This window comes from Somniosus microcephalus, chromosome 2, assembly GCF_052327205.1.
Source record: "Somniosus microcephalus isolate GS21.2 chromosome 2, FLI_Smic_1.0, whole genome shotgun sequence".
NCBI lineage: Eukaryota > Metazoa > Chordata > Chondrichthyes > Squaliformes > Somniosidae > Somniosus > Somniosus microcephalus.
Genome location: NC_140988.1, coordinates 343,455,375 through 343,691,511, shown reverse-complemented (window position 1 = coordinate 343,691,511; position 236,137 = coordinate 343,455,375). Strand labels below are relative to the sequence as shown.

Here is a 236,137-nt window from a genome sequence, read left to right as displayed (position 1 = left end):
CCTGTGGTACCCCACTGGCCACAGGTTTCCAGTCACAAAAACAACCTTCGACCATCACCCTCTGCCTTCTGCCACTAAGCCAGTTTTGTATCCAATGTGCCAAGGCACCCTGGATTCCATGGGCTCTTACCTTCTTGACCAGTCTCCTGTGCGGGACTTTATCGAAGGCCTTACTGAAATCCATGTATACCACATCCACTGCGTTACCCTCATCCACACACCTAGTCACCCCCTCAAAAAATTCAATCAAATTAGTCAGACATGATCTTCCCTTGACAAAGCCATGTTGACTATCCCTGATTAATCCTTGCCTCTCCAAGTGGAGACAAATTTTGTCCCTCAGGATTTTTTCCAGTAATTTTCCTACCACTGATGTTAGGCTCACTGGCCTGTAGTTCCCCGGTTTTTCCCTACTACCCTTCTTGAATAATGGTACTACATTAGCGGTTCTCCAGTCCTCTGGCACATCCCCTGTGGCCAGAGAGGTCCTGAATATATGTGTTAGAGCCCCCGCAATCTCCTCCTTTGCCTCACACAGCAGCCTAGGGTACATTTCATCGGGGCCTGGGGATTTATCCATTTTTAGGCCAGCTAAAACCGCCAATACCTCCTCCCTCTCGATGTTAATATGTTCGAGCATATCACAGTCCCCCCGCCCTATTTCTATGTCTACATCGTCCTTCTCCATAGTGAAAACAGATGCAAAAAATTCATTTAGAACCCCTCCTACATCTTCCGGCTCCACACACAGATTGCCACTTTTGTCCCTAATGGGCCCTATTTTTTCCCTAGTTATCCTTTTACCCTTAATATACTTATAAAACATCTTCGGATTTTCCTTTATTTTGCTCGCCAGTGTTATTTCATGGCCCCTCCTTGATCTCCTAATTTCTTTTTTAAGTATCCCCCTGCACTTTTTGTACTCCTCTAGGGCTTCCTCCGTCTTTAGCCTTTTGTATCTACCAAAAGCCCTCCTTTTTTTCCTAATCCATTCCCGTATATCCCCTGACATCCACGGTTCCCTGTGGTTTTTGGAACCACTCTTGACCTTTATGGGAACATGTTGCCCTTGTATGATCTCAATCTCCCTTCTGAAAGCCTCCCATTGCTCCGATGCGGATTTTCCTACAAGTAGCTGATCCCAGTCCATTTTGGCCAGATCCTGCCTTATCCTATTAAAATCGGCCTTCCCCCAATTTAGAACCTTTATTTCCGGCCCATCCCTGTCCTTTTCCATGACCACCTTAAATCTTACCATATTATGGTCACTATCACCAAAGTGCTCACCTACTAGCACTTTTTCCACTTGGCCGGCCACATTCCCTAGAATTAGGTCCAGTACCGCCCCCTCTCTTGTAGGACTTTCTACATGCTGGCTCAAAAAGCTCTCCTGGATGCACTTTAAGAATTCTACACCCTCTGAGCCTTTCACACTTTGACTATCCCAGTTAATATTGGGGAAGTTGAAATCCCCCATTATTATTACCCTATTATTTGCACATTTCTCTGAGATTTGCCTACATATCTGTTCCTCTATCTCCCCCTGACTGTTTGGAGGCCTATAGTACACTCCCAGCAGAGTGCTTGCCCCCTTTTTGTTTTTAAGCTCCACCCATATGGCCTCATTAGAGGACCCAGCTAATATATCATCCCTCCTTACTGCAGTAATTGACTCCTTAATTAATATTGCGACACCCCCTCCTCTTATACCTCCCCCTCTGTCTCGCCTGAAGATTCTGTACCCCGGAATATTGAGCTGCCAGTCTTGCCCCTCCCTCAACCATGTCTCAGTGATAGCAACAATATCATACTCCCATGTGTTTATCAACACCTTCAGTTCATCCACCTTATTTGCAAGGCTCCTTGCATTAAAATAGATGCCATCCAGCCTTGCCCTTATATATTTGCCCTGCCTACCAAGCTGACTTGTTTTTTCCTCCATAATTGGCAGCACATCCCCCCCTACTTCAGCTCCCCCCTGTATCCCATCCCCCTGCCAAGTTAGTTTAAACCCCCCCCGACAGTGCTAGCAAACCTCCCCGCAAGGATATTTGTCCCGCTCTGGTTCAGGTGCAACCCGTCCGACTTGTACAAGTCCCACCTTTCCCAGAAGCAGGCCCAGTGATCCAGGAAAGTAAAACCCTCCCCCCTACACCAACTCTTTAGCCACGCATTCATCTGCTCTATCCTCCCATTCCTATACTTACTAGCACGTGGCACTGGGAGTAATCCAGAGATTACACCCTCTGAGGTCCTGCCCTTTAATCTGTTACCTAGCTCCCTAAATTCTTGATGCAGGACCTCATCCCTCTTTTTACCTATGTCGTTGGTACCAATGTGGACCACGACCACTGGCTGTTCACCCTCCCCCTCCAGAATGCCCTGCAGCCGCTCAGTGACATCCTTGACCCTGGCACCAGGGAGGCAACAAACCATCCTGGAGTCACGTTTGCGGCCACAGAACCGCCTATCTGTCACGCTACATGTAACCCCACCTGACGTAGTCATCCAGACTCGAGTTGTCTTTTGCTTGTTCTCTCTACATAGATGCGGCCGGACCTGCTGTGATTTCCAGCAAAAAAAGTTTTTGTTTGTTTTTTGTTTTTCATACAGACCCCAGCATCTGCAACATTTGACCCCTTGTGACCCCACTTCATTGTTCTTTGATGTAATGCTTTCCTGACTGACCTATTTGGACACCATTCACGCCTTTGATTGCTGTGATTATATCTCTGCCGAGGTGTGATAAAGGGCAGTTAGAAAGATTACCTGTAATCATCTGGCAGTATTCTCTGACTATATATGCTGTGCCTATATGCATCTCTTCACTTCACCTGACGAAAGAGCAGCGCTCCGAAAGCTTGTGATTTCAAATAAAGCTGTTGGACTATAACCTGGTGTTGTGTGACTTCTTACATTTGTCCACCCCAGTCCAACACCGGCATCTCTACATCATTCCTCAGATAAGGTGAGAAGGAATGGCAGTGGGGGGGAGGAATGGCGGAGGGGGAGGAATGGCAGAGGGGGAAGGAATGGTGGTGGGGGGAGGAATGGCGAAGGGGGAGGAATGGCAGAGGGGGAAGGAATGGCGGAGGGGGAGGAATGGCAGAGGGGAAAGGAGTGGCGGAGGGGGAGGAATGGCGGAGGGGAAAGGAATGGCGGTGGGGGAGGAATGGCAGAGGGGGAAGGAATGGCGGTGGGGGAGGAATGGCGGAGGGGGAGGAATGGCGGAGGGGGGAGGAATGGTGGAGGGGGAAGGAATTGCGGAGGGGGAAGGAATGGCGGAGGGGGAAGGAATGGCGGAGGGGGAAGGAATGGCGGAGGGGGGAAAGAATGGCGGAGGGGGGAAAGAATGGCGGAGGGGGAAAGAATGGCGGAGGGGGAAAGAATGGCGGAGGGGGAAAGAATGGCGGAGGGGGAAAGAATGGCGTTGGGGATGGAATGGCAGAGGGGCAAGGAATGGAGGAGGGGAAGGAATGGGGAGAGGGGAAGGAATGGAGGAGGGAAGAGAGGGGAAGGAATGGGGGAGAGGGGAAGGAATGGCGGAGGGGGAAGGAATGGCGGAGGGGGAAGGAATGGCAGAGGGGGGAGGAATGGCGGAGGGGGAGGAATGGCGAAGGGGGGAAGGAATGGCGGAGGGGGAAAGAATGGCAGAGGGGAAAGAATGGCAGAGGGGGGAAAGAATGGCGTTGGGGGAAAGAATGGCGTTGGGGAAAGAATGGCGTTGGGGGAAGGAATGCCGGAGGGGCAAGGAATTGAGGAGGGGGAAGGAATGGGGAGAGGGGAAGGAATGGAGGAGAGGGGAAGGAATGGAGGAGAGGGGAAGGAATGGGGGAGAGGGGAAGGAATGGAGGAGGGAAGAGAGGGGAAGGGATGAAGAAGGGACGGGATGGAGAGAGGAGAAGACGAAGAGGGGGGCAGGAATGGAGTGGGGGATGGATGGGGAGGGGGAGGAGGAAGGTGAATGGGTGAATTCCAAACAGTTTTGGCTCATGCAGCCTACTGATTGGCCGGTAGTTTTTGAACGCAACGGTCAATCCGACCATCCGCCGGCCAGCGCATGCGGAGTACAGCATTAGCCGCCCAAAAAAAAATCCATCGTCCGGCGCATGCGGAGTACAGGATTGGCAGACAGTAACCATCGTCCGGCGCATGCGGAGTACAGGATTGGCCGAGAGTAACCATCGTCCGGCGCATGCGGAGTACAGGATTGGCCGACAGTAACCATCGGCCAGCGCATGCGGAGTACAGGATTGGCCGACAGTAACCATCGACCGGCGCATGCGGAGTACAGGATGAGCCGCCGGGAATGCCGAACTGTGTTGTTTGGGGAGGAGTAGGCGGGGCCTCGTTTCCGTTATCGCGTTCGTTCACTTTCTGAAGATTTAAATGCCACCGCTGGCTTCCCAATGGGATCAAAACGAGGCAGGGTTGTCAAATGTAATAAATAAAGAAAATCAAACGACAGACTTTCTCTAACTTATATCACTCGATTCCCGTTCCGGTTTGGTCACTTTCCCAAGTTTTGTTTTACATTTGCTCTCCTGTTTTTTTTGCTTAGGTCTTTACCCATGTTGCACCACAGTATTGATAGTTGAGCTAAGATGGCGGTGCAGGAATCTGCTGCTCAACTCTCGATGGCATTAAAGGTGCAGGAATATCCTACTTTGAAGGTATGCTTTGTATCTTGTGAATTTGATCAGTTCAATAATGGCTTAACCCTAGTTAATATTTCCCTGCGGCTGCACATAAAATATGATCTAAAAGTCACTGGGAAGAAAAGCAGCTAGAATCAAGTGCCAATTTTAGTCTCTCTATAGACGCTAAATGCTTATTTATGTTTATATGTGTATGTGTATATCCTGGTATAGCTTCAAGGTGAGCGATTCGCAATTTTTTTGTTTTAAGTCTCGAGTTTCGAATAAGAAAAATAATGAACTTTAATTCTGCTCCGATGCCATAACTACATTTCTTAAGATTAACAAATCACCATTTGCTCGTGTTTACAAGGTTCAGTTGCAGTATAAATAAATGGTTCTGATGAGCTACCTTGATGGATGTCATCATTCATATAACAAACCTAAATACTTTCAACTGTCAATGCCCTTCTTAGAAGCTGAAGGATTTTTTTTCTCATCAGCCAAGTAAAGTTGGACACTTAATGAAAGTTAATGCAAAATAGGGTTATAATCGAGTGGGAGGTTTCATAAATATTTGCTGTTCTGTCGTTGTGTAGATGTATTATAGAATAAAGCAGGAAAGTATCTCTGGGTTAACTCCACAGTTTAGAGAGTCAATGAAATGTACTTCGAATTTAAACAAAGGGCTATTTTCTAATGGCTAGTTAGTAGCTTCACTTAATCTATTGAAACAAAAGCAAAATACTGCGGATGCTGGAAATCTGAAATAAAAACTGAAAGTTCTGGAAATACTCAAGTCAGGGAGCATCTCTGCAGAGAGAAACACGTTCTCTCCACAGATGCTGGCTGACTTGCTAGTATTGCCAGGATTTTCTATTTTTATTTCACTTAATCTATTTCCTGTTGCATGTTTAAGGTTTATTTTAATCTTGTGAAATATTGCTGAAGTATGGCGTCGTTCCTAATTTTGGTAATTCCATCAGATTTCAGATATCAGTTGCTCAATATAGTTGTCCGATTTTAGTTGCCTTAATGTTGGGTCACCTCTTTCAAACTCTGATTTGTATACTCCAAGGTAGAAGTTCCAGGAAGTTACATTTCTTAGGAAATAAATCCTACCCTTTCCAAGCAGGAATGTAAGAACCATATTCACCTCAAAAAATGGAATTATTAAAAATGTTCATTGTTAGCTTGCTATAGTAATTATAAGAAGCATTAGACCATGAAGAGATACAAACGGTTACAACTATCTACAAGAGGACTGAAACAGATTTTCTTTTTTTTTTCCCCCTTGATATTTTCTATAAAACAAAATTATTTTAAGACAAATTGCTGCAGGTGTTTTCCCTATTTAAGTTTTGTGGAATAATTAAATAATTGCAATATTTTCTTGTAGGTACCTTATGAAACCTTGAATAAACGTTTCCGAGCTGCCCAGAAGAATATTGACCGAGAAACTAGTCATGTGACCATGGTAGTCGCAGAATTGGAGAAAACATTGAGCAACTGTCCAGCAGTGGATTCTGTGGTGACCTTGCTAGATGGGGTAGTTGAGAAACTCAGCGCTCTGAAGAGAAAGGTAAAATAAATGTTTTATGTTGGTGACACTCTATCGGTGTTACAATATGTTGTTTGGTACACTTGATATTTTGTAACGGCACTATTATTGACAACTGACCCAAGATACAAAATTTAAAGTCTTTTGTTACATAAAGTAAGAACTTTAAAAAAAAACGAAATTATATACTTTTTATTTGAGAATTGTGTTCTATCTCATTGAAATTCTGATGGTTTAAAACTAAATTGACTTTGTTGTATGCACGCAGGTGAGAAACCTCAGTGTACATTCTACCTCCTGAAAAAAGTTCAAAATGAATGATTCATCTGTGTGTTTGTAGTCTTTTTTAAGTCAGTCATTTTGAGAAAAGATGTTAATGAAAATGGTAAATATTATTGTAGGCTTAGAAAGTGAACATTTGGCCATTCCTATTGGATTTTGCTGGACTTTTGAGCAACATTTATAGCATTTTTAAAAAAAAGCTCTGTTCTTGGATTCAGATTATGCATTATTACTGAAGTATTTCTTCATTTACCCTGCCTGTCAAGGCAGCAGTGTTATGTTTATTTTTTTCCACAGTGTCAGTCATGGCTCAGTGGGTAGCACTCTCGCCTCTGAGTCAGAAGGTTGTGGGTTCGTAGTCCCACGCCAGAGACTTGAGTCCAAAAATCTAGGCTGACACTCCAGTGCAGTGCTGAGGGAGTGCTGCACTGTTGGAGGTGCCGTCTTTCAGGTGACGTGTTAAACCGAGGCTTCGTCTGCTCTCTTGGGTGGATGTAAAAGATACCACGGCACCATTTTGAAGAAGAGTAGGGAAGTATCCTGCCCAATAGTTATCCCTCAATTAACATCACAAAATCAGATTTTTTGGTCATTATCACAGTGCTGTTTGACCTTGCTGTGTGCAAATTGGCTGCTGCGTTTCCTACATTACAACAGTGACTGCACTTCAAAAGTACTTCATTGGCTGTGAAGCACTTTGGGATGTCCTGAGGTTGTGCAAGTCTTTTTTTCTGCAAGTACAACACGGAAATATAACCAACCAAAAATATTCATATCTTTTAAAAGTGTTCAAAACTCAGCGTTTCCCTAATATTTATACTGAGGACATGTAGCAGGTTAATTCATGAGGATTTGGATTGCTCTCTTGAAACTCACCCTTGGCCAGAAGATGCGCATTAATATGTTCTACATTTACGACTCATACCTGTATCTTAGCTTTGCAGATTAGATCTACAAATTCAAGAGTTAGCAATTTTTTAACATTGTCATTAATTCAATTCAATTCAATTCAATTTTATTTGTCATATATGCAGCAGACGTGTGTACTGCACAATGAAATGTTGATTTTTACGAGTCCTCCCAACATTGGAATAAATATGGCATAACAATGATACAAATACTAATAGAAGTACTAATAGAAAGACAGTAATAATAAATAAAACAACAGTAATAAATAATAATAAATTAATCGTTCATGAGTCTTATGGCCTGGGGGTAGAAGCTGTTTCGAAACCTGTTGGTACAAGACTGTATGCTTCGGTATCTCTTACTGGACGGGAGCAGGGCGAAGAGGTTGTGGCTGGGGTGACTCGCGTCTTTAATGATTCTCAGGGCCTAACGTAAATGCCACAACGTTTATTCTTTGACATATTAGTTACAAATTTACAACAAATGGAATTTTACAGCTGAAATTTAACTGGTCCAAATTTAGAACTAGTGCTAAATTGACATTTTTCTAGACCAGTATGTGTGGGTGCAAAATGTAGTAGAGAAGTAGATGAGCCTGTACTGGTACATTTTCATTGAGATAGTTGATAGAAATGTTAATGTTTTGGATATATGTTTTATTTTAGTTTTCTTCACTGTACTGCTATATTGAGCAGTTTCAGTCATTAGTTCTTTAATTACGAGCGATGTAATTATTTGAGTTCCTCTTCATATTAGTTTCACCTCAATAATAACCCATAATGTGGTCATTGGCAAAGAAACATTTGGTTAAAGGGAGGTTTCTGCTATCAAGTTTAAAATTATTCGTGAGAATTATGTTCAACATGTCTTCTTTTTTTTGGGGAATTTTGGTATCCTGATGTACTGGCTTGAATGAGTTACTTCGGAAAATTATTGTGTGCTGAATTAATGGCCCAGAATTTGCTGGAAGAATAACAGCGAGTTCATGGTGCACGGTTATTATTGCATAAAATAAAAACCCAGCTATATGTGGTGAGAACGACCTATGCCGTGAGTTGAGAATCCCCACAAATTGCTGGCCAATTTGTGCTGCCTTGCCGTTAGCTTTGCAGAAACGGGAACTTGCCATCAACTTCCCTATGAGTGTCAAGAAATTGCAGGATTTGCACGGTAAATACAAGTTAAACTCGCTGTAGAAAGTTAAGGCTGTTATTTTATTGCTTAAGGACCCTGTTAATGGGATGATTTATGGTCCTGACCTACCAGTCAACCCCGGAGGCCAAGAAAGGGAACAATTGAAACTGGAGTCTCACTCCTGCAGGAGGTAATTTGTTCCTGGAGGTTTTGTATGTAGGAAAATAGTAACCAAAGTAGGCCATTCAGCCCCTCAAGCCTGCTCTGCCATTCAATCAGATTATGGTTGATCTGCGACCTAACTCCATATACCTGCCTTTGGCCCATATCCTTTTAATACCTTTGGTTAACAAAAAGCTATCAATCTCCGATTTTATAATTAACAACTGATCTAGCAGCAATTACAGTTTACAGAAAAGAGTTCCAAACTTCTACCACCCTTTGTGTGTTTCCTAATTTCACTCCTGAAAAGTCTGGCTCTGATTTTGAGGCTATGCCCCTTACTCCTAGAATCCCCAACCAGTGGAAATAGTTACACAAAAGCAAAACACTGCGGATGCTGGCAATCTGAAATAAAAGCAGAAAATGCTGGAAATACTCAGCGGGTCAGGCAGCATCTGTGGAGAGAGAAACAGAGTTAACATTTCAGGTCGATGACCCTTCGTCAGAACTGGAAAAAGTTGGAGATGTAACAGGTTTTTAAGCAAGTGTGGGGCAGGGAAAGGAGGGAGGGGAGGAAATTTCATCCTTAAATTTCATTGGTTAAGGAGATAGACTATTAGTCCAGTCATTCACCAAGGTCCCAGATGCCCTGTTGGCCTCACACCTCCAGCAGTGTGAGCCTGACATAGTCATACTCACAGAATCATACCTTTCAGCCAATGTCCCAAACTCAATCACCATCCCCGGGTATGTCCTGTCCCACTGGCAGGACAGACCCACCAGGTGGCGGCACAGTGGTATACAGTTGGGAAGGAGTCCTCAACATTGAGTCCGGACCCCATGAAGTCTCATGGCTTCAGGTCAAGCATGGGCAAGGAAACCTCCTGCTGATTACCACCTACCACCCTCCCTCAGCTGATGAATCAGTACTCCTCCATGTTGAACACCAATTGGAAGAAGCACTGAGAGTAGCAAGGGCACAGAATGTACTCTGGGTGGGGGATTTCAATGTCCATCACCAAGAGTGGCTCGGTAGCACCACTACTGACTGAGCTGGCCGAGTCCTGAAGGATATAACTGCCAGTCTGGGCCTGCGACAGGTGGTGAGAGAACCAACACGAGGGGAAAAACCTACTTGACCTCGTCCTCGCCAATCTACCTGTCACAGATACATCTGTCCATAACGGTATTGGTAGCAGTGACCACCGCACAGTCATTGTGGAGACGAAGTCCCGTCTTCACACTGAGGACACCCTCCATCATGATGTGTGGCGCTATCACCGTGCTAAATGGGATAGATTCAGAACAGATCTAGCAGCTCAAAACTGATCATCCATGAGGCGCTGTGGGCAGCAGCAGAATTGTATTCTACCACAATCTGTAACCTCATGGCCCTGCATATCCCTCACTCTACCATTACCACCAAGCTAGGGGACCAACCCTGGTTCAACAAGGAGTGTAGAAGAGCATGTTGGGAGCAGCACCAGGCGTACCTAAAAATGAGGTGCCAACCTGGGGAAGCGGCAACACAGGACTGCATGCATGCTAAAAAGCAGCATGCTATAGACAGGGCTAAGTGATCCTACAATCAACGATCAGATCAAAGCTCTGCAGTCCTGCCACATCCGGTCGTGAATGGTGGTGGACCATTAATAAACAACTAACGGGAAGAGGAGGCTCCATGAATATCCTGATATACCTATCAATTCCTCCAATAAAAGGCGAAGAGTTACGAAGGTGACTAAAGGTTTTTATTGACTAAATAACAGCCCACTCTCGTGGGTGATCCGATCCAAGCAGGAGGAATACCAGCCAGTCGCTCACCTTTATACCTGGCCTGGTGGGTGGAGCCAAGGCGGAGTCGGCAGTGGTCATCCCAGGTATAGCAGTGTGGCAAGAGGCGACCTCGTACCGTGATACAATAGTGGTCAGTGATACAGTTATAACGAACAGTGGTGAACAGTGCTAACTACTAACAGTGATACGATAGTGAACGTGGTTTACCACATTCACCCCTTGTTTAGAATTAAGTCCGGCGGGGTGAAGTGTACTACCAATTCTGGTAGGTCAGTCTGTCCGGAGGCTTCGTAAGCCTCTCCGATCGCCGCAGCGGTGGTGTTGCCTTATCCGGTGCTGGTGCCTTATCCGGTGTTGATGCTGGTGTTTGCGTGGTCGGCGAGGGCTCGTGGGGTTCCGGCATGCCGTCTACCTGGACTGAGGTTGGGGGGGGTGGTGGCGGTGTTTCCGGATCGGCTGAGGGTGCGAGGTCTCGTAGGGAGACAGTGTCCTCCCGCCCGTCTGGGTACGCCACGTAGGCGTACTGGGGGTTGGCGTGCAGGAGGTTCACCCTCTCGACCAGGGGGTCCGTTTTATGGGTCCTCACGTGTTTCCGCAGCCAGACCGGCCCCGGGGCGGTCAGCCAGGTTGGTAGAGTGGTTCCCGTAGTCGACTTCCTGGGGAAAACGAACATTCGTTCATGGGGGGTGGTGTTAGTGGCCGTGCAAAGTAATGACCGGATGGAGTGCAGCGCTGTCGGGAGGACTTCTTGCCAGCGGGAGGTTGGGAGGCCCTTAGACTTTAAGGCTAAGAGGACGGCCTTCCATACCGTCGCGTTCTCTCTTTCCACCTGACCGTTACCTCTGGGGTTGTAGCTGGTGGTCCTGCTTGCTGCAATACCTCTCTCTAGGAGGAATTGCCGGAGTTCCTCGCTCATGAAGGAGGAGCCCCGGTCGCTGTGTATATAGTTCGGGAACCCGAACAAGGCGAAGAGGGCATTCAGGCACTTAATGACCGTGCTACTGGTCATGTCGGGGCAGGGGAAGGCAAAGGGGAAACGGGAGTACTCATCAACGATGTTGAGGAAGTACACATTACGGTCAGAGGACGGGAGGGGCCCCTTAAAGTCGATGCTCAGGCGCTCGAAGGGGCGGGTGGCCTTGATCAGGCTTGCTCGGTCCGGCCTATAGAAGTGCGGTTTGCACTCCGCACAGGTCTGGCAGTTCCTGGTCATGGTCCTGACCTCCTCGATGGAGTAGGTCAGGTTGCGGGCCTTAATGAAATGGTAGAGTCTGGTGACTCCGGGGTGGCAGAGCTGGTCGTGGAGGGTCTGAAGCCTATCGATATGCGCGCTGGCGCATGTCATTCGTGAAAGGGCATCAGGGGATTCGTTCAGCTTGCCTGGCCGGTACAAGATCTCATAATCGTAGGTGGAGAGCTCGATTCTCCATCTCAAAATCTTGTCATTCTTGATTTTGCCCTTCAGCTTGTTATTAAACATGAAAGCCACCGAACGCTGGTCGGTGAGGAGGGTAAATCGTTTGCCTGCCAGGTAGTGCCTCCAGCGCCGTACTGCCTCCACGATCGCCTGGGCCTCTTTCTCGACCGACGAATGTCGGATCTCGGGGCCCTGTAGGGTCCTTGAGAAGAAGGCCACTGGCCTCCCCTCCTGGTTTAGGGTGGCGGCTAAGGCGAAGTCGGATGCGTCGCTCTCCACCTGAAAGGGGATGGACTCGTCCACTGCGTGCATCGTGGCCTTGGCTATGTCTCCCTTAATGAGGGAGAAGGCCGCGCACGCCTCCTCCGTGAGGGGGAAGGAAGTGGCTTTCAGGAGGGGTCTGGCTTTGTCCGCGTAATTGGGTACCCATTGGGCATAGTAGGCGAAAAGCCCCAGGGTTCTCCTAAGTGCTTTAGGGCAGTGGGGGAGGGGTAGCTCCATGAGGGGGCGCATTCTTTCTGGGTCGGGGCCGATGATTCCGTTCTCCACTACGCAGCCGAGGATGGCAAGGCGCGTGGTGTTAAACACGCATTTCTCCTTATTGTAGGTGAGGTTCAGCCGTTGGGCCGTACGGAGGAATTTCTCCAGATTCGCGTCATGTTCCTGCTGGTCGCGGCCGCAGATAGTGACGTTATCTAGGTAGGGGAATGTAGCCTGCAGTTCGTTCTGGTCAACCATCTGGTCCATCTCCCTTTGGAAGACCGAGACCCCATTAGTGACACCGAAGGGGACCCTAAGGAAGTGGTATAGGCGCCCATTCGCCTCGAAGGCGGTATACTGGCGGTCCTCAGGGTGGATAGGGAGTTGGTGGTAGGCCGACTTCAGGTCGATGGTCGAGAATACTTTATACTGTGCAATCTGATTGACCATGTCAGATATGCGGGGGAGGGGGTATGCGTCCAGCTGGGTATATCTGTTTATGGTCTGGCTGTAGTCGATGACCAGGCGGTTTTTATCGCCGGTCTTTACGACTACGACCTGGGCACGCCAGGGGCTGCTGCTCCCCTCGATAATGCCCTCTTTCAGGAGGCGCCGCACCTCAGAGCTAATGAAGGCTCTGTCCCCGGCGCTATACCGCCTGCTTTTGGTAGCGACGGGTTTGCAGTCAGGGGTAAGGTTAGCAAACAGAGAGGGTGGCGGGACCTTGAGGGTGGAGAGGCTGCAGGTGTTACGCGGTGGGCGGTTTAACGTTTGCTGGTTGTTGACTGTGAGTGGGGGGAGGGGTCCACCGTATGCTAGGGTTACGCTTTGGAGGTGGGATTGGAAGTCCAGCCCTAGTAGGACGGCAGCGCAGAGATGGGGGAGGACGAGGAGTTTAAAGTTTTTATACTCCGTGCCCTTAACCGACAGGGTCACGACACAGTAGCCGCTGATGTCCGTGGCGTGGGACCTCGATGCCATCGAGATTCGGCTGCGCGTTGGTAGGACAGAGAGGGAGTAGTGGCTCACCGTGTCTGGGTGGATGAAGCTCTCCGTGCTTCCGCTGTCGAACAGGCAGGTCGTGGCGTGGCCGTTCACTTTGATGTCCATCATTGACTTGGACAGATGGTGCGGGCGGGCTTGGTCCAGGGTGACGGAAGCTAGTGTGTAGCTGAGCGAGTCGTTGTCATCTGCGGGCGAGGCGGTCGGGCGTGGTGAGTAAAATGGCGTCTCCCACGAGGTAGGGCCCCATGAGGCACTATTGGGGTCGGTTGCCTTAATCAAAGATGGCCGCCCCCATGACTCATGTGTGGGGATGCTGGCCTCAGTTGCCCTAAACAAAGATGGCCGCCCCCATGACTCATGTGTGGGGATGCTGGCCTCAGTTGCCCTAAACGAAGATGGCCGCCCCCATAGTTCGCATGCGGCACTGCTGGCCTCTGAGGATCCGCTCCTGCAGGCCTTGGAGAAGTGGCCTTTCTTCAGGCAGGTTTTACATATGAAGTTCTTGGCTGGGCAGCGCGACCTCGGGTGCTTCTCCTGGCCACAAAAAAAACAGCCGGCGGCCCGATCGCGGATGCCCGATGTCGGGGCCGGTGCCGGGGGTGGCGGGGCCGGTCGGGTCCGGGACGCCGACGCAGTGGTAGGTCCCGGGGGCGGCGCTGGGAAGGGTGCTGTGGTAGGGGTCGGGCCCGAGTCCCAGGGTCGCGAGCAGTACCTGGTGAATGCTTCCTGATCTTGGTGGGCCACTTCCAGGGAGATAGCGAGGGCTTCAGCTTTTTCCATGCTGAGGTCTTTAGCTTCCAGCAGTCTTTGCCGTGAGTACTCGGACCGTAGGCCTTTCAGGAATGCGTCGTGGATATTATCTTCAGTATTTTCGGCTGCCGACACCGATTTAAAGTCACAGTTCCTGGCGAGTGCATATAGCGCCTGTGAGAATTCGGCTACTGATTCTCCTGGCTGTTGCGGCCGTGATCTTAGGAGGTGCCTAGCGTACATGTAGTTTACCGGGGTCCGGTACTTCTGTTTCAGCAGGTTGATGGCGGTCTCGTAGGTAGTCATGTCCTCGATGAGAGTGTATACTCTCGGGCTCAGTTGTGCCTGCAGGACACTTAGTTTGGATGCCTGAGGGACGCTGGATTCTCTCAGGTATGATTCGAAGCAGACCAGCCAGTGTTTAAAGTCTGCGGCTGAGTTTGCTGCTCGTGGGTTCAGGTCCAGGTACGGCGGTCTGAGGGCTCGCAGCCAAGCTGGCTGGTGTGGCTGTGCTCCTGGTAGCTGCGCTGGTGGCTCCTCCGCCGGTTGTGACTCGTTGTCGGACATCATTAAATTTAGTCAATAAAATTGATATACCTATCAATTCCTCCAATAAAAGGCGAAGAGTTACGAAGGTGACTAAAGGTTTTTATTGACTAAATAACAGCCCACTCTCGTGGGTGATCCGATCCAAGCAGGAGGAATACCAGCCAGTCGCTCACCTTTATACCTGGCCTGGTGGGTGGAGCCAAGGCGGAGTCGGCAGTGGTCATCCCAGGTATAGCAGTGTGGCAAGAGGCGACCTCGTACCGTGATACAATAGTGGTCAGTGATACAGTTATAACGAACAGTGGTGAACAGTGCTAACTACTAACAGTGATACGATAGTGAACGTGGTTTACCACATATCCCCATCCTCAATGATGGTGGAGCCCAGCACGTGAGTGCAAAAGACAAGGCTGAAGCGTTTGCAACCATCTTCAGCCAAAAGTGCCGAGTGGATGATCCATATCGGCCTGCTCCCGATGTCCCCACCATCACAGAAGCCAGTCTTCAGCCAATTTGATTCCCTCCACGTGATATCAAGAAACGGCTGAGCGCACTGGATACAGCAAAGACTATGGGCCCCGACAACATCCTGGCTATTGTGCTGAACACATGTGCTCCAGAACTAGCCGCGCCTCTAGCCAAGCTGTTCCAGTACAGCTATAACACTGGCATCAATCCGACAATGTGGAAAACTGCCCAGGTATGTCCTGTCCACAAAGAACAGGACAAATCTAACCCAGCCAATTACTGCCCCATCAGTCTATTCTCAATCATCAGCAAAGTGATGGAAGGTATCATTGACAGTGCTATCAAGTGGCACTTACTCACCAATAACCTGCTCACTGATGCCCAGTTTGGTTCAGTCAGGACCACTCGGCCCTTGACCTCATTACAGCCTTGGAACAATGCTACACTGACGCAAAAATCAAAAGACTGCAGATTCTGGAAATCTGAAATAAAAACCAAAAACACTGTTAACACTCAGATTAGGCAGCACCTGTGGCTGGAGAAACATAGGGTAAACATTTCAGGTTGATGACGGTTCTTTAGGTTTCTGATCAAAGGTCATCGAGCTGAAACATAAAACCTACATTTCTCTCTCCACTGATGCTGCCAATTTGCTGTATTTTCTGTTTTTGTTGTTGCACACAGTTTATTTCTTTAAAAAAAACAAAGATCTTGAAATAACTAAACCGTGAAGTTTTAGCCCTCCCAAGTTATACCATCCACTCTTGATTGTTTTACGGACAAGAACTTGCTCAGTGGTGACATTAGTTTCCAACATTACGACAGTTCAAAAGTACTTCATTTGCTGTAAAATGCTTTGGGACGTCCGGTGGTCGTGAAAGGCGCTATATAAATGCAATTCTCTCTTTCTCCCTACATTTAATGCCATCAGATTGCTTAAACATTGACCAGATCACAACTTTGATCTGATCAGATCAATCTTTTGGCCTTTAGAACCAACTTCAGCTGATCAGAAGCAGACTTTTTTTTAAATGTAGGTCCCATCTCCGAAATAGACAATGAGACATGGGAGGCACAGGAAAAAAACTGGCAACTATCTTCAATATGGAAAGTCTTCAATAGCCAGAAGGAATGTAAAGAGAATCAAAATTTAGTTACTAAAAATAGAATGGAGAATTGGAAAGACAACCAAATAGAGCAAGAAAAGACAGGCTAAGCATTATTTTTCTGTTTTTTGTTTGTGTTCATCGTTACAATAGCTTTATTAGAAATAAAATACACCGAGAGTTGTATCACAATTATTATTTGATCTCCAATAGCATTGCTCATGGACAAAAATTGTTGATTCTTGTTTTTCTACCAGTCTGATACTTCCTGCCTCTGTCATCCAACCTTTCTGTGTTGCCTCACACTGTCTCACATATACTTTTGCTCTTTGGTGTTTCTATCTCGGCTCATCTCAGATTCTCGTCCTCACTCTTCCTTCTCTCTTCTGTCCGTGGGCCACTTTCTTCTGCATATATAGTGGAATATGGAATGGTCATGCTGGCTGCATCTGGCACTTTTTTTGCTGGAATGTGATTGGGTAGAAAATTTAATGGGGGAAGCAAGCTTTTTGTGCAACATGACTGGAGAATAACAAAAGTGAAAAATCACCAGCTCGGAAGGAGAATATGAGACACTTAAACAACTAATCAACACGGAAGAAAATTGAACATCGCACTGATGGGTCACGACAAAGACGTCAGACTTGAGACAAACAGTAGACACAAGTGTTATTATCTAGATAAATGCAAAGGAAGAGCTATTGTGTAACATTATATGCTCTCAATCCATTGCAGTGTAATGCCCTGCCAAGTAAAAATACATTTCACCTTAAAATATCTCTTAGTTATCACTATTCCATCCACGGCAGACTTGCTGTTTTAACACAACTATGAGGACCACTTAAAACAGTTACAAATTATGTAATCAATATCCTTTTGTTTCCTCCACTGCAGATCATTTTTTGAATACATTTTGTTTAAAAAAAAGAGTATTGATGAACACATCAGGAGCACCGATGTAGAACGGTTGCTGAGCATAACTAAGTGAACGAGTTAACGTAGAATGCTGAACTCTTCCTGCGTTTATAACACAATCTTTACCAATAATGCCCAGAATTTGCTGGACATGATTCTTGTGGTGGCCCAGAATCTCGTGCAGTGCACCAGGAGCTGGATTTTTACCTTAACCCTTCAACTCCAATTATTTTTGTGCCACTAACTTTTCTTTTATTCCCTTATGGGATGTGGGCGTCGCTAGCAAGGCCAGCATTTATTGCCCATCCGTAGTTGCCCTCGAAGGTGGTGGTGAGCCGCCTTCTTGAACCGCTGCAGTCCGTGTGGTGAAGGTACTCCCACAGTGCGGTTAGTTAGGGAGTTCCAGGATTTTGACCCAGCGACGATGAAGGATCGGTGATATACTTCTAAGTCAGGATGGTGTGAGACTTGGAGGGCAACCTGGAGGTGGTGGTGTTCCCATGCGCCTGCTGCCCTTGTCCTTCTAGGTGGAAGAGGTCGCGGGTTTGGGAGGTGCTGCCGAAGAAGCCTTGGCGAGTTGCTGCAGTGCATCTTGTAGATGGCACACACTGCAGCCATGGTACGCCAGTGGTGGATGGGGTGCCAATCAAGCGGGCTGCTTTGTCCTGGGTGGTGTCGAGCTTCTTGAGTGTTGTTGGAGCTGCACTAATCCAGGCAAGTGGAGAGTATTCCATCACACTCCTTACTTGTGCCTTGTAGATGGTGGAAAGGCTTTGGGGAGTCAGGAGGTGTGACACTCGCTGCAGAATACCCAGCATCTGACCTGCTCTTGTTGCCACAGTATTTATGTAGCTGGTCCAGTTAAGTTTCTGGTCAATGGTGACCCCCAGGATATTGATGGTGGGGGATTCTGCGATGGTAAAGCCGTTGAATGTCAAGGGAAGGTGGGTAGAGTCTCGCTTGTTGGAGATAGTCATTGCCTGGCACTTCTGTGGTGCAAATGTTAACTGCCACTTATCAGCCCAAGCCTGGAACGACGTCAAAGTCTTGTTGCATGCGGGCATGGACTGCTTCATTACCTGAGGAGTTGTGAATGGCGCTGAACACTGCAGTCATGTGCGAACATCCCCATTTCTGACCTTATGTTGGAGGGAAGATCATTGATGAAACAGCTGAAGATGGCTGGGCCTAGGACACTGCCCTAACGAACTCCTGCAGCGATGTCCTGGGGCTGTGATGATTGACCTTCAACCACCATAACCATCTTCCTTTGTGCTAGGTATAACTCCAGCCAGTGGAGAGTTTCCACTGCCCCCCCCCCCCTGCCCTCCGCCGCCCCCCCCCCCCCCCCCTGCGAATACACAGGATCTGCTCAGACGAGGAGGAACGCGATGGACACCTACAGACACTGAGACGCCCTCGTAAGAACGGGATATGACGCTCGGCTCATCAATCGACAGTTCCGACGGGCCACAGCAAAAAATCGCATAGACCTCCTCAGAAGACAAACATGGGACACAACCAACAGAGTACCCTTCGTCGTCCAGTACTTCCCCGGAGCGGAGAAACTAAGTCATGTACTTCGCAGCCTTCAACATGTCATCGATGACGACGAACACCTCGCTAAGGCCATCCCCACGCCTCCACTACTCGCCTTCAAACAGCCGCCTAACCTCAAACAGACCATCGCTCGCAGCAAATTACCCAGCTTTCAGGAGAACAGCGACCACAACACCACACAACCCTGCCACAGCAACCTCTGCAAGACATGCCAGAGCATCAACACAGATACCATCATCACAGGTGAGGACACCACCCACCAGGTACATGGTACATACTCATGTGACTCGGCCAACGTTGTCTACCTCATACGTTGCAGGAAAGGATGCCCCGGAGCATGGTACGTCGGCGAGACCATGCAGACACTGCGACAACGGATGAACGGACACCGCGCAACAATCGCCAGGCAGGAGTGTTCCCTCCCAGTCGGGGAACACTTCAGCAGTCAAGGACATTCAGCCTCCGATCTTCGGGTAAGCATTCTCCAAGGCGGCCTTCGAGACACACGATAACGCAAAATCGTCGAGCAGAAACTGATAGCCAAGTTCCACACTCATGAGGACGGCCTCAACCGGGATCTTGGGTTCATGTCACGCTACATGTAACCCCACCTGACGTAGAGTCATCCAGACTCGAGTCGTCGTTGGCTTGTTCTCTCTACACTGATGCGGCCGGACCTGCTGTGATTTCCAGCCAAAAAAAATGTTTTTTGTCTTTTTTTTGTTTTTCATACAGACCCCAGCATCTGCAATATTTGACCCCTTGTGACCCCACCTCATTGTTCTTTGATGTAATGTTTCCCTGACTGACCTGTTTGGACACCATTCACACCTTTGACTGCTGTGATTATCTCTCTGCCGAGGTGTGATAAATGGCAGTTGGAAAGGTTACCTGTAAACATCTGACATGATTCTCTGACTATATAAGCTGTGTCTTTATGCATTTCTCCACTTCACCTGAAGAAGGAGCAGCGCTCCGAAAGCTTGTGATTTCAAATAAAGCTGTTGGACTATAACCTGGTGTTGTGTGACTTCTTACATTCATCCTAATGATGGTTGAGCAAAATTCCATACTTTAAGTGACATCACCAGTTGTTTTCCGTGGATGACATTTCCATGGCTCCCGCAGCATCCAGAAAGTATATTATCTCTATCATCATTTATCTTATTCCTAACCAGTTACTTAACTAGTCCTTTTTTCAAAAGGAGTTAATTAACATATTAACTGCTGGGAGTCTGTTCCATGTGCAGATATAGTGAAAAACATCCCTGTATAAATGATAAATTTTGCCAGTCCACAGGTTTAGATTCTTGTTCCCTGTTCACGTTACAAATATTTACTATATTGTCCATGTTTTAAACCTGTCCAGAAAAGTGGTTTCAATTACATCGATTTACGTCTTCAACCAGGGTTTGAGATGTTAGACAGTTGAGTGTTTTACGGCTAAATTTTCTGCTTGTCCACTACAGATGGTTAAAAAAAAAAAATCTAGTTGATCTTTTTGAAGCTATTTTAACCATCATCCCTCCGAATACAAAATACTGAAAACACATTTTAAGGTAGTTTCAAGCTGGAAGATGCCTGCACAATTTTAAATGATGGGGCTAAATTGTGATCAATATTAAATCATACTCCACTCTACTATTCCAAGTCAACAACAGCTTGCATTTATATAGCGTCTTTAATGTAGTAAAAACATCCATGGGGCTTCACAGGAGTGTTATCGGACAAAATTTGACACCAAACCACATAGATAAGTTTGGGCAAGTGTCCAAAAGCTTGGTCAGAGGTTTCTAATGATCAGTAACATGTCATTCTAGAATGGTACACTAGGTGGAGCTGTATGTTTAATAGTGGGCTACCCACAAGGCAGTAGTCAAGATGGATGCCTGTACACTAGTCCACATGGCTGAATAAATGACTAGCTCAAGCTAGCTGTTCATAATGAAAACGTCTATTTATTTATGAACATAATAACAAGGTTTAGGGAGGGAATTCCAGAGCTTGGGGCTTAGGCAGCTGAAGGCACAGCCGCCAATGGTAGAGCGATTGAAAATCAGTCCATTTAAAATGGTAAGCTTTAAAGGTCGACCTTCCTTCAGGTCAACAGAATGTATGTCGATTTGAGTTGTTCCGTGAGAACCTTGTCATAACTACCTGAACAATTTTATTTGAATTTTGTTTAGCATTAATTTTGTTATCATCATTTTAGAAACGCTTGAGAAATGGTCAGAGTTGAATAATGTAGGTTGTAATGTTAGATACTGATTAGATTTTTGATTGGTTGAAGACATTTTCAGGTTAATCTACTTTTGCTTGTTTGTTTTCATTTCTCTGGAAGTTCGGAGAGACTTTGGGGGGAATTTTATCAATGGGGGCGCGTTGGAGGCGAGACTTCTGCTTCTCGGGTTTTAGTCCTGCCTCCATCGATGTCTGGCCAACCCACGCTATTTTCACTTGATTGACCTTGTTAAGCCCGCCCTGCGGGCTTAGCAGGCCAATTAAGGGAAAGCTGGTGACTGAGAACTTCAGCGTATGACGTTTCATCTGTCAAATTTTTGACAGATGAATTGTCCTCTTTTGACAGCTTTGAAAAGCTGTCAAACACTGACATTCTCTGTTGTTTAGTGAGTTCATGTACTCGAGACTCACCAAACCTATTTCCTGAGCAAAAAGCAGATGGCTGTTGCATCGGAGAATGCAGCAGCCATTTTGTCATCGATGCCGGAGCCTCCGGATCCCCAACGATTGAAGCCTGCAGGAAGAAACAAAGGTAAGTAAACTTTTTCTAAGACTTTTCACTCACCTCACATACTTACCTCTCCACACTTGCATCTATCACTCACCTCCACAGCGCACTTTTCAACCCCTCTCACCCCCGCAGACCCACTGCTCACCTCGATGACCCTGGCGGGGTTTCCTGACGTCGGGAAGCCCGCACTTCTGTTGGAAAAATGGGGATAATCCTCTTAACTGTCTGTTAACAAGTAGTTAACAGGCATTTAAGTGGCTGTAATCCCCTTCCCACTTCGAGGAGACGGGACCCAGCGCGGGTCAGGTACCCGCCTCCTGGGAAGATGGCACGGAGGTGGGTTGGGGGGGGCGGGTTCGGTACCCGCTCCCAGTTTCTGCCATTTTCCCAGCAGTCCTGCCTCCCCAGGAAAATCTCCCCCCATGGTACAGTTTGGGGGTTTTATCATTTCAGATTTTTGTGTTTCCTATGTCAACTAATGGGGGGGAAAAAAAAGTTACTTTTGTAATAATACTTAGAAACGTGGTACCTTGTCGCCCATATGCAGGTGGAAAACTACATTATGGATGAGAAAAGCAATTATGATTTAAGGTAACTGACGCTCTTTGAAAAGCCAACAGCTTGATCTGAACCAGGCCCCTCTAATAATTTGGAAATGATTTTGAAGAAAAAGTGACCATGCTTCCAGTTAATTTCATGCCTAAATCAAATCATTCATTGATCTAGATTTCCAACAGTTAGCATCATGTCCTTTGAATCAATTTGAAGTGGTTTTATATGTATATCAACACGAGGGTATTATAATTAAGCAACTGCTTTAATATACTATACTAGCTTGGCGACCTGACTCCGATGCACACTGCGTTCTAGGTGGTTTGATTCTGCTTCTTGTATGTCATCTCACAAAGCCATGTTTAAAAATTTCCCAGTCAATTAGACTCTAAATTTGCTTTTGAATCTTTGTATCCATTTTTCCCCCAATACTATTAAGGTCACTGGTTCTCTAATATAAATAAAATAAAAAATCCTTAGGTTTTCAATAAATGACAGGAACTTATTAAACAAAATAGCAAAAAATAATCTGCTGTAAAAATTAGGGGAAATTGCAATGTGTAAACAAAAGTCCTCATTAGTTTTCTTTGCTTAAATCGGCTTAGCTAACATTACTCCCAATGAGTCTTCCATACTTAATTATAAAACAAATATTGAAAAGGTTTAAGTCCTTGTACTGTATTCCATATCGTTGTTGCCACTTCAGTGTCCACTTGATGTTATATCATGTTACTTAAATATGGACATATAATCATTTTTCAGCCTGCTATTGCTTTCATTTAGAAAACATCAGCTGTATAATTAATTGTTTAATGTGATTTATTTTTGATGCTATTCTCTCTCCCTTTCCCCCACCCAAATTTTTTTTAAAGCTATTATTGCAGTTATGCTGCAGCTGCCAACTGCCTGAATGCAAACTGGACTCTATTGCAGGAGAGAGCTCTGTGTAGTCAGGTGTTAAGCCCTTTGTAGAGAGACAGAAGTGCCATTATAATTGCACCTTTGCATCAGTTTGAGTTATTTCAATTGTTAATATCACATTAACAAGCTCTGATTGAAACATATTTATACACTTGCAGTACTGGTCTTAATATCACTCAGACACAGAAGTGATTATGGAACAATGATAGATAAGACTAATCACATTGGAACTATAAGGTACAACATAATAGACTTGTGGCAAAGATGAGAACACATGGGTATACTAGTACAATAATGTGGTTTCATGGATAGGAAAATGACCATAGAGGGCAGAAAGTAAAGTGCATGTCTAAAAGGACGTTTCTCTGAATGGAAAGATATGCAGTGGTGATCCATAGGGGTCTGTGTTGGTACTGCTCTTCATTGCTATATACATAAATGATCCAGATTTAGAATTTAAGGACATGGTATCAGAATTTTCAAATGACACTAAATGGTTGGGAAGGGCTATGGCAATTTGTAACAAGGCTAACAGAATGGGCAGATAGATGGCAGATACTGTTTAATGTAGAAAAATGTGAGGTAATATATTAATGGAAATAGGAATAAGGAAAGGAAATACAACTTGAATTATCACATTTTTAAAGTGAGTGGAGGAGCAGAGGGTCCATGGCATGTAGATAAACATGCTATTAACCTGGTAACTCGGGTAGATGGGGCTGTTAAAAGGCAAACCCATTCCTTGCCTTTATGTTTAGATAGAGGCATAGAACATAAGCGAAAAGGTAACCTTGAACTTGTACAAGATTTTAGTTAGTGTGTATAGTTTTGGGCAACCCCATTACAGGAAACATAAAAGCAATGGAAAAAGTTGTAGCTAAAGGAGCTGTGCTTTAATTTGCCAGTGTGACACTTGCTGCACTTAGTTAGCTGAGTTTAAGAAAGGTCATCAGAAGGATCCAAAAAATTATTTTTAAGCTATTTAAGAAGTAATGCGTTAACGTCCAGATGTCATCTTTAGAGGGGTGCGCTGTACAGCAATATTACAGCTATTAGAAGATAGGTGTGTTTAAGTGAATTCTTCTCATCTGTCTTCATTACATTGTGAAATTACTCTAGATCTCGCCAGATTGCTTGAAGAAGAATATAATAGATGTCAAGGTCAGTAACGCCTGTTTTGAGAAGCTTAAGGAAATGGTCATGGTCCTGGTTTATAGGTTTATATTTGGTCAGTTTTCCTAACGTTTCTTTCTCTGGCTCAGTGTTCCTGCCAAGTCCCTTGAAGTTTTTCTATGTTGAAAGTGCTATATAGAGGCAAATTGTTGAAGGTGGTGCATTTAAAATCTGACTTGGGAGGTGGAGGGGGGGGTGCGGCGGGTAGGGTGAAGGTGACTAATGTAGATCCAACAGGGTTGGAGGGTGAAGATGCTCTGATTGTCTGGCTGTTTGCATGTACGCACTATATAAATGATAAGATTTGCAGGTGACACTGAATTGTTGCTTTGTGATAAGGTAATTTATATCATTGAAAGGACCTAGATAAATTGGATCATAGAGCAAAGGATGGCAGATTTTAATGTGAATAAATTTTAAATTGCTGCATGTAACAACTGTGTAATGAGTGTCTATGACTAAGCTAGAAAATGATTTTTATGTCCTTATTGATCGTCACTGAAAGTACCCAGTAATTGTGCTGCTGTTATTAACGAGGCTAATCAAGTCTTGAGATGTGTCATAGGCATTTGATTGAGTTAGTTCCAGTTATTTTGACACCATATACTGCATCACTAGGTTATGCATAGAATTTTTGGGTACCTTGCTTTCTGTGGCTATAGGTGTGGTGCCAGAGGACTGCAAAAGTTGTACAGGAAACTCGTTTAAACGGCACCTAAATATTCGGAATTCTCTATTAACTGGCAAAATTCATACTCCAAAAATAACACTTCAATAACCGGAAATGTTGCCGAGTCCGAGTCCAAGTCTCCCGCGGTGGCCGAGTTCGTGGGGGTAGTTCTCCAAACTGCCACTACTCGGCTTCTTGGCGCTGTCGGAAGTCCGAACACCTCAATTTCAGGAGCCTGACTCTCTCGCGCTGCTGGTAGTCTCTTCCGATCCGCCATTATTCTGTTTACTGTATAAGTTTTGTTTACTGTTAAGTGAGTTATGCATTACCCTCAACTGGCAGTACTGTACTTAATCAAGCATCTTCCACCATCCATTTAACACAACATTCTGTAGGTAAGTACCCAATTACTGTATACTGCTCATTTCTTGATTTTTTAAAAATTTATGTTTGTTAAAAATAGCCTCGGTAGATAACCCTCTCCATCATCCGGAATTTTTAATCAACTGGCAACATGCCAGTCCCGTCGGTGCCGGACACTAAAGAGTTTCCTGTACCATTGTTTAAAAAGGGAGAAAGGGATAGACCAAGTAATTACAGACCAAGTAATTACAGACCAGTCAGCCTAACCTTGGTGGTGGGAAAATTATTGGGAAAAATTCTGAGGGGCAGTATTAAGTTACTTAGAAAGGCATGAATGAATCAAGGACAGTCAGCATGGATTTGTTAAGGGAAGGTCATTGGAAACAATTTCTCTCTGTTTACTCTGTCTGAACCCTTCATGATTTTAAACATCTTCTATCAAATCTTCTGTTAGCCTTCTCTGCTTCAAGGAGAACAACCCAGCTTCTCCAGTCTACCCACATAACTATAATCCCTCATCCCTGGAATCATTCTAGTGAACCTCTTATCCACCCTCTAAGGCCTTGACATTCTTCAAGTCTGGTGCCCAGAGTTGAACACAATATACTAGCTGAGGCCAAACCAGTGTTTTATAAAGGTTTAGCATAACTTCCTTGCTTTTGTACTCTATTCTCTATCACTAAAGTCAAGGATCCCAGATGCTTTTTTAACAGCCTTCCTGCACCACCTTGAAAATTGTACCATTTGGCTCATATTGCCTCTCCTCAGTCTTCCTGCCAAAATGTATCACTTCACATTTCTGTGTTAAACTTCATCTGCCATGTGTTTGCCCACTTCACCAGTCTCTGTCCTCCTGAAGGCTACTACTAACCTCCTCATTGTTTACTACATTTCCGAGTTTCGTGTCATCTGCAAACTTTGAAATTATGCCCTGTATATCCAAGTCCAAGTCCAGGTCATTAATATATATCAGAAGGAGCAGTGGTCATAGAAACATAGAAGATAGGAGCAGGAGTAGGCCATTCGGCCCCTCGAGCCTGCTCCGCCATTCAATGCTGTTAAGTCTGTGGGTTGTATTATAAATAATCACAGACTCCACTGTTAACAAAATAAAACACGTCTTTACTATTCAGAGGCTCGGGCGATTCTGCCCTAGTTAACGTATCACAACCCTTATATACTGGTGTGGTCACTATCGGTATTACAGTATACATGAGCCAATAGATAGTGCCACCCTAAAGTAGTGCTCTTAAAGGCGAACGGTTACATTCTATAGTTCCCTTAAAGGTAAACGGTTACATACACAACACTCCTCCCTTCCTAGCTTATTACTTACAGAATCCCGTTAAACATACAATCTTCAACTTTATATAAACAGTTTGCAGATATACTCTCGATGGAGTCAACGTCATATAACAATTTACAGATATACTCTCAATGGAGTCAACGTCATATAACAGTTTACAAACATACTCTCAGTGGAATCAGTTTACAGGTTCAGTCTCTGTGGGAACAGTTCATAAATTCAGTCTCTGGTATTAATTCGTTCCAGACAGCATCCTCCATAGCTTTTTTTTTTTTTTTTAACAGCTTGTACTTTCGTCCTGTTGAACCAGCAGTGCGGACTTATACAACCCACTGGCTGTCTTGATAATGTCCCTGGATTTTTTTTACAAATTTAGCACCTTTCGTAGTGTTCGGACTGAGGTAGTAGAAGTAATAATATTTTAAACAGTTATTATTTTCTGCTTCTTTTTCTTTTCTGCCTTTTTGAAACTCTCCGAGCTCTTTTCCCGGCTGCCATCTGTAGCGCCACCAACTCTCTATGTTCCTTAGACCTTAAGTGCTTCCTCAGGATTTCAGCACTTTGGGAGTTCCCATCACAATTTGGGCAGACCACATCCTCATAACATTCGGTGTCACTCAACAGGTCAAAACCCTTCTTCAAGCAATCATATTCATCCTGCTCTTCCTCGGATGTCTGCCCTTCCTTCCCTCCTGGCCTCATTTGTGCGTTCAATCCTTTCCCTTCCTTCAGGGATTTCGTTATCAGGCTATTTAATCCTTCTACTGAAGTAGCTGTTTCCCCATTCTCCTGTTCCCCTGGACGTAATTCAGCGTACTCCTCCATTTCATCCATCATTTTCTCCAATGCTTTCATCTTCTCTTCCTCTTGTACTTTGGCTTCCAGTGCTTGGAGAAGTTGCGCCTCGATGCTCTCTAGCTCATGTTCAGGGCCCATTCCCAGTTGAAACTGTTCTTCAAGTCGGTCAACCTCGGTAATTGCCGCCTCATATTTGTCTTGGGCTTCCTTCCATATTTTTATGAGTTCTGCCATGTCTTTCACCTCTACATCCTCATCTATGTATGGAACTTCTACCGATGAGTCTGTCTTGGCCCTGAGCTCCTCAAGAATTTCCTGCAGCCTTTGGACTTCTTGCTCATGTTCAACCTTTAGTTGCTCATATACTTCCAACGAAACTAGCTTTTCGGAGGTTGCTGAGTTAACCCCCTCCAGAATTGTAGTCTGGGCCTGTTCATACTGTTTTTTCAACTTCTCGCACTCTGCTTGTAAGGAGTCGTAGAGAAGAACTGGAATAAAATCCTGGCTTCCTGAAGATTCCTCTTCATTTGTTTCTTTCGCAATTTCCTGTTGGAGTTCAGCCAAGGCTGCTATGCTATCTGCCTCTCGAAGTCTCACTGCCATCAACTCTTCTTTATTCTTGCAGTCCATCTCAGCCATTTCCCGTTTACTTTCATTTAACTGAGTGAGTAGTCCCTTATTTTGGGCTGAGAGATATTGCACCTTCTCATGTAGACCCTTGCACTCCTTCTCTGCTTGACATAGCTGATTACCGCTGATTTGGTTCTGCGTTTCAAGTTCCAACATCCTTTGCTTAGCTTCTTTCAGTTTCGCCCCTATAAGCTCCTCTTGCAACATGGCCACATTATTCTCATCAGGTAAAGAAGCGTTTCTCTTTTCCATGTCCAAGATTTGTTTCTGCATCTCCTTAAGAGCACCCTGTGATTCAACTTCTCTTAACTTTGCCTGCACTAGCTCCGTCTCTAATTGCAGAACAAAATCCTCAGTGCAGCGTGATTTGCCCTTCTGCTGTATCTCTAGATCATGCAAATATTCTAACCCCTGGACATCATCAGGGAGATGTGATCGGTAATTGGTCACGATGGCTCTATGGTCGCTCTCTGCTTGAGCCAGTAGGTTCTGTTGTCTTTCCAGACTCTCCCATTCGGTGTCATAGAACTTTTTCATTGTTTTCATCTCTTGTACGAGGCGGTAACTTAATTGTTCTAATTGTTGTTGTACTTTGAAATATCGTTGAGTTCGAGCCCGGTGTTCCTCCGTAATGCATATGTCTGTAGCTTGAACAGACTCAGAATTCTCTGTCTTTATGCACGCCATCGATTTTCCAACCTTAGTCTGTGAGTTAATGTTAACCTTGTTTTTCATACATAAGCTGGACTTATCGTCTTCCGGCTCAGAGTCTGAGCTGCTTGTCTGCACCGAGTCCTCACTCGTCATTGCTTGTCGGTAGTGCCATTCCATGTCTATTTTCTTGATCCACTCCCGTCCTAGAAGTGGTGGTCCTCCCTCAGGTAGTACGTACAAATTCATACTTGGGTATACTTTACCCCTATCTCTCACCTTGACTCTTATTTTCCCCATGGGGTATACGCGATGCCCCGTGTATGTCTGTAATACGAACTTGGTATTTCTTAAGGGTATGTGAGAGAATAGTCGGTGGTAGTCCTTTTGGTTGATGACTGATACAGCTGATCCCGTGTCCAGCTCCATTCGTACTTGGACTCCAGCTATTTTTAGTGTGACCCAGATCGTCTGTAGATCAGTTACTTTACCCACATTGTGGATTCTCAGACTATCCAACTCCTGGCTGTTTGGGTCTGAGTCTGAATTTTGTTCGTCTGAACTCTTTTCAGCCACCTGATGCACCTTGTTGTACTTTTCTTGTGGTGGTGGCTTCCTTTGTTTGTTGGTCTTCTTTCTGGACCTGCATACCTTCGCGATGTGACCCAGTTTGCCACATTTCCTGCACTCTTGATTCTTAAACCAGCACTGATTCTGGTCGTGCGTTGTCTTTCCACAACGGTAGCATTTGGAAATGCTTGCAGTAATTTGATCCTTCAGCACTGCTACGATCTCTTCGAAGGTCTGGTCCACTGGTTTAACTGGTGCTATTAGATGTTTCAAGAGCCCGTATGTTTTTGCTCCCATCGAATTTAACACAGTTATTGCCTTGGCGTATATGGCTACGCAATATATTCCTATGCGTTCCCCATACGTGGCCCTGTCTTCTATTTCAGCATTAAAATCATTAATATTTCCTCGCTTAGGCATCTTCTTCTCTTTCCGAGAACAGCACAAGTATTTCTTTACTTATTATTAATTTTCTTCTCTTCTTGAGAACACCACAAGTATTGCTTTACTTATTTCTTGTTTCTGAAAATTCTAATTAATTTTCTTCTCTCTTCTTGAGAACACCACAAGTATTGCTTTACTTATTTCTTGTTTCTGAAAATTCTAATTAATTTTCTTCTCTCTTCTTGAGAACACCACAAGTATTGCTTTACTTATACTTATTTTCCCTCTCTTCTTGAGAACACACCAGCCTTTCTGAAAAATCTTATTACTTTCCTGAAATTCTTAATAATTTCCAAGATGGCGGTTTCCCGCTTCTTCCTTCTTCTTCAGCGGTTTCCCCGCGAAAAATGGCGGCTTTCCCGCGCTTCTCGCTCTCCCCGCCCACTTCAATGGCGGTTTTCCCGCGCTTCTCGGCGCTCTCCGCCCACTTCAATGGCGGTTATCACCCGTTCCCCCGACGCTGACTTTCAGGCCGAGTGCGGGCCTTATCAGCGGATGCGATCGATGGCCCGGCTGCGCCTCGCACTTGAAAGCGGCCCCCGGCCTCTGGCTCACCCGCTCGCGCGTTTCACCGCGGCTCTTATCAGGGATTGCGATCGCCCTGTCTTTGCAGCCAACGCTGCGGCTTACCCACGAGGTTATGGAGGCTTCAGGGTCCTAATGCCTGTCGCTTCCAGCCTGTCGGTTCCAGACTGGTGAGGATTGAAACCTCTCTTCAACGTCCTGTCTTCGGACGAAGCCGCCGTGGAACAACTGCCGCAGGGTTCGAATCCTGACTCGTCGCCAATGTTAAGTCTGTGGGTTGTATTATAAATAATCACAGACTCCACTGTTAACAAAATAAAACACGTCTTTACTATTCAGAGGCTCGGGTGATTCTGCCCTAGTTAACGTATCACAACCCTTATATACTGGTGTGGTCACTATCGGTATTACAGTATACATGAGCCAATAGATAGTGCCACCCTAAAGTAGTGCTCTTAAAGGCGAACGGTTACATTCTATAGTTCCCTTAAAGGTAAACGGTTACATACACAACAAATGCGATCATGGCTGATCATCCAAATTCAGTACCCTGTCCCTGCTTTCTTTAGCCTTAAGAAATATATCTAATTCCTTCTTGAATATATTAAATGAATTGGCTTCAACTGCCTTCTGTGGAAGAGAATTCCACAGGTTCACCACTCTCTGGGTGAAGAAATTCCTCCTCATCTCTGTCCTAAATGGCTTACCCCTTATCCTTAGCCTGTGACCCCTGGTTCTGGACTCCCCGACCATCGGGAACATCCTTCCTGCATCTAGTCTGTCCAGTCCTGTTAGAATTTTGTAAGTTTCAATGAGATCCCCCCTCATTCTTCTAAACTCCAGCGAGTGTAAGCCCAATCGACCCAATCTCTCCTCACTGTATGCAGTTGACACATGAAGGTCATGCATTTCCCCACAGAAAAAGGAGGGAGAAAACTTCAGGATGAATAGTTCTATTTTAATGGGTCTTTTTTACAGAAATTGGGATAACCTTGCATCCTTTTTGCTCTTGGTTGGAAAACAAGAAAAGGAGATCAGCCATGATCTCATTGAATGGCGGAGCAGGCTCGAGGGGCTGAATGGCCTACTCCTGCTCCTATCTTCTATGTTTCTATGAGATGAAACAGCCTGACTCCCAACTGTCACTTTGGTTCGGGTATGATTAGAGGCTCAGAAGCACTTGGGGCAGCATTCATTCTGTACTTAATGGGCTGGATTTTCATTCTGGAATCGGGTTGGAGGCAGGACTACAACTTTCGGGGTTGTAGTCCTGCCTCCCATCAAGATGCGACCAATCAACGCGATTTTAACTTGATTGACCTTGTTGAGCCCGCCCAGCGGGCTCAGCAGGCCAATTAAGGACCACCCGGCAACAGGTGACGTCACAGACTGAAATTTCATCTGTCAAGAGGTTTTGACAGATGAAATATCCACGTTTCACAGCTGTTTGAAGCTGTCAAACACTGACAGTCTTACTTCTAACATGAGTCCTTCGTCACAGACTCAGTTAGAAATCTCTCCTGCACAGAAAGCTGCAGGCTGTCACTTTTGACAGTTCGCAGCCATTCTGCTTTCTGTGCCAGTGAGATGAGGGACTCCCTGAACCTAAACGAAGGAAGGCTGAAAAGGTAAGAACCGGTAATTTACACTTTAATCACTTTAGACACACCAAACACTTGCCTTTGCACTCATGCACGCATCGCTCACCTGAACACCGACATCTCGACCCCTCCAAGCTCTTCAACTCGATGGCCCGACGACTCCAACTTGGCGTGGTTTGGAGCCGTCGGGAATCCCAAAGTTCAAGCTTAAAAATAGTGATTAGGCTAAAAACTGCCTGTTAACAGGCAGTTAATTGGCACTAACCCCTTCCCGCCTCAGGTAGGCGGGCCCCAGTGTGGGGTGGGTACCCGCCTCCTTTGGAAACTGGCATGGAGGCGGGATGTTGTTGGGACCCCTGATTTCGGGAATTTAACCCCCCACACGCCTCCAATCCTGATTCCACGGCACACTGAAAATCGAACCCAATGTCTTGCACCCTGATGCATAGCTCCAAAGTCATAGTCATTGGCAAAAATCATGTTAGGCCACTTTTGTAAATACTAGTTTGGGTTTACTTTTATATATACATAAATAAGCTAAATCACTGTTTACTGAAATATTTTTAAGATTACAAGATTGAGGTATTTATATGTTCATAGATAGATGGGTTATCATCGGTGTTGCAATTGGAAAATCTAGGCCATTGTTTATCAATTAAAAATGGAAAAAGAGAATGTCTTTCAACCCACAATATTGAGGTTGACCAGTGCAGCAGACAGAATTTTACAACTTTATTAGTGGTTCATGCTGAGGTCCTTTTTTCTTCCCTTGTTTCCTCTTAATATGTGAAGGAATTGATTTCTGGGGTATAGTTCCAAAGGTGGTAGCTGCCTTTGGTACCCCCATCCAATTTTGTGTATGAAGGCCAGATGATTAGTGCTGATGGGGAAACATTGGAACAGGAGTAGGCCATATAGCCCCTTGATCCTGTTCTGCCATTCAGTTAGATCATGTTTGATCTGCACTTCAATTCCATTCACCTGCCTTTATAGCATAGCAAGGTTACAGCACAGAAGGAAACTATTCGGCCCATCGAGCCCGTGCCGGCTCTCTGCAAGAGTACTTCAGCTAGTCCCGCTCTGCTGCCCTGCAAATTTTTTCCCCTAGGGTATTTATCCAATTCTCTTTTGAAAGTCACAATTCAGTCTGCCTCCACCACCCTTTTCAGGCAGTGCATTCCAGATCCTAACCACTTGCTGTGTAAAGTTTTTCCTCATGTCACCTTTGCTTCTTTTGCCAATCACCTTGAATCTGTCTCTTCTGGTCCTTGACCCTTCTGCCAATGGGAACAGTTTGTTTCTATCTACTCTGTCTAGACCCCATATGATTTTGAATACCTCGATCAAATCTCCTCTCCACCTTCTCTGTTCTAAGGAGAACAACCCCAACTTCTCTAGTCTATCCACGTAATGGAAGTGCCTCATCCCTGGAATCATTCTCGTAAATCTTTTCTGCACCCTCTCTAAGGCCTTCACATCTTTCCTAAAGTGCGGTGCCCAGAATTGGACACTACTCCAGTTGAGGCTGAACCAGTGTTTTATACATGTTCATCACAACTTCCTTGCTTTTGTACTCTATGCCTCTTTATGAAGCCCAGTATCCCATACACTTTCTCAACCTGCCCTGCCACCTTCAACGATTTGTGCACATATACCCCCGGGTCTCTCTGTTCATGCACCCCCTTTAGGATTGTACCCTTTAGTTTATATTGCCTCTCCTTGTTCTTCCTACCACAATGTATCACTTCGCACCTTTCTGCGTTAAATTTCGTCTGCTCATTTCATAGATACATAGATACATAGAAGATAGGAGCAGGAGTAGGCCATTCGGCCCTTCGTGCCTGCTCCGCCATTCGATGAGATCATGGCTGATCCTTTAATTCAGTATCCCGTCCCCGCCTTCTCTCCGTAACCCTTAACCCCTTTTGCCCGTAGAAATATATCTAATTCCCTCTTAAATATATTTAATGAGCTGGCGTACACTGCCCTCTGTGGCAATGAGTTCCACAGGTTCACCACTCTCTGAGTGAAGAAATTCCCCCTCATCTCTGTCCTAAATGGTTTAGCCCTTATCCTTAAATTATGTCCTCTAGTTCTGTTCTCACCCGCCAAGGGAAACATTCCTTCTGCATCCAGTCTGTCTAGACCTGTCAGAATTTTATACACTTCTATGAGGTCCCCTCTCAATCTTCTAAACTCCAGTGTGTACATCCCTAAACTACATAGTCTCTCCTCATAGGTCATTCCCGCCATTCCTGGTATCAGCCTGGTGAATCGCCGCTGCACCCCCTCCATGGCAAGAACATCCTTCCTCAGATGAGGCGACCAAAACTGTACACAGTACTCGAGGTGTGGTCTCACCAGTGCCCTGTACAGCTGCAGCAAGGTATCCCTGTTCCTGTATTCTAACCCTTTTGCTATGAAGGCCAGCATACCGTTTGCCTTCTTGACCGCCTGTTGCACCTGCATGCTCGCCTTCAGTGACTGGTGTACAAGAACACCCAGGTCTCTCTGTACTTCCCCCTCTCCCAATCTATTGCCATTTAAATAATAATTTGCCCTCCCGTTCCTGCACCCAAGGTGGATAACTTCGCACTTGTCCACATTATAGTGCATCTGCCATTTATCCGCCCAATCGCCCAGTCTGTCCAAATCGCTCTGGAGCTTCCTGGTCTCTTCCTCTGAGCCCACCCCCCCTCCTAGTTTAGTGTCGTCTGCAAATTTGGAAATGCTGCATCCGACTCCCTGATCCAGGTCATTAATGTAAATTGTGAACAGCTGGGGGCCCAGGACAGATCCCTGTGGTACCCCACTTGTTACTGCCTGCCATTCAGAAAATGAGCCGTTTATTCCAACTCTCTGTTTTCTATCTGACAGCCAGTTCCCTATCCACGCCAAAACTTTCCCCTTTATCCCATGAGCCTCAATTTTCCATGCTAATCTTTTATGTGGGACCTTATCGAAGGCCTTTTGGAAGTCCAGGTACACCACATCTACTGGCTCTCCCCCATCTATTCTACCAGTTTCACCAGCCTGTCTGTCGTCTTGAAGTCTATCACTCCTCCTCACTGTTCACCATACCTCCAAGTTTTGTGTCATCTGCAAATTTTGAAATTGTGCCCTGTACTCTCAAGTCCATGTCATTAATATATATCAAGACAAGAAAAGCAGTGGTGCTAGTACTGACCCCTGAGGAACACCACTGTATACCTTCCTCCAGTCCAAAAAACAACCATTCACCACTACTCTCTGTTTCCTGTCACTTTGCCAATTTTGTATCCATGCTGCCTCTGTCCTTTTTATTCCATGTGTTTCAACTTTGCTGGTAAGCCTATTATGTGGCACTTCATCAAACACCTTTTGAAAGTCCATATACACCACATCAACCGCTTTGCCCTCATCAAAAAACTCGATCAAGTTAGTTAAACACAATTTGCCTTTAACAAATCTGTGCTGGTTTTCCTTAATTAATCCACACTTGTCCAAGTGACTGTTAACTTTGTCCCTGATTATTGTTTCCAAAAGCTTCCCTAATACCAAGGTTAAACTGACTGGCCTGTAGTTGCTGGGTTTATCCTTGCACCCTTTTTTGAACAAGGGTGTAACACTTGTAATTCTCCAGTCCTCTGGCACCACCCCTGTATCGAAGGAGGATTGGAAGATTATGGCGAGTACCTCCGCGATTTCCTCCTTAACCTCCCTCAGCAGCCTAGGATGCATCCCATCTGGTTTTGGTGACTTATCAACTTTAAGATCAGACAGTCTTTCTAGAACCTCCTCTATCAATTTTTATCTCATCCAGTATCTCAAGTACCTCCTCTTTCACTGACTTTGGCAGCATCTTCTTCCTTGGTAAAGACAGATGCAAAGTACTCGTTTTTCCTCAGCCATGCCCTCTACCTCCATACTTAGGCCTCCTTTTTGGTCCCTAATTGGCCCCACCCCTCCTCTTACTACCCATTTATTATTTATATGCCTATAGAAGACTTTTGAATTCCCTTTTATGTTAGCTGCCAATCTATTCTCATACTCTTTTTTTGCCCCTCTTTTCTTTTTCACTTCCCCTCTGAACTTTCTATATTCAGCCTGATTCTCACTTGTATTCTCAACCTGACATCTGTCAGATGCGCCCTTTTTCTGCTTCATCTTACTCTCTCTTTCGTCATCCAGGGAGCTCTGGCTTTAGTTGCCCTACCTTCCCCCCCCCCCCCCCCCCCTTCATGGGAATGTACCTTGACTGTACCCGAACAGAGTTAACATTTCAGATCGTTGACTTTCTTCACAAATCAATGCTGACTCACTTTGATCAGCTTATACTTGTCCAAATGCTCAGTGACCCTGTCTCTGAGATTCCAGTAACTTCTTGCAATTGATGTTAAACTGACAGGTCTGTAGTTATCTGGTATATCCATCCCTCCCTCCCTTTATAAAAAAAAAAAAAAAAAAATGGAGTGACATTTTTGAATCCAAAGGCACAATTTGTGAATGTAGAGCGCTTTCTATCATTAACACATCTGCAGTTTCTTCATTTCTATTAATATCCTGGAGAGGGGGTTGGGAATGGGGGCTTTGGGGGGTGGGTGGTAACCATCATGTCCTGGACATTTGTCTCAATTAAGTCCCGTTATTTTCTCCATTAACAATTTAAAAAAAAAAAAAAAAAAATTATCCTATTAAGTCCATTGCATTTCACCTCCCCCCCCCCCCCCCCCCCAACTTATTTTTAGCTTCCCTTGCACAGCTAGTACTTGGTCCTCTTCCTTCACAGTGAAATTGGATACGAAGTACTCATTTAACAAATATGCCATTATAGACTCTCCTGCATCCAGATGGGAGGTCATCACATTCGAGCCAATTCTGTCTTTACCTGACTACCGCATGTGCAATCCTGGCGGAGGTCACTGGATACCAATTAGAAGCGGAAGCCCTGCTTTTTTAAATCGCCAATTGTAGTACTCCCACCACCACCTGAGTTGAGATCAACTAACTTAGCACAAACTAGGGATTGAACCGGATCCCTTGCAAGTCTTGTAGTTCTCAAGATATATTTAACCACTGAGCTATCAAGAATTTGAAATCTACATTTGAAATACAATTTTAAATACAGCATTTTTGCTCTTTGGCAGCATGGTTGCAAAAAGGTTCATCAGTGCTTCCATGTAATGTCGAACACCAAATTTACTGCTATGCCACACAAAGTATAAAATTATGTTGATTTTTTGTTTTTCAATTCCTTGAAGCAGTTGGCTTCAATTGGCCAGAAATTTTCAGTTTTATTTAAGCTGCATTCCATTGAAATACTATTAAATTCTGTGAAGCGTGTAAATAATTGCAATAAAGTACAATATTTTTGTTTGTACATGTTGATGTAAGATTAATATATCTCTATCAAACAATGAATAACATTGCTAGTGCTGGCACTTTAATGCTGCCATACTGCACTGGAACTATAACTTTGCTTTTTGCATTATTTGAACTAACAGAATAAAAACAGTAGAAATTCATTATTCAGTTGAGTTGCTTTAATAATACTTGAGGTGAATTTATCTGTTGTGTAACATTGTGATACAATCATGCTGGAGAATGTGCTGCTTTGATAATTTAGAAATGGATATTTGTTTATTAGCTCGTTTGGTACACAAAGGTGAAATCTAATCTTGAATTTTCAAAACCTGCAGTTGTATATAAGTTTATACAAATGGTGTTTGCACATTTTATGGAATACTTAATTCAGCTTGGGAATATTTTCAAATTGGTAATTTCTTTATTATTATTAAAGTACTTTATCTGTTTTCACAGTAGACGAAGAGGACAAAATACCAGTGATAGAAGGGAATCTAAAAATAAATCAATGGGAGGAACTTAATTGGATTCAGTACAAGTTTCAAAGAAAATGGTAATGGAGATATTAATGGGACTTTGGCTAAATCTCCAGGACCTAATGTTTTCCACCTCAGGATATTCAAAGAAGTAGATGAGGCAGGTACAGAAGCAGTCAGCCTAATCTTTCAAAGCACTCTTTTTATTAGGGCAATGTGCTGTAGAATTAGAAATTTGTTAATGTCATTCCATTATTTAAGAAGGGTGGGCGAGAGAAAGTAGGTAACTACAAGCCTGTCAGTTGTCGGGAAGCTACTAGAATCTTACATTAGGGATAGAGTTACTGAAAACTTGAACAAATATGAGCTGATCAGAGAGAGCCAGCATAGGTTTTTAAAGGGTAAATCGTGTCGAACTAATCTGCTTGAAATATTTTGAGGAGGTCACTAATAAGGCAGATAAGGGAGTGTCTATGAATGTTGAATATATGGACTTCCAGGAGGCATTCGATAAAGTTCCGCACACGGGATTATTGGCAAAAATGAAAGTGCACGGAATTCGAGGTAGCCTTTTGATTTGAGTTGGAAATTGTTTGGGAAGTAGGAGACAGAGGGTATGTACTCTGATTGGCGGAATGTGACAATTGATGCTCCCCAGGGATTTATTCTTGGGCCTCAACGTTTTGCTAAAAAAAAATAACTCTGATGAAGGAACAGAGAGTTATACATCAAAGTTTGCAGATGACACTAAGTTAGGAGGGGCAACAAGTCGTGTCGATGGGAGCAGAAAGTTGCGAAAATACATAGACAGATTAAGTGAGTGGGCAAAACTGTAGCAAATGGAGTTCAATGTTGGTAAGTATGAGGTCATCCACTTTGGATCTAAGAAAGATAAATCAGAACATTTTCTAAATGGTGAGAAACTGTTCAGTTTTGGGCACCGCACCTTGGGAAGGATATATTGGCCTTGCAGGGGATGCAGCACATTTTCACCAGAATCTTACCAGGGCTTAGAGGGTTTAATTATGCGGCCAGGTTGCATAAACTTGTTTTGTATTCCCTTGTAGTATTATAGAAGATTGAGGGGTGATCTGATCACTGTGCTTAAAATGTTATAAGGATTTGATCTGGTGGATACAGAGAAGCCATAAAAAAATTACATTGGACCTCAATGGTAGATTGTGGACACACTCATAGGAAACGGCTAGGCTTTGAGGAGGGGAAGATACAAACTTAAAAAATGTTACTCATTCCTTGGTCTTTTGGCTAAAATTGTCAGCTTGGCTCAGTGATCACACCTCAACTCTGAATTGGAAATCCTAGGTTCCAGACCCACTCCAAAACTTGAGTACGTAATCTAGCAGGATACTTTCGTACACTACTCAGCATTGTCTTTCAGAAGAGATGTCAAACCAAGGCCCTGTTTGCCGGTCAGGTGAACATAAAAGATCACTCAGCACTATTTAAATAGCAGGGGAATTCTCCTGGTGTCCTGGCCAATATTTATCTCTCAACAAACACAATCAAAACGAATTATTTTGTCATTTATCTCATTGCCGTTTAAAAGACCTTCCTGTACATAAACTGGCTGCTGTGTTTGCCTACATTACAACAGTGAATACAGTTCAAAATAATTGTCTGTGAAGTGCTTCAGAACATTGAGAGGATATGAAAGGTGCTACAGGAAACTTTCTTTTATCCGGCACGGACGGGACCGACGTGGTGCCGGTTCATCAAAAATTCCGGATAACCGAACGCTACAGTAAAAGATAGGGAGAGCTGACAGCTCCGTATAAAGCAACAAACCCTGTTGCTTAGCAACAACTGTAGAACAATGGCCACAAGTTCCAAGCGTCTCTGTAGCTTAGCAACAGCTGCAGCCACACCCTTGCACGGCACAGATGGAAGAAGGCAAATAAAGATGAAGTAAAACCTACTCCTGAATTTTGCCAGTTAACTGACATTTCCGGTTATTTAGGTGCCGGTAAATCGAAAGTTTCTTGTACATAAATGCAAATCTTTTACTTTTCTTTCCTTGCATCATTAAAAATAACAAATTTACCAAAATTGATGTAAGGTGCTATTTCTAACATGATTAGAACTTGGAATCATTAGGAAAAGGAGTAGGCCATTCAACCCCTCGCGCCTGCTCCACCATTCAATTGGAGCTGCACCTCAAATCCATTTAACCACCTTTGTTCCATATCTCGATACGCTTCCCTAACTAAAATCTATTGAATTCAGTCCTGAAAGCTCCAAATGTCCTTGCATCCACAGCTTTTTGTTGACAGTGTTCCAGATTTCTTCCCAATCTTTATTTCGCTTTCTGTACATTATTTAAATCTAATTTATACTTCCTGGTTTAGACTCTGCATGTCTCATTGGCCCACAACCAGAGTGAAGAATCCCCCATGAAACAATACACCTTCAGTTTCAGTGAACATTTGTTCCCATGCCATTATGTGGTCAGACTTTCTGACTGAGACAAGCTTTGTATGCTTCCATACCACAACTATTTAATCTTGGTCTTAATAGTTTAATGCAACACGTATTCAAAATCAACAGTGTATTCTTAAACAATGATTACACAAACAATGTGTGTGTAACTTACAGAAAAAATGTAGCCCCAAAATGGTCTGATATTAATGATGTGCTGTTATAAATATATGAAGCAGAACAAAATGATAACCTATTCAATTTAAGGTACAGCTATATATGTACACAATTTTGATACCTGCTTTCTACAATTCAGTCATACCATGGTCGTTTCTAATGGTATAGCAGGAATAAATGATAAAATTGAGAATTGTTAAGATAACGGCATACCAGTTGGTAACCTATCCAGTGGTAACCTATCCAGTGATAACCTGATGTGAGAATGGTGGCAATGGTGGTAAAAGGGTTCACTGCTAAATGCTACAGTCTCAAGTTAGCCGACCATCAAACCCAGGTACTAGGAACTAAGGTTTAAGATTGGTGGCCAGCTATGTTGTGGTTAGCTTTTTAAATACATGGAAGAGTGTATTTTACATGTAGGTACTCTGCTAAAGCCATTGTATAGGGGGGTCTTTAGGAGCATTCCTTCAACAACATAAATTTCTGTAGTGTTCCTCAACAACAGCTTGTATTTATATAGTGCCTTTAATGTAGTAAAACGTCCCAAGGCGCTTCACAAGAGTATACCAAGACAAAAAATTTGACACCGAGCCACATGAGGAGAAATTAGGGCAGATGACCAAAAGCTTGGTCAAAGAGGTGGGTTTTAAGGAGGAAAGAGAGGTGGAGAGGTTTAGGGAGGGAATTCCAGAGCTTGAGGCCTAAGCAACAGAAGGCACAGCCACCACTGGTTGAGTGATTTTATAATCAGGGATGCTCAAGAAGACAGAATTAGAGGAGCGCAGATTTCTTGGGTGATTGTGGGGCTGGAGGAGATTAGCGATAGGGAGGGGCGAGGCCATGGAGGGATTTGAAAACCAGGATGAAAAGTTTGAACTCGAGGCGTTGCTTAACCGGGAGCCAATGTAGGTCAGCGAGCACAGGGGTGATGGGTGAATGGGACTTGGTGTGAGTTAGGATACTGACAGCCGAGTTTTGGGTGACCTCTAGTTTACGTAGGGTAGAATGTGGGAGGCCAGCCAGGAGTGCGTTGGAATAGTCAAGTCTAGAGCTAACAAAAAGGCGGGGATGAGCTGAGGCAAGGGCGGAGACAGGCAATGTTACGGAGGTGGTAGTACTGTAGGTGGTCTTAGTTATGCTGTGGATATGTGGTCGGAAGCTCATTTCAGCGTCAAATATGATACTAAGGTTGTGAACAGTGTGGTTCCGCCTCAGACAGATATTAAGGAGAGGGATGGAGTCGGTGACTAGGGAACACAGTTTGTGGCAGGGACCGAAAACAATGGCTTCAGTCTTCCCAATATCTAATTGCAGACAATTCCTGCTCCACCAGTACTGGATGCAGTCTGACAATTTAGACACCATGGAGGGGTCGAGAGAAGTGGTGGTGAGGTGGAGCTGGGTGTTGTCAGCGTACATGGGGGGACTGATGCTGTGTTTTCAGATGATGTCGCCAAGGGGCAGCATGTAGTTGAGAAATAGGAGGGGGCCAAGGATGGATAGATCCTTGGGGGACACTCATGTAAAGACATCTGAGCGGTTTACATGGTGGAGAAACCTTCTCTTGTGTTACTTTGTTATTCTTTGACATTATTCTAGGGGATCTGGATATAAAAGCTGCTAGTTATTACCACATTAATTTGAGTTTTTATTGAGATATCACAGCTTCAACTTCTTTAAGTGGAATTTTCCCAGCTACACCTGTCTATATTTGGCAAAGCTTGCACGTTGCTCCAATGTATTATTATTAATTATAGTATTCAGCATACTGTAGTTGCAATTTATGGATTAACATTCAAATTACTCAACATTGAAGTTAATTGACTATTTGTTTCCTGGATGCCTTCTGACTTTGTATTAATTTGAAAGTTTCCTGTAGTGTCATTGTCATTAGTGTTAATGAAATGGAAATTTAATGTTTGTTAAAGTAAAGATTTACTATGGATTGAAGCAACCTTTTAAACCTTCAAAATCATGATTTAGTGCTACTTCAGGACCTAAATAGGGCAAAGATAATTTTATCTCTGAAGATGTCAGACCATGTGTACTTTACGGGATTGCCTCCACGGGAAAATGCATTGTTGAAGGTAACACTTGTTCCTCTCGACCCCCCATAACCCCAAAAAACCCTTGAGGTTTAAAACTTTGGGGATTTTTGAATTTACAATTTATTTTTCCTCCCCATCACCTTTGGTGTACAGTCTTGCATACCATCTCGCAAGCAGGAGCTGGTCAGCTGAAGTCAACAAATAGCTGTCTCAGCAGCAGTGTGGATTGGCAACCTTTCCAGTCCTGGATGTTTGTGCTGAGCAGGGGTATTAATGTACTTTACTTTTACAGACGAGTCAAGACAGTTATATGCTTAATAGATTGCTATAAAGCATTATTTGCACAGGCTTGGGAGAAGGTGGTTGACCCAGCCGCTTGTACAAGGCTATTGCTATACCATTCTATACAAGGAGTGTGATCTCAGCCAGGATGTGGCAGTAATCATTGAGTGTAAATGCACTTCTGCAGGGGAGTTAAAAGAAATTCAAGGGAGAGTCAACACTACTGTACTATTCTTGTACACCACCTAACAGCCAGTTACAGCACAACCTTGGTAGATACATGTGTGTAGACATGTTGTGGGTAACAAATATTCAGATGTCTTAAAGATTTAGTCAGTTAAAAAATATAGTGACTAGTCGCTCTCCCATGCAGTTGCTCTTGGGTATTCAATGGCAGATGCGGGTTCGACAGCAGTTTGCACATCGATCTAATACAACAAATCGAATGTAGCAAAATAAATAAAGCACATCAAATTAGCATATGACTGACGCAAGATAAACCTATTACTTGTCCCATGATTCTTCAAGATACAGGGCCTTGCAGATATATTTGTAATCTATTTACCAACCACATTACAAAATTTGTTTCCGGTGCAAGTGACTTTGTTCTCAGCTTCCTTAGTCTTATTTTCAAGTGTATTAGTGATGGGGAATGAACATGCCTGCTGAAGGATTTATTGCTTTTGTGATTGCCAGTTGTTAATTGGATGTTTTTTAGTAAATGGGAACACCTCGTATAGAGTGATTTCTTTTTAAAAAGTGTGTTTTAATTGGCTTAAATGTCCCATTTACACCACAAATTGGCATGCTTTGTGCCCGACAGACATTCGCATGCCGTGCTGTAGTTTTGTCCTATGGTAGGGAATATGTGCCAGATACACAATTTTAAATACATTGATATTTTACTGATCTAATATGCCTGTAATATAAAACCAAGTTTCATAGAAACATAGAAGATAGGAGTAGGCCATTTGGCCCCTCGAGCCTGCTCTGCCATTTAATGAGATCATGGCTGATCATCCAAACTCAGTACCCTGTCCCTGCCTTCTCCCCATATCCCTTGATCCCTTTAGCCTTAAGAAATATATCTAACTCCTTCTTGAATATATTTAATGAATTGGCCTCAACTGCCTTCTGTGGTAGAGAATTCCACAGGTTCACCACTCTCTGGGTGAAGAAATTCCTCCTCATCTCTGTCCTAAATGGCTTACACCTTATCCTTAGACTGTGACCCCTGGTTCTGGACTCCCCCGCCATCGGGAACATCCTTCCTGCATCTAGTCTGTCTAGTCCTGTTGGAATTTTATAAGTTTCAATGAGATCCCCTCTCATTCTTCTAAACTCCAGCGAATATATGCCTAATCGACCCAATCTCTCCTCATACGTCATTCCTGCCATCCCAGGTATCAGTCTGGTGAATCTTCGCTGCACTCCCTCCATGGCAAGAACATCCTTCCTCAGATAAGGCAACCAAAACTGCACACAATACTCGAGGTGTGGTCTCACCAAGGCCCTGTACAACTGCAGCAAGACATCCTTGCTCCTGTACTCGAATCCTCTCGCTACGAAGGCCAACATACCATTTGCCGCCTTAACCGCCTGCTGCACCTGCATGCTTACCTTCAGCGACTGGTGCACAAGGACACCCAGGTCTCGTTGCACTTCCCCTTCTCCCAATCTATTGCCGTTCAGATAATAATCTGCCTTCCTGTTTTTGCCACAAGTGGATAACCTCGCATTTATCCACATTATACTGCATCTGCCATGCATCTGCCCAATCACCCAACCTGTCCAAATCATACTGGAGTTTCTCTGCATCCTCCTCACAGCACACATGCCCACCCAGCTTTGTGTCGTCTGCAAACTTGGAGATATTACATCTAATCCCCTCGTCTAGATCATTAATATATATTGTGAATAGCTGGGGTCCTAGCACCGATCCTTGCGGTACCCCACTAGTTACTGCCTGCCACTCGGAAAAAGACCCGTTTATTCCAACTCTTTGCTTCCTGTCTGCCAGCCAGTTCTCTATCCAAGTCAGTACCTTACCCCCAATCCCATGTGCTTTAACTTTACACGCTAATCTCTTATGCGAGACCTTATCGAAAGCCTTCTGAAAGTCCAAATACACCACATCCACTGGTTCTCCCTTTATCTATTTTACCAGTTACATCCTCAAAAAATTCCAGTAGATTAGACAAGCACGATTTACCTTTTGTAAATCCATGTTGACTTTGTCTGATCCGGTCACTGTTTTCCAAGTGCTCTGCTATTACATCTTTTATAATGGACTCTAGCATTTTCCCCACTACCGATATCAGGCTTACCGGTCTATAATTCCCCGTTTTCTGTCTACCACCTTTTTTGAGTAGTGAGGTTACATTAGCTACCCTCCAATCCATAGGGACTGTTCCAGAGTCTATAGAGTTTCCATAATGTATTTTCTATAGAGATTTTGAGCTTCAACTAATATTCATCCTACTAGAGATGTAAATTTATTAACAAAAGCTAGTGTTACCTCTAGTTTTAGTGACTGAACATGGGATTATTTTAATAAACCATGATAAAGATGATACCTTGTTTGGTTCGTTAGTGATTTACATTCCTGAGTGTTTAAATTAGCATTTGAAACTGATTTAAAGACTTAAATTAGGAGTTGGAAAAGTATTTCTTTTAACATCTGGGGTGACATTGATCATAACTGGAGAAGTTCATGAATTCAACTATCCTGTTATCTACTGCCATCTTCTCTTTCCACTCCCCCTCTTTCCACTCCCCCTCTTCCCCCCCCCCCCCCCCCCTGCCCACTCCCCAGCCCTCAGCTGCAGGAACCTATGGTAGCAATCTGGATTCAAAAAACAAAATGGAGAGTAAGAATAATAGAAATATAATAAGTGATGCAATTATATGTGTATTGCTTTTGTAAAATTGGACATCTGAAAGAGACTATTGCAGATGAATACTATTCTAGCATTGAATAAATATGTAGGATTTATTTTTCAACATCAAGAAAATAATAACACATGATGCAACAAAAGCAAAATACTCCGGATGATGGAAAACTGAAATAAAAACAGAAAATGCTGGAAATAATCAACAGGTCAGGTAGCATCTGCGGAGAGAGAAACTGAGTTAACGTTTCAGGTCATTGACATTTCTCCCCAGGTGCTGCCTGACCACCTGAGTATTTCTAGCATTTTCTGTTTTTATTTAATAACACATGGTAAGTTGGCATTGCATTTTTATGTGTATGGATATGCAGATGCTCACTGATTTGGAGAATATCCTATTATATAGCAATACAGATATTACCAACAAAGTGTGATGAGAAGGTGTAAATATGACACTTAAAAGAAATGCCTGCTATATGCAATACTGTTGAATCACTCTACCATGGCATGACTCACAGGAAGATGAGACCAAATGCAATCTTCAGGTGAAGCAGGGGATAATAGGAATAGTTGCTCCCCATTTTCAAGTCATGCATTCTATCCTTACTTTATTTCATTTATAAATTCCTGCGTCCACATTTATAATGGAAACTGCCTATGGAAACTTGGCATGCTGTAGTTACAGCCTTATGCCATTGCTGGTATACATTCAACTTCAAACCAAAACTCGCACTTGTTTTATCGTACATTGCTTAACAAAAATGCATTGCAGATCCGTTTTCATATTGGATGTTTTTCAGAGAGTATATTTTGTCCTTCCTGCAGGCAGTCGAATCAATCCAAGCTGAGGATGAGAGTGCAAAGCTGTGCAAACGTAGAATTGAGCACTTGAAAGAACATAGCAGTGACCAAGCAGCAGCAGTTAATATGTGGAAGAAAAAACGCATGGACCGTATGATGGTGGAACACTTGCTGCGGTGCGGCTATTATAACACTGCTGTTAAACTGACCAAACAGAGTGGAATTGAGGTGAGTGGTGCCTGAAAACGATCATTGTGCTAGAAATGTCAGTGAAATCCTTAACTTGTTAACTTGCTATATAATTGCAAATTTGGCCATGTACATTTTTGAAGAAAAATGAGGGACATACTTCCTCAGTGAATGCTGTTGAGAGATGCTGTGGTAAAGTATGAAAAAGATACTGGAGTGATAATAAAGTCATTTTACCATGGTTAGTCATTGTGGAGCAGCAATCAACAAAGCAATTGGAATGTTGAACTGTATTTCCAAATTTGTACTGTATAGTTCTGAAGCTGTCCTGCTGATGGTCTTGTCAGACTGCACCTTCAGTACTGCATTCATTTCTGGTCACTGAGGTATAGGATAAATATCCAAGCCCTGGACTCTGTACAGAGGAGGAACAGTTACACTCTGATTTCTTCAGAATTGAAAGAGGTGAATGAGAGGGTATATAAGATACAAAGTGGAATAAAAAAGGTTAATCCGCAGCACTATTTCAAATTAAACCATGACGACAGGCCAACAGGACATCGGAACAAACTAGCGAATTGAAAGTTCAAAATTGATGTTGGGAATCATTTCTTCATGCTAAGAATGTTCCTCTGGGTAGGGTAGTTGAGACAAAAGCTCTGGAATTACAGGAAACTTTTGTTTAACCGGAGGTTAAATGTCCGGAAAGCTCTATCCACCGGCAAAATTCAGGAGTCGGTGCAGATAAGTTTTTTTACTTTTCGTCGCTTTTTTTCTCCAGTCAGGCTCTGCAAGCGTGTAGCTGAAGCTGTTGCTTAGCTACAGAGACGCTTGCAAGCTGCGCCGACTGTTTTGAAGCTGCAACAGGGTTTGTTGCTTCAGACGGAGCTCAGAAGCTCCGTATGTTTTAACATTGGCGCTGGTTTCTACGGCAGTTTTGATGGGACGGCACCAGCTCGGTCCCGTCAGTGCTGGATACCAGAAAGTTTCCTGTATTCACAAGGCAGTTATATGCTGTAAATGCACCATATTCTTCTGTGAAGGAGGTGTTTGTTTGGTCAAATGTCTTGTGTTACATGTATTTATTTAATTTTGTGAAAATTACATTGGAAAAACACTGGTTCTGTAAATTGTCAACTTTAGAAGTATTACAGTAGGTACAGTTGGGGTAACCTTTGGTAATTGTAGGTCTGTGGACATTAAGAAAATCTACAGGACCATTAACTTGCATAGTTGGACTGGTATACTTTTCTCAAGAATAATAAATGAATTGAAGTATCCTAGTAAACAGTGCATTATTTAAGTGAGCAATGCATTCATGAAACTATTAGAATTGCACATATTCAATTCAGCAATTCAATAGCTTGACAGCCTTTTTGTTTATTCTGTTGCATGTCTTTTGTGCAACCCTTTAGGTAGCATTGTTGAATTGATTCAGGTACTTCTGCAATTTTGTGTGGTGCATTTTATGACTATTCTGGCATTAATGACTAAAAATTTACATTTTGTAATGTCAAAAAAGAATGTGGCATTATCCGGTTCAGTAATCACGATTATCATCTTTTATGTTGAGCAATGCATTGTGTAAACCAAAATGTATCCAAACTTGACCCCAAAACAGCAAGGTCAATTTTGATGCAGTTTTTAAAGTTTGGAGCAACTGTAATTCAATGAATAGTAGATTTGCATTATAAATCTGGCCAAAGTAACACATTTGTTTGGTACACTCGTCCTTAAAATGGTTGAAGTAATGAGACATGAGCTTTTTGTTAATCTGATATATTCGAAGATGTTTGGCGGTAACCATCCCTAGGGTAAGTAATATATTCTTATAATCCTGTTCTTGTAAACCAAATACGATTAGCAAGATGATTCCATCAGGCTCATGGTGTTTTCATTACGTTGAGGATCTACTATTTTATTTTAAACTCTTGTTACTTCTTGTAGAATGTCAGGCTTGGCTCAGTTAGTAGCATTCTTGCATCAGCAGGTTACAGCTTTGAGGCTCACTTCAAAACTTGAATGTATAATCTAGACTGATTCTTTAGTGTTGTACTGAGGGAGTGCTGCATTGTCAGACACGCCATTTGTCCCATTTGAGTTTATACCCTCTATTGCCAGCCATTGTCCTAAGCAGACCTCTCATTCCCCCATGATCCAGAGTTCACTCTCTTTTTTTCTGCCCAACATCTAGAAAAATGATCGAAAGATCCAGGAATTATAATAGAGAAGCTTTACTCCATACACTGAAATGTGTCAAGTTCCGCTGCATGATTTTCATCTCCTCAAAAGCAAACTAAATATGCACACTTACCAGACTGATGCTTAAGCTTTGAGTCAACAAGTAGTTTGATTTACATAGAGATGAATAAGCAGTAAACAGTATAACATAATGCATATATTACTTCCCTACTCATGATGCATAAAGTAATAACAACGCCACATTTTCGCTCAACATAGACTTTTACATGCATGTTCTCTCAGATTGGGCATGTTCTCAGTGGAAAAGAGAAAGTTGAGAGGTGAAATGATCGCTGTTTTCAGGATTCTAAAGGGACTGGATAATGTAGACCATGACCAGCTATTTCACCTTGTCCGGAACAGTGGAACCAGCAGACATGGCCTGCACTGGAAGGGGAGTAAATTCAAAACTAATTTGCGGAAAAAATATTTCAGTGAGCGGGCGGTCAATCTCTGGCACAGACTCGAGGGAGACAGTAAAAGTAGTTAGTATTGATTCATTCAAATGCAAATTAGATTTCTTTAAGAAAATAAATTTTGGAATACCATGACTAACCTGAGACATGACTTGGTGTGTGCTTGGGTTAGGGTTAGGGAATAAATGACTTGGGACCTAGGGTTCCCACAGCTGTACCACTGGAATTTTCCACGTGTCATTTCTGGGTCTCTTGCAGACTAATTGATAGAGATTGATTGTTACGATTAGTCAACAATTCCATTATTGTATCATGTGTCTAGCAGGATGGTAGAAGGCTAACTAGATGAATCGTCGTCTTTTTTCATTGAACAGTTCCTATGTTTTCTTTCTATCAGTACAGTCTAGCCTAGCTCGCATGCTAGCTACCCCAAAACTTGTAAAACATACAACTCTTCAGCCATTGACTGAACACTGGATGTAGACTACATGTTCAGCTTAGTACGTGGCCCACAATCAGAGAATCATAGAATGGTTACAGCACAGGAGGAGGCCCGTCGAGCCCGTGCCGGCTCTCTGCAAGAGCACTTCAGCTAGTCTCACTCCCGCACTCTGTTCCCTGTAGCCCTACACATTTTTTCCTTCAGGTACTTATCCAATTCCCTTTTTGAAAGCCATGATTGAATCTCAAAACTGAGATGAGGAGAAACTTCTTCACTCAGAGGGTGGTAGGTTTGTGGAATTTGCTGCCCCAGAAAGCTGTGGAAGCTACATCATTAAATAAATTTAAAACCGAAATAGACAGTTTCCTAGAAGTAAAGGGAATTAAGGGTTACGGGGAGCGGGCAGGAAATTGGACATGAGTCTAGGTTCGGAATGGTCGTGGCCCTGTGGGTAGTGGAGCGGGCCCAGGGGCCGTGTAGCCTGGTTCTGCTCCTACTTCTTGTGTTCTAATTCTGTGTTAGATTTCAGGAGATGGTTTTATTCCTGTTCCTGGCTGGGGTGGAGATCGCCTTTACAGAAGGTAAGTACTGTAGAAAATATAGGGACAGCGTGATCTCCTGGACGAGTTTCGATCGCCTAGATGGGTCGGAGAGGAATTTCCCAGATTTTTTCTCCCAAATTGGCCATTGTTTTTTTTTATCTGGTTTTTCGCCTCTCCCGGGAGATCACATGGGTTCGGGTGGGATGGAGAGTGATAGTAGATTTGAGGTTAGGATCAGATCAGCCATGACCTTATTGAATGGTGGAGCAGGCTCGAGGGGCCGATTGGCCTACTCCTGCTCCTATTTCTTATGTTCTGCCTCCACCACCCTTTCAGGCAATGCATTCCAGATCCTAACCACTCGCTGCGTTTATAAAAAAAAAAAAAAAAGTTTTTCTCATGTCGCCATTGGTTCTTCTGTCAATCACCTTAAATCTGTGCCCTCTGGTTCTCGACCCTTCCACCAATAGGAACAGTTTCTCTCTATCTACTCTGTCTAGACCCCTCATGATTTGAACACCTCTATCAACTCTCCTCTCAACCTTCTCTGCTCTAAGGAGAACAACCCCAGCTTCTCCAGTCTATCCTCGTAACTGAAGTCCCTCATCCCTGGAACCATTCTTGTAAATCTTTTCTGCACCCTCTCTAAGGCCTTCCCATCCTTCCTAAACTGGGGTGCCCAGAATTGGACACAATACTCCAGTTGAGGCTGAAACAGTGTTATATAAAGGTTGTTCATAACTTCCTTGCTTTTGTACTCTATGCCTCTGCTTGAGGCCCAGAATCCCGTATGCTTTTTCAACCGCTTTCTCAACCTGCCCTGCCACCTTCGACGATTTGTGCACATATACCCCCCAGGTCTCTCTGTTTATGCACCCCCTTTAGAATTGTACCCTTTACTTTATATTGGCTCTCCTCGTTGTTCCTACCAAAATGTATCACTTCGCACTTTACTGCATTAAAATTCATCTGCCACGTATCCGCCCATTTCACCAGCCTGTCTTGAAGCCTATCACTCTCCTCCTCACTGTTGACTGTACTTTGAAGTTGTGTATCATCTGCAAATTTTGAAATTGTGCCCTGTACACCCAAGTATAAGTCATTAATTAATATATATCAAGAAAAGCAGTGGTCCTTGTAACGAACCCTGGGGAACACCACTGCGTACTGTAGCACTTTCTCTTAATACTGTTCGGACCTCGAGAATTGCGAATTAGCTTAACAATGACCGACAAGGATGTGATCAATAAAATTGGTCTTTTAATCAGACTATATAGTTCAAAATTCAAGTGTACATAGAAGCGCCTTTGTCAATAAATTCAAAGAACTCCCGGCAATAAATATGCCTGCAACTTATCAATTCAAAGTATATAAAAGTGCCCCTTTAATGATTCAAATGTACATAAAAGTGCCCCCCTTTTAATTATTTCTAAGCCCATGTCCAATTCTCATACATACTCCTCCATTTCTGGGTGATCGGTCAAAGGAAACTAAGTCGAAACATGAACTGGCCAGCTTTCTCACTTCAATCTTCCTCCTGCTTTTTTTCTTCTCTGTTCTCCTTTCTGAAAACTCCTGCCACTGGGTTTGAAGGCCTCGTTGATCGTAAATTACTCTCTGCCTCCCTTGGCCTGTCCACTCCAAACCTTCCCTGATTGGAGTTCCATCCGCATGACACATTCCTGTTCCTGTGAGATGTATGTTCTCCCCTTGTCCAGGTGGCCTCTACTGACCACCATTTTGTGTCTTCACAAACAAAGAACACATGCTGATTTCTTACATTTTAAATCCGTCCGTTATCATCTTACAATTCGTTCGCAATTTCGATCTCCACACGGTAGCAGCGGTTTTATTACACTTCAGAATCTTACAGTACCTTCCTCCTGTCTGATAAACAACCGTTCACCGCTACTCTCTGTTTCCTGTCACTTAGCCAATTTCGTATCATTGCTGCCACTGTCTTCAACTTTGCTGGCAAGCCTATTATGTGGCATTTTATCAAATGCCTTTGGAAGACCATGTACACCACGTCAACCGCATTGTAGAATCATAGAAATTTACAGCACGGAAGGAGGACATTTCGGCCCATCGTGTCTGCGCCGGCCAACAAAGGGCTATCCAGCCTAATCCCACTTCCCAGCTCTTGGTCTGTAGCGCTGCAGGTTAGAGCATCCCAAATGCACATCCAAGTACTTCTTAAATGTGGTTAGGGTTCCTGCATCTACCACCCTTTCAGGCAGTGAGTTCCAGACCCCCACAACCCTCTGAGTGAAGAATTTTTCCCTCTCATCCCCTCTAAGCCTTCCACCAATTACTTTAAATCTGTGCCCCCTGGTTTTTGACCCCTCTGCTAAGGGAAATGGGTCCTTCCTGTCCACACTATCTAGGCCCCTCATAATTTTATACACCTCGGTAAGGTCTCCCCTCAGCCTCCTCTGGTCCAAGGAAAACAGACCCAGCCTATCCAGTATTTCCTCCATAGCTAAGATTCTCTACTCCCAGCAATATCCTTGTAAATCTCCTCTGTACCCTCTCTAGTGCAATCACATCTTTCCTGTAATGTGGTGACCAGAACTGCACGCAGTACTCTAGCTGAGGCCTAACTAGTGTTTTATACAGTTGAAGCATAACCCCTCTGCTCTTGTATTCTATGCCACGGCTAATAAAGGCAAGCATTCTGTATGCCTTCTTAACCACTTTGTCTACCTGGCCTGCTACTTTCAGGGATCTGTGGACATGCACTCCAAGGCCCCTTTGTTCCTCTACACTACTCAGTGTCCTACCATTTAATGTGTATTCCCTTGCCTTGTTAGACCTCCCCAAATGCATTACCTCACACTTCTCCGGATTGAATTCCATTTGCCACTGTTCTGCCCACCTGACCAATTTATTGATATCTTCCTGCAGTCTGCAGCTTCCTCCTTCAGTATCAGCCACACAGCCGATTTTAGTATCATCTGCAAACTTCTTAATCATACCCCCTATATTCAAGTCTAGATCATTGAGAAATACCACAAACAGCAAGGGACCTAGTACTGAGCCCTGCGGAACCCCACTGGAAACAGCCTTCCAGTCACAAAAACACCCATCAACCATTACCCACTGCTTCCTGTCTCCGAGCCAGTTTTGAATCCAACTTGACACTTTGCCCTGGATCCTATGGGCTTTTAACTTCGTGACCAGTCTGCCATGTGGAACCTTATCAAAAGCTTTGCTAAAGTCCATACACACTACATCAAACTCACTACCCTCATCTACCCTCCTTGTTACCTCCTCAAAAAATTCAATCAAGTTTGTCAGACATGACCTTCCCTTAACAAATCCGTGCTGACTATCCTTGATTAATCCGTGTCTTTCTAAATGAAGATTTATCCTGTCCTTCAGAATTCTTTCCAATAATTTTCCCACCACCGAGGCTAGGCTGACTGGCCTGTAATTACTCGGTCTATCCTTTTCTCTCTTTTTAAACAAGGGTACCACATTAGCAGTCCTCCGGCACTGCACCCGAAGCCAGAGAGGATTGAAAAATGATGGTCAGGGCCTCTGCTATTTCTTCTTTTGCTTCGCTTAACAGCCTGGGATACATTTCATCTGGGCCTGGGGATTTATCCACTTTTAAAGCTGATAAACCCCATAATACTTCCTCTCTCACTCTGTTTATTTCATCTAATATTTCACACTCCTCCCCCAATAGCAATGTCTGCTTCGCCCCTCTCCTTTGTGAAAACAGACGCAAAGTATTCATTAAGAACCCTACCGACGTCATCCGCCTCCACACACATTACCCTCATGATGTCTAAAAGGCCCTACCCTTTCTTTAGTTATCCTCTTACTCTTGTCTTGATATATATTTATATAAAACATCTTTGGGTTTTCCTTGATTTTACTTGCCAAGAATTTTTCATGCTCTCTTTGCTTTCCTAATATCCTTTTTAATTGCACCTCTGCACTTTCTGTACTCCTCTAAAGATTCTGGAGTATTTAGCCCTTGGTATCTGTCATACGCCGCCCTTTTTTTCTTTATCCTACCCTGTATGTCTCTAGATTTGTTAATCGCACCTTTTTTTCTTTAAGGGGACATATTTGGTCTGAACCCTCCGGATCTCCTCCTTGAATGCGTCCTACTGCTCTGACACTGATTTACCTTCAAGTAGCTGTTTCCAGTCCACTATGGCTAAATCCCCTCTGAGCTTAGCAAAATATGCTTTTCCCCAATTTAGAATTTTTATTCCTGGTCTATTGTCCTTTTCCATAACTACCTTGAATCTAACAAAATTATGGTCACTTGCACCAAAATGCTCCCCCACTGATACGCCTTCTACCTGCCCAGCTTCATTCCCTAAAACGAAGTCCAGAACCACCCCCTCCCTTGTTGGGCTTGCTACATACTGGCTAAAAAAGTTCTCCTGGATGCATTTTAGGAATTCCACACCCTCTATACCCTTCGCACTAATTTTATCACAGTTAATATTGGGGTAGTTGAAATCCCCTACTATTACTGCCCTATAGTTTTTGCACTTCTCAGAAATTTGTCTACATATTTGTTCTTCTATCTCCCTCTCACTGTTTGGGGGGTCTGTAGTACACTCCCAGCAGTGTGATCGCCTTTTTTTGTTTTTCAATTCAACCCATATGGCTTCATTTGATGATCCCTCCAACATATCATCTCTCCTCACAGCTGTAATAGTTTCTTTAATCAATACCGTGACCCCACCTCCCTTTTTACCTCCCTCTCTATCCCGTCTGAAAACCCTGTAACCGGGAATGTTGAGCTGCCATACCTGCCCCTCTTTCAGCCACGTCTCTGTAATAGCTATAATATCATAGTCCCAAGTATCTACCTGTGCCCTCAGCTCATCTGCCTTGTTCGCTATTGTCCTCATCAACCCTCTCTCTTACCTCATCAAAAAACTCAATCAGGTTAGTTAAACACGATTTGCCTTTTACAAATCCGTGCTGGATTTCCTTCGTTAATCCGCACTTGTCGAAGTGACTGGTAATTTTGTCCCTGATTATCATTTCTTAAAGCTTCCCCACCACCAAGGTTAAACTGACTGGTCTGTAGTTGCTGGGTTTATCCTTGCACCCTTTTTTGAACAATGGTGTAACACTTCCAATTCTCCAGTCCTCTGGCACCACCCCCGTAGCCAAGGAGGATTGGAAGATTATGGCCAGTACCTCCACAATTTCCACCTTTACTTCCCTCAACATCCTAGGATGCATCCCATCCGGTCCGGATGACTTACCTATTTTAAGTACAACCAGCCTTTCTAATACTGTACCAATTTTTATCCCATCCAGTATCTCACCTACCTCCTCTTTCACTATGACTTTGGCAGCATCTTCCTTGGTAAAGACAGATGCAAAGTACTCATTTAGTACCTCAGCCATGCCCGCTGCTTCCATGCGTAGGTCTCCATTTTGGTCCCGAATCGGCCCCATCCCTCCTCTTACTACCTGTTTACTATTAATATGCCTATAGAAGACTTTTGAAAGTATTACTGCTCATCCATCACGTTCCCTCAAAGGTCTCAAGCGCACTATTCCAGCCTGATGCTTGTTTATTTATTCAGTGTCAAAGTGACATTAGACCACCTCTACAGCTGCACTGCAACAAAAGGCAGTTGACCATCTACATTTTTCATAAATGTATCATTCATCAAAAATGTTATGAAAAGTGTGATGGCCCCAGGGTGATTAAACAGTTAACACTTGAACCATGCTTCCTGATCTGAGGTGATGGTTCCATCGAAAAACACTGTGACCTTGCATAGTAACCGCTTGCATGTAATACAAAATGCACATTACAAATTCATTACAGACAAAAATACAATTTTGTTAATGCCATCCTTGAGATGAAATGTTAAATTTCGGTGCTTACTGCCTGTTCAGGTTGTCATCAAAGCTATCATTAGAGAATAGTTCAGCACAGAAGGAGGCCATTTGTACCCATCGAGTCTGCACCAATGTTTCCTTCAATTTTGTCTTTGGATGGGGGCTGCGTGGCCCATTCAAAATACTGTGCGTGTGCCATTTTTCCTATTTAAAAGCTGGTGAGCCAGCTGCACGGGAGCTGCAGAGCACTGTGGCCGCATTGGTCTGCATCGGCTCTTTTGAACAGCAACTCAGTTAGTCCCACTCCCCTGCTTTTTCTGCATAACCCTGCAATTTTTTTCTCCTTCATGTATTTATCCAGTTCCCCTTTTGAAGGCTACTGTTGAATCTGTATCCACCACCCTTTCAGGCAGCCCATTCCAAATCCTAACTGTTGCGTAAAAAACTTTTTCCTCCTGTCACCTCTGGTTCTTTTGCCAATCACCTTAAATCTGTGCCCTCTGGTTATCGACCCGTCAGCCATTGGAAAAAATTTCTCTATTTATTCTATCTAAACCCTTCATGATTTTAAACACCTCTATCAAATCTCCTCTTGGCCTTCTCTGCTCCATGTACAGGAAACTTTGTGCTATCCGGCACTGACGGGACCGAGCTGTTGCCGTCCCATCAAAACTGCCGGACAAACCAGCGCTAATGTTGAAACATACGGAGATTTTGAGCTCCGTATCTGGCAACAAACCCTGTTGCTTAGCAACAGCTTCTAAACAGTCGGCCGTACCTTGCAAGCGTCTCTGTAGCTTAGCAACAGCTTCAGCGAGACCTTGCAGAGCCTGACTGGTGGAAAAAAAACCTACGAAAAGAAAAAAAACCTACGAAAAGAAAAAAAACCTAATGAAACGGCTCCTGATTTTTGCCGGTGGCTCGAGCATTCCAGACAGTTAACCTCTGGATAAACCAAAGTTTCCTGTATATAGATATATTTTGTGCTTTCACCATAAAATGTTACAGCACATAATTAGGTCACTTGGCCCATCAAATCTGTAGAGGATTTTTCCAAATGAATCACAAAAGGCTAATATTGTCTATCGTGCTTGTGCCCGCTCTTTGAAAGAGGTATCCAATCAGTCCCATTTCCCTGTAGCATATGTTCCTGTAATTCTTTTGGCCCTGCTTGGCCCCTTTAAGGGCTGCGCGGGCCAATCAAAATACCATGCATGCACTGTTTGAAATGCTGGCTGCACGGGTTACCTGGAACACTGCGCGGCCGCACACCTTCCAGGGAACACTAGTACGATAGCAAAATACTGCAGATGTTGGAAATCCGAAATAACAACAGAAAATGCTGGAAAAACTCAGCAAGTCAGGCAACATCCGTGGAGAGAAATTTGAGTTGACGTTTCGGGTTTGACCCTTCTTCAAAACTGGAGAGAAAAGGAACTAGATCGAAGGCAGGGCTGCGATCGGACAAAAGAATAAAAGAACCAAAAGAAGTAAAAGAGATTAGAAGCTAGACGAGATGGTAATAGGCTGTGATTAGGTGTAAAGTGTACTGGCAGGGTAAAAGATAGCTGCCAGGTGTGAGAGAGAAATAAAAGGAAAGGGGGGGGGGAAGGAAAGGAGTGGAAAAATATAAGTGAAAATGAAATAGGGGCCGAGGTTATGATCTGAAATTGTTGAACTCAATATTGAGACCGGAAGGCTGCAGAGTGCCTAATCGGAAGATGAGGTGCTGTTCCTCGAGTTTACGTTGAGCTTCCGTGGAACAGTACAAGAGGCCAAGGACGGTGAGGTCCGAGTGGGAATGGAGCGGTGAATTGAAATGACAGGCGACCAATTCACCGCTCCATTCCCACTCGGACCTCACCGTCCTTGGCCTCTTGTACTGTTCCACGGAAGCTCAACGTAAACTCGAGGAACAGCACCTCATCTTCCGATTAGGCACTCTGCAGCCTTCCGGTCTCAATATTGAGTTCAACAATTTCAGATCATAACCTCGGCCCCTATTTCATTTTCACTTATATTTTTCCACTCCTTTCCTTCCCCCCCCCCTTTCCTTTTGTTTCTCTCTCACACCTGGCAGCTATCTTTTACCCTGCCAGTACACTTTACACCTAATCACAGCCTATTACCATCTCGTCTAGCTTCTAATCTCTTTTACTTCTTTTGGTTCTTTTATTCTTTTGTCCGATCGCAGCCCTGCCTTCGATCTAGTTCCTTTTCTCTCCAGTTTTGAAGAAGGGTCAAACCCGAAACGTCAACTCAAATTTCTCTCCACGGATGTTGCCTGACTTGCTGAGTTTTTCCAGCATTTTCTGTTGTTATTCCAGGGAACACTGCCTGTAGCCCTGCAGATTTTCCCCCTAAAAGTATTTATTCAATTCCCTTTTGAAAGTTACGATTGAATCTGTTTCCACCACCACCACCACCCTTTTCAGACAGTACCTTCCAGATCATCATAATTCACTGCCTAAGAGGAAATAATTCTCATGTTGCCTCTTGTTCTTCTGCCAAATATCTTAATTCCGTGTCCTCTGGTTACTAACCCTCCTGCCAGTGGAAACTGTTCCTCCCTTTCTACTCTATCAAAATCCTTCATGATTTTGAACATCTCTATTAAATCTTCTCTAAGGAGAACAACTCCAGCTTCTCTATTTTCTCCACATACCTGAAGTCCTGCATCCCAGGTACCATTCTAGTAAATTTTCTCTTTACCCTTTCCAAGGCCTTGACAGCCTTCCTAAAGTGTGGTGCCCAGAATTGGACACCATAATCCAGCTGGGGCCTAATCAGTGATCAGCATAACTTCTTTGCTTTTATACTCTATGCCTCTGTTGATAAAACAAAGGGCCCCGTATGCTTTTTTTAAACCGCCTTCTCAACTTGTCCTGCCATCTTCAAGCATTTGTATACATAGCGCCCCTGCTCTCTGTTCCTGCACCCCCTTCAAAATTGTACCATTTACTTTATGTTGCCTTTCCTCATTCTTCGTACCACTGCATTAAATTGCATCTGTCTGGTGTTTTCCCAGTTCACCAGCCTGTCTATGTTCTGAAGTCTATTACTATCCTCACTGTTAACTACATTTCCCAGTTTTGTGTCATCTGCAAACTTTGAAATTATGCCATGTACACCCAAGTCTAAGCCATTAATTTTTTTAAATTAATTCACGGGATGTGGGCATTGCTGTAAAGGCCAGCATTTCTTGCCCATTCCTAATTGCCCTTGAGAAGGTGATGGTGAGCTGCCGACTTGAATCGCTGCAGTCTGTGGGGTGAAGGTACTCCCACAGTGCTGTTGGGTAAGGTGTTACAGGATTTTAACCTTGTGATGATGAAGGAACGGCAATACATTTCCAAGTCAGGATGGTGTGTAACTTGAAGGTGGTGATATTACCCTGCGCCTACTGCCCTTGTCCTTCTAGGCGGTAGAGGTCGTGGGTTTGGGAGGTGCTGTTGAAGAAGCCTTGGCGAGTTGCTGCTTGTAGCTGCTCTGGCAGTGGAGGGAGTAAATGTCAAGTGGCGGATGGGTGCCAAGCAAGCGAGCTGCTTTGTCCTGGATGGTGTTGAGCTTCTTGAGTGTTGTTGGAGCTGGACCTATCCAGGCAAGTGGAGAGTATTCCATCACTCCTTACTTGTGCCTTGTAGATGGTGGAAAGGCTTTGGGAAGTCGGGAGGTGAGTCACTCTCGGCAGAATACCCAGCCTCTGACCTGCTCTTGTGACTGCGGTATTTATGTGGCTGGTCCAGTTAAGTTTCTGGTCAATGGTGACCCCCAGGATGTTGATGGTGGGGGATTCGGCGATGGTAATGCTATTGAATGTCAAGGGGAGGTGGTTAGATTTCTCTTGTTGGTGATAGTCATTGCCTGGCACTTGTGTGGCACAAATGTTACTTGCCACTTACCAGCCCAAGCCTGAATGTTGTCCAGGTCTTGCCGCATGCGGGTGTGGACTGCTTCATTATCTAAGCGGGTGCGACTAGAACTGAACACTGTGCAGTCATCAACAAACATCCCTGTAGTGTCCGTGTAGATAAAGACACTGAAGACAGGAGTTGGTTCATAGGTATTTACTAAGCAAGTCTGGGGGGGGTTCTAAAGGATATACACAATACACAGGCTTATATAGCCCAAGTGGCAATTACCGGCATTACGCACACCTGGGGCTCTTAAAGGCACATACACCACAATTCCTCCCCTTCTAGCTAACTAGTACATCATATTTTAAGTAATTATTAATTACATGTTATATGCAAAATAATATACATTGCTGTATTAATTAATTAAAAGTTAGTCTCTCAGGAGGCTTCCTGACTCGGTCCGGATAACGCCTCGGGGGTGTAGTAGTTTCTGGTGGTGTAGTAGGTTCTTCTGGCAAGGCTGATTCGGCTTGAAGGCCAGTGTCGGGTTCATCGGGCTCCAGTATCACCGGATCGGAGGTAGATATGGGTATCTCTACTTCATCGTTAGATGTATAGAGTGGTGGTGTAGGTTGTCCCTTTTCGGATGACTTGATGATTTGGTCAGCATGGCGCCTTATTATGCTGTCTCCGATGTCCACAGTATACATCAGTGGTCCTAATCGTGTGCAGATAGGTCCAGGCTGCCATTTCTCGGTACGGTAGTCCCGGGCCAAAACCGGTTGGCTTATCTGGAAGGCCCTAGTTGGCCTTTCATTCATGCCCTGAAACTGCCGGTTCTCCACGTCCCTTTGGATGTTGGGCTTGACCAAATCCAGCCGGCATCTTAGGTTTCTATTGTAGAACATCATGGCGGGAGTTTGGTTAGTAACCATATGCGTTGCATTCCTATATGCAAATAAGAAGTTATCCACCTTGTGCTGAAGTTTTATGTCTTCATTACCCATGGCCTTGATGGCCTTCTTGAAGGTCTGGACAAACCTTTCAGCCAATCCATTGGTGGCGGGATGGTATGGGGCGGACGTGTAGTGCTTTACCCCATTGTTCTTTAAGAACTTCCTGAATTCTTTGGACACAAATTGCGGTCCATTATCAGAACAGATCTGTTCAGGCAGCCCATTCCTGGCAAATATGGTCCTTAATACTGTGATGGTTTTTTCCGTGGTGGTGGAGGACATCTTTATTACCTCCGGCCACTTGGAGTGTGCATCAACTGCGATTAAGAACATTGAGTCCATAAATGGACCAGCAAAGTCGATGTGCACCGTTTGCCAGGGAGATGAGGGCCACTCCCATGGATGTAGAGGGGCCTGTGGCGGAGCATTTTGGACCTTCTGGCATCCTAGGCAGCTCTTGGTCATGTCTTCGATGTCTCCATCGATACCTGGCCACCATACAAACGCCCTAGCTAGGTTCTTCATTTTCACTCCACCCAGATGCCCCTCGTGAAGCTCCTGTAGCACTTTATCCTGGAGTTTGGGTGGAATCACCACTCTGGATCCACACATCAAGGTTCCTCGGCACACTGACAGCTGTTCTCTTCTTTGCGAGAATGCTGGCAACAGTGGTTCGCCATGTGCTGGCCATCCCTTTATTGTTAAATCGTAGACCCGTGAGAGAGTAGGGTCATTTCTGGTCTCCCTTTCAATGGCAGAATTTGCCACCGGTAGACATTCCACTATGGTAGAGTGGAATATCTCTACTGGGTCTACTGTAAGTGCCTCTTCTATCGTTGGCAACGGCAGGCGCGATAAACCGTCAGCATTCCCATGCTGTTTTGACCCTTTGTATTCAATGTTGTATTGGTGTGCCCCTCGAAAAAGGGACCACCTCTGTAGTCTTTGTGCCGTCATAATGGGGACACCTTTCTTAGGGTTGAATATGGAGATGAGGGGTTGATGGTCAGTCAGCAAGGTAAGTTTTTGTCCGTGTAGGTAATGGTTGAATTTCTTCACTCCCTATACCAGGCTGAGTGCTTCCCTGTCTATCTGGGAATAGTTACGCTCAGCTGAGTTCAATGAGCGTGACGCAAAAGCTATCGGCCGTTCCGAGCCATCAGGGAATCTATGGGACAATACCGCTCCTATGCCGTAAGGGGATGCATCGCACGCCAGTCTGATCGGTAGTGATGGGTTGTAATGAGCCAAAACTTTCTCGGATGTGATTAAGTCTTTACATTTATGGAAGGCACGTTTACAGTCTTCGTTCCATTTCCAAATCACTCCTGTGTGTAGAAGATCATTAAGAGGGTGTAGAATAGTTGATAAGTTCGGTAAAAATTTATGATAGTAATTTATTAATCCCAGGAATGACCTCAATTGTGAAACATTTTCAGGTGCTGGGGCTTTTATAACTGCTTCAATTTTCTCAGGTGACTTATGCAACCCTTCCTTATTAATTATGTGGCCACAATATGATATCTGATTTTGGAAAAATTCGCACTTGGGGCGATTTGCTCGTAGGCCCCGTTCTTTCAGCCTAGTGAGCACCTGCTCCAAATTGGCAAGGTGCTCGTTGTCGTTTTCTCCTGTTATAAGGATGTCGTCTAGGTAGCATTGAGTCCCCGGAATCCCTTGCAGGACTTGCTCCATAGCTCTTTGCCAGATAGCTGGAGCTGATGCTACTCCAAAAACCAGTCGATTGTACTGGTACAGGCCTTTGTGTGTGTTTATTGTGAGATACTTTTTAGAGGTCTCCTCAACCTCCATCTGTAGATATGCCTGTGCCAAGTCAATTTTTGTGAAACGTTTTCCTCCGGATAGTGAGGCGAAAATATCTTCTATCCTCGGAAGAGGATACTGTACCGTGTGAAGGACCGGGTTTACAGTCACCTTAAAGTCCCCACAGATGCGAATTTTTCTCTGTTCCTCAGAGTTATTTTTCAATGCTTTCTTCATGACTGGAACGATGGGTGTTGCCCATTCGCTCCAATCTATTTTGGATAATACGCCTGCCTTTTCCAAATTCTCCAGCTCTGCCTCGACTGCCGGACGTATTGCGTATGGCACCGGTCTTGCCTTAAATTTTGGAATTGCTGTATCTTCCACTTTTATTGAGGCGGTGATGCCTTTCAAGGTTCCTAGTTTCTCTTGAAACACTTCTTTGGCATTGGCCAAGATGTCTTTTAATCGTTCAGGTATGATGTCATCATTGTTTTTTTCCTTACTGGTCACCGTCAGTGCCTGAATGGAGTGCCAGTCTAAACGTATCTTCCTTATCCATTCACGTCCCAACAACGGTGGACCACCATCTTGTAGAATGTATAAATACAACTTTTGTATTTCTTTGCCGTTGTATACCACAGGCACCTTTATTTTTCCTTTGGGGTATACTTTCTGCCCCGTATATGTTTTTAAGATAATGGATGTGTCTTTTAGAGGTATATGCGAAAATAGCCTCTCGTAATCTCGTCGATTTATTACGGTTAGAGCTGATCCTGTATCTAGCTCCATTTTAACTGGGGACCCTACTATTATGAGGGTAACCCAAATGGTCTGGTAATCTTCATTGGCAATTACATTATGTAATTTGAGAGAGCTTAGTCTCTTGTTCCCGGAGTCGCTATCGCTCTTCTGGTCTTTGGAGCTACTGTCCGTCATCATTTGTACCTTTCTGTGCTTTTCCTTATTGATTCTTTTCCCGTTAGTGGATTTTTTATTTTCAGATCGGCATACACGTGGAATGTGTCCCATCTTTCCGCATCGCCTGCATGCTTTTTCTTTGAACCAGCAATCCCTCTGGTCATGGTTGGATCTGCCGCAGCGATAACATCTCTTGAAACCCCGTGTCATTTCATGGGTGCCGAAGTCCTGTGGCCTTTGCTGTATCTTTGCCGCTCCTATTGCACTGAAAGCCTTGTCCAGTGTTAAATCTTTTCCAGAAGATACCTTTTTTTTGTGTTTCTACACTTAGGGGATCGCAGATGAATTTGTCTTGCAGAGAATCTGCCTCGAATTGGCAGTGTAGGGTATCAACAATCTCCTCAAAATTCTTGTCCATCGGTTCGGCTGGAGTGATTAAGTTGCATAACAGCTTGTATGTTTCTGCGCCCATTAGATCCAGAAGCACTGAAGCTTTTTTTTCATCTTCTATTCCATTTGCGGTGCAAAACACCTCCACTCTTTCTACATATGTGGTCCAATTCTCGATCTTGTTGTCAAAAACATCAATATTGCCAAAGTTAGGCTCTGTTTCGTTATCAAAAGCATCCATATTGCCAGACTTAGGCATTTCAAAAAAAAGATATGGTGCTTCCCGCGCTTTTTTTTTTCTCTGTAGCAACGATATGGCGCTTCTTGCGCTTTCCCGCCGCTGCTACCGATAACAACGCTGTTTTACTGTGGTTTCCGTTTATTCACTGTTGGAGACTCGTTCCCGACGGAGGTCTAAACGCTGACCTGCTTGCCGCGCCGGCCGTCTCCCGAGTGCACCCTCCCAGTCCATTATTGCTTGCCTCCGATTTCGCTGCCTGTCTCAGCTGTAGAGCCCGACGCTGGAGCCCCAGCCTGACGCCCAGGAAGGATTAGCGCAGTACCTGCCACCAGCTTGGACAGCTGGTGAAACCACAGTTTCTATAACTTCCTTGAGTCTTCTGGACGCTGGAGGAATCGATGTCCTTGAGGTGCTGCCGAATTGCAGGTAAGTCCGTTTCCACTTCGTCGCCACTGTAGTGTCCGTGTGTAGATAAAGACACTGAAGACAGGAGTTGGTTCATAAGTATTTACTAAGCAAGTCTGGGGGGGGTTCTAAAGGATATACACAATACACAGGCTTATATAGCCCAAGTGGCAATTACCGGCATTACGCACACCTGGGGCTCTTAAAGGCACATACACCACAATTGCTCTTAAAGGCACATACACCACAATTCCCACTTCTGATGGAGGGAATGTCATTGAAGCAGCAGAAGATGGTTGAGCCTAGGACACTGCTTTGAGAAACTCCTGCAGCAATGTCCTGGGGCTGAGATGATTGACCTCCAACCACCACAGCCATTGTTCCCTCTAAATTGTCACTGTTGTGCGCGGCCTGTTTATTTTAGTGCGTGGATCCTTTAAATTTCTGCGCATGCACGCTATTTCAAATGGAAAAGTTTGTGAGCAGCCTACGTGGTACCTTGCAGATTACTGCGCAGCTGTGTATGCGCGCAGTTTAGCGGAAACATTGACCACAACCATCTTTCTTTGTGCTAGGTATGACTCTAGCCAGTGGAGAGTTTACCCCTGATTCCCATTGATTTCAATTTTACTGGGGCTCCTTCATGCCACACTTGGTCAAATGCTGCCTTGAAGTCAAGGGCAGTCACTCTCGCCTCTGGAATTCAGCTCTTGTCCATGTTTGGACCAAGGCTGTAATGAGGTCTGGAGCTGAGTGGTCTTGGCGGAACCCAAACTGAGCATCAATGAGCAGGTTATTGGTGAGTAAGTGCCACTTAATAACATTGTCAAAGACACCTACCGTCACTTTGCTGATGATTAAGTGTAGACTGATGCGGCGGTGCTTGGCTGGATTGGATTTGTCCTGCTTTTTGTGGACAGGACATCCCTGGGCAATTTTCCATATTGCCTGATAGATTCCAGTGCTGTAGCTGTACTGGAACAGCTTGGCTCGAGGCACAGCTAGTTCTGGAGCACAAGTCTTCAGCACGACAGCCTTGACGTTGCCGGGGCCCATAGCCTTTGCTGTATTCAGTGCACACAGCTGTTTCTTGATATCACCTCACGTGAATAGAATTGGCTGAAGACTGGCTTCTGTGATGGTGGGGACCTCCAGGAGGAGGCCGTGATGGATCAACCACTCTGCACTTCTGGCTGAAGATGATTGTCTTTTGCACTCGAGTGCTGGGCTTCACCATCATTGGGGGATGTTCATGGAGCCTCCTCCTCCTGTTAGTTGTTTAATTGTCCAATATTCATGACTGGATGTGGCAGGACTGCAGAGCTTTGGTCTGATCTGTTGGTTGTGAGATTGCTTAGCTCTGTCTATAGCATGCTGCTTCTGCTGTTTAGCATGTATGTAGTCCTGTGTTGTAGCTTCACCAGGTTGGCACTTCATTTTTAAGTATGCCTGGTGCTGCTCTTGGCATGCTCTTCTACATTCCTCATTGAACCAGGGTTGGTGGAGTGAGGGTTATACCGGGCCATGAGGTTACAGATTGTGGTGGAATACAATTCTGCTGATGGGCCACAGCACCTCATGGATGCCTAGTTTTGAGCTGCTAGATCTGTTCTGAGTCTTTCCCATTTAGCACGGTGGTAATGCCACTCAGCATGAGGAAGGGTGTCCTCAGTGTTAATACAAGACTTCATCTCCATAAGGACTCTGCGGTGTTCACTTCTGCTAATATTGTCATGGACTGATGCATCTGCGACAGGTAGATTGGTGAGGACAAAGTTAAGTATTTTTTTCCCCCTCGTGTTTGTTCACCACCTGCTGCAGGCCCAATCTGACAGCTATGTCCTTCAGAGCTCGGTCAGTAGTGGTGCTACTGAGCCACTCTTGGTGATGGAAATTGAAGTCCCTTACCCAGAGTACATTCTGTGCCCCTGCTACCTTCAGTGCTGCTTCAACATGGAGGAGTACTGATTCATCAGCTGAGGGAGGGTGATAGGTGGTAATCAGCAGGAGGTTTCCGTGTTTCAAGAAGTGCAGAGGTCCTAATACCGACCCCTGGGGAACACCAGTATATATTGCCCTCCAGTCTGAAGAACAACCGTTCACCACTGCTCTCTGCTTTCTGTCTCTTGGCCAATTTTGTATCCCGCTGCCAGTTTTGCTAACCAGTCTATAATGTGGTACTTTATCAAACGCGTTTTGAAAACCATAGACACAGCATCATCTGCACTACCTTCATCAACCCACTCCGTGACTTCATCAGAGTACTCAATTAAGTTAGTCAAACACAATTTGCCTTTAACAAGTCTGTGCTGGCTGTCATTTATTAACCCATATTTTTCCAAGTAATTTTGTCTCTGATTATTGTCTAAAGATTTCCCCACCACCGACATTAGTCTGACTGGCTTGTTGTTACCGGGTTTAACCCCCTCCTTTTTTTGAACAGGGATGTAACACTTGCAATCCTCCAGTCATCTGGCACCGCTCCCATATCTAAGAAGGATTGGAAGATCGTGGCCAGAGCTTCCGCTATCTCCACCCTTGCTTCTTTCAGCAACCTAGGATGCATCCCATCCGGACTGGGTGACTTTTTTCTACTTTGAACGCTGCCAACCTTTTAAGTACCTCTTTTATCTATTTTTATCAAATCCTAATTTTTTTACTACCTCCTCCATTACTGTGACATTGGCAGCATCCGCTTCAGTGAAAACAGATGCGAAGTACCCTTCTAGTACTTCTGCCATGCCCTCTGCCCTCCTTTTTTGGTCCCTAATCGGCCCCACCCTTCCTTGTTCCAGTCCTACTCGGGTCCCCTCCCTCATCTCCTTTTTCCGGTACATTGATGACTGTATTGGTGCCGTTTCCTGCTCTCACCCCGAACTGGAAAATTTCATCAACTTTGTTTTCAATTTCCACCTTTCCCTCGCCTTCACATGGCCCAACTCCAACTCTTTCCGTCCCTTCCTTGACTTTTTTCTGTCTCCATTTCAGGGATAGTCTCTCAACCAATATTCACTAAAAACCCACTGACTCCCACAGCTACCTTGACTACACTTCCTCTATCCTGCTTCCTGTAAGGACACTATTGCATTCTCCCAATTTCTCCATCTCGGTCGCATCTGTTCCAATGATGCCACCTTCCATACCAGTGCTTCCGATATGTCTTCCTTTTTCCTCAACCGAGGATTCTTCTGCACTGTGGTTGACCGGGTCGTCAACAGTGTCCGTTCCAATTCCCGTACTTCTGCTCTTACCCCTTCCCCTACCTCCCAGAACCACGCTAGGGTTCCCCTTGTCCTCACCTTCCACCCCACTAGCTTCCACATTCAGCGGATCATTTTCTGCCACCTCCAGCATGATCCCACCACAAAACACATCCTTCCCCCTCCCGTCCCCTTTCAGCATTCCAAAGGGACCATTCCCTCCACGACACCCTGGTCCACTCGACACTCCCTACCCTTCGCACGGCACCTTCTTGTCCTGCCCTTTTGCATCCTCCCTTCCTACCATTCAGGTCCCCAAACACCCCTTCTAGGTGAAACAGTGATTTACTTGTACTTCTTTCAATTTAGTATACTGTGGCGGTTCCACCAGGTGTCCCTTACACATATAATGTATATAATTCACTTTAACCTAACTGTACGTGTATCACTTACCTGTTTGGGCCATTGCCCCTTTAACTTACCTGTGGGGGCCGTTGCCCCTTTAAGACGCACCATAGCGCGCTGACGTCACGTCACGCATTGCGTGACGTACGCGCGACAGCCGCCGGCACAGCCCAGCCTACCGCGACTTCGGCCTCAATGGCCAGCCTCCGCACCGGGTGAACGCGCCGGCGTATCGGCGCGGGTCACGTGACCGCCCCAAGCGTGGGCCAACTCGCTAGCGTCAGGACACGGTCACATGACATCCGAAGAGCGGGAAAACGCGACTAAGCCTGATGACGTCATCACGCTCTCCCGAGGACTACGGACTCAGTCCTCTTGGAGTCCCCGTCGGGGTAAGACCTATCTCGCATTGCTCCTGTATAAAGCCAGCTTACCTGTTGTATTTTGTCAGTTCCAGTTAATAAACAATTTAGTGATTATTCATCCGAACTCGAACTAAATTATTTAGTAGGCATTCGTCCCAAGAGGTCAACACGAATACCTACAATACTGTATTTGCTGCTCACGATGCGGTCTCCTCTATATTGGGGTGACCACTTTGCGGAACAACTCTGTTCAATCGCAAGTGTGACCCCGAGCTTCTGGTCGCCTGTCATTTTAATTCTCCGCCCCACTCCCACTCTGACCTCGGCCTCCTACACTGTTCCAATGAAGCTCGAGGAATAGCACCTCATCTTTTGATTAGGCACTTTATGGCCTTCCGGACTTAACGTTGAGTTTACAATTTCAGATCATAACCTCTGCCCCCATTTTTTTTCTTTTGGCAGCTGTTGCTGATGATTCTGATATTCTCATTTAAACCTCCACTCGATCCATCTTTTGTTTCTTTACTTGTCCCATTACCATCTCCTTTCGCCTTGCATCATCATCCCTTTTGTCATTTAATCTCTCCTGCCTTCCACACCATCACAGACCTGCCCTTTTGTTCTTTCCTCCCCTTCCCCCCCCCCCTTTCCCTGCCTCTGTTACATTTCCAGCATTTTCTGTTTTTATTTCAGATTTCCAGTATCCGTAGTATTTTGCTTACGTAAAAATAATTGAGTGTTGGGAATCTATTGTGAGAAGAAGGTTAAGGAAGCAGAGCTTATTTTATGGGAAAATGAGAGACTTTAAGTCATCTAAATGAAATTTTCAATGGGAATACTAAAGTTGGTCCAGAAATGTTGCAAAGTTTTTAAAGAAAAAGACTTGCATTTATATAGCAACTTTCAGGACGTCCCAAACCGCTTGACAGCCAATGACGTACCTTTGAAGTGTAGTCACCGTTGTAATGTAGGAAATGTACTGTAAAAGCTACCACAAACAGGATAGTAATAATGACCAGATAATTTGTTTTTTGATGTTGATTGAGGGATAAATATTGGCAAGGATACCGGGGATAACTCCCTTGCCCTTCTTTGAAATAGTGCCATGGGAACTTTTGCGTCCAGTTGAGAGAGTAGATGGAACCTCTGTTTAAAATCTCCTCTGAAAGACAGCACCTCAGACAGTGCAGTGCTCCCTCAGTACTGCATTGGAGTGTCAGGCTAGATTTCTGTGCTCAAGTCTCTGGAGTGGGACTTGAACCCACAACCTTCTGACTCAGACGACAGTGCTGCCAACTGAACCATGGCTGACACAAAGTTCTAAGTTCAAGGGAGAAAGTTGGAAGGAGTAAAATATAAGTTCTTTTAAACAAATGAGACAGTTTACTAGGCAGGTGACACAAAGCTGGGTGGGCGTGTGTGCTGTGAGGAGGATGCAGAGAAACTCCAGTATGATTTGGACAGGTTGGGTGATTGGGCAGATGCAGTATAATGTGGATAAATGCGAGGTTATCCACTTTGGTGGCAAAAACGGGAAGGCAGATTATTATCTGAACGGCAATAGATTGGGAAAAGGGGAAGTGCAACGAGACCTGGGTGTCCTTGTGCACCAGTCGCTGAAGGTAAGCATGCAGGTGCAGCAGGCGGTTAAGAAGGCAAATGGTATGTTGGCCTTCATAGCGAGAGGATTCGAGTACAGGAGCAAGGATGTCTTGCTGCAGTTGTACAGGGCCTTGGTGAGACCACACCTTGAGTATTGTGTGCAGTTTTGGTCGCCTTATCTGAGGAAGGATGTTCTTGCCATGGAGGGAGTGCAGTGAAGATTCACCAGACTGATACCTGGGATGGCAGGAATGACGTATGAAGAGAGATTGGGTTGATTAGGCTTATATTCGCTAGAGTTTAGAAGAGTGAGAGGGGATCTCATTGAAACTTATAAAATTCTAACAGGACTAGACAGACTAGATGCAGGAAGGATGTTCCCGATGGCGGGGGAGTCCAGAACCAGGGGTCACAGTCTAAGGATAAGGGGTAAGCCATTTAGGACAGAGATGAGGAGGAATTTCTTCACCGAGAGTGGTGAACCTATGGAATTCTCTACCACAGAAGGCAGTTGAGGCCAATTCATTAAATATATTCAAGAAGGAGTTGGATATATTTCTTAAGGCTAAGGGGATCAAGGGACATGGGGAGAAAGCAGGGACGGTACTGAATTTGGATGATCCGCCATGACCTCGTTGAATGGCGGAGCAGGCTCAAGTGGCCTGCTCCTGCTCCTATCTTCTATGTTTCTAAATGGTGTCAGCATGTGTTTCTGAAGAATGAAGTTATTGACAGATTCAGTAAAAAAAAAAAAGTAGTAAAAACAGAAAATGCTGGAAATACTCAGCTGGTCAGGCTTTATCTGTGGAAAGAGAAACAGAGTTAACGTTTCAGGTTGCTGGCCTTTTCGTCAGAACTCCAAAAAAAAAGATGTGTGAAGTAACTATCAGTCAAAAAAAGGACCGGTTTCCCTGTTTCTGCTGATCATTGGGCTGAATCTTGTTGGAAAAATAATGACGTGTTAACGACACACTCTGTTATTAATGCGCAAATCGGGCAGAAAATTCAAGTAATTGAGGGATACGCTGTGAATGTGAATGTAACAATTAAACATAGAATTTTGTATGATAGAATCTGTTTATCCCTTTGCTCTTTCCTCAGCAGAAATGTTTTTGCACATGCTTCTGCTCCCTCCTATGTTTTCTCTTGTTTTATACATTTATAATGTAAAATTATTTTAACATCAGCCATGACTAAGACCTTAATTGTCTCACTGCAGTGATTTTCAAATCGGAATCTGTGGACTTCTGGGAATCAGCAAGGGGTTCCCAGCTGATACGAGGTCAAAATAAGAATTCTAGATTTCTGTTGGTGTGCATGTAATAGGTATTTCAGTAACTGTGCCAACACTGGTAAAACATCAATGTCTTCATTTTTGAATTGCTGATGGATTTAAATGCAGGGTGTGCAGGGATCCTTCACACAGGAAAATTTGAATAATAACTGTCCTATAACAAATTAATTTAACCTGAAATAACAGAAAAATGGTTCTTCCACCATAGAAAAGTGACTCCGGTTCCATAATGGCATTTTGTAGGCGCACAATCTCTACAATACAGCCACATCCATAAGAGATTTGCATTGCATTAAATAATAGTCTGAATATATATAACCAAATGCTAACTTTAAAATTTGCATAAATTTCATCAAGGTGCTGCTTATTCTCAACAGATTGATGCCACTGCCACAACCGCAAATTAGCAGCAGGTGATTTGTATTGAAGGAACAGTCGAAAGTCAAAATAAACATGCTCAAAATACAATGACGTTGAAGGATCTGAAATGCTTTAGATGCAGGAAGAAGCTCCCTCTGTATTCAGCAACAATGAATATTGACATCTGTTGTGGTAGAGTATCCCCTATTGCAGTCATCTAAATTTCCCAGTTCCCAAAATAGCTATCCTTGTGGACTCTAATGCTGATTTTAGACCATCAATTTAATGTCAATTACACTGCTAGTGATGTGACATAAATTTAGAATTAATAAATGAAGTTTACCCATTTTAAAGTGACACCTGTGATGATTTACAGCAGACTTTCATAGCAAGGATCTAATGCTCATTAGCATTCTGTTGTCTCTAGTGGAACAGCCTCAAAAACCCTGCATATCTTATTACTAGCGTGAGCTTTTTTCCGTCTCTGAATCTGTGTGTGTTTGTAGCCAAGCGGCCACCTTGGGCTTCATCATGAAAGAGCATCACTTCCTTCATGATGTCCTTCTGATCATGTAGTGATACTGCCATTTTCTAAGAGTTGTGTATGTGAATCCTCAGGTCTGTCTGTTCCTGCACCCCATTTACAATTTTACTATTTAGGTTTTTCTGCCTCTCCTCATTTTTCCTTCCAAGACAAATCAACAAGCAGCCTGGGCCTTCAGCAATTCCTTTCTGTTCTCAAAACAGTCCATTCTCCTGGATAAGTAGCCTCAGAGCAGCAAAATGTATCTACTGCTGGAGCACTGAGGTACTGTCTTTGTAATCCAGGTGAGGGGCAACCAGTAATATTCATCTTTGATTAAACAAAACCTGTCTTGTTCCTGTCATTTATTGTGGTAAAGACCTTGAAGTCTCCGTTCCATGAAGAGGGAAATTGCTATTATCTCTGCTCTGCACACAAACCAAAAACAGCTGCCTGAATTTCACTTCTGTTTTTTTGGGGAAGGCCAGTGGAAGAATATTACTGATCGAGACAGTAACGTGATGTAACTAATAAGGCTGTAAAGAATTTGCTTCTACTAATATATGTGCTGTATTTGTGCGTGTCTGTAGTTGAGATTGATAACAGCTGTAATTCCACATTTAGTTAACGAGGAGGTTCGGCTCAGCAAATTTTAGAGGTCAAACAAAATGCTTTTTCTGTTCCTATTTCTTTTCCATTCATGAAGTGTGACAGTTTTAAAGCTGGATTAGTTGCCTAAATTGCACTTTCAAGCTTTTATATGTAAAACATTTTATTGGAACCTTTCAATGTACTGAAAACACAGTAAATTCAGTACAGACATAATGACTGTCTGGCAGCACAGATCCTAAGTGAAGTGATTACAGATGACATTCAGAATTGTATAAGGCAACAACCAAGGACTCTGTGAATATATTTTGTTAACGTGTGACCAAGTAATGCTGACTGAAAGCCTTAGAGTGATCATGCTTTTCATTTGGATAATTTGTTAATCACATTTGGTACCCTAATGAGGTGATGAAAATTGTTTTGTCAGAGAGGAGACAGACTCTTGGAAATAATTTTTATACATAATAGCTTGAAAATTAAGCTCATCACTTTGGTTATTAAGTTATGATCTCACTTTCTGTTTGACCTTGGTTTTTATTAAAAGAAATGCTGTTTTCAATTTTAGACATTCTGATTTATAATCTATTCAGTTCATACAGTCTATTCCTGTTTAGAATAAACAGTTTGTAAAATCTAGAGCTAGCCTAGATAATGGCGTTGATCACAAAAGGGTTTCACTAACTGCATAATAAAAATTGATTGTTATGGGTGTACAGCAGCAGAATACTTACTGCAGAACTGTTCTGAAGTGAATGTTCTATGATGTTTTGGGTAACCGTAAGTAAATGGTGGCAAAAGTCAAAATATAGCTACGGCTGTTTGCTACACTTGTGTTTTGGTGGAAGAATTAAAACTGCCTTTTTGATCCAGTAGCTTGACAAATGGTGCGTTTAATTCAGCTAGAAGACTGGCTTTGAATTCTAAACTACTTCAGCATTCTAATGGTGGAATAGTACTAATGGTACTGGAAGTTGAGTTCAAGTTTTGCTATAGCAAATTGTGATCCTGAATTCAATAAATCTGGTAATTTTTGGGCTGGTACTAAAAAAAAAAAAGTGAATCGGTTCACTATGGTCACCTCACCTGGTCTGATCTACATGTGACTCCCATCATATATATTACAGATTACATGGAAAGGGGCCTTTTGATTTGATCTCATACTCCTTTCAAGAGACTGTATATGACGAGATAGTTTACAATTTTGTTTCATTTGGGTTGGCGTTCTAAAGTAAATTTTCCGCGTTTGCACTTCCAGCAGAGAGTTGCGCATACCTGGAGCACTTACTGGAATTTTGGGTGTGGTCATTATGCAGCCTGCTCAGTTTTCCATTTCATTACATGGATGGAAAATTGGGATGGCTGTGTAATGTGCGTATTATCTCTGCATTCAATATTTCAATGATGTGCCTGTGGCATACCCTGGTATGAGCCAGCAGTGAGAAAATTGCCCCTTGTATGTAAATGGTGTATTGCTGCAAAGTGGGGGAAAGGCACCAATTGAAACTCTCCCAATTTGGGCCACTTCTTCGTCTACAACCATTTATAAATTAGAAGGCATTTGACTGTATGAATTCTGCCACCTTCAACATATTGGCCTGTATTTTCCGATTGGTGGCTTCCTGCATGCGGAGACTTCCGATCTGGAAAAAATCTACACCCTTATCCAAGGGCTCCAGAGGTCTGGCCATTTCCGCTCCTGGGCCTCTTCGTGACGAAATGCGCAGGGCCCAGGTATCCCAGGGGCGCATACGGTTCGCAAGCGTCCTTGGGATCACCGGGGGCCATGGGGAACCAATGGGAGAAGGGAATCTCTGTTCATACTTTTGACAGCTTAGACATGTCAAAAGTATGAATGGAGATCGCCCCAAAAAGACATCAAAGCATTACATTTAAAAAAAAAAAATATCACGTTTTTAAAATTAGTTGAAATTTTATTAAAATAAATATTTTAAACAAATTTAATTTTTTGAGAAAAATTTAAGATTTTTACGGGGCTAAAAATAAACTTAGATTTTTAAAAAAGTATTTTGAAATTATAAATGAGTGAAAATGCTTTTTTAAAAACTTTTTAAAACTCTCATGCTGGTAAAAGCAGGCCTTACGCCTGCTTTTACCAGGCGTAAGATTTTTAAGGGATTTCAGCAGGCGGAGGTTCTGCAGAAAGCGGAACTCTCTGCCCGCAGAGGCCCTTCTCCAGGGCAGGCGGCGATCTGTCAAGCGGATTTTTGACAGATCGGAAATGCCGGTTTTCAGCGCATGCCTGAAACTGGCACATGCGAGGTCCCTAAGGGTGTGTACACAGCTCGTACACACCCGTAGGGATAGGCAAATACAGGCCATTCAGATTATTGGACTCCAGCAGGAAGCATTTAAGTGAGCAGTCTTGTTTCTTACAGGTTCAGAGCACCTATAGAATCATACAGCATAGAACGAGGCCATTCAGCCCATCGTGCCTGTGTAGCTCTCTGAAAGAGCGATCCAATTACTCCCACTCTCCTGATCTTTCCTCATAGCCCTACAAAGTTCTCCTTTCCGTGTATATATCCAATTCCCTTTTGAAAATAGTAATTGAACTTGCTTCCACCACCCTTTCAGGCAGTGCATTCCAAATCATTGTAACTTGCTGTCTTTTTAAAAGAAAAAGTCGTCTCATCTCCCCCTGGCTTTTTTGCCAATTATGTTAAACCTGTGTCATCTTGTTACCAATCCTCCTGCCAGGAGAAACCGTTTCTTCCAATCTACCTAATCAAAACCTCTCATAATTTTGAACATTCAATCTCCCCATAACCTTCTTTGCTCCATGGAGAGGTTCCCCAGCCTCTCCGCACAACTGAATTTTCTCATCCTTGGTACCATTCTGGTAAATCTTCTCTGCACCCTCTCCAAGGCCTTGACATCCTTTCTAAAGTGTGGTTCCTGGAATTGGATACAATCCTCTAGCTGAGGTCTAACCAGTGATTTATTAAGGTTTAGCATAACCTTAATTTTATACCGTATGCCTCTATTTATAAAGCCAAGAATCCCATATGTGAACCCCCCAGGACACTCCGTTTCTGCAGCTCCTTTTAAAATTTTACCATTTAGTTCAGACTGCGTCTCATTTTTTCCTTCCAAAATGCATCGCTTCACACTTCTCTGCATTAAATTTCATCTCCCCATATCCCCAGTATGTCTCTGTTCCGAAAGTCTGCTACTCTCCTCCTCGCTGTTTACGACGTTTCCAAGCTTTGTGTCATCTGCAAACTTTGAAATTATGCCCTGTATACCCAAGTCTAGCTCATCAATATATATCGGAGCAGTCGTCCTAATACCGACGACCCTTGGCGGACACCACTGTATACTTCACTCCAGTCTGGAAAAACAACTGTTCATTCCTACTCTCTGCTTTCTGTCTCTCAGCCAATTTTGTATCCATGCTGCCTCTACCGCTTTAATCCCATGGGATTCAATTTTATTAACCAGTCGATTGATTATGTGGTACTTTGTCAAACACTTTATGAAAGTCCATATACACAACATCAACTGCACTACCTTCATCAACCCTCCCCATTATTTCATCGAAGAACTCAATCAATTTAGTCAGACGTGATTTGACTTTAACATCTGTGACTGTCGTTTATTAACCCATATTCTTCCAAGTTACAATTATATCTGACTGACCTCTTAGTCATTTCATTTCATGTCTGAATAGCCTCGGTTTTTACAGTCTTTCTTCATAGATCATGGAAAGATGGGAATGTACTATTATGTGAATTGTGGTCCACCAGAATGTTCTTAAAGGTGTTTTATAAAAAAAAAAAAAAAAAAAAAATATATATATATATGATACTTGGCTTTTTCCCTTGTATCCTTCAGTAGGGAGTACCGTGATGTAGTGGTTATGTTACTGTACTAGTAATCCAGAGGCCTGGACTATTAATGTAGAGAATGTAAGTTCAAATCCCAGCATGGCAGTTTGAGAATTTTAATTCAGTTTATTTAAAAAAAAAAAAAAAAAACTAGATATCTGGAAATAAAAAGCTGGTATCAGGAAAAAGTGACATGAAGCTGTTGGATTATCAGGAAAAACCCAAATAGTAATGTCCTTTAGGTAAGGAAACTTGTTGTCCTTACCTTACCTGCTCTGTCTTCAGTCCCACACCAACATGGTTGACTCTTAACTTCCCAGTGAAGTGGCCTAGCAAGCCACTCCGTTACATCCAGGGCAACTAGGGATGGGCAGTGATGCCCATATCCTGAGAGTGTTTTAAAAAAGCTTATTTTGCTGCAAATAAACTATCCAGTTTCTTTTTGATTATGCTGACTATGTGATTGCTGTTCTGCAGTGACTGGACAAACCACCCTTTATCTTTCTCAGCAGTTTCATTTGTAGCTATTTCAACATTATTAATGTACATAATGTGCTTTTTTTTTATTCCCATGTTCTATATTTGATACCTGTGTATTGAATTTCATCTGTCACTGGTGGGCCAACTTAGATATTTTATCCAACACATTTTGTATGTCTTTGCTTCTTCAATAAATGTTTGATTCAAGCTGCAATCCAAATGTTAATCACAAGTCCAGGCTGATGCGCAAGTGCAGCGCTGAAGGGGCACTGTGTTATTGGAGGTCAGGTCTTTGGATGAGACATTAAACCAGGCCCTGTCAGCTGGGCATGGAAGATTTTATGGCGAGAGAAGCAGAATGTTCTCCTGGTGTCTGGGCCAATGTTCAACCCTCAACCAACAGCATCAAAAAAAATTCGCTGAACTTTCAACTCGTTGATGTTTGTGGGACCTTACTATGTGCAAACTGGCTGCCCCATTTGCCTACAAAAGTGACTACACTTCAAAATGTAATTCACTGGTTGTGAAGCACTTTTAGATGTCCAGAGGACGTATCTATATAATTACATATAGATTACATAGAATATACAGCACAGAAACGGCCCATTCGGCCCAACCAGTCCGTGCTGGTGTTTATGCTCCACTCAAGCCTCCTCCTGTTTTTCCTCATCTAGCACTGTCAGCATAATCCTCTATTCCCTTCTGCCTCATATGCTTATCTAGCCTCCCCTTAAATGCAGCTATGCTATTTGCTTCAACCATTCCCTGTGGTAGCGAGTTCCACATTCTCACCACTCTTTGGGTAAAGAAGTTTCTTCTGAATTCCCTATTTGATTTTTTGGTGAATCGCTTATATTGATGGCCTCTAGTTTTGCTCTTCCCCCACAACTGGAAACACTCTCTGTGTCTACTCTATCAAAATCCTTAATTCTAAAGACCTCTACCAGGTCATCCCTGAACCCTCTCTTTTTCAAGAGAAAAAAGACCCAGCCTGTTCATCCTTTCCGGTGTCATCCCCGTAAATCTCTTTAGCACCCTCTCCAGTGCCTCTGCATCCCTTCCATTATATGGTGACCAGAATTACACACAGTCCCCCATGTGTGGTCCAACCAAGGTTCAATACAAGTTTAGCATAACTTTTCCACCCTTCAACTCTATTCTTCTAGAAATAAACCCCAGTGCTTGTTTTTTTTTTTATATGGGCTTATTAACCTGCGTTGCTACTTTTAATGACTTGTGTAATTGTACTCCTAGATCCCTTTGCTCTTCTACCCCATTTAGATTCATATTTTCCAAGTAATATGCGACCTCCTTGTTTTTCTTACCAAAATGTAATACTCCACATTTTGTGTAGAAATTCATTTGCCATTCATACCATCTGCAAGTTTATTAATGTCATCTTGTAATTTGTTGCAGTCCTCCTCCGTATTGACTCTTTCCTCCCTCCAATTTGGTGTCATCTGCAAATTTAGAAATTGTGATTTTTGATTCCACAGTTTAAGTCGCTAATATAAATCGTGAACAACAGTGGTCCTAGCACTATAGCAAAATACTGCAGATGTTGGAAATCTGAAATAACAACAGAAAATGCTGGAAAAACTCAGCAGGTCAGGCAACATGGTGGCATAGTGGTTAGCACTGTTGCCTCACAGCGCCAGGGACCCGGGTTCGAATCCGGCCTCGGGTGACTGTCTGTGTGGAGTTTGCACATTCTCCCTGTGTTTGCGTGGGTTTCCTCCGGGTGCTCCGGTTTCCTCCCACAGTCCAAAGATGTGCAGGTTAGGTTGATTGGCTATGATAAAAATTGACCCTTGGTGCTAGGGGGATTAAATACGTGGGGTTACTGGGATATGTGTTGGGGTAGGGATTGCGGGGATCGGGTGGGATATGTGTCGGTGCAGGCTCGATGGGCCGAAATGGCCTCTATCTGCACTGTGGGGTTTCTGTGGAAAAAAAAAACATCCGTGGAGAGAAATTTGAGTTGACATTTCGGGTCGAACCCTTCTTTGTGGGACCCCACTTTCTGCCTCCTGCCACTCTGACTACCTACCTTTTATCCCTACTGTCTGCTTTCTGTCTTGAAGCCAGCTAGTTCTCCATTCTGCTATTTGTCCCCTGACTACATTCTTTGACCTTCTTAGGTGGTACCTTTATCGAAGGCCTTTTGAAAATAGAGACAAATTACAGCTTCTGCATTACCCTTGTTACCCTGTTACCTCTTCAAAAAATTCAGTGAGGTTGGTCAAACAAAACTTTCCCTCTTGAAATCCATGCTGACGATTCATTATTATAATTTTGGATTCTAGATATTCATCTATTTTCTCCTTTAGTAGGGATTCCATTATTTTTCCTACCACAGATGTTCAGCTGACTGGTCTATAGTTCCCTGGACAGGTTCGAATCATAGAATGGTTGCAGCACAGAAGGAGGCCATTCAGCCCGTTGAGCCTGTGCTAGCTCTCTGCAAGAGCACTTCAGCTAGTTCCACTCCCCACCCTTTCTCCGTAGCCCTGCAAATTGTTTTCCTTCAGGTACTTATCCAATTCCCTTTTGAAAGCCACCGTTGAGTCTGCCTCCACCACCCTTTCAGGCAGTGCATTCCAGATCCTAACCACTCGCTGCGTAAAGTTTTTCCTCGTGTCGCCTTTGGTTCTTTTGCCAATCACCTTGAATCTGTGTCCTCTGGTTCTCGACCCTTCTGCCAATGGGAACAGTTTCCATCTACTCTGTCTAGACCCCTCGTGATTTTGAATACCTCTATCAAATCTCCTCTCAACTTTCTCTGCTCTAAGGAGAACAACCCCAGCTTCTCCAGTCTATCCATGCAACTGAAGTCCCCCATCCCTGGAATCATTCTCGTAAATCTTTTCTGCATCTTCTCTAAGGCCTTCACACCCTCCCTGAAGTGCGGTGCCCAGAATTGGACACAATGCTCCAGTTGAGGCCAAACCAGAGTTTTATAACGACTCATCATAACTTCCTTGCTTTTGTACTGTATGCCTCTATTTATGAAGCCCAGTATCCCGTATGCTTTTTTAACCGTTTTCTCAACCTGCCCTGCCACCTTCAACGATTTGTGCATATATATCTCCAGGTCTCTCTATTCATGCACCCACTTTAGGATTGTACCCTTTAGTTTATATTGCCTCTCCTCGTTCTTCCTACCAAAATGTATCACTTCGCACTTTTCTGCGATAAATTTCATCTGCCACGTGTCTGCCCATTTCACCAGCCTGTCTGTCTTCTTGAAGTCTATCGTGATCCTCCTCACTGTTCACTATACTTCCAAGTTTTGTGCCCTCTGCAAATTTTGAAATTGTGCCCTGCACACCCAAGTCTAAGTCATTAATATATATCAAGAAATGCAGTGGTCCTAGTACCAACCCCTGGGGAACACCACTGTATACCTTCCTCCAGTCCGAAAAACAACCGTTCACCACTACTCTCTCTGTCCTGTCACTTGGCCAATATTGTATCCATACTGCCACTGTCCTTTTTATTCCATGGGCTTCAACGTTGCTGGCAAGCCTATTATGTGGCTCTTTATCAGACGCCTTTTGGAAGTCCATATACACCACGTCAACCGCTTTGCCCTCATCAACCCTCTCTGTTACCTCATCAAAAAACTCAATCAAGTTAGTTAAACACGATTTGCCTTTAACAAATCCGTGCTGACTTTCCTTAATTAATTCACACTTGTCTAAGTGACTGCTAACCTTGTCCCTGATTATAGTTTCCAAAAGCTTCCCCACTACTGAGGTTAAACTGACTGAGTTGCTGGGTTTATCTTTGCACCCTTTTTTGAACAAGGGTGTAACATTTGTAATTCTCTAATCCTCTGGCACCACCCCTGTATCTAAGGAGGATTGGAAGATTATGGCGAGTACCTCCTGAGATTTCCTCCTCAACCAGCCCCAGCAGCCTAGGATGCAACCCATCTGCTCCTGGTTACTTACCAACTGATGCGCTATCAATTACTCAAAAGACTGAGAGTTAGAAGAGTAACTAAAGGCTTTTATTAACAAAAGAATGGAGGTCTGCCTCGAGTGGTCGACCGGTCCAGAAATACAAAGTGCTGGGGAGCAGCCACCTTTATACTAGGACTTGTGGGAGGAGTCAGCCGAGGCATGTCCAGGCATGTACACAATGGAATGCAAACAGTATACAAACAGTGGTTTACCACACCAACTTTAAGATCAGACAGCCTTTCTAGTACCTCCTCTATCAATTTTATCTCATCCAGTATCTCCACTACCTCCTCTTTCACTATCTCCCTTCTTAAATACAGGTAGACTACCCTTTATCCGGACTTCCGAAAACCGAAACCCTCTAAAAACCGAAGGTTTTTTCGGTCAGCGTAAGTCGTGCGCACGACATGACCAGAGTGGCGCACGACTTACAGGCCTAGCCGGATAAGGGATAGTGTAGCATTTTTCCGCACTTCTGAAAACCGAAATCGCTCAGCGTAAGTGTACCAGCCTTTATCCGCACATCCGAAACCAGAAAACCTCTGAAAGCCGAAAGTGGAGCAAAGCGTGACTTCTGAAAACCGAAATGCGCACGACCACGACCCCCGCCGACCCCCACCCCCGACCCCCCCGGCCGAACCCGACCCCCACCGATACAGTATTTATCCTTGTAACTACAGTATTTATAGTCGTTATTTATCCCACTCAGGTATTCATAAGGTCCGCCGACCCCCACCCTTTCGGATAAGGGCTAGTGTATCCCTTATCCGCACCCCCGAAAACCGAATTACTCTGAAAACCGAAGTGTTTTTGCGCACCTTCCGAAATTTTCCTAAAACCGAAACACGGCTGGTCCCGAGGTTTTCGGATAAAGGATAGTCTACCTGTATAGGTATTCTGTTAGCTATCCACCAGTGCTCTGGCACTACACCTTGTTCTAATGAATTATTAAATATGTGTAGTAATGCCTCTGCTATCTCTTCCCTAGATTCTTTTAAAATGCATGGCTGTAATCTGTCTGGACCAGGGGTTTTATCCTCTCGAGTTTGATTAGTTGGTTTAATATTTCTCCTGTATTTTAAATGCAGTTATCTCATTTTGAATATCCTCATCCGATGTCATCTCCACTTCTGTCTCCCTGGTAACTACCGAAGCGCAGTAATTATTTATTATTTCTGCCATCTCTCTATTGCTGCCTATGATATTATCCTGTCTGTCCCTTAGTGGCCCTATTCCCATCCCAACTTTCCTTTTCTTATTTATGTGCCTGTAAAATATTTTACTATTTTGCTCTCTGTCTCTTGATAATTTAATTTCATAGTTCCTTTTTGCCTTAATTTTTTTTGACTTCTCTCCTAATCTCTTTGTATTCTCTCGTCATGCTCTCCCCTGCTGTCCATGTATTTAGCGTATACCTCTTTCCTTACCCTCAATTTTCCCCTTATGTCTTTATTCACCCATGCGGTGTCTCATTAGTGTTCAACTACTTCTTGTTTTTTAGTGGAATACAGGAAACTCTCGTTCAAATGGCACCAATTATCCAGAATTCTCTAATAACCGGCAAAATTCAGGAGTAGGTTTTGAGGCTTCTGTATATTTGTGGATGTGTAACCGGGGTTCTCGTACCTTTTGCCGTGTAACCATGGCTCCTGCACCTCTTGTTGTGTAACCGGGTCCCTTGTACCTGTGGCCGTGTAACCGGGCTCCAGTACTTGTGGCCGTGTGATCGGGGCTCCAGCACTTGTGGCCGTGTGATCGGGGCTCCAGCACTTGTGGCCGTGTGATCGGGGCTCCTGTACCTGTGGCCGTGTGATCGGGGCTCCTGCACTTGTGGCTGTGTAATGGGGCTCTCGTACCTTGGGCCATTGTCACTCCATGTCCCTTCTTCTGGTCTGAGGTCGGCCGATATATAAATTGCTTTGGTAGGCATACCTCTCCGTTATCCGGAATTTTTAATCAACAGGCACCATCCTGGTCCTGCAGGTGCTGGATACAAAAGAGTTTACTGTGTACTTTCCCCAGACTCTGTTGTACACTGTTTTCAATATTTCCCACTGCTGTTCTACATCATTGTTTGCCAATATTGCTATCCATTTTATTTTCCCCAAGTTGTATTCCCAGCCCCTCAAAGTCGGCTTTTCTCCAATCTATTACCCTTGGTCTTCGTCATACTTCTGTCCTTCTCAATTATTATCAAAAAGCATGTTATATGATGGTCACTATTGCCTAGATGTTCCCCTACTTTTACTTTTTATTTGCTGTGGTTCATTCCCTATTCCTGGATTCAGTAACAAATCCTCCCTTTGTTGAGCTTCTTACATATTGGGTTAGAAAGGAGTCCTGTACACAATGTCGGAACTCCATTCACTTATCCCCTTTATCTACCTCTTCTGGCCAATTAATATTTGGGTGGTTGAAATCAGCCATGATTTCTTCTTCTACATTTTTTACTCATTTCCCTAATTTGTTTGCATATTTCTTCCTCCACCTCCCACTACTAGGTGGTCTGTAGACAACAACTCATTAGTGTGATTGACCCTTTATTATCTTTTATCTCTATTATCTCTATCCACCTGGATTCTATGTCTGTCTTGCTGATAGCTGTAGTGTATGTAACTGTTCTACCTTTAAGAGAACTATTTTAGGTGTGGCACTGCTTTATCCTGGCTGCTGTATACTGTAATACCGACGGTGACCACACCGGTATATAAGTGCTGTGGCAGAATTTATTGGGCAGATTCGCCCTGACCTTCGAATAGTAAAGTCCTGTTTAAGTTACTCTTGTAGTCTGTGTATTACTTCGCTATACAACCCACAGACTTTACAGTGGCGACGAGTTTGATCTTACCCTGCAGCAACAATACTTCTCGACGCTCGTTTACTTCTTCAGAAGAGGCACCCGCCCTCGTCGTTTTGCTGAGAGAAAACTCGAGTCAGCAGACCAAGAAAGGAGGAAGATTTCAAACACGAAGTCTTCCATCAGCAACAGGCACGGATTGTCCCTTCTGCCACGGTGGTGAGTGAGCCGATCAACACGAGAAGCAAGTCGGCCACGGTGACTGTGAGTAAAGGGAAAATAGAAACAAAAACGGAGGATAAGGTGCACTCGACTACGGTCGAGGGGGGAAAGGAGCCGGACAGAAGTCGGGCCCAGAGGCGCTGAGACTGGGGCAGCGTGGAGCAGAAGCCGCGGTACAAGCGGGCTGGGGAGCGTCGTTAGACCGCGACGGGAAAAAGGCCAGACAGTGACTGAGGCCACGAAGCGCTGCGACCGGATCGTAAGGCGCGGGAAGAGATAAAAATAAATAAATCGCGGAGAACTCAGCCGCAGCCGGGGAGGGAAGCACCGGACTGCGAGAGGGCTGGGAGGCGCGATTGAGAGCCGCGCGAGCGGGAGAGACAGAGCCCGAGCGAGAGCCGCGCGAACGGGAGAGACAGAGCCCGAGAGAGAGTGAGCGAGAGCCGCGGGAGAGACAGAGCCCGAGGAAGACTGAGCGAGATCCAGCCCAGCGGCTGAAACTGTTCGCCGTCAACGGGTTGTACCCAGCACCGGAGAGACAGAGCCCGAGCGAGGGAGACTGAGCAAGATCCAGCCAGCGGCTGAGACTGTTCGCCGTCAACGGGTTGTACCCAGAGCCGGTTGCCCGGCCGAGAGAAGGGAACGCGCTGAAGCTGAAGCGCAGGCTGCGAACCCCGAAAGCCAGCGGCCATCGCCCGAGGGAAAAGCTTACCCCTCCCGCCAGGGGAAGAAAAGCGGGAACCGCCATCTTGAAAGTGGGCGGAGAAAGAAGAGAAGCGCGGGAAACCGCGGGAAGCCGCCAGTAGGCGGAGAAAAAGACAGAAGCGGGAACCGCCATTTTGAAAGGGGCGGGGAAAGAGGATAAGCGCGGGGAAACCGCCATCTTGAAAAAAAAAGTTAAAGAAATATTTCGTTGTTGTTTATCAGGGAGGTGAAGATGCCTAAGCGTGGTAACATCAACGATTTCGATTCCGAGGTAGAAGATTGGGCCACGTATGTAGAACGCATTGAGATACATTGTGAGGCCAATAAAATAGAGGATGATGATAAAGCTATAACCTTGCTAAACTCGATGGGGGCGAAGACATACGGGCTATTGAAGCATCTTCTAGCACCAGTTAAACCGGCGGATCAAACCTTCGATAATATTGTTGCTGTTCTGAAGGATCACTTGAACCCCACACCGCTGATGTTGGCGGAACGATTCAAATTTTATGCGAGAACGCAACGGAAAGAGGAAAGCAACGCGGAATACTTGGTTGAACTGCGTAGGCTAGCGAAATACTGCCAGTTTGGAGGAAATCTGACAGAGGCATTGCGAGACAAGTTCGTGTGCGGGTTGTCGAAGGAAGGGACGCAAAAGCGACTGCTCGAAGAGAACGACCTTACACTGGATAGGGCTGTCCTTATTGCAGCATCACACGAAGCCGCAGCGAAAGGAACTGCGGAAATGCAGCTGAAGGCAGCGGTCCTCAGTGTGGATCAAATTACTTCGGGTGCAACGAAATGTTATCGTTGTGGGAAGACAACACACGACCAGAACCAATGCTGGTTTAAAAACCAGGACTGTAGGAAATGTGACAAACTGGGTCACATAGCCAAAGTATGCCGGTCAGGGAAGAAGACCAACAACCAAAAAAAAAAGCCATCACAAGAAAAGTACAACAAAGTACACAAGGTGGTTGAGAAGAGTTCAGATGAACAGAATTCGGATTCAGACCCAAGCGGCCAGGAACTGGGTAGTCTGAGAATTCATAATGTGAGTAAGGAAGCTGACCTACAAACTATCTGGGTCATGCTAAAAATAGCCGGAGTCCAAGTGAGAATGGAATTGGACACTGGATCAGCCCTATCAGTCATAAATCGAAGGGATTACAACCGGCTATTCTCACATATACCCTTGAGAGATACCAAGTTCGTATTGCAGACATACACGGGGCATAAAGTATACCCCATGGGAAAGATAAGAGTCAAGGTGAGAGACAGGGGCAAAGAACACCCCGGAATGGACTTATACGTACTACCTGAGGGAGGACCACCACTTCTAGGACTGGAGTGGATCAAGAAAATAGACATGGAATGGCACTACCTCAAAGCAATAACGAGTGAGGACTCGGGGCAGACAATCAGCTCAGACTCTGAAACGGATGACGATAAGACCAGCCCAAGCATGAAAGACAAGTCTAAAATGAACTTGCTGACTAAGGTTGGTAGAACGAATGTGGGCATAAAGGCTTATGCTCCAGAGGAGAACAAAGCTTCAGAACAGAATTCCTCTGAACAACAACAACATAGCTTGACAGAGAATTCTGAGTCTGTTCAAGTTACAGACATATATATTACTGAGGAACATCGAGCTCGAACGCAAACTTATTTCAGATTACGACAGCAATTAGAACAATTGAATTGCCGTCTCGAGCAAGAGATGAAAGCAATGAAAAAGTTCTATGATACCGAATGGGAGAATCTGGAAAGACAACAGAAGCAGCTGGGGAAGAAAAGGGAGCAGGAGCACACAAACCGTCTGCACGAGGAGGCCAAACGAATCAAAGCTGATTCGGCTTCTGAAGGGGCGTGCTCCAATCCGGTGGAACAAGATGTGCCGCAACTGAAGGCGCTGGTTAGCAGGTTGCAGGCAGAAAAAGCTGAGTTGGTCGACACGACTTCCGAGCTCCTACTGAAGTTGGGTGCAGCATCACCGGACGATTCATTTGTGGAAATTCGAATGATGGGGGCTGCGGATGATGGCGAAGTAGAAGCAGCAAAGGAGCCCCAGGACAAGGTTCTAAACAGCCCTGCAGCTAATGGAAAAGGGATGAGGACAGAAGAGTTAACAGTCAGCCAACTCCTCCAGGGCAAGGTTATAAACAGCCCTGTAGTTAATGGAAAAGGGATGATGGCAGAAGAGTTAACAGTCAGCCAACTCATTCATATGCTGAGGGATAAAACTCTAAAATGGGAAAAACTTAAATACGAGCCTCAATCTTCAAAGGGAAGGGAGCTCTCAAAAGTCATTGGAAGAGCTGAGGTGGCAACCCAGACTGAGAAGTCTGCAGCAGAACAGCCCTTGGATGCCAAAAGTACGCTGACGCACGGCAATGTAGAACAACAGAATACTGAAACAGCTACTTCAGTAGAGGGATTGAATAGTCCGATCAATCCATCTCCGAATGAAGTTGAAGTATTGAAATCACAAATGAGGTCATTAGTAAAAGACTTGCAGGAAGCCCAGAAAAAGCGGGATGAATCTGAACGCATGATGAAGTCTCTTCAGGACAGATGTCGGGATTTGGAACAAAAGTCTGCTAACGTCCAGCTGGGTAAGGAGGAAATAGAAGACCCTCTCACGGGCCTAGCTCAGGACGACACCGAATATTACCATGATCTGTTGAGTGACACTGAATATTACGAGTACCTGGTCTGCCCAGCTTGTGCCGAGAACTCCCAAAGTGCCGAAATCAGGATGAATCACTTAAAGTCTAAGGAACATAGGGAGATGGTGGCGTTACAGCTGGCAGCTGACAATGGAGCCCCGAGAGTCTCCAAGAAGCAAAAAAGGAAAAGACGAAGCAGAAGATGATAACCATCTGAACCATTATTACCTCTACCCGATCACACACGTGGTCCCCCGAATGGAGCCAAATCAGTTGGAAAGTAGGAAAATTTCCCAAGGCAATCCAACTGTTTTTTGTTTGTTTTAAAAAGTCAGCAATGCTGGTTCAGAAGTGATGGAAGTAAAGCTGTTAAGCCTAGGGAAGGACTATGGGATGAGTCCCTCTAGCAAGGTGACCCGACTACACCACGGAGGCGTGGTCCGGACCGAGTCAAGAAGATCAGAGACTGAATCTGTGAACTGTTTCCCGCAGAGACTGAATCTGTGAACTGTTTCCGCAGAGACTACCTCTGTGAACTGTTGTAACATGAAGTTGGATATGTTATGATGTTATGTTAATGGGGAATAAGTATGTTGTAAGCTAAAAAAGGAGGATTGTAGTGTATGTAACTGTTCTACCTTTAAGAGAACTATTTTAGGTGTGGCACTACTTTATCCTGGCTGCTGTATACTGTAATACCGACGGTGACCACACCGGTATATAAGTGCTGTGGCAGAATTTATTGGGCAGATTCGCCCTGACCTTCGAATAGTAAAGTCCTGTTTAAGTTACTCTTGTAGTCTGTGTATTACTTCGCTACACAACCCACAGACTTTACAATAGCTGTCTCTTTTTCTACTACCATTGTTCTCCCTAATAAGTACCGCTACTCCACCTCCCCTTTTTCCCTCTCTATCTTTTCTAAATATGTTATACCCTGCAATGTTTAATTTGCAGTCCTGATTTTTCTGTAGCCATATCTCAGTAATCCTTATTCTGTCTGGTTCCTCGCAACATACTATTGCCTCCAGTTCCCCTGTTTTATTACAGACACTGCATTGCTGTACTGACAGTTTAACTCTGTTTTACTAGCAGTTGCTGTCACTTTATTGTTAACCATCTTTTTACACTCCTGTTCTATAACTTCCTATTTATTCCCTGGCCATCAGTGTCCTCCCTTACTTTATTCTTTCCTATGCTGTCCTTTCATGTTTTGTTTACTTTGGTTGATTTCATTTCTTGTCGTTCCTGTGGTGCTCTGTGCTGTATTACGTTGGCGGTGCCCCTTCTCTGGGACAGCAGTGCTCCGCTCTTTGCCTCCCTCCAATCTCTGAAACGTTGCTGTTTCCATCTGAATTTTTTTTTTTTAGCGTCAATGACTCTCTCCTCCCTGCTCCCAACTGTCCCCAGTTTGGTGGTTACAAATTTGACCAGTTTGCAGTAAGCTTTTAAAACTCGAGAATTGCCTGCTTTTTGAGTTAGTTTTTTCTTCAATATGTTTTATTCCCACCAAAAATGCTCCCTACTCAAAAGCTTACTGGTGCCTTCATTGACGACCATCTTCTGATTTGAGTGTGGTATAAAATCTAGCTGGTCTTTGCAAGCCTTATCAGACTTCAATGAAAAATGAGTATGATTTTATCTTTTAACTGAAACTTACTCTGCTGAAGGGATGTAGGGAGGAGGAATGCCAAATCTGTTTTTTCAGCTGCTATACCACAGGCTGATTGCCATGGTTTGACTTTCAATAAAAGCCCAGCACACTGTGCCATCATTCTGTTTTGTTCTTTCAGATTTCATCCTAACCATTGCTCCCCCCCACCATCTTTTGTTATCTATTACTGCAGCATGTTTAGGATTATACAATATGATAGAATTACCAACACTGTCATTTGTTTTGGTGTGGTGACAATTTAAACATGTAATTCTTATTCTGCAGTTACTACTTGCATGTAAATCACAAAAGTTCGTGAATTGTATCAGTTTACAAGATGTTAAAGGGAGATGGTATCCTGATTGTGTTTGGGATGGCTGAAAATAAAGTTACAGACTTGTGTATAATGATGTGGATTCATGGGTGCATAGCTAAATGACAGATGATTACCCTGCTTGACTGATCAGTGTGCAGGGTATGGGTGAATGCAAACAGATTCTCTGCTTTTGTTAAAGTTCCTTCATTTGTTGCTTTTTTCATAACCTCACCCGTCCATTTCAATTGAAGGCAGGCCAGGAGAGGAAATTTCCAGCAAAGCTCTGAACATTTTGTTCCCAACAATCTTCCGGGATGACCTTTCAAATTTAGTCATCATAAATACTTTTTATTAAGAATTTTTGTGCAGCATAAATCCAGGGAAAGCAACTTTTATCTATCAGGCCTTTGGTGATGTGACATTATGGTCGATGGATTTTTTTCATTGTGTACTACTTTCAGGCTGTTTGTAAATGGAAACTTGTACAAACCTGTTTTATCAATGGCATACTGTCATTTTGTTCTGTTCAGGTTTAATCATTTCAAAGTGATCCTTCAATTACAATATAGTTATTGAATCAATTTTTATGACTTTTATTGTGGCTTGATATTAACCATTAAAGTTTAATTCAGCATGGTAACACCTTTGTGTAAACAAGCTGTATATAAAATGGAGATGATTATTTATATGTCAGGTGACTTTTTTTAGAAAAAAAATTTGGTCTGATACAATTTGGATCATATTTATTGAACAAACAGTGCACAGTTCTGGTCTCCATATTATAAAAAGGATATAGAGGCACTGGAGAAGGTGCAAAAAAGATGTACTAGAATGATACCAGAACTGAGAGGTTATACCTATCAGGAAAGATTGAATGGGCTGGGGCTCTTCTCTCTAGAAGAGAGAAGACCGAGGGGTGACCTGATAGAGGTCTAAGATTGTGAAGGGGTTTGATAGGGTGGACGTAGAGAAGATGTTTCCACTTGCGGGGGAGATCAAACCTAGAGACCATAAATATAAGATAGTCGGACACTAATAAATCCAATAGGAATTCAGGAGAAACCTCTTTACCCAGAGAGTGGTTCGAATATGGAACTCGCTATCACAAGGAATAGTTAAGGCGACCAGCATAGATGCATTTAAGGGGAAGCTAGATAAACTCGAGGGAGAAAGGAATAGAAGGATATGTTGACGGGTTTAGATGAAGAGGGGTGGGGGAAGGTCGTGTGGAACTTAAACCGGCATGAATCTGTTGGGTCGAATGGCCTGTTTTTGCTGTAAATATTTTGTAATACTTTCAATATATCTTATGTTCTTATGAATCATTTTGTACTATTGCACTGGACTGATGCTGGTCACAATGCCTGTGAGGTCTTCGTTTTTTGAACTTGGAGTAACAGTATAAAGCTATTTTCCTGTTAGATTTGAGGCACTGCTATGTTACATTAATTGTTATGAAGAAGTACAAGTGATGTGTCCCTGAGAAAATAATGCCTTCTCGAGCTTGAAATAGATTCTCTGTTGATCAGGTCACATATAATGATTCATAAAGCTGAACTAATTTAGTTTACATTTATAAATTAGTTCACTATATATAATTCTGTGGATCTCCTCTCTTGAATTTCCATAAAATATTTGTTTAAATGGTACAGGGGTTAAAAACACAAAATATGGCGGGGGGGGGGGGGAGGAAACCACTAGCAGGCAATCAGCATCCAAAGAGTGAATTGATGGGTTAATGTTTGATGTATGGACTTGAGCAGAACCAGAGTTCTGATAAAGAATCTCTACCCAGAACATCTGTATCTTAAAAGAAAAGATGTAAGTTAACTAACCTGCTGTCTATTTCCTATAATTGCTATTTTCATTTGAGATTTTACACTTTTTTTTAAACTTTTCACTATTCCTGGAATATGCTACATAATGGCCCAGAAATTCGGATTGGGGGCTTCCCGCGGGTGCAAGCCCCCGACCTACACTTAGCTTGCGCGCCGGCCGTTGAGCTGTAGGGCCCTGTGGAATTCTGATCCGGGGCCTGGTCCATCTGCTGGTGCGCAGTGCTTGCGAATCCCAGGGGCGCAGTTAGTTCGATGCGTCCCCTGGGATCACGTGGGCCATGGGGAGCCAATGGTAGCAGGGAATGCTCCATTCATAAGTCTTGACAGGAAGTACTGTCAAGACGTATAAATACTATGGCCCCAAAATAGCACTAAACCTTCAAATAAATTTTTTAAAAACATCACATTTTTTAAATAAACTATAAATTACATGAAATAACTATTTTAAACAATTTAAATTTTTGAAAACAATTTTATATTCTAACAGGGCTAAAAATAAACTTACCTTGCTTTAAAGTATTTAAAAATAATAAACCTGTGGAAAAAATGTTTTAATTTTAATTAATTCACCACTTACCTTGTGAAAAGCAGGCCTTACGCCTGCTTTTTACATTTCTAAATTCTGCAGACTCACCCTCATGGAAAAACCTGTGGAAAAAAACAACCTAAGTTTGATGCGCACGCGCAGCCTCCCCCGCGCTCGCATTCGACCTCTGAACCCCTGCTTTCAGAGGAACGGAAGTGCCGGTTTCCCGCGCATGCGCAGTGCATGCAGGAAACCAGCACTTCCATCGGGCCTACGAGTGAGTACCCCGTGCGTACCCACCTGTGGAGACCCGAATTTCTGGGCCAATGTATTCAAAATCATCAACATCAAAGTTTACGATCGGGTAAATAGTGATGGACTTTCCACTGGTTGGCAAGATGATGGGGCTCAAGTTTAAGATGATTACCATAACAATTAAAGCAGAAGTTAGAAAAAAGTTCTTTGCACAGAGGATGGGTAGAGTGAGGAATCCTTTGCCACAAACAGTTGTCGCAGAGTCCACAAATTGATTTTAAAAGGGCATTCGATAGTTGCTTGAAAAAAGGAATTTAGGAAGTAAGCAGTAGAGTGGGATTGTACGGGTAGAAACTTGATAGAAACATAGAAGATAGGAGCAGGAGTAGGCCATTCGGCCCTTCGAGCCTGCTCCGCCATTCAATGAGATCATGGCTGATCATCCAAATTCAGTACCCTGTCCCTGCCTTCTCCCCATATCCCTTGATCCCTTTAGCCTTAAGAAATATATCCAACTCTTTCTTGAATATACTTAATGAACTGGCCTCCACCGCCCTCTGTGGCAGAGAATTCCACAGGTTCACCACTCTCTGGGTGAAGAAATTCCTCCTCATCTCAGTCCTCAATGGCTTACCCCTTATCCTTAGACTATGACCCCTGGTTCTGGACTGAGCTTGATCGCCTGTTTCTCTGTTATAACATTATGATTCTATAATGTACACCTGGCTATCACTATGGTATGGTCTTGGACAATAGGTAGCTCATTTGTGTTGCCTTGTTTCTTAGGAATGCATTCTACAGGGTTTGTGATTATATTCCTACCAGATGAAAAGTCGATGCAATATCCTGAACCAATTTTTGACAGAAATACCTTTAACCTTTATTGCTCCTATTCATTCTTCATTCATGCAATGCTTCAGACTTGGACATGTCTGTAATTCACTTCTGTTCTTTGTATGGTAGTGCACTGGTTATGTTACTGGCCTAATAATCCAGACATTGAGTTAAAATCCCATTATGCCTGTTAAATATCTGGAATAAAGCTGGTACCAGTAAAAATGTATAACGTCTCAAAGCACTAGCATTAATCATCAACAAAAAATGCACATATGCCTGATGCTATTAAGCTGTGAATCGATGGTGACTTTGATTGCATACACGTGAATTTGACCATAGGAAGTGTGGACGAGTAATCACAATACAATGATGTTCAAGATTGTGTGTCCATTAATACAACAACCGCAACAACAACAATTTGCATTTATATAGTGCCTCTAATGTAGTAAAATGTCTCAAGGCGCTTCATAGGAGTATTATAAGACACAAAATTTGACACCGAGCCACATAAGGAGAAATTAGGGCAGGTGACCAAAAGCTTGGTTAAAGAAGTAGATTTTAAGGCGTGTCTTAAAGGAGGAAAGAGAGGTTTAGGCAGGGAATTCCATAGCTTAAGGCCTAGGCAACAGAAGGCATAGCCACCAGTGGTTGAGTGATTATAATCAGGGATGCTCTAGAGGGCAGAATTAGAGGAGCACAGTAAGAACCAGGACCAAAATAGATTTTTATAAAATGAATATTTTAATAAAGTATTGTTGAAAAATAGCTCCAAAAAGTGGAACACATATAATAAGTTTTAAAAATAAGCATGCCCAAGAAAAGGAAGTACAAGCTGAACAAGCTGTTTCTATGGAAACTGAATAGGTCAATTAAAATGAGAAGAAAAATTACATCTAGTTTTCCCCCCCATCAGACTATGAATTCTGGGAGTAAGCTAAAAAGAATAAAATTGGTGAGCGAGAGACAAATTGCTATGGGGTGTGGGGGTGGCTGAGTGTGGGGGTGGCTGGGTGTGGGGGTGGCTGGGTGTGGCGGAGTGTGGGGGTGGCTGGGTGTGGGGGTGGCTGGGTGTGGCGGGGTGCGGGGGTGGCGGGGTGGGGGGTGCGGCGGAGTGGGGGGTGCGGCGGAGTGGGGGGTGGGCGGAGTGGGGAGTGGGGGGTGGGCGGAGTGGGGGGGGCGGCGGAGTGCGGGGGCGGCGGAGTGGGGAGTACGGGGATGATATAAACTCCTCAACAGAGACTCTGATTAGTCAAGGGCAGGAGTGAGAGCTGGACATTTCCAGTTTAAAAAAATGTTCAGGAGGATTGAAAAATGAAGGATGGTGGTACAGTATTAATCAAAGATTCTATTACAGTCCAGTAAGAATTATACTGGGAATGGTGATGGGCTGAGTTTATTTAGAGTTTCCGAGTAAGAATGGAGATGTTAGTTGCAAGCTTATTACAGAACATTGAACAGTAGAAAACAGAGAGAAAGAGGTGTCACATCGAATTACATGGAATTTACAGTACAGAAACAAGCCACTTTGCCCAACAGGTCTATGCCGGTGTTAATGCGCCACACAATTCCTCCCATCCCTTGTCATCTAACCCTATTAGCATAACCTTCTATTCCTTTCTCCCTCGTTATGGAAATAAATTATAGAAAAATACAGATACAACGGACCCATAATAACGGGAGACTTTAATTATCCAAAGTTTGATTGGGGTAAAATTAAGGAAAAAGGAGAGGTTTCTACAGTGTGTCTGGACTTAATTTCTAGGAAATGAAGTGGGAAAAATGGGTAATGTAAGGGTGGGGAAACATCTGGGAAAACAATCAGAACACTGAGATTTCAATATAAATATTTGAAAAGGAGATGAAACAGTCAAAGAAAAAGGATTCAGGTTCACAAGACATTAAAAGAGGTGCCTCAAGTGGATAAAGCCATAAAAAAGCAAATGGAACACTGAGGTTTATGGCAAAGGGTATAGAATATAATGGAGATAACTGTAAATCTATATAAAACCGTAAGACCACAGTTGAAGTCCTTTATTCAGTTTTGGGCTCCACGCTTTGGAAGTGAATAAGCACAGATTCACGAGGATGCTGCCTGGTTTGAGGAAATACAAATATGAAGACTTAAAAATAGGTATGATAGAGGTTGAAGGGAATAAAAGGATATGGGAACAAGTTTGGGCACATGAGATTTGGACTACTTGGTGGAGGATAAATACCAACATGACCCAGTGCAGTACTAAGGAAGTGCTGCACCGTCTGACAGAGGTGTCTTTTTTCAGATGATACGTAAGAAAATGAAGCAGTCTGTGCCCGCATGCAGTAAGACCGGGACAACATTTAGGCTGGGTCTGATAAGTGGCAAGTAACATCGTGCCATACAAATGCCAGGCAATGACCATCGCCAACATGAGAGAGTCTAGCCATCTCCCCTTGTCATTGAATTACCATCACCAAATCCCCCACCATCAGCGTCCTGGGGGGTTACCATTGACCGGAAACTTAACTGGACCAGCCACATAAATACTGTGGCAACAAGAGCAGATCAGCGGCTGGGCATTCTGCGGCAAGTGACTCACATCCTGACTCCCCAAAGACTTTCCATCATTTGCAAGGCACAAGTCAGGAGTGTGATGGAAAACTCTCCACTTGCCTGGATAAGTGCAGCTTCAACAACACTCAAGAAGCTCGATACCATCCAGGACAAAGCAGCCCGCTTGACTGGCACCCCATCCACCACCTTAAGCATTCACTCCCTCCACCATCAGCACACCGTGGCTGCAGTACGTACTATCTACAAGATGCACTGCAGCAACTCGGCAAGGCTCCTTCGACAGCACCTCCCAAACCCGCGATCTCTACCACCTAGAAGGACAAGGGCAGCAGGCACGTGGGAACACCACCACCTCCAAGTTCCCCTCCAAGTCGTACACCATCCTGACTTGGGAATATATTACCGTTCCTTCTTTGTCGCTGGGTCAAAACCCTGGAACTCCCTCTCTGCCTGTCGAGCCCTGTAAGAAATTTATACGTTTCAATGAGATCACTTCTGGTTCTTCTAAATTCTGGGGAATGTAGACCCAGTCTCCTCAATCTCTTCTCCGTAGGACAATTTCCCCACTTATTTGCATCCTGAGAGAACCAGTGGATGTGGTGTATTTGGACTTTCAGAAGGCTTTCGATTAGGTCCCGCATAAGAGATTGGCGTGCAAAGTTAAAACACATGGGATTGGGGGTAAGGTACTGTCTTGGATAGAGAACTGGTTGGCAGACCGTAAGCCAAGAGTTGGAATAAATGGGTCTTTTTCAGAGCGGCAGGCAGTGACTAGTGGGGTACCGCAGTGATCGGTGCTAGGACCCGAGCTATTCACAATATATATAAATGATCTGGACGAGGGAACTAGATGTAATACCTCCAAGTTTGCAGACGACACAAAGTTGGGTGGGCGTGTGTGCTGTAAGGAGGATGCAGAGTAACTCCAGTATGATTTGGACAGGTTGGGTGATTGGGCAGATGCATGGCAAATGCAGTATAATGTGGATAAATGCGAGGTTATCCACTTCGGTGGCAAAAACAGGAAGATAGAGTATTATCTGAACGGCAATAGATTGGGAAAAGGGGAAGTGCAACGAGACCTGGGTGTCCTTGTGCACCAGTCACTGAAGGTAAGCATGCAGGTGGTTAAGAAGGCAAATGGTATGTTGGCCTTCATAGCGAGAGGATTCGAGTACAGGAGCAAGGATGTCTTGCTGCAGTTGTACAGGGCCTTGGTGAGACCACACCTTGAGTATTGTGTGCAGTTTTGGTCGCCTTATCTGAGGAAGGATGTTCTTGCCATGGAGGGAGTGCAGCGAAGATTCACCAGACTGATACCTGGGATGGCAGGAATGACGTATGAGGAGAGATTGGGTCGATTAGGCTTATATTCACTAGACTTTAGAAGAATGAGAGGGGATCTCATTGAAACTTATAAAATTCTAACAGGACTAGACAGACTAGATGCAGGAAGGATGTTCCCGATGGCGGGGGAGTCCAGAACCAGGGGTCACAGTCTAAGGATAAGGGGTAAGCCATTTAGGACTGAGATGAGGAGGAATTTCTTCCCCCAGAGAGTGGTGAACCTGTGGAATTCTCTACTACAAAAGGCAGTTGAGGCCAATTCATTAAATATATTCAGGAAGGAGTTGGATATATTTCTTAAGGCTAAAGGGATCAAGGGATATGGGGAGAAAGCGGGGACAGGGTACTGAATTTGGATGATCAGCCATGATCTCATTAAATGGCAGAACAGGCTCGAGGGGCAGAATGGCCTACTCCTGCTCCTGTCTTCGATGTTTCTAAATCCACTGTCTTCCCGGCTCCGCTTGCGCTGTCTGCCCGGCTCCCCCCTGGCTCGCTTGTGTTCGCCGTCTGGCTGTCTCTCTTTCTGCTCTCATTCAACCTTGGGTGTCCACTTGCTCTCACGCTTCAAAGCCAAAGGCTATATATGTCCTAAAATGGTGAAATTGACTATCAACAAAGATACATGTCTGAGGAATTGGACGACATAAAGAGAGGGCAGACAGAACTCCCTGCGAGCAGCCGAGGAGGAGCGGACCTAGCTGGGAACCGGAGCAGAGAGGAAAAAAAATCCAGGAGTCCAAAAAAACAAGGTGTGACATCACAGGACAGCAGGTAGGTGATTGGTTGGTGAGTAATAAGGTTTTTTTTCTCTCTAATCTGGGACAGTGGTTTAAACGAGGAGCAGGAAACTACAGAGTACAGTATTCAATTTATAGCTTAACTAGTTAAACTAATTACTATAACTACAAATAATCATTGATTAAACACTTAAACAAAATAAGTCTAGACTTATTTAGGAGGAGGCAGCGGACCTGGGCAAGACCAGAGCGGGAGCAGAGCGAGAGAGGCAGCAACTCGGCAGAGGCAGAATCCGAAAGAGTGACATCAGAGTATAAACAGTGACGTCGGCACAAGGGAAGGAGCTGATTGGTGAGTAGCTGGTGAGTGTTTTTTGTTAAGTTTTAAGTTTATTTCTGCTGGGTTAGTTCTTAGTCTATTAAATAGAGGCATGGCAGGGCAGCTCAGTCCCGTGGAGTGCGTATCCTGTGCCATGTGGGAAGTCCTGGACGCTTCGCGTAGCCTGGACGCCCACGTGTGGGAAGTGTCGCCAGCTACAACAACTCTAGCTCCGGGTTTCGGAGCTTGAGCGGCGACTGGAGTCACTGCGGTGCATCCACGAGGCTGAGAGTTACGTGGATAGCACGTTTCTAGAGGTGGTCACCCCGCAGCTTAAGAGTGTGCAGGCAGAGAGGGAATGGGTGACTGCCAGACAGAAGAGGAGGACCAGGTAGGTAGTGCAGGAGTACATCGCGCTCTCCAACCAGTATTCTGCTCTGAGTACTGGTGAGGGTGATGGTTCCTCCGGGGAGTGTGCAGCCAGAGTCAAGTGTTGGATTGTACTAGAGGTGGTAGTTGTACCATATTAGATAGGAGCAGACTAAGAAAGACTAGAAAAATTAAAAAATGGGTTTAGAATGCATGTACGTAAATGCACGAAGTGTGGCGAATAAGGTTGGTGAGCTACAAGCAAAATTAGCCGTGTGGCAATATGATGTGGCAATAACGGAAACGTGGCTTATAAACGGTGAGAACTGGGCACTTAATATTCAAGGGTACAAGACGTTCAGAAACGATAGGGAAGGAAAAAAAGGATGTGGGGTGGCAGTGCGGATTAAGGAAGACATTGTAGTGTTAGAAAGGGAGGATGTTCTTGAGGGGACAAGGACAGAATCCATTTGGTTCGAGTTGAGCAGCAAAAAGGGTATGATCACGCTATGGCTACAGGCTTCCAAATAATGAGAGGGAGGTAGAGTAGCAAATCTGCAGGGAAATCGGAGATATGCAAGAGCTATAGAGTGGTGATATTGGGCGACTTTAATTACCGAAATATCGATTGGGATAATGCTAGGGTAAAGGGAAAGGAAGGGGGAGGAATTTCTGAAATGTGTTCAGGAGAATTTCTTTGACCAGTATGTTCTTGGCCCAACAAGGAAGGAAGCATTGATGGATCTGGTGCTGGGGAATGAGGTGGGCCAGCTCGACCAAGTATCTGTGGGAGAACACTTGGGTACGAGTGACCATCGTATCATAAGATTTAGATTAGCAATGGAGAGGAGCAAGGAACAATCTAGAGTAGAACTTCTAAACTGGAATAGGGCTAACTTCAATGGGATGTGAAAGGATCTAGCCAGGGTAAAATGAAACCAAAGACTGGCAGGCAAAACTGTACTGGAACAATGGGTGATCTTTAAGGAGGAGATGTTCCAAGTACAGGCTAGGTACATTCCAACAAGACGGAAGGGTCGGGGAACCAAAGCAAGGTCTCCTTGGATGACGAGGGAGATAGAGAAGACGATAAAACAAAAAGAGGGGGCATAATGCATGTCGGGTGAATTCTTCAAGGGAGCACCAGACCAAATACAATAAGTTGAGAGGGGACGTGAAGATGAAAATAAGATTGGCCAAGAGAGAATATGAGAGTAGAATAAGAACATAAGAAATAGGAGCAGGAGTAGGCCAATCGGCTCCTCGAGCCTGCTGCACCATTCAATAAGATCATGGCTGATCTGATCCTAACCTCAAATCTGCTATCACTCTCCATCCCACCTGAACCCATGTGATCTCCCGGGAGAGGCGAAAAACCAGCTAAAAAACCCAATCGCCAATTTGGGAGAAAAAATCTGGGAAATTCCTCTCCGACCCATCTAGGCGATCGAAACTCGTTCAGGAGATCACTCTGTCCCTGTATGTCCTACAGTAGTTACCTTCTGTAAAAGGTGATCTCTACCCCAGCCAGGAACAGGCCCAATTTGCTCTTGAAGGACACCTAGCTGGCAGCCTGTTTGATGTCTCCACTAATCCCTGTGAATAGAACCATCTCCTGAAATCCAACACAGAATTAGAACACAAGAAGTAGGAGCAGGACCAGGCTACACGGCCCCTGGGCCCGCTCCGCTACCCACAGGGCCACGACCGTTCCGAACCTAGACTCGTGTCCAATTTCCTGCCCGCTCCCCGTAACCCCTAATTCCCTTTACTTCTAGGAAACTGTCTATTTCTGTTTTAAATTTATTTAATGATGTAGCTTCCACAGCTTTCTGGGGCAGCAAATTCCACAGACCTACTACCCTCTGAGTGAAGAAGTTTCTCCTCATCTCAGTTTTGAAAGAGCAGCCCCTTATTCTAAGATTATGCCCCCTAGTTCTAGTTTCACCCATCATTGGGAACATCCTCAGCGCATCCACCCGATCAAGCCCCTTCACAATCTTATATGTTTCAATAAGATCGCCTCTCATTCTTCTGAACTCCAATGAGTAGAGTCCCAATCTACTCAACCTCTCCTCATATGACCATCCCCTCATCCCCGGGATTAACCGAGTGAACCTTCTTTGTACTGACTCGAGAGCAAGTATCTCTTTTCTTAAGTATGGACACCAAAACTGTATGCAGTATTCCAGGTGCGGTCTCACCAATACCTTGTACAACTGCAGCAATACCTCCCTGTTTTGATATTCTATCCCCCTAGCAATAAAAGCCAACATTCCATTGGCCTTCTTGATCACTTGCTGCACCTGCATACTAACTTTTTGAGTTTCGTGCACCAGGACCCCCAGATCCCTTTGTACTACAGTACTTTCCAGTTTCTTGCCATTAAGATAATAACTTGCTCTATGATTTTTTCCTGCCAAAGTGCATAACCTCACACTTTCCAGTATTGTATTCCATCTGCCAAATCTCTGCCCACTTACTTAGCCTGTCTATGTCCCTTTGCAGGTTTTTTATGTCCTCTTCACTCACTACTTTCCCTCCCATCTTTGTATCATCTGCAAACTTTGATATGTTACACTCGGTCCCCTCCTCCAAATCGTTAATATAGATTGTAAAGAGTTGGGGACCCAGCACTGACCCCTGCGGAACATCACTAGTTACTGATTGCCAGTCTGAGAATGAACCATTTATCCCAACTCTCTCTGCTTTCTGTTAGATAGCCAATCCTCCACCCATGCCAGAATATTACCCCAATCCTGTGATTTTTTTTTATCTTGAGCAATAATCTTTTGTGTGGCACCTTGTCAAATGCCTTTTGGAAGTCTAAATACACTACGTCCACTGGTTCCCCTTTATCCACCCTATACGTTACTTCCTCAAAGAACTCCAGCAAATTTGTCAAACATGACTTCCCCTTCATAAAACCATGCTGACTTTGTCCTATTAAATTATGATTATCCAAATGTCCCATTACTGTCTCCTTAATAATGGACTCTAAAATTTTACCAACCACAGATGTTAGGCTAATTGGTCTATAGTTTCCAGCCTTCTGCCTACTACCCTTTTTAAATAAGGGTGTTACATTAGCAGTTTTCCAATCTGCTGGGACCTTTGCTGAGTCCAGGGAGTTTTGGAAAATTACCACCAATGCATCCACAATCCCTACCACCACTTCCCTCAAGACCCTAGGATGTAAGCCATCAGGTCCAGGGGATTTATCCGCCTTGAGTCCCATTATTTTACCGAGTACCACTTCCTTAGTGATTTTAATCGTATTTAGCACCCCCTCCCCCCCCCCCCCTCGAGCCCCCTGTTTGTCCAGTGTTGGGATATTCTTAGTGTCCTCTACCGTAAAGACTGATACAAAATATTTGTTCAGCGATTTTGCCATCTCCATGTTTCCCACCATTAATTTCCCAGTCTCATCCTCTAAGGGACCAACATTTACTTTAGCCACCCTTTTTCTTTTTATATAACTATAGAAACTTTTGCTATCTGTTTTTATATTTTTTGCTAATTTACTTTCATAATCTATCTTCCCTTTCTTAATCAATCTTTTTTAGTTATTTTTTGCTGTCTTTTAAAGACTTCCCAATCTTCCATCCTCCCGCTAGATTTGGCTACCTTATATGCCCTTGTTTTTAGTCGGATACTATCCTTAATTACTTTACTTAGCCACGGATGGCTATCTTTTCTTTTGCATCCTTTTTTCCTCAGTGGAATATATATTTTTTGGAAGTTGTAAAATAACTCCTTAAATGTACACCACTGATCATGTACCGTCTTACCCTTTAATCTATTTTCCCAGTCCACTCTAATCAATTCCGCTCTCATACCTTCATAGTCTCCTTTATTCAAGCTCAGCACGCTTGTTTGAGATCCAACCTTCTCACCCTCTAATTGAATATGGAATTCAACCATGTTATGGTCACTCATTCCAAGGGGATCCTTTACTAGGACATTTTTAATTAATCCTGTCTCATTACACAGGACCAAATCTAAGGTTGTTTGCCCCCTGGCCGGTTCAGTTACATACTGCTCAAGAAACCCATCCCTAATACACTCAATGAACTCATCCTCAAGGCTGCCCTGCCCAGTTTGATTTGTCCAGTTAATATGGTAGTTAAAATCCCCCATAATTATAGCTGTTCCGTTATTACAAGCCTCAACTATTTCCTGATTAATACTCCGTCCAACAGAGTTGCAACTGTTCGGAGGCCTATAGACTACGCCCACTAGTGTTTTTTTCCCCTTATTATTCCTTATCTCCACCCAAACTCTTACACTATCGTGATCCTTTGACCCAATATCATTTCTCTGTATTACAGTGATTCCTTCCTTTATTAACATAGCCACCCCACCTCCCCTTCCTGCCTGTCCTTCCCGATTGTTAAATAACCTGGTATGTTTAATTCCCAGTCATGGTCACCCTGCAGCCATGTTTTTGCAATGGCCACAAGATCATACCCATATGTAGTTATTTGTGCTGTTAACTCGTCCATTTTGTTACGAATGCTACGTGCATTCAGATAAAGAACTTTCAAATATGTTTTGTGACACTTAGTTCCTGCTTTTTCCCCTTTTACTACTTTACCTTTTACTCCATACCTTCTATCCCTCCCTGACACGCTCTGGTTTTTAATTTCCCCACTGCTACCTAAGTCTATGACCTTCTCTGTTGTCATTTTTATTATTTGCTCTCTAGGAACCTCCCCCCCACTAATTAGTTTAAAGTCCTCTCTACAGCCCTAGTTATATGATTCGCCAGGATTCTAGTCCCAGCACTGGCCAAGTGAAGTCCGTCCCAATGGAACAGCTCTCTCCTGTCCCAGTACTGGTGCCAGTGTCCCAAGAAGCAAAACCCATTTTTCCCACACCAGTCTTTGAGCCATGCATTTAACTCTCTAATTTTATTTGTCCTCGCCAAATTCACTCGTGGCTCAGGTAATAATCCAGAGATTATTACCCTTGAGGTTCTGTTTTTTAATTTGACCCCTAGCTGCTCATACTCCTTTAACAGAACCTTCTTCCTTGTCCTATCTACGTCATTTGTACCAACATGGACCACGACAACTGGATCCTCCCCTCCCACTCCAAGGTTCTTTCCAGCCCAGAAGAGATGTCCTTAACCCTGGCACTGGGCAGGCAACACAGCCTTCGGGACTCCCGCTCTCGACTGCAGAGAACCCTATCTATCCCCCTAATGATACTATCCCCTACCACTACAACATTTCTTCTTACTCCACCCACTTGAATGGCCCCCTGTTCCACGGTGCTGTGGCCAGGTTGTTCATCCTCCCCGCAGTCCCCGCTCCCGCCCTCACAGGGAGTAAGAACCTCGAACCTGTTTGGCAAGAGCAAGGGCTGCGGCTCCTTCAACGCTACCTCCTAGATCCCCGTACCTGCCTCACTCATAGTCACACCGTCCTGCCCCTGACCACGGACTACATCTGAATTAATTAATTTCATAGGTGTGACTACCTCCTGAAACATAGAGTCCAGGTACTTCTCCCCCTCCCTGATGTGTCGCAGTGTCTGAAGCTCGGTCTCAAGCACCTCAATACGCAGCCGGAGTTCCTCTAGCAGCAAACACTTGTCGCAAATGTAATCACCGTGAGCCTCAATGGGGTCCACTGGCTCCCACATTTCGCAACAGTAACACGTCACCTGCTCCATTCTATGTAATTAATTAAATTTCTGATTATTAGTTATGAAGACCCTCTGGCTGGATATAGATGATAATATCACACCACTATTTAATATGACTTAACAACTTAAAGGTATAAAAGAGAAGGAAGAGAACCTACCAACCAGCTGATTACCAACCTCCCTTTTGAATGCTGTCTGTGGTGCTTGTTAGGTTGATTTGTCTCGCTGCTCCGCTTCCGCAGTGCTGTCTAAGCCTGGGAGTAGGGAACATAACAGAGCAAAACACCCCCTCACCTCCCACTTGCCTGAACTCTCCCACTTACCAAACTCACGCTCCAGTCAACGCCACCGCACTCGGCCCGCCCCTTCTTATACCCGGATTCTACTTCCGGTTTAAACTCCCCAACAGCTTTACTTACTCTAAAAAATTAAACTTACTTTAAATAATTAACTTGTCCCCTCACTTAAATTTACTAAACACACTTAAATGACTTTTCTCCCACTTACCAAACTCTCGCTCCACTCAACGCCACCGCCATGGCGGTTAACATAAAAGGCAACCCTAAAATCTTCTATCGGCATATAAACAGTAAGCGGGTAGTAAGAGGCGGGGTGGGGCCTATTGGAGACAAAAGTGATCTATGCTTCGAGGCGCAGGGCAAGGCTGGAATACTCAATGTGTACTTTGTCGGTGTTTACTAAGGAGGTGAATGCTGACAAAATATCGGTAGAAGTGGAAAAGGTAGAAGCAATGGAAGGGGTGAAAATTGATAGACTGGATATACTAGAAAGGCTGGGTATGCTTAGAGTGGACAAGTCACCTGTCCAGATGGCTTGCATCCCAGGTTGCTAAGCAACTTTGGGGAGGAGATAGCGGAAGGGCTTGCCATAATTTTCCAATCTTCCCTAGATGTGGGGGAAGTGATCGAGGATTGGAAAGTGGCACATGTGACACCATTGTTCAAGAAAGGGTGTAAGGACCATCCTAGTAACTACAGTGGTGGGGAAAAAATTAACGGGCACTTGGAGAGGTTTAAGCTTATTAAGGAGAGCCAGCATGGATTTGTAAAAAGCAGATTGTGTTTGACTATTCGAATTGAATTTTTTGATGAAGTAACAGAGAGGATTGATGAAGGGAATGCAATGGATGTTGTCTACATGAATTTTCGGAAGGTGTTTGACAAAGTACCACATGGAACGATAGCAAAATACTGCAGATGTTGGAAATCCGAAATAACAACAGAAAATGCTGGGAAAACTCAGCAGGTCAGGCAACATCCGTGGAGAGAAATTTGAGTTGACGTTTCGGGTTGAACCCTTCTTCAAAACTGGAAAGAAAAGAAAATAGATCGAAGGCAGGGCTGTGATCGGAACAAAAGAAGTAAAAGAAACAAAAGAAGTAAAAGAGACAATAAAAGGTATTCGAAGCTAGACGAGATGGTAATAGGCTGAGATTAGGTGTGAAGTGTACTGACAGGGCAAGACATAGCTGCCAGATGTGAGAGAGAAACAAAAGGAAAGGGGGGTGAGGAAAAGAGTGGAAGGCTGGTTAACAAAATTGAGGCTCATGGAATAGGTGGGTCAGTGGCAGCTTGGATAAGGAATTCGCTTAAGGACAGAATACAGCGAGTTGTGGTAAATGGTACGATAGCAAAATACTGCAGATGCTGGAAATCCGAAATAACAACAGAAAATGCTGGAAAAACTCAGTAGGCCAGGCAACATCCGTGGAGAGAAATTAGAGCCAACGTTTCGGGTCAAAACCCTTTATCAAGACTAAAGAGGCACAGGGAATGAAATAGATTAAGAGGCCGGGCTGGGAGAGAACAAAAGAGAAGAGACATTAAGAGGTATTCAAAACTTCAATGGGATGTGAAATGGCTGTTTTTCAGACTGGAGTATGGTAGACAGTGATGTTCCCCAAGGGTCGCTACTGGGGCCACTGATTTTTTTTGATATATATAAATGACCTGGATATTGGAATACAGAGTAGAATTTCTAAATTTGCCAATGACACCAAACTTGGAGGTGTGGCAAACAGTGATGATGATATCAGTCGACTGTAATAGGACATAGAAAGGCTAGCAGAATGGGCAGACAAGTGGCAAATGGAATTTAATACAGAGAAGTGTGAGGTGATGCATTTTGTCAGAAGGAACAGGGATAGGCAATATACACTTCATGGCACAGTTTTAAAGAGTGTGCAGGGACAGAGGGACCTGGAAGTTAATGTGCATAAGTCCCTGAAGGTGGCAGGACATATTGAGAAAGTGGTTAACAAAAGCATGTGGGATCTTGGGCTTCATAAATAAAGGTATTGAGTACAAAAGTTGAGAAGTTATGCTGAACTTTTATAAAATGCTGGTTAGGCCACAACTGGAGTATTGCGTCCAGTTCTGGTCACCACACTTTAGGAAGGATGTGAATGCCCTTGAGAGGGTGCAGAGGAGATTTACCAGAATGGTTTTGGGGATGGGGGATCTTAGCTACAAGGACAGGTTGGAGAAGCTGGATTTGTTTTCATTAGAGCAAAGGAGGTTGAGCGGGGATTTGATAGAGATGCACAAGATTATGACGGGTTTGGATAGGCTAGATGGGGAAAGGCTGTTCCCACTAGTTGATCGTAGAAGGACTAGGTGACACAGATTTAAGGTTTTGGGCAAGAGATAAAGCGGGGACGCGAGGAAAAACTTTGTTACGCAGTGAGTGGTGAGGACCTGGAACTCGCTGCCGACGGAAGAGGTGGAAGCGGAGACGCTTAATGTTTTCAAGGGATGGCAGGACTGTCGTATGAGGAGAGATTGGGTCGACTAGGCCTGTATTCACTAGAGTTTAGAAGAATGAGAGGGGATCTCTTTGAAACGTATACAATTCTGACAGGGCTAGACAGACTGGATGCAGGGAGGATGTTCCCCCTGGCTGGGGGGTCTAGAACGAGAGGTCACAGTCTCAGGATACGGGGTAGGACATTTAGGACTGAGATGAGGAGAAATGTCTTCACTCAGAGGGTGGTGAACCTGTGGAATTCTCTACCACAGAAGGCTGTGGAGGCCAAGTCACTGAATATATTTAACAAGGAGATAGATCGATTTCTAGACACAAAAGGCATCAAGGGGTATGGGGAGAAAGCGGGAATATGGTATTGAGATAGAGGATCAGCCATGATCATATTGAATGGCGGAGCAGGCTCGAATGGCCTGCTCCTGCTCCTATTTATTTTTTCCTAAGGGGAGACTGGATAGGCACTTGAGGGAAATAAACTTGCAGGGCTACGGTGATAGAGCGTGGAAATGGGACTGACTGGCTTGCTCTACAGAGAGCCGGCACGGACTCGATGGGCCGAATGGCCTCCTTCTGTACCGTTATGACTCTGCGATAGAAGGAGAGGTTTGCAGAAAGTGAGGAAAAAGCCTCTTAGGGAGAGAGAGAGATGCATAATGAAGTATATCACAACCATAAAGAAACAAGGGAATGTCGACGATAAATCGAGATAGCAGAGGGTGAAGAAAGTATTAAAATAGCAAATTAGCTAGAAATAGTTTCAGGGAGAAACATTTTTTCCCCCTGTGAGCAGCATTATGAGAGATAACTGGCCTCTTGTAATTGATTTGAATGGAGAACATAAATGTTTAGCCTTTCAAAATATTTGTGTAAAGTATTAGTTCTGTTATGGGGTTTACTAAATGATGTTTACAAAGTCATTTTTATGTTAATCTAGCTATTCTGAGATCTAAATAATTATCTGTTTAGAGCAGTGTGAACAGTAAATTTCCCTGCAGAGCTCTTTGTGCCACTATAAGCTGCCACAGTGGGACGTATTGTACGTTGCTGAATGCTGAGTTAATGCAAATCCGCTTCAAGAATTTTTTTAATGGCATTTTAAACTTGCAGGCTGCATAACTGCTTCCATGGCAGTATACCGTATTCTGTTTGACATTGTTGAAAATATAAATGTGTTTTGAATTGAGTCGTTGCTGTGGCTGTCTGTGTAAATACATACAGTCATCTTAGAAGTACAGGGCTGTACATCAACTGTAAACTGTTTGCCTGAGGCACGTGAAATCCCATATTCCACTCCTGTCGATTTTTTTTTTTTACCCAAGTGGGGTAACAAATGCTTTCAGGCTTCATTGCAGCTCTGGTATAGATTCTAATAATCTGGGTATTACTAAAATACGGTGAATTTGTATTGGGTGCAATTTTATTTTCTTGTGCATTGAATAAACTAACTTGAAATTCATGTTTGGTTCAGTTTTTTTCTGTCAGGTTTATAAACTGTATGAAGTGGGAGCTCTCTGGGCCAGAATTTGCTGGCAAAATAACAGCGAGTTTAATTTGCACATTATTAATGTGTAAAGCATCCAGCAGTTTGTAGCAAGGAAGAAATACCACGCGAGTTGCGAATCGCCACAAATTGCTAGCAGATTTGCCATTAGCATCATGAAAATGGGAACTCGCCATCGACCTCCCCGCGAGCTATGTTTCAAGTAATTGCTGCATTTGCGCACTAATTACCAATTAAACTCACCGCAGAAAGTTAGGGCTGCTACTTAATACCCTAAGTACCTTTTTAATGATTAGATTTATGTTCCTACAATGCCACTCAACATCTCTGACCCAGAAAGAGAACAGTTGAAACTGCAAAATAACAACAGAAAATGCTGGAAAAACTCAGCAGGTCAGGCAACATCCGTGGAGAGAAATTTGAGTTGACGTTTCGGGTCGAAACTGCAGTCTCATTCCCGCAGGTAGTAAATTGTTCTTAAGATTTTTTAAATGTTACATTTTTTTAAAATGTTACTTTTCTGTCCCTTTTTTATCTCTCAATTCAATATCTCTTTCCCTCTCTTTATTTCCCATTTTGCACCTAATTTGATTCTAATTCACTTTTTTTTCCTTCTCAATCCTTAAATCTCTTTGGTTAAGGAGATAAACTGTTGGTCCCATTGTTCACCAATGTGCGGGGACAAAGTCTAGCTAACTGGGCACGCCCTACGATGCCCCGCTCCAGCAAATTCTGGGCCTCTGTTTATTACAAGCATTCTTATTTTGTTTTTGATTTTATTGAAATAGGATTACAGGAAACTTTCTGGTATCCGGCACTGACGGGACCGAGCTGGTGCCGGTCGATCAACACTGCTGGAAAAACGAGCGCTAATGTTGAAACATACGGAGCTTCTGAGCTCCGTTTGAAGCAACAAACCCTTAGCAACAGTCGGCGCAGCTTGCAAGCGTCTCTGTAGCTAAGCAACAGCTTCAGCTAGATGCTTGCAGAGCCAGGACTGGAGAAAAAAAGCAATGAAAAGTGAAAAAAGTTATCTGAACCGACTCCTGAATTTTGCCGGTGGATAGAGCGTTCTGGACATTTAACCTCCGTTTAAACGAAAGTTTCCTGTAAAAAGACTCGCACTTTAATTTCTTCTTGCTTGAAACTCTTTGAACCCCCCCACCTTTACTATTTTTGATATTGGTTTTCCTCCTCTAATAATTTTTTCTCTGTTTGCTTTTGTCAAATGTTGTGAACTCTTTGCATATCAGAATTTTCTGCGTTCCACCAATTGGTGCTAGCATAGCTCGTGCCTCAACGGTGCAGCTAGTAACATAGAAACAAAGTTGAAAAAGGGTTGGGTAGCTGTTGAGATGATTGTGTTTATTTATATAATATGCAATGATGTGCTTAAATATTTGCTTCAATCTGAGATCAGGATTGTAAACTGTTTAGTATGAGTCATGTCACGGTTTTATGAAATCTAAGATGGAACCTGATGGCCAGGTCTAGGCAATCAAAATTTTGCATTTATCTCCAAGCAGGTTGGTTGCTGATGGTATGAATGTCTTGCGTTACATAGAAGATAGGAGCAGGAGTAGGCCATTCGGCCCCTTGAGCCTGCTCCGCCATTCAATGCGATCATGGCTGATCATCCAAATTCAGTACCCGGTCCCTGCTTTCTCCCCATATCCCTTGATCTCTTTAGCCTTAAGAAATATATCCAACTCTTTCTTGAATATATTTAATGAACTGGCCTCCACCACCTTCTGTGGCAGTGTGTTCCACAGGTTCACCACTCTCTGGGTGAAGAAATTCCTCCTCATTTCTGTCCTAAATGGCCTACCCTTTATCCTTAGACTGTGTCCTCTGGTTCTGGACTCCCCGACCATCGGGAACATCCTTCCTGCATCTAGTCTGTCCAGTCCTGTCAGAATTTTATAAGTTTCAATGAGATCACCTCTCATTCTTCTAAACTCCAGCGAGTACAAGCCCAATCGACCCAATCTCTCCTCATACTTCATTCCTGCCATCCCAGGTATCAGCCTGGTGAATCTTCGCTGCACTCCTTCCATGGCAAGAACATCCTTCCTCAGATAAGGCGACCAAAACTGCACACAATACTCAAGATGTGGTCTCACCAAGGTCCTGTACAACTGCAGCAAGACATCCTTGTTCCTGTACTCAAACCCTCTCGCTACGAAGGCCAACATACCATTTGCCTTCTTAACCGCCTGCTGCACCTGCATGCTTACCTTCAGCGACTGGTGCACAAGGACGCCCAGGTCTCGTTGCACTTCCCCTTCTCCCAATCTATTGCCATTAAGATAATAATCTGCCTTCCTGTTTTTGCCACCAAAGTGGATAACCTCACATTTATCCACGTTATATTGCATCTGCCATGTTTCTGCCCAATCACCCAACATGTCCAAATCATACTGGAGTTTCTCGACATCCTCCTCACAGCACACACGCCCACCCAGCTTTGTGTCGTCTGCAAATTTGGAGATATTCACAGAAATCACAGAAACCCCACAGTGCAGATAGAGGCCATTTCGGCCCATCGAGCCTGCACCGACACATATCCCACCCGATCCCCGTAACCCCTACACCAACAGATATCCCACCCTATCCCCGTAACCCCACGTATTTAATCCCCCTAACACTAAGGGTCAATTTATCATAGCCAATCAACCTAACCCACACATCTTTGGACTGTGGGAGGAAACCGGAGCACCCGGAGGAAACCCACGCAAACATGGGGAGAATGTGCAAACTCCACACAGACAGTCACCCGAGGCCGGATTCGAACCCGGGTCCCTGGCGCTGTGAGGCAACAGTGCTAACCACTATGCCACCGTGCTGCCGTATTACATCTAGTTCCCTTGTCTAGATCATTAATATATGCTGTGAATAGCTGGGGTCCAAGGACCGATCCCTGCGGTACCCCACTAGTCACTGCCTGCCACTCGGAAAAAGACCCGTTTATTCCAACTCTTTGCTTTCTGTCTGCCAACCAGTTCTCTATCCAAGTCAATACCTTGCCCCCAATCCCATGTGCCTTAACTTTACATGCTAATCTCTTATGCGGGACCTTATCGAAGGCCTTCTGAAAGTCCAAATACACCACATCCACTGGTTCTCCCTTTATCTATTTTACCAGTTACATCCTCAAAAAATTCCAGTAGATTAGTCGAGCACGATTTACCTTTTGTGAATCCATGTTGACTTTGTCCGATCCTGTCACTGTTTTCCAAGTGCTCTGCTATTACATCTTTTATAATGGACTCTAGCATTTTCCCCACTACCGATGTCAGGCTTACCGGTCTGTAATTCCGTTTTCTCTCTACCACCTTTTTTGAATAGTGGGGTAACATTAGCTACACTCCAATCCATGGGTACTGTTCCAGATTCCATCGAATGTTGGAAGATGATCAGCAATGCATCTACTATTTCTAGGGCCACTTCCTTAAGTACCCTAGGATGTAGATTATCAGGCCCTGGGGATTTATCGGCCTTCAATCCCATCAAGTTCCCTAACACCATTTCCCTACAAATACTGATTTCTTTCAGTTCCTCCCTTTCATCAGACCCTATGTTCCCCGGCATCTCTGGGAGGTTATTTGTGTCCTCCTTTGTGAAGACAGAACCAAAGTATAGAGTCATAGAGTCATAGAGTTTTACAGCACAGAAAGAGGCCCTTCGGCCCATCGTGTCTGCGCCGCCCATCCATCCCTGTCCAGTCTAATCCCATTTTCCAGCATTTGGTCCATAGCCTTGTATGCAATGGCATTTCAAGTGCTCATCCAAATGCTTCTTGAATGTTGTGAGGGTTCCTGCCTCTACCACCCTTTCAGGCATTGAGTTCCACATTCCAACCACCCTCTGGGTGAAAAAGTTCCTCCTCAAATCCCCTCTAAATCTCCTGCCCCTTACCCTGAATCTATGCCCCCTTGTTATTGACCCCCCTACTAAGGGGAAAAGTTCCTCTTTGTCTACCCTATCTATGCCCCTCATCATTTTGTACACCTCAATCAGGTCCCCCCTCAGCCTTCTTTGCTCCAAGGAAAACAACCCCAGCCTGTCCAGCCTCTCTTCATAGCTGAGGCGCTCCATCCCAGGTAACATCCTGGTGAATCTTCTCTGCACCCTCTCCAAAGCAATCACATCCTTCCTATAGTGAGGCGACCAGAACTGCACACAGTACTCCAGCTGTGGCCTCACCAGCGTTTTGTACAGTTCCATCATAACCTCCCTGCTCTTATATTCTATGCCTTGGCTAATGAAGGCAAGTATCCCATATGCCTTTTTAACCACCTTATCTACCTGTTCCGCTGCCTTCAGGGATCTATGTACATGTACACCAAGGTCCCTCTGACCCTCTGTACTTCCTAGGGTCCTACCACTCATTGTGTATTCCCTTGCCTTATTTGTCCGTCCAAAATGCATCACCTCGCACTTTTCAGGGTTAAATTCCATTTGCCACTTTTCCGCCCATCTGACCAACCCGTTTATATCGTCCTGTAGCCTGAGGCTTTCCTCCTCACAATTTACCACCCCACCAATTTTCGTGTCATCTGCGAACTTACTGATCATACCTTTTACATTCTCATCCAAATCATTTATGTAGATCACAAACAACAAGGGACCCAGCACCGATCCCTGAGGTACCCCACTGGACACAGGCTTCCAGTCACAAAAGCAACCTTCGACCATCACCCTCTGCCTCCTGCCACTCAGCCAGTTTAGGATCCAACGCGCCAAGGCACCCTGGATCCCATGGGCTCTTACCTTCTTGACCAGTCTCCTATGCGGGACTTTGTCAAAAGCTTTACTGAAGTCCATGTAAACCACATCCACAGCATTTCCCTCATCCACCCCCCTAGTCACCCCCTCGAAAAATTCAATCAGGTTTGTCAGACATGATTTACCCTTGACAAAGCCATGCTGACTATCCCCGATTAATCCTTGCCTCTCCAAGTGGAGACTAATTTTGTCCCTCAGAATTTTTTCCAATAATTTCCCTACCACAGATGTTAGGCTCACTGGCCTGTAATTCCCTGGTTTATCCCTGCTACCCTTCTTGAATAATGGTACTACGTTAGCTGTTCTCCAGTCCTCTGGTACATCCCCTGTGGCCAGAGAGGTTCTGAAAATTTGTGTCAGAGCCCCTGCAATCTCCTCCTTTGCCTCCCACAGCAGCCTGGGATACATCTCGTCTGGGCCTGGGGATTTATCCACTTTTTGGCCTGCTAAAACCGCTAGCACCTCCTCCCTCTCGATGCTAATATGTTCAAGTATGTCACAGCCCCCTTGCCCGATTTCTATGTCTGCATCGTCTTTCTCCATAGTGAACACAGATGCAAAAAATTCATTTAAAACCCTGCCTACATCATCTGGCTCTACACACAGATTGCCACTTTGGTCCCTAATGGGCCCTACCCTTTCCCTGGTTATCCTCTTGCCCTTAATATACTTATAAAACATCTTAGGATTTTCCTTTATTTTGCTCGCCAGTGTTATTTCATGGCCCCTCCTCGCCCTCCTAATTTCTTTTTTAAGTATGCCCCTGCATTTTTTATACTCCTCTAGGGCTTCTTCCGTCTTTAGTCTTTTGTAACTGCCAAAAGCCCCCCTTTTATTTCTAATGCATTTTTGTATATCCCTTGTCATCCAAGGTTCCCTTTGCTTGTTGGTCCCACCCTTGACCTTTACAGGAACATGTTGGCGTTGTACTCTCTCTCTTTCCCTTCTGAAAGTCTCCCACTGTTTTGATGCGGATTTTCCTATAAGTAGCTGCTCCCAGTCCAATTTGGCCAGATCCTGCCTTATCATATTAAAATCGGCCTTCCCCCAATTTAGAACCCTTATTTCCGGGCCGTCTTTGTCTTTTTCCATGACCACCTTAAATCTCACCGAATTGTGGTCACTGTCGCCAAAATGCTCTCCTACTGACACTTCCACCACTTGCCCGGCTACATTCCCCAGAATTAGGTCCAGTACCGCCCCCTCTCTTGTAGGACTTTCTACATGTTGGCTCAAAAAGCTCTCCTGGATGCACTTTAAGAATTCTGCACCCTCTAAGCCTTTCACACTCTGACTATCCCAATTTATATTGGGGAAGTTGAAATCCCCCACTATTATTACCCTATTATTTTCGCACTTTTCTGAGATTTGCCTACATATCTGTTCCTCTATCTCCCCCTGACTGTTTGGGGGCCTATAGTACACTCCCAGCAAAGTGCTTGCCCCCTTTTTGTATTTAATTGGTCTGCCATTTCTTTGTTCCCCATTATAAATTCCCTTGAGTCTGACTGCAAGGGACCTACGCTTGACTTCACCAATCTTTTTCTCTTCACATATCTATAAAAGCTTTTACAGTTAGTTTTTATGTTCCCTGCAAGCTTACTCTCATATTCTATTTTCCCTTTCTTAATTAATCCCTTTGTCCTCCTTTGTTGAATCCTAAACTGCTCCCAATCCTCAGGAATATTGCTTTTTCTGGCCAATTTATATGTCCTCTCCTTGGATCTTATGCTATCCCTAATTTCCCTTGTTAGCCACGGTTGAGTCACCTTTTTTGTTTTTTTATGCCAAACTGGGGTGAACAAATTCTGTAGTTCATCCATGCGGTCTTTGAATGTTTGCCATTGCCTATCCACCGTCAACCCAATCAATCCTACCCAACGCGCACCTCAGACCATCGTAGTTTCCTTGATTTAAATTCAGGACCCTAGTCTCTGAGTCAACTACTTCACTCTCCATCTTAATGAAGAATTCGATCATATTATGATCGCTCTGACCCAAGGGGCCTCGTACAACAAGATTGCTAATTAATCCTTTCGCGTTACATAATACCCAGTCTAAGATGGCCTGATCTCTGGTTGGTTCCTTGACATATTTGTCCAGGAAACCATCCCGTAAACACGCCAGGAATTCCTCCTCCACAGTATTGTTACTAAATTGGTTAGCCCAATCTATATGTAGATTAAAGTCACCCATGATGACTGCTGTGCCCTTATTGCACGCTTCTTTAATTTCCCTTTTAATGCCATCCCCAACCTCCGCATTACTGTTTGGAGGTCTATATACCACTCCCACCAACGTTTTCTGCCCCTTGGTATTTCTCAATTCTACCCATACAGATTCCACATCATCAAAGCTAATATCCTTCCTTGTGAAATACAGTAATGAGCTTTTTTCCCCCAAGTTCCTTTCAATTGTAAAATCCTTAGCACCTGTAATTAACCATTGGACATATGCACAGCTTTGATGACCAAAAATGAACACCTTTATTGTGAAGGGTCTAGTTTCTCAGGTACAGCAATTTGTTTTGGGTGAATTCCTGCAAGACAAATGGAGCACACTTCCTGTACATGTTAACCTCATTTCCTGTGCCATATATTTATAATAGAAACTCAGCATGTCACATTGGGAGAACCCGATGTAAACATTGACAATTGGAAAATCTGTATCAACATGGCAATGTTTTACTCGTCATACATTGAATCAATGGAATCACTATTTTCAAAAAATATTCACCTGCCATTTTTTCTCTAACTGGAATGTCTAATGTCCAAAATAAGCTTTTGCACAAAAAAGATTAAAAGCTAAATTTCACAATAATAAGATTATAATTATCCATTGGTCTTGTGGTTGTTTTTTTAGTCCCTTCATTAAAGTTATAATCTGTTCGCTGATGGCAGATCTTGAAGTTTTGAATGTGTGCATTGTGTACAGTATCCCAGAATGCACAAGTAACATTTTGCTAGGCAAATGTGGTTTCTGTCTAATAATATCTATCTGGCTCAAAAAGCTAGAGGAAAAAAAATCAAGAGCTTTATTCAAGTAAAGTTTATTTGAGTGAGTTTTTTTAAACTGAGGGGTGTGTCTGTATGAAAACATGCCGGGTATTATTGCACACCCATTGCAGATTTTGTTGATTTGAAATTATAAATAGTCTATAAAATAACAGTAATGAACTGAGAAAACCGGAGAGTTTTCCATCATCCTAATTTTTCAAGAGTTGAAATTGCAAGCAAAGTAATAATTACCTGACTGGTTAGAAAATGTAAACCTTTAATTGATGACATGTCAGACATGAGACAGATGCAAAACACTTCCAGAAGCCAATCACAAAACATTAAATATTTGCAGAGATCTTGTAGAATGTACCAACTTGTCCGACCAGACCTGGAACAATAACAACTTGCATTCATATAGTACCTTTTAACATGGTAAAACATTCCACGGCACTTCACGAGCGTTATCAAACAAAATTTGACACTAAACCACATCAGGAGATATTAAATAAAAACAGAAAATGCTGGAAATATTCAGCAGGTCAGGCAGCATCTGTGGAGAGAGAAACACAGTTAACGTTTTAGGTCGAGGACCCTTCGTCAGACCTGCTGAGTATTTCCAGCATTTTCTGTTTTTATTTCGGATTTCCAGCATCCGCAGTATTTTGCTTTTGTATCAGGAGATATTGAGGTAGGTGACCAAAAGGTTAGTCAAAGAGGTAGGTTTTAAGGAGCATCTTAAAGGAGGAGGGAGAGGTCGAGGCGAGAGGTTTAGGGAGGGAATTCCAGAGCTTGGGGCCAAGGCAGCTGAAGGCACAGCCGCCAATGGTGGAGCGAAGAAAATCAGAAATGCACAAGAGGCCAGAATTGAATGCGCGCAGAGATCTTGCAGGGTTGTAGGGCTGGAGGAGGTTAGAGATTTGTGGGCAGGGGGAGCTAGGCCATGGAGGGATTTAAAAACAAGGATGGGAATTTTAAAGTTGAGGCGTTGCCAGACCGGGAGCCAATGTAGGACGCCAAGGTTGTAAATGGTCCGGTTCAGCCTTCGACAGTGACCAGCGAGAGGAATGGAGTCGGTGGCTCGGGAAGTGAGTTTGTGGCGGGTCCGAAGACGATGCCTTCGGTCTTCCCAATATTTAATTGGGTAAATGCCTGACCATCCAGTACTGGATGCCAGAGAAGCAGCGTGACAATTCCGAGGCGCTGGAGGGGTCGAGAGAGGTGGTAGTGTAAGCTTTTTATTTCGACTGGCACTAAATTGACAGCAAGACTAATTCTTTTGAAACAATTTGGAATTAGTTTATTAAACACACACACACTCATGCACATCAAAACAATAGCCTACTGATATCCTATGACTCTACTCGATTACAACTCGTAAGGTAATGGGTTAGATTTACACAGATTAGTACGTCCCTGAGTTAGGCAATGCACGTGGCCTTTTTCCTTGCTTCTTGGTCTGGCCTGTAGAGGGAGAGCTTCTTGTTCTTCTGCGTGGTCTGAGAGAGTTTTCTTCCGCGTGGTCAGAGAGAGAGAGAGAGAGAGAGAGAGAGCCTTTGGCTGTGTCATCGCACCAACGCTCTTCTCCATCTTCCTTGCTGCAATGCTCCATCTCACCCTCAGTAAGCTCCCCACTGGAGTGGAGCTAATTTACAGAACAAACGGGAAACTGTTCAACCTCCGTCGCCTCCAGTCCAGATCCAAGGTCGTCTCATCCTCTGTCGTCGAATTACAGTATGCAGACGACGCTTGCGTCTGCGCTCACTCGGAGGTCGAACTCCAAACCATCGTCAACACCTTCACCGAAGCGTACGGGAGCATGGGCCTTACACTAAATATCCGTAAGACAAAGGTCCTCTACCAACCTGCCCCTGCCACACAGTACTGCCCCCTGATTATCAAAATCCACGACAAGGCCTTGGACAACGTGGACCACTTTCCATACCTCGGGAGCCTACTGTCAACAAGGGCAGACGTCGACGACGAAGTCCAACACCGCCTTCAGTGTGCCAGTGCAGCCTTCGGTCGCCTGAGGAAGAGAGTGTTTGAAGATCAGGACTTCAAACCCAGCACTAAGCTCATGGTCTACAGAGCAGCAGTGATACCCGCCCTGCTGTATGCCTCAGAGACATGGACCATGTACAGCAGGCACCTCAAAGTACTGGAGAGGTACCACCAACGCTGCCTCCGCAAGATCCTGCAAATCCATTGGCAGGATAGGCGCACCAACGTCAGTCTTCTTGCTCAGGCCAACATCCACAGCATCGAAGCTTTGACCACGCTCGATCAGCTCCGATGGACGGGTCACGTCTGCATGCCCGATACGAGACTCCCGAAACAAGCGCTCTACTCGGAGCTCCGGCACGGCAAGAGAGCCCCAGGTGGGCAGAGGAAACGCTTCAAGGACACCCTCAAAGCCTCCTTGAAAAAGTGTAACATCCCCACTGACACCTGGGAATCCCTGGCCCAAGACTGCACAAAGTGGAGGAGAAGCATCCGGGAAGGCGCCGAACACCTCGAGTCTTTTCACCGGGAGCAAGCGGAAGCCAAGCGCAAACAGCGGAAGGAGCGCACGTCAACCCAAGCACCCCACCCACCCGCCCCTTCAACCACCGTCTGCCCCAGCTGTGACAGACTGCAGGTCCCGCATTGGACTCATCAGTCACCTGCGAACTCATTTTTAATGTGGAAGCAAGTCATCCTCGGTTCCGAGGACCTGCCTAAGAAGGAAGAAGGTGGTTCCTTGTTTCTATATCTTTTTAAAGTCAATTGTCTTCTAGTTTAAATTCTTAAGATGCCACGATTGGGTCTTAGATTCCGGCAGTTTTTGATTGGCTTTCCTTTGAACATGTGTCTGTCTGCAGTGGCTGGTGCCATTTCTTAAGTTAATTGTTTGTTGACACCTTTTAGTGGCTCTTGAGTTTCGATGGTGAGTTTCGGGGGGTTATCCTGTTATGCAGGTTTCCTTTGTTAAGTTATGCGCTGTTGCCTTACCCAGGGGAGATCTATACACATCAAATTTACCTTTATCTTATATTAATAGTCTCGAGTCCATCACACATACAAAACATATATTTTTATTCTTGTAGTAGTGAGGTAGAGCTGGATGTCATCGGCATACATGTGGAACGTGACGTGTTTTTGGATGATTTCGCTGAGGGGCTGTATGTAGATGAGAAATAAGACGAGGGTCGGCGGGTGGGGGGGGTTGGGAGGAAAGGATAGATCTATGGGGGACTCCAGAGGTAGTGATAATGGAGTGGAGAGTGAAGTTCTTGTCCTAGAGCTTTCAGCCATGTGTTCTCCCCTCCCCTCAAAGCTGATGGACAGAAGAATTGGACCAGTGAGCCATACTTGATATTCCAATCCTACCCCTCCTACCAAAACCCTGGATATCCCCAGTCCCACCATAATATAGTATTGCCCCCCCCCCCCCCCCGTGCAGTCAAATCCCCTTCCCCCCCCCCCCCCCTACCAACTGGTACATCTTACAAACCTTCTTGCTGTGCGTTTCCTTAAATTTTAAGCTGATTAAATCAATATATATTCGCACAGAATAATGGACAGAGTAATATAAGCCAAACCACCAGTAAAAATTCCAGAATCCTGTTTAATAATAATCACATTTGACGTATTCAGTTACTGTAAAATAGTGGTCCTGGTATTATCGCCTTCATCACATAAACTGCTTTATAACAGAATTTAACAGCAAATTCTCTGACTTGCATCGAGCAATGCCATTGAATATATGTGTTGTGTATACTTGTCAAACTGTGGTGCTGTTGATGTAATGTTTAGTGCTGAATGGGTTTTTATGCTTCATTTTTCCATGTAATTGTAAGTTTTTTTTTAAGCATTTAATATGTCTGTTTGAATTTCCAGTTCTGCCATTTCTGACAGATGGTGCTACTGTGGCACCGGCTGTGGTTCACCCAGTAAGATGATTACTGAAAGTAAGGGTACGATAGCAAAATACTGCAGATGCTGGAAATCCGAAATAACAACAGAAAATGCTGGAAAAACTCAGCAGCCCAGGCAACATCCGTGGAGAGAAAATAGAGTCAACGTTTCGAGTGAAAACCCTTGACAAAAACGTTGACTCTATTTTCTCTCCACGGATGTTGCCTGGCCTGCTGAGTTTTTCCAGCATTTTCTGTTGTTATACTGAAAGGGTACTTGCTAAACCTCGGGGTCACACAACTTTATACAGGGTACGTTACCTAATTTAAGGAAGCATTCAGATTGTAATAATATGGGAATGACCATGAAACTAATATACCCAAAATTGTTACAATTGACTCTAGATTTAATACTAGCTCCTGCAATACTGTGTTTTTTTTAATTCATTCCTGGGATGTGGGCATCACTGGCAAGGCCAGCATTTTTTGCCCTTGAAAAGGTGGCGGTGAGCCGCCGCCTTGAACCACAGTGCTGTTAGGTAGGGAGTTCCAGGATTTTGACCCAGCGACGATGAAGGAACGACGATATATTTCCAAGTCAGGATAGTTTGTAACTTGGAGGGAACTTGCAGGTGATGGTGTTCCCATGCACCTGCTGCCCTTGTACTTCTAGGTGGTAGAGGTCACGGCTTTGGGAGGTGCTGCCGAAGAAGCCTTGGTGAGTTGCTGCAGTGCATTTTGTAGATGGGACACACTGCAACCACGGTACACCGGTGGTGGAGGGAGTGAATGTTTAAGGTGGTGGATGGTCTGCCGATGAAGTGGGCTGCTTTGTCCTGGATGGTGTCGAGCTTCTTGAGTGTTGTTGGAGCTGCACTCATCCAGGCAAGTGGAGAGTATTCCATCACACTCCTTACTTGTGCCTTGTAGGTGGTAGAAAGGCTTTGGGGAGTCAGGAGGTGAGACACTTGCCGCAGAATACCCAGCCTCTGACCTGCTCTTGTTGCCACAGTAGGTGGTCCAGTTAAGCTTCTGGTCAATGGTGACTCCCCAGGATATTGATGGTGGGAGATTCAGTGATGGTAATGCCGTTGAATATCGAGGGGCGGTGGTTAGACTAGCTTGTTGGAGATAGTCATTGCCTGGCACTTGTGTGGCGCAAATGTTACTTGCCACTTATCAGCCCAAGCCTGAATGTCATTCAGGTCTTGCTGCATTCGGGCATGGACTGCTTCATTACCTGAGGAATTGGTAATGGAACTGAACACTGCAATCATCAGCGAACATCTCCACTTCTGACCTTTATGATGGAGGGAAGGTCAGCTGAAGATGGTTGGGCCCAGGACACTGCCCTGAGGAACTGCTGCAGCGATGTTCTGGGGCTGAGATGATTAACCTCCAACAGCTACAACTATCTTCCTTTGTACTAGGTGTGACTCCAGCCAGTGGAGAGTTTTCCCCCTGATTCCCATTGGCTTCAATTTTACTCGGGCTCCTTGATGTCATACTCTGTCAAATGCTGCCTTGATATCAAGGGTGGTCACTCTCACCTCACCTCTGGAATTCAGCTCTTCTGTCCATGTTTGGACCAAGGCTATAATGAGGTCTGGAGCCGAGTGATGTTGGCAATACCGAAATTGAGCATCGGGAGCAGGTTATTGGTGAGTAAGTGCCGCTTGATAGGACTGTCGCGATACCTTCCATCACTTTGCTGATGATTGCGAGTCGACTGATGGGGCAGTAATTGGCCGGATTGGATTTGTCCTGCTTTTTGTGGACAGGACATACCTGAGCAGTTTTCCACATTGTCGGGTAGATGCCAGTGTTGTCACTTTACTGGAACAGCTTGGCTAGAGGCGCGGCTAGTTCTGGAGCACAAGTCTTCAGCACAATAGCCGGGATGTTGCCGGGGCCCATAGCCTTTGCTGTATCCAGTGCGCTCAGCTGTTTCTTGATATCACGTGGCGTGAATCGAATTGGCTGAAGACTGGCTCCTGTGATGCTGGGGACCTCGGGAGGAGGCCGATATGGATCATCCACTTGGCACTTCTGGCTGAAGATGGTTGCAAACGCTTCAGCCTTGTCTTTTGCACTGACTTGCTGAGCTCCGCCATCATTGAGGATGGGGATATTCATGGAGCCTCCTCTCCCATTAGTTGTTTAATTGTCCACCAACATTCACGACTGGATGTGGCAGGACTGCAGAGCTTTGTTCTGATCTGTTGATTGTGGGATCGCTTAGCACTGTATATAGCGTGCTGCTTCTGCTGTTTAGCATGTATGTAGCCCTGTGTTGCAACTTCCCCAGGTTGGTGCCTCATTTTTTTGTTACGCCTGGTGCTGCACCTGGCATACTCTTCTGCACTCCTCATTGAACCAGGGTTGGTTCCCTGGCTTGATGTTAATAGTAGAGTGAGAGATATGCCGGGCCATGAGGTTACAGGTTGTGGTGGAATACAATTCTGCTGCTGCTGATGGCCCACAGCGCCTCATGGATGCCCAGTTTTGAGCTGCTAGATCTGTTCTGAATCTAACCCATTTAGCATGGTGGTAGTGCCACACAACATGATGGAGGGTGTCCTCAGTGTGAAGACAGAATTCTGTCTCCACAAGGACTGCGGTGGCCACTGCTACCAATGCTGTCATGGACAGATGCATCTGTGACAGGTAGATTGGTGAGGACGAGATCAAGGAGGTTTTTTCCTCGTGTTGGTTTTCTCCCCACCTGCCGCAGTCCTAGTCTGGCAGCGATGACCCTCAGGGCTCGGTCAGTAGTGGTGTTATTGAGCCACTCTTGGTGATGGACCTTGAAGTCCCCCATGCAGAGTACATTCTGTGCCCTTGCTACCCTCTGTGCTTCTCCCAAGTGGTGTTCAATATGGAGGAGTATGGATTCATCAGCTGAGGGAGAGTGGTAGGTGGTAATCAGCAGGAGGTTTCCTTGCTCATGCTTGACCTGAAGCCATAAGACTTCATGGAATCTGGAGTCAATGTTGAGGATTCCCAGGGCCACTCTCTCCTGACTGTATACCACTGTGCCACCACCTGCTGGGTTTGTCCTGCCAGTGGGACAGGACATACCCAAGGATGGTGATGGAGGAGTCTGGGACATTGGCTGAAAGGTATGATTCTGTGAGTATGACTATATGTCAGGCTGTTGCTTGACTAGTCTGTGGGACAGCTCTCCTAATTTTGGCACAAGTCCCCAGATGTTGGTGGGGAGGACTTTGCAGGGTCGACTGTGCTGGATGTGCAGTTGTCATGTCTGAAGCTGGTGTTGAGGTCAATGCCAGGTGGTCTGTCCGGTTTTATTCTTATTATTTTTCATAACGGTTGTGTCCAACTGAGGGACTTTCAGATCATAACCTCGGCCCCTATTACATTTTTACTTCTATTTTTTATCCACACCTTTGCTTTGGCCTCCCCCCCCCACTTTTTTTTCTCTCTCCCACATGGCAGCTGTCTCCCATTCTGCCAGCGCATTTCACACCTAATCTAGAGCCGTCTTTTGTCTCCACTAGTCCTATCACCATCTCGTCTCGTTTTGAATACCTCTTAATGTCTTTTGTTCTCTCCCAGCCTGGCCTCTTAATCTATTTCATTTCCTGTGCTTCTTTAGTCTTGACAAAGGGTTTTCACCTGAAACGTTGACTCTATTTTCTCTCCACGGATGTTGCCTGGCCTGCTGAGTTTTTCCAGCATTTTGAGTGACTTGCTAGGCCATTTCAGAAGGCAGTTAAGAGTCAACCACATTGCTGTGGGTCTGGAGTCACATACAGACCAGATAAGGATGGCGGATTTCCTTCCCTAAAGGTCATTAGTGAACTCTGTTTTTGATAGAGTAGCTACAGAGTGTGTGTGGGGAAGCGCAAAACTTGTGGCCATCAATATAAGATAGTCACCAAGAAATGAATAGGGAAGTCAGAAGAAGTGATAATGTTGAACTCGCTACCACAGGGAGTGGTTGAGACGAATAGTATAGATGCATTTAAGTGGAGGCTGGATAAGCATATGAGGGAGAAGGGAATTGAGGGCTATGATGATTCAGTTGGATGAGGAAAGATGGGAGGAGGCTCGAGTGGAGCATAAACGCCGGCATGTACTGATTTGGGCCGAATGGCCTGTTTTGGTGATGTATATTCTATATAATTTGTATAATGTCATTATTGTTCCTAACATAAATACTGTTGGTTACGAGCTACTATTTAATAGTGGTGTGCAAACTACGACCATGATCCCTCTGAAACGTATTTATTGTCAGCAATTCTGAAAACTCATGCAGCAAATGCTAATTTTATTTCAGTGCAGTGGTGAAATCATGTTTTTACCACTGGTGCTAGTGAACTAATTTTAGTCTTTGCAAATGACTCGAGAGTCTCTTTTTGACTGCACACACTGGCATATTTGTAGAGGTCATTTGAACAAGAGCCAGGGTTTCTGAAATTTGCAGTTACACAGTTCTTTTGTGAAGTTGCCCATTCATGTATTGTGCAAGTGCCCTCCTGTGGAAACAATGGGTAACAAAGATTTGGGCTTTTAACAATGCGCGTTCAAGCTTCTAAGTGAACATAAGTGTCTTTTCTATGCCCAAATATGAATTTATGTTCGAAACTTATTTGTAAAATTGGGGGACTAACCTGGCACAAGACGTGTGATCTGGTTATGTTCATTATGTGGAAGACGCATCCATTCGTCAAGATTGGGACTGTCCAATGTATTTGAGCAGTAAGCCAGTCCAGTTTAAAGGTCGATTTGGCCCCAACCACTGCATGAAATTGAGAGTCTCTAGGTTTCATGATACTGTGCTTGTCTTTTGTGAGACTGCAGTTCGGCTGCTGGTATAAGACACTGATTTAGCAGTGTAAAGTGGGAAGCTGGTGCAAGGATGTCTGCCTCCTGTTATCTGAGCAAAACAAGTGCCAATGTAAAAGCATGGTTATGGCCAATTCTTGGCATATCCAAGGCATCAAAGTAAACATGTTAGCTAAGTGGGTAGGAAGGTGAATTCCTGTTCACAAACAACGTCTGATTAATCTCTCAAATGATGTAATATCATATTTTCATTTTTGTTGTATTTTTATGCAACATTTGTAAAATTGTACAGTAACTTTTTAAAATCTCTAGTTAATTCACAATCACTTGTGCTGTATATTCTATATTTTATAAAATCAGCAGTCATTAAATGAAAAGGCTGGGAATCTAAACCGAAAATGCTGGAAACACTCAGCAGAAAGGAAAACGGTTAACATGTCCCATCTTGCGATCCTTTGTCGGAACCTTTATAAATTAATGTCGAAGTTTTTTTTAGCAGTACATTATAATTGAGATTTTTTTGCAGTTGAGAAGTTAAATTTTGTTGTTCTCTACTTTAAATATTATAAAGAAAGAAGAGAAAGACTTGCATTTATATTGCACCTTTCACAACCTCCAGACGTCCCAAAGAGCTTTACAGCCATTTGATCATGCCTGATTGGGGAAAACACTGAGAAACTGGTGGGACCTGATCGGAAAACCTAGTACTAGAACAAGGACAGCAAAAGAGGGAATACTGAGACTGATCAAGTTGGGTGGGAGAGAGTACTAAAAACAATGAGACCAGGGAGGAAAAGCGCACAAAGGAGTAGCAGGACTAAGCGAACTGTTTAAGAAGCTTGTCCTCCTCAAACTTCTGCATCAGCAGCTGTTCCAGCCTCCTCCCAATGAGTGTGCAGGTTTTTTTTGTGTGTGAATGAGAAATGTTTCACAGCTACTTTACTGAATTCCCACAGCAGAATGTTGATACACGGAGTCTGGATTGTACAACCCTTCAAGGCTCATGGGCAAGCAATGTGTTTGAATTGTAACAAAGTGAGATACGAAGCAAGCAGATATTCTAATTGGGTCTCCAGGTCTTACTCGGAAAGCTCAAGTACTACCTTAAGACTGGAGCACATCACGAACAGATCAGACACAGCACACGGGATTATCCTGAATGGTGGAACAAGAGCTGGCTTAAGAGAGAAGTGCATTTATATAGCATCTTTCATACCCTAAGGACGTCCCAAAGCACTTTACAGCCAATGAAGTAGTTTTGAACTGTAGTTACTGTTGTAATGTAGGTAGATGCAGCAGGTCCCACAAGCAGCAATGAAATGAACGACCAGGTAATCTGTTCTATTGATATTGATTGAGGGATAAATATTTGCCCCAGGTCACCGGGGCAAATTCCGCTGCTCTTCCATGAATACATTGGCACACGTCAACCCAAGCACCCCACCCACCCACCCCTTCAACCACCGTCTACCCCATCTGTGACGGGGACTGTAGGTCCCACATTGGACTCATCAGTCACATGCGAGCTCATTTTTAATGTGGAAGCAAGTCATCCTCGGTTCCGAGGGACTGCCTAAGAAGAAGAGAAGAGATTGGCTCCTGGTCTGAAAATGCCTCTTTTATAAAAAATTAAAAAAAAAATATATTTTTTTTTTCCTCTTTGTTTTCAAATCCCTCCATGGCCTTGCCCCCTCCCTATCTCCAACCTCCTCCAGCCCTACAACCAGCGTTCCCTCGAATTTGTTTTGGGCCCCTCAGCCCCTTTAACAGGCTGCGTTGGCCATTCAAAATTCCACACAAGTGCAGTTTTTCCATTTAAAAGCCGGTGAGTCGGCTGCATGGAACCTTTAGAGTGTGCCTTCAGCTCCCTGAGCCCTAAGCTCTGAAATTCCCTCCCTAAACCTTTCTGCCTCGCTACCTCCTTCTCCTCCTTTAAGATGCTCCTTAAAACCTACCTCTTTGACCAAGCCTGTCATACTATCACCTTATGTTGGCCCCTTGTCAAATTTTGTTCGATAACGTTCCTGTGACGCACCTTGGGATGTTTTACTGCATGGCATGATGGCATACTGGTTATGTTACTGGATTAGTAATCCAGAGGCCTGAACTAATGATCCGGAGACACGAGTTCAAATCCCACCACTGGGGAATTTAAATTCAGTTAATTAAATAAATTTGGAATAAAAAGCTAGTATCAGCAATGGTGACCATGAAACTATTGGATTGTAGTAAAAACCCATCTGGCTAACTCACGTCCTTTAGGGAAAGAAATTTGCCGTCCTTACCTGGTCTGGCCTATGTGACTCCAGACCCACCACAATGTGGTTGACTCTTAAATGGCCTAGCAAGCCACTCAGTTGTACCAAACCGGAAGAAGGTTTACAGCGATTCACCACCGCCTTCTCAAGGGCGATTAGGGATGGGCACTTGTCAGTGACGTCCACATCCCAGGAACGAATAAAAAAAAAAACTATATAAATGCAAGTGCCATGGGACCTTTTATGTCTACCTCAGTTTCCCATCTCATCTGAAAGATGGTGCCTTTGACAGTGCCGCACTCCCTCAGTACTGCACTGGGGTGTCAGCCTAGATTATGTGCACCGGTCTCTGGACTTGAACACTTAGAGGTGAGAGTGCTATCACTGAATCGAGGCTAATGCTGTATAAGGAGGATATAATCTCGCATTAGTTTGTCCATTTCTGGTATGGGACAGGTAGCACTGGGGAGAGGGAGAGGAAGAAGAAGAAATGCCAGAATTCATTGTATTTTTGGGCCAAGGGAGGTGCTGTTTGCAATTTTATTCTGGATTGTGCATTTTGGATGGACAATTCAGAACCAGGTTCAGTTGTGACCAAAGTTTTTTTAAAATCTAGTTTTAGCTTGGTGGCTGCCCCTTTAAATCTAGTCAGATGCAGAAGTTCAGAAGCCACTGTAGCCAGAATCTTGTACAAAGTTTAATTCAGTACAAATGTTTCAAGTTTTGTTTGGCTGTCTGAGGGATGAGTCGAGCTACTTTTGAACAAACACAGACTGTGATTTATTTAATTTTATGTGTTGATAGCCAGTTATTCTTGAATGGGGTGAACAGTTGTTCAAATCCAGAAGGCACAGTTAACTGTTTGCAGCGATATTTATTTAAGGAGCTGTAATTGTTTGAATCTGAGTGCGTTTGAAATTCTGAAGAGAATCCTTTTAAGTTAGTGTCACTTCTGCAATGGTAAGAAATACAAGAAAAGAAACTGTGTGTATACAATAGTATTCTACAGAATATAGTTCAGCCTAGACTGCATCCTTTTCTTTTTTTATTCATTCTCGGGATGTGAGCATCACTGACGAGGCCACCATTTGTTGCCCGTTCCTAGTTGCCCTGAACCTCCGCAGTCCATGTGGTGCTTCTTTGTAGTGGTTTTATATAACTGAGTGGTTTGCTGGGCCACTTCAAAGGGCACTTAGAGTCGAACACGTTGGTAGGGACTGGAGTCATATCCAGTTGGTTTTTATGACAATTAGCTCGTTTCATGGTCACACTTTTATTTTTACTGAGTTATTTTTAACTGTGTTCATATTCTCATACTGCCATGGATGGATTTGAAACATAGAAACATAGAAGATAGGAGCAGGAGTAGGCCATTCGGCCCTTCGAGCCTGCTCCGCCATTCACTGAGATCATGGCTGATCATCCAAATTCAGCACCCTGTCCCTGCCTTCTCCCCATATCCCTTGATCCCTTTAGCCTTAAGAAATATATCCAACTGTTTCTTGAATATATTTAATGAACTGGCCTCCACCGCCCTCTGTGGCAGAGAATTCCACAGGTTCACCACTCTCTGGGTGAAGAAATTCCTCCTCATTTCAGTCCTAAATGGCTTACCCCTTATCCTTAGAATATGACCCCTGGTTCTGGACTCCCCGGCCATCAGAAACATCCTTTCTGCATCTAGTCTGTCCAGACCTGACAGAATTTTATAGGTTTCGATGAGATCCCCTCTCAATCTTCTAAACTCCAGTGAGTATAAGCCCAGTCGACACAATCTCTCCTCATACGTCATTCCTGCCATCCCAGGTATCAGCCGTGAACTTCGCTGCACTCCCTCCATGGCAAGAACGTCCTTCCTCAAGTAAGGTGACCAAAACTGCACACAATACTCAAGGTGCGGTCTCACCAAGGCCCTGTACAACTGCAGCAAGACATCCTTATTCTTGTACTCGAACCCTCTTGCTACGAAGGCCAACATACCATTTGCCTTCTTAACCGCCTGCTGCACCTGCATGCTTACCTTCAGCGACTGGTGCACAATAACACCCAGGTCTCTTTGCACTTCCCCTTCTCCCAATCTATTGCCATTCAAATAATAATCTGCCTTCCTGTTTTTGCCACCAAAGTGGATAACCTCACATTTATCCACATTATAGTGCATTTGCCATGTTTCTGCCCAATCACCTAACCTCTCCAAATCGTACTGGAGTTTCATGACCTCCTCCTCACAGCATACCCTCCCACCCAGCTTTGTGTCGTCTGCAAATTTGGAGATATTACATCCAATTCCCTCGTCCAGATCATTAATATATATTGTGAACAGCTGGGGTCCTAGGACCGATCCTTGCGGTACCCCACTGGTCACTGCCTGCCACTCGGAAAACGACCCGTTTATTCCAACTCTTTGCTTTCTGTCCGCCAACCAGTTCTCTGTCCAAGTCAATACCTTGCCCCCAATCCCATGTGCCTTAATTTTGCACGCTAATCTCTTATGCGGGACCTTATCGAAAGCCTTCTGAAAGTCCAAATACACCACACCCGGCTACCGACCATGGAGAACATCTACCAGAAACGCTGTTTACGGAGGTCACTGTCCATCATCAAAGACCCTACCCACCCCAGCCACAGTTTGTTCGCCCCCCTGCCATCTGGGAGACGCTACAGATGCATTTGCACCCGAACGACCAGATTTAGGAACAGCTTCTTTCCCAGGGCTGTCATCCTACTGAACTCTACAAATAAACTCTAAAGCCTGCACATCTGCCAATGCACTTTATTATGTTTATAGAGTTTAGAGTTTTACAAGCCAAATGAATGTTGAATGTTAAATGTCTTAATCAAAATGTACACTCTCGGGAGCCGCAAGCCTACATTTCGTTGGACTGCACTTGTGCACTAACAATGACAATAAAGTTGATTGTTATAAAGTTGATCCTTATATCCACTGGTTCTCCCCTATTAGTTATGGGTATCAAGGGATATGGATCAAAGGCGGCTAAATTGAGGTACAGACCAGCTATGTTCGAATTAAATGGCGGAGCAAGCTCGTGGGGCTGAATGGCCCACTGGGTCTCTGAGCAGATTACTTGGCGAGATTAGCTGCCGGTATTGACAAATTACTAGTGTCCGCTGCAGTTGAAGTGGCTCACCTTGAGCAGGGCAGATCCGGTCTCTGGTCAGGATGTTGCGTAATCCCAAATACTCTTGCCAAATACTAGTTTTTGAACCATTCCCTCAAGCAGTGAAGGTTCAAGATGGTCGCAGCACCTCGGGCAGCTGTATACCAAAATGATGCCTACTTAGATATGGGAGTATATCAGTAAAAGATATTGCTGTTTGGTTCTTTCATCTTTAGCGAGGGTGATGACCATTTTCTCCTGAGATCCTCAGCCACAATTGGTTTGCCTGCAGACTTCATTGCTCCAACGCTGTCCACGCTGGCATCTCAAATGCCACTCTACACAAATTCCATATCCTGCACTGACCTCCATTAGCTACCTATCTGTCAAGATATCTGGGTAGAAATTGGGCCTTGTTGCCTTAGAATGGGAGCATGAGGCCGAATGGCGGGGAGCAACATCCTGTAGCACAAGGGTGTGTGATAACATCTAACCCGAAATTGAGTCGGGCTAATTTTCAGCCATTCCTGGCGGCCATCTAAAACAGGTTGTAAATGTGGCCTAACATCTGATTTAGGTCTCCTCACAGAAATTGGGCACCGATGAGATGGGCAGGGGTCTTGTTTGCGCCAGTCGAGATTCTTCAGCAGTCGCCAATGAAAGGCAAGTTTTGTTCTTACATAAGTGGGGAGAAAAGCCCTTCCTGTCGAGCCAGAGAGAGCACGAGCGCATTTTCGACTTCCACAGTTTACGTAATTGCCCTCTGCCCCCACCACCTCCTCCCCAGTTCCCTCCTCCAACCCTCCCTTGGTACATATCTTCATGCTGCTGTCGGTGAGGAAAGTGGCTGGACATTTGTCATCTTCAGTGCACAACCTACCTATGGAGGCGTTGACGGGTCACGCAAAAAACATTAAATGAGGCCCAATTTTGTGCTGGCCTCCCTGCTTGGACACACCATGACCATGCCCCTCCCTACTTTTGCAACTTTGTAAACCCTACATCGCAGTCTACTTTTCTGTCTTCATTTTCCCCTTTGTTCCACCATGATATGTGTTGAAAGTAATTTTTTATTTCTCCCCCTCATTTGAAATTGAATGCTCCTATTTCTTTTTAATGGGATGTGGGCATCGCTGGCAAGGCCAGCATTTATTGCCCATCCCTAATTGCCCTTGAGAAGGTGGTGGTGGTGAGCCGCCTTCTTGAACCGCTGCAGTCCGTGTGGTGAAGGTACTCCCACAGTACTGTTGGGTTGGGAGTTCCAGGATTTTGACCCAACGATGATGAAGGATCAGCGATATACTTCTAAGTCAGGATGGTGTGTGACTTGGAGGTTCCCATGCGTCTGCTGCCCTTGTCCTTCTAGGTGGAAGAGGTTGTGGGTTTTTGGAGGTGCTGCCGAAGAAGCCTTGGCGAGTTGCTGCAGTGTATCTTGTAGATGGTATACACTGCAGCCACAGTACGCCGGTGGTGGAGGGAGTGAATGTTTAAGGTGGTAGAGCGGGCGCCAATCAAGCGGGCTGCTTTGTCCTGGATGGTGTCGAGCTTCTTGAGTGTTGTTGGAGCTGCACTCATCCAGGCAAGTGGAGAGCTGAAGATGGTTGGGCTTAGGACACTGCTCTGAGGAACCCCTGCAGCAATGTCCTGGGGCTGTGATGATTGACCTTAAATCACCACAACCATCATCCTTTGATCTAGGTATGACTCCAGCCAGTGGAGAGGTCCCCCCCCCCCCCCCCACCACCACCCACCCGATTCCCATTGACTTCAGTTTTACTAGGGCTCTTTGATGCCACACTCGGTCAAGTGCTGCCTTGATGTCAAGTGCAGTCACTCTCACCTCGCCTCTGAAATTCAGCTCCTTTTCCATGTTTGGACCAAGGCTGTAATGAGGTCGGCAGCTGCGTGGTCTTGGTGGAACCCAAACTGAGCATCAGTGAACAGGTTATTGGTGAGTAAGTGCAGCTTTTTTGCACTGTCGATGACACCTTCCATCACTTTGCTGATGATTGAGAGTAGACTGATGGGGCGGTAATTGGCCGGATTGGATTTGTCCTTATTTTTGTGGACAGGACATACCTGGGCAGTTTTCCACATTGTCGAGTAGATGCCAGTGTTGTAGCTGTACTGGAACAGCTTGGCTAGAGGCACGGCTAGTTCTGGAGCACAAGTCTTCAGCACGATAGCCGGGGTGTTGTCAGGGCCCATAGCCTTTGCTATATCCAGTGTGCTCAGCCATTTCTTGATATTATGTGGAGTGAATCGAATTGGCTGAAGACTGACTTCTGTGATGGTGGGGACCTCGGGAGGAGGCCGACATGGATCATCTACTCAGTACTTCTGATTGAAGATGGTTGCAAACGCTTCAGCCTTGTCTTTTATACTCGTGCTGGGCTCCACCATCATTGAGGATGTGGCTATTCTTGGAGCCGCCTCCTCCCGTTAGTTGCTTAACGGTCCACCACCATTCACAACTGAATGTGGCAGGACTACAGAGCTTTGATCTGCTCCGTTGATTGTGGGATCGCTTAGCCTTGTCTATAGCATGCTGCTTCTGCTTTTTAGCATGCATGTAGTCCTGTGTTGCAGCTTCCCCAGGTTGGCACCTCATTTTTAGGTACGCCTGGTGCTGCTCCTGGCATGCTCTTACCGGGGTTGGTCCCCTGGCTTGATAATGGTAGCGTGAGGGATATGCCGGACCATGAGGTTGCAGATTGTGGTGGAATACAATTCTGCTGCTGCTGATGGCACACAGCGCCTCATGGATGCCCAGTTTTGTGCTGCTAGATCTGTTCTGAATCTATCCCATTTAGCATGGTGGTAGTGCGACACTATACGATGGAGGGTGTCCTCAGTGTGAAGACAGGGATCTGCCCGTCAAGCTGAGAACCATTGCTTCCTACATTACAACAGAGACTGCACTTCAAAGGTACTTCATTGGCTGTAAAGTGATTTCGGACATCCTAAGATCGTGAAAGGTGCTATATAAATGCAAGTTCTTAAGTTCTCCAAATGATTGCTATTTATCTCTACACGTCACCTCGCCTCATAGGTAGGTGCTATTCGCATTTTTATGATGCTAGAAGCACCGTCATTCTTACTTTCTGCTATTTTAAACAGCAGGAAGTGCACTATTCGGTACCTGTCAATAGGATTACATAGGATATACGGCACAGAAACGGGCAAAACCCTCTATTCCCTTTTCCCTCATGCTTGTCTAGCCTCCCCTTAAATGCATCTACAGTATATATTTGCTTTAACCACTCCCTGTGGCAGGGAGTTCCACATTCTGACCACTTTTGGGTAGAGAAGTGGCTTCTGAATTCTCTATTGAATTTCTTGGTGACTATTTTATATTGATGGCCTCTAGTTCTGCTCTTCCCCACAAGTGGAAACACTCTCTCTCTATCCACTCTATCAAAATTTTCCATAATTTTAAAGACCTCTATTAGATCACCCCTCAGCCTTTTTTCAAGAGAAAATAGACCCTGCCTGTTCATCCTTTCCTGATATGTGTATACTCGCATTTCTGGTATCATCCTTGTAAATCTTCTCTGCACCCTCTCCAGTGCCTCTATATCCTGTTTATAATATGGCAACCAGAACTGTACGCAGCACTCTAAGTGTGGTCTAACCAAGGTTCGATACAGGTTTAACATAACTTCCCTACTTTTTAATTCTATACCTCTAGAAATAAACCCTAGTGCTTGTTTTTTGTTTTTTTATGGCCTTGCTAACCTGTGTCGCAACTTTTAGTGATTTGTGTATTTGTACTCCGAGATCCCTTTGTTCCTCTACCCCACCTAGACTCGCACCCTCCAAGTAATAAGTGACCTCCCTATTCTTCCTACCAAAATGTAATATGTTGTAGGAATTGACGAGTTCCAACAAATAACGGAGCTTGCAACAGGAGAACAGTTAAACAGGTCTTTACTCAACGGAGACGCCACGAGGACTGCTGGGCAGTCCTGTGGTTTGCGTCGTGACGTCATCGCGTTTTCCCGCGCTCTTAAAGGGGCCACGCCCCGTACATGCAAACTCTTTATACAAAACACAGTAATGCCGAACACAATGGTACAGGTTTAGGCTGGTGTTAAAACATCATTAAAGGAATTATATACAGTTAGCCAGAATTCGCTTTAACGGACAAAGTCAAACAGTGAGGGGGTCTGACAAGCTTGTCAGAACGACTCCTGTACTCTCGAGGCGGAGGCTGCTGGGCGGCTGACGGTCTGGCGGGCGGTCGCACTTGGTCTGCCGTAACGACGACGGGTGGCCGACCCCGTCTCGGCGGTTGTGCTGTCTCGACGGGGCAGTCGAGGTCCAAATGTGCTGGCTTTAAGCGGTCGACCGAAATGCAGTCCGGTTTACCACTGACATCTACCGTAAAGGTTTTGTCCCCTGCTTCCAACACGCGGAAGGGACCGGTATATGGGGCCTTGAGCGGATCCCTATGTGCGTCATGGCGAATAAAAACGTAGTCAGCCTTGTGAGGCTCCGTGGGAACGTGTGACCTCTGGCCCGTGGTGCGAAGTGGGCACCGGTGCGAAACATCTGGCCGCCTCTTGGTGACTAGCAATCTGGGCAGACGCGGACCATTGCTCCGTCGATGTTGGTAGGAAGTCCCCTGGGACTCGCAGCGGCTGACCGTACACAAGCTCCGCTGATGAAGAGTGAAGGTCTTCTTTGGAGGCCGTACGAAGGCCCAACAGGACCCACGGTAGCTTGTCTGCCCATCCAGCATCCTAGAGGCTGGCTCTCAGGGTGGCCTTCATTGACTGGTGGAAGCGTTCGCAGAGGCCATTCGCCTGTGGGTGGTAGGCTGTGGTGCGGTGTAATTTGACACCGAGTCCTTGGGCCACTGCATTCCAGAGGTCGGAGGAAAACTGCGGTCCCCTGTCTGACGAAATATCGGCGGGTACTCCGAAATGGGCGACCCAGGAGGAAATGAACGCCCTGGCCACGTCCGCCGAAGTAGTGGATGACATGGGGACTGCCTCTGGCCATCTGGTGGTGCGGTCGACCATGGTCAGGATGTGTGAAAAACCATGGGAGGGTGGGAGTGGTCCTACCAGTTCCACGTTGACGTGGTCAAAACGTCGCTCCGGAACTGTGAAGGCGGCCAACGGAGCTTTGATGTGGCGCTGTACCTTGGCCTTTTGGCAGACCACGCAGGTGTTGGCCCAGTCACGGACATCTTTATACATGCCATGCCATACAAATTTCATGGACATCAGTTTCTGAGAGGCCTTCATTCCAGGGTGTGACAACCCATGTATGGTGTCGAACACTTTGCGGCGCCAGACGACCGGCACGACAGGGCGAGGATCTTGGACGGAGACGTCACACAACAGCGTTGTACCTGCCAAATGGAAGTTGACGTCGGCCAGCTGGAGGCCAGTGATGGCCGTTCGGTAAGCTTGGACTTCCAGGTCTGAGGCTTGGTCCGCTGCCATGAGGGCGTAGTCAATGCCCAAATGAACCGTATTGACGATCGCGCGGGAGAGGCCATCCGCCGCCAGGCTTCGGGACGATATGGAGGGGTGAAGACCAGGGACTATCGGCAAATAATCCCTAACCATTCCATGGTTGCGAACTCCGCCTTTGCGACCGCCAGCTTGCCAGGTGCCGGGCACGCGCGTAGACCGGGGGGGAGCCGTTGGTGGTGATGTGGTGTTCCACACCATGTTTTGTGGCTGTGGAGGAGAACGTGGGTCTTGTCAGGTCGGGGAATTTGCTGAGCAGGCGAGTGAACGTATCAGGAGTCGGGAACGCACAGGAGACGGTGCGTGACGTAGTGTTACTGCGGTAACACGGAAGAGAATTAAAAGTTGCTGCATTGATCAACCGCCGGTTCCGAACGTTGACCGGGAGGCTGTTGGCGCACAGGAAATCCGTGCCGAGGAGGGGCTGGGAAACTTTGGCGGTAACAAACTCCCAGTGAAAATGTTGCCCCCCCCCCCCCCGAGGCACAACTCAACTCGCCGTCTGCCGAAGGTCCGAATTGTTCCGCCATTGGCCGCTTCAAGGGCGGGGCCATGATTCCCCATCTGCACATCGAGGGCGGACGCGGGTAAAATGCTGCACTGCGCTCCGGTGTCGCACAGAAAACGACGACCGGAGAGAGTGTCAGTGATGAACAGCAATTTTCCCGCGTTGCCGATCGCCATCGCGGCCGCGGGGTGCCCGTTGGACCCGTTCCTCGGTGGTCGCAGTGTCAGTTGTTGTTTTTTTTTGGTGAAAACTGCAGGGAGGGCGGCAACGTCTCGCCTTCGAGCCGAACTGCGCGTGGTAGGAACACAGCCCAGCAGGCTGACGAGCTGGGGCGGCGTCTGCGGGGGATGGGTACCTCGTGGCGGCGCAGCACGGCCGAGTTACAGCGAAAATTTTGTCAGCCTCCGCAGCGAGTGTTGCGCAGTCTTCAGTTTCAGATCTGGCCAAGGCAGCTTGTACCTGTTCAGGCAGTTGGCTGAGGAAAATCTCGCGAAATAGGAAACATTCCCTTTCTGAGCCCAGGAGTGTGAGCATTTGGCTCATCAACTCTGAAGGCTTGGAGTCCCCGAGCCCGGGCATAGCGAGTAATCGACGGGCGCACTCCGATTTTGAGAGCCCAAAAACCTGCAGTAACCGCGCTTTGAGGGTTTCATACTTGCGCTCCGTTGGGGGGTTTTCTAGGAGGCTAACAATCCGAGTGGTGGCAGAGCTGTCAAGTGCGGAGGCCACGTAAAGATACTTGGTCTGATCGCATCGATGTTCCTCAGGGCGAACTGGGCCTCGACCTGAACAAACCACGAGGGCACTTGCTGCTCCCAGAACTGCGGTAGCTTTAGCGAAACGGCGTTTGCTTCCATGCTGTGCTCTTCCTTTGTAAAAACGTTCACAAAAACGGGGTCACCAATGTAGGAATTGACGAATTCCAACAAATAACGGAGCTTGCAACAGGAGAACAGTTAAACAGGTCTTTACTCAACGGAGACACCACGAGGACTGCTGGGCAGTCCCGTGGTTTGCGTCGTGACGTCATCGTGTTTGCCCGCACTCTTAAAGGGGCCACGCCCCGTACATGCAAATTCTATATACAAAACACAGTAATGCCTAACATAATGGTACAGGTTTAGGCTGGTGTTAGAACATCGTTAAAGAGAATTATATACAGTCAGCCAGAGTCATTCAGTGGTTCTGCCACAATGTCACATTTATCCGTGTTGAACTTAATTTGCCAATTATACACCCATTCTGCAAGTTTATTAATGTCATCCTGTAATTTGTTGCAGTCCTCCTCAGTATTGACTATTCCCCCCCAAATTTAGAAATTGTGTTTTTGATTCCAAAGTCTAAATCATGAATATAAATTGTGAACAGCGGTGGTCCCAGCACTCATCCTTGTGGAACACCACTACCCACCTTCCGCCACTGTGAATAGCTACCCTTTACTCTTACTCTCTGCTTTCTGTCCTGAAGCCAGCCAGCAATCCATTCTGCTACTTGTCCCCTGACTCCGCATTCTCTGACCTTGTTCATCAATCTATTATTGGGTACCTTATCGAAGGCCTTTTGAAAATCCAGATAAATTACATCATCTGCATTACCATTGTCCACTCTCTCTGTTACCTCTTCAAAAAAAATCAATGAAGTTGGTCAAGCAAGACTTTCCCTTCTGAAATCCATGCTGACTATATTATATGTATATGATATTTTTAGTTTCTAAATGTTCTTTTTTCTCCTTTAGTAGGGATTCCATTATTTTTTCCTACCACCGATGTTAAGCTAACTGGTCTATAATTCCCTGTTCTATCCCCCTTAAATATAGGTATTACGTTAGCTATCCGCCAGTCCTCTGGCACTACACCTTTTTCTAACGAATTATTAAATATGCATAGTAATGCCTCTGCTATCTCTTCCCTAGATTCTTTGGAACCAGGGGTTTTATCCTCTTTGAGTTTGATTAGTTTATTTAATATGTCCCCTTTTTTATTTTAAATGCACTTATCTCATTACTAATCCCATCATCCAATGTCATGTCCACCTGTTCTAGCTCCCTGGTAAACACTGAAGCAAAATATTCACTTAATATTTCTGCCATCTCTCTATCGTTACCTGTGGTATTATCCTGTCTATCCCTTAATGGCCTTATTCCCATCCCAACCTTCCTTTTTTTATTGATGTACCTATAAAATATTTTACTGTTTTGTTTTATGTTCTTTGGTAATTTAATTTCATAGTTCCTCTTTGCCTCCCTAATTATTTTTTTGACTGCTCTCCTAATCTTTTTGTATTCTCCCTTATCGTGCACTCCCCTGCTGTCTATGTACTTAATGTATGCCTCTTTCCTTACCCGCAATTGTTCCCTTATGGCTTTATTCATCCAGAAAGCTTTCCAAATAAAATTGAAGGCAAGTGGTATGACTAGTATTACTGCATCAATCTAAGCAATTTTCAGTATTTTTAAAATGTCATTTTTTTCAGCCATCAAATTTATTGTTGCCAAATGCTATGTTATACCTTTTATTTTTTTTTGATTGCCTTAATTGTCCTACTGATAAGAAATCAAACTATTTGCTTAGTAATTTTAGCACTTTCACTGAGTCATTGCCCTCAAATAAAGCTACTTAATACTTGTGCTAGTGGGCTGTTTTTGTGCCTATACGAGCACAGGATATAATTTCAGAACAAAAACGGGTGACAATTGAGGTTTGTAATACAAATCTAATCATGTCCTCTGATTTGAGAGTCCATTCTTTAATAACAGTTGGGGATATGGGTGTGAAACCACGTTAAGTACAAGGTACAGCAAAGCATCCAGACATGTTGATATGGTCATAAAATCTTGAGTCCTGAAAGCTATGGGTTGTGGTTGTTTTTTTAATTGTTACTATTATAATATTAGCTTAGCCTAGCCTATCTCAGTTAGCGTAGTTAAATATTCTGCTGTCTTTCTTCATTGCTCAGTATATGCTTGTTCCTTTGGTTGTGCATGAAGGTTGCAATCAAAGAGAATAAACTTACTGCCATGTACAGTGCTTTAAGAGATGGATGTGTATTGAGTAATATTAATTTTCTCTGACCGTAGAATGATTGGCACATGGATCGTAAACTAGAAACAACCTAGAGTTCCACAGTAATAAAATGTGTATATAAGGACAGGCGGGAACACGTCCCATGTGCTGATCTGTTTTTCCTATGCAATGTTGATTTGTCGTGGTGAAATACTTTTAAGCCCATAATTGGTAAGATTATATTGCAATATGCCACTGCATTGTTATTTTTCTATCTAGGCATATGCTTTATGGTACTCTTCTGCTTTTCCCTTCTAGGACTTGGTGAATATTGACATGTTTCTTACAGCAAAGGAGGTAGAAGAGTCACTCGAAAGGCAAGAGACAGCTACTTGTCTGGCCTGGTGTCATGACAACAAATCAAGGCTGAGGAAGATGAAGGTGTGTTCTCAAAATGAATTGTGGCTCTTGGTTATTAGCCAAAATGGTTTTGAGTAGGGTTGCAAAATTCTGGGAATTTTTAAGAGGAAACTTTCCATGGGAATTTTCAGGAATTTATGGGAATTTTGAGTTTTTTTGCACACTGATGGTTTTTGTCTCTGACCCTTATATTATCTTTGTCATCAAAATAGACATACTGTTCCATACAAATAAAAACAGGCTTTCAAAACTTTATTTAGGTTATAATTTTGAACTTTATTGAACCCCCCACAAAAAAGACCCATCTAAAATAAAATAAAAAGAGCGTCAGCTTATTTAGCCTGTAATTTGTCCTTATTTTGTCCTTTTGAGTCTTCTACTCATGAGTCTTCTACTCATCATTGCTCCTGCTGATTCTCTGACTCTGGCTCTGACGTGTCCATTTCCTCCTCTGTGTCACTGTCTAGCTGTGTGGTGGACACTTCTGTATCTGGCTCAATAAGTTGTAGGTTCGCCCAGATAGCCACCAGTTTCTCCACTCTCTCTTGTTAGTCAGCCTGTTGCGCACTTTTGTATACATATTCCCAAAAAGTGACCAGTTTCGTTCAGAGGCCGCTGATGAAGGTGGGATTTGGAGTATCCCCGATGCAAAAAAAAAAAAACAATATTATGCTAGCATTTGCTTTTTTGGCCAAAATTCCCAAGCTAAACTTCTCGTGGAAATTTACCGGAAACTTTCCACCCCTTCGCAACCCTAGTTTTGAGTGGCTCTTGTTAATAACCAGAGTGTATGTGTATTAGGATTGCTGTGTCTAGCGATCAGCTGAATATTATTACCATAGTTGAAGTTTTCAAGTTGTATTTTAACCCTTCAGCATCACCTTCAGTAAATCAAAAAATAACTTCCATTAACAACTGTAGAAAACGTTGAAAGTTTCCTAATAGATTAATGGCGCAAGTTTTAATATATTAAAATAAAACACTTGTACTCTAAGCATCTGTGAAGCTTATACATTAAATATCCAACTTTCCAAAAGGAACACACAATAAAATCTTCTTCCTCATTACATGTATATGCACACACACACTTTGCCATCACCCCTGGAGGGGGAAAAAACAATCTGAGGACATTTCTCTTCTCCAATAAATGTGTACTCTTTGTGGTCATGATTTATCCACTCTGTTCTGGGTCATACCCAAGTTCTTTGTACTTCATTTTCAGTAGTAAATCTGTCATACCAGAAAAATTCTTTAGGATCGCTATTTATTGGTTCTTTATTTTGTGAAACAATTTGTTCTCTCCCTATACTGCTTATTATGTGGAGAGATTTTGCTTTTAGTGTTGCATAGTTTCTTGTGTCATTTCACCAACACTATTTTGGGTGCAGCCTACTCGGATCAGTCCAACTCTGGCCAACTAGGCTTTAAAATCAGATGTCACTGGAGGGAAGTATACAGTGGTGTCCCCAAGGGGTCGGTACTGGGACCACTATACTTTTTGATTTGGAATTGGGTATAGTGGGCATAACTTCAAAGATGCAGATGAAACAAAGCTTTTAAATGTAGCAGACAGTGAGGAGGATAGTAGTAGATTTCAGGAGGACATCGATTGGTGAGATGGCAGGCACGTGGCTGATGAAATTTATTGCAGAGAAGTGTGAAGTGATGCACTTTGGAAGGAAAAATGAGGAGATGCAATATAAATTATAGGGTACTATTTTGAAGGGGTGCAGGAACAGGAGTGTATGTAAACAAATCTTGGAAGGTGGCAGGACAAGTTGCTAAAACTTTTTAAAAAAAAGCATACTGGACTCTTGGCTTTATAAATAGAGGCATAGCGTACAAAAGCAAGGAGGTTATGGTAAACCTTTATAAATCACTGGTTAGGTCTCTGCTAGTGTATTATGGCCAATTATGGGCACCAGACTTTAGGACAGATGTCTAGGACGGATGTCAAGGCCTTGGAGAGGTTGCAGATGAAATTTACCAGAATGGTACTAGGGATGAGGGACTTCAGTTATGTGGAGAGACTGGAGAAGCTGGGATTGTTCTCGTTAAAGCAGAGAAGGTTAAGTGGAGATTTAATAGAAGTGTTCAAAATTATGAGGGGTTTTATGGAGTAGATGGGGGAATACTTTTTACACTGGGAGGTGGGTCAGTAACCAAAGGAAACAGATTTACAATAATTAGCAAAAAATCTAATACAAAACCAGTGTACCTTCAACACAAGTGAACTGAAGCTTGATTTTTCTCTTGGCAACAAGGGATCCTGGGTTCTAGTTTGGTAGGGAACTACTCTTCCCACCTGAAATACAGAATCAATAAAGCACTCACTCTACCACCCCTGGTTGGGTATGGAATTCAGTCAGAAGCGAGAACTGAGCTACACTCTGATTTGGACCACAAGACTGGTGAGAAAGTATCTGTCATTTTCTTCCCACACAACTTCATAGAATCATAGAAGTTTACGGCACAGAAGTAGGCCATTTGGCCCATTGTTTCTGTGCCAACCGACAAAGAGCTATCCAGCCTATTCCCACTTTCCAGCTCTTGGTTCGTAACCTTGAAGGTTACGGCACGTCAAGTGCATACCCAAGTACTTTTTAAATGCGATGAGGGTTTCTGCCTCTACCACCCTTTCAGGCAGTGAGTTCCAGACCCCCACCACCCTCTGGGTGAAGAAAGTTCTCCTCAACTCCCCCCTAATCCTTCTACCAATTAATTTAAATCTATGCACCCTGGTTACTGACCTCTCTGCTAAGCTAAATAGGTCCATCTGGGCCCCTCATAATTTTATACACCTCAATTAAGTCTCTCCTCAACCTCCTCTGTTCCAAAGAAAAAGCCCCAGCCTATCCAATCTTTCCTCATAGCTAAAATTCTCCAGTCCTGGCAACATCCTCATGAATCTCCTCTGTACCCTCTCTAGTACAATCACATTTTTCCTTTAATGTGGTGGCCAGAACTATACACAGTACTCTAGCTTTGGTCTTAAATCAGCCCAACCTACGGGTTCAGCTGTTGATCTGATGCTGGGTGTAGTTCTGTGACCAACACTTCAGAAATGTCATCTCATCTTCAGGCACACATTTCAATTTTTAAAAAGTGACTATATTTCAATAATAATTCACGCTTTGAAGGCATGCAGAGTGCTGTAATGTGTAGGTTTGTTATTTTGCAATTTTATCTTTAGTGGCAAAGCATGACCTTTCCCTTCCACCAAATAGAATATAGCATTACAGCTCTCTGACCATGTGTGGGAAAATTGTGTCCAAACATATTGAGGACTCAATTAAATAATCATCATTCAAAGGTAGGACATTTTTGTTGATCAACATAAATGTCCTCCCAAATGTTTTGTTTCTGTAGCAACCAAAACTTCACTATATTTAGTGTCATGAGTGTAAATGGACTGTTTAAAAAGTGATGTTACCATAATCATGGTGAGCAGTTAGAATTACTGACATTTAAATGAAAACCCATGAAGCAATAATACATATTTCAAACAGTGCCATTGTTTCAGCAATGATATGAATACAATGAGTCATTTATTGCAAAAGCACAAACAGTTTTGAGAAAATAGTTTCCATGCCAGAAAATAGGCGCGTAAGGTCTCTGTGTAAGTTAGCAGTTGTTGAAGTTGAGCTCTATATAATTAACCCCGAATCTCATCCATTTCAGCATAGAAACATAGAAGATAGGAGCAGGAGTAGGCCATTTGGCCCCTCGAGCCCGCTCCGCCATTCAATGCGATCATGGCTGATCATCCAAATTCAGTACCCGGTCCCTGCTTTCTCCCCATATCCCTTGATCCCTTTAGCCTTAAGAAATATATCCAACTCCTTCTTGAATATATTTAATGAATTGGCCGCTACTGCCTTCTGTGGAAGAGAATTCCACAGGTCCACCACTCTCTGGGTGAAGAAATTCCCCCTCATCTCTGTCCTAAATGGCTTACCCCTTATCCTTAGACTGTGACCCCTGGTTCTGGACTCCCCGACCATCGGGAACATCCTTCCTGCATCTAGTCTGTCTAATCCTGTTAGAATTTTATAAGTTTCAATGAGATCCCCTCTCATTATTCTAAACTCCAGCGAGTACTAGCCCAATCGACCCAATCTCTTCTCGTCATTCCTGCCATCCCAGGTATCAGCCTGGTGAATCTTCGCTGCACTCCTTCCATGGCAAGAACATCCTTCCTCCGATAAGGCGACCAAAACTGCACACAATATTCAAGATGTGGTCTCACCAAGGCCCTGTACAACTGCAGCAAGACATCCTTGTTCCTGTACTCAAACCCTCTCGCTACGCCTTCTTACCCGCCTGCTGCACCTGCATGCTTACCTTCAGCGACTGGTGCACAAGGACGCCCAGGTCTCATTGCACTTCCCCTTCTCCCAATCTATTGCCATTCAAATAATAATCTGCCTTCCTGTTTTTGACACCAAAGTGGATAACCTCGCATTTATCCACGTTATATTGTATCTGCCATGCTTCTGCCCAATTACTCAACCTGTCCAAATCATACTGGAGTTTCTTGGCATCCTCCTCACAGCACACACGCCCACCCAGCTTTGTGTCATCTGCAAACTTGGAGATATTACATCTAGTTCCCTCGTCCAGATCATTAATATATATTGTGAATAGCTGGGGTCCAAGCAAATGATGAATATACAGTGGGCCAGATTGTGCTGCTGTTAGACTTTCTATCGGGTTTGGCATGGCAAGTTGCTGTCAGCGGGTCATCCAAACGATACGGGGCATCAGGGATCTGTGTGAACAGGGCAAGCAACTGTGTATCTCCTTCAACCAATCGGATTGAAGAATCGTTGATGAGCAGCGCAGAGTCTGAGCCAGGAAGTGCCAGTTAGAATAGTGAATTCAATGTCCAATCAGGTGCAGAAAGTGAAATAGAGAGAAAGAAAGATTAGGTTAAGAGAGAGATAAAAGAGACAAAGGAAAAAGTTATTAAAAAGATACATTTTTTAAAATCTCCAACAAGAATTAAAAGCTGAAGGAATGAGACTCCACACTTGTAAAAATTAATTTTCAGTGCCAGAATGGTTGTTTGGCAGTAATTAAGATTTACCACGCCATTAAAAGAAAGAAAGACTTGCATTTATATAACGCCTTTCACGACCACCGGACATCTCGAAGCGCTTTACACCCAATGAAGTACTTTTGAAATGTAGTCACTGTTGTAATGTGGGAAACGCGGCAGCCAATTTGTGCACAGCAAGGTCCCACAAACAGCAATGTGATGATGACCAGATAATCTGTTTTTTGTTCTGTTGATTGAGGGTTAACTATTGGCCAAGGCACCAGGGATAACTCCCCCTGCTCCTCTTCGAAATAGTGCCATGGGATCTCTTGCGTCCAGCTGAGAGAGCAGACAGGGCCTCGGTTTAATGTCTCAGCCTAGCTTTATGTGCTCAAGACCCTGGAGTGGGACTTGAACCCACAACCTTCTAAAGGGTACTTAGACTGAAATGGACAAGCCCTAACTTTTTCTGCCGCTTTTAGTCCATATCTACAACATCAGCACAAGAACTTCACGCCGTTCAATGTATTTGAACAGTGAGTCAGAGGGCGAGATACCATTGTAGAGCAGCTTACGGAAGAGCGGCGCATCGGGGATAGCAACTTCCGGATTTCTGCGTTTAACTGAATATGTGCGCTCGGCGGAGGTTGCTGTCCGATTTGCACATAATTAACAGTGAACGTTGTTAACCAAACTGTTATTCTCACAGCAAAATCCAGCCAATATGGTTTACTGGCTGCGGTTTTATGCAGGAGATGATCGTGTGACCTTCAGTTGAACCAGTTCTTTTGTGTTAACAGAGCTGCCTGGAGTTCAGTCTGAGGATTCAGGAGTTCATTGAACTCATCCGACAAAACAAGAGGCTGGAAGCTGTCAGGTATCATTTATAAGATTACCACTCGCCCTTGAATTGTGGAAGTGGAAAGTATATACAATATGTTTTCTTAAAATAAAATAATTTCTATTGCTTTTAATTTAGTTAGTATAGCCCCATCACTAACATTACACAATTTGGGATTTCAAAATGGATACTGCTCCATTGCTGTAATTAACTGCCATTATTGGCTGTGAGTAACTCAACTACAGATAATGTTTTGACATTTTTAGAATAATTTATTTTCTATCTGCTACTATTTAACTTTTAAAATTTAATTTGTAGCTCTTGTAGGAGTCATTTTATTAATTTGGAATTTTTTCTTCGGTGTCTCCAGTGAGTAGCTAATATGTACCAGTCCCTCGCCTCCCAGCTCTCCAGTAACAGCGTGTCTCCCTGACCATCCTAATTACTTGGTTCACCCTCAGGATGTAGTCTTTGCCTGTTGTTGATTTTTCATGTTTTAGTTGTGGTGTCATGACTGCTTATAAATGTCTTTCTCTTGCAAGCACACACTCACTAGTTCTCTAAATTTGTCTTTTATTGCTCTCATAGTTATGTCTACCACATTAGCATTGCTTACTTTTTTACATTGTGTAGAAACTGAGCCCCTGCATTGAGATCACAGCACCAGCACCATTTCATCTCACTTTACAGCTGATTAATGCCATAGTTCTGCAACGTTAAGTTTGTTGAGAAGGAAGCAAATCTATCGGTTAAAACTTATTTTAAACTTGTTTTAATAGCATTTATTTTACGGTACAAATAAGCTGCAATATTGCTTGCAAAAATGGTGGTTTAACAAATATATGCATTCTTTACGCTTATTGGTTATGTGATCTGACATCATTCATGCTTCATTTCTTAATAGAGTGCCACTTTCATTGTTCTGTACGAACATTTCATGTTTCTTTTAATAGATCCCTTTTTGTCATTTTCCACCTCTTCTCAGATCCTCCAGTGTTGTGTTCAAAACCCTCCAACCCCAGCATTAGAAGGTGCATTTATGACTTCCCTCTTTCCACAAGCCCAAATTAGGATCAATGGCAACATTATTTCCTTGGTCCCTCCCACACCAGATACAGATGTGATGTCACGGGAGATAATTATCTGTCTTGTTCATAACCTTTTCAAGTGTTTTGATTTCAACTTGTCCAGAATTCAGTATGCACTCTGATTTTAATTTTTTGTTAATAGTGCTTTTTTTTTAAGCTGTCTTGATTTTCTTGATTACCATGAGAATTTCTTTCCCTTTTCTATTCTGACATGAACATGTATGGTCATTCCACCCTTGCTACCTATTATATACATGCAAGTGTTTTTTTTTATTATATCATTTCTGTGACCTTGGTTTCGGCTGAAAGTAACGTCATGTGATTTCTGCCGTCAGCTGATGATTCAACATAAGGATGCTATTGCAAGTAGTGGCCAATGGTCATCTGTGAGGAGAGTATTATTTCAAATCATCATCAGAAACCATATTTGTCAGCTTGAGTGCTGAGGCAATGCATATTTATTCGCACTGACTCATGTCCATCTTTAAGAAGTGTGGACATCCTGTTGCAAATTTTCTATGTATTGGAATGTTTTGAAGGTAAAAATTGGTCATAAACAGTACATTCCACTTTTTACTAGCTCCTAAAATTTTCACCAAGTGTTTAACCTGTTTCATCTACAATCTGGCTACATTAAAATGCATGGTGATTAGTTTTTCAATGGTTGAGCTGTTTCAGCACAATTCTTGCAGCTAACGGATCAATTACAATAGATGTTTAGTTAGCCACAGTAATTATAGTTGATTCATCAATCACATGAAAGAATCATGCTGAAACAGCTCAGCAACTGCAAGACTAAATTCCATGTGCTGCAACACAGTCAGTGCAGGGGTCCCCTGTGGCCATCCCCCCTCTCAAACAGATATACCACTTTGGATATTGTTGACAGAGATGGCTTATTGGGGGAAGGCAGCAGCAGCCAACTTCCTGGTACTATGGGTGGTTCTGCTGCACAGGACGGGAGGAAAAAGAGCGGGAGAGCTATAGTGATAGGGGATTCTATTGTAAGGGGAATAGATAGACGTTTCTGCAGCCGCAAATGAGACTCCAGGATGGTGTGTTGCCTCCCTGGTGTAAGGGTCAAGGATGTCTCGGGGCAGCTGCAGGGCATTCTAGAGGGGGAGGGTAAACAACCAGTTGTCGTGGTACATATAGGTACCAACGATATAGGTTAAAAAAAATGGTGTGAGGTCCTGAAAGCTGAATAGAGGGAGTTAGGAGGTAAATTTAAAAAATAGGACCTCAAAGGTAGTAATCTCAGGATTGCTACCAGTGCCACGTGCTAGTCAGAGTAGAAATAGAAGGATATTTCAGATGAATATGTGGCTAGAGGAATGGTGCAAGGGGGAGAGATTCAAATTCCTGGGTCATTGGAACCGGTTTTGGGGGAGGTGGGACCAGTACAAACTGGAAGGTTTGCACCTAGGCGGGACTGGGACCGATGTCCTAGCGGGAGTGCTTGCTAGTGCTGTTGGGGAGGGTTTAAACTAAAATGGCAGGGGGTTGGGAACCTGTGCAGGGAGACAGGAAAGGGAAGCAAGGATAGAAACAAAAGACATGAAGGAGAAAAGCAGAAGTGGAAGGCAGAGAAATCAAAGGTTTAAATCAAACAGGGCTACAGTAAATAATAATTCTAAAAGGACTAAGAGTGTTAAAAAAACAAGCCTGAAGGCTTTGTGTCTTAATGCGAGGAGCATTCGTAATAAGGTGGATGAATTAGCTGCGCAAATAGATGTAAACGGATATGATGTCATTGGAATTACAGAGACATGGCTGCAGGGTGACCAAGGCTGGGAATTCAACATCCAGGGGTATTTAATATTCAGGAAGGACAGGCAAAAAGGAAAAGGAGGTGGGATAGCATTGCTGGTTAAAGAAGAGATTAACACAATAGTAAGGAAGGATATTGCCTCTGATGATGTGGAATCTGTATGGGTAGAGCTGAGAAATACCAAGGGGCAGAAAACGTTAGTGGGAGTTATATACAGACCTCCAAACAGTAATGCTGAGGTTGGGGGTGGCATTAAATGGGAAATTAGAGACGCGTGCAATAAGTGCACAGCAGTTATCATGGGTGACTTTAATCTACATATAGTTTGGGCTAACCAAATTAGTAACAATACTGTGGAGGAGGAATTCCTAGAGTGTATACGGGATGGTTTCCTGGACCAATATGTCGAGGAACCAACTAGACTGGGTATTATGTAATGAGAAAGGATTAATTAGCAATCTTGTTGTGCAAGGCTCCTTGGGGAGGAGCGATCATAATATGATAGAATTCTTCATTAAGATGGAGAGTGAAGTAGTTGACTCAGACTCGGGTCCTGAATTTAAATAAAGGAAACTACGATGGTATGAGGCGCGAGTTGGCTAGAATGGATTGGGGAACATTACTTAAAGGGTTGACCGTGGATAGGCAATGGCAAACATTTAAAGATCGCATGAATGAACTACAGAATTTGTTCATCCCTGTTTGGCATAAAAATAAAACAAAAAAGGTGGCTCAACCGTGGCTAACGAGGGAAATTAGGGATAGCATAAGATCCAAGGAGAGGACATATAAATTGGCCAGAAAAAGCAGCAAAACTGAGGATTGGGAGCAGTTTAGAATTCAGCAAAAGAGGACAAAGGGATTAATTAAGAGGGGGGAAATAGCATATGAGAGTAAGCTTGGAGAGAACATAAAAACTGACTGTAAAAGCTTCTATAGATATGTGAAGAGAAAAAGATTGGTGAAGTCAAGCGTAGGTCCCTTGCAGTCAGAATCGGGGGAATTTATAATGGGGAACAAAGAAATGGCAGACCAATTAAATACATACTTTGGTTCTATCTTCACAAAGGAGGACACAAATAACCTTCCAGAGATGTTGGGGAACATAGGGTCTAATGAGAGGGAGGAATTGAATGATATCAGTATTGTTAGGGAAATTGACGGCATTGAAGGCCAATAAATCCCCAGGACCTGATAATCTACATCCTAGGGTACTTAAGGAAATGGCCCTAGAAATAGTAGATGCATTGCTGGTCATCTTCCAAAATTCTATAGACTCTGGAATAGTTCCCATGGATTGGAGGGTAGCTAATGTAACCCCACTATTTAAAAAAGGTGGTAGAGAGAAAACTGGGTATTATAGACCGGTAAGCCTGACATTGGTAGTGGGGGAAAATGCTAGATTCCATTATAAAAGATGTAATAGCAGAGCACGTGGATAACAGTGACAGGATCGGACAAAGGCAGCATGGATTTACAAAAGGTAAATCATGCTTGACTAATCTACTGGAATTTTTTGAGGATGTAACTGGTAGACTAGATGAGGGAGAACCAGTGGATGTGGTGTATTTGGACGTTCAGAAGGCTTTCGATAAGGTCCCGCATAAGAGATTGGCGTGCAAAGTTAAAGCACATGGGATTGGGGGGTACGGTACTGACTTGGATAGAGAACTGGTTGGCAGACAGGAAGCAAAGATTTGGAATAAACGGGTCTTTTTCCGAGCGGCAGGCAGTGACTAGTGGGGTACCACAGGGATTGGTGCTTGGACCCCAGCTATTCACAATATATATTAATGATCTAGACGAGGGAGCTAGATGTAATATCTCCAAGTTTGCAGACAGCACAAAGCTGGGTGGGTGTGTGTGCTGTGAGGAGGATGCTGAGAAACTCCAATATGATTTGGACAGGTTGGGTGATTGGGTAGATGCAGTATAATGTGGATAAATGCGAGGTTATCCACTTTAGTGGCAAAAACAGGAAGACATTATTATCTGAACGGCAATAGATTGGGAAAAGGGGAAGTGCAACGAGACCTGGGTGTCCTTGTGCACCAGTCGCTGAAGGTAAATGTAAGAGCCATAAAAGGTTAAGAAAATACTTTAAAATATTGGTTAAATAGCATAATACAGTTAATTTACCTGATTGACTTATTGTATTAAGAAACCCCCTATTTTCTTGCTCCAGTAGTATAGTCCGAGACACCCCCTTCATTCTTGCCACAATGGTACAGTCCCTAAGCCACACATGGTATGCAGCCATTTTACAGTTTAAACTCCACGTGGCTGAAGGAGGCAGAAGTTGTGAGGTTTGGAGCAATACAGTTTTTGACCGTGTTCGTTTATACGTGTTTGCTTTGTAATTCTGTTCGTAAAGTGTTATAGTAAACAGTTTAAAAGACAAAGCTACGTTTGGGAACGTTTTATTTCGACACGCGTCTACTCGTTGTTAACAGCCCCACAGCTCAGTGGCTGCCTGTTTGGAAACTAAGAAGCGCCACTACATTAGTCAAAAACTTGCTCCCTAAGAAGGAAAGGACGGAATCGTCGGCGAACGTATACATGAATGGTCACGGAGCCAGACGACAATATAAGAAAGCGAAGGTACAGTGACTGTTACTTGCTTTGTTCATTCTATTGAGAAGCTAAATAAGAGCTGCGGATAAAATGGCCGAGGCCTTACGGAGCCAGGAGCTTCCCCCAGCCAGAAGGATTGCTGGCCAAAAGAGGGAAATAAAGCTCCCCCCAAAGGCAATGGAAGAGAAGTTACATAGAAGCATAGGTGCAAGGAAGGCTAAATTAGCTCAGATAACTGGAAAATTGAAGATAATTGATCGTCTCATGGAAGATAATGCTAATATTAAGAAAGCTGAAGACATAATGTATTACGATTTCTCCAAGCTGCATGAAGAATTTAATGTACTCAATGAAGATGTATTAGCACTTCTGTCTGAAGAAGAGGGAAACGCTGATCAGCACAACTGGTTTGATCTTAAATCAACCAGCATTAAGGACTATATCAAGGCCACAGAACAGTGGATGTTAAAGATTCGTCAAGATGCTGATACAGCAGAGAAAGATAAAGTTGACGATGAAGTCGGACCAGACGATAGCATTTCAGAGACTTCCGCCAGACCGAGCAAAAATCGAAAAGAAGGTAGCTCTGTTTCTGGACGCAGGTCAGTCGCTTCTACCACAAGCTCGTCGCGACGCATGAGAGAGGAGGTTGAACGGGCGGCGTTGATGGCGCGCGCAGCATCTTTAGCGGAGAAGCAAGCTCTTGAACGGGAAGAGGCCCAACTGCAGGTCCAAGAGGCCCAACTGCAGGTCCAAGAGGCCCAACTGCAGGTCCAAGAGGCCCAACTGCAGGTCCAAGAGGCCCAACTGCAGGTCCAAGAGGCCCAACTGCAGGTCCAAGAGGCCCAACTGCAGGCCCAAGTGCAGGCCCAACAGGCCCAGGTGCAGGCAAAGAAAGAACAGCTGGAGATAAAAACAGCTATCGCGGTCTCAGACGCCAGGTTGAGTGCGTATGAAGATTATGAAGTCTCACGGGACGGCGGGAGCGAATACTGCCAGTCAATGTTGTCACATAAAGTTGGATCCAGGGCACCTTCAAGAGTTACAAGAGAGTCCGAAGGCAATCCCCTGGCATTACAGCGTGGAAGAGTGGCCTCTCCACTAACAGGAGCACGTGATGCTACCCCAGACGTCAGACGGTCTAGACTAGACCTTGCTGATGACCACCAGAGGCCTGAAGACACAGGGAAAAGCCTATACCGAGTGATGCAACGTCAGAACGAAATTACAGAGATGCTTGTAAAACAACAGAATCTGTTTCGACTCCCTCAAAGAGACATACCAGTGTTCCAAGGCGACCCACTCAAGTATAAGCCCTTCATCAGATCCTTTGAACAAGCCATTGACTCCAAAACAGAGAGCAGCAGTGATAAGTTGTACTACCTGGGACAGTACACCAGTGGTAGACCACAAGACCTGGTCAGAAGCTGTGAACACATGAGACCGGACCAGGGATACATAGAAGCCAGGAAGTTGCTGCAGGAGCACTATGGTAACGAGCTGAAGATAGCCACTGCATATATTGAAAAGGCTACCAAGTGGCCACAGATCAGATCGGAGGACGGAGAGGCATTGAACGCATATGTTCTTTTCCTCATAGGATGTCGCAACACCATGGAGGATGTTGAATTCATGGAAGAGATGGACAATCCTACGACTATGAGAATCATCATCTCTAAGCTTCCTTACAGGATGAGAGAACAATGGAGAAGAACAGCCTTTGAGATAATGGAGAGACGGAAAAGTAGAGCCAGGTTTGCAGACTTAGTGAATTTCATAGACAAACAGGCTAAAATTGCTAGGGACCCATTGTTTGGAAACATCCAGGACGCCAGCCCGACCACCGATGGAAGAGTGAAAGCCAAGCCTGTTGAATCAAAGACTCTCAGGAAAGGTGGTTCCAGGGGAAGCAGCTTTGCAACTATCGTCACTCAGGCCGAGGAAGAAAGGCCCCAGAACTCATCTCCCAAAAAGAGCAGCACAGTGACGCCTGCTAATGCCTTTCAGAAGCCATGCTTATTCTGCCAGAAGAATCATACATTGGATTTCTGCAGCGACATCAAAGCACAGCCACATAAGGACAGAATCGAATTCCTGAAGTACAACGGCCTATGTTTTGGATGTCTCTCTCAGGGGCACCTGAGTAGAAACTGTAAGCAAAGAACAACATGCAGAGAGTGCACTCGGAAACATCCCAGTCTGCTGCATATCCATAAAGAAGAACAAGTCTCTAAGAAGAGTGAAGAAAACAATACCGACGAGAAGGTTGTTTCAAGTGCTCTGGTGTCGCTAGAACCAGAGACTTGTGGACTCACTGGGGCCGGTGACAGTGATTGTATTCTTGCCATCGTACCAGTAAAGATCAAGTCTAAGAGGAGCGAGAAGCTTGTGGAGACTTACGCCTTCATGGATCCAGGTAGTTCAGCAACGTTCTGCACAGAATCACTCATGCGACAGCTGAACGTTAGAGGCAGAAGAACAGAAATCCTATTACGCACCATGGGTCATGAGAAGTCAATGCAAAGTTATATCCTGTCAGACCTAGAAGTGTGTGGACTTGAAGAGAAGGACTTCATAGACCTGCCTAATGTTTTCACACAGAGGGAGATTCCTGTTAGAATAGGGAACTTAGCCCTGCAGAAGGATGTGGATAGATGGCCTTACCTAGAAAAGGTGCGTCTCCCATACATTGAAGCAGAAATTGGCCTATTAATTGGAACCAATGCCTACAAAACTATGGAGCCATGGCAGGTGATAAACAGCAAGGATGACGGACCCTACGCCGTCAGGACAGCCCTTGGATGGGTAGTCAATGGACCGGTAAGGAGAGATGATGGCAACAAGTCGAACGAGGAGGAACGACAAAATGTCACAGTTAATCGCATCTCTATCGCAAGCATTGAAGAGCTGTTGATACAGCAGTTCAACGCAGACTTTTCAGAACGCAGCTGTGAGGAAAAGACACAGATGTCACAAGAAGACCATCAGTTCATGGATTTGATGACAAGGTCTACACAGTTCATTGATGGCCACTATCACATTGGTTTGCCACTGAGAAGACAGACCGCGAAGATGCCGAACAATCGCTGCATAGCAGAGCAACGCGCCATCAGTCTAAAGAGAAAGCTGAACAAGAACCCCGACTTTCACGAAGACTACAAAGGCTTCATGAGAAACATCATAGCGAAAGGCTATGCTGTAAAAGTGCCCGAGGAACAGTTGAACAGAGACGATGGAAGGGTCTGGTACATTCCTCATCACGGTGTGTATCACCCAAAGAAGAAAAAGATCCGTGTAGTGTTTGACTGCGCCGCCTCATTCAGAGGAACTTCACTGAATGACCAGCTGCTTCAAGGTCCTGATCTTGCTAATACCCTCATTGGCGTCTTGACTAGGTTTAGACAAGAGCTCGTTGCCATGATGGCAGACATAGAATCAATGTTCTACCAAGTCAGAATCCCTGAGGAAGATGCTGATCTTCTGCGTTTCCTTTGGTGGCCAGATGGCGACGTTAGTCAAGCGATGGTGGAATGTAGAATGGCCGTACACTTGTTCGGAGCCACATCATCTCCCAGCTGTGCAAGCTACGCTCTCAGAAAAACTGCAGAAGTTGGCAAAGGCAAAGCACCATCAGAGGCTGTGGAGACAATCTTCAGAAACTTTTATGTCGACGACTGTCTGAAGTCCGTGTCAACAGAAGACGATGCCATCGCACTGTCAAGAGACCTTAGAACTCTGTGTTCGAATGGAGGATTCCATCTGACTAAGTGGATAAGCAACAGCAGAGCAGTTCTAGCTTCTATCCCAGAAAAGGAAAGAGCCACTGAAGTCAAAGATCTGGACCTGAGCCACGATGTCCTTCCTATCGAGAGAGCTCTTGGTGTACAATGGTGCATCGAGTCAGACACGTTCAACTTCAGGATAATGGTGAACGAAAGACCATCCACAAGACGAGGGATTCTCTCCGTGGTCAGTTCCATCTACGACCCTCTCGGATTCCTGGCACCACTCATTCTGCCGGTGAAGCTGATGCTACGAGAGCTGTGTAGAGACAAGAGAGGATGGGATGAAGATATCCCAGAAGGTCAAGCTCAGAGATGGCACAGATGGTTGACAGATTTGCAACAACTTTCTAGCTTCAACGTCAGTAGATGCATCAAGCCCGCGAGTTTTGGAGTTACAAAGACGGCTCAACTACATCATTTCTCGGACGCCAGTGAGGACGGCTATGGCACGGCTACTTACCGCTTGCTGACAAATCAACAGGGCCAGAAACATTGTGCCTTCCTCATGGGGAAATCCAGGGTGGCTCCGCTGAAGCAGGTCACCATCCCGAGACTGGAGTTGACGGCAGCGGTTGTTGCAGTTAAAGTTGACCAGGCGATGCGGAAAGAGTTACAGCTCCCACTAGAAGAATCTGTCTTCTGGACGGATAGCACGACGGTGCTGAAGTATATAGAGAATGAGAAGATACGCTTCAAGACCTTCGTAGCAAACAGAATCTCATCCATTAGAGAAGCTACACAACCATCTCAATGGAGGTATGTAAACACCTCATTAAACCCAGCAGATCAAGCCTCACAGGGATTGAAGGCTGAAAACTTCATGAGGAGTGAAACTTGGATACAAGGCCCAAGTTATCTGCTGGAAACAGAGAGATCATGGCCAGAAAGACCAGATATGCCAAGTCAGATTGCTGAAGACGACGTCGAAGTCAAGAGATCAGTCACAGTAAATCTCATAACTACGAAAGAGAACTTTGACACAGTGAACAAGCTTGTTAACCATTTCTCAGGATGGCACCAGTTGAGGAAAGCAGTTGCATGGTTTCTAAGGTTGAAAGAGTTGCTGCTACACCTGAGCGGTAAGAGAAAAGAGTACCGAGCCACTATCGGTCAGTCTGAAAGTAACCCCGATAAGCAGAGAATGCTTCTACAGCAGTATATGCATCAGCACAAGACCACATTGGGTAAGAATTCATTGACCGTGGAGGATTTGGCCAAGGCTGAGATGGAGATAGTTTGCTTCAGTCAAAGACAAAGATACCCAGAAGAAATCGAAGCTTTACAGCGAAATACTCCAATCAAGAAAGGTAGTCGTATCTACAAGCTGGACCCTACACTGCAAGATGGAGTACTGAGGGTGGGAGGGAGACTAAACAAATCTGCTATGTCAGAGGAGGCCAAGCATCCTGCTATCCTTTCTAAGGTTATTCTCATTCTTCAGCATATACACCAGAGTATTGGACACAGTGGGAGGAATCACGTGCTTGCGAAGCTAAGACAAAGATACTGGATTCCAGGAGCTAATTCTGTAATAAGAAAAATACTCTCTGAATGCATTGTTTGCAGACGGTTACACGCTAGAGCTGGGGAGCAGAAAATGGCAGACCTGCCTGAAGACCATTTGTTAGCAGACAAGCCCCCATTTACAAACGTAGGGGTGGACTATTTCGGGCCTTTCGAGGTAAAGCGAGGACGGAGCCTTGTCAAGAGATATGGTGTGCTTTTCACTTGTTTGACCATCAGAGCAGTTCATATTGAGGTGGCACACACGCTTGACACTGATTCCTGTATTAACGCCTTGCGGCGCTTTGTCTGTAGAAGAGGTCAGGTGTCCATTATGCGTTCTGATAATGGCACTAATTTCGTCTGAGCGGAGAGAGAACTACGGGAAGCTATTGAAGGTTGGAATCGGCTTAAAATACAGGAAGCCATGATGCAAACAGGAATTAAGTGGATCTTCAATCCTCCGGCTGCATCCCACCATGGAGGTGTCTGGGAAAGACAGATACGCACCGTAAGAAAACTACTCAGTTCTGTACTGAAGCAGCAAGCGCTCGACGACGAGGGACTCCAAACCGTTCTGTGCGAGGTCGAAGCCATCATTAATGACCGACCGATAACTAAGACATCAGATGATCCCAATGACCTCGAAGCCCTGACTCCGAACCACCTGTTGTTGTTGAAAACACAGCCAGCCATGCCCCCGGGAGTCTTCAAAAAGGAAGATCTGTATGCCCGTCGGAAGTGGAGGCAAGTTCAGTATATGTCAGACCTTTTCTGGACCAGATGGACAAGAGAATACTTACCTCTGCTACAGGAGTGTCAAAAATGGTCCAAAATAAAGAGGAACTTCATTGTCGGAGACATTGTCTTAATTGTGGATGATTCGGCCCCTAGAAATTCTTGGTTGATGGGAAAAATAATTAAGACCATGCCAGACTCCAGAGGCGTCGTTCGTCGCGTTTGTTTGCAAACCAAGACCAGTATCCTGGAAAGACCGATCACAAAGCTCTGCCTGCTACAAGAAGCAGCGTGAAAAGTTCCTGAACGAAAAAAGTGGACACTTATATTGTAAATATGTTGAACTCATTAGTTTATGACTCTTAATGTTTGAGTAATTGATACGCTTCATGTGCCTAGTCAATTAGGGGCCGGAATGTAAGAGCCATAAAAGGTTAAGAAAATACTTTAAAATATTGGTTAAATAGCATAATACAGTTAATTTACCTGATTGACTTATTGTATTAAGAAACCCCCTATTTTCTTGCTCCAGTAGTATAGTCCGAGACACCCCCTTCATTCTTGCCACAATGGTACAGTCCCTAAGCCACACATGGTATGCAGCCATTTTACAGTTTAAACTCCACGTGGCTGAAGGAGGCAGAAGTTGTGAGGTTTGGAGCAATACAGTTTTTGACCGTGTTCGTTTATACGTGTTTGCTTTGTAATTCTGTTCGTAAAGTGTTATAGTAAACAGTTTAAAAGACAAAGCTACGTTTGGGAACGTTTTATTTCGACACGCGTCTACTCGTTGTTAACAGCCCCACAGCTCAGTGGCTGCCTGTTTGGAAACTAAGAAGCGCCACTACATTAGTCAAAAACTTGCTCCCTAAGAAGGAAAGGACGGAATCGTCGGCGAACGTATACATGAATGGTCACGGAGCCAGACGACAATATAAGAAAGCGAAGGTACAGTGACTGTTACTTGCTTTGTTCATTCTATTGAGAAGCTAAATAAGAGCTGCGGATAAAATGGCCGAGGCCTTACGGAGCCAGGAGCTTCCCCCAGCCAGAAGGATTGCTGGCCAAAAGAGGGAAATAAAGCTCCCCCCAAAGGCAATGGAAGAGAAGTTACATAGAAGCATAGGTGCAAGGAAGGCTAAATTAGCTCAGATAACTGGAAAATTGAAGATAATTGATCGTCTCATGGAAGATAATGCTAATATTAAGAAAGCTGAAGACATAATGTATTACGATTTCTCCAAGCTGCATGAAGAATTTAATGTACTCAATGAAGATGTATTAGCACTTCTGTCTGAAGAAGAGGGAAACGCTGATCAGCACAACTGGTTTGATCTTAAATCAACCAGCATTAAGGACTATATCAAGGCCACAGAACAGTGGATGTTAAAGATTCGTCAAGATGCTGATACAGCAGAGAAAGATAAAGTTGACGATGAAGTCGGACCAGACGATAGCATTTCAGAGACTTCCGCCAGACCGAGCAAAAATCGAAAAGAAGGTAGCTCTGTTTCTGGACGCAGGTCAGTCGCTTCTACCACAAGCTCGTCGCGACGCATGAGAGAGGAGGTTGAACGGGCGGCGTTGATGGCGCGCGCAGCATCTTTAGCGGAGAAGCAAGCTCTTGAACGGGAAGAGGCCCAACTGCAGGTCCAAGAGGCCCAACTGCAGGTCCAAGAGGCCCAACTGCAGGTCCAAGAGGCCCAACTGCAGGTCCAAGAGGCCCAACTGCAGGTCCAAGAGGCCCAACTGCAGGTCCAAGAGGCCCAACTGCAGGTCCAAGAGGCCCAACTGCAGGCCCAAGTGCAGGCCCAACAGGCCCAGGTGCAGGCAAAGAAAGAACAGCTGGAGATAAAAACAGCTATCGCGGTCTCAGACGCCAGGTTGAGTGCGTATGAAGATTATGAAGTCTCACGGGACGGCGGGAGCGAATACTGCCAGTCAATGTTGTCACATAAAGTTGGATCCAGGGCACCTTCAAGAGTTACAAGAGAGTCCGAAGGCAATCCCCTGGCATTACAGCGTGGAAGAGTGGCCTCTCCACTAACAGGAGCACGTGATGCTACCCCAGACGTCAGACGGTCTAGACTAGACCTTGCTGATGACCACCAGAGGCCTGAAGACACAGGGAAAAGCCTATACCGAGTGATGCAACGTCAGAACGAAATTACAGAGATGCTTGTAAAACAACAGAATCTGTTTCGACTCCCTCAAAGAGACATACCAGTGTTCCAAGGCGACCCACTCAAGTATAAGCCCTTCATCAGATCCTTTGAACAAGCCATTGACTCCAAAACAGAGAGCAGCAGTGATAAGTTGTACTACCTGGGACAGTACACCAGTGGTAGACCACAAGACCTGGTCAGAAGCTGTGAACACATGAGACCGGACCAGGGATACATAGAAGCCAGGAAGTTGCTGCAGGAGCACTATGGTAACGAGCTGAAGATAGCCACTGCATATATTGAAAAGGCTACCAAGTGGCCACAGATCAGATCGGAGGACGGAGAGGCATTGAACGCATATGTTCTTTTCCTCATAGGATGTCGCAACACCATGGAGGATGTTGAATTCATGGAAGAGATGGACAATCCTACGACTATGAGAATCATCATCTCTAAGCTTCCTTACAGGATGAGAGAACAATGGAGAAGAACAGCCTTTGAGATAATGGAGAGACGGAAAAGTAGAGCCAGGTTTGCAGACTTAGTGAATTTCATAGACAAACAGGCTAAAATTGCTAGGGACCCATTGTTTGGAAACATCCAGGACGCCAGCCCGACCACCGATGGAAGAGTGAAAGCCAAGCCTGTTGAATCAAAGACTCTCAGGAAAGGTGGTTCCAGGGGAAGCAGCTTTGCAACTATCGTCACTCAGGCCGAGGAAGAAAGGCCCCAGAACTCATCTCCCAAAAAGAGCAGCACAGTGACGCCTGCTAATGCCTTTCAGAAGCCATGCTTATTCTGCCAGAAGAATCATACATTGGATTTCTGCAGCGACATCAAAGCACAGCCACATAAGGACAGAATCGAATTCCTGAAGTACAACGGCCTATGTTTTGGATGTCTCTCTCAGGGGCACCTGAGTAGAAACTGTAAGCAAAGAACAACATGCAGAGAGTGCACTCGGAAACATCCCAGTCTGCTGCATATCCATAAAGAAGAACAAGTCTCTAAGAAGAGTGAAGAAAACAATACCGACGAGAAGGTTGTTTCAAGTGCTCTGGTGTCGCTAGAACCAGAGACTTGTGGACTCACTGGGGCCGGTGACAGTGATTGTATTCTTGCCATCGTACCAGTAAAGATCAAGTCTAAGAGGAGCGAGAAGCTTGTGGAGACTTACGCCTTCATGGATCCAGGTAGTTCAGCAACGTTCTGCACAGAATCACTCATGCGACAGCTGAACGTTAGAGGCAGAAGAACAGAAATCCTATTACGCACCATGGGTCATGAGAAGTCAATGCAAAGTTATATCCTGTCAGACCTAGAAGTGTGTGGACTTGAAGAGAAGGACTTCATAGACCTGCCTAATGTTTTCACACAGAGGGAGATTCCTGTTAGAATAGGGAACTTAGCCCTGCAGAAGGATGTGGATAGATGGCCTTACCTAGAAAAGGTGCGTCTCCCATACATTGAAGCAGAAATTGGCCTATTAATTGGAACCAATGCCTACAAAACTATGGAGCCATGGCAGGTGATAAACAGCAAGGATGACGGACCCTACGCCGTCAGGACAGCCCTTGGATGGGTAGTCAATGGACCGGTAAGGAGAGATGATGGCAACAAGTCGAACGAGGAGGAACGACAAAATGTCACAGTTAATCGCATCTCTATCGCAAGCATTGAAGAGCTGTTGATACAGCAGTTCAACGCAGACTTTTCAGAATGCAGCTGTGAGGAAAAGACACAGATGTCACAAGAAGACCATCAGTTCATGGATTTGATGACAAGGTCTACACAGTTCATTGATGGCCACTATCACATTGGTTTGCCACTGAGAAGACAGACCGCGAAGATGCCGAACAATCGCTGCATAGCAGAGCAACGCGCCATCAGTCTAAAGAGAAAGCTGAACAAGAACCCCGACTTTCACGAAGACTACAAAGGCTTCATGAGAAACATCATAGCGAAAGGCTATGCTGTAAAAGTGCCCGAGGAACAGTTGAACAGAGACGATGGAAGGGTCTGGTACATTCCTCATCACGGTGTGTATCACCCAAAGAAGAAAAAGATCCGTGTAGTGTTTGACTGCGCCGCCTCATTCAGAGGAACTTCACTGAATGACCAGCTGCTTCAAGGTCCTGATCTTGCTAATACCCTCATTGGCGTCTTGACTAGGTTTAGACAAGAGCTCGTTGCCATGATGGCAGACATAGAATCAATGTTCTACCAAGTCAGAATCCCTGAGGAAGATGCTGATCTTCTGCGTTTCCTTTGGTGGCCAGATGGCGACGTTAGTCAAGCGATGGTGGAATGTAGAATGGCCGTACACTTGTTCGGAGCCACATCATCTCCCAGCTGTGCAAGCTACGCTCTCAGAAAAACTGCAGAAGTTGGCAAAGGCAAAGCACCATCAGAGGCTGTGGAGACAATCTTCAGAAACTTTTATGTCGACGACTGTCTGAAGTCCGTGTCAACAGAAGACGATGCCATCGCACTGTCAAGAGACCTTAGAACTCTGTGTTCGAATGGAGGATTCCATCTGACTAAGTGGATAAGCAACAGCAGAGCAGTTCTAGCTTCTATCCCAGAAAAGGAAAGAGCCACTGAAGTCAAAGATCTGGACCTGAGCCACGATGTCCTTCCTATCGAGAGAGCTCTTGGTGTACAATGGTGCATCGAGTCAGACACGTTCAACTTCAGGATAATGGTGAACGAAAGACCATCCACAAGACGAGGGATTCTCTCCGTGGTCAGTTCCATCTACGACCCTCTCGGATTCCTGGCACCACTCATTCTGCCGGTGAAGCTGATGCTACGAGAGCTGTGTAGAGACAAGAGAGGATGGGATGAAGATATCCCAGAAGGTCAAGCTCAGAGATGGCACAGATGGTTGACAGATTTGCAACAACTTTCTAGCTTCAACGTCAGTAGATGCATCAAGCCCGCGAGTTTTGGAGTTACAAAGACGGCTCAACTACATCATTTCTCGGACGCCAGTGAGGACGGCTATGGCACGGCTACTTACCGCTTGCTGACAAATCAACAGGGCCAGAAACATTGTGCCTTCCTCATGGGGAAATCCAGGGTGGCTCCGCTGAAGCAGGTCACCATCCCGAGACTGGAGTTGACGGCAGCGGTTGTTGCAGTTAAAGTTGACCAGGCGATGCGGAAAGAGTTACAGCTCCCACTAGAAGAATCTGTCTTCTGGACGGATAGCACGACGGTGCTGAAGTATATAGAGAATGAGAAGATACGCTTCAAGACCTTCGTAGCAAACAGAATCTCATCCATTAGAGAAGCTACACAACCATCTCAATGGAGGTATGTAAACACCTCATTAAACCCAGCAGATCAAGCCTCACAGGGATTGAAGGCTGAAAACTTCATGAGGAGTGAAACTTGGATACAAGGCCCAAGTTATCTGCTGGAAACAGAGAGATCATGGCCAGAAAGACCAGATATGCCAAGTCAGATTGCTGAAGACGACGTCGAAGTCAAGAGATCAGTCACAGTAAATCTCATAACTACGAAAGAGAACTTTGACACAGTGAACAAGCTTGTTAACCATTTCTCAGGATGGCACCAGTTGAGGAAAGCAGTTGCATGGTTTCTAAGGTTGAAAGAGTTGCTGCTACACCTGAGCGGTAAGAGAAAAGAGTACCGAGCCACTATCGGTCAGTCTGAAAGTAACCCCGATAAGCAGAGAATGCTTCTACAGCAGTATATGCATCAGCACAAGACCACATTGGGTAAGAATTCATTGACCGTGGAGGATTTGGCCAAGGCTGAGATGGAGATAGTTTGCTTCAGTCAAAGACAAAGATACCCAGAAGAAATCGAAGCTTTACAGCGAAATACTCCAATCAAGAAAGGTAGTCGTATCTACAAGCTGGACCCTACACTGCAAGATGGAGTACTGAGGGTGGGAGGGAGACTAAACAAATCTGCTATGTCAGAGGAGGCCAAGCATCCTGCTATCCTTTCTAAGGTTATTCTCATTCTTCAGCATATACACCAGAGTATTGGACACAGTGGGAGGAATCACGTGCTTGCGAAGCTAAGACAAAGATACTGGATTCCAGGAGCTAATTCTGTAATAAGAAAAATACTCTCTGAATGCATTGTTTGCAGACGGTTACACGCTAGAGCTGGGGAGCAGAAAATGGCAGACCTGCCTGAAGACCATTTGTTAGCAGACAAGCCCCCATTTACAAACGTAGGGGTGGACTATTTCGGGCCTTTCGAGGTAAAGCGAGGACGGAGCCTTGTCAAGAGATATGGTGTGCTTTTCACTTGTTTGACCATCAGAGCAGTTCATATTGAGGTGGCACACACGCTTGACACTGATTCCTGTATTAACGCCTTGCGGCGCTTTGTCTGTAGAAGAGGTCAGGTGTCCATTATGCGTTCTGATAATGGCACTAATTTCGTCTGAGCGGAGAGAGAACTACGGGAAGCTATTGAAGGTTGGAATCGGCTTAAAATACAGGAAGCCATGATGCAAACAGGAATTAAGTGGATCTTCAATCCTCCGGCTGCATCCCACCATGGAGGTGTCTGGGAAAGACAGATACGCACCGTAAGAAAACTACTCAGTTCTGTACTGAAGCAGCAAGCGCTCGACGACGAGGGACTCCAAACCGTTCTGTGCGAGGTCGAAGCCATCATTAATGACCGACCGATAACTAAGACATCAGATGATCCCAATGACCTCGAAGCCCTGACTCCGAACCACCTGTTGTTGTTGAAAACACAGCCAGCCATGCCCCCGGGAGTCTTCAAAAAGGAAGATCTGTATGCCCGTCGGAAGTGGAGGCAAGTTCAGTATATGTCAGACCTTTTCTGGACCAGATGGACAAGAGAATACTTACCTCTGCTACAGGAGTGTCAAAAATGGTCCAAAATAAAGAGGAACTTCATTGTCGGAGACATTGTCTTAATTGTGGATGATTCGGCCCCTAGAAATTCTTGGTTGATGGGAAAAATAATTAAGACCATGCCAGACTCCAGAGGCGTCGTTCGTCGCGTTTGTTTGCAAACCAAGACCAGTATCCTGGAAAGACCGATCACAAAGCTCTGCCTGCTACAAGAAGCAGCGTGAAAAGTTCCTGAACGAAAAAAGTGGACACTTATATTGTAAATATGTTGAACTCATTAGTTTATGACTCTTAATGTTTGAGTAATTGATACGCTTCATGTGCCTAGTCAATTAGGGGCCGGAATGTAAGAGCCATAAAAGGTTAAGAAAATACTTTAAAATATTGGTTAAATAGCATAATACAGTTAATTTACCTGATTGACTTATTGTATTAAGAAACCCCCTATTTTCTTGCTCCAGTAGTATAGTCCGAGACACCCCCTTCATTCTTGCCACAATGGTACAGTCCCTAAGCCACACATGGTATGCAGCCATTTTACAGTTTAAACTCCACGTGGCTGAAGGAGGCAGAAGTTGTGAGGTTTGGAGCAATACAGTTTTTGACCGTGTTCGTTTATACGTGTTTGCTTTGTAATTCTGTTCGTAAAGTGTTATAGTAAACAGTTTAAAAGACAAAGCTACGTTTGGGAACGTTTTATTTCGACACGCGTCTACTCGTTGTTAAAAGCCCCACAGCTCAGTGGCTGCCTGTTTGGAAACTAAGAAGCGCCACTACAGTAAGCATGCAGGTGCAGCAGGCGGTTAAGAAGGCAAATGGTATGTTGGCCTTCATAGTGAGAGGATTCGAGTACAGGAGCAAGGATGTCTTGCTACAGTTGTACAGGGCCTTGGTGAGACCACACCTCGAGTATTGTGTGCAGTTTTGGTCGCCTTATCTGAGGAAGGATGTTCTTGCCATGGAGGGAGTGCAGCAAAGATTCACCAGACTGATACCTGGGATGGCAGGAATGACGTATGAAGAGAGATTGGGTCGATTAGGCTTATATTTGCTAGAGTTTAGAAGAATGAGAGGGGATCTCATTGAAACTTATAAAATTCTAACAGGACTAGACAGACTAGATGCAGGAAGGATGTTCCTGATGGCGGGGGAGTCCAGAACCAGGGGTCACAGTCTAAGGATAAGGGGTAAGCCATTTAGGACAGAGATGAGGAGGAATTTCTTCACCGAGAGTGGTGAACCTATGGAATTGTCTACCACACAAGGCAGTAGAGGCCAATTCATTAAATATATTCAAGAAGGTGTTCGATATATTTCTTAAGGCTAAAGGGATATGGGGAGAAAGCAGGGACAGGGTACTGAATTTGGATGATCAGCCATGATCTCATTAAATGGCGGAACAGGCTCGAGGGGCCGAATGGCCTACTCCTGCTCCTATCTTCTATGTTTCTAAATGTTGACACAAAAGGTTGACAGATGCAAAATAAAAGGGTTGCAGAGTGTGAGGTGTTGCAGTGAGTACATTTTACCCAAGCTGAGCCTTTGGTATAAGGCACAGATTCAAGTAAGAATCCACGAGGATTTTTAGGTGCGTCGATACTTGAAACTGCTGAGGTAGTACTGGAATAATGTTAATCATAACCAAGATCCCTTGTTTCATATACTGGCTACTGGAATATTCTACGTAGGTTCTCCTAGGCAGAATGAAAAACATTCTATGGAGATTATGCACAACTTCAGATCATCAACTGATTTGTTTTACATAAAGTACATGAATGAACAGACAACAATTTTTACAGAGGACAATGAGTTTCCCAAACTCTCTTATGGAAAAATAATGACACAATTTATAACCCTGTTAACATAGGTTCGCTTTTGTAGAAAAGCTGTTCAAAACTAACTGGTCCAGAGTTCCTGTTGCTACATTTTGGGGCACAACTCACCCATTGTTTCTGTGTGCAAGAGGACAGACAGACATTTCTGTTCCCTGCCTTCAGTCTGAGACCGAGCTCTCAGGTTTTTTTGTGGGAGTAATGTGATGAGCGGGGCTGTGGGATGGGGTGATTGCTGAGTGTGTGGGGTACTGCAGGCAGAGTGTATGGACGTATTGTGAACGGGGATCAAGGGGGTCTCTGAGTATTTGGGGGTGGTAGGATCTGATGTTTAGGGTGGGGACTGGTATCTGGCAGTATTGGGGCTGGTGTGTAATAGTTTGAAGTCAGAGGAGTCTGTTATGATGGAGAGGGGATGACAAAATCTACTTTCCCCCCCCCCCCCCTTTTTCCCTTGGCATATTTGTTTTGGGTGGAGGGATTCTTTGTCTTTTTATTGTCTTGGTCTATTTTTTTTAATCTTTGACTTGTTTATTGTCTGCACTTTTCCTTTGTGTCTATACTTTTGACGTTGCTTTTTCCATGTTTTTCTTTTTTTAATTCACCTTGTTAGTTATTTTTTTTCTCATGACAGAAATCTCACTGGGGGGGATTCTGCATGGTTGGCTGTGAATCACAGGTGGGCTAACCAATCCAATCAGAATCTGGAGGAGTCAGTGCCTCAAATACGAGGCTCCAACATCAGAAGTGAAATGTATGAAAACCAAACTTTTACACAGAGCTGGGGTGCAACAGCGATCATGTGGAAGGGACATTGAAGAACAATGCTTTCCTACTGGGCTCTGATAACTTCACTAAAATATTTTTACAATGTAGGAATTGATGAATTCCTAACTAATAACTGAGGTCGACTCAGGAGATCAATCAAACAGGTCTTTAATGTCAGACTAAACGAGTCCAAACAGTTTGATGAGATCGATACAGGAGAGCCACGAAAACAAGTCTTAACAAGATGGAGATTCCACGAGGACTGCCTGGGCAGTCACGTGGTTTGCGACGTGACATCATCGCGTTTTCCTGCGCTCTTAAAGGGGCCACTCCCCGTGCATACAAACACTATCTACAAAACAAAGTAATGTCTAACACAATGGTACAGGCTTAGGCTGGTGTTAGAACATCGTTAAAGGGAATTATGTACAGTTGCCCAGAGTCATTCAGTGGCTCTGCCACAACAACATATTTAAATATAAAAAGAAAACATTGTGTCAATTTTTAGGTGCTGGGGTTGAATGGAGATTGTGCCGTGACGCGAGAGCTATAGAAAGAAAGACCGGGCCTTTAAAGTCAATCAGAGCCTAAGCTACCAGGCTTCATAAAATTTTAGTTATATATTTTCTGAAAATTTAACAACAACTTGCAATTGTATGCTGCCTTTTAATGTAGGAAAAATTCCCAAGTAACAAAATCCTCAAATGGCAAAAAAGCCTCAAATATATATAGATTGCTGAAGATTACCTTAAAATTGCAAAATAAAATACCTGGGAGGCTGGGATTATTTGCGGCTGTTGGTTGAGAAGAAAGCTGGGTCTCAGAGATTGAACTTGAAGGATCACACTTGGAGTAAGTCACATGTTAATGAACTAATCTGCGGTAAGTATTAGAAATGGGGGTTAAAAATAGCAAGTCTAAATGTGACAGAAAAGCTTAATAGACTGTCAAATGTTATAGAAAGTAATTGTTACACTTGCAGAAAGTGCATGCTATTTGCAAGGCTTTTAAAATACCAGTGGAGTTCTTGTGGAGATACTCACACTCAGTTGGGTTTTGTACCATGTAATATACAGTATAACATTATTGAGGACACCTGATTTACAGTAAATAAAGAGTCAAATTGGTACTCTAACTTTTGAAAAGTGAAGAATGAAGAGGAAGATCTATCAGGTTGCAGGTGTGCAGTAGTACTGAGAAATGGAAGCACAGTGGGAGGATCCATGCTTGGGACCCCCTGGGGTATGGATGTGGGCCCGTTTAGGATTGAGTTAAGAATTCTGGCATTTGGATGCACTTGCTGAATTATTTGAGGACTGGGAGCAGCATAGGAGCGGGAAATGGCAGTCCAGAGGCATGGTTTGTCACAGATCTTGGGTATGTGATGTAACATCCAGCAGACTAATGCCACCTATCCTTGGTTCATTCCAGCTCTGTTTCCAGCAGAAGTATATTTATAATGGCCCAGTAATTCCGGGCACAACGCATGAGTAAGGACGGGGTACTCGCGCGTGTGCCCGGAGGAATTGCCGGTTTTCAGCATGCACAGCGCATGCGCTGAAAACCGGCATTTCCTGTCCTCTGACCCAAGGGGTTAAGAGGCAGTACGCGCGCGACTGCACAGGCAGCGCGTGCGCAGTGAAATTCCTTTTTTTTTCCACAGTTGCCCGAGTGTAAAGGCCTCCGGTCTTTACGTGGAAAAAACAGACGTAAGTATTTAGTTTTACAGGTAAATGGGCTTTTAGTACAATGTAGAATTTTTTTTTCCACAGGTTTGTTATTTTTAAAGAATTTACAGTAAGGTAAGTTTAGTTTTAGACCCTATTTTAAAAAAAATTATTTTTTACAAAAAATTGATTAATTGTTTAAAACATTTTTAAAAACTTATTTATAGTTAATATAATCAGTGGGATGTTTTTTAAAATGTTATTTAAAGTTAAAGTAGTGTTTTGGCAGCCCATACTTTTCATGAGTTTGACAGCTCTTACTGTCAAACTCATGAATGAGTTTCCCCTCCCCTGATTGGCTGCACAGTGCTCACCTGATCCCAGCCGGCACATCGCACTAACTACGCCGCTGGATCAGGTAAGCACATCGCGCCGACATCTGAACCGGGCCTGTGACAGGAAATGCAAGCAGGCCCGGGCTTCAGATGTCGGCGCGCAGGGTGAGTGCAGATCGGGGGCTTGCACGCGCGGCAAGCTCCCGATCCTAATTTCAGGGCCAATAAATGGACAAGTTCAGGCATAACAAATGGCTTATAGGAAAGCTTTTAATATGTTTACTGGATATTACACAGCACACTGTGAAATGAAATGCTAATGATTTTGCTTATTTGACCTTGATATTTAGGGCCCGTTCCTGATTCAGTTTAGGAGTGGAGAGGAATGATCTTTATTTTTGTTGGCTTGCAAGCAGGAGAATTGTTAACATAAGACATCTAACTTGGTGGTTAATAAGGATCAGGTCCTAATGCTAAGTGGCAATCTTTTTGCTATGCCTCTTGAATTGAAATTGTTGGTTGGAAAGTTGACCCCACCTATGATTGTAACAAATGTAATATATTTCTGCTTTTGAGACTGTTACTTTAATCCTGTGACCCTTCAAAACTTGTTTACAGTGGCAGCTGGCAGATGAATCATTAGGGAATTGAGAAATAGTAATCTATGATGAGGCTTCAAAGCTGAATTTTAAGCTTTCAACCCCTATGGAACAAATAGAGCTACAGATGTCTGGAGCCTTGTTCCACCCCTAATATATCCCACTGCGAGTTTATGCAGAAACTATGTCTGAAGTCCACTCCAACAGTTCTGGAGCTGCAAAACAGTTGACGTAGCCAACTGAAGCAATGATAAATGTTTGAAGTGTGAAGGTACTGCCTTATGTTTCCCCTCCCACCCCACCCCCACCCTAGCTCATCAGTTCAGAAATAATATAATGGATATTTTAGGTAGAATATGTGATCAACACAAGACAAATAGTTATCTGCATACTATAGTGGCCACACATCAAGGGATAGACTTCCTCCATGAGCTATCTTTCAGCAATAGGTTTAAGATTTTACTATAAAGAGGTTTATGATTTTGTTACAGCTAGCACGCAAAATAAATCTTCCCGCTATCTTTATAATTCTGTCAGTGTTATAATCCCCCCACAGCCTCCCATCTCCACGGAATACATTGGTCCAGTTATGCATTAAAAAAAAACTTTACTGCAGATGGTTTCTGCAGAGGAAACTTGTACCCCATTTATGAATACTTAGACTGAAAGCTTTTCTGCTTCCCCAAAGAATCCAAATAGTCAAGGCTGAGAGAGAAATATTTTTGGACTCTAGGAGAATCAAGGGATATGAGGATCGAGCAGGAAAGTAGAATGAGATCGAAAATCAGTCATTATCTTTTTGAATGGCGAAGCAGGCTTGAAGGGCCGTATGGCCTACTCCTGCTCCTAATTCTTGTTATCTTATGTAGTCTATTCAAAATGAAAAATTATGGCTTGGCAGCCTGCTGTCTTGTGTCATTTTTCATTCTTTATAGCTTTATTAATGACATGTTTTGCTAAAGCTCTTCTATCTACAATATATACAAATAAGAGTGTAACAGAAAAAAAGGCCAAAACAAGGAAAAGTGGTAAAAAGACAAAGTTAAAAGCTCCATATCTGAGTGCACGCAGCATTCGTATAACAAGATAAATGAGTTGACGGCACAAATAGATACAAATGGGTATGATCTGATCACCAATACAGAGACGTGGTTGCAAGGCGACCAGGGCTGGGAACTGAATATTCCTGGGTATATGATAATTCGGAAGGATAGAAAGGAAGGAAAGGGAGGTGGGGTGGCTTTGTTGGTAAAAGATGGGATCAGTGCAGTGGTAACAAGTGAGATCATGTCCATTGCGCCCCTTAGTGGGCGGAATCCGCATTGCGACTCTGGGAGGAGCTCTTCGGCCACTGGGAGAAGGCGATTGAGGAGGTTTCTTGCTATGACTTTCCCTGTGGCAGATAGCAGGGAAACTCCTCTGTAATTACCGCAATCGGACTTGTCACCTTTCTTGAAGATGGTCACAATTACGGCGTCTGAGATCCCCTGGCATGCTCTCCTCCTTCCAGATAAGAGAAATGAGTTCATGAATTCGCGCCAGTAGTGCTTCTCCGCCATGCTTTAGTGCCTCGGCGGGGATTCCATCTGCTCCTGAGGCCTCCTTGTTCTTCAGTTGTCGGATGGCCTTTTCAACCTCATGCTGGGCTGGGGTTGTGCTGAGATGGTGGCGGGTAGCATGCTGTGGGATGGAGTTGAGGACACTCGTGTCGAAGACAGAGTCGTGGTTAAGGAGATCTTCGAAGTGCTCCTTCCAGCGGCACTGACTGCTTCCCTGTCCTTGATGAGTACCTCTCCGTTCTTGGCCCGCAGTGGGGAAGGGCCTTCACCGCACGTCAATTACAAGAGAAATGCAGGGAACAGCACCAATCACTGTACATGGCCTTCTTTGATCTCACAAAGGCCTTCAACACTGTCAACCGTGAGGGATTATGGAGTGTCCTCCTCAAATTCGGCTGTCCTCAAAAGTTTGTCACTGTCCTCCGCCTGCTGCACGACGACATGCAAGCCGTGATCCTGACCAACGGTTCCACCACAGACCCAATTCACGTACGAACCGGGGTCAAGCAAGGCTGTGTCATCGCACCAGCGCTCTTCTCAATCTTCCTTGCTGCAATGCTCCATCTCACCCTCAGTAAGCTCCCCACTGGAGTGGAGCTAATTTACAGAACAAACGGGAAACTGTTCAACCTCCGTCGCCTCCAGTCCAGATCCAAGGTCGTCCCATCCTCTGTCATCGAATTACAGTATGCAGATGATGCTTGCGTCTGCGCTCACTCGGAGGTCGAACTCCAAACCATCGTAAACACCTTCACCGAAGCATATGAGAGCAAAGGCCTTACACTAAACATCCGTAAGACAAAGGTCCTCTACCAACCTGCCCCCGGCCACACAGTGCTGCCCCCCGATTATCAAAATCCACGACAAGGCTTGGACAACGTGGACCACTTTCCATACCTCGGGAGCCTACTGTCAACAAGGGCAGACGTCGACGACGAAGTCCAACACCGCCTTCAGTGTGCCAGTGCAGCCTTCGGTCGCCTGAGGAAGAGAGTGTTTGAAGACCAGGACCTCAAACCTAGCACTAAGCTCATGGTCTACAGGGCAGCAGTGATACCTGCCCTGTTGTATGCGTCAGAGACATGGACCATGTACAGCAGGCACTCAAAGCACTGGAGAGGTACCACCAACGCTGCCTCCGTAAGATCCTGCCAATCCATTGGCAGGATCGGCGCACCAACGTCCGTGTTCTTGCTCAGGCCAACATCCCCAGCATTGAAGCTCTGACCACACTCAATCAGCTCCGATGGACGGGTCATATTGTCCACATGCCCGATACGAGACTCCCAAGCACAGCAAGAGAGCCCCGGGTGGGCAGAGGAAACGCTTCAAGGACACCCTCAAAGCCTCCTTGAAAAAGTGTAACATCCCCACCGACACCTGGGAATCCCTGGCCCAAGACCGCACAAAGTGGAGGAGAAGCATCCGGGAAGGCGCCGAACACCTCGACTCTCTTCGCCAGGAGCAAGCAGAAGCTAAGCGCAGGCAGCGCAAGGAGCGCACGTCAACCCAAGCACCCCACCCACCCGCCCCTTCAACCACCGTGTGCCCCACCTGTGACAGAGACTGTAGGTCCCGCATTGGACTCATCAGTCACCTGCAAACTCATTTTTAATGTGGAAGCAAGTCATCCTCGGTTCCGAGGGACTGCCTAAGAAGAGAAGGAGAAGTGATATTGGCTTAGAAGATCAAGATGTAGAATCTGTTTGGGTGGAGATCAAAAATAATAAGGGGAAAAAGTCTCTGGTGGGCGTAGTCTACAAGCCTCCGAACAGTAGCAATGCAGTTGGACAGAGTATAAATCAACAAATAATGGAGGCCTGTAAAAAAGGTACGGTGGTAATCATGGGTGATTTTAATCTTCATATTGATTGGACAAATCAAATTGGCCATGGTAGCCTGGAGGAGAAGTTTATAGCGTGCATCCAGGATGTTTCCTAGAACAGTATATAATGGAACCAACCAACCAGGGAGCAGGCTATCTTGGATCTGGTACTATCTAATGAGAGAGAATTAATAAATGATCTCATAGTAAAGGATCCTCTAGGAAAGAATTCAGTTGGAGGGTGAGAAAGTTGTATCCCAAACCAGTGTCCTGATCTTAAACAAAGGCAATTATAATGGCATGAGGGCAGAACTGGCTAAAGTGGACTGGAAAAACAAATTAAAGGGTAAGGAAGTTGAAATGCAGTGGCTGACATTTAAGGAAATATTTCATAACTCTCAACAAAAATATATTCCAGTGAGAAAGAAAGATTTTGAGAAGGGAGCACCATCTGTGGCTAACTAAGGAAGTAAAGGATGGTATCAAATTGAAAACTAAGGCATACAGTGTTGCCAAGATTGGTGGGACACCAGAGGATTGACATTTTAAAAAAAACCAGCAAAGGATGACTTAAAAAAATAAGAGAGAAAATGAGTTATGAGAGTAAGCTGGCAAGAAACATTAAAACAGATAGTAAGAGCTTCTACAGGTATATAAAAAGGAAGAGAGTAGCTAAAGTAAACGTTGGTCCCTTAGAGGATGAGACTGAGGAATTAATAATGGGGGAACGGGGAAATGGCAGAGACTCTGAACAAATATTTTGCATGTCTTCACTGTAGAAGACACTAACGACATCCCAATAATGGATAATCAAGGGGCCACAGGGAGTGGGGAACTAAAGACAATCACTATCACTAAGGAAATAGTACTCGGTAAAATAATGGGACTAAAAGATGACAAGTCCCCTGGACCAGATGGCCTGCAGCCCAGGGTCTTAAAAGAAGTGGCTGCAGAGATAGTGGATGCGTTGGTTGCAATATACCAAAATTCTTTGGACTCTGCAGGGGTCCCAGCAGATTGGAAAACTGTTAATGTAACGCCCCTATTTAAGAAAGGAGGGAGACAGAAAGCAGGAAACTATAGACCAGTTAGCCTAACATCTGTCATTGGGAAAATGCTGGAGTCCTTCTTTAAGGAAGCAGTAGCAGGGCATTTAGAAAAACATACTGCAGTCAAACAGAGTCAGTATGGTTTTATGAAAGGGAAATCATGTTTAACAAATTTGCTGGAGTTCTTTGAGGATGTAACAAGCAGGGTGGACAAGGGTGAGCCAGTGGATGTGGTGTATTTGGATTTCCAGAAGGCATTCGAAAAAGTGCCACATAAAAGGTTTCTGCATAAGATAAGAGCTCACGGAGTTGGGGGTAATATATCGGCATGGATAGAGAATTGGCTAACTAACAAAGCAGAGAGTCGGGATAAATGGGTCATTTTCTGGTTGGCAAACGTTAACTAGTGGAGTGCCACAAGGATTTGTGCTGGGGCCCCAACTATTTACAATCTACATTAATAACTTGGATGAAGGGACCGAGTGTATTGTAGCCAAGTTTGCGGATGATACAAAGATGGGTGGGAAAGCAAGTTGTGCAGAGGACTCAAAGAATCTGCAAAGGGATATAGACAGGCGAAATGAGTGGGCAAACATTTGGCAGATGGAGTATAATGTGGGAAAGTGCGAGGTTATACACTTTGGCAGGAAAAATAAAAAAGCAAATTATTATTTAAATGGAGAGAGATTACAAATTGCTACAGTTCAGAGGGACCTGGGGGTCGTTGTGCATGAAACACAAAAAGTTAGCATGCAGGTACATAAAGTAATCAAAAAGACAAATGGAATGTTGGCCTTTATTTCAAGGGGGTTGGAGTATAAAAGCAGGGAAGTCCTGCTACAACTGTACAAGGTATTGGTGAGACCACACTTTGAGTACTGCTTACAGTTTTGGTCTCCTTATTTAAGGAAGGATATATTTGCATTGGAGGCAGTTCAGAGACGATTCACTAGGTTAATTCCAAGAGATATGGGGTTGACTTATGAGGAAAGGTTGAGCAGGTTGGGCCTATACTCATTGGAATTTAGAAGAATGAGAGGTGATCTTATCGAAACATCTAAGATACTGAGGGGACTTGACAAGGTAGATGCAGAGAGGATGTTTCCCCTTATGGGGAAATCTAGAAATCGGGGGGCACAGTCTCATAAAGGGTTGCCCTTTTCGAACTGAGTTGAGGAGGAATTTCTTCTCTGAGTGTCGTAAATCTGTGGAATTCTCTGCCCCAGAGAGCTGTGGAGGCTGGGTCATTAAATACATTTAAAGTGGAGATAAACAAATTTTTGCAAGATAAGGGAGTGAAGGGTTATGGGGAGCGGGCTTGGAAGTGACTTTGAGCCCTAGATCAGCCATGACCTTATTGAATGGTGGAGCAGGCTCGAGGGGCCAAGTGGCCTATTCCTGCTCCTATTTCTTATGTTCTTATTTTATAAATGATGAGTGATCTCAAGATTCCAAAGGTGCTGCACCTGTAGGCAGTGCTGTGAACGCAATGTTATGTGACCACTTGAGTAAAATGTGGCAACATCTAATGTTATGTGACAGCCCCCTACTGGACTCTTGATGATCAATGAGCATCGGAATAATCAACTGGTGCTCCCTTCTTTAAAAAAAAAAATCTTGACATCTGCTGCCACCCAGAAACACTCAACCCAGATAGATGTTACTTTAAAACAATGAGATCCAAATGCGAAAGCCTATGTTCAGAACAAAAGCAACTGGGTAAAAGAAAAAGCATGTCTGGTAAAGTCTGTCAGCGAATCTTGTTTTTGTGAAGGTGGTCCTGTAATTGAACACGGCTTGGAAATGGGGTGGTGGGGGGAAAGCTCAGGCAAAAATGCAATAGTGGGTCTCGTATATAAAATGTTAAGCGAGAAGCCAAACAGCACATTTAGAAGCAATATTTGAGGAATCTTCACCGAAAGTACAGAAACTGTTGAACTGCCTTATTGTCAGACCATCAGGAGAATAACCGTCTAAAAACTCAGCAGAATCTAAATTGAACCGACAGTGCAGAAAAAGTCCATCAAAACACCAGAACAAAGTCCCTGACTCCCCACAGGAGCCAACCCCTCTCACTGAGCGCTAACCATACATCTTCCCCATGCTGACTATAAACTGACAGCCCACACACGCTTAACGGCTAAAGGCTCCCTGACACAGATTGACACAAAGAAAGACTTGCATTTATATAGCGCCTTTCACAACCACTGGATGTCCCAAAGTGCTATACAGCCAATCAAGTACTTTTGAAGTGTAGTCACTGTTGTAATGTAGTAACCATAATCATAACTTTGCGCACTGGATCTGCAGAAGTACTCTGAACTTATAGTCACTGAGCAGAAACTGAGGTGCCACGCCAGCACACCTTTAGCCAGAAAGTGAACATAAAGCCTAAGACTGGGCCCAACCATCCACCCCATGAGCATGGATATGTGGAAGGAACCCCTGCACTTCACTCGCTCTCTTCCCCTGTACCTTCTTGTCCTATTCAATTATCCCTTGTCCTCTAACCCTGCTTGACCTGAATATTGCAATTGGTCTTGACTCCCTGTGTGCAATGCCACAAGAGATCAATAATTGTGAATTTTAATATGGATTTTGAACCTACCTGTTAGTGTCATGTCTTGGGGAGGTGGTCAGAGAAATTTAAAACTGAAGGCCTGGAGCCACAATACAGGGTAATCCCCACTCTCCCTGTCATCATAAAAGTGACAGTGACCTGATGGACAGGGACATTCTGACCCTGTTTTCAAGCTTTGCAGCAGTTGATTTTATGGGGTGGAAGCTGGACTTTGGTGGTAGTGCAGGTCAAATAGCATGCGTCACCCATTGATGATGCCATGCCACGTCCCTAGTTGCAGCTTTGCTGCTACTGTGTGTGTTGATCTGTGTAAGAACAGCTTTGATACTCCCAAAGCCTATGATCCTATCTCTTTATTTGTCCCGGCTCTTCAGGCAGGCAATTTATAGAAAAGGATATGCTAGATTGTGACTGGGAGTAATCATGAGCTATCCAGACTGGCATTGTGACAGATAATTTGCTCACAGCTGTGCCATAGACTGTCGAGACCGTCACTCGCTCCAAAGCGGTCTGAAAATCCAGCATTCCCTGCAGTGCAATCCCATACATATAGCTAGAAGACTCCTTGATAGTTGCATCTATATGTCAGAAAACACCAGATATATCCCTCAAAGTTTGTAGCAGTCTCTCGTGCACTGAGAGCATTCAGCATTTAAAAGCAGGGCCCCATAGATCACAATCTAATTTGCTAGCTGCTACTTGGGGAAGAGGGGTGCCTTCACCCACAAAAGAGTAGCCATCTCCTACTTACCCACCTTCTTCCTTTTCTCCTCCACATCTGTGCCAAATGGTTCACCTTTTGTGCCCTCCTGTACTTCCCCAAATCTGTTGGGGCAAATGGACCTGAGCTGGTGTTCAGTAGCTTGGAAGGGTATGATGGGATGGGTGGTGATGCGCTTGGACTACATCATCTTAGGACCTCAGAAAACACAATACAGGAAAGTCATAAGAAGAACGATAGCCTAATGCCTCAATTGACTTCTGGATGATTCTAAAACAAAGATTTTATTCATTTATTTCAAGGTTGCCACTTTGGATCCTAAACATTCAGTTACACTCCAGAGGCTAATAAATCCTCAGTGGTGTATATTCCTGCTACCTCACCATTCTTGGCATCCTCCTCCAGCTATCGGCACTGGATGATTATAGGCGTAATCTCAAAGGATGAAACTTCGAGTTGTGGCCAAACATCCACCAGTGGCAGACCACTGCCTTCCATTTGGGTCTGCCTTCTCCTCCAATCACAGCAACATTAAGACCTTTAGAGTCAGACATTTGGGGCCACTAGCCTTCCCCACCAGCCCAGAGCCTCTGCACCTTCAGTATTAACTCCAGGCATGTGAGGACCATAAGGTTAGTGGCCATACTTATAACTTTGATTAGTGCTGTCAGGTAACCTCACTGATAAGTTATGGAAATTCTGTGTCATGGCTGCAGTCTTCTCTCAATGAACTGTGTGGGGGATGGAGTGTTTGTGATTTTTGGAGGCATCCAAAATGGTATCTCTGTGTCTGAGAGTACTTGGTTCATGTGGTATCAGTTGCAACATATCAGAGATCCACTCCAACCTTCCCCTTCTGGACAGAACATTGAACTTTTAAACGGCATTCACGTAATTGGTGTATTGTGGCCTCAAAAAACAGGCTATACTGCAGCAACAAGGTTAGTTCAGCAGCACTACTCTTGAGTGCAACTTCTACTATGAGAAATGCATTTTATCCCAGTGTTACTGCGCTCCATCCTATTTATAGAGAATGGTTTGTTTATTAAAAAAAAAATTGTCTTGGTAAATGTTGGAATTGAACCACAAAGGACTGGAAAGCACTGGCTTTGAATTAGATTGAAGTAATGCTGAAGGCTGTTTAAACGTAGCAGTCAGTGATGCAGCTAGGCAAAGGTTGGGGAGACTGGATCGATCAAGAATTCCAGGGAGAGACAAGCAACATGGCAGCTGGCCATTACACACTGCAGCGAGTTACAAATAAAACTATAATTACCACATATGTGACTTGGCTTTTGATGCTGTAGAAAATGCTACAGATGACACCAGATGCTATCTCGGTGCAGTTGAAAGAGATACACCGATTCAAACCTCCTGGGACTTGCACTATTCCACAAAACGTTGCAAGTGAAAGTCTTGTCAATTTTCGGGTGGAAATCAGCAAAAAAAAAACGATTGACTTGGGACTGATTGTACGAACCATGAAATTATCAGGGAAAATCACATGAAGCCTACAAGCATACTTCAACTCATAAGGGAACAAATCCTGTTTAAGGAAAGGCGTTCTATATGTGGTTTTTGTGCATTTTTGCTGTTGCACTGGACCCGAGCCCATGACTACTTTCTCCCTTTATTTTTTCTCAGTGGCACTCTCACCTCTGAGTCAGAAGGTTTTGAGTTCAAGTCCCACTCCAGAGACTCCAGCACAAATATCTGGGCTGATACTCCCGTGGAGTGCTGCACTGTCGGAGGTGCCGTCTTTCGGATGAGTTGTTAAACTGAGGCCCTGTCTGCTCTCTCGGGTGGATGTAAAAGATCCTATGGCACTATTTCGAAGAAGAGCAAGGGTGTTAGGCCCAGTGTCCTGGCCAATATTTATCCCTCAATCAACATTGCTAAAACTGATTATCTGGTCATTATCACGTTGCTGTTTGTGGGAGCTTGCTGTGCACAAATTGGCTGCCGCGTTTCGTACATTACAACAGTGACTCGTTTCAAACAATACTTAATTGGCTGTGAAACACTTTGGGATGTCTGGTGGTCGTGAAAGGCGCTATATAAATGCAAGTCTTCCTTTCTTTTTGAAACTTGTGGCCCTTCTCTCCCCTTCCTGTCACACAGCATGCCATCTATCATTTCTCCCCACTTGGGTATTTTGCCCCCCAATCCCTACCCCAACGCATCACTACTCCTTTGCCTTCCTACTCTTTTGCTGCTGTCCAAGGTTTGAATTGCTCTCCAAAACGTAACAACAACCTGCCTTTATATAGCGCCTTTAACGTAGTAAAATGTCCCAAGGCGCTTCACAGGAGCGTTCTCAAACAAATTTGACACCAAGCCACTTAAGATAAGATAATGAAGAAAGCTGCAGACTGCAGGAAGATATCAGTGGACTGGTTAGATGGGCAGAACAGTGGCAAATGGAATTCAAACTGGAGAAGTGTGAGGTAATGATGGTGAATGGTGGTGGGCCATTAAACAACTAACTGGAGGAGGAGGCTCCATGAATATCCCCATCCTCAATGATGGTGGAGCCCAGCACGTGAGTGCAAAAGACAAGGCTGAAGCGTTTGCAACCATCTTCAGCCAGAAGGGCCGAGTGGATGATCCATATCGGCCTACTGCTGAGGTCCCCACTATCACGGAAACCAATCTTCAGCCAATTCGATTCACTCCACGTGATATGAAGAAATGGCTGAGCGCACTGGATACAGCAAAGGCTGTGGGCCCCGACAACATCCCAGCTGTCGTGCTGAAGACTTGTGCTCCAGAACTAGCCACGCCTCTAGCCAAGCTGTTCCAGTACAGCCACAACACTGGCATCTATTCGACAATATGGAAAACTGCCCAGGTATGTCTTGTCCACAAAACGCAGGACAAATCCATCAGTCTACTCTCAATCATCAGCAAAGTGATGGAAGGCGTCATCGACAGTGCTATCAAGTGGCACTTACCAGTAACGTGCTCACTGATGCCCAGTTTGGGTTCTGCCAAGACCACTCTGCTCCCGACCTCATTACAACCTTAGTCCAAACATGCACAAAGGAGCTGAATTCCAGAGGTGAGAGTGACTACCCTTGACATCAAGGCAGCACTTGACCAAGTGTGGCATCAAGGAGCCCTAGTAAAAATGAAATCAATTGGAATCGGGGAGGGGGGGGAAATGCTCCACTGGCTGGAGTCATACCTAGCACAAAGGAAGATGGTTGTGATGGTTGAAGGTCAATCATCACAGCCCCAGGACATCTCTGCAGGAGTTCATCAGGGCATAAGAACATAAGAAATAGGAGCAGGAGTAGGCCAATCGGCCCCTCGAGCCTGCTCCGCCATTCAATAAGATCATGGCTGATCTGATCCTAACCGCCAATCCACTATCACAGAACCATCTCCTGAATCTAACAGAATTAGACACACGAAATAGGAGCAGGATCAGGCTACACGGCCCCTGGGCCCACTCCGCTACCCACAGGGCCATGACCGATCCAAACCTAGACTCATGTCCAAATTCCTGCCCGCTCCCCGTAACCCTTCTTCTAGGAAACTGTCTATTTCTGTTTTAAATTTATGTAATGATGTAGCTTCTACAGCTTTTTGGGGCAGCATATTCCATGGACCTACCACCCTCCTGAGTGAAGTAGTTCCTCCTCATCTCAGTTTTGAAAGAGCAGCCCCTTATTCTAAGACTATGCCCCCTAGTTCTAGTTTCACCCATCATCGGGAACATCTTCCCCACAGCCACCCGATCCAACCTCTTCACAATCTTATATGTTTCAATAAGATCGCCTCTCATTCTTCTGAACTCCAATGAGTAGAGTCCCAATCTACTCAACCTCTCCTCATATGTCCATCCCCTCATCCCCGGGATTAACCGAGTGAACCTTCTTTGTACTGACTCGAGAGCAAGTATGTCCTTTCTTAAGTATGGACACCAAAACTGTACGCAGTATTCCAGGTGCGGTCTCGCCAATACCTTGTACAACTGAAGCAATACCTCCCTATTTTTATATCCTATCCCCCTAGCAATGAAAGCCAACATTCCATTGGCCTTCTTAATCACTTGCTGCACCTGCATACTAACCTTTTGAGTTTCGTGCACCAGGACCCCCAGATTCCTTTGTACTTCAGTACTTTCCAGTTTCTTGCCATTAAGATAATAACTTGCTCTATGATTTTTCCTGCCAAAGTGCATAACCTCACACTTTCCAGTATTGTATTCCATCTGCCAAATCTCTGCCCACTTACTTAGCCTGTCGATGTCCCCTTGCAGGTTTTTTATGTCCTCCTCACTCACTACTTTCCCTCCCATCTTAGTATCATCTGCAAACTTTGATATGTTACACTCGGTCCCCTCCTCCAAATCGTTAATATAGATTGTAAAGAGTTGGGGACCCAGCACTGACCCCTGCGGAACACCACTAGTTACTGATTGCCAGTCTGAGAATGAACCATTTATCCCAACTCTCTGCCTTCTGTTAGATAGCCAATCCTCTATCCATGCCAGAATATTACCCCCAATCCCGTGATTTTTTATCTTAAGCAATAATCTTTTGTGTGGCACCTTGTCAAATGCCTTTTGGAAGTCTAAATACACTACGTCCACTGGTTCCCCTTTATCCACCCTATACGTTACTTCCTCAAAGAACTCCAGCAAATTTGTCAAACATGACTTCCCCTTCATAAAACCATGCTGACTTTGTCCTATTAAATTATGATTATCCAAATGTCCTGTTACTGTCTCCTTAATAATGGACTCCAACATTTTACCTACCACAGATGTTAGACTAACCGGCCTATAGTTTCCAGCCTTCTGTCTACTGCCCTTTTTAAATAAGGGTGTTACATTAGCAGTTTTCCAGTCTGCCGGGACCTTTGCCGAGTCCAGGGAGTTTTGGAAAATTATTACCAATGCATCCACAATCCCTACCGCCACTTCCCTCAAGACCCTAAGATGCAAGCCATCAGGTCCAGATGATTTATCCGCCTTGAGTCCCATTATTTTACCGAGTACCACTTCCTTAGTGATTTTGATCGTGTTTAGCTCCTCCCCCCCCCCCCCCTTTAGCCCCCTGTTTGTCCAGTGTTGGGATATTCTTAGTGTCTTCTACTGTAAAGACTGATATAAAATATTCATTCAGTGTTTTTGCCATCTCCATATTTCCCACCATTAATTTCCCGGTCTCATCCTCTAAGGGATCAACATTTACTTTAGCCACCCTTTTTTTTATACAACCATAAAAATTCTTACTATCTGTTTTTATATTTTTTGCTAATTTACTTTCATAACCTATCTTCCCTTTCTTAATCAATCTTTTTGTTATTTTTTGCTGTCTTTTAAAGTTTTCCCAATCCTCTATCCTCCCACTAGATTTGGCTACCTTATATGCCCTTGTTTTTAGTCGAATACTATCCTTAATTTCTTTACTTAGCCACGGGTGGCTGTCTTTTCTTTTACACCCTTTTCTTCTCAGTGGAATATATATTTTTTGGAAGTTGTAAAATAACTCCTTAAATGTACACCACTGATCATGTATCGTCTTACCCTTTTAATCTATTTTCCCAATCCACTCGACTCAATTCCGCTCTCATACCTTCATAGTCTCCTTTATTCAAGCTTAGCACGCTTGTTTGAGATCCAACCTTCTCACCCTCTAATTGAATATGGAATTCAACCATGTTATGGTCACTCATTCCAAGGGGATCCTTTACTAGGACATTTTTAATTAATCCTGTCTCGTTACACAAGACCAGATCTAGGGTTGCTTGCCCCCTGGTCGGTTCAGTTACATACTGCTCAAGAAACCATCCCTAATGCACTCAATGAACTCATCCTCAAGGCAGCCCTGCCCAATTTGATTTGTCCAATTAATATGATAGTTAAAATCCCCCATAATTATAGATGTTCCCTTATTACAAGCCTCAACTATTTCCTGATTGATACTCCGTCCAACAGAGTTGCCACTGTTCGGAGGCCTATAGACTACGCCCACTAGTGTTTTTTTCCCCTTATTATTCCTTACCTCCACCCAAACTGTTTCATTATCCTGATCTTTTGACCCAATATCATTTCTCTGTATTACAGTGATTCCTTCCTTTATTAACATAACCACCCCACCTCCCCTTCCTTCCTGCCTGTCCTTCCTGATCGTTAAATAACCTGGTATGTTTAATTCCCAGGCATTGTCACCCTGCAGCCATGTTTCTGTAATGGCCACAAGATCATACCCATATGTAGTTATTTGTGCCATTAACTCGTCTATTTTGTTACGAATGCTACGTGCATTCAGATAGAGAACTTTCAAATATGTTTTGTGACACTTAGTTCCTGCTTTTGCCCTTTTTATTACTTTACCTTTTACTCCATACCTTCTGCCCCTTCCTGACATGCTCTGGTTTTTAATTTCCCCACTGCTACCTAAGTCTATGACCTTCTCTGTTGTCATTTTTATTATTTGCTCTCTAGGAACCTCCCCCCCCACTAGTTAGTTTAAAGCCCTCTCTACAGCCCTAGTTATATGATCCGCCAGGACTCTAGTCCCAGCACTGGCCAAGTGAAGCCCGTCCCAACGGAACAGCTCCCTCCTGCTCCAGTACTGGTGCCAGTGTCCCAGGAAGCAAAACCCATTTCTCCCACACCAGTCTTTGAGCCACGCATTTAACTCTCTAATTTTATTTGTCCTAGCCAAATTTGCTCGTGGCTCAGGTAATAATCCAGAGATTATTACCCTTGTGGTTCTGCTTTTTAATTTGGCCCCTAGCTGCTCAAATTCCCTCAGCAGAACCTCCTTCCTTGTCCTATCTATGTCGTTGGTACCAACATGGACCACGACAACTGGATCCTCCCCCTCCAAGTTTCTCTCCAGTCTAGAGGAGATGTCCTTAACCCTGGCACCGGGCAGGCAACACAGCCTTCAGGACTCTCGCTCTCGGCTGCAAAGAACTCTATCTATCCCCCTAACGATACTATCCCCTACCACTACAACATTTCTTTTAACTCCCCCCACTTGAATGGCCACCTGCTCCATGGTGCTGTGGTCAGGTTGCTCATCCTCCCCGCAGTCCCTGTTCCCATCCTCACAGGGAGTAAGAGCCTCGAACCTGTTGGACAAGTGCAAGGGCTGCGGCTCCTCCAACACTACCTCCTGGATCAGCGTACCTGCCTCACTTCTAGTCACACCATCCTGACCCTGGCCACGGACTACATCTGAATTAATTAATCTAATTGGTGTGAATACCTCGTGATACACAGAGTCCAGGTAACACTCCCCCTCCCTGATGTGTCTCAGTGTTTGAAGCTCGGACTCCAGCTCTTCAACATTGAGCCGGAGTTCCTCGAGCAGCCAACACTTACTGCAAATGTGATCACCGTGAGCATCAATGGTGTTCACCAGCTCCCACATATTGCAGCAGCAACACATCACCTGATCTCCCATTCTATGTAATTAATTAAATTTATTAATATTATTCTTAAATACCCTCTGCCCTGATTCTAGATGGTGAATATCACACCTTCGAAACTATAAACCAAAGAGATTTAAGCTTAAAAAGGGAGAAATACTTACCAACCAATCACTTACCCGCTTTCTGGTGACATCACACTTGGATTACTTTTTACCTCTCTCCTTCCCTCCGAGTTCCCAGACTGGAGATTGGTAAACCTTACCTGGGTCTCTGGGACTTTATACAGCCGCTCAGCCCGCGATTCCCGCCGATTCTCATAGAGGCCTTACCTGGTCTCTGGGACTTTTATAGCCCCGCTGCTGCCGCTGAAATTCCTGCTGACGCTGTGCGGCCTTACCTGGTCTCTGGGACTTTTATAGCCCCGCTGCTGCCGCTGAAATTCCTGCCGACGCTGTGAGGCCTTACCTGGTCTCTGGGGCCTTTTACAGCCCCGCTGCTGCCGCTGAAATTCCCTCCGAGTGTCTCGTCTCACCTGACTCCCCAAAGCCTTTCCATCATCTACAGGGCAGTGTCCTAGGCCCAACCATCTTCAGCTACTTCATCAATGACCTTCCCTCCAACATAAGGTCAGAAATGGGGATGTTCGCTGATGACTGCACAGTGTTCAGCGCCATTCACAACTCCTTGGGTAATGAAGCAGTCCATGCCCGCATGCAACAAGACCTGGACGACGTTCAGGCTTGGGCTGATAAGTGGCAATTAACATTCGCGCCACAGAAGTGCCAGGCAATGACTATCTCCAACAAGCGAGAGTCTTAACCACCTCCCCTTGACATTCAACGGCATTACCATCGCCGAATCCCCCACGATCAACATCCTGGGGGTCTCCATTGACCAGAAACTTAACTGGACCAGCCACATAAATACTGTGGCAACAAGAGCAGGTCGAGGCTAGGTATTCTGCAACGAGTGTCTCGTCTCACCTGACTCCCCAAAGCCTTTCCATCATCTACAGGGCACAAGTAAGGAGTGTGATGGAATATTCTCCACTTGCCTGGATGAGTGCAGCTCCAACAACACTTGAAGCTCGACACCATCCAGGACAAAGCAGCCCGCTTGATTGGCACCCCATCCACCACCTTAAACATTCACTCCCTCCACCACCGTACTGTGGCTGTAGTGTGTACCATCTACAGGATGCACTGCAGCAACTCGCCAAGGCTTCTTTGGCAGCACTTCCCAAACCCGCGACCTCTTCCACCTAGAAGGACAAGGGCAGCAGGCGCATGGGAACACCACCACCTCCAAGTTGCCCTCCAAGTCACACACCATCCTGACTTAGAAGTATATCGCTGATCCTTCATCATCGCTGGGTCAAAATCCTAGAACCTCCCTACCTAACAGCACTGTGGGAATACCTTCAACACACGGACTGCAGCGGCTGAAGAAGGCCTCCACCACCTTCTCGAGGGCAATTAGGGATGGGCAATAAATGCTGGCCTTGCCAGCCACGCCCACATCCCATAAACTAATTTAAAAATGCATTTGGGGAGGGGTAACGAGGCATGGGTAATACATTATAAATGGTAGGACACTGACGTGCGGAGGATCAGAGGGACCTTGGCGTGCATGTCCACAGATCCCTGAAGGTAGCAGGACAGGTAGATCAGGTGGTTAAGAAGGCCTATGGGATACTTGCCTTTATTAGCCGAGGCATAGAATATAAGAGTAGCGAGGTTATGCTTGGACTGTATAAAACACTAGTTAGGCCGCAGCTAGAATACTGCGTGGAGTTCTGGTCACCACATTACAGGAAGGGTGTGATTGCACTCGAGGGGGTGCGTAGGAGATTTACGAGGATGTTGCCTGGGCTGGGGAATTTTAGTTATGAGGAAAGATTGGATAGGCTGGGGCTGTTTTCTTTGGAACAGAGGAGGCTGAGGGAAATATAATTGAGGTGTGTAAAATTATGAGGGGCCTAGATAGAGTGGATAGGACGGACCTATTTCCCTTAGCAGAAGGGTCAATAACCAGGGGGCATAGATTTAAAGTAATTGGCCGGAGGTTTAGCGGGGATTTGAGGACGATTTTTTTCACCCAGAGGGTGGTGGGAGTCTGGAACTCACTGCTTGAAAGGGTGGTAGAGGCAGAAACCTTCATCACATTTAAAAACTACTTGGATATGCACTTGATTCGAGTTATTCTCTGTTCTTTTGCTCCCCTCCCCCCCAACCACTACTGAGCAAGTCCTCATGTTCAGTGATTTCAATCTCCATCTCGGCTCACCTTGCGCTCTCTTCTCATTTCATTGCCCTCCTGTTCTCCTTTAGCCTATCCTTCCATCTAAACTCTCCTATCCATATTCATGGCCACCCCTTTGAAATTGCTATCTCACGTGGCCTCTCTGTAATTCCATTATCTCAATCATGGGAAAGGCTATGTCTGACCACTTTCTTGTATGCCTCACCACTTGTATTCCCCCGCGCCCTGCAACCCCTTCGATTTCACTTCCTTCTGTGTTCACCCTAGTTTAAACTCTTATCCCTTACTACTCACTTACAGCTGCACTTTCAAATTCCCAACTATCTAGCCTTCGGCCCTCCATTCATTCATCACGATATTTCTGCAGCTGTCGATCTGCTCAACCACTCCCTCACTTGCACCTTTGATGCCAAGAAAAAGCCTTGCTCGCTCCCACTCTGGTCGTTCCCCTGGTATGGCCTCCATCTTTGCTCCATCTCCAAGAGGTGCAAACTTGAGCATATCTGACATACAACTGGATTAGCCGTCCATCACTAGATCTGGCTGGATCACAGTAAGCACCGTCAGGCCTTGCTCTCCTCTACCAAAACCGCTCACTACTCCAGGATCATTGGAAAGCAAAGATAATTCCTTTTATCCCCTACCAACTGTCTCCTTAAACCCCTCGCCCTCAACTCCAAAAACAAATACAACAAACTCATGGACTTGTTTGTCACTAAAATTCAGAGCATCTGTTTAGCTGCCACAGCTTGCTGCCCTAGCTCTAACCATACGTTTTCATATCTCCCCTCTTGCTTTTCCATGCTCATCTTGTCCATGAGACTTGCCTCCTGCTCCCTTGACTTCATTCCCACTAAACTGCTGATTATCCAACTTCAAAGGAATCAAGGGATATGGGGATAGGGCGGGAAAGTCGAGATGAGAAGATCAGCCATGACCTTATTGAATGGCGGAGCAGGCTCGAGGGGCCAAATGGCCTATGCCTGCTCCTATTTCTTAAGTTCTTATGTTCCCTACTTGGCTTCAATTATAGTTGACTTTGTAAATGGGTTTCTCTCCTTGGATACTGTCCCGCACCCTTTCAGAACCGTCTTCGTCGCCCCCCTCCTCAAAGATCCACCCTTGACACGTCTGACCTCGCAAACTACCGCCCCATCTTCAACCTCCCTTTCATCTCCAACGTCCTTGAATATGTTGTCATCTCCTAAATCTGTGTCCATCTTTGTTGCAACTCCATTTTTGAACCCCTCCAATCAGGTTTCTAACCCTGCCATTAACGGCCCTAATCAAAGTCACAAATAACATCCTCAGTGTCTGACCGTGATGCATTATCCCTCCTCATCCTCGACCTCTCTGTGGCCTTTGGCACTGCTCACCGCACCATCCTTCTCCAATGTCTCTCCATTGTCCAGCTCAGTGGGACTGAATTTGGTCGGTTCCACTCTTGCCTATCCAATCATACTCAGAGCATCTCCAGCAATGTCTTCTCTTCTGCCCCAAACCGTTCCCTTTGGAGCATCCCAAGAGTCTATCCTTGGCCTCCTCCTATTCCTCATCTACATGCTGCCTCTTGGCTGCATTATCTGAAGACGTGGGGGTCAGCTTCCACGTGTATGCTGACAACACCCAATTATACCTCTCCACCACCTCACAACCCCTCACTGGCTGTGTGTTGTCAGACTACTTGTACAATATCCAGTCCTAGATGAGTTCTAATTTCCTCCAGTTAAACATTGGGAAGACCAAAGCCATCATCTTTGGCCTCCATCGCAAACTCCATACCCTTGTCATCAATGCCATCCCTCTCCCTAGCCAACGTCTGTTTGACCCAGACTATTCACAACCACTGCATCTTATTTGACACCAAGATAAGATTCCGACCCCATATTGTCTCCATCATAAAGACTACTTCCACCTCTGTAACATTGCATGTCTCCGCCCAGCCTATCTGCTACTGTAATCCTTGGCCATGCCTTTCTCACCTACAGTATCGAACATTCTAATGCTGTCCTGGCTGGTCTCCTATCCTCCAAGAATGTCAGCTCATCCAAAACCTTGCTGCCCACGTCTTATCCTGCTTCAGGTCCCACTTGCCCATCACCCTTGTGCTTGCTCATGAATAGTAATGTAGTTCCACCCTTAGTGAATTCACTTCTGCAGAGTCTGAATTTTTTTATCTACTGTGCTGATCCGTTTGATACATTTGAGCCTATAAAATAAATGATTATTTCCAAAATCTCAGTTAGTTGTCGAATTCAGCAATACACAATGTCTGCAGTGACCTAACCTACCACTAAGTTACTCAAATTTGGACTTCAATAAGGTAAATAGAAAATAATACAAGTTCTTTAGTTCCAGTTACCAAAGTAATGTAGATCCATTATACAACTCATGAGTACATTATGGTTTTATAAAATAAACATGCTGTGACACAAACCTTTTTTTCTGCAATCAACATTTGCACCTTGTTCGTTGAAATTGTTGGTTTTGCTAGTTGGTTAAACAAAATGCAAACACAATTTTTGTTTTAACTAATTCTTTTATTGACCTTTTGTCGAATTTAAAGGGGGGGGGTTAGAAGTATTGTGCAGAAGGTGGTTAAAATGTGGAATTTTCTGCCAATACCATTATTGAAGCAGAGTCCACAAATTATTTTAGAAGGAATTAAATAGTTGCTTGAGAAAATTGGATATTGAAGGGTATGGGGAATGAGCAGCAGTGGAATTGAACTAGGCGGCTCATGTAGAGAAAAACAGCGGCACAGACTTGATGGGTAGAATGACTTGTCCTGTGGTGTTACAGTCTATGATTGCTTGTCAGGTTCGGTTAAATATTTGCTTTCTTTTGCGATAATGCATTAACATTTTCAGTAAGTGCAGCAAATTGTGGTCCAAGTCTCTTACTATGCATGATAATTTGTGGACTCTGCTTCAATAATGGTATTGGCAGAAAATTCCGCATTTTAACCACCTTCTGCACAATATTTCTAACCTCTCCTTTGCAAAACAATACTCTGTTGGCATTAGTGTCGCATGGCATAGGTTCATCTGTGCTACTAACTGCAGGGGATAGTGTGAATAGCGTGCAGGCATTCAGCATCTCTAGGCTTCCATCTGTGCCATCTTGAGCACTGTGGAAAGGGACACTTGAATATTTTCCCTTGCCAATTCTCTCTTGGCCCCCTCTTCCTTTTTTTCTTCCCCCCCCCCCCCAGTAGCCTGGCTGAGTGGCAAACCTCCCCCTTCCAGAACCAGAGGTGTGAATTTAATTCAAATCTGTGATTTGATCTCCACTCTCCATAATTATAAATTCAGACCTCGAGAGGTACTGATCTGTTCGCTAGAGTTTTTTATTCTGCATCAGATTCATGTAAGAATTTTTTATTTAAACTTTGTAAATGCGATATATTTCATTAATACAGCAGAGAAAGCAAATGGACTCCTAGAAAATAAACTGTTCGCTCAATGAAAGGTAATTATCTTATTATCCTTGTGTATAGTTCGTAGTTGTTATCTGCCGAGGGCCAACAGCAGGACACTTCTGCTTTGCAAGCTTGATGCCCAAAATAGGTCAGCGATCCATTAGGAAACAGAAAGAAGTGCTGTTTGCCCAGCTACTTCCTGTGTGAGGAGAATTTGAAAAACTGGTATTTTGTTGAGGCACAGCTGGTGTTGAGATAAGTTTTTTAAAAATGGGCTTGCTGTCTGCTGAGAAGCTGAGTGACAGTTCAACTATTAGAATTCAGTAGATCTCAAAGAAAATGGAGTACATTTTAATGGAAGCTATGGAACAAAGAATCTTTACTTATGGCAGTTTTAGCAAAAATCTTTGTATTGCGTGCAACATAAAATACATTTTTATAATTTTAAAGCATTCTTTTGGATAACCTTTCTTTAAAAGGCAAGGCATTCAGTAGGAATCTTTTACTGGGGCTATTTCTTTGTCTCAAGCTGATGGTATGCTGTGCATTTCCCCAAAAATCTGACCACTGCTGTTGTCATTTCATTGATAAATAGCACATTTTTTTCAGACTGCAATTTATTTTAGGTGATGCCTAATACAGTTATTTTGTTTATGCCACCTTCATTTAAAAAAAAACTTTGGTCAGTTGCTCCAATCAAAATGTGATTGTTACTACAGTAGCTCATTATAATAGCATACATTATTTAAGGCTGTTTCACTAAATGAGAATTATATAAAATGCCCCTTTAAAATGTGATCTCCAAAATATGCCTTTTGATTTCTTAAGATGTTTGGAATGTCGTGGGAGTGGGAATTCTGTGGTTTGCTAATTAAAAGTGATGCTGAGAAACCATCTGGTCTCCCGAGTGTAGCAAAGAGAAGTCCGTCTACTGGAATTTTAAGTTTTCCTCCCACTGCTCGCTGGCCAGACCCCTCTAGAGCATCTTTTGAGGCTGGCTGCAAGTAGATATCCACTCTTTGATTTGTCTTTTGATTTTCTGCCTCCCGCTCCCCCACCTCTGGACTCATGGGCACTTGAGAAGCTTTTATCCTGCTGTTCTATTACCAATATTCTGTAGCAACATGTAACTAACTCTTCACTAAAACTGGTATCTGCTGCCCATGAAGAAAGATTTGTTTTAATATAATCACATTTCTCAAACTTTTCAAAGCCTTTGACATCCAATTATTTTTAAATAGTGATATTTAAATTGTTTCACTCAGCTGCTAATTCTGAATGATAAACTGAATCAGTTGTGAGCACTGATACTATGAGATGAAAGGAAACAATGTATTATTTATAGTGAAATAGATCTTTGCAAGTTTTAGCTGCTATTTTGCGCTGAAAGTTGCAGCTATTGTGCTAATGGCCTGCATAACGAGTGTCACTGCATGCCAAAAAATATTTAATTGTGTGATGTGCTATTAGATTTTTCAACATTATATTTGCTATATAAATGCAAATTTCTGTTTCTGGTAAGGTGTGAATCCACCAGCATGAAATCTTTTTTTCAATGAGTAATATGTGACAATAGAAGTGAAATTAAATCTCTTCTGTATTTCAACAATTGGCATGATCTGTGTATTGACATTGTATTAATGAAAGAGCCTAACTGACAAAGCTGTGGTCCTGCAGCTTTCCATCATTCGCTGTCACCGCTGCTTCTGTACTCAAGGCTGCCCTCTGCTACTGAAAGAAGTGCCCTATACCAACTATTAAAGTACTTCATTAAAAAAAAACAAGATATCTGATGCTGTCTTTCCCTAGTGGAAAGGTGAATTACTGTGGGCAAACACCTCATTATTTTGGCTCAAGCAATGATGAGAAGGAAAAATTCCTAGGGATTGTGAAATTGGAAAGCTACAATAATTTTAATCAATAAATAATGTACATGAATTAAAAAGAAAACCATCATGTATGCAATTTTAATCAGACGAAGTGACGTGCATTGTGTTAACATTGTCATGAAGATAACTTGCTGTATCAGGAATCTGACATAACATGGTATGGAATATGTATGTGTGTTTTATGTTCAACCACGTTTGAATGAAATAGTAATTAGTGAGGATTGCAAACGGTGCTGATTTTCTCATTCACTGCCAATGCCAGCTTGCTGGATATGGGGAATATCTGAATTGGTGGGTCTTTAGCAGTCTGCATTTTGATTCATCAGATGGAAATACCTAGAATCTTTGACATTTTTTAATTGTATTTTCACTTTCTTTGAGGGTGGGAAGGGGAATCTGCGTTAGTGTACTTCCTCCCCCCTCCACCTGTGCTGAATTTCTTAGAATTTTAATCTGTCATTAAATGTGTAGTGCACACGTGTGTGCACAATTATCAATTGGAGCATGGTCCTTCTCCCATTGGGAAATTCCCTTCTTTTTCTCCTACCAGCACCTTTTTCGCCCATGTTCCAGTATTAATAAGGATACCAAGGTAACTTTAGTTTGTTCTGTAGTGGACTAAATGAGCAGCACCTAGAAATCATAATTATAATTAGTCTAGTGAATAATAGACCTGGATGGACTCTGCAGTCACCTGAAATTCTAAATTATGCTGAGAATTTCTGTACAGGCTTGGCTCAATCTGTAGTCTGCATGTAAATGGTGATTACACTGCTGCTGCTCAGTATAATTTAGACTTTCAAGCACCTCCAGAGTCCAGTCTGGTTGCATTACTGGTTGCACTTCTCTAAATTACAGTACTGTATATATTCAGTTCCTGCTCTGTTTGCCCCTTGGGAAACAAAATACAGCACCAGCTGTGAAATGTCAGTCATAGTTTGCTGAGGGCAGGGCATTATGCTGAACTATGGTGATGCCAAGAACCAAGCAGAGTAGGAAAAAATATGCATTTTGAATCTTTGATTTGAATAATTGCCTGTTAGACCTGAATAGTGCCAATTTGGAAATCTGTGTTCGCTGTGGCTCAGTGAGTAGCACACTCGTCTCCTGAGTCAGAAGGTTGTGGGTTCAAGCCCTACTCCAGAGACTTGAGCACAAAAATCTAGGCTGTCACTCCAGTGCAGTGCTGAGGAATTGCTGCACTGTCTGAGATGCCGTCTTTCAGATGAGATGTTAAATCAAGCCCCTGTCTGTTGTCCTCAGGTGGACATAAAAGATCCCATGGCACTATTCAAAGAAGAGCAGGGAAGGTCTTCCTGGTGTCGTGGCAAATATTTATCCCTCAGCCAATATCACTAAAACAGGTTATCTGGTAACTTTCTCATTGCTGTTTGTGAGACCATGCTGTGCACAAATTGGCTGCCGCGTTTCCTACATTACAACAGCGAATACACTTCAAAAGTACTTCATTGGCTGTGAAGTGCATTGGGATGTCCTGATGTCATGAAAGGTGCGAGATAAACCCAAGTCTTTTCTTTATTTATTCCCTAATCTTAAATATCTGAAATAAATCCCGGATAACAACTGATAAAATGCAAAATGTTATTCCAATCTGAGGTCCTAATGTGAGAGAAATGTAATTTTATATAGTGCTGGTAAATTTCAAAACTTAACCCTGTGCATTTTAATTAAAATTTGCAACAAATGCCAATTGACAGCTGCAATATACACTATGGGCTAGAAATTCAGTATCGCCACTTTTGGGGCGGTAAAGTCGGGCGGCCGCTGAAGTTTGCGCCCGGCGCAAAGTCGAGGCCACTTCGCCAATATTCAGTTGCATCGCCCTAAGAGGTTGCTGCAGCGCTAAAACTGGCGATGCACGACTATCTTTAGGCGCAAAGCCGGCGGTGCTGAGCGATACCGCTGGGTGCAGCGCAGGTGCGGTCATTTGTTGATTGACAGCAGACACGCTGGCGCCAGCCATCTCTTAAAGGGGGAAGGGTCGAGTTGTTTAGCTGCCACGCCCTGGACAGTGCAGCCCTCCAGCTAGGCCTGAGCACTGCTGCTGCACCTATTTAGCGACCAGGACGATGCAGAAGGCCCGGGAAAGAGCGCAGCGCTTTACTGAAGCTGACCTGAGGCTGCTGGTTCGCGCTGTGGAGCGAAGACGCCATATTTTGTTTCCAGACACTGGCAAGAAACCGGTGACCAGCGTCTTCCGCAAAGCCTGGAGGGATGTCTCCAACAGGGTGACATCCAACAGTGTGGTTGGCAGGACTCCTGTACAATGCAGGAAGAAGTTTAATGACCTCACTAGGATTGTCAGGTTGAGTACCCTTTCCAGTGTCCTCCTCATCCTTGCATGTGCACCTGACATTATGGGCAAAGGGACCTGAAAGCCCTAATGGCCAGCCCTCATCCCGCAGCTATGGGACTGGCATGACCATCAATTGCACATTATGCACTTTACACACTGTCCAAGCTATTCCACCATGGGAGGCTGTGCAGACAAGATCAGGGCTACACACCGTACTTAGAGGCCATCCTTTCTCTTGCAGGCCAAGCTGGCTAACAATAAGCGTAGCCAGCTTGCCACCGGGGGAGGCGGTCCTCGGCACCAGGAGCTGTCCGACCTAGACCAGCGCGTGGAGCGCATCATGGGAGTCCGTGTCATTGGCCCCGTTGCCACTGGAGATGCCGACCCTGTTCTGGGCACCAATGGTAAGGACATGACCTTTTGGACCTCTCTCGTTCCACTTGCGCATCAGATCAACATCCTTTGCCACTGTCCGACCAATGCGGTGAATGGCACCACTCATGCTTCCCTCGCAGACGCCCTGTCCTCACTCAAAAGCTACTCTTTTGCCTTCCTGCTTTCAGATGGTGAGGCGCCAGGTGAGGAGGATGTCCCCGAAGCTGCCAGTGTCAGCCCCTCGTCGGAGGAGGCGGAAGAGGAGGAGGAAGAGGAAGGCGGGCCATCAGTGGCACCCTTAGCCGCGCCAACCCATGGCGATGTAGGGGACACGTCTTCCCTGGAGGGGAGCCTGGGGGAAGGGTCGGTGGGGAGTGCAGGTCCTGGGCCCAGCGGCCTGCAGTAACGCGGGAGGGGTGGGGAAGCTCGGCGGCCTTCTCCCCAGAGGGTGAGTGCGGCCTCCAGTCCGGCGACGGTCAGCGCAGAGGAGGTGCGCCTCCTCGAGGAAATGGCGGTCGACTCGGAGCGCAGGCACACGGAGCTCATGGGGGTAGTGGCACGGATGCCTGACGCCATAGAGTCATTGGCGAAGAGTGTCAAGGAATTCGGGGCATCACAGGCCAGAAGTTTGGAGCAATTCGGGGCATCACAGGCCAGAAGTCTGCAGCGATTCGGTGCAGCTCAGGCCAGGAGTCTGGAGGAAGTCGGGGCAGCTCAGGCCGCTAGTAGCCAAATGATCAGTGGTGCCGTCCAGTCACTGGCTGGTCTGATGCGGTCACAGACCAGGGCAACACGGGCACTAACTGCTGCCACACTCGCTCCGTCAGCCAGGCATCGCCAGGGCACCCGCCGCGCTGCAGCAGCACAGCGGTCTGTCCTTCAGCAGATTGCTGCGCATGCTGCAGTGCTGGTCCGGGCGAGTGCCAGTGTCTCAGGCGACCAGCGAGCGCCTGCAATCAGCCAGCTTGCCCCCATTCCTGCTGCCGCCACTGCCACTCCCCCAGTGGAGCTGCCACGAGCTGCTGGACAGACTGATGCTGCCCAGCCACAGCTGCAGCAGTCACCAGCCGGCCCCTCGAGGGCCAGAGCTCGTCCAGGCCGACCCCCAAGGGCATCTGCCGTCACGCCATGTGCCCCTCAGGAGCCTTCCCCCCAGCCTTGCTGCAGCCACTGGGCTTACTTTGAGGAGGAGCAGCAGGGTGGGCAGGGGCCACACAAAGATGCCCAAGGCATCGCCCTCGCGGGCCAAAGAGTAGAATGTGTGCCCAGTTGTGTTTGTTTTTGGAGGCCGAGAATTTGATGTTAGTTGTTTGAAGGCCGAGGCTGTGATGTTTGTTTTTTACGAAGGCCGAGGATGACGGCCATTTTTGTTTCACACTTTTGTTAATCCTCTCCAGGTTGTGGGAGCGAGTAATGTGTCTGAATGTTTTTTGGGGGTTTCTTCTGTTTTTGTTTTTCATGTGGGAAGGGCTCTGAGTTTGTGCAATAAACAATTTTCTTTATTCATATTGTCCATGTTTGAACGTTGAAGTTTTGGTTGCCTTAACCGGCTGAGGGCTTGCGGAGCGGCTGCATTCATGTTCTTTCATTGGCACAAGCCATTCCCTGATGGGGCCTAGAACCTATGTTCAATAAGCCGCCGACGGGTGGCCCTTGCACCTTGTGCGTCCCTCCTGTGCTGGTCCTCCTCCTCCTCCTGCTCCTCCTCCTGAGGTGGTGCTCCAACCTGAGGTGGCAGTGCCTGAGTCCTGCGGATAGCCAGGTTGTGCAGCATGCAGCAAACGACGACGAATTGGGAGACTCGCTCCGGCGAATACTGCAGGGCTCCGCCGGAACGATCCAGGCAGCGGAACCGTTGCTTCAGGATGCCAATTGTTTGTTCGATGATGTTCTTGGTCGCTTGATGGCTCTCGTTGTCTGCCTCTTCAGCAGGGGTCCTGGGCGCGCGGAGCGGGGTCATGAGCCAGGTACACAAAGGATAGCCTTTGTCCCCGATAAGCCATCCTCTTGGGTGAGGCTGTGCCTGGAACATGTCAGCCACAGTTGTCTGTCGCAGGATAAAGGCATCGTGGCTGCTGCCTGGAAAGCAGGCATTGACAGCTAGGATGCGCTGCCTGTGGTCACACACCAGCTGTACGTTGAGGGAATGGTAGCCCTTCCGGTTACGGTAATCCTCGGCATTCTCCAGCGGTGCCCGCAAAGCCACATGCGTGCAGTCAATGGCGCCCTGCACCATGGGGAAGTCCGCTATTCTTGCAAATCCCATTGCACGCTGCTGCTGCTTCTCCAGGGTCATGGGGAAGGAGATGAATTGACGTCTCCTTCTGAAAAGGGCATTGGTCACCTGGCGGATGCAGCAATGCACGGCGAACTGGGAGATGTTAGCAATGTCCCCAGCAGCGGATTGGAAGGAGCCGGTGGCATAGAAGTTCAGAGCCACCGTCACCTTCACTGCCACCGACAGAGACGTCCTGCACCTCAGCTGTGGCCGGAGATCTCTGTGAAGCAGCTGGCAGATCTCTGTGACCACCTCCCTTCTGAATCGCAGCCTCCTAACACACTGCTCGTCAGACATGTTGACATAGGAGAACTGCTGGCGGTATACCCTGAGTGGGTAAGGCGTCCCTTGCCGACGTCTGTTGCCCCCTCTGCGTCTAGCCAGGGCTGCCACTCTCTCACGGTGTCTGTGAACCCTTTGGACGTAATGCTGAAAGCCAGCGTTGACGGCCCCCATAATATGCTGGCAAACAATGAAATCTCAATGAAGGCAAAGAGAATTACAAAGCTGTGGCCTGAAGCCAGAAATACCTGTCCTAGTGTTGGGCCAAAGCAGTAAGCTCTCTACCTTGGTCTCTCTTCAAAAATCCGTCTCAAAAGAGTGAGTGCTGCAAAATGGCTGGCCTTTATAGTGCAGGGGAAGTGCCCTTTAATTTGCGCTCCCCGCGGCCCGCATCGGCTGTGCACCGTTCCACTCCACAGTCCTTAGGGCCGCCAGGCGCACAATGGGGCGGCGCGACTGAAGTTCCGGTTTGGGGCGCCCAAAGGGCGTTGCACGAGGAAATGACGTCATGATCTGTGCGCGCAGCTGAGCGCGCGCAAAGACTTTGCGCCGGCGCTAAATGTCTACTGAAGTTGGGGGGAGGCGCAGATCGCGCTGCGCCCGGTCGCTAAGCGCCTAGCGCTCGAGATCTACTCCTCCTAAGGCGCTAACGGCTGGCGCACGCAACTGAATTTCTAGGCCATAGCCTTTAATTATACGCCTTCATGATGAGCTTGAAATTATGACAGCCATAGGTCATGACCTGGTCTGGCAATTCAACGTGGGATTAAAATATATTTAGGCAATATGTATTATGTAAACTGTATATGCGGAAGATTTTGAACATTCAAATACTATGGTTTGATATGCCATTTGTCAGATTTATAGAGGAGTAGGCACTTTTCTTGACAATTGTAGTGAACCAATATTGCCTTAATGTTAAAGTTCAGCATAAATACCACAGGATATCAATTTCAAAATACTAACTCCACCACGAGCACATTGTAGCTGCAGTATATACTACAGGATTCACTGCAGCAACTCCCAGCCCTGCAACCCTTGCCACCAAGAACGACAAAAGTAGCAAGGTCATGGGAACACGTCACCAGGTTCTGCTCCAAATCCTCATTTGCGCAAAATCCTGAAATTTCTTGCGTAACGCCATTGTAGTAGCACCATTGGCAAAAGGACTGCAGCAGTTTAAGATGGCCCACCACCTCAGCAATGAGGAATGGGCAGTAAATGCGGTCTTACTAGCATCCTGTGGAAAAAATATTAACTGCGCAATATTCTATTTTTCCTGACATTATTCCCCATGGCACTAGTAACGGTGGATCACAGGTTATCCTATTGCAAGAGGCGGGGTCGTTGGGGTTTAGAAACTGGGGGAGGGCTTTACATCGCCACTGAGAGAATTTGTAAACAACAGATTGCATTTATATAGCGTTTTTAATGTAGAAAAACATCCCAAGGTTCTTCACATGAGCGTAACCAGACGAACATTGACTGAGTCAAACAAGGAAATATTAGGAAGGGTGATTAAAAGCTTGGTCAAAGAGGTGTCTGAAAAATAAGTTATACTTATAAAGAAGTTTGAGAGATGTCATTTGGGATATCGCAGTGTTTTAATGTTCTGTGGCAAAAATGTATTTTTTGTCTAAATCTCTTTAAATTTGGATTCTTTATTGCTAGGACCAGCATGTGACCGTCATTAATAAAACCGGGACCAATGTTATTGCTGGGAAAATAACCACGGTTGTGTTTAAAGTAATTTGGTATGGGGAAGGGAGAATACGAGATGCGTAAGCAGAAAGGAGAGTAAAATAAGAGGTGGTGTTATAAAGACAAGAGAAAACCCATATTAAACTTGCACAGAGGGGTTTTGAGTTGTAAATATATTAATGCACAAAGTATTAATAAAATTGCCATTGCGGTATGATATAACAGCATTAACAGAATGTGGTTTAGCATGGAGCAAGATTAGGAGCTGAACATTGCTGCTTACAAAATATTTAGGAGGGATGAAGTACAAAAAAAGGTGAGATATTGTTAATCACATTTCATTATAGCTCTCATGGGGAAAATATTGGACATGGTGCAAAAGCTGAATTTAGTTGGTTATAGTTATGAAGTAAATGAACTGTTGCTCTATTGTGAGTATATTATAGACTGCAGAACAATGGAAAGAGAGGAAGAAATAGGTAGGCAAATTAGAGAAAAATGCAGGAACAACAGGGCTATAATGATGGGTGACTTTAATTATCCAACATAAGACTAATTTAAGTGACATAGAAAGGGAGGAATTTCCATAACCTGTCCAGGGCTATTTCTAGATCAGAAAGAAAAGAGGCAAATACTGCATCAAGTTCTAGGAATTGAAGGGGATCAAGTAAGTAACGTAGGGGAACAACAGCCATAACATAACTAGGTGCAATATAAAATTGAAAAGGAGAAATTGTCAAAGATAAACAAACTTGACTAGAAAAAAGCCACTTTCAATGAGATAAAAAGGAAACTAACTCCGAGAAACTGGAAAGAAAATATGATAAAATGTGCACAATGGAAAATGTTCAAACAGGCCAGACTAGACTTATTCCCACAAGAATTTAAAGGTAGTGCAGCTGCAATCTAATGTAGTTGAGATTTAGTTGCCTATTCAAAGTATATATAGAGAGAAAGTGAGCTGCATCTTGAGAATAGTTAAGTGCATGACTTTGTTTATTTAAACAGAATAGTATATCATCATAATCTTGACAGATCACAAGTTCCAGGTTTTAGCGCATGCGCTGCGCATGCCTAAACTCTGAACTTGCGAGGCAATTAATGGGCACATGCACACCTTGTACGCACCCGTAGGGGTCACAAAATACGGCCCAATCTGTTGGTGTCGAGCCCAAGTCTAGGTTTGAGTCTGCTTTTCAAAGAGATGAGATGAGAATCACATGGAGGCATACAGTATAATGATTATCTGTTGCGATCCATCGGCCTCACTGTCAAGATATTGAACAGAAAAGGGTATACTCTGGATTGCATAATAACCCAAAAAGTGACAGTTTCCTTAACTGTTGCAGGTATATAAATGACACCTTTCTGCCAAGATTAAACTTACCTTTTCATTTAATTTGCCTCTGATTTGAATCCTCCCAGTTTGACCTTGTAGGTAGATGTTACTCTTACTTGCGTGCTTACCTCTGAGACTCTTAGTTGTGTTTCCAGGTTAGATGGCACAATTACAAATTGGAGCTCCAAAATCACTCTGCTGCCTGCTCCCATCCTCTATTACTATCGCACCTTCCTCTGCTCCCCATCCTTTTGAGGCAGGCTCGATGTACCAGCTGTAATTTTTACAGCAGATTTTTTTTTTATATAGATAAACTGCACTACAGATGAGTTACTCATCTTGGCGTGATTAAACTGCAGGGCCAATGAATAGCCTCCTTCAGTTTTGTCCTCAAAGATGGATAAGATCACACCCATTTGTTGGAAATTACTGCTACATCCAAAACTGGAGGAAGATAAATTAAGTCTTTTTAAACTTGAGGAAAAATATAAAAACAGTAGAATCATATAGAGAAAAATTGAGGGACTGAGTAGGGAAGAGTGGAACTAAAATATTTCACATTTTTATTTATAAAATATATATATAATTTAAATCTTCGGGGTTGATGTTACAGCTGCAAAGCTAATCTTGGCATCTGAATAGTTTTATTAATGTAATTGTCTTTGTTTCAGTATCATAATGCATGAACTGAAAGCATAAAATATGAGTTGACAATAGGGAGACGAATTTCTCTGCACGCCAAATGCTGAAGGTTAATAATTCTGTTGCATATCTTGTGCAGGTATGTTATGAATTTTTATATATTAAAGTACAAAAGCATCCCTCCCTTCACTTTACCGTCTACATTGTTAATCATGACTGCCTCACAAACGTTTAATGAGACCAAGATTTTAAGGAGGCCGTGGTACCACATGCACTCTGAAGTAAAATTGTCATAAAAGAAATTTAGCATGAAATAAAAAGTAGATTTGAAAGTGTCAGGTCATAACTGTAATTTAATTTTGTCTGATACATTATGTTCATTATATAGTGATCTGAAACTTTGCTTTCATCAGAGGATGCAATATTGGGAAATGTGCATAAATGTCATGATACAAATTTTAACATGCAAAAATGTGAACATCTATTCTCCATCGAAATATAAAGCAAAACAGCACAATTGGGTGAACTTTCCAAAACTCTGAAAAGGCTAATTGCATTTGAAACTTCAAGTGAAAGCCATAAATAAGCCTTGGTTTATCGTAACCATTTTATAATGTGCTGTGATCTCCTTTTCTGCCATTTTATATGAGTGACTGTCAAAAAATTGAGTACCATTTCTTTCATATTCATTTGGTAGATTATAACATATCACTGTATTGTGCAATTTAGAGTAAGAGGAGAAATATCCTAGTCTGCCATGTCCCTGTGGACATGTCATGTCGAGTATTGTGTTGCTCTAAAAATACTGCACATCCCAGTAGTCACAGAAGCCCCCATTACATGTTTGCCTTCAGAATTTGAACTATTGCAACAAGAAATTCATGTGTGTATTTTTATATCTGCGAAGCAGGGCATTGTGTAAATTGTCGTTTGACTATGCACAAGCATTTTGAGGCCCATCAGTGTAGTGGCTATTTTTCCTTAAAGTCAGCTTGCTAACTTCCTCATAACCCTAAACTTAACAGGGTTTAAAATGATAAGAATTTTGTAATACAGTAGAAACCTTAATTTCTATAAACTTTGAATCGATCCAAAAAAAATCCTTGCATTTTCTAATGTTTGGGGCTTGGGCCTAGAAATTCAGTTGCGTGCGCCAGCCGTTAGCACCTTAAGAGGAGTAGACTTCGAGCACTAGGCACTTAGCGGCCGGGCGCAGCGCGATCTGCGCCTACGCCCAACTTCAGTAGACATTTAGCGTCGGCGCAAAGTGTTTGCGCGCGCTCAGCTGCGCTCGCATCTTATGACGTCATTTCGTCGTGCAACGCCCTTTGTGCGCCCCCAAACCGGAACTTCAGTCGCGCCCGCCCAATGTGGGCGTGGCGGTGCTAAGAACTGTGAAGTGGAACGCAGCAGAGGCCCTGCGGGCCTCGGGGAGCGCTAATTAAAGGGCACTTACACTGAACTATAAAGGCCAGCCATTTTGCTGCAATGACTTTTGTGCAACGGATTTCTGGACAGAGACCAAGGAAGAGACCTTACTGATTTGGCCCAACATAGGAGAGGTATTTTTGGCTTCTGGCCAGAGCTTGGCAATTTGCCTCATTGTGATTTCATTGTTTGCCAGTATATTATGGGGGCTGCATGGGGTGCCAACCCTCAGTTCCAGCATTATGTGCGAAGGGCTCGCAGACGCTTTGTGAGAGGGGCAGCCATGCCTAGACGCAGAGGGGGCACCAGGCGTCGGCAACGTAGGCCTTACCCACTCAGGGAATACCGCCAGCAGGTGTCCTATCTCACCATGACTGCCGCGCAGTGTGTTAAGAGGCTGCGCTTCAGAAGGGAGGTGGTTGCAGAGATCTGCCAGCTGCTTCACAGAGATCTGCGTCCACAGCTGATGTGCAGGACGTCTCTGTCGGTGGACGTGAAGGTCACGGTGGCTCTGAACTTTTATGCAAGCGGCTCCTTCCAAGCTGCTGCTGGGGACATAGCTAACATATCCCAGTTCGCCGTGCATCGCTGCATCCGGCAGGTCACCGATGCCCTTTTCACAAGGAGACACCAATTCATCTCCTTCCCCATGACCCTGGAGAGGCAGGAGCAGCGTGCAGTCGGATTTGCGAGGATCGCGGACTTCCCCGTGGTGCAGGGCGCCATTGACTGCACGCATGTGGCTTTGCGGGCACCTATCGACAATGCCGAGGATTACCGCAACCGGAAGGGCTACCATTCCCTCAATGTACAGCTGGTGTGTGACAACAGGCAGCGCATCCTAGCTGTCAATGCCCGCTTTCCAGGCAGCAGCCACGATGCATTTATCCTGCGCCAGACTACTGTGGCTGACGTTCCAGGCACAGCCTCCCCCAAGAGGATGGCTTATCGGGGACAAAGGCTATCCTTTGTGTACATGGCTCATGACCCCGCTCCGCGCGCCCAGGACCCCTGCTGAGGAGGCATACAACGAAAGCCATCAAGCCATCAAGCCACAAGGAACATCATAGAGCAAACGATTGGCGTCCTCAAGCAACGGTTCCGCTGCCTGGAGCGCTCCGGCGGATCTCTGCAGTATTCGCCGGATAGAGTCTCCCAGTTGGTCGTCGTTTGCTGCATGCTGCACAACCTGGCTATCCGCAGGACTCAGGCACTGCCACCTCACGTTGGACCACCACCTCAGGAGGAGGAGCAGGAGGACCATGAGGAGGAGGAGGAGGAGTACCAGCCCAGGAGGGAGCCACAAGGTCCAAGGGCCGTCCGTCGGCGGCTTATTGAACGACACTTCTAGGCCCCCTGTCAGGGAATGGCTTGTGGCAATGAAGGGACATGAATGCAGCCGCTCCGCAAGCCCTCAGCCGGTTAACGCAACAACCACTTCAAACATCAAACATGGACAAGCTGAATAAAGAAAAAGCTTTATTGAACAAACTCAGGGCCCTTCCCACATGAAACCCAAAAACAGACAACACCCCCAAAAAACAGTCAAACACATGACTCACTCCCACAACCTGGGGAGGAATAACAAAACTTTTCCATCCAAGTGGCCTTCATCCTCGGCCTTACCAAAACAAACACCCCCATAGACAACACCACCACCCCCATATAAAAAAAACATTTGGCAACACCCTCTACTTTGTGTGCCGAGAGGGCGAGTCCTTGTCCAGCCTTTTCCGGCCCCTGGCCGACCTGCTGCTCCGCCTCAACCTGGGCCCTGTGGGTGCTGCAAGGCTGGGGGAAGGCTCCTGAGGGGCACATGGCGTGACGGCAGATGCCCTTGGGGGTCGGCCTAGACGAGCTCTGGCCCTCGAGGGGCCGGCTGCTGACTGCTGCAGCTGTGGCTGGGCAGCATCAGTCTCTCCAGCAGCTCGTGGCAGCTTCACTGGGGGAGTGGCAGTGGCGGCTGCAGCAATGGGGGCAAGCTGGCTGATGCCGGGCGCTCGCTGCTCGCCTGAGACACTGGCACTTGGCCGGGCTGGCACTGCAGCATGCGCAGCAATCTGCTGAATGGCAGACCGCTGTGCTGCTGCAGCGTGGCGGGTGCCCTGGCGATGCCTGGCTGACACAGCGACTGTGGCAGCAGTGAGTGCCCATACTGCCCTGGTCTGTGCCCGCATCAGACCAGCCAGTGACTGCACGGCACCACAGATCAACTGGCCACTCGCTGCCTGTGCTGCCCTGAAGTCGTCCCGACTCGCGTCCTGTGCTGCCCCGAATTGCTCGAAACCCCTGGCCTGTGCTGCCCCGAGTTGCTCAAAACCCCTGGCCTGTGAGGCCCCGAAATCGGACACACTATGAGCCAGGGACTCAATGGCCTCAGGCAACCGTGCCACAACCCCCATGAACTCGGTGTGCCGGCGATCCAAGTCCGCGGACATTTGATCGAGGAGGCGCACCTCCTGGGCGAGGACCTTCTCCGGACTGGAGGCCGGACTCTCCCTCTGGGGAGAAGGCCGCCGAGCTGCCCGACCCTTCCCGCGTGGCTGGACGCCACTGGGCCCAGCAACTACACTCCCCTGCAACACTTCCCCCCCCCCCCCCCCCCCCTCTGGGGAGAAGGCCGCCGAGCTGGCCGACCCTTCCTGCGTTGCTGGACGCCACTGGGCACAGGAGCTACACCCCCCTCCGACACTTCCCCCTGGCTCTCCTCCAGGGAAGACGTGTCCCCTCCATTGCCATCCCCTGGCGCGGATGAGGGTTCCCCCGATGGGCCGCCTTCCTCTTGCTCCTCCTCTTCCGAGGGACTGTCACTGGCAGCTTCAGGGACCTCCTCCTCACCAGCTGAAAGCAGGAAGGCACAAGAGTAGCTTTAGAGTGAGGACAGGGCGTCAGCGAGGGAGGCATGAGTGGTGGCATTCAGCGCATTGGTCGGACAGTGGCAAAGGATGTAGATCTGAAGCGCAAAGGGAACGAGAGAGGTCCAAAAGGTGATGTCCTTACCATTGGGGCCCAGCACAGGGTCGGCATCTCCACATGCAACGGGGCCAATCAGCCGGCCACCCATGAGTCGACCCACGTGCTCCTCCAGGTCACTGAGCTGCTGGAACTGGGGACGGCCTCCCCCGGTGTCAGTCCGGCTCCTCAGATTCTGGGCCAGCTTGGCCTGCAAGAGAAAGGACGGCCTCTAAGTACAGTGTGGTGCCCTGTTGTTGTGTGCGCTGCCTCCCGTGGTCGAATAGCTTGGCCAGTGTGGTGCCCTGTTGTTGTATGCACTGCCTCCCATGGTCGAATAGCTTGGCCAGTGTGGTGCCCTGTTGCTGTATGCACTGCCTCCCATGGTCGAATAGCTTGGCCAGTGTGGTGCCCTGTTGCTGTATGCACTGCCTCCCATGGTCGAATAGCTTGGCCAGTGTGTAAAGTGCAGAAAGTGCAATTGATGTTCATGCCAGTGCCATAGCTGCTAGATGAGGGCTGGCCATTAGGGCTTTGAGGTCCCTTTGCCTATAATGTGAGGTGCACATGCAAGGATGAGGAGGACACTGGAAAGGGTACTCACCCTGACAATCCGAGTGAGGTCGTTAAACTTTTTCCGGCATTGGACACCAGTCCTGGGGACATCGCAGGTGGCTGTGACCCTCTGGGCGACATCCCTCCAGGCTTTCCTGTACACCCTGGTGGCAGGCTTCTTGCCACTGTCCGGGAACAAGATATGGCGTCTCCTCTCCAAAGCCCTAACCAGCACCTTTTAAATCATGGGCAGAGAAGCGCTGCGCTCGCTCACGGGCCCTCTGCATCCTTCCTGGCGCTATTTCTCTCCAGCAGCAGTGTTTAGGCCTAGCTGGAGGGCTGCAGTATCCAGGGCGTGGCAGCAGACGAACTCGACCCTCCCCCCCCCCCCCCCCCCCCCTTTAAGAGCTGGCCGGCGCCAGGGTGTCTGCTGTCAATCAAGAAATGACCGCACCTGCGCTGCGCCCGGCCTCGGCGGTATCACTCTGCACCGCCGGCTTAGCGCCTAAAGATAGCCGTGCATCGCCAGTTTTAGCGCTCGAGCAAACTCCTTGGCCAAAGCTACTGAATATCGGCGAAGTGGCCTCCACTTTGCGCCGGGCGCAAACTTTAGCGGCCGCCCGACTTTACCGCCCCAAAAGTGGCTATACTGAATTTCTAGGCCACGATGTTTAGTCACTGCTTCCAGACATGTCTCCTGGAAGCCCAGAAGTAAACATTCTTTTGAGTGAAGTATTTTGATTTTAAGCTACATTAGGTAATTAAGTATAGCATATAGAGTCATAGCCTCATTTTGTGCCGTTATGACTATTCGGCCCATCGAGTCCGTGCCGGCTCTCTGTAGAGCAATCCAGTCAGTCCCATTGCCCCGCTCTATCCCCGTAGCCCTGCAAGTTTATTTTCCTCAAGTGCCTATCCAGTCTCCCCGTGAAAACATTGAGTGTGCCCGCTTCCACCACTTCGTCGGCAGTGAGTTCCAGATCCTCATCACTCGCTGTATCTCTTGCCCAAAACCTTAAATCTGTGTCCCCTAGTCCTTGTACCATCAACTAGTGTCTAGCCTATCCAAGCCCATCATAATCTTGTACACCTCTATCAAATCACCCCTCAACCTCCTTTGCTCTAATGAAAACAAATCCAGCTTCTCCAACCTGTCCTTGCAGCTAAGATCCCCCATCCCCGGAACCATTCTGGTAAATCTACTCTGCACCCTCTCAAGGGCTTTCACATCATTCCTAAAGTGTGGTGACCAGAACTGTACGCAATACTCCAGTTGTGGCCTAACCAGCGCTTTATGAAGGTTCAGCATTTGTACTCAATACCTCTTTTTATGAAACCCAAGATCCCATATGCTTTGCTAACCACTCTCTCAATATGTCCCGCCACCTTCAGGGACCTATGCACATTAACTCCCAGGTCCCTCTGTCCCTGCACACTCTTTATAACTGTGCCATTAAGTGTATATTGCCTCTCCCTGTTCCTTCTGCCAAAATGCATCACCTCACATTTCTCTATTAAATTCCATCTGCCACTTGTCTGCCCATTCTGCTAGCCTTTGCAGCCGATTGGTATCATCATCACTGTTTGCCACACCCCAAGTTTGGTGTCATCGGCAAATTTAGAAATTATACTTTGTATTCCAATATCCAGGTCATTTATATATCAAAAAAAGCAGTAGCCCCAGCACTGACCCTTGGGGAACACCACTGTCTACCATACTCCAGTCTGAAAAACAGCCATTTACCACAACTCACTGTTTTCTGTCCTTAAGCCAATTCCTTATCCAAGCTGCCACTGACCCAACTATTCCATGAGCTTCAATTTTGTTAACCAGCCTTCTATGTGGTACTTTGTCAAACACCTTCCTAAAATCCATGTAGACAACATCCATTGCATTCCCTTCATCAGTCCCCGCTGTTACTTCATCAAAAAATTCAATTAGATTAGTCAAACACGATCTGCCTTTGACAAATCCATGTTGGCTCTCCTTAATTAGCTTAAACCTCTCCAAGTGCCCGTTAATTTTTTCCTTGATTATTGTTTCTAAAACTTTACCCACCATAATTCCTTTCCCTTACTCCCGAGGGTGTAACTGTAACTTGACTTATTTTATTAGAGATCTATCTTGTGCACCTCCATGCTCCTTGTTAACGTAATGGGGCAGATGATGTCTACAGTTTTGGTATTGAATCATAATTAGGTTCATGCTGTATGAATACCCAGTATGCCATACCCAAGACAAACTTTGAGAATTTACAGATCTCATAAAAAAGGAATTTTATAAAGTGTTTGTGTGTGATATATAATAAAATAAAGTATCATCTCACCAAGGAATATTTACCACCCAGTAATTTCATCTTTATGATCGCACAATTCTTAATAGGTTCAGAGTGTTTAAATGCAACTGTAATTACTGCAACAGACCGTAAATGTTTTTATTTTGTTGCTATTTGATACATTTCTATACTGATGTGTAAAACAATACAGTGATTTAAGGCGTGAGTTTGCACCTGCAATTCTCCAAGTGGCAAGTTGCTTATCTTTGAGGGAATGTTGAAGTTTATTGATTTTCTGGGAAGAAAAATTCAAGGGTGAGTTAACCTCACCCCACATTATGAACACAAAGTGAGGGAAGTTTTGAAGAATTTGCCTGGTATTTTTAACAAAATGAGGGGGAGCCTTTCATGTTGTAATATATATTCCAATTCTCCCAAATGTGTTTTCATTTGATGGACATGACTGGTAGTAAATAACTTTATTTAGCATTGTCTTTTCACAATAATAATCTTCTGCTTACACTGATGTTTGCATTTCTTTGTTCTGTCCTCAGTACAGTCATACTGACTTGAAAAATTACTTGAGTGAGGCGCCACTTCAATGAGCCATCTGAAGTCAGCTGGTGTGCTCATGGCACCAAACCCGAACATAGGTTGTTGCTTTCAGAACAGAAAGGGAATAAAAGCCAGGCTTTTGCTGCTTGACTGAAATTGATTGCAACGTTTTCTATACATTGGCATTTTATTATATGTATTCAATAATTTGGCATTACATATGAACATACGAATTAGGAGCAGGAGTAGGCCACTCGGCCCCTCGAGCCTGCTCCGCCATTGAATAAGATCATGGCTGATCTGATTACTCCACATTCCCGCCTACCCCCGATAACCTTTCACCTCCTTGCTTATCAAGAATCTATCTACCTCCGCCTTAAAAATATTCAAAGACTCCGCTTCCACCGCCCTCTGAGGAAGAGAGTTCCAAAGACTCACGACCCTCTGAGAAAAAATTCCTCCTCCTCTCTGTTTTAAATGGGCAACCCCTTATTTTTAAACAGTGACCCCCTAGTTCTAGATTCTCCCACAAGAGGAAACATCCTCTCCACACCCACCCTGTCAAGACCCCTCAGGATCTTATAAGTAGAATGTGAATAAATTAAGTGTTTTTATTGAAGGGGTGTATTGGTGTATTTGAAATTTTGAGTACTTTATCTTCTATTTCTTCCTTTTCTATTCAGACATGCACGGAGACACTTTAGTCAAGCTGAGGGAGGACAGCTGGATGAGGTGCGACAAGTAATGGGTATGCTGGCTTTTCCCTCCGATACTCATATTTCACCTTATAAGGTAAGGGAGTTGATTTGTTTATTTTCTCTATTATTATGGTCTTGTGAAAACATTTAAATTACGGATTAGAGAACCTGAAATATTGTGTTTCAAAATGATATTCTATCAGAAATGTGCATGATGCCCTTAATATATATTGTGTAATAAATATGAATTTATACCAATCGGACTTACAATCCATTAAAAATTGCCCTGAAACCTTGGTCTGCTCTGAGCCCCATTTGCTATGTTCACATTGTGGTGGGATACAGCTCAGCCATCAAGGCATGCATCAACTCGGGGTGGGAAAATCTGAGATCAGACTACTGTGGGCTACTCTTGTATATAGAGTCATAGAATATTACAGCACAGAAGGAGGCCATTCAGCCCATCGGGTCTGCGCCAGCTTTTTCAAAGAGCAATCCAGTTAGTCCCACTCCCCCACTCTTTTCCCATATCCCTGCAATTTTTTCTCCTCCAAGTATTTATCCAATTCCCTTTTAACATTTCAGGTCGATGACCTTCCGCCAGAACTGGAAAAAGTTAGAGATACAACAGGTTTTAAGCAAGTACAGAGGCAGGGAAAGGGAGGAGGGGAGGAAAGAACAAAGGGGAAGGTCTGTGATCGGGTGGAAGGCAGGAGAGATTAAATGACAAAAGGGATGATGGTGCAAGGCAAAAGGAGATGGTAATGGGACAAGTAAAGAAACAAAAGATGGGTCAAGAGGAGGTGTAAATGAGAATAGCAGAATCATCAACAGCTGCCGTCCGAAAAAATGGGGGCAGAGGTTATGGTCTGAAATTGTTGAACTCAATGTTGAGTTCGGAAGGCTGTAAGGTGCCTAATCGAAAGATGAGGTGCTGTTCCTCGAGCTTACATTAAGCTTCATTGGAACAGTGTAGGAGGCAGAGGACAGAGGGGTTAGAGTGGATGTGGGTTGGAGAATTAAAGTGACAGGCGGCTGGAAGCTTGAGGTCATGCTTGCAGACTGAACGGAGATGTTCCGCAAAGAGGTCACCCGATCTGCTTTTGGTCTTCCCAGTGTAGAGGAGACGGCATCGTGAGCAGCGGATACAGTGTACTAAATTGAAAGAAATACAGGTAAATCGCTGTGTCACCTGGAGTGAGTGTTTGGGGCCCTGGATGGTAGGAAGGGAGGTGAAGTGGGTAGGTGTTGCATCTCCTGCATTTGTGTGGGAAGGGATGGGGTTGTTGGGGGTGATTGAGGAATTACCAGGGTGTTGCGGAGGGACCAGAGGGGAAGATGTGTTTTTCAAAGCAGTCTAAGTTGCTTTACTGCACATAGGGGAGCTGTAGAAATGGAAGTAGTTGCCGTTTTCACTTTGAGTGCCCTCAAACCTTTGAGGCTTGGAAGCAGGTTTTATTTTAATGAGTCAAATACTTCTGTTTCCATTGCAGGATCTTTTGGACCCAGCCCGATGGAAGATGCTTATTCAACAGTTCAGATATGACAACTACAGACTTCACCAACTTGGAAATAGTTCAGTCTTCACTATAACACTCCAAGCAGGGCTGTCAGCTATAAAAACACCGTATCCTTTTACAAGTTGAAATGATGATCCTTTTAAGTCTCAGTATCAAAGTCTAAAATTGTTTAGTTGCAATAAAATTTAGTTGCTTTCGGAAACCTCTAACCTCACAGATCTTAGATTGCCATAAGTATCCAACTTATAAAATCTTCGGTTGTGCATGGTCTTGTGGAATATTGCTTCAAATTGCAAGAATACTAAGAATATTGAGATAGTGGAATTCCCTGTTAGAGGATTCCCTGAACAACAACTGCTTGGATTTTCTGGTGCTAGAAAATTACCAGATTTATTGAAATAAAATCAAAAAATGCTGGAAAAACTCAGCAGGTCAGGCAGCATCTATGGAGAGAGGAACAGAGTTAACGGGCTCGATTTTGTCAATGGGGAGCTTTTTGAGGCGGGACTCGCACTTTTTGGGTTGTAGTCCTGCCTCCATCGACTTGTGGCCAACCCACGTTATTTTCCCTTGATTGACCAAGGGCCAATTAAGGGACACCTGGTTACTGGTGATGTCAGCGATTGACATTTAATCTGCCAAGAGCTTTTGACAGATGAAAAATCAGCGTTTGACAGCTCTGTGAAGCTGTCAAACACTGACAATCTGTCTTCTAACTTGAGTCCTTCTACTCAGACTCAGTTAGAGCTCTCCAGACCAGAAAGCAGAGGCTGCAGCTTTTGGCAGTTCATGGAGCAGTGAATGGGGAGGGGCGAGGCATGTGTCAGAGGTCATGTATCAGTGTTGGGGTGAGGCCTAAGGCGGTTACGGTGGTTAAAAGTCGAGGGCCACAATTTGGCTAGCGCAAGAACCAAGATGGTAGGCTTGAGGCCAAACATTATACCACCAACAACAACAACTTGTATTTATATAGCGCCTTTAACGTAGTAAAACATCACAAGACGCTACACAGGAGTATTTTAAGACAAAAAATATGACACCGAGCCACATCAGGATAAATTAGGGCAGGTGTCCAAAAGCTTGGTCAAAGAGGTAGGTTTTAAGGAGCGTCTTAAAGGAGAAAGGAGAGGTTTAGGGAGGGAATTCCAGAGCTTAGGGCCTAGGCAACAGAAGGCACGGCCACCAAAGGTTGAGCGATTATAATCAAGGATGCTCAAGAGGGCAGAATTAGAGGAACGCAGATATCTCGGGCGGGTGCGGGGGGAGCATGGAGAGATTTGAAAACAAGGATGAGAATTTTGAAATCGAGGCGCTGCTTAACCGGGAGCCAATGTAGGTCAGCGAGCACAGGGGAGATGGGCGAACAGGACTTTGTGCGAGTTAGGACATGGGCAGCTGAGTTTTGGATGACCTCAAGTTTACGTAGGGTGAAATGTGGGAGGCCAGCCAGGAGTGCGTTGGATTAGTTAAGTCTAGAGGTAACAAAGGCATGGATGAGGGTTTCAGCAGCGGATGAGCTGAGGAAAGGGCAGAGACAGGTGATGTTATGGAGGTGGAAGTAGGCGGTCTTTGATATGCTGCGCATATGTGGTCGGAAGCTCATTTCAGGGTCCAATATGACACCAAGGTTACGAACAGTGTGGTTCAGCCTCACATGTTATGGAGGGGGATGGAGTCAGTGGCAAGGGAACGGCATTTGTGGCGGAGACCGAAAACAATGGCTTCGGACTTCCCAATATTTAATTGGAGAAAATTTTTGCTCATCCAGAATTGTATGTCGGACAAGCAGTCTGACAATTTAGAGACCGTGGAGGGGTCGAGAGAAGATGTAGTGAGGTAGAGCTGGGTGTCGTCGGCGTACATGTGGAAACTGATGCTGTGTTTTCGGATGATGTCGCCAAGGGGCAGCATGTAGATGAGAAATAGGAGGGGGGCCAAGGATAGATCCTTGGGGACACCACAGGTAACGATGCGGGAGTGGGAAGAGAAGCCGTTGCAGGTGATTCTCTGGCTACGATTAGATAGATAAGAATGGAACCAGTCAAGTGCAGTCCCACCCAGCTGGACGACGTTGGAGAAGGATGGAGTGGTCAACCATGTCAAAGGCTGCAGACAAGTCGAGAAGGACGAGGAGGGATAGTTTACCTTTGTCACAGTTACAAAGGATGCCATTTGTGACTTTGAGAGCTGTTTCGGTACTGTGGCAAGGGCGGAAACCTAATTGGAGAGATTCAAACATGGAATTGTGGAAAAGATGGGCACAGATTTGGGAGGTGACAACACGTTCAGGGACTTTGGAGAGGCAAGGGAGGTTGGAGATGGGGTGGTAGTTTGCAAGGACGGAGGGATCAAGGGTTAGATTTTTGAGGAGAGGGGTGATGATGGCAGATTTGAAGGAGAGGGGGACAGTACCCGAGGAGCGAGAACCGTTAACAATATCAGCTAACATGGGAGCCAGAAAAAGAAGTTGGGTGGTCAGCAGTTTGGTGGGAATAGTGTTGAGGGAGCAGGAGATAGGTCTGCTGGACAAGATGAGCACAGAGAGGTCATGAGGGAAGATCGGAGAGAAACTGGAGAAAGATGTGAATTTAGGGCTAGGGCAGGGGGTAACCTTAGAGGAAGTTTGGCCCAGTGGGCAAGTGAAGGAAGGGAAGTGGCAGAGGCAGCTGAACGGATGGTCTCAATCTTCGAGACAAAGAAGTCCATGTGCTCCTCACACTTGTTATCAGACGTGAGGGTGGAGGAAACAGGGGAGAGGGGTTTAAGAAGACGGTTAGCAGTAGAGAACAGGAGCCAGGGGTTATCTTTGCATTCCAGAATGATTCTGGAATAGTGAGCAATTTTGGCAGACGAGAGCAGGACCAGATAATGCTTTATCTGGCCCAGCCAGATCTGGTGGTGAATGGCTAAATGCAGTTGTCCGCCATATTCGTTCAAGTCTGCGACCCTTGGACTTAAGGGAGCGAAGATGAGAGCCATACCGGGGGAACGGCCAGGGTGAGAGAGGGTAATTGTTTTAGTAGGGACTAAGGCATCAAAGGTGGTGGTGAGGGTGTGGTTGAGCAGATCGGTAGCTGCAGAAATGTCATGGTGAATGGAGGGCCTGATGCTGGACAGTTGGGGTTTCATAAGTGCAGTTGTAAGAGAGTTGGGAGGGTTTTTTGCAGGGGCGGACACAGAAGGAAGTAGGGTTGGGAGGGGGGTGGTGGGAGGGGGGTGTGGGTGGAGAGCGATACGAGGAAATAGTCAGAGATGGCCTTACCTGCACCAATGAAAGCAAACATGGTGCTTAGGCTAATCCTGAAATTGAGCAGATAACCTTCACATACAGATGGACAGGAAAATTCTGGCTATTCATTAAGCCTGTTTTAGCAGTCATGATTCAACTAGGCAATATGGGGGGGGTGGGGTGCGCGGGGAGGAGGAGAGAGGAATCTGGGAAATTCCTTTCAGGACGGGGAAGGTGACTGAAGCATGTTCCAGGAGATCAGTGACCATGATGTATATGCACATTGTCCTACCTTCCTTTTGAATGCAGTGACATTAGCCATAGCAAGTACCTCGTCCTGCTCATTCGTGCATGTGCTATACCAGAAAGCTCTCTATGGAAACAGTGCTCTTTATTAATTACAGAGCTGCAGCCAATAACAGTCCTACCTCTGGTGGCAAAGATGTATTATAATGGAATAGCATTAATGCTGGAAAAGACCTATCTGACATAATGGTCTTCCCAGGTGCTTCTAGACACAGCAATTGTATAGACATACAAAAGCAAAATACTGCAGATGCTGGAAATCTGAAATAAAAACAGAAAATGCTGGAAATACTTAGCAGGTCAGGCAGCATCTGTAGAGAAAGGAAAAACAGAATTAACGTTTCAGGTCGATGACCCTTCGTCCGAACTGGAAAAAGTTGGCGATGGAACAGGTTTTTAAGCAAGTGTAGGGGCAGGGAGAGGGGGGAGGGGAGGAAAGAACAAAAGAGAAGGTCTGTGATAGGATGGAAGGCAGGAGAGATTAATCTCACCATCATCCCTTTTGTCTCTTAATCTCTCCTGCCTTCCATCCTATCACAGACCTTCCCTTTTGTTCTTTCCTTCCCCCCCCCCCCTTTCCCTGCCCCTACACTTGCTTAAAAACCTGTTCCATCTCCAACTTTTTCCAATTCTGACGAAGGGTCATCGACCTGAAACGTTAACTATCTTTCTCTCTCCACAGATGAGTATTTCCAGCATTTTCTTTAATTGTATAGACATCCCCACCCAGTGGGTGAGCAGAAATGAAGTCAGGATGTGTGGCTTTCAAGCAATTGTACACATCCATAGCACAAGGAACTGCAACATATCATGGTACCTTTGAGTCGAGGCAGTTCAGTAATATAAAGGGGATCTAAAACAAAAAGAGATGGGCGAATGACAATGTGAAGAGATTACTGCCCACCTCAACCCATGTGCAAGAAAGACTGACTCAACATGAGACTTAAAAAAAACACACACTAGTAGCATATTCCAGGGTGGTGTTCTAACCAGAGATTTCTAAACTACTGCAGGACCTGCCGTCTTTGTGTGATGTCAATAAACACCAGGCTTTTTTTTCCTTCTTTTGTATTAGTGCAGATACGTTCCAGCAAGGGAGAATGTAAAATTGGAAAAGCAGGTTCATTTGGAATGTGGTTACGCATCTCGCACAGGCTAATAAAAGTAACTTCAGTTGCCCAGCCACTGCACTGGAGACGGATGTGTGATTACAGGTGGAGTGGTGTTGCGGGGGTGGGTGGGTGTAGCGTGGGAGAGGAAAGCAGAAGGGAAAGGGAAAATAAAATATGGGAGAAGAGTGGAGAGTATATGAGTGTAGCAATTCAATTTCTTACCATATTATGTGCCTGAGCTCTGTGGTCCACAGACAGTGCTACAAAGAAGATGGCACCTCTAAAAACCCAGACTGCCCTGTCTGTAGTAAATCTCTGAACAAGCTTGCACAACCTCTGCCTATGGCACACTGCGCCAACTCCCGACTGGTCTGCAAGATCTCTGGCGAAGTTATGAATGAAAATAATCCACCCATGATGCTACCTAATGGCTATGTGTATGGATACAATGTAGGTTTCTAACGTTTCTTTGATAGCTTACCGGTCTTTATCATCAAATAGATTGTAATGCCTAAAACCTCTTGCATTTATTATTGGCAAGAGTTGCGGCCCATGTGATTATACAATTTACAAACTGTGTGAGGATCAATAGTATAAATGTTTTAAAAATGTTAACCGTTAACTTATCCCAAAGCCAAACTGGAAACCTTCTTTGGTTATATTTTTCTATTAATGGAGATGATATGAGTAAATTCCCCACTTCATTTTGTCTGTTTATCCCACTCGGCTGCCTAGCCTGATACCTAACCAGCTCGGGTACCAGGTGCATGGTCCTCTCGTACAGTATTCCCAATAGCTAGCCTCTGAAATGCCAGAAAGGAAGCATCAGTGGAATGATTGTTGGATTATGTAACTGATCATCTCATTTAAGCAATGGAAAAAAGCATTAAAGAATCAAAGGATAGGTGAATTGCTGAGGCAGTAGAGAGCCTAAAGAAAAAATGAGACAGTTGGAGCAATGGAAAACAAAAGACCAGTGGATCAGGTTTGATATTAAAACAGAAAATGATGGCTAAGTATGGTCGGTCCACCAGCTTGGAGAGAACAGATCAACAGTGAGGGTACAGACTATGATAGTTCCTGAATTGCTAAGCATGGGGAGGGCAGCATGCCACAGCTGAATACTGCTGATGTGGAGCTGGATAAGTGTTCGAGTATTTATGTAGAATGATTCCTCAGATGTTTGGGGTTGATTGTGGGAGGATCTATGGGAGGAGCAACCTTGATGGCATGGGCCTTTCTCCTCCATGTTTTATGTTCTTAAAATGTTTAAACAGTGTGGCATATGTTTGCAGTTCATTTCCATTGAAAAGCAGTTAGTTTTATTAATCATGACTGTTCACTAAAAATATAGTGTGTTGAGCATTTGGGTTAGTGCAGCATATTAAACTGTTTATTGAATTTTTTTTCAATTAAATGACTTGCCTCTGGATATTGAAAAATTAATTGTATTGAAAATGATGCCCTATTCTTCACAAACCAAATTTTTTTAACAAGCTGATCTCAGCCTGCATATTAATATATCAAATGATTCATGTATAGCTCAAATTACTTTGCATCATGTTTTAGGTCTGTGGTTCTTCAAAGAACAGGTTTTTTTTTAAACAAATTGGCAAACTGTTAAGTATTACAACAGCACTGTTATGAGGAATGTACTGAATTTACTCAGTGCATTGCAATTGTGGTACTGATGTTATCCAAATTTCTCCATCCTTCCTACTAAATACCTCATGGGTGTGGAGAGCATCACATTAGATGCCTTTACAGGGCATGGTCCAGCTTCATAAATGGGCACTTGCCACACCAAGACTGAGATCATTTCCTGATAACTGGGACGATCCAGAAATAATATGACATCTTTCAGAAGAAAAAATTACCAAGAAATTGCAGGCACCCAGACAGTAGCTCTTGACACCTTTTCATGTCCATCACCTGCAAGTATCATTACACCTCTAATCATGACCATCATTCACAGCACCTGAACAGAGGGACCCGCAGGTCTCTTTATTAAATCCCTCTGGCCAGTAAAAAATATTGCAAAGTGCCCCTGGAGCTTACATTTGAAAGACTCCCTTACCATTTCAAAGAGCCTTCACTTTAATGGTACAGTATATAGAAGAGCTTGTTTATTTGTGTTGGAACTTCACTTTAATACAACTGAAGTAGAACATTGCAGCTATCCATTCTGTATACAGATATTTTATCAGGGGTCGCCTCTTGGCTTACTGATTCAACCTGACTGCTATTGTCCCTGGCAGGAAATTCAGTTGGTAAATTGGTGACCAGACATAATAGTTAGTGCCCTCCTATGAATTGAATTTTATACTAAACAATCTGTTGGTTCCATTTTCAATCTTTTGAGTTTGTGATATGAAATTTCTTCTAAGAATATCATCCTACTAGCAATTATTTCAACACCCAAAGTTGATGAATTCCATCATGTCTTGGCAGTTGATACGACAGCTATAAGATCACATCTGTTGTTTTTGCCTTTCTCTTCTCTCGTGATATTAAAGTTTTGCCCACCACTGCTTGCTTCTCCCATTTGAAAGGAAATGCCAAAAATCATGTTAGTAACCTGCATAAATACAACAAAAGATAGTGTATGTAACTGTTCCCTACAGGAATAAATATTCATGTAAGCTCATTAATTATAGAAAAGCAACTGGGTTCCAGAGTGTATCTCCTTAAAACAGCATTAGAAAGCCTAAAATGAAGAGTCATTTAGTACAGCAAGCTTGCTCCTTCTGCATATTTGTCAGTTGAATAATTCAGGATGAGGCTGGTGTAGAGATTCTTCCTCCAGAATTACCTTACAGTTGATAGTGTGGTTAATGCTCCCATCTGTTTGCCTGCTGAAGACTTAATGATTTTTGTTCTGTTTCAGTCACTACTTTCTATTCGTCAAGATGACAAAATCATCTGCCCAAGAACCAAAGAGGTCTACAACTTCTCCCAAGCTGAAAAAGTGTACATCATGTAGAAGTGGAAAGGGGCAAAGCCAGAATCTGAACCACAGGATAATGTCGGGCAGGCTTAGCCTGTTGGCTAATGATTACCTGTGGCAGTGCACCTTTTTATTGGTGGGATGTGTGTGTCTCTTGCGACCAAAGATCCAAATGGAACAAGAAATACACTTACTATTGTATGATGACAGAAACGAGCTCATGATGAACACAAGGAGAGTTTGTACTGAAAAGGTGAAATAAAACAATTGAGGCTTTGACGTGGGTTTTGTAGTGGTTTACATTATCTGAAGAATTTTGACAGTTTTCAAATGTACTTCATTCGTAAGTTTAAATTTAGTAACTCGCATTAGTGTTGTGCTTAGGGGTACAATATTGAACTTGTTCGGCTGCCTTATTTCAAGCCTTCAGAACTTACATAACTTGCACAACTGCAATTAAAAAGTGTTTTCAGGTCGTAATGTTTTAGAGTAGTTTGCACTAATATACTTTAGTTTAACCGGATCAGCTGTAGAAGAAAAACGTACCATATTTTGAGCAATTGTGGTAACGTTCCAAGTACTAGAGGTTGGAAATTCCAGGAAGCTTACATTTTAGCACTATTTATGCATGCAGATACTTAGATTGTAGACTAAAAATTATAACATCAAGAAGGTTGGAAGCAGTTGTTAATTAAAAATAATCAAATAAAACCTGGTTTTGTTTTGTTTTATTTGATCATACATTGTGTTCCAGAGTTAACTGCTTTTTTTCGAGAATGAGACTCTTTCCCCCCGAAGCTGCTGACTTGTGCTGGGATATGGTTTTGAACACGCTGCCAGTCCCCCATAGCACTCGTAAATGACTCTTTGTGTGAACTTGGAGGGAGAGAGCCAACGGGCTATTACAACCTTATGCATTCATTTTCAAGCTACTAGTTAGTAATCAGAAGCAGATTGTTTCATTCCCTCCCCAACTTAAGGATACAAGGCTAATTGAGTTAGATTGGCTGAGTGTTATACCACATAGTGTGTTTACTCATAGAGCCATCAAGGAGGCAGACTCCCTCTTTAAGAGATTTCCTCCTGTTCCCTTTGGTTGCCGTGCATTTTGCTCAGCCAAGAGAAAGGTAGCCTACAGAAGCCAACAGCTAGGATTAATTTGAGATGGACCCATAGGATGATGGTGGCAGTTAGGAGATTAAAATGTGGTCCATGAGGATTTTCTTTGGCAGTAGATTCTACACTGTATCCTGGTCCAATCATTGCATTCCCCCATCCTGTGTAAACTGTAGAACACTTGCTGGCTTGGAATGTTTTTTTGGTCAATTCAGATATATACAGAATTCATGTATGTATATGGGCCAAGTGGGAGGAAATGATAATTGAGGGTGGGACTTGTGTTTCAGGAGTTACCAGTAAAGAAAGCTGGTCATCTCTGAAGACCAGAAAAAATAAGTTTTTCTCTGGCCTTTGCTAGCACTTTTTTTTTTGTAGGTCATGGCTTACAGCCACACTACAGTATATCATCTAGGCTGACACTTAAATGCAGTACTGAGGGAATGCTGCATTGGTGGAGATGTCGTAATTTTGACACAACGTTAAACTGAGATCCCTTCTGTCTGTTCACATGGTCGTAAAACATCCCAAGGCACTATTCAAAGAAGAGCAAGAGATTCTCCCAGTATCCTGGCCAGTATTTATCCCCAATCAGCATCAAAAACAGATTAACTGGTCACTTAGCTCATTGCTGTTTGTGGAACCTTGCCACGTGCAAATTGACTCCCATATTTCCCTACGCTACAACTATAAATGCACTTTTGGATGTCTTGAGCACATGGAAGGTGCTATATAAATGTAAGTTAGTTTGTTCTTTCAAGGAGGGTCCAATTTGCAGCATTGCAGAGCCTGTGCTGGCCTCTGTTTACAGTATCTGACAGCTTGTATTTGAAACAGCACATTCAGGATTTCCAATTATATAAGCCATTATGTGTAGGGGTTACATCACTTTTATACCTCCAATTACTATTAATAGCCCAGTAAAATGAATCATAGAATCTTGCAGCACGGGAGGAGGCCATTCACTCAAGTTACTATTGAATCTGCTTGTACCACCCTTTTCAGGCAGTGTATTCAAGATCAGATCATAACACCCGTTCATAAAATTAAAAAAAAAAAATTGTCTCATCTCTCCACCCCCCCCCCCCCCCCCCGAGTTCTTTTTGCAAATTATCTTATATCTGTGTACTCTGGCTACCAACCCTCCTGCGAGTGGAAACAGTCTATCCCTATCTACTCCATCTAAACTCTTCATAATTTTGAACACCTCTCTTAAATCTCCCTGTAACCTTCTCTGCTCTACATAGAACAATCTTGCCACATTACTGAAATCTCTCATTCCCTGGTACCATTCTAGTAAATCATCTGTGCACCCTCTCCAAGGCCTTCATATCCTTCCTAAAGTGTGGTGCCCAGAATTGAACATGATACTCCAGCTAAGGCCTAAGCAGATTTATAAAGGTTTAGCATAACCTCTTTGCTTTTGTACTCTATTTATAAAGCCCAGGATCCCATATGATTTTTTAAGCCTCGTCAATTTGTCCTGCCCCATTCAGAGATTTGTGTATGTGAACTCCCGGGTCTCTGTTCCTGCACCCTTTTAAAATTGTACCATTTAGTTTATATTGCCTCTCCTCATTCTTCCTTCCAAAATTCATCACTTCACACTTCTCTGCATTAAATTTCATCTATCATATGTCTGCTCATTTCACCGGTCTATGACCACCTGAAGTCTGCTACTATCCTCCTTACTACTACATTTGCAAGTATTGTGCCATCTGCAAACTTACGTTTTGCCTCCTCTACCCAGGTCCAGATCATTAATAAATATCAAAAAGAGCAGTTGTCCTAATACTGACCCTTGGGGGGCACCGCTGTCTCCTATCTTTTAAACAACTGTTCACCACTACCCTCTGTTTCCTGTCTTAGCCAATTTTGTATCAACGCTGCCATTGCTCCTTTAATCCCATAGGCTTCGATTTTGCTAGCAAGTTGATTATGCGGCACTTTATGAAACGCCTTTTGAAAGTCCATATACACATCAACTGCACTATCTTCATCAGCCCTCTCTTCTTCATTGAAGAAGTTTGTCAGACACGATTTGCCTTTAACAAATCTATGTTGGTTGTCACTTATTAATCCATGTTCTTCCAAGTAACAATTAATGTTGTCCTGAATTATGGTCTCTAGAAATTTCCCCACCACTAACGTTGGGCTGACAGGCTTGTAGTTACTGGGATTATCCCTCTCCCATTTTTTGAACACAGGTGTAACATTTGCCGCCCTCTGGCACCGCTCCCATCTCCAAGAAGCATTGAAAGATTGTGGCTGGAGCCTCAGTAATTTCCACCTGTACTTCCCTCAGCAACCTAGGATGCATCTCATCTGAACCGGGTGACTTTTACACCTCGAGTGCTGCCAATCTTTCAGTACCTCCTCTATCTATTTTTATCCTATCCAATTTCTCTACCCTCCCCCCCCCCCCCCCCCATCATCCTCTGGTTGGACAGTAGTAGGATCCTCCTTTGTGAAAATGCTCAACGCCTTCTATTTAGATTCATAACCATTTCATCATGTTGCATTTTATTTACCATTTGAGCCAGTTAATCCGATAGTAAAGAGCAGTGAGTCTGCTGCTTTTGTGCAACTGCAGCAACTCGGCTGCATTCAGTATCTGCCACTGATCACCACAGCGTGCGGCCCAGGTCAATTTCAATCAAAGTCCCACCCACACAGCACTCTGAATGGACAAATCACTTAATGATGTTCTCATTGGAACGTTACCAGAGACTAAGGGAAAATTTTCATTGGCCTGTTTAGTTGTCAAAATCATGTGCACATAGACACACGCCGCCCCCTATGGTTGTTTGCTATTATCACATTATTTAATGACTTGTCAGTTGTATTAATTTATATTGCTGCATTTTACTCTTAACTGTGCACTGAAGTGGTCATGTAAGCCACTTGGTTGTATGAAACTGCTACAAAGAATAGTAAGAATTAAACTGGACAAACTGCTCGGCTGCGATCTTGGCACCGAATCTGGACCCGACGAAGGGACACCCAGCCTAGTCGACCTGCAAAGTCCTCCTCACTAACATCTGGGGACTGGTGCCAACGTTGGCAGAGCTGTCACACAGACTAGTCCAGCAGCAACCTGATGTAGTTATGCTCACAGAATCATACTTATCAGCCAACATCCTAGACTCTTCCATCACCATCTCCCATTATGAATCAGTATCTTATCTTGGTAATTCAGAATTTAGAGTGTGTGGAAATAAATCCCATGAAACAGCACGCTCTAGTGGCCAATTGTCTCTCAACATGTAACTGAAATACTACAGAAAGCAAAGGTGTAATCCTCAATGTATCATATATTTACAATAGTGTTTAAGGGAAATTTATGTTTCATACTGATTCCATATTTTAGACAATTATTAAATTACTAGTGGTTCTCCTGTCATGTTAACTGAAAGTTGGAGCAATTCTCTGAAAATTGATTAAAATAAAAATAGTGCATGCTCAAATTTATTAATTCAAAGGAGTGATTATTGTGGTGTATGTGCCTTTAAGAGCCCCCTGTGTACTGTAATGCCGGTAATGGCCACTCGGGCTATATAAGCCTGTATATTGTCTTGTATCTGTTAGTTCACCTCCAGACTTTGTTCAGTAAACACCTGTGAAACCTACTCCTGCCTTCCGTGTCTCCATTAACACACGGATACAACAGTGGCGACGAATTGGAAACGGACTTACCTGCAATTCGGCAGCACCTCAAGGACATCGATTCCTCAGACGTCCAAAGTCGAAGAAAAGCAAGAGGAAAAAAAAGCTGTGGTTTCACCAGCTAGCCGAGCTGGTGGCAGGTACTGCAATAATCCTTCCTGGGCGGCGGGCTGGGGCTCCATCGGCTGGCTCTGCAGCGAGGCCAAGCAGCGAAGGCGGAGGCAAGCAGAAACAGACAGGGGGGAGCACTCGGGAGATGGCCGGCGCTGCAAAGCAGGTCGGCGTTCGGACCTAGCAGAGGGGGGGAAAAGTCCCAGAGAGTCCAGCGGGAACGAGTCTCCACCTGTAAATAAAAATTAAAAAAAATGGAAAACAGCGTTGTCAGCAGCAGCAGTGGCGGGAAAGCGCGGGAAGCGCCATATCTTTTCTGCAGGAAAGAAAGAAAAGCACGGGAAGCGCCATTTTTTTTCCAGGATGCCTAAGGCTGTCAATATTGATGCTTTTGATAATGATATAGAGGATTGGACCACATATGTGGAAAGAGTGGAGAAATATTGCACAGCGAATGAAATAAAAGATGATAAAAAGGCATCGGTACTTCTAAATCTAATGGGCGCAAGGACATACGGGCTGTTACGAAACTTAATCACTCCAGCCAAACCGATGGACAAGAATTTTAAGGAGATTGTTGATACACTACACTGCCAATTCGGGACAGGACTGGCAGATTCTCTACGAGACAAATTCGTCTGCGGTCTCCTAAGTGAAGGAACACAAAAAAAGCTACTTTCTGAGAAAGATTTGACACTGGACAAGGCTTTCAGTGTGGCTGTATCATACGAAGCAGCAGCAAGAGGAGCTGCAAAGATACAGCAAAAGCCACAGGACTTCGGCACCCATGAAATGACACGGGGTTTCGAGAGATATCGCTGCGGCAGATCCACCCATGACCAGAGGGACTGCTGGTTCAAGGACAAAGCATGCAGGCAATGCGGAAAGATGGGACACATTACACGTGTATGCCGATCTGGAAACAAAAAATCCACTGACAGAAAAAAAATCAATAAAGAAAAGTACAGAAAGGTACAAATGATGACGGACAGTAGCTCTGAAGACCAGAAGAGCGATAGCGACTCCGGAAACAAGAGACTAAGCTCTCTCAAATTACATAATGTAATTGCCAAAGAAGATTACCAGGCCATTTGGGTTACCCTCACGATAGCGGGGTCCCCAGTTAAAATGGAGCTAGATACAGGATCAGCTCTGACCGTCATAAGTAGACGGGATTACGAGCGGCTATTTCCGCATATACCTTTGAAAGACACATCCATTATCTTGAAAACATATACGGGGCAGAAAGTATACCCCAAAGGGAAAATAAAGGTGCCTGTTGTATACAACGGCAAGGAAATACAGAAGTTGTATTTATACGTTCTGCAAGATGGTGGTCCACCGCTGTTGGGACGTGAATGGATCAGGAAGATATGTTTGGACTGGCACTCCAGGCACTGACGGTGACCAGTAAGAAAAAAAATGATGATGACATCATACCTGAACGATTAAAAGACATCTTGGCCAACGCCAAAGAAGTGTTCCAACAGGAACTGGGAACCTTGAAAGGCGTCACCGCCTCAATAAAGGTGGAAGATGCGGCAATTCCCAAGTTTTTTAAGGCAAGGCCGGTGCCATACGCAATTCGTCCAGCAGTCGAGGCAGAGCTGGAGAATTTGGAAAAGACAGGCGTGTTATCCAAGATAGATTGGAGCGAGTGGGCAACACCCATTGTCCCGGTCATGAAGAAAACGTTAAATAATGATAAATCTGAAGAACAGAGAAAAATTCGCATCTGTGGGGACTTCAAGGTGACTGTAAACCCAGTCCTTCACACGGTACAGTATCCTCTTCCGAGGATAGAAGATATTTTCGCCTCACTATCCGGAGGGAAACGTTTCACAAAAATTGACTTGGCACAGGCATATCTACAGATGGAGGTTGAGGAGGCCTCTAAAAAGTATCTCACAATAAACACACACAAAGGCCTGTACCAGTACAATCGACTGGTTTTCGGAATAGCATCAGCTCCAGCTATCTGGCAAAGAGCTATGGAACAAGTCCTGCAAGGGATTCCTGGGACTCAATGCTACCTAGACGACATCCTTGTAACAGGAGAAAACGACAACGAACACCTTGCCAATTTGGAGAAGGTACTCACTAGGCTGAGAGAACGGGGCCTACGAGCAAACCGCCCCAAGTGCGAATTTTTCCAGAAACAAATATCATATTGTGGCCACATAATTAATGAAGAAGGGTTGTGTAGTGTATGTACCCGTCTACCTTTAAGAGAACTATTGTATGTAACCGTCCACCTTTAAGAGAACTACTTTAGGTGTTGCACTACTTTGTTGGCTTCTGTATAATGTAATACCGACGGTGACCACACCGGTATATAAGTGCTGTGTCAGGATTTATTGGGCAGATTCGCCCTGACCTTCGAATAGTAAAGTCCTGTTTTAAGTTACTCTTGGAGTCTGTGTATTAATTAACTAAACAACCCACAGACTTTACAGTGGCGACGAGTCCGATCGTACCCTGCGGCAACAATACTTCCGAAGCAGTTAACGAGCGTCGAGAAGAGGCAACCGCCCTCGTCATTCTGCTGGGAGAAAACTCGAGTCTGCAGAGCTGGAAAGGAGGAAGAATTCAGAGACAAAGACTTCCATCAGCAACAGGCACTGACTGTCCCTTCTGCCACGGTGAGGAGTGAGCCGATCAGCACGAGAAGCAAGCCGGCCACGGTGACTGTGAGTAAGGGAAAAGTAAAAAGAATAACCGGAGGATAAGGGCGGTGCACTCGACCACGGTCGAGGGGGAAAAGAGCCGGACAGAAGTCGGGCCCAGAGGCGCTGAGACTGGGGCAGCGTGGAGCAAGGAAGCCGCGGTACAGACAGGCTGGGGACGCAACGGCGTCGTGAGACAGCTAGACCGCGACCGGCGAAAAAGGCCGGGCAGCGACCGAAGCCATGAAGCGCTGCGACCGGGAGCGTAGGCGCGGGAAGATATAAAAACTCAGCCGCAGCCGGGGAGGGAAGCTCCAGACTGCGAGAGGGCTGGGAGGCGCGATTGGGAGCCGAGCGAGCGGGAGAGGCAGAGCCGACCAAGGGAGACTGAGCGAGAGCCAGTCCAGCGGCTGAAACTGTTCGCCGTCAAGGGGGGGTACCCAGCGCCGGTAGAGCCGAGCGAGCGGGAGAGAGACAGAGCCCGAGCAAGGGGAACTGAGCGAGAGCCAGCCCAGCGGCTGAAACTGTTCGCCATCAACGGGGTGTACCCAGCGCCGGTTGCCCTGCCGAGAAAAGGGAAAGCACTGAAGCCGACGCGCAGGCTGTGAACCTGAAAGCCAGCGGCCGTCGCCCGTGGGGAAAGTGTACCCCTCCCGCCAGGGGAAGAAATGCGGGAAGCCGCCATTAGGCGGGGAAGAAGACAGAAGCGGGAAACCGCCATTGAAGTGGGCGGGGAGAGAAGATAAGCGCGGGAACCGCCATCTTGGAAAAAAAAATAAAAGAAAATTTAAAGAAATAATTCGTGGTGTTATCAGGAAGAGAGGAAGATGCCTAAGCGTGGTAACGTCAACGATTTTAATTCCGAGGTAGAAGACTGGGCCACGTATGTGGAACGCATTGAGATCTATTGTGAGGCCAATAAAATAGAAGAAGATGACAAAGCTATAACCTTGCTAAACTCGATGGGCGCGAAGACATATGGGCTCTTGAAGCATCTACTAGCACCAGCTAAACCGGCGGATCAGACTTTTGATGATATTGTGACTGTTCTGAAGGATCACTTGAACCCGACACCGTTGATGTTGGCGGAACGATTCAAATTCTATGCGAGAACGCAAAGGAAAGACGAAAGCAACGCAGAATACTTGGTCGAACTGCGTAGACTAGCGAAACACTGCCAGTTTGGAGGGAATCTGACAGAGGCATTGCGAGACAAGTTCGTGTGCGGGTTGTCAAAGGAAGGAACGCAAAAGCGACTACTCGAAGAGAACGACCTTACACTTGACAGGGCTGTCCTTATTGCAGCATCGCACGAAGCCGCAGCGAAGGGAACTGCGGAAATGCAGCTAAAGGCAGCGGCACTCAGTGTGGATCAAATTACCTCGAGTACAACAAAATGCTATCGTTGTGGGAAGACAACACACGACCAGAACCAATGCTGGTTTAAGAACCAGGAATGTAGGAAATGTGGCAAACTGGGTCACATAGCTAAGGTATGCCGGTCAGGGAAGAAGACCAACAACCAAAGGAAGCCATCACAGGAAAAGTACAACAAGGTACACAAGGTGGCTGAGAAGAGTTCAGACGAACAGAATTCGGACTCAGACCCAAACGGCCAGGAGCTGGATAGTCTTGAGAATTCACAATGTGAGTAATGAAGCTGACCGACAAGCTATCTGGATCACACTACAGATTGCAAAAGTCCAAGTGAAAATGGAAGTGGACACCGGATCAGTGTTGACGGTCATGAATAAGCATGATTATAAAAAGTTATTCAAGCATATTCCCCTACGGGATACGGAACTAGTATTGCAGACATACACGGGGCACAAAGTATACCCCATCGGAAAGATAGAAGTCAAGGTGAGATACAAGGACAAAGATCACCAAAGGATGGACCTGTATGTGTTGCCTGAGGGAGGTCCACCACTTCTGGGACGGGAGTGGATCAGGAAAATAAAGATAGACTGGCATTCACTAAACACCATGACGGTAGATTCCGGAAAGGAAGATGTCAAACCTGAACGGTTGTCCAGAATATTGGACGAAGCTAAAGAGGTATTCCAGCAAGGACTGGGAACACTGCGAGGAATTAAAGCAAAGGTTAAGATTGCAGAACATGCAAGCCCAAAATTTTTCAAAGCCAGATCGGTACCTTACGCGATACGACCTGCTGTGGAGGCAGAACTGGAAGAACTTGAACGATCAGGGGTACTGTCAAAAGTGGACTGGAGTGAGTGGGCCACGCCCATTGTTCCCGTCATGAAGTCTTCACCAAGTAACAAGCCAGGGGGACCGGGGAAGGTCCGCATCTGCGGAGACTTCAAGATCACAGTGAATCCGGTGCTTCACACGGTACAATACCCGCTTCCGCGGATTGAAGATATCTTTGCTTCGTTGGCTGGAGGGAAACACTTCACCAAGATAGACCTGGCACAGGCATACTTACAAATGGAAGTCGAGGAAGAGTCGCGTCAGTACCTCACCATCAACACACACAGAGGCTTGTATCGTTATAATAGACTGGTTTTTGGGGTAGCTTCGGCTCCAGCAATTTGGCAAAGGGCCATGGAGCAGGTATTACAAGGAATTCCAAGCACGCAGTGTTACTTAGACGATATCCTGATTACGGGAGAAGACGAGGAAGAACACCTTACAAATTTGAAACTGGTGCTCACTAGGTTGAAGGAATATGGCCTTCGAGTTAATCGCAAGAAATGTGAGTTCTTCCAAAAACGGATCTCGTACTGCGGTCATGTCATTGACCGAGAGGGGCTGCACAAGTCACCTGACAAGATAGAAGCTGTCGTGAAGGCCCCCGCTCCGGAAAACGTATCACAGTTAAGATCATTCTTGGGGTTGATTAATTATTATCACAAGTTTCTGCCGAATCTATCCACGGTGCTGCATCCGCTGAATGCTCTGTTGCGGAAAGAAGTACCATGGAAGTGGAGTGAGGAATGTAAAAAGGCCTTTCGCAGAAGCAAGGCGTTGATTACCTCTGAAGAAGTGTTGGCTCATTTCAACCCAACGTTACCTCTTCGTCTAGCTTGTGATGCTTCCCCCTATGGAATTGGAGCAGTACTTTCACACAAGTTACCAAATGGCTCGGAAAGGCCAGTGGCATTCGCGTCCCGATCATTGACCTCCGCGGAGCGAAATTATGCTCAAATAGATAGGGAGGCCCTCAGCCTTGTGTGGGGCGTAAAGAAATTCAATCATTACCTGCAGGGCAAGAAGTTCACATTACTGACAGACCACCAGCCGTTGGTGTCCATATTCAACCCTAACAAGGCCGTTTCCACCATGACAGCGCAAAGGTTACAGAGGTGGTCCGTGTTACTTGGGGCACACCAATATGACATCGAATACAAAAGGTCCAAACAGCATGGAAATGCTGATGGGTTATCGCGCTTGCCATTGCCGATAGTAGAAGAAGCGACTACAGTGGACCCGGTAGAGATGTTCCACTCATCCATAGTGGAATGTCTACCAGTAACAAATTCGATGATCGAAAACGAAACAAGAAATGACCCGACTCTCTCACGAGTCTATGATTTAACGGTGGAGGGATGGCCAGCACAGGGCGAACCAACGCTGCCAGCATTTTCGCAGAGAAAAGAACAGCTGTCAGTGTGTCGAGGAACCCTGATGTGTGGATCTAGAGTGGTGATTCCACCCAAACTTCAACAGAAGGTGTTAAAGGAGCTGCACGAGGGACATCTGGGTGGAGTGAAAATGAAGAACCTAGCAAGAGCGTTTGTGTGGTGGCCAGGCATTGATGGGGACATCGAAGAAATCACTAAGAGCTGTCTAGGATGCCAGAAGGTCCAAAACGCGCCACCATGGGAGTGGCCCTCATCTCCTTGGCAAAGGGTACACATCGACTTTGCTGGTCCATTTATGGACTCAATGTTTCTAATAGCGGTGGATGCACACTCCAAGTGGCCAGAGGTAATAAAGATGTCCACCACCACCACGGAAAAAACCATCACAGTGTTAAGGACCATGTTTGCTAGGAATGGGCTGCCGGAACAGATCTGTTCTGATAATGGACCGCAATTTGTGTCCGAAGAATTCAAGAAATTCTTAAAGAGCAATGGGGTTAAGCACTACACGTCAGCCCCATACCATCCCGCCTCCAATGGATTGGCTGAAAGGTTTGTCCAGACCTTCAAGAAGGCCATAAAGGCCATGGGTAATGAAGCCATTAACTTACAACATAAGGTGGATAGCTTCTTGTTGGCGTACAGGAATGCAACACATGCGGTCACAAATCAAACTCCCGCCATGATGTTTTTTAATAGACGACTAAGATGCCGGCTGGATTTGCTTAAGCCAAACGTCAGAAGGGACGTAGAGAACCAACAATTCCAGGGCATGAATGAAAGGCCAACTAGATCTTTTCAGATAGGTCAACAAGTTTTGGCCCGGGACTACCGTACCGAGAAATGGCAGCCTGGAACTATTGGAAAAAGGCTAGGGCTGTTGATGTATACGGTGGACATTGGGGACAGTATAATAAGGCGCCATGTTGACCAGATCATAGGGTCAGCCACAAATGGCCAACCTACTCCACCACCTTACACGGTTAATGTTGAGACAGAGATACCCAGAACACCTACCTCCGATCTGGTAATACTGGAATCAGATGAACCTGACACTGTCCTTCAAGCCGAATCGACCTTGCCAGAAGCACCTACTACCCCGCCGGGTGTTACGACACCACCGAGGCGTTATCCGGACAGAGTCCGGAAACCTCCAGAGAGACTGAATCTGTGAACTGTCTTGCATAAAGTTGTATATATGTTATAATGTATGTTTAATGGGGAATCAGTATGTTGTAAGCTAAAAAGGGAGGATTGTAGTGTATGTACCCGTCTACCTTTAAGAGAACTATTGTATGTAACCGTCCACCTTTAAGAGAACTACTTTAGGTGTTGCACTACTTTGTTGGCTTCTGTATACTGTAATACCGACGGTGACCACACCGGTATATAAGTGCTGTGTCAGGATTTACTGGGCAGATTCGCCCTGACCTTCGAATAGTAAAGTCCTGTTTTAAGTTACTCTTGGAGTCTGTGTATTAATTAACTAAACAACCCACAGACTTTACAGGTTGCATAAGTCCCCTGAGAAAATTGAAGCGGTCATAAAAGCACCAGCACCTGAAAATGTCTCACAATTAAGGTCGTTCCTGGGATTGATAAATTACTACCTTAAATTTTTACCGAACTTGTCAACTGTTCTGCACCCTCTTAACGAACTGCTACAAACGGGAGTAATTTGGGAATGGAGCGAGGACTGTAAACGTGCCTTCCATAAATGTAAAGGCTTGATCACGTCCAAGGAAGTTTTGGCTCATTACAACCCATCACTGCCAATCAGACTGGCGTGCGATGCATCCCCTTACGGCATAGGAGCGGTATTATCACATAGATTCCGATGGCTCAGAACGGCCGATAGCTTTTGCGTCACGCTCATTGAACTCAGCTGAGCGTAACTATGCCCAGATCAACAGGGAAGCACTCAGCCTGGTATGGGGAGTGAAGAAATTCAACCATTACCTACACGGACAAAAATTTACCTTGTTGACTGACCATCAACCCCTCGTCTCCATATTCAACCCTAAAAAGGGTGTTCCCATTATGACAGCGCAAAGGCTACAGAGGTGGTCCCTTTTCCTAGGGGCACACCAATATGACATAGAATACAAAGGATCAAAACAGCATGGGAATGCTGATGGTTTATCGCGCCTACCGTTGCCAACGGTAGAAGAGGCACCTACAGTAGACCCAGTGGAGATGTTCCACTCAACCATAGTGGAATGTCTACCAGTAACAAATTCTGCCATTGAAAAGGAAACGAGAAATGACCCGACTCTCTCACGAGTCTACGATTTAACGGTGAAGGGATGGCCAGCACATGGCGAACCACTGTTGCCAGCATTCTCGCAAAGAAGAGAACAGCTGTCAGTGTGCCGAGGAACCTTGATGTGTGGATCCAGAGTGGTGATTCCACCCAAACTCCAGGATAAAGTGCTAAAGGAGCTTCACGAGGGGCATCTGGGTGGAGTGAAAATGAAGAACCTAGCCAGAGCGTTTGTGTGGTGGCCAGGTATCGATGGAGACATCGAAGAAATGACCAAGAGCTGCCTAGGATGCCAGAAGGTCCAAAACGCCCCACCACAAGCCCCTCTACATCCATGGCAAAGGGTACACATCGACTTTGCTGGTCCATTTATGGACTCAATGTTCTTAATCGCGGTTGATGCACACTCCAAGTGGCCGGAGGTAATAAAGATGTCCTCCACCACCACGGAAAAAACCATCACAGTATTAAGGACCATATTTGCCAGGAATGGGCTGCCTGAACAGATCTGTTCTGATAATGGACCACAATTTGTGTCCAAAGAATTCAGGAAGTTCTTAAAAAAACAATGGGGTTAAGCACTACACGTCCGCCCCATACCATCCCGCCACCAATGGATTGGCTGAAAGGTTTGTCCAGACCTTCAAGAAGGCCATAAAGGCCATGGGTAATGAAGACATAAAACTTCAGCATAAGGTAGATAACTTCTTGTTTGCATACAGGAATGCAACACATGTGGTTACAAACCAAACTCCCGGCATGATGTTCTTCAATAGAAACCTAAGATGCCGGCTGGATTTGATCAAGCCAAACATCAGAAGGGACGTGGAGAACCGGCAATTTCAAGGCATGAATGAAAGGCCAACTAGAACTTTCCAGATAGGTCAACAAGTTTTGGCCCGGGACTACCGTACCGAGAAATGGCAGCCTGGAACTATTTGCACACGACTAGGACCACTGATGTATACCGTGGACATTGGAGAAAGCATAATAAGGCGCCATGCTGACCAGATCATAGAGTCATCCGAAAAGGGACAACCTACACCACAACTCTATACGCCTAATGATGAAGTAGAGATACCCATAGTATCTACCTCCGATCCGGTGATACTGGAACCAGATGAACCCGACACTGGCATTCAAGCCGAATCAGCCTTGCCAAAAGAACCTACTACACCACCAGAAACTACTACACCACCGAGGCGTTATCCGGACCGAGTCAGGAAGCCTCCAGAAAGACTGACTTATAATTGATTAACTGCAGCAATGTGTAGATTATTGTTCTTGTAACATGTTAATTAATGATTACTTAAAATATTATGTACTGGTTGTCTAAAAGGGGAGGAATTGTGGTGTATGTGCCTTTAAGAGCCCCGTGTACTGTAATGCCGGTAATGGCCACTTGGGCTATATAAGCCTGTATATTGTCTTGTATCTGTTAGTTCACCTCCAGACTTTGTTCAGTAAACACCTGTGAAACCTACTCCTGCCTTCCGTGTCTCTATTAACACATGGATACAACAATTATTTAATGGAATTGGTTGTGAAAAAAATTGTAATTAAATAAAGATAGTTGGAATTCACTGGTAATGGGGTTGGGCATTTAATGCATATGCATACATACATTTATTAACTGCTATTTATGTACTTAATGCCTTTATTACGTCTAGATTTGACTATTCCAATACTCTCCTCCTATCTTCCACCTTACATAAACTTGTGCTCATCCAAAACTCTGCTGCCCATATCTTAACCCGCTCCAAATCTCGTTCACCCATCACCCCTTGCTTGCTGACCTTCACTGGCTCCCAGTCCAATAATGCCTCAATTTTAAAAACCTCATCCTTGTTTTTAAATCCCTCCATGGCCTCGCCCCTCCCTATCTCTGCAACCTCCTACAGCCCTACGAGCCTTAGAGATCTCTGCACTCTTCCAATTCTGGCCTCTTGTGCATCCCCGATTATAATTGCTCCACCATTGGTGGCCGTGCTTCAGCTGCCAAGGCCCTAAGCTCTGGAATTCCCTCCCGAAACCTCTCAGCCTATGATGCTCCTTAAAACCTACCTCTTTGATCAAGCTTTTGGTCATCTGTCTTGATATCTCCTGTGGTTCGGTGTCAAATATGTTTTTTATTGATATCGTTCTTGTTAAGCGCCTCAGGATGTTTTGCTATGTTAAATGCACTACATAAATATAAGTTGTTATTTCAAGACAAATGCCATTAAGTTTATGAATTAAACAAAAGGAAGAAATAAAATGCGGATGCCCCAAAATTTATTAAGGACTGGAGATTTAATCAAACTGGAATGCATTAATATTTATCAAGAAAATGTATAAAAGAAACAAAGAATATGACTGCTAAAAGTGGATGAAACAAAAGGAGCAATTAGTAATACATTTATTATGGAGGTGGTGGGACTGGATCAGAAATTTTAAAAATATATATATTCAGCTTCAGGTACAGTTGGGTCTTGGTGGGAATATTTTTTAATGAGCTTTTAATTGTTACTGTGAATTGGATTGAAGAGTGGTGCTGGGGAGGAGGTAGTGGCAACCAGTTTTTTGTTGTTGGGAATAAGGTCACACTGGGGTGGGGGGGGGGGTGTGTGTATGGAATTAGCTCTTGGCCCCCCCTTGATCCTTCTCCGTTACTGGTACCTTTGCCTCCCTAATATCACTCTCTAGTGCCTAACATTCCTCTTTGTTCTCACCCAGATTTGTAATATCTAGCTGTGGTTTCAGAACATTATCATTTGGCCCATTAATATCTTCATCCAATGTCCAATATCTCCCTTTAACCATCACCCTTAATACCTTGTTCTGCTACCCTAATCATAGAATAGATTCATAGAATGGTTACAGCACAGAAGGCGGCCATTCAGCCCGTCGAGCCCGTGCCGGCTCTCTGCAAGAGCACTTCAGCTAGTCCCACTCCTCCACCCTTTCTCTGTAGTCCTGCAAAATTCTTTCCTTCAGATACTTATCCAACTCCCTTTTGAAAACCATAATTGAGTCTGCCTCCACCACCCTTTCACTCTATCCAGACCCCTCATGATTTTGAACACCTCTATCAAATCTCCCCTCAATCTTCCCTGCTCCAAGAACAACCCCAGCTTCTCCAGTCTATAAGTGTAACTGAAGGCCCTCATTCCTAGAATCATTCTCGTAAATCTTTTCTGCACCTTTTCTAAGGCCTTCACATTCTTGCTGAAGTGCGGTGCCCAGAATTGGACACAGTATTCCAGTTGGGGCCGAACCAGTGTTTTATACAGGTTCATCATAATTTCCACACTTTTGTACTCTATACCTCTATTTATGCAGCCCAGGATCCCGTAAGCCTTTTTAACTGCATTCTCAACCTGCCCTGCCACCTTCAACGATTTGTGCACACATACCCCCAGGTCTCTCTGTTCATGCACCCCCTTCAGGATTGTACCATTTAGTTTATATTTCCTCTCATTCTTTCTACCAAAATGTATCGCTTCACACTTTTCTGCGTTAAATTTCATCTGCCACGTGTCCGCCCATTTCGCCAGCCTGTCTGTATCTTCCTGAAGTCTAATCACTCTCCTCCTCACTGTTCACTATACTTCCAAGTTTAGTGTCATTGCAAATTTTGAAATTGTGCCCTGTACACCCACGGCCAAGTCATTAATATGTCAGGAAAAGCAGTGGTTCTGGAACCGACCCCTGGGGAACACCACAGTATACCTTCCTCCAGTCCCAAAAACTGTTCACCACTACTCTGTTTCCTAACACTTGGCCAATTCTCTATCTATGCTGCCACTGTCCCTTTTATTCCATGGGCTTCAACTTTGCTGGCAAGCCTATTATGTGGCCCTCTGGTGCCTTGCTGCCCTGAATACGCAATGTTATGCTCCCCCTTAGTCCCTAAAATGTCACCCTCTTTCTGGTCTTCCTAACCCCTCCAATGTCACTGTTGTTTTCCTAATATGCCCCTCTGATTTCCTAATACTGCCACCTGCCTGCCATCATTAAAGCTAGTATTAAGTCAAAGGAGGAAGCTTATAAAGTTGCCAGAAAAGGTGGTCAGCCTGAGGATTGGGATCTTTTTTAGAAATCAGCAAAGGGGGACCAAGAAATTGATAAAGGGAAAATGGAATATGAGCACAAACTAGCAAAAAATATAAAAATGGATTGTAAAAGTTTCTATAGGTATGTGAAAAGGAAAAGACTGGTGAAGGTAAATGTTGGTCCTTTACAGCCAGAGACGGAAGAATTTATAATGGGGAATGAGGAAATGGCTGAGAAATTAAATAAATACTTTGTTTCTGTCTTCATGGAGGAAGACACAAAAAACCTCCCAGAAATACGAGAAAACCAAGGGTGTGGTGAGAATGAGAATCTTAAAGAAATTATTAGTTAAAAAAAAGTACTAGCAAAATTAATGAGACTAAAAGTCGATGAATCTCAAGGACCAGATTACCAACATCCTAGGGTTTTGAAAGAGGTGGCTATTGGGATAGTGGACGCATTGGTTGTCATCTTCCAAAATTCTATAGATTCTGAAGCGGTTCCTG

General features: G+C 44.7%; 1 protein-coding gene across 1 annotated transcript; it reads left to right on the top strand.

Moving 5' to 3' along the window:
• Window positions 1-4,308: 4,308 nt before the first annotated feature.
• maea (macrophage erythroblast attacher, E3 ubiquitin ligase) lies at window positions 4,309-218,877 on the top strand. The gene is made up of 10 exons (XM_085975457.1): window positions 4,309-4,440; window positions 4,562-4,673; window positions 6,037-6,219; window positions 46,170-46,373; window positions 139,267-139,389; window positions 145,210-145,286; window positions 209,038-209,146; window positions 210,546-210,679; window positions 215,474-215,669; window positions 218,107-218,877. Exons 2-10 carry the CDS (start codon window positions 4,605-4,607, stop codon window positions 218,200-218,202), a joined length of 1,191 nt encoding a protein of 396 aa, XP_085831583.1. The 5' UTR covers window positions 4,309-4,440; window positions 4,562-4,604; the 3' UTR covers window positions 218,203-218,877.
• The last annotated feature ends 17,260 nt before the right edge of the window (window positions 218,878-236,137 follow it).

What these genes read in the sequence shown, in the direction of transcription:
- maea (XM_085975457.1), top strand. Translation starts at nt 4,605, where the DNA reads ATGGCGGTGCAGGAATCTGCTGCTCAACTCTCGATGGCATTAAAGGTG. An exon ending in TCAGCGCTCTGAAGAGAAAG is followed by an intron (nt 6,220 to 46,169) that starts GTAAAATAAATG and finishes TCCTTCCTGCAG; the next exon opens with GCAGTCGAATCAATCCAAGC. An exon ending in GCTATGTGTATGGATACAAT is followed by an intron (nt 215,670 to 218,106) that starts GTAGGTTTCTAA and finishes GTTCTGTTTCAG; the next exon opens with TCACTACTTTCTATTCGTCA.